Source organism: Plecotus auritus (genome assembly GCF_963455305.1).
Source record: "Plecotus auritus genome assembly, chromosome: 2".
Taxonomy (NCBI): domain Eukaryota; kingdom Metazoa; phylum Chordata; class Mammalia; order Chiroptera; family Vespertilionidae; genus Plecotus; species Plecotus auritus.
The window spans coordinates 147,880,681-148,169,038 of NC_137771.1; the positions used below are offsets into that span (position 1 = coordinate 147,880,681).

The 288,358-nt window shown below is 41.3% G+C and overlaps 2 protein-coding genes and 3 pseudogenes across 10 annotated transcripts; 1 reads left to right on the forward strand and 4 right to left on the reverse strand.

Moving 5' to 3' along the window:
* Positions 1-17,539: 17,539 nt before the first annotated feature.
* DCBLD2 (discoidin, CUB and LCCL domain containing 2) lies at positions 17,540-120,548 on the forward strand. The gene is made up of 16 exons (XM_080654119.1): positions 17,540-18,137; positions 41,366-41,593; positions 73,012-73,149; positions 90,190-90,241; positions 92,982-93,054; positions 93,358-93,491; positions 95,614-95,654; positions 97,175-97,390; positions 98,172-98,296; positions 103,804-103,954; positions 104,743-104,829; positions 104,978-105,103; positions 108,959-109,052; positions 112,118-112,167; positions 115,432-115,569; positions 119,238-120,548. The coding sequence occupies exons 1-16, from the start codon at positions 17,927-17,929 to the stop codon at positions 119,705-119,707; spliced, it is 2,334 nt and encodes a 777-aa protein (XP_080510245.1). The 5' UTR covers positions 17,540-17,926; the 3' UTR covers positions 119,708-120,548.
* On the reverse strand, positions 84,153-85,297 carry LOC308242619 (E3 ubiquitin-protein ligase KCMF1-like; annotated as a pseudogene). The gene has a single exon. The product of its transcript is annotated as an E3 ubiquitin-protein ligase KCMF1-like (transcript).
* ST3GAL6 (ST3 beta-galactoside alpha-2,3-sialyltransferase 6) lies at positions 119,992-210,847 on the reverse strand. Of its 6 annotated transcripts, XR_013959834.1 has the most exons (12): positions 210,299-210,847; positions 189,011-189,166; positions 169,126-169,225; positions 159,822-159,899; positions 147,911-148,014; positions 146,809-146,872; positions 132,931-133,026; positions 129,841-130,027; positions 129,600-129,737; positions 126,445-126,597; positions 124,175-125,226; positions 119,992-120,174 (listed from the first exon to the last, which is right to left on the reverse strand). XR_013959834.1 is itself a non-coding variant. In XM_080654121.1 (11 exons), exons 3-11 carry the CDS (start codon positions 169,212-169,214, stop codon positions 125,140-125,142), a joined length of 996 nt encoding a protein of 331 aa, XP_080510247.1. In that variant the 5' UTR covers positions 169,215-169,225; positions 189,011-189,166; positions 210,299-210,847; the 3' UTR covers positions 123,033-125,139. The 6 variants fall into 6 exon arrangements, 5 of the variants coding, with proteins under 5 accessions (XP_080510247.1, XP_080510248.1, XP_080510249.1 ...); XM_080654121.1 differs by lacking the exon at positions 119,992-120,174 and having other exon boundaries at positions 123,033-125,226; XM_080654122.1 differs by lacking the exon at positions 119,992-120,174 and having other exon boundaries at positions 123,033-125,226; positions 210,322-210,646.
* On the reverse strand, positions 162,860-163,469 carry LOC308242620 (PRELI domain containing protein 3B-like; annotated as a pseudogene). The gene has a single exon. The product of its transcript is annotated as a PRELI domain containing protein 3B-like (transcript).
* A 15,261-nt stretch (positions 210,848-226,108) lies between the features above and the next one.
* LOC308241225 (aspartate aminotransferase, mitochondrial-like) lies at positions 226,109-232,744 on the reverse strand (annotated as a pseudogene). The gene is made up of 2 exons: positions 232,716-232,744; positions 226,109-227,556 (listed from the first exon to the last, which is right to left on the reverse strand). The product of its transcript is annotated as an aspartate aminotransferase, mitochondrial-like (transcript).
* Between the last annotated feature and the right edge of the window lie 55,614 nt (positions 232,745-288,358).

Here is a 288,358-nt window from a genome sequence, read left to right on the forward strand (position 1 = left end):
TTTGCATGACAGCATTGAACACAAATACCACTGATGATGATGAATGGATGCAGGAATGTGGGATGCATTGCACTGAAAGGGTAACACATTATGTCTATGTAATTGCTTCATCTCCCTTAGGACAGACAAAGTTCAAAGAAATGTGAACATAGATGACTCACAGACATGTTCTTTGGAGCTACCCAGAATTCTTTTCTCTAATTACATTGACCTTTTCTCCCTTCCTCACTCATCACATGTGCACTCGCTGTACAGGGCGTCTTGACAGGGTGTTCAGCCACTTAACTTTCACACTTTTACTTAGTGCAGCATCTTCCTGAAGACAGAGCACTTAAAAATACTAAAGTGGATGGAAAACATCTTTAAATTGTGCTTTCACATTTTTGCAAATATATGATAAACAGTTTAGAAGTTTCACGTTAAGCAGTATTCTTTCAAATCTCATGTTAATATTGCCATCAATATGTGCTAATATGAGTTTTGAGAAGGCTGTTCTAATTTAATATTTTCTAGTTAATAATTGTGTGGGAAATTGTGTTTTAGCTTTAAACTACCTTTGAAAAGCCAGGTTCCTAAAACAGCTATCTTGGAATGGTATTTCAATTAATATTATTTCCCCCCAAAATGTGGCATTAAACAAATGGTCATTCAGAAAAGTCCTGACACTTCTATTGCCTGGAGCTCAATGCAGCCCACCAAATAGTGAGGCAGCCCTGACTATTATAGAAGATTTTGAACATTTAGATGGTTCTTCTTGGTCTTGAGCTGAAATATTAACCTGGTAACTTCACAGGCCGTACCTCTTCCTTAGATTATCTGGAAACAGCTACTACATTGCCTTTTTTGACAAGCTCCTGTTCCATTTCATAAGAAGTGATCACTGGACTGAACATCATTTTGGCTAGTATCCCAGACATCTTAGGTCTGATAATGTTGCTCGTGAACTCTGACACCAGACTTAGATTAAATATTCCAGCATAATCTATTGGTCAGAGTAAATAGATTTCAATGGAACATTTACATCCTCTCTGCTGAATGATACTTTTCTTTGTCATAAGTCTAGGGTTTTGTTAACCTTTTTAGAAGCAGCTTCTTCCTGTTCAAATCCAGATTATGACCAACGAAAAACCATTGTCATATAAACTATTGTAAATCCAGTCCTTTCCCTACCTGTTGTTTTCTGTCCCTTGTTTTAGCAAATATAAGGAATCCAATCTATTGGCTTAACTTTTACACCATGCTGAGAGCATCACAACATGTACTTCAGAGTACTTAGGAGCCAGTCTACTTGGGTTCAAACCTTGTTCAACTTGCTGTGTGACTGGGCAAGCGACTTGATATCCCTATGCCTCAAGCTCCACATCTATGAAGTAAGAATTAAGTGAGCTAATATATATATATATATATATATATATATATATATATATATATATATATATTTACATAGAAGAATATATATAGTAAGCACTAGATAAATGTTTTTAGCTATTATATTCAGCTGTTTCTCTCAGCATTGGATCATCTTTGGACTAGAATACCATGATGTCTGTTCATTAACCCAAGTCACTGATAAAATGCAAAAAGGATACTAGCAAGGACAGAATTTCTCTCAGATTTCACTTTAAGTTTCAGTTCCAAGAGTAGAGTGGACATTGCCTAGCTCTCTGTCAGGAATTTTGGAAGAAGTAGCTTCACAAAGAAATGTGGAGGGCTACAGACATAGCACCATAGCAGATGTAGCGAAGAGAGGGCCACAGATTTCCCTCTTCATCCACACAAGTCTCCCATGACTTAAAGTGGTATAGAGCATCTTTGAAAGTTTCCCTGGACTTTGAGCAAAATGTTGGGTTTTGGTGATAGTACTCTAGAGAGAAAGCAAGATGATGTGCCTATCCAGAATTCTGCAGTCTAGATGAAGGGGGTGCATATTGGAAAGATGCAGGCTCTAAAGTTTGGATTAGGACTTAGCTGTGTCTTTGCAGATTGCACAAGCTGGTTTGATGCCTACAGATGATCCAGTTGTCAATGAAGTGAGAGTACTATAGTCACCCATGCCAGGCACTAAACCAGAAGTGTTACCACTGGAGCTAAAGGCTACTAAGGAGGACCGTATCAAAACCTAAAAGCAATTAGCTCTCTCCCAGTGATGTCTCAAGACACTTGCACAATAGACCTTCCCAATCACATTTTTTGTACACCTGAGTTTTTCTGAGCTATTGCAATTCCATAAAATTAATACACTGCATAATTAAAGACCTCACACATACACTCCCTACACATCACATCTTTTTATACGATAGTGCTCTTTTGACCCCTTACCACTATAAAAAGGTTCAAGGACATTCCTACAATTGTATCAGAGTGAAAAACACACATTATTTAACTACTGTCTATAAAATAAGGTATGAAAATACATCATTATTCAGTTATACTGCAAGTGGTTTAAAATATTAAACAACTCATTTAAGTACTGCTTAGAATTCCTCTCCTTTTAACATAGTATAAAGCACTGACTCTCAAACTTTGAGGGTCCTTATATGTGTTCAGATATGATTGGTTAAAAGTAACCACAAAAATATGTTCAAGATCCTTTAAATGAAAACACTTATTAGTTACAGGAGAGGAAGTCCAGATGTAGGCCAGGCTCAGGACATTGGTGAACCAGAGGCTCAACAATGTCATGAGAACTCCAGTTCTTTCCATCTCTCTGCTCTTCCTTTGATTCATCCTCTCATGGCTGTGAAAATTAGTTCCTACACGGCATCAAAATATCCCAGATTCTACAGTACAAATTAGTTGAGTCGGCATTTTTGTATACATTAAAATTTTAAATCTTGACAACTTCAGAGGAAAAGTATTATTGGCCTTGTTCTAAGATCACCAAGTCACTGTACAGAGAGGTTAGTTAGCAAGGGGCAGAGTTGGGATTTGAACCCTGGTTTTCATTTGACTCTAGATCATATATTCTTTACACAGCCCCACCACATCCCTCGACTTGCTGTGCTCCCTTTATGCCTTTCTCAATCTCAGTTCTGGGCATGACAAGAAAATACATAATCTTCCCAAAGAAGTCCCTGTCAAATATCTCTTGGCATTTTAAATATTTCAGATCTCACATTTATATAAAGTCATGAAAATGTCAGCTTTTGATACAGATCTCATCCTTGAATTCATAATTACATAAGGGAGGAAGGAATTTCATCCTAGTTTAGTATTTGATGGTTTCAAAATAGGAAGATTTATTTCCCATCAGTCACAAAATTTAAATTTTGTTCTTTTTCTTTACTGCTTCTGGAAAGGTCTTACTTTGACCCAATAATCTAAAAGATATGGCATGTGACTTTTTAATCCTCACCCAATGATACATTTTTTATTTTAGAGAAAGAGGTAGGAAAGGAGAGAGGGAGAGGGAGAGAGAGAGAGGTGGGGAGAGAGAGAGAGAGAGAGAGAGAGAGAGAGAGAGAGAGAGAGAGAGAGAGAGAGAGAGAGAGAGAAACATCGATGTGAGAGAGAAACATGAATCGGTTGTCTCCTGTGCCTTGACCAATGATCAAACCCACAACCTGGGTATGTGCCCTGTCTGGGAATTGAACCCACAACATTTTGGTGTATGGGACAATGCTCAAACTGACTGAGCCAGTTGGCCAGGGCTGGCATGTGATTTTTAAGCAAAAGATACAATAATTTTCTACTCTCTTTTTAGTCATAACTCTCTTCGAAATTTTCCTTTGGTTTTTCTATTCTTTTTCATGCAGACCAGTCATCCTCTCCACATTCCAATCAGAGGAGTGAATTCACAGAGAGAAATAATCTTTCTACAATGCTGTGATTATGAAGAGAGACAGAGATCTCCTTTCAAAGCTGCTTCATAAAGTAATCATAATCACACTGTAGTTCTGTGATGTTGATAACAAAACCAAATACCTTCTTCTCCTTGGAGCAGAAAAATATCTTGCTATTTATAATGTTTAGAAATAACATCTACAGAATTGAATATGACATACATGTATGTAGGCATGAAATAGAAAACTGAAATGGGTATATCCACAGTCCTGGAACTGGACTCCAATAGAATGACAAAGAAAAATAGGAACTTTGTAAGGAGCAGGAAAAGTATTTAGCAACTGGTATGACAAAGTTCTTATCAGAGCAGAGCCCTAGAGGCCTCCAGGGTTACCAGTTTAGATGCTGGAGAGGAGGGAGGTCTGTAAAGTCCTGGGGCAGTGACAGGATGGTGAGGATACATTCAGGGACATTGGCACAATGGCTACCTACTTGCTAAAGGATATATTTCAAACTATGGCTTCTAACTTTAAAATGTGAACCTGCTTCTGTCTTTAAAAGTATCACTTTGGAGAAAGGGAAGGGTAGGTGATCAGTCATCCCAGGGGGCCCAAAACAGTTCTAGTTTCTACCTGTTATTCTAGGGCCATTATCAATAGCTCCTTTTTAGATAATAATCTTAGGTCATTGTGCCCTTATATTAGGATGACCATACAATACATTTTAAAGTGTCCCTGATTAGACAATATATGATGTAGTCATCCTAATAAAAGGACCCAAAGACAAGATATATTTCTGTTTGAAACAAAAAGACATAGGCAGGGAAAGACCTTGGCATCAGACAGGAGAAAAAAAAATGGTAACACAGAGAAAACTTCCTCATTAATTGCCCAACAAAGACTATGGGTATGTGATTGCCAATTTTCAGGGTAATCTAGGGAGTCAAGAACATAGTCAAAGACAGCTCAGGATAACAAACCTGCCAAGAAGTCCCATTGCCAAGGCTCCAGGAAATGGAGGAAAGGCAGACTACTGGTACATTAGGGAAACTTGACAAGGGAGACCTCTTCAGCAAGAAAAAGCAAAACGAAAGACAATCCAAAGAATGGCCTGGGCTGCCTTGCATGGCCTTGGAGGTTGTGCACCACCCAGCTATCAGAGCGCCATTCCACAGACTAAGAGGTGAATGCCACCCTCTAGGGGGGAACAGAGCACAGTCTACATGTGGATCTCACAAAAGTTCCATTATTCCAGCTTCTCTGTGCCCACACATTGGTCTAACTTTTTATATACACACATTTTATTAAAATTCTTTTCTGAAGCCTATAGAGTCTGCTCAATCATTTGGATATTTTCAGGTTATGTGCACAAAACTCCATGGTATTAAGTACTTGATAACCTTGAAGAAGAGTAATCTCTCCACCCCACCATCAAGGAACAATGTCATAGACTGCATTTGAACAATAGGGAGATGACATGGCAAACAAAGACTCATTAGGGATTCTCCCACACTGTGGAACAATTCACAGAGTGCCACTCTTATCAGTTCACAGGCTCTACCACTTCCTTTTTGTAATATTTTTTTCTTGACAAGGAGTGCAATTCAAGAGCATCACACATTATACAATGGGCAAGGGTAGTCAAGGAGACTGCGTTTATTATAATTCTGATATCATTAAAATAGGCATCTTTCAAATCATCATGGAGAATAAAGATGTATTAATATATTCCAAACTCTTCCACAGACTGTGGGTACAAATAAAGAATTCATTTACATTAATACCTTCAAACTGCAATATCTTCAAGTCCCTAATTTCATTGCTAGAACTAAAAGGAGAAATAAGTTTTTCTTTGACAGAAGGGCCTGAGGTGGTGGAATTAAAATGTAAATGAAAGATCTCAGTGATCTAAACGATATTTTGACAATTGTTGGGAACTGAAAAAAATAGAATAGTTCACATGGTAGGTAGTAACTCTGAAGTTTATACCCTGCATGCTGCCATCTTCATGCCTTAGTGTATACCATTCTCTACTATGATAGTGTCCTTAACTTTCAACCTACTAAAACCCTATCTATTCTTTAAAGCTTTCTCTATGAAGCGTTCCAGATTCCTCCAACAAAATTCAATGTCTCCATTAATTACATCTACACCTGTTTCATAGTATGCACTGGACTCCCCTTTGTATCATATATATTTGTTGCTTATCCAGTCATCATAAAAAGCTTCTTGAACTTATTAGAAAGTCATCCCTAACTCATATTTACATCTATGGTATTGAGGACAATATTTTTGCCATTTTAGAAATTAGTAATTATCTAATTAGATTAGGGAATAAGGAATAGCAGTCTATTGTAACTCTATACTCTGCAATCATGAAAGGGACTGCTATACCAATTTATAACAGACTAGAGGCCTGGTGCACAAAATTCGTGCACTGGGTGTGGGGGGGGGGTCCCTCAGCCTGGCCTGCACCCTCTTTGCAGTCTGGGATCCCTTGGGGGATGTCCGCCTGCTGGCTTAGGCCTGATCCCCTTGGAACTGGATCCCCTTGAGGATCGGGCCTAAGCCGGCACTCCGACATCCCTCTTGCAATCCAGGATCCCTCACTCCTTACCACCCGCCTGCTCGCTCCTTACCACTTGGCTCACTGTTTCTTAGTGCTGCTGTGGAGGCGGGAGAGGCTCACGCCACCGCCACTGCGCTCGCCAGCCATGAGCCCAGCTTCTGGCTGAGCGGCGCTCCCGCTGTGGGAGCACATTGACCACCAGGGGGCAGATCCTGCATTGAGCATCTGCCCCCTGGTGATCAGGGTGCATCATAGCGACTGGATGTTCTGGTCTTCCGCCATAATGGTCACTTAGGCTTTTATTATATAGATATTTTCAATACAAAGTTCTCTTAGAATTTGTTGAATATGAATATGCCTTATATTTTGTTTCAGTGGGATTTTGATACCGCTGTCCTTCATAAATACACATAAGGTCTGCATTTGGCTCTAAATAACGAAACCTAAGCATGTAGAATTAACTAAACAGAGGTTTATTTTTTATTTTTATCCTGTAACCTTGGTCTTATGACATATGCTAGTAGCAAAGACTGGAAATAGAAGGGTGATACCTGGATTCTAAACAATAAGATAATTTTTCTGAGTCCTAAAGACTCACAATTCTTTCATCCATACATTATTCATTCACCAAACCTTTATTGTAAACCTATCATGGTGCTATTTACTGTCAAGAGACACCAAAATTATGTAAAATAGTCCATACTGTCTAACCAGAAAATAATTTGGGAACTTAGGATGTAAGCATGTACATAGGATAACATTCACAGTTAAGTTTGGGTCTTAAGATCCCCATGATCTTAAAGCAATGGTCTGTGAATCACTTCACAAGATTAAAATTCAAGCTCCTGGGAGAGATTCTCTAAAGCCTTACACGTATGCTAAGGCAACCCAATAGTATCACTCTTCATAGGTTATACCATGCTATTCACTCAAGCTGTGGAGAAGTGTGGGCAGACTTAATGAAGTGAGATGTAGCAAACCATGTTGAAAGCATGGAGGAGGAGATGGGACAAAGTAGAGAAACAAATATGATTTTTGACAGAGAAATTGTCCTTTTGGGGGTTATGGTAGTAAAGGGTTATTCTAAGATCCACCAGTGGTTGAGAAAAAATTCCATCAGGGCTCAGTTAATTTTATCACAACAATTCTTGCATGTTTCATTACAAAATTTCACATTTTTTATGTTGCCAAACTGGTTCAGTAGAAATTAGCTTGCTACTTCTTAGATTAGCTTGATACTAAGTCATACATGCTCTTGCCCACTTAGAAAGTACCTGTTAAAATGCAAACAGGGCTTTGTGACCCCAGGGATATGGGATGAAAGTATCCACCGACCAAGCCTGGCACACTGTGACTCAGAGCATGTCCAAGACAAAATTTAAGCAGCATGATAAATAGTGGGTGGCAGAATGTTACAGAATCTCAGTGAAGTTTCAGAACATATCTATTTTTTAGATACCCAATGTGACCTGGTCTTTGGAATTGTGAAAGCTGGATAATAAAAGGGCACTAGAATCTTATAGTTCAATATATAGGTATTCAATTATTTGTATCCTCCAATTCCATTTTCAGTTCTGATTCTTAAATTCCAGCTCTTTTGCTTCAATTTAGAAAACTCTAGTCCTTGTCATTATTGATACATACCTTCTTAATTCTTCTAAATCATTTTAACAACATTTATTCAGGATGGGAGGAGGGAATATATTTTTATTTTATTTATTTTTCCCCTGAAATTTCTTTTATTTATTTGTTTTTATTGTTGAAAGTATTACATTACAGATGTTTCCTTTTTCCCCCATTGATCCCCTCCACCCACCACACACCCTTCCCAGGCCTTCACCACACTGTTGTCTGTGTCCATGGGCTGTGCATATATGCATATAAGTTCCCCAGTTAATTTCTTCCCACCCATTCCCCAACCCCCACCTCCCTCTGAGATTTGCCAGTCTGTTCCATGCTTCTATGTCTCTGGATCTATTTTTTTCATCAGTTTATTTTGTTCACTAGATTCCACATATGAGTGAGATCATGTGATACTTGTCTTCCTCTGACTGGCTTATTTCTCTTAGCCTAATACTCTCCAGGTCCCTCCAGCTATCTCAAAGGGTAAGAGATCCCTCTTTTTTACTGCTGCATAGTATTCCATGGTGCAAATGTACTACAGCTTCTTTATCCACTCATCTACTGATGGGCACTTGGGCTATTTCCAGATCTTAGCTAATCAAAGTCACTAATCATCAGAGAGATGCAAATTAAAATGACAATGAAGTATCACCTCACACCTGTCAGAATGGCTATCATCAAAAAATCAAAAAGTGACAAGTGTTGGCAAGGATTTGTAGAAAAGGGAACACTAGTACACTGCTGGTGGGAATGCAGACTGGTGCAGTGACTACGGAAAACAATTTGGAGTTTGCTCAAACAATGAAAAATTAAGCTGCCATTTGACCCAATGATGCCTAGGATTTCTAGGAATATATCCTAAGAAACCTGAAACACCAATCAAAAAGAATATATGCACTCCTATGTTCATAGCGCTATTTTCAATAGCTAAGATCTGGAATCCACATATTTTTAATTGGAAATTACTCTCTCAGATTCTTTAAGCCTTTGTGAGACTACATTAGGCAAAGATGAGGAATAACAATACATTATCTGAACACTAAATTAGATCCTATACAACTCTAAAACCTGGGCCTGTGCACCTGGGTCTGTGGCTCAATTGGCTGAAACACCTTCTGTGTAATGGAAGGTTGTGCAGGTTCAGTTCCTGGTCGGGGCACATGCCTAGGTTGTGGATTTGATCCCCATCAGGATATGTATTGTAGGCAACCGATGGATGTTTCTCTCTCTCTCTCTTCCTCCCTCTCTAAAAATCATTAAGTTGTAACCTTTAAAAAATATTCAAGGCTTGAATTTTTTGATGAAATTTCAGAAAATGTAAGAAATAAAATGGACATTTGCTAGTATAGTTTTCAAACTAGCCATTTGTAGCAAATAAAAATTTTATGACAATAAAATAATGCACTTTATTAGGTACTTGTTACCTGCTGGTAGCAGACTTTGGAAAGAATCCAGGTCAGTGAGTAATGTAAGCAACATTCCTAGAATAACATTGAGAAGGCAGTGTGGTCAAGTGGAGAAAACACAAGCTCTCCCATTAGACAGGCCTGGGATCTCAACCCAGCTCAGTCCTGGCCGAATCAGTGAACCAGTGTAATTATACTTACCTGACTGAGATGCCCTGAGACATCAATAATTGACATGTGCACAATGCCCAGCAGAGGCAGGTGCTCACTAAACATGAATCCCCTGCCCTTTCTCTTCCGGCCAGGGTCCCTAAGCATGGGAGGTGACCCAGTATTAGAGCCCATGATTCTTCAGCTGTGAGAGAAAAGTACATCATGCCGGTCACAAACAGCCCTCTGAGGAACCTTGGTGACAGGAAATTGTGTGTAACTAATTCCTACAATGAGAAAGCTGTACCCTGGGTGGCAGGTCTGCTTGCTGAAGACAGAGGGGCCCATTAAGCAAGCACCACATTTGACCTGTTCCCAGGGTTTTAGACACTATCTTTAGCCTGGCTTGCTGCCCATTGCTCCTTGTGGCTGTGAATCAACATTGTGACAAAGAGGGCACTGGGTCAACTACATTTCAGTAATAGATCAAAGTGTTTCATTTAGACCAGTGGTCGGCAAACTCATTAGTCAACAGATCCAAATATCAACAGTACAATGATTGAAATTTCTTTTGAGAGCTGAAAACCGATTTCTGCACATGGGCCACGAAGTTTCAATCGCACTGTAGGTGCGCGCCCGCACGTGGTATTTTGTGGAAGAGCCACACTCAAGGGGCCAAAGAGCCGCATGTGGCTCGCGAGCCGCAGTTTGCCGACCACTGATTTAGACTCTTAGAGCAAACGAAAGGGAATATGGAAGATAAACAGCTTAGAATGGGTATAAACTTAGCAGAAACAGATACATAAGGATTTTAAAATATAAATCTGAAAAAGCCAAAGAAACACAGTTTAATCATCAGAATTAAATCTTCTAACTCAATGGTTCTCAACATTTTTCCATTACTGAAAGGTCACAGGTTTCCATAAGGGGCTCTTGGAACTTCCAAAGCCCCATCTGGAGAGTCTGTTGGTACTTACCATCTAAGTAGAGTAGCCCATTTTATTCCCTAGTCCATAACATTATGTGTCACAATTTTTATGCAGCTTGTTTTTAATTCAATTTGAAAACCCAATTGGGGGGAGGAGAGGATAGCATTTTTTGGGTAAGATGTAGATTTCTGAGCTTCTTTGAAATTTTTTCCCCAAGGACATTTTATAGTCTCAAGGTATTTTCAGAAACAATTCATATTGTCTTCTCCTAAATACAGTTTTCTTATCTACATTAAGGCCATGAAGACAATTTTTATCTTTTACAAATGTTAGGTACCTCATGTATCATTTGGGTTGGGAAAATTAAGATGGGGGTTATTTAGCCCTAACCAGTTTGGCTCAGTGGATAGAGTGATGGCCTGCAGACTGAAGGGTCCCAGGTTCGATTCTGGTCAAGGGCATGTACCTTGGTTGCAGGCACATCCCCAGTTGGGGGGGGAGGGGTGCAGGAGGCAGCTGATCGATGTTTCTCTCTCATCAATGTTTCTAAGTCTCTATCCCTCTCCCTTTCTCTCTGTAAAAAACCAATAAAATATATTTTTAAAAAGAAGATGGGGGTTATTTAACATGATAGAATGGAACGAGACCCACAATTATGAAAATGATGCCAGGACCATGAAAAATTATTGGTAGGTAAAGAAGAACTTAAATTATCTACATATAGAATATACAGATATAAAGTTTGGGAAATAACCTTTAGAAGCAAGAATATGATTGCAAATGTGATTTGAGTATAATATTTTAGCATATCTTCAAACATGGCTTGTTTGTTTCATTTTGTTTTCTATTAAGGCACAGATGGTGTTAAAAACTTCATTCTGGCCCATGAATAACTATTCATTCCTTTAAATGGATGGATGCCATAAGCATGCGTGAATGGCTGTATGTTTGTTCACTTGAAGAGAATTTCAATTGTTCTTATACACACTGTTGTAGTTATTATTAAAATAAAATCTAGGGGCTGATTCAGCATGGCTCTTCGGTGGTGTATCATTTTGCAGTTGATTTAATTAATTGCATGCATATGCAACTAACAGTATCTAGAGTCGAGTGGCTATATTTATGTTGTGATAATGAAGTACTGTCTTTGTATTAGTTGTTTGTCAATACAAAAATAATAGCAAATGACAGAAAGACTAAAATGAATCCTGAGTTACCTTATATCTGGTAATTGTTTTTGGAGGAAATAAAACCACTTTTATTCTTTCAAATCAACAAATGATTAAATGTTGTCATTAGATCGGGCTGTTAGCATCTGGGTGTCTTCCAAATGAGTCCCAAATAAATAGGAAATTCATGAATTTTTTGACTCAATAGTTTATATCTTTTATCAAGTTCTGCCCTCACCCTATATTTTAGTCAAGTCAGAAGTATCAAATTAACTGATTATAATCACAAAAAATGAATGGACATATCTTCAGATCTACAGTTGAAAACTAAGCATTGATTTATAGAGATCACCAATAATGTCAGATATGTGATGAGAAAATTGTCCTATTCATTCAAAATTCTAGGAGCATGAGGCATGTCTTTTAAGATTAAAAAAAAAAAGTGGGGTCAGGGAAATTATATTCTCCTTTGTTTTTCTCCTAGGAGTTATCTTGGTCTGCAATAAATCCTTTAAAAAAAACTCTCACATTTTCCCTTTTGTGCAGTATGTTAACTATGAACAAAATGATAGCATACGTCAGTCAAATGTAAAGTATTATTTATATTGACATTAAAACCTGATTATTAATGCAGAATCTCATGGAAAGTCAGATTAATTTGAACGACATATTATTTCCTTTTGGCCCACAATCTGTTGTTTCACAAACCATGGTTAATAGAGTGCCAAAAAATAAAAGGATCTGTTTAACTAAAAGTGTATAATATATCCTGCATCTCATTTACATCTTATTATGTTAAAAGGCAGACTAACATCAGCTAGTCTATGACTGTAATATCAAGGAGATGATATTCTTTGTTTTTTAAAAAAACTTAGGTATTTCTTTAAAATTTCTGAATTTTCAAAGGCTTGCTATTATTTAAAATATTAGTTCCTATTTTATTGACTTACTAAATTTAAAGGCTCTAAATTAACCTTTAATTAAATGATTCAAAAGGAATCACTGAAAGCATATTTTATAAAATCTCACCTTCTATTTCTTTTCTCTTGGTTCTTAGAAAATAAAAAGTTGAACTATTTTTTACTTGTCCTTGCTTAATAGATGGGAGCTGCCTGGATGACTCCAAACCCCGGGATGGAATCCTAGTTCCTTGTCAAGAGGATGGGGAGTTGCCTGGTAGTTTACATGTTTCAAACCTCTGGTTCAGGAGTCTCCTGCTCTCTCTGAGTGTTTGATGTCTGCTTTCATATCCCTTCCTGAGGATGCTGCCCTTTCCATGTAGAATATTGAAACTGGACACTGCCTGGCCCGCGTGGCTCTGCAGTTGAGCGTGGACCTATGAACCAGAAGGTAACAGTTTGATTCCGGTCAGGGTACATGCCTGGGTTGCAGACTCCATCCCCAGTGTGGGGTGTGCAGGAGGCAGCTGATCAATGATTCTTTTTTATCATTTATGTTTCTCTCTCTCTCTCTCTTTCCCTTCCTTTCTGAAATCAATAAAAATATATTTAAAAAAATAAAGCTGGACACCCACCTGATTGTGTCTCCCCACTTGTATATTCCTTCTTCCCCAAAGTTTCACTGGATCAAGCCTGTGACCTGGTAAACTTAATGGAGAGTTTGGAAGGAAGGCAGAGGAAGGTTACAGTATAGCCTATACAGCAAACAGAATTTATTTATTAGCTATCTCTATCTATCCAGCATCTTTGCATTCCAGTCACTGGGGAATTTTCACTCTTCCTCACCTCTCCTCTGTTCCATCTTCTAGCCACTGTGCTGGCCAGCTCATCTCCTCTGACCTCCCCCATCTCCTTCCTCATAATGTTACCCTCCTGCTCCAAGGCCCTGTTTACCTCTTTCACAGAACAGAACTGGGCTCTTCATCTAGCTCCACTTCATAAAGACATTCCTGGGCTGGGGTTATGGGATGTGGAGCACACGCTTTAAGGTGCACTCCTGTCCAGCACAATGTTCTCCCAGAGAGGAAATCTGTAGTCACAGCTTTTTTGTCCCCTCCCTCCATTAGGTAGCAGTTTAGGCATCAAGGACTTATAATTTGACTGTGAGATAAAAGGGAGCAGTGGATAGTGAAAATTTGGAAGAATTGTCAAAACTCAAAATCTATAACAAGATCCAACCATCTTCAGTTGCAGACAAACCGAGGCCTACGAGACTCGCAGTAGGTTATACAGCACTTTCAAGTGGAAGTTGGATACAAGAGTCTGGTCTGGGGCTGTTTCCATGATCTCATGAAACAACAACTGAATTTCTCAGAAGCCAAACAGCATTGCAGCTCTGTGTATTTAATTCTTGATTATGTTGCCAGCATAGGTCCCACAGGAAAGAATAGCAGGAGAGGCACACAGCCACTGCACACCTAAATAACATTATCTCAGATACTCTGGTATGTTTATTATTCATTTTTCAGTTCTCATGTATAATTAATTTTCTAATGTCTTGGCATGATGCTTACGTTATGGAGGGCAGTTTTCAGGCTTTTACTAAAATCTTTTGCAGCCACCTTCAGAGATAAGACACCAAGCTGAAGCCTTCTTGTTCTGACAAGTGAATTAGTTAAATTTATTTTATTATGTTCCTAAAGAAAAACCAGGGGAGGGAGGAGAGGAAGAAAGAGAAAAAGAAAGATGCTGTAGAAGGCAAATGGACAATTATCAATGTCAGTCATGTTGTTGAAATACGCCAAGAAAATGTACGTAATTTTCACTATCCACTAGTACAGTGGTCGGCAAACTCATTAGTCAACAGAGCCAAATACCAACAGTACAACGATTGAAATTTGTTTTGAGAGCCAAATTTTTTAAACTTAAACTTCTTCTAACGCCATTTCTTCAAAATAGACTCGCCCAGGCCGTGGTATTTTGTGGAAGAGCCACACTCAAGGGGCCAAAGAGCCGCATGTGGCTCGCGAGCCGCAGTTTGCCGACCATGGCACTAGTAAAATGAAATACCTTCTAAAATAAATTAGGTTCCTAACACATACGTCTTAAATTTGCTATAACAGAACCTAAAGAAATTGTTTATAAATGTTAAGAAAATATGAGTAATAAACCTGAGAGCTGGATTTGACTGAAATTACTAACTGAAACAAGTTTACAAGATAAACAGCAAATGTATCCAGAAAATGTTCACAGTAAGGAAGAAAGCCTCCCCAGGAGAATTGAGACATTTAGCAACAAACTTGGCTGTAAACATTTGTCCAAACAGTCAACAGGACAGAGAAAATGCTCCTGGGAGAACAAGAACCAGATTTTAGTCCTGGGCTTTGAAGTTGGAAATATTTCCCCAGAAATGCCACATTCTTCTTTCTTTCCCACCCCAGTGGATCACTAAAGTAAATTATCATTTGTTCCCTCGTTTTGTTATCCTGCCAAAATATACACTCACTGATAAAGCCCACCAATGATTCATTATACACCATCGTCCCAAGGTTTCCAGTATAAATTCCATATTAAATGAGCCTCTTCTGTTTTATTAATGCTTAACAGTAACGATAGTGCCAATGAATTTTACCGTATCTTACCATTAAAACCTAGATGTTTCTGTATGAAGCAAAGGCCCCAGGGTCTTCTCCTCTATTCTCATTTTCTTAGCAGTGGCTGAGCTGAGATTCATTTAGAAGCAGAAATAATGGGATGTAAACATTCTTTTCATATTTTTCCTTTTCTCTACAGATCAATTCCAATTTCTCTAACCCTCCACTCTTTATCTATGAAGAAAGAAAATGAGGAAAAAGGAAGACACAGAAAGTGGAAAAAATTCTGGTGAATTGAAATTTAGATTGAGAACCTGTATTTATGTTTAACATGGAGTGAACAAACAAATGCATTAAAGTGATACACAGTTTAATTTCCTGGTATTTTATATATACCAACTCAACGTGTTCCTTTCCTGAAGCTCTACTCTTCCCCAGAGCCTTCATCCAAAGCATTAATTCATTTACCAGTCAAGGAACGGAGCTGACTATGGCTGCTGCAAGTCCTCGCAGATGCAGCTCCAGCAACACCATTCACCTGAAATCCAGCTTCCTTTGCCTCTGGCCTGAGATCACCTTCCTTACTTTGCCGTCTTATTCACTACAGCTGGAATTTTATACTTACCATAATGGGCTTCTTAAAATCCTTCCAATGTGGTTTTGTGGCATCAGTCCTTATCTCCAATATGCAGCTGGTTACAGACAGATTTGTTTACATGGTCGCCTCCCTCTCAGAATGTAGGCTCCTCTGATTGAACTTTGTATGCCCACTACCTACATTAGGCCTAAAGCATAGTAGGGTTTAGTAGGCATCCAATAAATGCTTATATATATATATATATATATATATATATATATATATATATATATTGATTTCAGAGAGGAAGGGAGAGGGAGAGATAGAAACAGCCATGATAAGAGAGAATCATTGATCAATCGGCTGCCTTCTGCACACCCCCCACTGGGGGTTGGGTCCACAACCCTGGCATGTGCCCTGACTGGAATCAAACGGTGACCTCCTGGTTCATAGGTGGACACTCAAGCACTGAGCCACACTGGTGGGGCTCCAATAAATACTTTTTAAATAAATTTGGTAGGAAGGTTTAATGTATGAGGGATTTGCAGCAAGTTGAAAAAGATGGCCTCCAAAGTCCTTTACAATTTTCAGGTTTTGAGGATATCAGTTTCTTCCATGGTTTTGATTATTACATCTATTCATGAGTTTCCCCCATAACTTTAAGGCATTCCTCATCCTAAGCTTTAGACCAACATGTCCACCTGACTGCTACATAGCTTCGCATTAGTGGACAGGACATCTCAAATTCAGTATGTCCAAAATTAACTCATTTTCCCACACAACCAGCTCCACCTTTCCAGTTTTCTGTATTTATTAATGACACCAGACTCCTTAGGAATCCATGTGGAAAACATCCAGAATGGCACTTCTCTCTTCTCTAAAACGAATCACATCCTAGTCAGGCGGATTCAGCTTTCCCCAAACCCAGTTCTTTTTGTGACTCTATCCTGACAGTCTCCATCAAATTGTGTGTGACTCTAATTAGCACTTATTTTATTCTGACTTTCACGATGTATTTCCATCTCTGTCCCAACACTAGATCCTGGAATATGTCTGTGTAATAGGCTGCAACTCCTACAACTCATAACACAGGTTTTGCAGGTGCTCAACTCTAGAAGGGCTGAATGAATGTCGGCATGCTAGGTTTAAATTACTTTGGCGTCATGAATCTTGCTATATCCTTTTTTTGTTTTCCCCATAATATAATATGGTAAAAGGCATTGGAAACAGGGTACATTCATCTGTTATTGTCCCTGGGAGTGGCTGCAACAATTGGCAGTAGCTTTTATTTAAAAAAAAAAAATCGCTCTGTTTTTTGTAAAAGAAAGAAATGAAAGAAAGAAATAAAGAAAGAGAAAGGAAGGAAGGAAGATCCTTTAGATTCAGCTCCCAGCTAAAACCATCCAGAATCCAGGTTTCCCACCCCTTCCAGTGGCCTGATGTGCGGCGAGGGAGGAGCAAAGAGCAGGCACAGCCTGAGGAGCTGGGAGAGCGGGATGGGGGAAGTCCCGGAAGTCATTGACCAGAGCAGACGGCCGCCTCAGCGGGATCTGCTTGGGCTGAGGTCCCAACAATAACAAATCTCAGGGTCTGGCGGGGGCCGCCAGGGGCCGGAGCTTGGGGGCGGAACCCAAATTGGGGGAGGCGGGTGGGACGCTTCCCAAGGCCTCAGGGGATTGGAGGAGAGAGATGCGAGGCGGTGGAGCTCGAGTAGTGGGTAGCGGAGCTAACTGGTCGATTGAGGGGAGAGCGCGTTGATTGGGTGGAGCGGGGGAGACGGACCGGAGCTAACGGCGGATTGGCCGCGGCGACCAAAGAGGCGTGGCCAGAGCGCGCTGGAGGGAGCGCGAGGGATCTGTGGCCGGCCTGCCTGCGAGCTAGCCTGAGCGGCGGGAGAGCGCGGCAAGCGGGGCGTAGGGTTGAGGAACGCGGTGCGGGAGGCTCGCTGCCCAGCTCCGTCGCTGTCGTCCTCCGCGCCTCGAGCACTCGCTTCCTCCCCTCCCCTCCCCAGCATCCCGGCCTGGGGTCTCGGGCGGGGAACGGAGGGAAGGGACCTTAGAGGAAGCGAAAGCGGAGTGAGGGGCGGAGGGGGTCCCGGCGCGGAGCAAGGCGCGCGCTGCTTCTTGTTCTCTCTCCGCAGCCGCCGCCTCCTTGCGGGGTGCCGCGGCCACTGGCGCGCGGGACTCCCGGGGCGCCCGCACTATGCAGGCGGACTGCTGGCCGCCGCGATGGCGAGCCGGACGGTGGTGAGAGCAGGGCGCAGCCCTTACCAACCCCGAGTCCGGGCCGCGGCCGCCGCCCCCGCAGGGGCCGCGCTCCCCCACTCCCATTCCAGCCCGCTCCCTCCCCGCTCCAGCTCCTCCTCCTCCCCTATGCCTCAGTTCCTTCTGCTCTTACTTGTCCTGCTCCTGCTGCTCGAGGACGCTGGAGCCCAGCAAGGTGAGTGGTTCCCAGGGAATGCGTGGTGCGTGGAGCCCCACGGGCGGCGGAGGCGCGGGGAGAGCCTGCGGGGCGCCAGGGCTGCGGGCCTTGAGCCGAGTCTGCCACACGCCGGGAAGGTGCGGGGTGCCTTCCGTGCGTGGGCAGTCCGGGGCCGGCACTCGCCAGGTTGAGTTGCAAAGCTAGGATCAGCCTGTTGTCCCCCAGCTTGGCGCAGCTTTACTTTTTTGGCAAGGCCATTCATTTTCCTGAAAAGAGGGGGGCGAGACCCTGCTATCCAGGCCTCCTTTTTGGTATTGGATTATTTTTCTAGGGAAAATCTTTGGGAGAAAAAAAAAAAGATGTATTGGAGACCTGACGCCTAAAGTTAAGCTAAAGGGATGAGTAGACAGTAGAAAGGCAAGGTAATTAAATAGCACCTTAAACCTATTAAAGGCAAGTGGCGATAACTATTATCTTTTATGGAAGTTCTCAGGTTCACAGCGAATGAAATTGATTCTGGTTATCTTTGAGTCTTGGATTTAGGAAGTGCACTTTACAATCCCTGATGATTAGTCTGGATGGTGGTCTAGGAATAGATTGCCTGGGTCAGACGCTGGCTCTGACCCAAAGCAACCTCCTATGTTACCACGTTAAAAAGGTAAGCTGGTCCAGAAAGGGACAAAACTTTTTTTCTATCTACAATCCTTGGAAAACCTATTGAAGAAGCAAGCAAAATTGTTTATTGAATAATCACTATGATGGAAAGAGAATGCAGAGCTGATTCACCCTCCACCCTTTTTGTACTATTTTCAGGCAGTGAACCGTAATTTTTGAATCAGTTTGGCATCATTATTGAACATATTTTCCATTCCATTTCCCAGTGAGAAGAATTGTTACTTATTTCTGGGAAGGTTATTTTTTAATTGATCTCCACGTTTAAGTCCAGCTTACTGTTGCTCTCATAGGGTTTTCAGTAGAGTATGGAATCTTGGCCATAAGCCTGTCATTATGAGGATGCTGAGACTTTGACAGGCACATGGGAATATAATATCTCTAACTGTAAGGAAAAAAACATATTTGGTAAACTGACCTCTTTTAGATTTAGGCAGTTCTATGCAATGTAGATGCTTAGCATTCAGGTTTTAGATAATCTTCAGGAAATTTTTGAACATTGGCCCTTAATAAGTTAGAGTGTGAAATCCTTCTTTTCATTGAAGTCTTGAGCCTGTGCTTGTAGTTTCCTCCTAGTAGGAAAAAACGCACACAACAAAAAACAGGCTTATATATGGCTAACATTTGTTGGGGCTTACTTTGTCGCAGGCACAGTACCAAGTGGTTTACATGTATTAACTCAATCCTCAGCACAAACGTTTGAGATAGATACTGTTATCCCATTTCAAACATAGGAACCTGAGACCAAAAAAATGTAAGGTACCTTGGGTATAGAAAGGAATATAACTACCTAAGCAGAATGCTCTGTTTTGCTTATTTCCAAATCAAAGTGTTTATAGCATGTTTTTTAAAAAATATTTGAACAATGTAGAATGTTACATGTCTCCCCACATACGAGACAATTGCCTTGGTTTTTAGAATTTCACAAGCCTGATCTAATTAAACATGCAACATTACATTTGAAACAATATTTTATTTCAGTTCTTACCACTATTTTAACAAATATATGTTTGTCTTTCACAGTGTTATCTTTTTTTGAACATTTTTTTTTTTATTTCAGAGAGGGAGAGAGAAATAGAAACATCAATGTTGAGAGTCATTGATTGGCTGCCTCCTGCACGCCCTCCTACTGGGGATTGAGCTTGCAACCCAGGAATGGGCCTGCAACCTGGAATGGAACTGTGATCACCTGGTTCATAGGTCTATGTACAACCACTGAACCACACCGGCTGAGCTTACAGTATTATCCTATATAATAAAAGGCTGATATACAAATTGTCCCCTCAGGAGTTTGACGGAGAGACCGGGAGTTCGATCGCTTGCTATGATGTGCGCTGACCACCAGGGGTTGACGTGGAACATGGCGGGCAATCAGCAGAGGTTGCAGGGTGCTGAGGGAGTGAGGGAAGGAGGAGGCGGGGAACCCGACTGGCCCTGATTGCTGGCCAGGCCTAGGGATCCTACCTGTGCACGAATTTCATGCACTGGGCCTCTAGTCCTATATAATAAACCCTAATATGCAAATTGAACATTGGAACAACTGGTCACTATGATGCACAACGACCACCAGGGTGCAGACGCTCAGCACAGGAGCTGCCCCCTGGTGGTCATTGCTCTCCCAAGGGGAGCACCGCTCAGCCAAAAGCTGGGCTCACAGCTGGCAAGCACAGTGGTGGTGGTGGGAGCCTCTTCTGTCTCTGGTGCAGGCAGGTGGTAAGGAGCAAGGGGTCTCGGACTGCAAGAGATCCAGATTGCAAGAGGGATGTCTGACTGCCAGTTTAGGCCTGGGGATTGGGGCTAAGTGGGCAGGCAGACATTCCCTGATGGGTCCCAGACTGGACTGTGAGAGGGCACAGGCCGGGCTGAGGACCCCACCAGTACACAAATGTGCCCCAGGCCTCTAGTCTTATATAAACACCAATGTAGATTAAACTCAAATAGAAATGCTGTTGATAATTTAAAAGACCTAATTTCTGGTTCTTCAAAATTGATTGGGTAAATATTAAGTCATATCTCATGATTGATAGAATTCATACCTTTTTATCCTTAAAAATTTTATTTTTCAATTACAGTTAACATTCAATATTATTTTGTATTAGCTTCAGGTGTACAGCATAGTGATTAGACACTTTTGTCCTTTACAAAGTGATTTTTCTGCCCTCCCATCCCCCCATATTTCCAGTACCCTACCTGCCACCATATATAGTTATTATAATATTTTTGACTCTGTTCCCTATGCTGTACTTTACATCCCTGTGACTATTTTATAACTACCAATTTGTACTTTGTAATCCCTTCATACCTGTTTCATAATTTAATGAAAATGAAATGATAGTACACAGTTTTGCAAAGGGGAAAGCATAACTTAGCTGTAATGATTATCATTGCTAAATTATCTGATAAAATAAGGACCAGTTAGGTATATATATCACCTGAAGACTCAGGAATTGTGTGGGATTTCAACTCTCTGATTTTTAAAAATTGTGTTTTCTTACCCAAAGTACCCTGATGCAGTCTGTGGTGGAAATGCTTTTAAACCTGTCCGCGTAGTCTAACAGATGTGCTTTTAGGGTTCCACTGGTGTTCCTTGCATAACCTGAAAAGAAGGCAATTTCAGAATGAGAAGCAGTGCTTTAAAATACCTATAGAATCCTATCTAATAAAAGAGTAATATGCACATTAACCATCACTCTGCTACACCCACAAGCCACGACCACCAGCCAATCAGGAGAAAGTAGGCAAATTAACCCAACCAAGATGGCTGTGGCCACTGAGCAAGCAGGAGGCTTGGGTTTCCCCGGCAATGGAGGAAGCCAAGCTTTCTGCACACCCTGGCCAGCCCAGGCCTCCACTCAAGGCTACAAAGTTTCAATTATAGAAGATAAATAAATCCCAACAAAAATGGCTGTGGCCATGGAGCGAGCAGAAGGCTTGGCTCCGCTCAAGGCTATAAAGTTTCAATTATAGAAGATAAATAAATCCCAGATACCAGGGCCTCCGCTTGGGTTGCCGGGGGGTGTGGTCAGCCTGCAAACCACCACAGGCCCCTCGCCCAGGCTGCCCCACGCCCCAAGGGAACCCCCACCCTGATCTGGGACACCCTTCAGGGCAAACCAGCTGGCCCCCACCAGTGCAGCAGGCCTCTATCCTACCTAATAAAAGAGTAATATGCGAATTGACCATCACTTAACACACAAGATGGCTGCCCCCATGTGGACACAAGATGGCTGCCACAAGATGGCCAGCAGGGGAGGGCAGTTGGGGACGATCAGACCAGCAAGGGAGGGCAGTTGGGAGGGACCCAGGCCTGCAGGGGAGAGCAGTTGGGGGGGATCAGGCCTGCAGGGGAGGGCAGTTAAGGGCAAACAGGCTGGCAGGGAGTGGTTAGGGGGTGATCAGGCTGGCAGGCAGAAGCGGTTAGGGGCAATCAGGAAGGCAGGCAGGCAGGCAGGCGAGCAGTTGGAAGCCACCAGTCCTGGATTGTGAGCGGGATGTCCGGGATCGGGCCTAAATGGGCAGCCAGACATCCCTCGAGGGGTCCCAGATTGGAGAGGGTGCAGGCTGGGTTGAGGGACACACACCCCTGTGCATGAATTTCGTGCACTGGGCCTCTAGTTTTTAATAATGGAAGTGTCTACATAGTATTAGGAGAAATACTGGAAGGAAATAAAATGGTAACAGTTGTCTTTTGCTAACACAGTTGTGGGTAATTTCTTCTTTATGATTCTTCAAATTGCCTGCAGTTTGCATATAGTCAGAATTAAAAATATGCTATGGAAAATGTTTTTGTTAGATTTTTTTTCTCAACCAGCCTAAGTAGAATGCATTTTATATGCAGAGTGGGACAAAAGTAGGTTTACAGTTGTTCGTATGGAAAATAATACAATAATTAGTAAATTATAATATAAGAACAAAGTCAGTTTGGCATACTCACAATTGTAAGCCCACTTTTGCCTTAGCCTATAGATGTGGAGGTAGAATGTTGCTTCAGGGTTTTTTTGGTTTGTTTTATCTTTCAGACATCATTTTGAAATAGAGATCACCTTCATTTCAATTAATGCCATACATAGCTATTCCTCAGGTTTTCTGCAGAAAAGAGTGATTTTTCTTTTTATTTGGCTCAGTAAAACTTATCATTGATCTGAAAACTTAACAGCCTTTCAAAACAGGAGAGATGTATTTTGACCAATCTCATGTCATTAACTTATTTATTCACATCTGTTTTACTATCGTGGTGTTTTACTAGTAGATATGGGTTATGGTTTTGTATTTTTTATCTGTAAATTTCATATTACATTCCTCTTCAAACTTTATTTTTATTAAAACCGTTTTTTTCCCTGTAAAATGTACATTTTTTGTAAAACACTTAAATTGGTGAAACTTATGCTGATTGCCTATTGGCTACTGTAATACATTTACTTAATGTTAATAGAAAAGCGAGCGTCTCCTATGAATGATTTATGTCTCTGGTTTACATTATGATTGTAGGAATTTGTGTCATCTCAGGAGCTCAGCTTCCTCATTTGTATCATGGGAAGGCTTGCCTACCTTTGGGGTTAGAATATTATTTGAATGTGAAGTGAATTTTAAAATCCATTAAGAACTGACCTGTTTATTAATATAAATGTGAAATATTTGTGAAGATACAGCTTTTTGCTTGCTAATTTAATAAACCTATAAAACAAATCAGGTTCTTTCATAAAAAGATTTCAGTTCCACAATGGTATTTGGAACTAATGTGTGTGGGGGCATTATGTAGAGTCAAGTAATGCTTTTATTTCGTTATGATGCAGGGAAATATATTTTTTTTAAATATATTTTATTGATTTTTTACAGAGAGGAAGGGAGAGGGAGAGAGAGTTAGAAACATTGATGAGAGAGAAACACCAATCAGCTGCCTCCTGCACATCCCCTACTGGGGATGTGCCCGCAACCAAGGTACATGCCCTTGACCGGAATTGAACCCGGGACCCTTGAGTCCGCAGGCAGACGCTCTGTCCACAGCCAAACCGGCCAGGGCCAGGGAAATATTTTTGAGCAATATTTGTAAATTGTCTAAATTGAAGAGCACATCTCCCTTTGCAAAGAACATTTGTAATTATTTCTGGTATTAACATTTTAAGTTAATTTAGAATTTTCCATGGTCTTTCTTGGTGTGATAAAATATTAAGATTCTTTATGTAGTTTTGTTCAGAGGCAAAAATCAAAGCATCTTTTTTCTGCTATATTTATGATTAATTTTGCACAGTGGATTTTAGAAATATAGCACATATTCCACATATGCTAATGATCAGATTAAAATCATTTTTTAAACTTATAAGTGAAAAATTAATTGTAAAATTGCAGGTTATAGAAGATCAATATAAAAAATCTTAAAATAGTGAAGTTTGTATAAATGAAAGTACCAGTACTAGAATTAAAATGACAAATTAATTTCCAGAAAGAATAATGGTATTTCAGTATGATGAGGAAAAGCTAGATTTACATAGAGGTAGATTTTAAATTTAAGGACTATCCTATCTAATAAAGAGGGAATATGCTAATTGACCATCACTCCATCACAAAGGTGGCTGCACCCACAGCTGAGGCCAGGTTCCCATATGGAGCCTTAAGGAGCGATCAGCAGGGACCTGAGGCTGCACCTTCCCCCGCCCCCGTAGGGCTTGACAGGGGACCTCAGGCTGTGCTTGCCGCCCTGGCGTCAGGCTGGGGGACCTCAGGCTGCACCCCCCGCCCCAGTGCCAGGCCACGGGGCCTAAGGCCACGCCCCCCGCCCTGCAGGGCTTGACGGGGGACCTCAAGGTGTGCTTCCCGTCCTGGTGCTGGGCTAGGGGATCTCAGGCTGCTCCCCCCGCCCCAGCGCCAGACTGGCTGACCTCAGGCCGCGCCCCCCACCCTGGCACCAGGCTGGGGGACCTCAGACTGCACCCCCTGTCCAGCGGGGCTTGACAGGGGACCTCAGGCCGCGCCCTCCCACCCAGCGGGGCTTGATGGGGGACAAGGTGCACCCCCAGTGCTGCGTCGGGGGAACTCAGGCCATGCCCCCCACCCAGCGGGGCTTGACAGGGGATCTCAGGCCATGTCCCCCATCTGGCGGGGCTTGATGGAGGACCTCAAGGCATGCCCCCCGCCCCAGTCTGGGCTGGAGGACCTCAGGCCACGCCCCCTGTCCTGGCACCAGGGGACCTGAGGCTACACCTTCTGCCTGGCAGGGCTTGACAGGGGTGGGACTGGCTGGGTCTGGATCTAGCCCAATGTGGGGGTGGCCGGCCAGGTCTGGGTCTCATGAGATTTTGAGGTGCATGTGGGTGGGCGGGGACTTGACTCTGGGTCCCGTGGTGTGCCCCTGACTCTGACAGGAGGAAGGTTTTCATATACATTTTACTAATTTTCTTTCATCTCTGACACTTCTATTATAAAGGGCAAATAGCAGTATTAAATTATTTCCTCTAATTAATCCCCTTTTAATGTGCACGAATTTTGTGCACCGGGTCACTAGTATTTAATAAAGTGCACCTGGGATATGAAAACTCAGGTGATAATATTGGGCATTAATTGAATACATGCAAATAGGTAGTTTCTATTTCCACTTCTTGATTAGTTAGAAGGGTGTGGAATGATGAAAAATTAGGAGGATTAGGAAGAGCTCTGTAGAGAGAATGATATTTGCTAAATGTGATTGTTGAAGTATGAAGTGGAGTGGACACCTTGGTAGTTTTTCTTGTGTGGTTCTTAAATTCACTTTATTTTAGGACAACATTGTGGCCTTAGTACTTTATTTTTAAAATATTGTGCAGATAACAATGATTATTACTCAAAACCAAAAAAAAAAAAAACTTAAATAATTATTCACAGTTCTACTCCCTAATTTATCGACCTATACTTTTTATGTTCCTTTCTATTCCATATTCACATACCTACATAATCTTACATGGATGTAATTTTAATACCCATGTGTTATGTTCTGTAGACATAGCATGTGAAAGTTAATTTATGCTCAGCTGTTGTGGCTCAGTGTTTGAGCATTGACCCATGAACAAGAGGTCACCCGATAGATTCCTGTCAGGGTTGTTTGGGGGCTTGACCCCCAGTAGGGGGCCTGCAGGAGGCAGCTGATTGATGTTGTCTCCCTCTCATCAATGTTTTCATCTCTCTGTCTCTCTTCCTCTTTAAAATTAATAAAAACAAATAAAATTAATTTATAAGCTAACATGTAAGCGTACTTACAAAATACAAGACGAAACTTCAAAATGTAAAAATTCCTTACAAGATATTTATTATTTATGAAGTAACTAGAGGCCTGGTGCACGAAATTCATGCACGAGTAGGGTCCCTAGGCCTGGCCGGCAATCAGGGCCGATTGGGACCTTCCGGCTACCGGCTGGGGCCTTTCTTTGTTCTGTGCCATCTCTTGGTGGTCAGCGCACATCATAGTGAGCAATCGAACTCCCGGTCTCCCAGTGGAACTCCTGAGGGGACAATATGTATATTAGCCATATATATATATAGATTACTATATTGTTCAGAACAGCTATTACATTATTTTCTTTATTCCACTGGATTAAATTCTTCACTCAGGATAGGATCTTTGAGTAAGTCCTTAATGGTGTTGATAGATTCTGCAAATTTAAGTGAAATGATGTATTAACAAAACCAATTTTACCACAGGCAGGCTAATTCATATAAACAGTGTTAAGTTTTGACATCTCATCAACGTTAAAATGATGTTGAAAGAAAAGATGTTATTTGAGGACCTGCTGTTTGTCAGTTCAAAATATTAGTTTAGAAACATACATCATGCTAATTTCCAGATTATGTAGATTAAAGCAATATAATCCACGAGGACAGAAAATGCTTGTAGTTATTTAAATAAAGTAGTATTTAATTAATGCTGGCGTCTGTGAAGCAGGTGGTATAATGGGTGGTATTAAAAGGCTGCTAAAACATCAGCTAGGTCTGAAGGGTATGTAGTTGGGAGAAAAATTTTAATTATCTACTTGAACTCTGGGGAAGACCCCAAGGTGCAAGCTCCCTCCACTGCTTTCTAAGGGAGTGGGCCCATAGTTTCCTGCATGGCTTTTTCTGAGTAGGGTGCAGGCAAGTTTGCAGTCAAAACTGAATTGCTTAGAATCGAAGAGAAGATGCTGGTGCTCTTTATCATTCTCTCATTAAGAACTGTCAGCATGAAGGAATTTCAATTATGAGCTCCCAGGAGAGTGTTCACATATGCCAGTACAGTCCAGGGACATTCAGAGAAGAGTAGTAAACATTGTCATTGTTTTTAGAGAACCTGTAGTTTAGGAAATAATCTCCAAGTTGGAATCCTATATAATAAAGAGGTAATATACAAATTGACCATCACTCCAACTCACAAGATGGCTGGCAGAGGAGGGCAGTTGTGGGCGATCAGGCCAGCAGGGGAGGGCAATTGGGAGGGACCAGGTTTGCAAGGGAGGGCAGTTGTGGGCAATCAGGCCTGCAGGGGAGGGCAGTTAGGGGTGACCAGGCCTGCAGGGGAGGACACTTGGGGGGACCCAGACTGGCAGGGGAGGGCACTTAGGGGTGACTGGGCCAGAAGGGGAGATCAGTTAGGGGCAACCAGGCTGGCAGGGGAAGGCAGTTACGGGCGACCAGGGTGGCAAGGGAGGGCAGTTGGGGGTGACCGGGCCAGCAGGGAAGGGCAGTTGGGGGCAATCGGTCCGGCAGGGGAGCAGTTAGGTGTTGATCAGGTTGGCAGGCAGAAGCGGTTAGGGGCAATCAGGCAGGCAGGCAGGCAGGCGAGCGGTTGGGAGCCAGCAGTCCTGGATTGTGAAGGGATGTCTGACTGCCTGTCGGAGGCAGTCGGACATCCCTTGAGGGGTCCCAGATTGGAGAGGGTGCAGGCTGGGCTGAGGGACACACACATACCCCTCCTCTCCCCCCTCCTCCCCCCCCCCCCCCCCCCCCCGTGCACGAATTTCATGCACTGGGCCTCTGTTATATATAGAAATGCTGTGGGTTTATGAGGGAAGGAGAGCTCACACCACCTAGGAAAGTAGGAGAAGCTTTGCTGATAAAGTAGTTTTAAGTGGCTGAGGTTTAAAGAATTACTCAATTCCTAGTCCACAGTGATGACAGACATTTAAAGAGTAAAGATCACATCATCAGAACAGCAAGGAGTCTGGAAGCAGGCCTCTGGTCTTGGCCTACTACTTTTTCCTTGAGCCCCATGTCCTGTACCCCTGCCCAATTATTGGGCAAGTGTTTGTGGGCTATGGTTCTATGCACTGTGGTACTGCCTGCCCTCTTGGAACCAAGTAAATATTACCATAGTGTGGCCAGCAGCACTTTTTTCATCTATAAGATAAAAACTAAACCTTTGTATATTACAAATATGGGGTAGGCAAAAGTAGGTTTACAGTTGTTTATATGAAAAATATTAAATAAACTTCCCCATGCTCACAACTGTAAACCTACTTTTGCCTACATCTGTATAAATTTTTCAGTCTGGTCCATCTCTTCCTCTTTGATTTAGTAATCTCCTGCCAGCAACCCTCATGCTTTATAGTTCAGGTGTAAGACTGAACTACTTTTTACTCTCCTTCTATATAATTTTATACTTTTTTTGCTTCCCTCTATTGACCTCTTTATATATGCCATTCTCTCTACTTGGAATGCCTTTACTTTTGGATCTCAGCTGTCAGTAGGACATCTCCTGAGGGCTCCCGGTCTGTGAGACTTTCATGCACCGGGTCACTAGTTTTAAATATTTGTTCCTGGTACAGAGTTTTATTCATTTTCTTATTTTTAATGATTATTATGATGTCTGTCATTCAAGAAATGTATACTAAAGGCCCATTTCTAGAGTGAATCTGCTGCCCTAAGCACATTATTTGGTGTTAGTCCCTGGACACCTGCATGCCCTTCACACCATTGGCCTTTGTCTAATCCCCACAGTTAGTGGGCAGTCCAAGAGACTGGCTTCTCAGACTCAGGGGAATAGTGCCATTTCTTGAGCCTACTTGCTCAGGGTCTAATATTTGCCCAGCATTTCCCAGCCATCCTCTTCCCAGGAGCTAGACCTCTGCTGCACTCCCTTGATGTGAGGGGTCCTACTCTAACTGGAATTCTGAATATATCTATGGCTACTTCTTAGAAAGCACTCTTGTGCCCACCTGTCAGATCATCCTTAAGAACAGCGACAGCCTAAATCAATGTCAGCAAGTTGGGTGCACTCCTTTGTTCTCTTTCAAATTCTCATTTGAAGAGTTACCTCCACAATTATAAGAATTTCCTATTTTTGGTTCTAGTAGTTGCCTGCTTTCTTTTTAGTTACCAGCTAAAATGCCTGGAAAACGCATGGGTAGCTTTAGTAATCTGGTGTCAGGAAAATAATGAGAAACAACGGCTGGAAACATTATGGAGGACTTTCCATTGTGGGGCAGACTGATGAGTTTGTACCTGAGATAATAGGTGTGGCATCAGCCATAGGTTCCTCCATCTTCACCCAGTCCATTTGTGCATCTGTAGGTTAGTTGTCTCTTACCAATCTAGTCTATCATCTCAGTGATACTTTTCCCCTGGTCCTTGACAGTCCCATGAAGGCTCACGTGCCAATCCCCAATGTTTGCTTTCTCAGATCTAGATATCTCAAGATTACTAGAGAAAGCCATTGGTCAGTTGTGATTAGATATGCCACAAATGAGGACTACTAATCAGATCTCAAATGGGAATTACTGCTCAACAGCAGCATATGACTGTCCCACTTTGTAGAGCTAAACTCCTCTTCCCCTTGTCCTCATCCCTGAACAGTGGAGCTTTGCCTCCTGCCTCACCTCTCCTTTTTCCTGAAACTGTCACCACCTTTTCCAGAGCACTGCTTCATCAGGGAATATACGTTGTGTTTTAGTATAATTTAAATTTCTGTGGTGCTGCTTCTTCTATGCCTGGGAACATGCTCAAAACACCACCTGCTTTTGTACATCTTTCTTTTGAGCTCTTTGCTTTTCAGGTATCTTATATCTCAGCTTTTTTTTCAGTGACAAGCTTTCTAAAAAGTAAGCTACACTAGTGCTGTATATTTCTTAGTGTCCGGCACACAGCAGGTATTTCTTAATGACAACTTCCTTTTTAACCCTTGCAGGCTAGCTTTTGCTGTACTGTAACTGTCATTTAAACTGTCAGTTTTGTTTTGTTTTGGCTTGGTTTTTTGTTTTACTCTCCAAAACCTGAGAGCTTTGTCTGTCTTTACTATTTTTTAGCATGGTGGACTTTGAAAGTATGGAGACTTTGGAGTCAGACACACCTGGATTTAAGTACTAGCCATGTCAGCTTTGGGATTTACAGTACTTACCACTCTCAGTGTTATTAAATATGTAATGCGTCTCTAGAATGTCTGAGGGCTGGCATCCAATCTGTTTGGGTAGCTGGTAAATATTTGTTCAATGAGTGAATCGATGTATGAATGAAAATTTTGTTTCTCTTTTTCCTACTGTAGTTAAAATCTCCATCTTCAAATATTTGCTTTCTAATGAGACCCAGATCTATTCCATCTTTCTGTTATCCCCATCCCAGTTATTGTTTAGGGAAGTTCCACTTCTAGTTCAGGGAAAGGGGTCAGATTGTGCAGTAGAGGAATATGACAGCAAGGTGTGATTGTTCTCCTGAAATATATTTTTTTAAATGGCCTCTATAACCCACTCAGACCTTAATGCTGGCTTTGATCTTCCTTTTCACATCTGCTTTCTCTCTCCAACTTCTGTTGATACGTTCTCAGGTTCATGGTTCATGGCTTATCTCTTTCTTTCTGGCATACCCTTGTTTCTAGTTATTCTTTGGATCCTAGAAGCTAACTTTATAGGCCTGAGAGAGACATTCTGTTGCATAGGTGGAAGAAATGTGTTTTAGTTAGGACTCTCGAGGTCGTAGGGAACAGAAGTCTAAATCTGCTTACCATGGAAGGGAAAAGTATTAGGAGGCTTCTAACTTCACATTGTGGAGTCTTGGGAAGAGCTGAACTATGCTAAGCCAAGGGGAAAGCAGGAATGCAGCTGGGCCTCAGGCATCAAGGATTCAGCTTCATTTTTGTCTCTTGGTTCAGTCTGGCTTTCTGTAGATGCACGGAATCATGGCTTTGGCAGTTCTCCAGGCTGATAGCTTCAACACTGGAGAGATTTTGGAATTTCCCCTAATATACAAGGTCCAGAAATCGGAGGGAAGGGTGAGTTGGCCTCACATTGGCCACTATATTTTACAGAAGTTGTTACCAAACCCTCAGCGGTACCTTGGGATATGGGAGGTGGTATCCCCATGTACAGATGAAGATATGGAGGCTTTTAGAGGCTAAGTGCCCAGGATCTCCAAAGTTGGCAAGGCTAGAATTTAAATCCAAGTCTGTCTGATTCCAAAGCCTGTGTACTTTGTACTAAATTACTTGCTATCAAGTGCCTACCACTGGCTTGTTTGGGTTTATTATTTTTCTAAATTCAACAGCATGTGTTAAGAGCCTAGTGTGCCCCATTTCTGTGTGTATGCCTGCCTAACAGAGTTTTACAGGTTGGTATGATAAACTGACATAAAAATGGATTTGTTCCTGGCTGGCATGGCTAAGTGGCTGAACATTGACCTATGAATCAGGAGGTTGGTTTGATTCACACTCGGCACATGTCCAGGTTGCAGACTCGATCTCCAGTGTGTGGCATGCAGGAGGCAGCTGATCAATGGTTCTCTGTCATCATTAATGTTGCTATCTCTTCCTCTCCCTTCCTTTCTGAAATCAATAATAAAATATATTTAAAAATGCATATGTAATTAAGCATATTAAGTACAATAAAGAGATTCTGGTAATAGACATAGAAAGACCAAGACTTTCAGCATGTTTTACAAAAGAGGTAACATTGAATTTGCTAGGTGGGTGTTGTTCTTGGCAGAGTGGAATAGCATGTGCAGTGGCTCAGAGGAGAGAACTTGGAGCATGCAGTCCCCCATAGTTCTGCAGCTGGAGCAAAGAGGTTGTGGGGAAAGTCAGGAAATGAAACTGGAAGGGGAATAGGGGAAAGATTATAACAGACCTTGTATCCTTACTGGAGAATCTGACTTTTATTGTATCCTCGGTGGAAAATAGTGGAAGGATTTTTAAATAAGGGACCTACATGACCCAGTTAGTGTTTCAGAAACACTGGCAGGAGTGTGGACAATGGGTTAGAGGAAGGAAAGATTAGGAAGTGTGGAAACAAGGGTCTACACTTGTTCAGGTGGACTAAATTTAGAGATATTGAGGAGAGAAGGTATAAAACATAATGACCAGTTAAAGTTGAGAGAGCAAAGGTTAAGATGCTTTTTTTTTATTTTTTCATTTCTGCAATTCTCTTCTCCCTGCTTTCCACCTCCTTCACCCACCATGTTTTCTACCTAGTTAACTGCTATTTATCCTGCACAGACACACATGCATAAAGTTCTCATTACTTCCTCGTAGTACTCATTGTCCATGAAAATTACTTGCTATGTCTGTCTTACTGTATTGTAAACTATAAGGACAGAGGCTTTGTCTCTCATTTTTGTTGTTACTCATAGCACCTACTACAGTGCCTGGCATGTGGAAGATGTTCCTTGGATACTTAGGACAGGATGAGTTTGAATGCAATGGAACTTCTTAGCAGAGATACTTAATGTTTAAGTAGGTGACAAGTTTGAGGATTAAGACAACAGTGGTTGGAGGCTTTGGAGCTTCCTCCATTTCAGTGGTAACTGAAATCCTAGGAGTAGGTGAGATTGCTCCAGTAGAATACAAAGAGTGGGGAAAGAGCTCTGAAGAACAGCAGCATCAGCAGTAAGAAGCCAGGTCAGCTAGGATGCCAGAGAAGTTGCAAGGACAGAGTTGGAAGAGCTAAGAGGGAAGGAGAATTGTGTTTGTTCTGTTTTTTTTAAAATATATTTTATTGATTTTTTACAGAGAGAAAGGGAGAGGAATAGAGAGTTAGAAACATCAATGAGAGAGAAACATCGATCAGCTGCCTCCTGCACACCTCCTACTGGGGATGTGCCTGCAACCAGGATATATGCCCTTGACCAGAATCGAACCTGGGACACTTGAGTCTGCAGGCCGACACTCTGTCCACTGAGCCAAACCGGTCAGGGCAGGAAGGAGAGTTTTAAGAAAGAGAGGGTGCCCTAACTGGTTTGGCTCAGTGGATAGTGTCGGCCTGCGGACTGAAGGGTCCCAGGTTCGATTCCAGTCAAGGGCATGTACCTTGGTTGGGGGCACATCCCCAGTAGGGGGTGTGCAAGCGGCAGCTGATGGATGTTTCTCTCTCATTGATGTTTCTAACTCTCTATCCCTCTCCCTTCCTCTCTGTAAAAAAATCAATAAAATATATTTAAAGAAAAAAGAATGAGGGAGTGAAGGCATGAAGGAAGGAAGAAAAATGGGAGGGCAGGAAGGGCCAGCAATGCCAGTTGCTGTAGAAAGATCACAAATGAGATAAGTATAGAAAGGTATTCATTGAGTTTTGACAGCTCGGAAACTGACTGCTTTAATGAATGGTTTCATTAGAGAGGTAGGCCTGCATTTCCTAGGGCTGCCATAACAAATTACCACAAACTTACATGGCTTAAAACAACAGAAATGTATTGTCTCATAATTCTAGAGGCTAGAATTGTAAAAAATTAGGGTATTGACAGGGCCATGCTTGCTCCAAAAACCCTAGGTGAGGATCCCTGACTCTCCCTAGTTTCTGATGGTAGCAGTCTTTGGCGTTCTTTTGCATCACTCCATTCTCTGCCTCTGTAGTTGCATGGTATTCTTGTCTGTATCTGTGTCCAAATTTTCCTCCTCTTAAAAGGACACCAGTCATTGGGTTAGACACAGGGGTGGGAAAACTTTTTGACTCGAGGGCCACAATGGGTTCTTAAACTGGACCAGAGGGCCGGAACAAAAGCATGGATGGAGTGTTTGTGTGAACTAATGTAAATTCAAAGTAAAGGAGAAGAGGGGAGAGCAAGAGAACCGGATAGAACAGCCGGATCTGGCCCGCGGGCCCGTAGTTTGCCCACGGCTGGGTTAGAGTCTACCCTGGTTCAGTATGGCTGTATCTTAACCTGAGTACATTTGCAAAGACCTTATTTCCAAATAAGGTTGCATTCACAGGTGTCAGAAATTAGGACTTGAACATATCATTTTGGGAGGCACAGTCCAACCTACAGCTGGTCTGGAAACTGAATTACAATTCATTAAAGCTAGAGTGGGAGGCAAAGAAGTAAGATATGAAGAATAAAGAACTAAAGAAATCCCTGTAAAAGAAAGGAAAAGTGAAAAAGAAGATGGTAAATGTCAAGGGACACTGGGTGGAAAGGTGTTTTTTTTTTGGTACAGTTTTTGTTGTTATTGCTGTTAGTATTTTAAGATTTGTTAAAGTACAGATCCTAGACCCCACTGGAGAAGTATCTTACAATGTAAAATTCATTAAAAGAAAAAAAGCCAAGCCCTGGCCGGTTTGGCTCAGCGGATAGAACGTCGGCCTGCAGACTGAAGGGTCCCAGGTTCGATTCCGGTCAAGGGCATGTACCTTAGTTGCAGGCACATCCCCTGTAGGGGGTATGCAGGAGGCAGCTGATCGATGTTTCTCTCCCATCGATGTTTCTAACTCTCTATCCCTCTCCCTTCCTCTCTGTAAAAAATCAATAAAATATATTTTTAAAAAAAGAAAAGGAAAAGAGCCAAATCATAACTGTCATACAATAAAATGAACACATATCAAAGATTTTATTTAACTCATTCATTAATGAGGGAACCAGTAAGGTATCATAACCCGTCCAAAGAATATCTGAGAAGTTAGGTGTTTATAGGGAATCTTAGGATATGATTGCTAGGCTAGATGGATAAATTTGGTTAATGGTCACTAGAGCCATAAACTGTCACCTTTGGGATTACCTTTTCACCTGCACAGAAATTAATATGCATCTCTACCAAGCAACAATTTACCAGTTAACATGTAACCAAGACTGGGACCTTTAATCAATGATAAATAGTAAGTCCAACTAAGTATTTTGCCCTATAATTCTTGGGTGGCTTTTGGCCTTTATGACGTTTAAAGGATGTGCTGCTTTCCTTTTTTGTGTGTGTGTTTTTTCCCCTATTTCCAAGTTCCAGGTAATTTTTTAAAAATATATTTTTATTGATTTCAGAGACGAAGGGAGAGGGAGAGAGATGGAAACATCAATAATGAGAGAGAATCATTGATTGGCTGCCTCCTGTACGCCCCCTACTGGGGATCGAGCCAGCAACACAGGCATGTGCCCTTGACTGGAATTGAACCAGGGACCCTTCAATCTGCAGGCCAACGCTCTGTCCACTAAGCCAAATGGGCTAGGGCAAGTTCCAGGTAATTTTTTGACATTTATTAGAATTTATGGGGATGAGGGCCTTAGAACCTTAGGTGTTTCTAATGGAGACTAAATTTTGAGAACCACTGAATAAGAGACTACTGAGTAGTTTTAGGTACCTATCTTAGATTACTCTAATGACACATATCTTTTGGATTTTGTGATTCCTTTTATTCCAGTGGTATTCAGTTCCTTGACAAAGCGAGATCATTTGATTCAGGGTTGGAGGGCGGGGTTGCCAGGATACTCAAGAAGGACATGGTAGCTAGGAAATGAATGTACCAGAAGAGTGTAGTTAAATCCAGTGGACATGAGGTCCAGACTGGCTAGGAAAAGAAATGAGGCCAGGACACAATTATAGATGGGGAGAAAAGAGAGATGCCAAGTTCAGAAAGTATGCAGTCGGTGTAAGAGAGCTGAAAGGTCAGGAGACTGACCAGTAGAGTAGGCCATTAAAGTTTTTGAGATTTCAGAGGTGGAAGCAGACTTTGATAATGGCAAAAGCAAAGTCCAGGTTGCGGTCCTGCAAGTGAGTAACAGAAGTGAAGTAGATGTCATAGGGGAAAGTGTTAATGAGAATTACTTTTTAGTGGATATATACTTTTCACAAGACACACTTGAAGCTTTAAAGCTGCTATAAATTTTCTAAAATTACTAATGGGTCATTTTTCTTTTACTTTAGTTAGATTATGGCCAAGTGTGCTGGCTCTACATATGATGGGCAAAGCCTTTCAGGTCTTTTAGGATAATACTAGTACTCTCAAACATTTATTGAGCACTTATTATGGGTTAGCCTCTCGATACTAGGTCTTTTCATACACTATCTTATGTAAGTCTTACCCTGTGTGGTTTGAGTTGTTAGTATCCCTGTTTTTTAAAACTGAGGTTTAGCAAAAATAAATTACCTTCTTAAGGTCACAGTGAGTGGTAGATAGGGCATGTAAGTTCATTGTATGACACCAGAGACCATTTGCTTCACATTTTGTTCTAAGTAGTTTATGATTTGGAGGTTGAAGAGGATTTATACATCTAACATTCCTTTACGTTACTCACTTTTATAAATTATCTATAATGCAGAGTTGAAGTTGGGCTTAAAAAATAATGAAGCTGGGAGCTGTTTCTTTTTCTACAAATATCCACAGTGACTCTCTTTAGGCTCTCAATGCATATCTAGCCTATGCAATATTAAAAAATATTGAGTAAAATTAAAGTGATACCTTGAATTATCTATATAAGATTTGTAGTCATGCAACTTTAAAAGTCTTACAGTAATAGGACTGATAAAATACTTCTGGCCTAAAATTTCATGGTGCTAAGTAATGCATTAAAAATCTTCACTTTTAGCCAAATAAAATAGGATATATTAGTTAAGACTTGGAAGTTATTCTTTTGAACACCTTTCTACTCTCTAATTGTCTCTTTTTCAATTGATTATAAGATCTCACAGATGTATTATAAGACGTGACAGAAGTGACGCTTACTTAGAGGAAGTGAAATCAGACATACTAGTTCACAGTGGTAAAGAAATTCTTGAACACCCACTGGAAAAGTATAAACCTTTCATAGTTTACAGTGACTCTAATGAAAATTACATTGCTCTACAGTTTTGACATTTGTAAAAGCTTTCTGCATTTGTATTTGCTATTGTTGAAGTATTTTTGGAAGGTACACCATGTTCATATTAACATAATTCAACAAATAAGAATTTATATTATTTATTAGTAGTAATGTGACTAATATATGGGGGTGGTTGGAGGGTCACATGAAATCAGCATCACGAGTACATGTTTATCAAAAAACCCCAGTTGATTCGCAGTTTAAAGCAGCCTAAAATAAGCCATGTGTTCTTTGTTGTATTAATTCATTGTCATTTAAATGTGTTTAATGTTCTTTTTGGTTTCTCTGGGGATAAGAAGCAAAAAAAAAAAAAAAAATCAGTTATTTTTCTGGAACAATATCAAAATTTGTATCTGGCTTAACACATATGACCTTACACTCTTCAGAGTACGTGAACACATGTTCTGTGAGTAATCCCCTGGTTAAATTTGCAGCCAAGCAAAGGAGCAGTAAGATCAAATTCCAATGTTTTTTCTCCACTAAAATAAAATTCAGAAATTACATTATCAGGCTTCTACCTTTATGGTCAGTTATAGTTTTCTAGAGAAGGAGGAGAAGTTGACAGAAGGTGTTGGTGGTGGTAGTGATGGAGTTGGAGAAAGAGTTGGTGATATTGGAATTGTTGATGAGAGTGTATGGATTGCTCCTATGATACCCATTTGGAAAGCTATGCTTCCAGTAGTAGTTATGCTGTTTTTGTTATTTCTGCCTTGTGAAATGACTAAGAGTAGATAATACAGCCTGGCCATAGATCATTATTCTTCTCAGTGTACAAAACTAAGCAGAACATTTAGTGACTATTTATTACTCATGACCTTATTAGCAACAGAAAAAATCATTTGAGGGTTGTAGACTAATAAAAAGGATTTTTTTCTTTAACTTAAAGAAAAACAAAGCATTCCATTTATTTATTTGAAAAATTGGGATGTGGAAACATAAAACTCTTTAGTATAACTGCTGACCTCTGAGGGGAAACTATTTCCTGGGTTGTACCCATAGCAAATAGAACAGAATAACCCTTGGGCCAAATGAAACCCAGCCAAGAACTAACCCAGATCTTCTAATCTTTGCTCTAAGTCACGTTTCTCAACCTAGGCACTGTTGACATTTAGGATGGGCCAGTCTTTATTCTAGGGGGCTGTCCTGTGCATTGTAAGATGTTTTAGCAGCATCCCTGGCCTCTAACCACTAGATGCCAATAGCACCCCACCCTCTGGTTGTGACAACCAAAAATGTCTTCAGACATTGCCAAATGAGAGGTACAATCACTCCTGTGGCAGCCTCTCCCCACTCCAGTTAAGAACCATTGCTCTAAGTATAGGGTGCAGCAAAAATAATAATACAAGAATAAACTGTGTTTCTCTTACAACTGTAAACCTACTTTTGCCCCACCCTGTATATTGGTGATTTGTTGATAAAGATTTTGGTTTTACTTTATAATATTTTGTCACATTTTAAGTATTTTGGTATAGAATAGGCTTTACTTTTAAGAACTGTAAAAATAACCTGGGAGCACATTTTCTAATTTGGGGATAAAGGTGAGGTCAAGATCTTTCTTTGATTGTAGAGTTGAACATTATGACCTTGGGATGCCCCATGCAGTGTTGTTGTTGTTTTTTGTTTGTTTTTCCAGACTGTACTAGGTTGGGACTCTTTAGTGAGTCAAGAATAGAGTCAAGACCCTATACGTGCTAGAATGTTTAGAGTCACAGTCACAATGTAAAATAACAGAGAAAAGCATTTGAAAACTGGCCTAGTGGGTATAAGCCCAGCATTCCCTTTCTAACTAGAATATTCTAAACATATACCTCAGCAGTAGGTGTTTATCCTGGCCAGCTAAGCTACTAGTATTTATCTAGTCAGGTTAAACTTACCAAGTAGTCTTTGAAATATGCAACATTCAAACTTCTTCATTGCAGTAGATTTAAGACTTTTAACTTTGGTTTCTGGTGCATATCATCTTGTTTGCAAAAGGAGGAAGCTCTGAACTCCCATCACATATTTTAAAACATTCTTGCCGCATTATTTGTGGACTGTTGGTGCCCGTCCCCTACATAAGATACTGAAAAAGGACAGCTCCATTTAATTGTTTTCTTCATCAGCATGCACACTAAAGTCCTGTTTTTCATCAAGTTAGTATTCATTGTGTTAACTTGTGTAGAAAGTGTATGCTTTATGGAGGAGAGGACAAGAAATGTTTTGTGTATTATTGAGACTCAAACATAAATATGAACAATAAAGACAAAAATTACTACTAACACACTGCTTATGCTTTCTGTAAAATCCATTTTAAAATCACAACCTTAAGTTAAGTAACAGCCTATGGGGAATACATTAAATGCAGCAACCTGCCATTACTAAGTCAAGAATTCAGCTGTTAATAGGAAATTCTTGGCTTTCTGAAATCCATCAACACTTCCAATCACGGAAAAAGCTGCCTTATTTTCTATTTACTAAAAAAAAAAAAAAAAAAAAAAAAAAATACATTTATATTTTGTGTTACTTCATTTATTCAGTGGCTCCATTTTAAAGATCAAAACACTTCCAGAAAGCATGTATTTATCTTTTCAATGTAAGAGAACATTTCAGACTAGTTTCATGTTAGAAACTGTATCTTAGGGTAGTTGTTTTTTTTCTCTAACGAAAAATGTTAATGATTGTTCAAAAGTTACTTATATTATAATTCATTTATTTTCACAGTGAGGGTTTTATATCCCTATGTTTCCAATTTAGATAATCTCCAACATAGATATTCAAGGTATTTTCATGATAGTTTCAGGAAAAATTTGTGGTTGTTTTTTTTTTCTCTGATTTGTATCACATTCTAAGTTTTATATTTGTAAAATATAAGTGGGTGTATCACATAAAAATTTATATGTTTATTTTATGGTGCCTTTATGCATTATTATATTATTGAGCTGCTATGCATAGTTCTTATGTATAGGATGAAAGGAGGTATAGAAGATAGGTAAAGTTTCACATTGATTAAAAGCTAAGCTTTATAGGAGAGAGATTTATTTAGGAAGCCAGATTACAAATACTGACTAACCTTTAAAAGTAGCTTAAGTAACAGTACTCATATGGATTTGAGAATAAAAATTATTTATCAACAAAGGATTTGAAGCATAGTCATCAGAATCTAGGTCCAGAGCTGTTGGTTCTTCATTAAAGGTAGTTTTGAGACTAGATTGAAATTATTTATTTCATCAATAATAAAAAAAGCGTAATATGCTAATTAGACCGGGCGTCTTTTTGGACGACCTTCTGGACGAAGTCGGGGCTACGAGGGAAGGCTGGGTCCCGGGTGCCAGAGGGAAGCCAGTGCCTGCAGTTTGGGGAAGGAAGGGCTACTCTTGCATGAATTTCGTGCATCGGGCCTCTAGTAGGTTAATAAACATTAATAAAATTTTACTTTGCAACTACTACTTGCTAGATACTATGTTAAGTTCTTATTCATGGGCCTTTAAAGCTTTCATCTGTTCTACTAAATGATACCACTTATACATTGTTCGTAAAAATAATAATTCAAGATAATGGCAAGATAACAGAACATTCTATGACAGCCATCTCTATCCATATTAACATTAAAACCCAGCAGTGTCACTTTCAATATTGTTTTTTTTTGTGCAAGCACCAAACTATTCCAAACAATGTTTATCAATAGCTCTTTTGAAGGGGAAAATACTGTCATTTTAAAAAGATGTATTAATCTTCCTATTAAAAAGAATGTACTTGAATCCTGTCATTAAGGAATGCTAAACTATACAATTGGTGCAGCAGCTGAAACCTTTTCATCAATAGTGCATGTCCCCTCCCCAGTAAAATAACACATTTCATAAGAAAGGGAAGGATGTACATATTTTATTTTTACAAACAATATGTTAAGTTACCTGAGTTTTCATATCCAATTTCTGAAGAAATTTCTAGAACAAATAATGCTACTACCAAGATATTAAGGTCATTTTCCCTAATCTTTAAATAAGCATTTTCTCATCATTTTGTAGGGAAACAATGAGGCTTTTGCAGAGGGATTACTAAAAAGTCAAATTTTAGTAGAATATAAAATTAAACTTCAATAAATAGTGCTTTAATGCCTTCAAGAAGGCGAGCCTTGCAGGGTGTCATATAATCAGTGACTGCATTATCTTTAGTATATGTTAAGTACTTTCAGAAATCATTCACCTCACAGATTTTAGAAGAGGTTTGTGATATTTGTAAATGAATAGATGAAGCTGGTCACATACTTTTATTTTTATAGTTTACATTTAAATAATTATTATGAATTGATATTCTTAAAGTTTGAATTTATGACATGTATATGTATTTTTTGCCGAATTATGTTTACTTCTAATTCAGATTGGAAGGTCCATTGAACTCAAAAATTGTAAAGTTAATTATTGATTATTTTGACCTAACCTGGCTTCTTTTGGCTCCTGTATGTAGATATCCTAAAAACTATGTCATCTTTTTTATCTTGTGTAAAGAAAGTATTGGTGGTATAAAATATATAATAGAATACATTTTTAAAAATCCTATGTATTTATAGTTTAAGTTAAAGATGTAAGAATAATTTATTGTTCTTTTAACTCTTTTTAAAGGTGATGGATGTGGACACACTGTACTAGGCCCTGAAAGTGGAACCCTTATGTCCATAAACTACCCACAGACCTATCCCAACAGCACCGTTTGTGAATGGGAGATTCGTGTAAAGATGGGAGAAAGATTGCGCATCAAATTTGGTGACTTTGACATTGAAGATTCTGATTCTTGTCATTTAAATTACTTGAGAATTTATAATGGAATTGGAGTTAGCAGAACTGAAATAGGTAGGACATTTTCTTATAAATGTATATGTAATACATTATTGCCTGAATTTTACAACTAAAGCAATTTTTGATACTTACGATTGAGTAACTATGCTGTATGGATTATATGTGGGAAATTATTAAAAGCATGTGTGAATCTCAAAAATTTGAATCTTTTGGGAAGAGACAATAATTTATCTGTTTGTTTATTTACTTTTGTAACAAGCCTGTGCTCCTACCCTTGCAACAAAATGCCTCTGTAATATTTCTAAGAAGGAGAAAGTTAATTATCTAATTTTTTTTTGTTTTTCTTCGATCATTTTATTTGCAATTAAAGAATACAAGTATAATTCATGCTTAGGAGGCAGTATATCATGGTCATTAAGAACAAGGGCTTTTGATCCAAACTTCTTGATATTTAATCCTAACTCTGCTGTTAGCTTGCTCTGTGACCGTGGGCAAGTTACCTGACCTCTCTGTTTCCTCACTTGTAAAATAGAAAATGAACTCATACATTTAAAGTACTCAGAACAGTATGTAACATACAACACATGCTTAGTAAATATTGCTGCTATTGTTAACCTTAGCTAAGAGCTGTGGTTCTCAATTACGGCTACATATTAGAGTCACCTGGAAAGACTTTTGAATAATACTGTTTAAATAATACCTGATCCTCACCTTAGACCCATTGAATCAGAATTGATTGGGTGGGAGCCATGCCTTGGTATTTTAAAGTTCTGAGGATAATCTACTTTGTAGTCTAGTTAGGAACCTTTGGCTTAGAGAGCAGCACCTTGCTCTTAAGCAAGAAAGGTAGAAATTTTTATAAGGTTGTTTGGTAAACTAACATCATAAAATAAAGAATTCTTGGGTTTTCTGAATTTACTTGGAAACATTTATTGGTACAAGTGTGTAAAGTATCTTTTAGAACCGTAATTGGAACCCAGTATCTTGTTCTTTGAGCATCTTATTTGTCCTCTGTCTTCCTCTCCATCTATAGCAGGGGTGGGCAAACTTTTTGACTCGAGGGCCACAATGGGTTCTTAAACTGGACCGGAGGGCCGGAACAAAAGCATGGATGGAGTGTTTGTGTGAACTAATATAAATTCAAAGTAAAGGAGCGGTGGGGAGAGCAAGAGAACCGGATAGAACAGCCAGATCCGGCCCGCGGGCCATAGTTTGCCCAAGGCTGATCTATAGTCAAATCCTTCTCTACTTTTTGGCCTCTTATCTACCAAAGGAACTATTCCTTCCCTGCTTCTCTGACCATTAATTGATAACTTCTGTTGCCTCTCAGTTAACTCTGGATTAACCTGGTAGCTTGATCACCACGTGCACATTGCCGTGAATATGTGGTATCCGATAAGCTTTTAGGAACGAAAATACCCAGTGATTTAGAAACACTATTACTGTAACACTAATAGAGGACAAGTGGATATCAAATGCCTCCTGAGGTGATGCAGTACCACTTGAGCAATCTTGCAACAACAATGAAGAAAGGTGAACCACAGTGTAATCAAGCCCACAGCAGTTTAAGGGAATAAAGGAGCTAGAGATACACATGCTATCAACCGTAAAGTCTATGTAGGCATACCTTGTTTTACTGCACTTCACATAGGTTGCATTTTATTACAACTTGAAAGCAAGAACCTCTACTAGCAAAAAGATTGTGACTTACTTTATTGTGATTCCTGCTTTGTTGCAGTGGACTGAAACTAAACCCGCAATATCTTTGAGGTTTGCCTGTATAGAAATGCCATTTATAAAAGGAAAGGGGAGGATGTGGAAGCAACTGTCATATACAGGGTGGGGCAAAAGTAGGTTTATAGTTGTTTGTATGGAAAATAAGGTAATAATGAATAAATAATAATAATACAAGAATAAAATCTTGTACTCACAACTGTAAACCTACTTTTGCCCCACCCTTTATTGAGCTACATCTCTAAAAGTAATATGTATATCTTGTTTGTATCTTGATTTAAGCTAACCAACTTCAAAAAGGTATTTTTAAGGTAATTAGAGATATTTTAAGAGGAATTGGGCATTCAGTAATAGTCAAGAATGATTGTTTTTTGGTGTGATAATATTATTTAAAGATCTAATTTTTTAGAGATATTCTGAAGTCAAATGAAACGTCTTAAATTTGTTTTTAAATATTTCAGGGAGAAAAAAAGGTAGGTGACACAGGAATGACATATAGGTGAAGCTGAGCCATGGGCACACTAGAGTTGTTACACACTCCTCTCTCTACTTTTATATATATGCTAGAGGCCCGGTGCATGAAAATTCATGCATTGGCGGGGGGGGGGGGCGGGTGTCCCTCAGCCCAGCCTGCCCCCTCTCACAGTCCGGGAGCCCTCAGGGGTGGGAGGCAACCCGGCGATCAGGGGAAGGTGACGCCCCATCATACCTCTGCTGCTGCCACTGATGGCAGCACAAGCCTCGGCCAGCCCTGGTTACCTGAGCCGCTGGCGGCCCTGGGTGGCTAGGCAGCTGACATTCGAGGCTTGCCTGCACCTTGGGCATCCGCTGGGCAGCTGCCATCGAGGCTTGCCTGTGCCTCGGGCTGGCCCTGGGGGGCTGGGGGGCTGAGGGTGGGTCCGGCCACACCATGCTCCTGCCGCCCCCCAAGGGGGCTGAAAGGACTGGGGGACTCCGGTGGGGCCACCATCTTTGTGACGGCATGATGGTCATTTTGCATATTCTCACTTTATTAGATAGGGCTAGAGGTAAATTCATGCACTGGGGGGGGGGGGGTCTCTCAGCCCAGCCTGCCCCTTCTCACAGTCCGGTATCCCTCAGGGGATGTCCATGGGGAGGGGGCCTAAGCAGCAGTCTGGTCTCCCTCTGTGGGAAGTGATCTGGCTGATCAGGGGAAGGTGCTGCCCCCATCACCCCGCCACTGCTGCTGCTGCCGCCAACGCCACAGCTGTTGGCCCTTGTAGCTGCTGCGGCTTTGTCTGGAAGGACATTCGGCTGTCCGGTCTAATTAGCATATTATGCTTTTATCATCATCATTATTATTATTATTATTATTATTATTATTATTATTATTATAGACTAGGGGCCCAATGCACAAATGCGTGCACCTTGAAAGGTACTGTGGGCCACGAGGCTGTGGTGGGCATAGGGGCGGGTCTTGGCCCATCCTCCGTGCCCCAACTTGTCCCCTCCTGCTGCAGCCCTTGGTCCCCTGTCTGCTGGCAGCCTCACTCCGACATGCTGATGGCACTGACCCCGTTCGCACCTGCTGATGGTGTGGAGCGATTGGGGCCAGCACCAGCAGCGGGTTAGAGTGGAGCTGGTGCTGTCAGTGGGTGCAAGCAGTGGCTGCTGTCCTGATTGCCCCTCAGGAGCAGGGGGAGGTGGAGAAGCCCTCAAGGGTGATTGGGGCCGGCAGCTGCCACTCGCACCCACTCACAGCGCCGAGTGATCAGGGCCGGCACTGACAGCAGGTGCGACTGCCAGGCGGGACTGTGGCACACGAGAGCAAAGAATTTTCAGTAACCACCAGAGAGGCTCACCTCGATGACAGTGACCAGTGCCCTGCCTTGGTCTGGCACCCCCACTCACCTGCTCTACCATCTCGCCACGGCCAACACCTGCCATGTTCTTCACATGCCCCCAGGTGGTTAGCACATGTCAGAGCGACTGGTTGTTCGGTTGTTACACTGTTTGGTCTGTTTGCATATTAGCCTTTTATTATATAGGGCTAGAGGCCCTGTGCGTGAAATTTGTGCACTCTGCGGGGGGGGGGGAGGGTCCCTCAGCCAAGCCTGCGCCCTCTTGCAGTCTGGCAGCTCTTGGGGGATGTCTGACTGATGGCTTAGGCCCACTCCCTGGCAGTCGGACACCCTTAGCGCTACTGCGGAGATGGGAGAGGCTCCTGCCACCACCGCTGCACTCGCCAGCCGTGAGCCCTGCTTCTGGTTGAGCAGTGCTCCTCCTGTGGGAGTGCACTGACCACTACGGGGCAGCTCCTGCATTGAGCGTCTGCCCCCTGCTGGTCAATGTGCGTCATAGCGACTGGTTGTTCCGCTGGCCAGTTGATTTGCATATTAGCCTTTTATTATATAGGATTTTAAAAGTTTCCATAATGAAAAGGTTTTTCTTTAAATAAAAGGAAATAAAAGGATTGTATGCTGGGACAATAACTGCTATTACTGTTACTAGAGAGGTTGAGTGATGTGAGAAACATTTTGAGCACATGTTTTAAATCGCTTACTGGGTTCTCATCACAGCTCTGGGACTTACTTTCTGAAAGTTGACCCTGCCCAGACTTCAAAATCATCCTCTGTACTGTAGGAAGATTAAATGAAATAATACTTTGCAATGCTTGGGATGTAATAGGTGTTTAATAGCTCTCAGCTTTCCCTTGTTTCCATTGTTTTTGTTTTTCCTTATTCTCTCTTCACCTGGAGGAATAAAAAGCTGCAGAAAGGTAAAAGGGCGGATGTAGTAGGTATACAGTAATTCTCAGCTCTCCCTTATTTCTATTGTTTTTGTTTTTTCTTATTCTCTCTTTAACCGGATGAATAAAAAGCTGCAGAAAGGTGAATGGTACTGAGTGAAGATGGTTCCTGTTGGGTTTTAGTTTGCTCCTTCCCCATAACATCACCTCCTGTCACATACCCCGGTCCTCCATTTGGATAGCACTCTTTGTTTAGTGGGAGAAAGGTAACTACCTTGACAATGCAGAGAAATGACGATCATTTAAGAATAATTGTTTGATGTTTAGATTAATGTAGATATGTAGAGAATTATAGGATAGAAGCAAATACATTGTCAGCGTCAAGATTCCCGTGTTAATGGTAGTGAATCTTCTTTTTCCTGTATCATCTCTTCTCAGTGTCCTTTTCAAAAAGAGGCAGGCCCAAGTATGTTGTATTTCTCTGTAAAAATGGTTCCCATTTTTTGGTGACCTTGACATTGGTATAAAGCTTAAGTTTGTGGGTTTTGTCTATAACTTTTAATTTTAAGAATATTTGCCCGAGAGATGGTATTATGGAATAATAAAGAAAATAAAAAGGAGAATGGTTTCTTAAGGAATTATTTCTTCAATCCTAACTAAATTCATTGGGTTGTGTTTTAACTGATAAGGTACTTTCAGTTATTTGACAGTTGGACAGTTATTTTCTGTTTTCTTAGAAATGTGTAATATTTTTTAAATAAATGAATTTATTTTGATTTTATATAACTATATTCTAAACTGATAAACTTTGCAGAAATCTTTGTGAAATTAACTCTTTGTAGTAGTACTCATTTCACTGACATATAGGATGTGTTTAATGATAGAGTGCAGATTGGCTCTGTAGATCTGAATTCTGTTCCTTTTTTAAGGCAAATTGAATTGAAATGGGAACATTCCATTGTGCTTTGAATATTAAATTTCCTTTTGATTATTCTTTAACTAGAGGCCCGGTACATGAAATTCATGCATGGGCGGGGGGTGTCCCTCAGCCTGGCCTGCACCCTCTCCAATCTGGGATCCCTCTCGCAATCCAGAACCACTGGCTCCTAAGTGCTCATCTGCCTCCCTGCCTGATGCCCCTAACTGCTCTCCCCTCCTGGCCTGATCCCCCGAACTGCCTAACTGCTCTCCCCTGCTGGTCTGATCCCCGTAACTGCTCTCCCCTCCTTGTCTGATCTTCCTAACTGCCTATCTGCTCTCCCCTTCTGGCCTAAATCACCCTAACTGCCTATCTGCTCTCCCTTCCTGGCCTAAATCCCCTAACTGCCCATCTGCTCTCCCTTCCTCTCTGCACCTTCAGACTGCAGCACAGGAGTGCTAAGAGCTCTCCGCCGAGTCCCCATGCCCATCCTGACGCCCCCTTCTGGGCGGGTGGCATGGCAGGCCTACACGCGCCTTCTCCGGGGGGGCCCGCTGTGGCCGGTCCTGACGCCCCGCTCTGGGCCGGGCAACGCAGTGGGCAGCCTCATGTCCCAGTGGCGCACCAGCCCCATCCCTGCCCACCAGCTCCTGTGCACGCGCAGCCTGTTTGAACGGTCGTGACTGGGACACCATTAGGACCAATTAGCATATTACCTCTTTATGTATATAGATCCTTTATGTCTGAAACATAATAGTTGCTCTATAAAGATGGAATGTAAAAAGTCCAGTTGCTATTAATATTAACCTTTTCTATACATATACAAATATCTTCTCCAAACTATTTTATAACATGTTTCTTTTCTTTCAATATTTAGACATTTTCTCATGTTGATCCATAGACATCTGCTATTATCATTTCCCCATGGAAATTAATTATTGCCAATTAATCCAAAAATGAAATTTAGAAACAAATATTATTAAAAAGAAAAGCCTTTTTTGTAATCTTTTCCTATTATGTATATTTTCTTCCTGTATTTTGCTTAAAGTTTTCGTTTTAAATGGAGAGAGGAGGGCAATTGTAGGTGGATTTCTAAAAGAGAAGCTAAATATTTTATTTTATTTTTTAATTTTAATAAATCTTTATTCAGATTATTACAATTGTTTCTCCTTTTCCCCCCATAGCTCCCCTCCACCCAGTTCCCACCCCACCTTCTGCCCTTACCTCCCCCCACTGTCCTCATCCATAGGTGTATGATTTTTGTCCAGTCTCTTCATGAACCCCCCATACCCCTTTCCCCCTGAGAATTATCAGTCCACTCCTTTCTATGCCCCTGATTCTATTATATTCACCAGATTATTCTGTTCCTCAGGTTTTTAATTCACTTGATTTTTAGGTTCACTTGTTGAGAGATATGTATTTGTTGTTCATAATTTTTATCTTTACTTTTTTCTTCTTCCTCTTCTTTAAGAATACCTTTCAGCATTTCATATAATACTGGTTTGGTGGTGATGAACTCCTTCAGCTTTTTCTTATCTGTGAAGCTCTTTATCTGCCCTTCAATTCTGAATGATAGCTTTGCTGGGTAGAGTAATCTTGGTTGTAGGTTCTTGCTATTCATCACATTGAAAATTTCTTGCCACTCCCGTCTGGCCTGCATAGTTTCTGTTGAGAAATCAGCTGACAGTCGTATGGGTGCTCCCTTGTAGGTAACTAACTGTTTTTCTCTTGCTGCTTTTAAGATTCTCTCTTTGTCTTTTGCTCTTGGCATTTTAATTATGACGTGTCTTGGTGTGGTCCTCTTTGGATTCCTTTTGTTTGGGGTTCTGTGGGCTTCCTGGACTTGTAAGTCTATTTCTTTCACCAGGTGGGGGAAGTTTTCGGTCATTATTTCTTCAAATAGGTTTTCAGTATCTTGCTCTCTCTCTTCTTCTGGCACCCCCATAATTCTGATGTTGGTACGCTTGAAGTTGTCCCAGAGTCTTCTTACACTATCTTCAACTTTTTGGATTTTTTTTTTTGCTTTTTGCTTTTTTGGTTGAGTGTTTTTTGCTTCTTTGTATTTCAATTCTTTGACTTGATTTTTGTTTTCCTCTTGTCTGTTTTTGGGTCTCTGTATAATATTTTTTATTTCAGTCAGTGTATGTTTAATTTCTAGTTGGTCCTTTTTCATATCTTCGAGGGTCTCGTTATATTTATCGGCCTTTTCTAGGATATTCTTAAAAAGCCTTATAACCGTGGTTTTGAATTCTATATCCAGTCATTTGTTTTCCTCCATTTCTTTCGTTTGTGATCTGATTCTTTGACGCCGCATTTTCACTGCTTCCCTGAGTTGGTAGGGTAGATTTGTGTGCTAGGTTTCCAATATGGCCCAGTGGGTCTGCCTCCCCAGTTAACCTGAGGTGGACACTCTTGGTGCACCCCTTTGTGGACTGTGTGTACAGCCTTGTTGTAATTAAGTCTTTATTGTTGTTGGTATCACTGGGAAGAATTGACCTCCAGGCCAGTTGGCTGTAAGGATCAGCTGTGTCTATGCTGGGAGAAGTTCGGTGCAGGAGACAGCCTTATAGGATTAGACTTGCCAAATTGCAATAGCCTCTGTGCTCAGCTTGGATGGGGTAGAGTCTCAGTCTTGGCTTCCCGTCAGCCTTGCCCTTGTGCGCACGTGCGCGCCTTTAGACCTCTGCCTTCCCAGCTCCCGAGTCTCCGCCTGAGAGTCCAGACTCCCCCCACAAGAGCGTGGGTCCCCAGGGGCTCGCCTGGAACCGGGGTTCAGTGCAGTCAGAACTGGGGCCCAGTGCAGTCAGGAGCCTCCGACTCCCTTCCACTAGGAAAAGCCTGTGGCAACCTCCGCAGCCTTTGTGCGCACTGGCACGCGCGCTTTCAGTCCTCCGCCTTCCCCAGCTCCCGAGTCTCCGCCCGAGAGTCCAGACTCCCCCTGTAAGAGCATGGGTCCCCAGGGGCTCGCCCGGAACTGGGGTTCAGTGCAGTCAGAACTGGGGTTCAGTGCGGTCGGGGGCTTCCTTCCCCCTTCCGCCAGAGAAAGTCAGCCAGGCTCTCAGCTGCCCTTCCTCTCTGCACGCACAAAGACCCTTTGCCGTACCTCCAATTCTCTATGAGCGTTTCTCTTTCCTTCTAGTTGTAGAATTTTCACTCAGCCAGCTTCCCTGTGGTTCTGGATGGTGTCCGTTCTGTCTTTTAGTTGTAGTTTTGAAATTGTTGAGCGAGGCAGCAGTTTAGGTGCTTACCTATGCCGCCATCTTGGTTTCTCCGAGAAGCTAAATATTTTAAAGCCTCATAGGTATTAAAGGGAAATGCATTCTGTAGAAGAAGAAATGTAAAAGTGTGTGTGTATATGTATTCAAAGTTATGTTTAAAGATATACATTCTATCTTTTACCTTTAGCCAAAGTGCCCTTTCAAATTATGTCTCTTAAATCCTCATGATATTTATAAAGAGAAAGACTGAGGTCCTTTGTAAATAACTCCTTGGCTCTAACATTTTCAGTTTTTCTTTCTGGATCGTTTGTCTCCTGTCTCTATAATGTGCTTAGGTCTTCCTATTTTAAGAGGAAAAAGGTAAATTTTCTTTCTCTTTACCACCAAACCTCTTGAAAAAGCTGTATTGAAGATAATATTACATGGTTAACAATGATGATAGCTAACATTTTTCTGAATTCTTATTCTGTAGAAAGCCTTAGCTGGTAATGCAAATAACTGCCATGTATGCAATGCTTGCTATGTCAGGTGCTATTCAAATCACTTTTATCAATGAACTTACTTAGTCTTCACAAGAACCCTTGAGATAGATACTATTATCACCTCCTTCCCCCCATTTATTGATAGGAAAATTGAGGCAGAGAGGTTAAATAACTTGTTCAAGGTCACACAGCTAGTAAATTGCTAAGCAGGATTCAAACCTTCACAGTCAGGCTCCAAAATTGGTGTCTCTTTAGGGCAGGTTGTTGACATGCTTGATTTTATGGAATCCTATAAGAATTCTATACATTATCCCCATAAAACAGAAGATCAGAGAAGATAAGTAACTTGTCCAAAGTTATATAGCCGAGTTCGGACTTGAACTGAAGTCTGGCTAATAGCAAAGTCCATAATCTCAACCACTAGGCCTTTTAGAGTAATAAATGCCAGCTATTATTTCTTAATGTTTTACTGTATGACTATTGAAACTAGCAACTTTTAAATTTAAGTTGAGTTTTACTTGATCTTTAGAAAGAGATGAAAGGGCCGAGAGAGAAACAAACATCAATGTGAGTGGGAAACATTAATCGGCTGCCTACCACAGGCTCCTACCAGGATGGAGCCCAGGCATATGCCCTGACCAGGTATTAAATCCATAGCCTTTTGTTACATAGGAGTTTGCCCAACCAAGTGCGCCATACCAGCCAGGGTGCAGCTTTTTTCTTTTACTTGTTTATTTTGACATAATTTCAGAGCTATTAGAAGAGTTGCAAGAATTGGGTAATTTACATATCCTTTCACCCATAGTTTCCAAGTATGAACAATTTTACCATATTTTTGCACCCCCCAATTTTTATTACCCCAATTTTTTTCTAAACTGTTTGAGAATAAGTTTCAAACATAATGTCCCTGACACCACCTCCCCCATATACTAGTTTTTATTCCCTAGAAATTTACGACATTCTTTTTTATCTTTATTGTTGAGAGAATTACAGATGTCCCTCAGAGCAGTTATCAAAATAGTTTAACTGATGTTATACTACCCTACAGCCTTATTCAAATTTCTCCAATTGAATAATGCCCTTTATAGCAAAATTAATTCTAAGGTTGTGTATACATTCAGTTGTCACATCTTCTTAGTCTCCATTATTTTAGAGGTTGAAGGTGAGGGCAGTTTCTGTTTCTCCTTCTATTTCATGATGTTGACATTTTTAAAGTTTATGGTTAATTTGTAAATTCCCAACTTGGTTTGTCGGATGTTTCCTCATGATTTGATTCAGACTTTCGGCAGGAAAACCCCAGAAGTGATGTTCTCAGTGCATTGTATCAGGAGGCACTTTGTCCCATTTACTGGTGACATTAACTTCGATCTTTTGGCTACGTTGGTATCCCCCAGATTTCTGCACTGTAGCTATGTTATTGTTCATCAGTTCTCATCTTGTGGGAAGATTCTTTGAAATGATGTAAATACCCTATTTACTCATCAACCTTGTATCCATTAGTTTTGGCATCCACTAATAATTCTTGTCTGAATCAGCTGTTGTTATGACAGTTGTCGTCAAGTGGTGATTTTCTGATTTCATCATTCCCTCTATGTTTGTGGGGTTTTGTTGTTGTGTTTTTTTACTGAAAGGGTGAGCTTTTCCTTCCTTTGTGTCAGTGTGGACTCATGGGTTCTCATGTTAGTCCACGGTTTATGATCCTTTACTTATTATTTATTTTGATGCTCAGATTGTTCCAAATTTCCAGTGGGAGCCTCTTCAAGCTAGCGCCTGTGTTCTTTTGTGATATCCTCATCATTCTTTGAGTACTTTCTTCTGGTCTGTCATAGGATATTCTAGAGTTATCTTGTACTGGCCCTGCCTCAGCCCTGAAAACAGCCAGTGCACAAATTCATGCACCAGTGCGGTCCCTTGGCCTGGCCTGTGGGATCTGGCCGAAACTGGCTCTCCCACATCCCCTGAGGGGTCCGGATTTTGAGAGGGCACAGGCCAGGCTGAGGGACCCCACCGGTGCACCATCGGGGCTGGAGGAGGGACACGGGAGGGCTCCAGCATGTGTCAGGCCCATCTCGCTCAGTCCTGATTGGCAAGCTAATCTGCGTCTGCCCCCTGGTGGTCAGTGCACATCATAGTGACTGGTCGACTGATCGACTGTCTACCCCAGGGTGGGCAAACTTTTTGACTCAAGGGCCACAATGGGTTCTTAAACTGGACCGGAGGGCCGGAACAAAAGCATGGATGGAGTGTTTGTATGAACTAATATAAATTCAAAGTAAAGGAGCGGAGGGGAGAGCAAGAGAACCGGATAGAACAGCCGGATCCGGCCCGGGTGCCATAGTTTGCCCATGGCTGGTCTACCCCCTTGTGGTCAGTGCACATCATAGCAAGCGGTTGAGTGGTCTTAGCATATCATTAGCATATTACGCTTTGATTGGTTGAATGGACGACCAGACACTTAGCATATTAGGCTTTTATTATATAAGATAGGTGCTTATTTTACTTGTTTGGTGCTCTAATACACAGGAAGTAGTTTCAGGATTGCTAACCCATGCCTCTAAATCAGGCGTCCTCAAACTATGGCCTGCGGGCCACATGCGGCCCGCCGAGGACATTTATCTGGCCCGCTGGGTGCCGCTGCCTGTCCTGCTTAGCAGCCGACTCGTCCTGGGCCCGCAGTGCGCATAGGAATTTGTTCATAGTTTTTTTTAAAACTATAGTCTGGCCTTCCAACGGTCTGAGGGACAGTGAACTGGCCCCCTGTTTAAAAAGTTTGAGGACCGCTGCTCTAAATCAAAGAAGCCTGCTACCTAGAATTCATATTTGTTTAGTCTTAACCTGAGGACATGTATTCTAAATACTACGTTCAGATTGCCAGGGCTGGTTTTTCCCCACCACCTCCTACCCTCCAATGTGTTTATGTTATCCATTTCTAATGAGGTTTGGTTCATTTACTTCTGTTCATATTCCATTTTAGGTTTTTTCTCTGTTCTTTGTTTTCTTTTTCCTTTGTTGAGTTTCATATTAACATGGTTCTCAAAGTTAAAACTATACAAAAAGATAGTGACTTCACTACACTACATTTCTATCCTTCTTTCCTACATCCATCCAACTCTTGTAGCTAACCAGTTGCATTAATTTTATTCTACATTTCTTTTTTGTATAAATTATACATTTGTATTTTATTTTCCCTTCTTATACAAAATCTAACATACTATTGATATTCTTTGCTACTTCCTTTCCCCCACCCTTCAACAGTGTATCTACTAGAAATCAATACACATCAATTCATAGAGATAATGATCATTCATTTCACAGCTACATAGAATTCATAACCTGGATGTACTACAGTTTGTTTAACAACTCTTTTATGTATGGCTATATATAGGTTGCTTCCAGTATTTTACAGTTACAAGCAATTCTGCAGTAAATAACTTTATACATAAGTGTTTTTGTGTTCTTGTAGGTGTATCTTCAAGTCAATTCCTAAAGTACAATTACTGATTCAAAGGTAAATATATATAGCTTTATTAGACATTGCCAAATTCCCCTATACAAGGTTTGTGCCAATTTGCATTTCCACCATAATGCATTAAAATGCCTGTTTCCCACAGCCTTGCCAACAGAATATTATGTTTTGTCAATTGATATGTAAGGAATGGTATCCCAGTATAGTTGTATTCTCTTTCTATGAGTCAGGTTGAACTTCTAAAAAATATGTTAAAATTTCATTTCTTACTCATCTTTTTATCTGTTCATATCATTTCCCATTTTTCTGTCAAGTTTCTTTGGTCTTTGTTTCTCTCAGGTATTTGGAACTTTCTTATTGTCTTCTAGTGATATTAGCCTGTATGTGATATGTGTCGCAATTTCTCTTAGTTTGCCTCCTAATGTTTTAACTTTGATTATGGAGCTTGTTTATAGTGGATTTTTGTGTGTGTGTGGGGGGGGGGGTGGGGGGGAGGTGCCATGCAAACTTTAAAAAATGTATTAAATTATTGCATCTGGATTTGAGTTGTAATTAGAAGTTGGAAAGCCTTTTTTTACATCCTAATTAAAAAATAAACTTATCCATGTTTTCCTTTGGTATTTATGTGGTATATTTAGATCCCAGGTTCATTTGGAGATATGCTTTTGTACCATATGAAGTATAGATCTATTAGTATCTTTTCTAGATGACTAATCTCTTGTCCCAGTAGCATGTATTTAACAGTCTATTTTTACCAGAAGGTTTGAAAGACTATCTTTATCATATACTTAAGTTTTGTATGTACTTGATTCTATTTCTGGACTTTTTATTGTATTCCACTGTCCTATTTGTGTGTCAGAATTTCAGTTTTAATTATAGAGACTTTTTACTGTTTTAATATCTGATTGAACTACTCTCTATAGATGTTCGTTTCATATGTATATTTATCCATATGAAATTTGGATACCTGTCCAACTTCATAAAAAAGTTTGTTGGCATTTTTTATTGGGATTGTGCTGTTTATAAATTATTTTTATGATGTTAAGTCATCCTGTTCAAGAACAAGAGCTGCTTTCCATTTGTTCAAATCTAATTTTGTTGTCTTTTAGGAGTGCTTTAATCTTTTTCTCATGTACGTTTTACACATTTTTTGTTAAAATTATTTCAAAACTAGAGGCCCAATGCATGAAATTAGTGGAAGAGAAGGCCTTTGTAGCCACAGCAGCTTCCTCAATGCCTCCCTCGCAGTTGCAGCACTGCCTTGATCCCGTGGCTGCAGCCCTGGCTTGGTCCAGAAGATTGTCTGGAAGGTCATCCGGAAGGATGTCTGGATGGCTGTTCGGTCAATTTGCATATTATGCTTTTATTATTATAGATATCTTCTTTATTTCTGTGGTAAGTGGTGGTGCTTTTGTTTTGCCATTTATCCTTTAACTGGTGTCAACCAGTGGTCATTGGTACAAGTTCAATGCCAGCAGGAATCCCCAATTTGTAGCACTAATTTATAATCCTACCAACAGAATACGAGGGTCCTTTCTTCTCCATATCCTCACCAGTACTTGTTGACTTGTTTTTTTTTAATATATTTTATTGATTTCTTTTACAGAGAGGAAGGGAGAGGGATAGAGAGTTAGAAACATCGATGAGAGAGAAACATTGATCAGCTGCCTCCTGCACACTCCCTACTGGGTATGTGCCTGCAACCAAGGTACATGCCCTTGACTGGAATTGAACCTGGGGCCCTTGAGTCCGCAGTCTGATGCTCTATCCATTGAGCCAAACCAGTTAGGGCTATTTGTTGACTTATTGATGATAGTCATTCTGACAGGGATGAAGTAATACCTTATTTTAGTTTTAATTTGTATTTCGCTGATGATTATTAATGTTGAACATTTTTTCATGTATCTGTTGGCCATCTGTATGTCTGTTCTCTTTGGAGAAATGTCAATTCAGGTCCTCTGCTCATTATTAAATCAGACAGTTGTGGGGTTTTTTTGATGTTAAGTTGTGTGAGTTAATTATATAGTTTGAATATTAACTCCTTATCGTATGTATCATTTGCAGATACCTTATTCCATTCAGTGGATTGTCTTTTTCATTTTGTTGATTGTTTCCTTCACTTTGCAAAAACGTTTTAGTTTGATGTACTGATACACCCATTGTTTATTTTTTCTTTTGTTTCCCTTGCCCTAGGAGTTAGATACAAAAAGATATGGCTAAGAGTAATGTCAGATATTTTATTGCCTATATTTTCTTCGAGATGTTTTATGGTTTCAGGTCTTAACATTTAAGTCTTTAATCCATTTTGAGTTTATTTATATGGTATAAGAAAATGGTCCGATTACATTTTTTGCATGTATCCAGTTTTTCCAACACCATTTGTTGATGAGACTCTTTACCCCATTACATCTCCTTGCCTTCTTTGTTATAGATCCATTGACCATGTAAGCAAGGATTTATTTCTGGGCTGTATTCCATTTATCTGTACATCTGTATCCTACAACTTTACTGAAACTTTTTTATTCTTAATAGTTTTTTGGTGGAGTCTTTAGAATTTTTTATATATGGTATCATGTCATTTGCAAATAATGTTACACTTTTTTCTGATTCGGATCCCTTTTATTTCTTTCTCTTGTCTGATTGCTATGACTAGGACTGCCAATACTTGATGAATGGAAATGGTGATAGTGGGAATCCTTATCTTCTTTCTGATCAAAAACAAAAGCTTCCAGGTTTTCACCATTGACTATGTTATTTAGCTGTAGGTTTGTCATATATAATCTTTATTATGTTGAGATATGTTCCTTCTGTACTCACTTTATAGAGAATTTTTTTATCATAAAAGGATGTTGGATTTTGTCAGATGTTTTTTCTGCATCTTATTGTGATGTCATGTGCTTTTTATCCTTTATTTTTGTTAATGTGACATGACATTGATGATTTATAGATTTTGAGCCATCCTTGTATCTCTGGGATGATTTCCATTTGTATAATCCTTTTAATGTATTGTTGAATCCGATTTGCTAATATTTTGTTGAGAATTTATTCATCTATGTTCATCAAGGATATTGGCCTATAACCCTAGATAATAAAAGGGTAATATGCAAATCAACCGAACAGTGGAACAACTGATAGCTATGATGCGCACTGACCACCAGGGGGCAGACACTCAACACAGGAGCTGCCCCCAGCCTGCAGGATTTGATTGCCAGATCAGAGCCTGCTGACCAACCTCTCGGTCCCTTCCTCCAGCCAGCAGGCTCTGATCGCCCAATGGTGAACGGGGAACTGGGGGTGGGTGGGGGAGGGGGGCAGGGGCGGGGACAGCTGCTGGCAGCCAGGGAAGATGGCCCTAATTACAGGTCAGGACAAGGGACCATACCCATGCACGAATTTCGTGTGCTGGGCCTCTAGTTTTATATTTATATATATATGTAATTCATTTTTCTGGTTTTGGTATCTGGGTAATGCTGGCTTCATAGAATGAGTTTGAAAATGTTCCTATCTTTTTAATTTTTTAAACAATTTGAGAAGAATAGGTATTAATTCTTTTTTGAATGTTTGGTAGAATTCACCTTTGAAGCCATCTGGTCCTAGGCTTTTATTTCTTGGGGAAAATTTCAATTTTCTGAATTTGCTGATATTCTCTTTTTAACCTAATATATAATTACTGGTAGCCCTGTGCACGAATCCATGCGCCAGTAGCTCTCTGCAGGGCCTGGCCGCTTCGCCCGCGCCCGCGGTCCAGAGGCCCATCCGCAGCAACGAAGCAAGCATTCCTCCAGGCCGCTCACGCTTCCTGCTCTCAGTGGCCGCCCCCCTGGGACTGGGGGACTCCAGCGGGGCTGAGAGGACTGGGCGCCGCCATCTTGTGGCTGTGGGCACCGCCATCTTTGTGAAGGAGTGATGGTTAATTTGCATATTACCCTTTTATTAGTTAGGATTTTTGTGAATGTCCCATATGTGCTTGAGGTTTATTCATTCAAATTAAGATGTAAAGTTTCATATGCATTCAAAAGATTTAATTTATTATTCTGTTTAGGTTTTCTGTATCCTTATTTTTATCTACTTGATCTCTTGTTAGTGTGTTTCTCTTTTTGTGTTACTTCATCTCTTTGGGTTTTTCTTTTGTAAAGAGGACTGTTGTGCTATTGCATGGATATTGATATTTTAATGTATTCAATTCAAATGGTGATTTCTAGCTTTAGAAAGTCCCTCCTTTGTGAAATGTGTTGCCTTGAAGTTTGAATTCTCCTTTGGCATCAAGATCACACACACACACACACACACACACACACACACACACACATTTACACACATTCACGCGCACACACATGCACAAGTGCACACACCATCTCTCCACACCCCTCCCGTCTTATTTTGCCTTGTATACCTGTTTTTGCTCATCCCTTTATTTTTAGCTTTTTTGAGTCATTTTGTTTTGGGTGTATTTCTTGTATTTAGCATATTATTGGGTCGTGTTTTATGAACCAAATGGAAAATCTTTCTTATTAAATACCTAAGTTAATCTCATTTGCACTTATTTATAAAATTGAAAGGTTTGGTCTCAAGTCTTTCATTTTATATTAAATTACTAGAGGCCCGATGCATAAAATTAGTTGTTCCAGAAGGTTGTTCTGCCATCTGGTCTAATTAGCATATTAGCTCTTTATTATATAGGATAATCATGGGTATAATATTTGCTCTTTTTATATCTTTACATTATTCTATCTACTTTTAAATTTTCTTTTAGGTTTTAGTAAATTTTAATAGCTTTGTTCTAAATGTTATCTTTCAATTTATACTTTTTAAATGCCTCTTTTCCCTATTGTCTCAATTTTTTACGATCTGATTTGTTTATTTTTAATGGTGTCTTTCAAACTCTACCAATTACCTGTAATCCTATTGTTCACATAACATTCAGTAAATTATACTAATTTTTTCTCCCTTTTCCCCCATTTTATTTGTCAGAATATAAGTTAACTAGAGGCCCAATGCACGAAATTAGTGCAAGAGTAGGCCTTCCTTACCACGTTGATTGTATCACAAATGTTGAACTACTCTTGAATCTTATTCTTCAGCCCATGTCTAACTTTTCTAAATCTACAAGGAAACATTAAATGCTCACTGTCAGTCTTTCTGCTTAAGTTCTCCCGGTCATACCCTGACTAGATAAAGTTCATCTTTGAATAGATTGATTCTTTAGGAAGGTCTTATGAGTGCAAAATCTCTTGCATGTTTAAAATGGCTTACTTTTAAATCTTTTATAACCTTGAGAGACATCTTGATGAAAGTCCTTGATTCACATGTTCTTTCTTTATTGAGTTTTAAAAAATACTCTTCCATCATTGTCTTGCTTTTTATTTTATTTTTTTTGAGAAGTCTGATAACAGTTAAATTCACTTGCCTTTAAAGGTGTTTGATCTTTATATAGAGGCTGTGAGAATTCTTAATTTACCTTTAAAGTCTAATAGTTTTACAATGATATGTGTTGAACTTGATTATTGTGGGCTAGTTTTAATTGGTATCCAATGTGCTCTTTCAATATGCAGATTCAGATCTTTTATTGTAGAACATTTTCTTGGGTAATAGTTTTTATATTATTTCTGTTTCATTATCCTGTGTATCTTTTTTAGACACCTTAATTATTAGAAAATTGGACCTTCTTTGCCATTTCAACCATGTTTATTTCAACCATTCTCATTGATCTTTGTTATGTTTTTATATTCTACTAGAGGCCCGGTGCACAAAATTCGTGCACGGGGGGGGGGTTGTCCCTCAGCCCAGCCTGCACCCTCTCCAATCTGGGACATCCCTCTCACAATCCAGGACTGCTGGCTCCCAACTGCTCACCTGCCTGCCTTCCTGATTGCCCCTAACTGCTTCTGCCTGCCAGCCTTATCAGCCCCTAACCACTCCCCTGCCAGCCTGATTGATGCCTAACTGCTCCCCTGCCAGCCTGTTTGCCCCTAACTGCCCTCCCCTGCAAGCCTGGTTTCCCCCAACTGCTCTCCCCTGCAGGCCTGGGTCCCTCCCAACTGTCTTTCCCTGCAGGCCTGGTCGCCCCCAACTTCCCTCCTCTGCCGACTTGGTCACCCCTAACTGCCCTCCCCTGCTGGCTTGATCGCCCCCAAATGCCCTCCCTTGCAGGCCTGGTCCCTCCCAACTGCCCTCCCCTGCTGGCCATCTTGTGGTGGTCATCTTGTGTCCACATGGGGGCAGGATCTTTGACCACATGGGTGCAGCCATCTTGTGTGTTGGAGTGATGGTCAATCTGCATATTACTCTTTTATTAGATAGGATAGAGGCCTGGTGCATAGGTGGGGGCCAGCTGGTTTGCCCTGAAGGGTGTCCCGGATCAGGGTGGGGCTTCCCTTGGGGCGTGGGGCAGCCCCCTGGCGACCCAAATGGAGGCCCTGGTATCTGGGGTTTATTTATCTTCTACAATTGAAACTTGGTAGCCTGGAGCGGAGCCAAGCTTTCTGCTTGCTCTGTGGTGGCAGCCTTTTCTGTTGGGATTTATGTATCTTCTATAATTGAAACTTTTTGCCTTGAGTGGAGGCCTAGGCTGGCAAGGGCAGGTGGAAAGCTTGGCTTCCTCCATTGCCAGGGAAACCCAGGCCTCCCTCCTGGTCTCTGTGGCCGCAGCCATCTTGGTTGGGTTTATTTGCATATTTGCTCCTGATTGGCTGGTGGGCATGGCTTGTGGGTATAGCGGAGGTATGGTCAATTTGCATATTACTCTTTTATTAGATAGTATTTTTCTTCTTTTCTCCAACATCCATTACCATGTTTTCATTGAAATCTGTTATACCTTGTGCACCTTGTAATATGGTCTTTATTTCTGATATAATTTTGTTACTATTTTGTATTGTCTCAGATCAGCTAATTTCTTTATGTTTTTCTTTGTCCATATCTGTTCTTAGTTTTTGAGTTTCTCTTTTCAAGGTATTTTATCATACTCCCAATTGCTTGTTTGAGGGCATTTAATGAAGTTTGGCGTCTTGTGTTCCAAATTCCTTCCACTTTACTCTTGGATTATTTGGGGGGAGATGTTCATAAACTGAATTGTTGGGATTCTTATTTTTGCTTTATTTTTATATCATATATTTTTAAGTGACAAAGATTGTGCCTCTATTTCTGTGAAAAGGGCTGGTGTTTTACCATGTTTTACAAGCTGTCTAGTTTGTGGTAGGTTTCCTCTTATCTATATGTTCTTTTTCATTGAATTTATTGGGGTGACATTGGTTAATGTGATAGCCCTCTTCTGTCAGTGTTATAATTTTTTTAATTTTTAAATAAGTTTTGGAAAACAGGTTATAGTGGAGAAGAAATTCTGTGTCCTGTGTGTGTGTTTGTGTGTGTGTGTGTGTGTGTGTGTATCCTGTCTCTCCTTCTTGCTTTGTTTTTAACCCCTTTTTCATACAGTTTCCAAAGTATGTATGTAAGAAGTATTTTTAACCTACTTCTTCCACCAAAGTGTTTACTTTAAAAAATTTGCTTGGTCAGGATTTCTGCATTCTTACATTTCTTCCCTAAAGTCAGTATTCTCATCTACTGGTGGATTTAAGAAAAACCAAAACTTTCTTATGGTACATGGGATAGCTTGATCATCTTTTCCTAACCCTAGTGGGTCTTTCATTAACTGTGCCACGTAACTTAGACTCCACACATGTGTTGATATATTTCAGGGATCTATAAACCTAATAAAAACAAAATGATTTCTATTCTTTAGTTTCTTTGTGTTTTTTTAAATACTTTGTTTATAAAAATAATTATTGTATGTCAAATTAAAGTGATCAGTATTGTTTCATTTGAAAGAAGTGAGGGGTTTCCCAATATGATCATCATTGTTGTTTTTTTCTTTATTGACTAAGGTATTACATATGTGTCCTTATCCACCCATTGCCTCCACCCCAACCCCCACTCATGCCCTCACCCCCCTGGTGTCTGTGTCTATTGGTTAGGCTTATATGCATGCATACAAGTCCTTTGGTTGATCTCTCCCCCTTATCCCCACCCTCCCCTACCACCCCTCTGAGGTTTGACGATCTGATTGATGCTTCTCTGTCTCTGGATCTGTTTTTGTTCATCAGTTTATGTCATTCATTATATGGCACAAATGAGTGAGGTCATGTGATATTTATCTTTTTCTGACTGGCTTATTTTGCTTAGCATAATGTTCTCCATTTCCATCCATGTTGTTGCAAATGGTTAAGAATTACTTCTTTTTTACAGCAGCGTAGTATTCCATTGTGTGTATGTACCACAGTTTTTAATCCACTCATCTGCTGATGGGCACTAAGACTGTTTCCAAATCTTAGCTATGGTGAATTGTGCTGCTATGAACATAGGGGTGCATATATCCTTTTTGTGTGGTGTTCTAGTTTCTTGGGATATATTCCTAGAAGTGGGATCACTGCGTCAAATGGGAGTTCCATTTTTAGTTTTTTGAGGAAACTCCATACTGTTCTCCACAGTGGCTGTACCAGTCTGCATTCCCACCAGCAGTGCACGAGGATTCCTTTTTCTCCGCATCCTGGCCAGCACTTGTCATTTCTTTATTCATTAATGATAGCCATTCTGACAGGTGTGAGATGGTACCGCATTGTCGTTTTGATTTGCATCTCTCGGATGATTAGTGACTTTGAGCATGTTTTCATGTCTTTTGGCCTTCCTTATGTCCTCTTTTGAAAAGTATCTATTTAGGCCCGTTGCCCATTTTTTGATGGGATTGTTTATCTTCCTTTCGTTAAGTTGTATGAGTTCCCTGTAAATGTTGGAGATTAAACCATTATCGGTGATAACATTGGCAAATATGTTCTCCCATGCAGTGGGCTTTCTTGTTTTGTTAATGGTTTCTTTTGCTGTGCAGAAGCTTTTTATTTTGATGTAGTCCCATTTGTTTATTTTCTCTTTAGATTCCATTGCCCTAGGAATTGTATCGGTGAAGATATTGCTATGACATATGTCTGAGGTTTTGCTGCGTGTCGATTCCTCTAATATTTTTATGGTTTCCCGACTTATATTTAAGTCCTTTATCCATGTTGAGTTTATTTTTGTCTATGGTGTAAGTTGGTGGTCTATTTTTATTTTTTGCATGTGTCTGTCCAATTTTCCCAACACCATTTATTGAAGAGACTGTCTTGACTCCATTGTATGCTCTTGCCTCCTTTGTCGAATATTAATTGGGTGTAGTGGTTTGGGTTGATTTCTGGGCTCTCTGTTCTATTCCATTGGTTTATATGTCTGTTCTTTGCCAGTACCAGATAGTTTTGACAACAGTGGCTTTATAATACAGCTTGAAATCTGGTATTGAGATCCCTGCTACTGTGTTCTTTTTTCTCAGGATTGCTGTGGCTATTCGGGGTCTTTTTTTTTTTATTCCAGATGAATTTTTGGATAGTTCATTCTAGGTCTGTGAAATATGTCGTTGGTATTTTAATGGGAATTGCATTGAATCTATAGATTGCTTTGGGTAGTATGGACATTTTAATGATGTTGATTCTACCAATCCGTGAACACGGTTTGTTCTTCCATCTGTTTATGTCTTCTTCTATCTCTTTTTTTCAGTGTCCTGTAGTTTTCCCAATAAAAGGTCTTTTACCTCCTTAGTTAAGTTTATTTCTAGGTATCTTAATTTTTTTTGGTGCAACGAAACCAGATAAAGACAACACAATGAAAGAGAATTATAGGCCAATATCCCTCATGAACATAGATGCCAAAATCCTCACCAAAATTCTAGCAAATCAGATCCAGCATTACATTAAAAAGATCATATACCATGACCAAGTAGGATTTATCCCGGGGATGCAAGGATGGTACAATATCTGCAAATCAGTAAATGTGATACATCACATAAACAAATCGAGAGATAATCACATAATCATATCAATTGATGCAGGAAAAGCATTTGACAAAAACTTTCTTGATAAAAACCCTCAGTAAAATGGGAATAGAGGGATCATACCTCAACATAATAAAAGCCTTATATGACAAACCTACAGCCAACATCATACTCAATGGGCAAAAACTAAAACCATTTCACTTAAGAACAGGAACGAGATAGGAATGCCCACTTTCACCACTCCTGTTCGACATAGTTCTGGAAGTGCTAGCCACAGCAATTAGACAAGAAGAAATAAAAGGTATCCAAACTGGAAAGAAGACGTAAAACTGTCATTATTCACAGATGACATGATACTGTACATAGATAACCCTAAAGACTCCATCAAAAAATTGAGAGACTTGATGGGAACTTACGCTTAAGCATCATGTGAGGTTGTTTGTTGCATTGTCATATACAGGAGCCATATGCAATTCTAAAGACTTTGGTGGATCTTTTTGTTTTGGAATAGTCAGACTGGTTTGTGGACTGGAACAGAGAAGAAATATTGAAGCTTTGTCTCTGTAAATGATGTCATCACTTCTAAATGTTTCCTCCAATATTATGAGGCAGGTCAGTGAGGTATTGATACCTATCCCATTTCTTGTCAGTATTCAAAAGGGTGAAACTTAATCCACTGTGTGATGCTGATGTAAGCTCTTCTAGCAAATATGAAAAGCCTTTGACATCTCCTAAGTGGTGAAAAATTTATTTTTCCAGAAAAGCTTTGAAAAAAATTTCTTGGTATGAGGTGTATGTCTCACCTGTGATGCGTGGCAACACCTGATTTTGCTGAAGTGTACACATTATTATGACTCATTGTTTTTACGTTACTGTACTTGGCATGAGAAACTCTGCCAGCTATCTTGAAAAAAGTTGTCAATTTAATAACAGCGAGGGCCTTGAGTCACCATCTTTTTAAGAGTTTTTATTAAGAAATAGAAACAAAATGAAGCTCTCTTCTATCCCGAAGTTTGCTGGCTTTTTAGAAGCTAAGTCTAAAAGCTCTTAAAGTAGAATTTCACAAGAAAACCCACTCAGAAGTAACTAATGGGGATGAATGGTATTACCTCATGGATATTTTGGTTTCTTGAATGCTGTAAAGTTTTGTATGGAGACCCTTTGTTCATCATGGATAGCAATAAAAATCTGCTCTTTTGTCCGCGCTGCTATTTTGAAAGAGGAACTGGAGGCAATTGCTTATAATCAAAAAATGCAATTTTTCTAAACTAAATATGCCCCCTTCCCTGTCTTTTGGATTAGTGAAAAATATAAAATGTTAATATGTTTGGCATGGTTGTGGTGAAATTGGTACCTTTTTTTTATATATATTGATGATGTATTAAACGGTATAGCTCACTTGGATAGCAGTCTGGAAGTATATATTAAGAATCACTAAGGAAATGCTTCAGATAGACAGAAGAGGTTGTGCTAGGAAGATGTTTATTGTAATATTCACTATACAAAAAAACTGGAAGCCAATCTAAATTTCTAATAGTGATAAATTTAATAAGAAAATTAAGATCTATCTACCATATAACCAGTTTTTGGCTCTCACTAATTGTCTGCTATGAACATTCTACTACCTACATCAGAGGCCTAAATTTTACAACCCAACTCACTCTGGCCCACCAAGCACAAGGCAGTGTGATCCTTGAAGCCGGACTGTACAAAAAAAGTACTGATGGACATCATTTAATGACAGCATCTACTCTAAACATTTTATTGGTATTGTAATGTCCTCTTCAGTCTTATAGGGGCTTCAGCTGTGTGTTTGCCCTGTCGCACCACACTGAGCTCTCTGAGGGCAGCGCTGTGAACCCCCGGCACATAGCTTAGTGACCGGCTATTCAGGGGCTTATTAGTATATATTCAATAAATAAATTTTTTTGAGAATTGCACACTTTGTTTTTTAGATTAAAGGTGTTTCTGTACATAGGCAGTAGAATAACTGTCCCTAAATATGTGTAAATTAATTAAGTAATGCTCTCTAAGCAAGCTACATTTCCATCTGTTGGAGGTAGACAGGGTTGACGTTGCTCTAGCAACCTAGTCTTTCTAACTTGCCACACCTGCCAATAGGTTAAGTAGGATCTTCCAGTTACTTGAGAACATAAACCACGTTTCGTGTTTCATGACAGTATTAACTCCACATCGTAGTCTATCCGAAATCAGGTACATGTACTCTATATTTTTGAATATAGAATATTTTCGCTTGACATCTTCCAGAATTTAATGTGTTATTTTTCATAATCTACCTAAAGGGTCTTTGATATGGACACAGGAAAGAGGCATGAGAACCTGAAGATCTCTAAGCTCTATATAAGTGGATACAAATTCACTACCAACCAGAGTGTGACTTTTTCAAAGAAGACAATCATTACTGACCCAGGTTTCCTTTTTTTTTTTTCTTGTGATTTTTCTAAAAGAAGTTAGAAATTCATACTTAATATGAAGTTTCCAGATTTTTAAAATTTTGGCAACTAATTCAAATAGTTTTGAAATAGTGCATGGCCCCAAACTGCTGGCCAAGAGGCCAAGTAAAATGCATCTGTCTGCTGATTCAGACCCTGAGCCATATATTCCAGCTTGTGCACTATAGTTCTTTTAGATTTGATGATTCAAAATCAGTGTATTCTCACTATACAACCAAAGTAAATTTCTGGTTGTATTAGTTTTCTGTTGTTTCATAACATTACCACAGACTTAAAACAACACAGTTTATTATTTCAGTGTCTGTAGCTCAGAAGTCTGAGCATGGCATGACTGGATTCTCTACTTAGGGTCTTGCCTGGCTGAAATCAAGATACCAGCTGGGGATGAGAATTCTCTTCCAAACTCACTGGTGGTTGGCAGATTTCACTTCCTCGCAGTTGTAAAACTGGAGTTCCCATTTTCCTGCTACTTGTTGGCCAGGGACTGCTTTCCGTTCCTAGAGTCCTCCTGGAGTGATAGTTCATGGCTCCTCCTGTTTGTAAAAGATCGCATCATTCTTTGAGATTTATCACCGCTCTTCCATGCCAGTTTATCCTAGGAACTGCTGGATGCTGGTTAGGTTGTTTGTACATTTCAGCTATTATCAGTAATCTGCTGTGAGATATTAGGTCCAAATCTGTGTGGACATATGTTTACATTTCTCTTGGATATATGCCTAGGAGTAGAATTACTGGGTCATATGGTAACTCTAACTGTATATTTAACCTTTTGAAGAACTGCCAGGCTGTTCTCAAAAGCAACTGCACCATTTTACAATCCCACAAGCATTGTATGAGGGTTCCAGTTTTTCAAGATCCTTGCTGTCTTTTTTATTCTAGCCATCCTAGTGGCTGTAAAGTAGAATCTCATTATGAATTTGATTTGTATTTCCTAATGGCTAATTTTGTTGTTGTTGCACATTCCATGAATTTGAACAAATGTATAATGAAATCATTGTGGAATCATACAGAGTATTTTCACTGCCCTCAAAGTCCTCTGCTCCATCTATTCTTCCTATCTTCATAGTTTTGCCTTTCCAGGAATCCAGCAATCTGTAGCCTTCAGATTGCATTCCGTCACTTAGTAAAATCATTTTTAAGTTCCTTCTTGTCTTTTCATGGCTTGATAGCTCATTTCTTTTTAGTGCTGAATAATATTTCATTGTCTGGATGCACCACAGTTTGTCCATTCACCTAATAAAGGACATCTTGGTTGCTTCCAAGTTTTGGTAATTGGGTATAAAGCTGCTATAAACACCTGCATACAGGTTTTTGTTGGACACAAGTTTCAGCTCCTTTGGATAAATACCTGGAAGTCTAATTGTTGTGTTTTACAGTAAGACTACTGAGTTTTCAACGAAATCCCCAAACTGTCTTCCAAAGTGGTGTACCATTTTGTTGTCTTCCAAAGTGGCTATACATTTTGCTTTCCCACCAGCAATGGATGAGGGTTCTTGTTAATCCACATTTTTGCCAGCATTTGGTGGTGTGAGTGTTCTGGATTTTGGCCATTCTAATAGGTATATAGTGCTATATCATTGTTTTAATTTGCATTTACATGGTGACATATGGTGTAGAGGATCCATTCATATGCTTATTTGCCATCTGTATATTTTCTTTGCTGAAGTCTCTGTTAAGATATTTAGTCTATTTTTAAACTGGGTTGTTTTGTTGTTGTTGTTTGTTTGTTTGTTTGTTTTTGTGTGTGTTTTTTTAAAAAATATATTTTTAACGCCCTCTACTGGGGATCTATCCTGCAACCCAGGCATGTGCCCTTGACTGGAATCGAACCTGGGACCTTTCAGTCCGCAGGCCAACACTCTATCCGTTGAGCCAAACCTGCTAGGGCAGGTTGTTTTTTTATTGTTGAGCTTTAAGAGTTCTTTGTATAGTTTCGATAAGAGTCCTTTATCAGATGTGTCTTTTGCAAATACTTTTCCCCCCAGTCTGTGGCTTTTCTTCTCATTCTCTTGACATTGTCTTTTGCAGAGCAGAAATTTTTAATTTAATTAAGTCCATCTTATCAATTCTTCTTTCATGGATCTGCTTTTGGTGTTGTATCTAAAAAGTCTAAATCATACCCAAGGTCATCCATATTTTCTCCTATGTTATCTTTTAGAAGTTTTATAGTTGTGCATTTTTACCTTTAAGTCTAGAGCTCCATTGTATTACCTTTGCTTCCTTGTGAAAGATCAGTTAACTATATTTATGTGGCTCTATTTCCAGGCTCTTAATTCTTTTCCATTGATCTATTTGTCAATTCTTTCACCAATACCACAGTGTATTGATTACTATAGCTTTATATAGAAACTCTAGAACATAGTTTTAGTGCTCCAACTTTGTTCTTCAATATTGTGTTGACTATTCTGGGTCTTTTGTCTCTCCACATAAATTTCTAAATTTGTCAATATCCACAAAATATCTTGCTGAGATTTTTTTTCTTTAATTCTCACCTGAGGATATGTTAATTGATTTTTTTGGAGAGAGGAAGGGAAGGAGTGGAAGGAGGGAGGGAGGGAAGGATGGGAGAGAGGGAGAAAGAAGGGAGGGAGATCAATTGCCTGTTGTACCTCCACCTTTTGGTGTATGGTATGACACTATCAACAGCTGAGCCACATTGGCCAGGGCTTGCTGGGATTTTGATTTTGATTTCATTAATCTATACATCAAGTTGGGAAGAACTGACATCTTGATAATACTTAGTTTTCCTATCCATGAACATGGAATATCCCTCCCATTTACTTAGTCCTTTGATTTTGTTCTTCAGTGTTTTGTCGTTCTCATATAGATCTTATGAATATTTTGTTAGATTTATACGTAAAGTATTTCATTTTGGGGGATGCTAATATAAATAGTATTGAGTTTTAAATTTTAAATTCCACTTGTTAATTGTTTATATATAGAAAAGCAGTTGACTTTTGCATACTAACCTTGTGTTCTTCAACCTTGCTATAATCACTTATTAGTTACAGGAGCTTTTTTTGTCAGTTCTTTTGTATTTTCTACATGAACAGTCACGTCATTTGTGAACAAAGACAGTTTTATTTCTTCCTTCCCAATCTGTGTACGTTTCCCCCCCCCCTTTGTCTTATTGTGTTAGCTAATACTTACAGTATGATGTTAAAGCAATGGTGAGAGCAGACCTTCTTGCTTTGAAATTTAAAGTTTTAAATTTCTCACTATGAAGTGTGATGTTAACTGTTGTTTCTTAAATAAATATTCTTTATCAAGTTGAGGAAGTTCCCCTTTATTACTAGTTCACTGAGAGTTTTTATCATGAATGGGTGTTGGTTTTGTCATATGCCTTTTCTGCATCTGTTGATTTGATCATATGATTTTTTTTTACCCTGTTAATATGATAGATTACATGTATTGATTTTCAAATATTGAACCAACCTGCATACTTGGGATGAATCACACCTGATCGTGGTGTATAATTCTTTTTATACACTGTTGGACTTGATTTGCTAATACTTCATTATGGATTTTTGCATCTGTTTTTATGAGCAACACTAGAGGCCCAGTGCACAAAATTCATGCATGGGGGTTGTCCCTCAGCCCGGCCTGCACCCTCTCCGATATGGGACATCCCTCTCACAATCCGGGACTGCTGGCTCCTAACAGCTCATCTGCCTGCCTGCCTGATTGCCCCTAACCGCTTCTGCCTGCGAGCCTGATCACCCCCTAACTGATCCCCTGCCCGCCTGATTGATGCCTAACTACTCCCCTGCTGGCCCGATCACCCCCAACTGCCTTCCCCTGTCCAGGTTGCCCCCAACTGCCCTCCCCTGCCAGTCTGATCTCACCCCCAATTGCCCTCCCCTGCCAACCTGATGGCCCCCCAACTGACCTCCCCTGCAGGCCTGGTTGCCCCCAACTGCCCTCCCCTGCTGGCCTGGTCACTCCCAACTGCCCTTCCCTGCTGGCCATCTTGTGGCGGCCATCTTGTGGCGGCCATCTTGTGACAACGTCGTGTGAGGGCATGATGCCACCTAGAGTTTTATTATGTAGGATTGGTCTGTAGTTTTCTTGTAATGTCTTTGATTTTGGTTTTAGGGTGATGCTGGTCTCATAAGATAAGTTAGGAAATATTCCCTCTGCTTCTATCCTCTGAAAGAGATGGTAGAGAATTAGTGTAATTTTATCCTTAAATGTTTGGTGAAATTTGCCAGTGAACTCATTTATGCCAGGTGCTTTTTCTTTTGAAGTATTATTAGTTATTAATTTAATTTCCTAGATATAAGCCTATTCAGATTGTTTGTTTCTTTTTGTTTGAGTTTTGGCAAATTGTGTCTTTCAAGGAACCTGTCCATTTCATCTAGGTTATACAATTTTTGGTGTAGAGTTGTTCATAGTATTTCTTTATTATTCTTTTGATGTCCATGGGATCTGTAAGGATGTGTCCCCACCTTCATTTCTGATATTAGTGATTTGTGTCTTCTCTTTTTCTTATTTAGACTTACTAGAGTCTTATTAGGTTGTTTTCTTTTCTTTCTTTCTTTATTTTTTTTCAAATGACCTGCTTTTGGTTTCTTTTCCTAGTTTCCTAAAGGCTAATAGCTTTTAAGCATTTTTATTTTCCTGGAAAATGGGTTCTTTTATATTAAAAACCAGTATTTCATGGGTGTTATAGTGATTAGTAATTTTAACTTTTATATTTTAATGTTCTATATATATTCACAAAATATTTTTTTCAAATACCTTTCTTATTTAATCATGAGAAACTATAGCGATTTCTGCTGACTTAAGAACCATCAGCAGAACTTATCATTGTTGGCAATTAAGTGCTTTATTTTGATTTAGGAGTACCTTTGAATGGCCAAACTGGGGCAATGGCATTAAAGAATTAGCACCTATGTTGCCCAGATTAGGTATGGTTTTTCTTCTTCCTTTCCCAGAGTGTTTTGCCAAGTGCTTTGCATTATTTGTATAGCGGGTAAAGCCTGTGGTCACAGGAGAGCCCACTGAGGAGAAGGAGGGTCATCTTGGCTAGGAATAGCAGGTGAAGGCAGGTGTTTATCTTGTATATTTGAACTCATTTAAGCACTTATAGGGTCAGTTATTGTACTTTTCTTTTTTATTTCTTCTGTTTTTTAAATTGTGGTTATCCATTCTTCAGCATTGCCTTTTGAGTTTCACAGACATAAGTGATTTAAAAAAAAATGTTTTGTTCCTACCACAGATTGAATTTACTCATATTTTAGAAGGTAAGTCCAGATAAACAAACAAATAAACAAAAGATGAAACTGCCATGCTAATAAAAAATATTTTGTGGTTCTGTCCATATAAAAAGGGTTAAAACTATTTTTTGCACATTGTTTCACTTTAATAATATATTTTTTATGAAGACATCTTTGTATGGCATGATAGTATTCTTTAAATAGGATCTTTTTCCTTTGTACCTAAAAGGATTTGAAAAGTCAGTATTTGTACCGAGCATCTTAATCAGACATGCAATAAAATCACACCTGCATATATCCTTACATGGCAAAGAACACCTAGTACTGATGGGCCCAGATCAAACTGTTGTTCACTTTTACAAAAGTTAATCTTGTGTAAAGATACTAGTGACCATAATTTCTCTTGCCTTTACCTATTCCCTTTGGGCTTTAAGATTTAATGTGATGGGCATTGGTTCTGCACATAGTTGGGTTTGCTAACAAATTATATAGCTTTGAGATAATTAGAATAATGTGAAATATATATTACTCTATTTTTAAATATTTTATGTTCAAAAGCAACACAATATTTAATATTTATCCTCTTTACTAGACTATTTCTGAGTTACTTGGTATTAAAAAACAAGTCTGAAGATTTTATCACCTTCTTATATATTCATATAACGTGTAGTGTTATTCGATAATGTGTTATTTTGCTTAAATGTTAAAAATACGGATAGCTAAAATTACATTCCATATTTAGAAATAGAAGGTGGTGTATGTGTGGGGTTTTTTTGTACAAATGAACAAGACATATATTTTATATTGAAACCCATAGCATCTAAGAAAAATGCATGTTTACCTTGATGTTTGATATTAACTTATTAAATGCTAAATAAATTGAAAAGTTATAGACTGAATTGAGTTTTTAAATTTTAATATAAATGATCACCTAAAGGGGTTGACCAGAAGTTCAACAGGCCTTGACAGAAAAATTGAGAAGGTTCATAAAAGGTTTGAGAGGTATCCTGAGGCCAGGAATCTAGGGGCATCCTGTGGGGTTACTGATTGACTGCCAATTTATTTGTGGGCCACCTGCCTGCCTGCAATGCTTTCATTTTTTAAAAATTCCTGGTTATTCTTTTAGAGAGTATACACATGTATTTCACAGGAAATTGACTCTTCTAAAGGTCAGTGATGCTTGTACTGTTTTTTTTCTTTTGAATCATTTGAACAGTTATTACTTGACTTTTTTCTTTTTCCCTCCAGAGTAATGGGATTTTTAATCACTAAACATCCTACTTATCATTTTCCACTATTTAACATACAGAGTTTGGTATATTATTCTGATTCTATTATCTACTTGGTAAATATTATTGACTTCATAAGAGTCACAACAAAGATCTGCTTTTCTTCATTCCTAGGCAAATACTGTGGTCTGGGATTGCAGATGAACCATTCAATTGAATCAAAAAGCAATGAAATTACAGTGCTGTTCATGAGTGGAATCCATGTTTCTGGACGAGGATTTTTGGCTTCATACTCAGTTATAGATAAACAAGGTAATTTTCACTTTATACCATGACTCCTACATTTTATATTTCCTAAAAGCAAAAATGAAATTTTTCTTTAAATACCTGTTCCATAAGCTTGGGATAGGATAGAAGGACTGAACCGTTAAGAACACTTACATAAATTTGACAAGTAAAATTAGATCAGTATTAGATTCCAATAATTTAAAATGTATTAACTTTTCTATAAAGCCCATATACTTCCCTTTCCTTAGTAGAGCAAAAACTGATTTTTCACTTTTATAATATTGGAACACAATAATTACTTAAAAAATCTGTCTATTATTGAAATGTAGTATATCTACTTAAAGCTTTATTATCCACATTTTACCATTTCATAGTACTGTGCTAAAGACCATATTACCATTTTTTTTCTCAGAGAATAGAATCTCATACCACCAGGAGTACCACGAGTGCTATCTGAGACACTGTAAAATAAACATGCGATATTTTCCAGATTGTTAATGTTTAGAATCTAAAGGGGGGAAGGCGACTAAAATCAAGGCTGTTAAGTGGAATAAAATGTACAGTTTATCTGAATCACTAAGATAAAATGCAAGACTTGAATGAAATCTCTCATGTTTTTGACTGCTTGGCATGTATTTATTCCCCTGTGCTATTAGGAGTACTGTGGTGAGAAAAATTAAGGTATGTTGCTAGTACAAGGATATATCAAAATAATCATTTAAATTATTTCATTATTCAACAATTTACCTAAGTTCACCATTAAAAATTAAAAATAGGGTTTTTAAATTGTATAAATAAGAAAATTGTCAAAAACCTCCCAGGTGTGAGAATGTTAGGCACTGAGAGGAGCCTGCTTCCCTTAGTTTCCAAGCGATGGATGCGATGGATCAGGGAGTGAAGGCTAATCTCAGAGAGAATAAGAAAGAACAATCATTGGATGGAATAATGGAGAGAAGAAAACTGGAAAATTATGCTAATGAGCAATTAAAAATTTTTACACAACCAGGAAAACTAAGGCAATGTAGTGTTTCGAAGGGGGACTTAGGTAGCCCTGGAATGGAAACAAGGTGACCCCTAGCCAGTCAGTTGAACTTAATCTGCAAGTAGATTAGTTGTGAGGAATCCTATATAATAAAAGCCTAATGTGCTAAGTGTCCGGTTGTCCGGTTGTCCGTTCAACCAATCAAAACATAATATGCTAATGATATGCTAAGGCCACTCAACTGCTCACTATGATGTGCATGGATCACCAGGGGCAGACAGTCGACTAGTTGATCAGATGCTATGACATGCACTGACCACCAGGGGGAAGACGCTCCAACAAGTAGGTTAGCTTGCTGCTGGGGTCCGGCTGATTGGGACTGAGCAAGATGGGCCAGACAAGCTCTGGAGCCCTCCTGTGGTCCCTCCCCGGCTGGCCAACCTCCCGCGTTTCTCCCCAATCCTGATCATGCACTGGTGGGGTCCTCGGCCTGGCCTGCGCCCTCTCGCAATCCGGGACCCCTCGGGGGATGTCGGAGAGCCGATTTTGGCCCAATCCCACAGGCCAGGCCGAGAGACCCCACTGGTGCACGAATTTGTGCACTAGGCCTCTAGTAAGTCTAATAATACATGTGTACTGTCTGTAGGCACACAACATAGTAGGCACAAACAAATGTTAGTTTTGCCCCTTTCACCGCTGTACACACATACTCATGTTCCCCCACCTCCTACCATTAAAGCAGTAAGGTAAAAGAGAAAGAGATGATGATAGATTTCCATCTTTTCAACTTTATTTCCTAGGAACCATGGGCTGATAGGTGAGAGGATAGAAAGTAAGCAGTTTGCTTCGTATTCTTAAGTTCCTTGGTCTTAATATCAGGTTTAATCATTTATTTTGCTTCATATGTTACCCTTCTCTCTTTGTTATCTATTGAATTGAAGGTTTTTGGAAAACAAGTATTCTCTCTTAAAAAAAAATGTTCTTACATCATGATGATATTTAAATTATAGAGCTTCTTGATCCATAGGCATCCTGCATTAAAGTTTCTTGAGAATTGACAAATTCCAAATAGCTATGACTTTATTTTACAACTTTCAAAGTTTTTTAAAAATTGGTCCTCAAAATCTTGAAGTTTTTATAATAATACTTTCAAAATTCATAATCATCTTGGGAAATCCTCATTTCAGAGATTTCTCCTGAGTTTTTACCTTTAAAAAAAAACACCACACATCTTTGTCCCATTCATCAAGTATTTGTTTTATTTGAAGTTGAGAGAATTGTCAAAATTCAAATGAACATAGGTTGAATTTCTTATTACATACTCTTCTTGGGTGGCCTTTTAGTAATAATTTCTTATGACTCGTTCATTTGAAGGCTGGTTGGCTTTAGTTAAGAACCTCATTTTATTTCCATCCTGGAAACTTAGCTGCCACACTGAATTCCATGAATATTTTCAAGGAACATCACTCCATGTCCCCCGCTTAGCAACCGAGTTGAAGGTTTAGAGCATTTGGAAATGAAGATTGTGAAAAATCTTGCTTCAATAGCTTCTTTAATTGTTAAACTCTCACAAATGTGTGATAGAATCCTGATTTTGTGTGAGATAGGTTAATTTTCATTACTTTGTGCAAGAGCACATTGCAAAATTATACTTCTTTTAATGTCTTGTTTCCTGCTATATGCTTGACATTTAGGAAATAGCAAATAATACAGACACAATCATACCTTCATAGGGTTTTCTGTACAGAGTTGGAAAAAAGATATTAAACACATGGTTACTTAATTGTAGTGATGAAACAATGTACAATTAAGTCCAATAAGTATAATGCAGGATACATTCAACAGATAAGAGGCCAGAGGAGAGTGGGGAGTGGAAAACTGATAAAGAGCAAAGCTCTCCTGAGGAAGTCACCTTTAAGCTGAGAACTGAAGGATTAATTGAAAGTTCCAGACAGACAAGGAATGAAGAACATTCTAGGGGAGAGAACAGCAGGGATAAAGGCCTCGTAGTAGGAAGGAGTTCTGGAGGAAGCAGAAAAGAAGCCAGCACATCTGGGGTGAAATGAGTGCATGGTGAGTAGGTCATATTATTCAGGACTTTGTAGAAAATGTAGGGGTTGAAGCTTGACTGGATTTATGATTTTTATAACTTTTATGGTTTTATTCTCTTATTTTTAATTACCTTTGAGCAGTAGTTTCCAGTATTTTATATTAACTGCTATTTTTAAAATTTTCACCTGTGAACCTCATTTTGAAAGATTGTATCTACCATTGAAAGGATAAGTTTTCCCATTGCCCCATTAAGTATCAGGCAGATTCATATAAGTATGAATCAGCACTTCTAGTAATTATGAGAAAACTGGGATTTCTACTTGGAATTGGTATAATAACATCAAATTCCAACTAGACTCTCTGAAATTGAAATTTTCACCTGAAAATTAAAAATGTATGTGGACCTTAGAAATAGTCTGGACATCATATTAACAACCATTATTTAGAAGTTCTGTAGAGAGACACTTCTAAGTTACTGCCAATCTTACTGAGAGAGGCAGTTACTCAGAGGTCTAGACCTAGTAACTCAGATCATTTAATCTAGTACTAGAGGCCCATTGCATGAAATTTGTGCACTTGAAGGGGGGGTCCCTCAGCCCGGCCTGTGCCCTCTCGCAGTCCAGGAGCCCTCGGGGGATGTCCGACTGCCGCGGAGGCGGGAGAGGCTCCTGCCACCGCTGCTGCGCTCGCTAGCCGTGATCCCGGCTTCTGGCTGAGTGGCACTCCCACTGTGGGAATGCACTGACCACCAGGGGCCAGCTCCTGCGTTGAGCGTTTGCCCTGGTGGTCAGTGTACATCATAGTAACCGGTCGTTCCACCGTTTGGTCAATTTGCATATTAGCCTTTTATTATATAGGATGCTATTAAATGCTACTGACATTTCCATTCTAAAACATAAACTTAAAAACATAGCACTTAACCCTGGACTTGAAAACTAAAATAATTTTTATAGGTGAGTGATCTCAGTTTCTAGTTTTGAATCTGTTCAACATTGGTCAGTTCCTAGGAAAAGCTCAGCATTTCTAGAATGATTCTGGGCAATGATTTTTTGCAAGTTATTTTAGTTTTAGGACAGGGGGCTTAGCTGACATATCTGCATTTTCATTGAAAGCTTCAAGTCCTTCAAGGCAGTTTCTGTTTGCCATAAATTGGGTGGTGTATGTGTGCACAGTTGAAAAGTAGTAGTCTGATGTTTCTTTTGTGGAACATGAAATCATAACTTTAAAGGTAATTTTAAACCTCATCACTTTAGATTTCATTAACCCAGAATTTTGTAGTGGTCAGTCTAAAGGTTGCCTTTATTTTTGTGAGGATAAATCATAAATGGTTTAAAATTTCAGTTGAAATAAAATGACCAGTGTAGATATTACTGTACTTCCTAATTGGAACTCATAAACACTTGTTCACTCACTCCCCTCTGACCCCTGAAGACAATATGCTTAAGACTTGTGAACAGCTGAGCCTGGGAAATGTTTCCATTTGACAGTTATTGTTGCTATATGTTAGATTATTTTTAGAGTTAACACCAATAGTGTTAACAATTTTCTGATTGCCATATTCTTTAACCACATTTTTTGCAAATATTTTCCATTTCTTCCATCTTATATCAGATTTTATCAACTTATAAATGAAACATAGGGCGAAATAGAGAATTTCTTTGTAATAGAGTCCAGATTTCTGTAATTATCTTTTCTTCATGGAATGTTTTTGGTTTTGAAAATAGAGCGTGAATTCCTTAGATTTTTTACTACCTTAATCATACAGTAATTTTATAGAATCCTTTCTGTTTTGAGTACTATACTTAGCTAGGTTTCTATATTTAGTTTTTCTATTGTGTTCCTAATTTTTGTTACATTATTTGAGGCAAACATTTTAAAACTTTTAAGCTGTCTAGTAAGATTTTATTAATGCATCAGTTTACATGCATATCTTTATATTTATCCTTGTTTACACAAAAATGAATATGTATCATGTTTGTAAACATAATACAGTACACATGTAGAAAAATATCTGTATTTTGGTGTCAATTTGTACAATAAGGGTGCTAATGAGCAAATTGTTACCAGTTTTGCAGAGAAAACATTTATAAACAAAATCTGTTAAGACAGTGTTAACTCAAAGAGGCAGTTCAACCTACAGGATAGAGTTTATTTCACACTGACAGATAACCTGAGAGCACCTTAATGATTTTAGTGTTTTCTATGTTTCATTTTTTTTTTACTATATTAGGAATGCTGTGATGGGACTGGGTGTGTGTATGTGCTATCCAGTAGATATATTAGTGGCCAAGTTGCTGTGTAGGTCACAAAAGAATTGTGTCATCTTTTACTGTCTTTAATTCACTTTTTAGTATATAGCATTTAGGTGTTGAAGGGGTTTGATTTCTCCATCTATACTAATAAAAAAGTAATATGCTAATTACCTGGACAAAGCCACAGCTGCTACGAGGGCTGAGGGGCATGGGAGAGGCGGGGTGAGGCGGCACAGGAGCGGGGGGCAGTGCGGGAGAGGCAGGGCAGCGCGGGAGAGAAGGCACCACTGCCACCGCCACCCCTTTCACAGAGGTGGCTTGGGAGAGGCCTTGGTGCTGGCCGGTCCAGCACCGCGGCCCCTTTCGCAGAGGCAGTGGTAGAGAGGGCTGTGTGGTCCCGGTCCCAGTGCTGGTCCTTCCGCAGAGGCAGCCACAGAGGCAGTGGCGCGGGCCCGGTCCCAGCACCACACCTCCACAGAGGCTGGACGGGGTGTGACCTGCTGTGCCTCAACCTCTCACAGCACCTCCCCCAGCTGGCCTGGCCCCAGATTGCCCCCCGCCAAGAAGCGAGGGCCAAGGACTGGCAGCCGCGGCAGCTGGCAGTGGCAGCAGCAGCGGGGTGATGGGTGTGGTGCCTTCCCATGATCAGCCTGGTCGCCTCCTGCAGAGGGAGGCCAGACAGGGGGGCGGGGCGGGAGCGGGCCTAAGGCGTCAGTAGGACATCCCCTGAGGACTCCTGGATTGTAAGAAGGGGCAGTCTGGGTTGAGGGATGCCCCACCAAGTGCATGAATTTTCGTGCACCGGGCCTCTTGTCCTATATAATAAAGGGGTAATATGCAAATTGACCCTAACAACTGAACTACCAGAATGACCACTTGACCAGTTACTTTGAGGCGCACTGACCTTCTCTAGGTCTCTTTCCCTGGCCGGCAGGCTCCCATCACCCAGTGGCAAATGGGGAACCAGGGGTGGGTGGTGGGGGACGTGGGCGGCGCCAGGCCAAGGCCCCCGCCCCGCTGGTCACCCCACACACAGAGTGCGACCTGCGGTGGGGGTGGGGCTGGCGAGCAGATGGGAATGGCTGACCGCTGGTCCCTCCCCAATGGTGAACGGGGAACCAGGGGTGGGTGGCGGTTGGGGAGCGGCAGGGCCAGCTGTGGGCAGCCAGGGAAGATGGCTCTGATCGCAGGCCAGGCCTAGGGACTGTACCCACACACACATTTTGTGCGCTGGGCCTCTAGTAATAAAGATAATGATAACTGGCATTTATTGAGCCATTACTATATGATTGCATGTATTATGTGCTCTAAGGGCATTTTGTCATCTATTCCTTAAAAAAAACCCAGGAGGTTGGCACTATTACCATCTCTACAATAAAAATAGGAAACGTATTTCCAGAGGTTAAGTAACTTATCCAAGAGTCATATAGCTATTTACTGCTCAAATTAGAAAAAAACAAACAGGCAAATACCAAACTTCAACAAAAATTGAAAGAAAAAGACAAAGAAAACCATATTTACGTAACTTGAAAAAAGATGTAACCTACTGTTAAATTTAACAATGCATTCAATTCGCTGATTAGACATTTAGTAAATATTTATTGAACATATAAATGAATAATTGAATGAATAAATCATTCCAACAAACCTGCATTGAGTTCCTACCGGGCAGAGATTTTACATCAATTTAATTGAAAGTTTGCCATAAAACCACAATCTTCAAACTGCAGATAAATTGCCGACATAATGACCCATAGTCCATAAAGGAAGATACTGACCGGCTGGTGTGGCTCAGTGGTTGAGCATTGACCTGTGAACCAGGAGGTCATGATTTATTCCAGGTCAGAGCAAATGCCTGGGTTGCGGGCTCAATCCCCAGTGGGGTGCATGCAGGAGCAGCAGATCAATGATTCTCTCTCATCATTGATGTTTCTTTCTCTCTCTCTCTCCCTTCCTCTCTGAAATCAATAAAAATACATTTTTTTTTTTTAAAAGAAGGACCTAAGAAATGTCATTCTCATACAGACCAAAAGAAGCAGGAATAACTTGTTCTTTCTTTGGGAAGTCAGACTATTAGAGGAGTAGTGAGAGCCATTGGCAGAAGACAGAGCACACAATAAATGGAAGCCTGGAATAAGTGGTCTCAAAGAAAAGATGAGAAGACGTCCAAAGGAGGCAAAATCTAAGAGAACAAAGCCTGACTTAATAACCAGGAGTTTGCTGATGGACTTAGTTAGAATTGTGGGAAGGACACCAAGTTTCAAGGGCATTTGGATGAATGGGCTAAACAGGAAGGGAACGTGGTCTTTTTAAAAGTTTTGTGATAAAAAGGAGAGGGAAGTCCTAACCAGTTTGGCTCAGTGGATAGAGCATTGTCCTGTGGACTGAAGGGTTCCAGGTTTGATTCTGGTCAAGGGCACATGCCCGGGTTGAAGGCTCAATCCCCAGTAGGGGGCATTGTGCAGGAGGCAGCCAATCAATGATTTTCTCTCATCATTGATGTTTCTATCTCCCTCTCCCTTCCTCTCTGAAATCAATATATATATATATATATATATATATATATATATATATATATGTATATATATATATATATATATTGATTTATATATATATATAAATATATATGTGTATATATATATATATATATATATTGATTTATATATATATATATAAATCTAATATGCAAATAGACCAAATGGTGGAACAACCGGTTGCTCTGATGTGCGCTGACCACCAGGGGGACATGCGGAACATGGGGGTGTCGGCTGCGGTGCGATAGTGGAGCAGGTGAGCGGGGGCGCCAGACCAAGGCAGGGCACTGGTCGCTGTCATCAGGGCGAGCCTGTGGTGGTTCTTTGCTCCCACACGCCACGGTCCCGCCAGGCACTTGCACCTGCTGCCGGTGCCGGCCTCACTCGCACCCACTGCTGGCGCCAGGTGCCATCACCTCCCCCTGCACCTGAGGGGTGATCGGGGCCGGCAGCTGCCTTTCGCACTCACTGCCAGCAACGGCCCTATTTGCACCCGCTGCTGGTGCCAGCCCCAATCACTCCACGCCATCAGCAAGTGCGAGCAGGGCCGGCACCGTCAGCGCATGGGAAATCAGGTGGTGGGAGCAGGGCTGCCGGCAGATGGAACCAGGGCCCATGGTGGGAGGAGCCAGGAGGGGTGTGGAGGATGGGCCAAGACCCTCCCCTGTGCCCATCGCAGCCTCGCAGCCCACAGTTCCTTTCAAGGTGCACGAATTCTTGCACTGGGCCCCTAGTCCTATATAATAATAGCCTAATATGTTAAGTGTCTGGTGGCCATCCAACCAATCAAAGCGTAATATGCTAATGATATGCTAAGGCCGCTCAACCACTCGCTATGATGTGCACTGACCACCAGGGAGCAGACGCTCCGACCAGTAGGTGAGCTTGCTGCTGGGGCCCGGCCAATTGGGACTGAGTGAGATGGGCCGGACACACCCTGGAGCCCTCCCATGGTCCTTCCCCTGCTTGCCAACTTCCTGCTCCGATCATGACAGTGGATTCCCTTGGCCTGGCCTGTGCCCTCTTGCAATCCGAGACCCCTTGGATAATGTCAGAGAGCCGGTTTCGGCCCGACGGCAGAATGACCAGTTGCTATGACGTGCACTGACTACCAGGGGCAGATGCTCAATGCAGGAGCTACCCCCTTGTGGTCAGTGTACTCTCACAGGGGGATCGCCGCTCAGCCAGAAGCCGGGCACAAGGCTGGTGACCACAGCAGCAGTGGTGGGAGCCTCTCCCAACTCCGCGGCAGTGCTAAGGATGTCTGACTGACAGGGAGCGGGCCTAAGCTGTCAGTCAGACATCCCCCGAGGGCTCCCGGACTGCAAGAGGGCACAGGCTGGGCTGAGGGGACCCCTCCCCTGCCCCGAGTGTATGAATTTCATGCACTGGGCCTCTAGTATCTCGATAATATCCTATCTGACTACCATGTTTATTGCTTAGCCATGCCTACGTCATCCATAAGAAAGCATTGAGTATTTTCATTTGAGAAAAATTTTCCTGAGCTCCTACTGTGGTCTTAGCTCTCAAGGATGGCATTGTAATGTTTCTACGAGAAACATAAGATTTAGTCCTATGCTCAGTATGTAAAAGGGGATAAGATGGAACATATCTCATATGGTATCTGGGACATAGTAAATATTAGTTGACTGAATCACAATAATAATTTATATGTGTAAATTTATCTTCACAAAAGTTCATGTACATGCCAGGTTCCTATTATGAAAACAAAGAATTACACACAAGATCACACAGTTATATCGGTAGGAGAACTTAGCAGCAAGATGAGCTTTATCCAGCATCCTCTAACACTTACAGGGTCACGTAACAGGTGAGCTGTCTATACACTACAGTGCAAGGTTCCTGACAAGGTTTGAATTTGGCAAGCAAGACTTCGTATTCCTTCAGGCTCTGGGAAAATGGTTATTTAAAAAATTTTAGAGCAAATAAAGGAGAAGAATTTGTAAGAAACATTATCTTGCTTCTGCCTGGTTTCTCCTTTCTGGTAAATGAATAGAGTAGCTTAGTTGTAGTACTTTATATGCTTCCTTAATTTAGAATAAATACAGGCACTCAGGAATCCTTATCTGTGTTTTTTGTTCTTGCCATCCTAGTGGGTATAAAGTGGTATCTCATTGTGGTTTTAATGATCTTGAGCATCTTTTTATGTGCTTATTGGCCATTTGTATATCTTTTCTGGAGGAATGTCTATTCAGATGCTTTGCTCATTTTTAGTTGGGTTATTTATCTTTTTCATGTCAAGATAAAGATAAATTATTGCTTCGAGAATATGAACTCTGAGAAGAAAAAGTCCACACTAATAACTTTTTCATGTTATCTTTATGTATTCTGGATACTAGATCCTTATCAGACAAATAATTTACAAATACTTTCTTCCATTTTGTGGGTTATCTTTTCATAATAGAACATTTGAAGCATATAATTTTTTTTTAATTTTAATGAAATGTAAATATTTTTGTGTGATTGCTCAAACACCATTTGTTAACAAGGCTATTCTCTCCCCCCAGACACACCCCATTGTATTGTGTTGAGACCCTTATTAAAATCAATTCACTGCAAATTGAGGATTTATCTCTGGGCTCTCAGTTCTGTTCCATTCATTATATATATGTTGCCATCAGAAGTCTCTGAGCAGATGGTTTGCTTTGAGCTGTATTTATCTCCCGTAGAATGTTTCATGTTAGCTGAGAGCCTTGTAGTAACAGTGCTCCTCAGGAAGGCTGTTTACTTGGGAAAAGATTTCAAGAAAGACATATTTTAAGGCTTCTATAATTCCCAGCTTAACCTATGTTATTTTGCCTTTAAGGAGTTATAAAGGTCAAAGTCTATAATTATGACTTACTTTTTCAGTCTTGAGTCATCTTGACTCTCCTTATAGCTATCAATTTTGAATTCCTATTTTCCTCCTAGGGAGCTCTTTTGAGTCACATGGAATTTTTTTTAAGGTAAACCATAAAAGTAGTTTTTATTCATTAATATTCATTAGAGATTTCCGTTTTCCTCTTCAGTTTGCATGTGGAGTACTAGGAGAGCCTTTTTCGTATCTGGGTATTAGAAGCCGAGACCACCCCGGCACTGCTACCTGCTAGAAGTAAACATTTGTTAAGTGGATGTGATTATTGTATATATTTTCTCTCTTCCTTTTGACTACACTATGTAACAAGAGTGACAGACCTGAAATTGCAATCACCAAACAAACCCAAGATAGTTGTTGTCCACTTTCCTTGGCAAATACAGCACAGAGGGCATTGTCTGCAAATTGAGACATCCAAGAGGAGGTGGTGGAGGTTTCCTTTATCACTGTCTTTTAAATTTAGGTTTTCTGAAGCAACATCTAAAGGCATAACATCTCACAGCCCATAGCACCAAAATCTGCCACCCCTCCTCCCCATTCGTCCTCGTCTAAGGGGATCTCTCTCCGCACTGAGTGGACAGCAGGAGCTCCTGAACACACAGGCTGTGGTCTGCACGCTCACTTTGCGTGGTCTGGTGCTCTGTGTCAGACATTGTAGGATCCTGCAACCTTGTTAAAAGAAATTGGGAATTCTGGAGAGTTTGCTGACTGCTTTCCACGTTTGCCATGTTGGTTGGTGCAGTGGATAATGTGATTGTAGTGGTGACACTCCTTGTGTCCGTGCACCGGCTTGCCATGTGCGGGCTGCCGTCGCGCTGCCTGGGCATGCTGCCCCTCTAGCTGCAGCTGCAGCTGCATTTGTTCTGAGCAGCAGAAGGGCTGGAAGAATTAAACTGTCCCTCTTGCAGAATGTCTCACTCCTGATAACAGGTAAAAGCTCAGCTACAGGACCCATGGCTTCCCTATTGCTTGGAGAATATGAACTCTGAGAAGAAAAAGTCCACACTAATAAAGTGCATGTTTGATCTACGAGCATAAGGACTTCCTAATCCTCAGCCAGGGTGAAACATTTGCATGCATGTGGAACACTGCTCGACTCATCTAAATCTCTAGGGGCTCTGTGCTCAAGTGTAAGATGAGCTGCAGAGTCATCTGTGACATGAGTAGGACTGCCTCCAGGTAATGCTGCACATACAGGACAAATCACTTTTGCATGTTCCATATAGCCCATTTTCCCACAATAGGGACAGGTAAGGCTGTGGCTGCTCTATAGAGAAAGCTTCCCCACCATAGTACAAATCAAAACCTACCTTTGTTAGTGTGGATTGCATTGGGTGGTCTGTTGTATTCATTGTTGTTACACCACTTTCATAACAAAACAGAAAGATTGTAATAGTAGCAAATTAAACACATATTTGCAGCCTTGAACATTTCCTTTTAAACATGTGCCACAGCTGACACCTTCATGTCGGGACATGCTAGTTCAGACGGTGGCAGCACGGCCTCTCCCAGTTGAGCTCCCAAAGAATTTGAGAGCAAGGTCAAGTGAGTTGCATACATTTGCCTGGCATGACCTGGAGTTTCAGCCCTGCATGGACTTGTAATAAAGCCCTGTTCTGATCAAGTATATCCGTAGTCGAGCAGCATTCTGGCACGTGGCCTGAAGGTAATGGGGCCAGCTGGCACTCTTCTTGTGGCTTAAATACCATGTTGGACCACACAGGTACCTTTTTATCTCAGGCTATTAATCTTGGAAGTTCAGTTTTTAATCTTAGAAACTGGAAACTCTTTTGGTAGAGCAGGAAAGCGGAAAATTAATTCTTACTAATTCAATGAAAAGATTGCCAGGGATAACTAGAGTATAGGTAATTCCGTTTGCTTTTCCCAGTCAGTAAACCTGGTAGTAGTGAACCCCTCTCTGGGCATGCATCCTCTTCAACTCCTAAAACACAGATTTAACCTAATCATCATTCATATGCCTGTGGTATATAGATAATAAACCATATAATTGCTCTTAGAATACCACTTTTCTGTTGGTATAACAATTGTTAGCTCTAGTTCTTTCAAGACACTTTTCATTTGGCTAACATGGTTTCTTCAGAATTGTGGAATAGCATCATCAGCTATCCTATCATTGCTGTGGTGGCCATTAATTTAATGAATATTTGAGTACCACAGTACTCTGGGACGCACGCGAGGTACTGTCTCCCTTAGCAAAGTTATTTTGCCAAGAGTTTCTATGTGAAGTCACTTCCCTTCGTGGTTGCCTTAGGGCTTTCTTCCAGGCTTTTCTCCCTACCCGTTAGCACATGCTTGGACTTGGCCAAACATGCTAACAACCACATACTCATCCATGTATTTAATAAATGGTAATTAAAAGCTTCCTGTTGTGCCACGTGCCTCAATCTCTGAGTGTAGACCTGGCATTATCTAATGACTAGAGGTCCGCACACATATGGTCCCTAGGCCTAGCCTGCTATCAGGGCCATCTTCCCCAGCTGCCCACAGCCGACCCTGCCCCCACCACTTCTGGTTTCCCGTTCGCCATCAGGTGATCAGTGCCTGACAGCCGAGGGAAGGGACTGAGGTTGGCTGCTCCCACCTGCTCGCTGGCCCCGCCCCTGCCGTGGGTCGCTGTCTGTGTGTGAGGTGACTGGTGGGGTATGGGCCTTGGCCTGGCACCACCTGCAACGCCCACCATCCAACCCCAGTTCCTGTTCACCTGGATGGGAGCCTGCTGGCCGGGGAAAGGGACCGAGAGGTGGTCAGTGCGCCTCATAGTGACTGCTCCAGCGGTCGTTCTGGTCGTTTTGCCATTAGAGTCAATTTGCATATTACCCTTTTATTATATAAGATAGAGGCCTGGTGCATGGGTGGGGGCTGGCTGGCCTACCCTGATGGGGGCCCCAGATTGGGGTGGGGGGTCCCGCTGGGGGGTGGGGCCGGCCAGGACAAGGGGCCGCGGGGCAGTTTGCAGGCTGGCCACACCCCCAAATAGGGTGGGGGTCCTTGCTGGGGGAGCGGGGAGGGCCTGGGTGAGGGGCCGTGCCCCCGATTGGGGTGGGGGTCCCCGCTGGGGGGTGGGGCCGGCCTGGGCGAGGGGCCACTGGGGGTTTGCAGGCTGGCCACACCCCCGATCGAGGTGGTGTCTCCACGGGGTTGCGGGGCTGGCCTGGGCTAGGGGCCGGTAGTTCTGGTCTCTGGTCATTCTGGTCATTCTGCCATTTCTGTTGCAGGGCTTTTATTATATAGGATGCTGCTTGTAACTCTGTAATGCATCAACAAATCGTTCATATATAACACACGCTACTACGAAAGCATGTGATAGTCATCAATTCATTAAAACAGACAAAACAAGCCTAGGTGCCTACTATGTACTAAAGGTGTTTAACTTGCCAAGGTCAAGGGGAGCTCCTTTAGGAAGTGGCAGTTAAGCTGAGACCTTAGACGGGAGTCAGCTTACCTAAGGGTACTTGAAAAGACTCCCAGACCAAGAGAACGGCATGGTCCAGAGAAGACTAGTGTGGCCAGAAGCCATGGGGGATACAAGATGAGACTGAAACAGGACCAGGCACTTCCAGACCTTGTGGGTCATGTTGAAGATTTGTCCTATGTCCTCAGAGTAGAAAGAAGCCATTGAAATGCTCCAGCCAAAAGCCACCTTTACATAGCCTGTGAGCTCGGTCTCAATTAGGCAGCTTAGCTCTTACTCAGACATGTTGATTTCTAAATAGAAATTGTTAAGCTTTTAAAGTTTTGTTGTATTTAGAGAGGTGCTTTTCTGTAGTGTGTTTAAAAATTACCTATCACATGACTATCACAGCAATATCAGCAAAGAAACAGCAATCCTAAACAGATTTTTGGGTCCCATTCCCAGAAATTCTCTTAAGTCTGGATGGTGTTCAGGAATTTGAATTTCCTTTTTTAAAAAAAAAATTTAAATTATTTATTCTTTAAAGTATTATATATGTCTCTCTTTCCCCCCATTGACCTGTCCCTGGCCATTCCCACCCCCTCAGCACATGCCCTCACCCCCCTACTGTCTGTGTCTATGGGTTATGCTTATATGCATGCATACAAGTCTTTTGGTTGATCTCTTACTACCCCCACTCCCCTGCCTACCCTCTGCGGTTGGATGGTCTGTTTGATGCTTCCTATGTCTCTGGATCTGTTTTTGTTCATCAGTTCATGTTGTTCATTATATTCCACAAATGAGTGAGATCATGTGATATATATCTTTCTCTGACTGGCTTATTTCACTTAGCATAATACTCTCCAGTTCCATCCATGCTGTTATAAATGGTAAGAGTTCCTTCTTTTTTACCGCAGCATAGTATTCCATTGTATAGATGTACCACAGTTTTTCATTCCACTCATCTGCTGATGGGCACTTAGGCTGTTTCCAAATCTTAGCTATGGTGAATTGTGCAGCTATGAACATAGGGGTGCATATATCCTTCCTGATTGGTGTTTCTGATTTCTTGGGATATATTCCTAGAAGTGGGATTACTGGATCAAATGGAGGTTCCATTTTTACTTTTTTTTATGAAACCCCATACTTTTTTCCATAGTGGCTGCACCAGTCTGCATTCCCAACAGCAGTGCACGAGGGTCCATACAATCTTAGTAGGGGTCTTTAATACTTCATTGACACCACTGTATAAATCCTCCAAACAAAAAATCAGCAATATCAGCAAAGAAACAGCAATCCTAAATGACTTACTAGATCAGATGAAATGATTTGACATCTTCAGAACATTTCACCCCAAAGCTACAGAATATACATTATTCTCAAGTGCACATGGGACATTTTCAAAGATAGAACACATATTGGGACACGGGCAAAGTCTCTTCAAATTCAAGAAGATGGAAATCATATCAAGCATCTTCTCAGATCACAATGGCATAAAATTAGAAATCAACTACAATTAAAACAGTGAAAAAAATCAAACACTTGGAGGCTAAATAGCATGCTATTAAACAATGATCGGGTTACGAAAGAGATCAAAGAAGAAAGAAAAAGCATACTGGAAACAAATCACAATGAAAACACAACAATCCAAAATCTATGGGACACAGTGAAAGCAGTCTTGAGAGGGAAATTCATAGCTCTGCAGGCCTACCTCAAAAAAAAAAAACAAGAAAAACTTGTAATTACCTAACCCTGCAACTCAAAGAATTAGAGAGCAACAAGAAAAACCCAGAGTAAGCAGAAGGAAGGAAATAATATCAGAGCGCAAATAAATGACATAGAGACAAAAAAATACAAAAGATCAATAAAATCAAGAGCTAGTTCTTTGAAAGGATAAATAAGATTGATGTACCTCAAGCCAGGCTTACCAAGAAACAAAGAGGGAGAACCCAAATAAACAAAATCAGAAATGAAAGAGAAATAACAACAGACCACACAGAAATACAAAGGATTGTTAAAAAATACTATGAACAACTCTACTCCAACAAACTGGACAACCTAGACCAGTGGTCGGCAAACCGCGGCTCGCGAGCCCTGGTTTGCTGCTCTGTTGACTAATGAGTTTGCCGACCACTGACCTAGACGAAATAGACATATTCCTAGAAAAATGCAATCTTCCAGAACTCAATCAGGAAAAAAAAACAAAACTTGAATAGGCCGATAACTACCTATGAAATTGAAGCAGTAATCAAAAAACTTTCAGCAAATAAAAGCCCTGGTCCGGATGGCTTCACAGTGGAGTTTTACTAAATGTTCAAAGAAGAACTAAAACCTATCCTCCTCAGGCTATTCCAAAAAATTCAAGAGGAAGGCACACTTCTATGCTCTTTGTATGAATTTCTAATAAGTTCCCAGAAAATGCTGATGCTGCTGGTCCGTCCATGGACCAGATTTGAGTTGCAGTTATTCAGAATTAACTCACCTCTCTTTTGTCATCATCCAGCAAAGGATCATGTTTAGTCATACAATAACTAAAATATTTTTTGGGGGGGAACTACATTTTATAGAAGCCGTTTAAAGGCTATAAATTATACTTATCTGTGTACCTTTCATATACAGGGTGGGGTAAAAGTGGCCTTACAGTTGTTTGTATGGAAAATAATACAAGAATAAACCCTGTTTCACCTACTTGCAATTAGAATCCTACTTTTGCCCCACTCTGTATATACGTGATTGAGGTGATGTAGTAAACAGCATTGGGGATGCATAGCCCAGAAAACAAGATCTTAAAACAGAAAGAAATCTTGATTAACAAAAATTTGTAAACCGTTATTAGTGCTACTTTGACAGCTGTTGAGAATTTTGAAATTTAGAACAATATGATTTGGGATTTGGAAACAGTGTTTCAGCAAGAGTAAATCTATTACTAAACCCTTTTTTTATTTTTGTTTTTCTAGATCTAATTACTTGTTTAGACACTGCATCCAACTTTTTGGAGCCTGAGTTCAGGTATGATCATATTTGTGCCTTTCCCCCCACCCCCCTTAAATTTACCTTTATCTACTTCATCCTCATTCTTTATACACTTAAGTTTAATGTACATAGTGACATAGACATTGTTCTAAGACCTCACTCAATAAACCAGAGTTTATTTAAAGCCATTGAGTTACCATGTTTAAATTTTTCATTAATTGTAGCATTTGGATCCTCTCCACAATGAAAATGTAATTGTAATGTACTTTCAAAGTAAAACTAGTTGCTCTTCCAAATCTGGCAAAACTGCTAATAAAAGTAAAAGCGTTATCTATATATATATGAAAGCCTAAGTGACCATTATGTCTGAATGACCGGTCGACCAGTCACTATGGCACGCACTGACCACCAGGGGGCAGAGGCTCAACCCAGGAGCTGCCCTCTGGTGGTCAGTGTGCTCCCACAGCCAACCTTTCATAGCCAGCCAACTTCCCCCATTTTCTCCCCCGACTGGCAAATCTCCCCCAGTCCCCTCCCCCTGTCCCTCTGGCCTCGTCTGGCAGCCAGCAGGCCCTGGCCAGCAGCCGGCAGGCCCTGGCCTGCCCAACCCCAATTGGGACTGGGTGAGACGGCCCCAATAGGCCCTGATCTCCAGCCAGGCCTAGGGACCCCACCCATGCATGAATTTTATGCACCGGGCCTTTAGTTTATCTATATATATTAAACCCTAAGCAATAGGTCGCTATGATGTGCACTGCGGGGGGCGGGCCAGCCGGCCAACCTCCCATGGCCCCTCTTTCCCCCCCGGCCCCCATTGGCCCCCTGCACCCTAATCGGGGCAGGGCCAGCCGGACCCCACCCATGCACCAGGCCTCTAGTCTTTTCTATAAAAGAACAAGAGAATGGTTTTTAGGCTATTGTGGAATTTCAGTGTTTTTACCCAAGTAGCATTTCTACTACGATTTCCGTGCTTTATGCCCTCTAGTCTCATGCTTAGACTAGAATGAACCTCTAATTGATTTTTCCTTCCATTTTTAACCTTTGCTGGCCTTATGCTGCTATTGAGGTTGCTGCCAAGTTATTTTCTAAAGTACATATCTCATCATTCCCCAGCTTACAAATCTTCAGGTGCTCCTAATTAAGACAAAAGTCATCCAGATTCCTTAGCTTGGTGTTCAGGGTCCTGTCCCAGGGTCTTGGGCCATTTTTCTAATCTTGTCTCATGCATTCATGTTGAAATGGCTGTGGATTGCTTTCACTGCTCTGAGCTCTCAGAACTTTCGCCTGGGATCACTTTACACCTCTCTGCTTGGCAAAGTCATTCTCATCTTCTGAGACCATCTCACTAACCTCCCTGCAACTCGCTACCTCTTCACAAAGAACCTTCGCTTTGTCTTCAGAAATGGTTCTGTCTCCATGGGATGGGTCGCTCTTCAGCACTTGTGGGGGATCCTGGTCTGCAGAGGTAGCTCTGGCATCAGTGTATGGCACACAGCCCTGCAGAGGGTGCGCTATCTTGTGCCCTCCACTCTCTAGCTTCGTTGTCACTGCCCACATGCGAGCTGCCATCCTCTCTCGCCTGGACTACTGCACTGTCTGCCTAACTGTCCCAGCGTCCACTCATGGTTCCTTCCCAGTGGCCACAGTACTCTCTTAAAAATATGAACCAGATTACATACAGATACTGTCAAAAGCCTTTATTGACGTTCTATTTTTACTTAGAATTGTATTCCAGACTCCTCACCATAGCCCACAAGGCCTTTGCATGATGTGGCCCCTGCCCCCACTTTAGCCTCCTCTCACACTAACCCCCTTGCTGACTGGTCATCCTCAGTTCCCCGCACACAGCCATCCTGCCTCAAGGACATGCAGTGCCTTTCGATGGGGGTGCATTGCACTTCTTCACAGCCCTTTCCCTGACGCCCTGACCCAGGCAGTGCAGAGCCTGTTGTGAGCAGACCCTGGAGGCATCTGCCACCTACCAGCCACGTGACCCAGCAGTTCCTCAGTGTCCTCATCTGTAAAATGAGGATAATAATAGAACCTACCACGTAGGGTTCTTATGTGGATTACCAGAAGCACTTAGAATGCTGCCTAGCACATAGTAAGTCTATTCAAAATGTGTATTACTTTTATTAAGTTAGATTCCTCCCAATTACTTCATAGAGTTCCTTTTCTTCATAGCGGAATCATAATCTAATTAACTATCTGTGTGTCACTTTAATGTCTTCCCCACCACTGGAAGGTAAACGCAGTGAGGACAGGAGCCATGTTTGTTTGGCTGACATTTGTAAACCCTGTGCCAGCACAGCCCAGCACTTAGACCAAAACACACATTCAAGTAAATGTGTTGAGTGTGTAGGTGGGTGAGTGAGTGAGTGAGTGAATGATGAATGAAAGAATACAAAACATTTTTTTAGATCAACATAAATTTGATCAATAGGGGATGGGTAAAATATATATGTTTTATCCACAGAATAGAATATCATGTAGCTATTAAATATGGTGAATAGGCTTTACAGTAGAAATATGTATTCATTATGAAATGAAATAATCAAAGCTGTATGTAAATAAGAGACAATTGTTGGAAATTTGTGGGTAAAGATGTGTGTGGTTAGATCGGAGAAAGTCTGAAAGGGCTTTTTGGGAGTGCTGGTTCTCAGAGTGGTGAGATGGTGATATTCACATTGAACTGAAAATGGGTATGTGATGCTTTTGTTTTTCCCCAAAAAAAAGCACCGTGGTATGTGCCCTTTAACTTGTTTTTATTTCACAGTAAGTACTGCCCAGCTGGTTGTCTGCTTCCTTTTGCCGAGATATCTGGCACAGTCCCTCATGGATATAGAGATGTAAGTTACCTATAGACTATGTTAAAGTTGTAATAGGACTTTATGTTTTTAAATTTCAGAATAGGCAAATGTGTACCTATTGTATATTTTTGTTTTGATATTTTTCTAGGAATTATTTGTTTTGGGTAATATGTAATGTCTTACTAGTTTTCTTCTAAAAATCTATGTTATGGCATCAATAATCTGTCCCATGTTTATTGAGAAAACTGCCCAGATAAACTAATTTCTTGAGGAAGTGTAAGTCTTATTTATGAATTATCAAAAGAAAAGAACAAAACTGACTTTTTTTTCCCCTTCCTCAAGTCCTCGCCATTGTGCATGGCTGGCGTGCATGCAGGAGTGGTGTCAAACACCTTGGGTGGCCAGATCAGTGTTGTAATTAGTAAAGGTATCCCGTACTATGAAAGTTCTTTGGCTAACAACGTCACATCTGTGGTGTAAGTATATATGCTGTTTATAATAAGCATGCTGGGCAGGGGTGGGAAGGGACTGGTAAGGCCTCATCAATGTAACAGTTAGTGGTGTTCAGGAAATACCATTTGTGCACTTAGCTCTTATATTTTTGTGTGCTCAGTGTCTGAATGCACTGGGGAGGACAGGCAAGGTCATACTACTTGGCTTGTTCTCTGTCCAAAGGTAGTCATTTGCAGCCTTGATTGGTTTGTTTCTTCTTTCTAAGTGTTGAAAAAACATAGAATAAGAGTCTAGAAGTATTTTGTCAGATCCATACTTCATTTTAAAGACCAGAACGCTAACTACTGTGTTCCTTATAGCCTGTGTGACCCAGGATGAATTGAGAATAATTGAAACACTTGAATGCGAATTAAATTTTGATGTTAATAAGAATTGGTAATATTATGAATCTCCCTCTCATCCTCAGAGAATATTTTCAGAATGTATTTCCATGGTTCCCATGACATTCCACTATTTTACAAATCTTAGACGAGGCATAAATAAGCAGAAGTTCAGACATTAGATAGAAATGCAGTACTCCTCATCTGTGTCTGTGAATCCTAACTCTTGGGTATGCTCAGTCCTACACACAGTACTAAGTCTGTCTGAAACCAGCTTCTCTTCAGAGGCCCTGGGCCAGTTTCCACGCAGAAGACAGGAGTGGACCACACCCTCAGCAGTAGAAAGCAGGAGTCAGCAGAGTTTTACTGTAAAGGGCCAGCTAGCAAATATTTTAGGCCTTTCTGGGCCACATGGCTCTGTCACTTATCCCTTTTTTGTTTCATTTACAACCCTCTAACCATGTAAAAACCATGCTTTGCTCACGGGCCACACAGAACAAGCCATGCCTGGGCTATCGGCCCATCACTAGTATGCAGTCAGCTCCCTTTCCTACTTTTGATTTCTTCTAGATGTTTTTATGCAGATCCTTTCATTCTTTCTCATGTTCTACCTTTAGACAGAGTTTTTTATGAACTCTTTCTCCTCTATACTAATAAAAGGGTAATGTGATAATTAGACCGGGTCAACTGGGCATCTTCTGGATGTCCAACTTCCTTCCGAACAATTAGGGGGCAACCAGGCCAGCAGGGAGGCAGTTAGGGTGCGACCAGGCTGGCAGGGACCAGTTAGGGGGCAATCAGGCTGGCAACAGAGGCAGTTAGGGGCAATCAGGCAGGCAGGCAGGCAGGTGAGCAGTTAGAAGCCAGCGGTCCTGGACATTCCCCTGAGCGGTCCTGGATTGGAGTGGGTGCAGGCCAGGCTGAAGGACTGCCCCCCTCACCCCGCGTGAATTTTGTGCACCGTGCCTCTGGTACAGCCGTGGGCAAACTACGGCCCGCAGGCCGTATCCGGCCCGTTCGGCTGTTCTATCCGGCCCGCGGAGCCGAAAGAGCGGAGGGTTCTCTTGCTCTCCCCTCTGCTCCTTTACTTTGAATTTATATTAGTTCACACAAACACTTCATCCATGCTTTTGTTCCGGCCCTCCGGTCCAGTTTAAGAACCCATTGTGGCCCTCGAGTCAAAAAGTTTGCCCACCCCTGCTCTAGTACTTAAATAAGGACAAGTTGCATCCACTTGTAATGACCTGGATGTTATGCTTAAGGCAGGAGCCACATACTTTGAAATCAAAGTGCAATGCTGCCCTGCAGCACCGTAACTTGTTCTAGAATAATTCCTGTAACAAATGCAGTCTCTCAGCAGTAGCCTGTTTACTCCAGGAAATTGGAACCTCCTGTCTGAGACTAACCCCTTTCAGTGCACCTTCACCAGAAGCAGTTGCCACAGGAAAGGCTTAGGAGTCTATTTCATGAAAAAGAGATAAAATAGAAATATATACTCAAGGTTACGAGGACACATTTGCACAATCATATATGAAACTAGGAACTAGATACTTGTAGAGAAAGTTATTTATGCTGATGTCAGAAGTTCTGCTTAGAAATGAGACTTTTTATTTTAACTAGGAGTGTATCCGTTGTCTAATATGTAGCCAGAGAATACTCAGTTCTTTATACAGTAAAATAAAAACACAAAAAGGTTTACTAAGACAAATATGGGGAAGTCATGTGTTCTGTAATATGTCACCAAAAAAAAAATTCTCTCTTTCAGGGGACACTTATCTACAAGTCTTTTCACATTTAAGACGAGTGGTAAGCCTTTCATGGACTTTATAACTTACTATCCTTTCTAATAAAAGAGTAATATGCAAATTGACCATCACTCCAAACACACAAGATGGCTGCCCCCATGTGGACACAAGATGGCCACCACAAGATGGCCAGCAGGGGAGGGCAGTTGGGAGGGAACAGGCCTGCAAGGATGGGCAGTTGTGGGCGATCAGGCCAGCAGGGGAGGGCAGTTGGGAGGGACCAGGTCTGCAAGGGAGGGCATTTGGGGGCGATCAAGCCTGCAGGGGAGGGCAGTTATGGGTGACCAGACTGGCAGAGGAGGAAAGTTGGGGGCAACCGGGCCTGCAGGGAAGGGCAGTTGTGGGGACCCAGGCCTGCAGGGGAGAGCTGTTGGGGGGGACCAGGCCTACAGGGGAGGGCAGTTGAGGGGTACCAGGCCTGCAGGGGAGGGCAGTTGGGGGCAAACGGGCTGGCAGGGGAGCAGTTAGGCATCAATCAGGCTGGCAGGGGAGTGGTTAGGGGATGATCAGGCTGGCAGGCAGAAGCGGTTAGAGGCAGGCAGGTGAGAAGTTGGGAGCCAGCAGTCCTGGATTGTGAGAGGGATGTCCGACTGCCCGTTTAAGCCTGATCCTACCGGCAGTTGGACATCCCTCAAGGGGTCCCAGATTGGAGCGGGTGCAGGTTGGGCTGAGGGACACACACCCCCTTCTCCCATGCATGAATTTCGTGTACTGAGCCTCTAGTAATTTGTATAATAGCTAATTTTTTTGAACACTGGATGCCAGGCATTGTGCTAGTTGCTGTTTGTTGTACTTTCTTATTTAGTTGCCACAATAGCGCCTATGAGGTTAGAAGGGCATTTAATAACATAATGAATGAAGTAAATGAAGTTCTATGTTAATAGGAAAATGATCATGGAAGCAAGGAAAATTTCTAGGAAAGGTGATTTTTGAACTTGTTTGAAGAAGTAATTCCTTCATTTGACTGAAAATATTTGAGTGCCTTCCTTTATTTGTCAGGTACTGTTCTGGTCTAGGAAGAAAACAGTGAGCAGAATCAACAAAATTTGCTTTCCTGGAGCTTACATTCTGGTAGTGAGAGATTGACAATAAACGGTGAATAAGTCAGTTATTACTAGTATTTATGTATTGTTTATAATAATATAAAATATGTAGGAAATGAAGGAGAAAGGATAGGCAATGATGGAGGGATTGATGGGGTCAGGGCAAGCCTCAGGGAGAATGGAACATTTGAGCAAACACCCGAAGGAGTGTGAGTCACCCATTGACCTGGGAGCTTCTTCTGGGGAGAAGGTAATATATCACCTTTAAACGAATGATTGCTCATGAATAAATATACACAGTTCCTGACAAGACACAAAACACAGACCCAAAAAACATGTGCCTAGTTTTGAAATTTCTCTATTACAGTGTAGTATTTGCTTTAGTGTGTAAAGATAAAATAGAAAGTTTGCAGTGAGCAAGTTTGTGTAGATTTTAAGTTTATAGCTGGAAAAGCAGTGACTTTATTTTTTGTTTCAGGTTGTTATGGAACTCTGGGCATGGAATCTGGTGTGATTGCCGATCCTCAGATTACAGCTTCGTCTGTGCTGGAGTGGACGGACCACACAGGGCAGGAGAACAGCTGGAAACCCGAAAAGGCCAGGCTGAAGAAACCGGGGCCTCCCTGGGCTGCTTTTGCCACTGATGAGTATCAGTGGTTACAAATAGATCTCAACAAGGAGAAGAAGATAACAGGTTAAGAGATGTAATTTTTTAGAACAATTTATGTTTTTTTAGAACAACTTCTGATTTTATTTTAAAATCTGCTGACATCTAAGATTTTTATAGAAACTTAAGTCACTGCAAATTTAATTATGTGGTTTTAAGTTTTTTTTTACTGGTGTTAATGTTACTAAAGATGGTTTTATAAAAAGCATGACAAAAAGAGGAGTTGGTATTTGAGTCTTATTAGCTTTTCTTATTGTAATAAGATTCTTTTAAGGTAGTGTTTCAGTAAAGGGATCTGGAGACATATGAAATAACCATCTATTATAGTCATTAAAAGAAATTTATGTTCAAGGAGTGTACTCTTAAGTGCTATAAATAATATTCCACATGTGCTGAGTATGAATTTACTTATTTAGAGCAATCTAGAATAATTGGTTGGGGTAGGTTTTGTTAAAGATTTATTTTGCTTTGGTACCGAAAATAATACTAGTAATCATCTTTAATCTGTTCATTCCTAGGAAGTCATTTTTACTCCGTAGGTGCAATATATTTTACAATGATATGAACACAGGCTATGAACACGGGCTGCTAAAATAGAATGGTTCTTTCCTTACGTGTGCTCATAATTCTCCCAGTCTCTACCAGGGAACAAAGCCAAGGATTTCGGTACTATTATAATGAAACCTTGCACTTAGATGTGGGAATGTGTCATGGGCAAAAATGTTTGAATAGTGTTTATGTTTCAATGGTGAATAAACTTCAAAGACCAGACCATGTGCATTAATGAAAGCAACTCTCCATTCCGCAGGCATTGTGACCACTGGCTCCACCATGGTGGAGCATAACTACTATGTGTCAGCCTACAGAATTCTATACAGTGATGATGGGCAGAGGTGGACTGTGTACAGAGAGCCTGGTGTGGAGCAGGATAAGGTAAAATGATGAACAAGGTATTTTTAAAAACGTTTTTTTAAATGAGCCTTTGCCAAAAGTCACAGGAGCTCCTGTGTGATCTAAAAGTTAAATATCGTTTGGTCTTACTCTGCCCTCTTCTGGTCATTTTAGCATGGTTAGGAAATTCTCAGTGGTTCTAGGTCACTTTTGATGATTGTGAGGGTTAAATACTTTACTGATTCTTTTTTCACATTTTAATTCAATTTTTAGATACTTTATTAAGAAATTCTAAAAGGGAACTTATAATTTCTTGTCTTTAAAAAGCTTTTCATTTCTTTTTTTTTTTTATATTTTATTGATTTTTTTACAGAGAGGAAGGGAGAGGGATAGAGAGTTAGAAACATCAATGAGAGAGAAACATCGATCAGCTGCCTCCTGCACACCTCCTACTGGGGATGTGCCCACAACCAAGGTACATGCCCTTGACCAGAATCGAACCTGGGACCTTTCAGTCCGCAGGCCAATGCTCTATCCACTGAGCCAAACTGGTTAGGGCAAAGCTTTTCATTTCAATACACAGGATGATGGAAAAGCCTAATTTGTTTCCAGATTTTTACTCTGGTACATAAATTAACAAACATGACAGTGCTGAAACATGCTAGACCAGCTGAAGGGGTTGAGAAGGGTTGAGAGTAGGCACAGGTGGCTCCCATCTAGATGTTTATCACATTCACCTGGCTCCTGGCCCTTGATCTACCACAAGGATCTTCTAATTGCAAGAGTCCGTGTCCCGAGGAAGGAAGAGTCCTCTTATCTAGAATTGATATATGAGCACATGTTTTTAATGAGTTTTGATAGTTACATGATACTGTCAGTTCTCTGTGAGTTTTGTTTTAGTTACATGATACTATCAGTTCTCTATCAGATATATGATACTAAAGGCACAGTGCACGAAATTCATGCATGGGTGGGGTCCCTAGGCCTGGCCAGCGATCAGGGCCTATCGGGGCTGTCTCTCCCAGTCCCAGTTGGGACCAGGCTGGCCAGGGCCACCTGCCGGCTGCCGGCCAGGGCCACCTGCTGGCTGGGGCCTCCTGCCACCTGCCAGACGGGGCCTGGTGGACGGGGGGAGGGTACCATGGGAGGTTTGCCAGCCAGGGGGAGGGACCAGGGGAGGTTGGCTGGCCGTAGGAGGTTGGCTGTGGGAGTGCGCTGACCACCAGGAGGCAGCTCCTGTGTTGAGCGTCTGCCCCCTGGTGGTCAGTGCGAGTCATAGCTACTAGTCGTTTTGGTCTTAACAGTCGTTTAGGCTTTTAAATATATAGATATTAATATATCTTCATTTACCACTTTTCTCATCTGTTCAGAAACTGCAGGGGCTTCCTATAGTCTTTCATATGGATCTAAACTCTTCTGCTGTTATTCAAGGCCTTCTTTCCTCTCTCCTACTTGGTATCACATGAACTTCATATTTGGTGAGCCTCAGCCCATTGAAGCAAATAACAATATTGTCTCCATTTCTATCTTCTAATGCCCCCAAACTTGACTACCTTTTATTCTTAGCACATCCACATTTATTTGTATAATATATATTTACGAGGTATAGTGAATTTTTTGAAATTGTAAAAATTGTCCATATTCATATTATAAAAACATTTAAGAACATTGAATTATATTTCTAAAAAAGATTTTTTTTTGTGTTTCATTTTGAAAGATAATTTCACTGAGTTGAGAATTCTAGGTTGACAGTTTTTGGTTTCAATACTTTAATTATGCTTACATTGTTTTCTGGTTTGCATTGTTTTCAGCGAGAATTCTGCTACATTCTTAATCATTGTTGCTCAATATGTAATGTGTCTTTTTTTTCTTGGCTACTTTTAAGGTTTTCTTTTTATCATTTGTTTCAAGTAATTTGATTATGATGTGCTTTGTGTAGTTGTCTTATTATTTATTCTTGGGCTTTGAGCTTCTTGGATCTGTGGGTTATAATTTGCATCAAATTTGGAAAATTGTAGGCCTTTTTTTCCCCAAATATGTCTCCTCTTCAGTTCTAATTACATGAATATTATGACTTCTGAATATGTCCTACAGTTCACTGATGCTATTCATTGTTTTCATCTTTCTCTATGTTCTAGCTTCAAAAACTTCTATTGTTTTTGTCTTCAAATTCAGTAATCTAGTCTGGAATGTCTGATCTGCTATTAATCCTATCCTGTGTATTTATCTTCAATATTGTATTTTCACCTCTAGATTTTCAGGTTGGGGCTTTAAATTTTCTCCCATGTCTCTCATTAACATGCTCATGCTTTATACATTACCTCTGAAACCTGTGGAATATATAATAACTCAATGCCCTTGCCTACTAATTCTATCTACTAATATGTCCCAGATCTTTTTATGTTGATTGATAGTACTGGTCATATTTTACATGTCTGATAATTTTTGACTGGTAAACTATACTTACATTGTAGAAATTGTATACTACATTGTTTGGTGCTAGATTTCATTTTGTATTATTCCTTTAATTTTGTTTGAACTTCACTCTGGGACACAGATTACTTGAAAATCTTAATTTTTTCAAGGCTTGCATTTTTGCTTTATTAGGCAGGACTTGAGCAGCCTTTTCTAATTTTTCCCTACTACTGAGGAAAATAGTGTTCTAAATATTCAATCCAACATCCCATCTGTTTCTTCACTCTGGCTGTTGGCAGTGTGAGCTGTTCCCAGCTCTCCGTGGCTCTCAGAATTGTTCTACTGGCTCCTTTCTGGTGGATTTCCACAGGTCCTCAGACAGTTTCTTCACACACAGCTGAAGATTTAAGGGGAATCTTCCTACAGATCTTAGAAGTCTTTCTGCATCTTCTTCCTCCTATACTATACCCTGCAAATTCTAGCTGCCTTGGCCTCTCATCTCTGAGCTCTGTCTCCTTGATTCAGTGAAACACTAGGCTCTCTCTAAACAACATCGGGACAGGAGAAGGGCTCACCTCACTTGTTTCCCTTTTCTCAGGGATTATCGCCCTATGCTGCCTGTTGTCCAGTGTCTGAAAACCATTTTTATTTGATTTCATATATTTTACTTGATTTTTCAGAAATTTAAAGAAAAAGGTTAAATCCAATCATGGATATAAATGGAAGTCCTGGCATGAAACTATACGAAATAACAGTCTTTTTACCTCACTTATGTTAGCCCATCAGCTCCCTCACCTGCCCCCAACTCAAGGGTAATTGGTGTATTCATTTTCACACAAAGCATGCAGATGTGCATGAGCACATACATGCAGATTGAGTTTTTTGTTTTGAAGTGGGAATGTGTGTACAACTTGTTTTATAATATGTTGCTTTTAATAGTAGGCCATGTTTGTGTGTGCTAACAATCAATAAATTTAAGTTCCCTGAGAATGGGAACTTTGACTTCCATTTTCATTTTTCCCTCATGACACCTTGAAAACCTCCCTCTACATAGGAATATATAATAGATGTTCATAGGTTAACGATAGTAAATCTCTTTTTTAAAAAATTGATTTCAGAGAGGAAGAGAGATAGAAATATCAATGATGAGAGAGTCATTGAACAGCTGCCTCCTGCATGCCCCCCACCTGGAACCAAGCCCCCAACCCAGGCATGTGCCCTGACCAGGAATTGAGCCATGACCTTCTGGTTCATAGGTCAATGCTCAACCACTGAGCCATGCTGACCAGGCTATAGAAAATCTATTTTACTTCGTTTTTTAGGGAGAGTGGAGAGTGGAAGAGAAAGGGAAAGACAGAGAGAAACATCGATGTGAGGGAAACACATCAATTGGTTGCCTCCTGCACAAGCCCTGACCAGGGCCTGGGCCAGGGAGGAGCCTGCAACTGAGGTATGTGCCCTTGACCAGAATTGAACCCGGGATCCTTTGGTCCGCTGGCCAACACTCTATCCACTGTTATCCACTGTGCTAAACCAGCTAGGGCTTACTTAGTTTTTATAAAATCTGTCTCCTTTAAATTTTTTGTAAAAATGAGACTGCAGTCTGGAGTAAAATCTCAGGGATATAGTTTTTATGTTCACTTATTATTCCACTAATTCAATAAACTGTATATAATATTGTCTTTATTTTATTTCAAAGTAATATTTGAGGAAATAATGGAAGCTTACTAGGGTGGAGATATTGTAATTTCAAAATAAACCTCTTAGAAAATGAAGGCTATTAATACATCCTAGAAATTTGCATTCTAATGTCATGTGAATCAGCCAGGAAAAAAAATAGCTATAATACTTGGAAATGGCTTGATTGAGTAAGTAAACATTTACTTGCTCTTACCTTAACTAGTAAAAACAAACCACTCTCATTTTAGGCAGGTGCTCACTTATTGATGGTCTTTAGAAACTAACTATAGATGATTTGGCCTGAAGGAACAGGAGGGCTCTTTTTTGCTTAGTAGAGCCTTGAGCATAAATCAGAAGACCCAGATTCAAGTCACTGCTCTGTCACTGACTGGCCGTGGGATCCCATTCTGAGCTTCAGTTTCCTGCGTTCTGCCTGATCATAGGGTTGTCATGAAGAGCAACTGAGTTAATCCTATGAAATGCTTTATAATTAAGAGCTTTTCCAGTGTAAGGTACTGTCATTTGCTTGAATAGTTGAGGGAATGAGATGTTACTTGAAATCATATTTTTATTTAAGGGTTATATAATGCATTTGTTGCTGTTTAGTGATGATCATTAAATTAGGCAAGTAACTGTCACTTTCCTGGCTCAAAGAGCAACAAGAAAACAGAATATGGGAACTGTGTTTATATAGTTTATCCACTAGGTGGAGGTATATATCTGTTGTGTTAGTGTAGGCTCACTTTCAGTCTATTTATTGGGAGAAAAATTATGAAAAGTTCACAGTAAAGCATTTTCTCTAAGATCTCATATGTTCAGTTAGGCTTTATTTTGAAAATAAAGTCAACATATTTAAACAAATATGGAATAGTTGGTAATTCCATAGGACTGGAGTTACTAATTTATTAATAACACTATACCATATTATTGCAGTTGAAGCTCTCTTCTCAGATTGCCAAGTTATCATTCTTGGTATGTTTGCATCATCCTAAAAATCATTTTTATATTTCATATTTTTCTTTTATAAATTTTTGAAGAAAAATGTGCAGCTTCTTAAAATAGAGACAGACTCTATTAGATAGAGAGCAGGCAGACAGTTCCAAGGAATGTGGAGGGGTGTGGAGGGGAATCGAGCGAAAAGGAGAGAGCTCATGGACATGAACAACAGTGTGGTGATTGCAGGGGGGAGAGGGGAATAGGAATAGGTGGAAGTGGAAGAGGGCACAGGGGGTAAATGGTGATGGGAAAATTAAATTCTTTTTTAAAAAAAGAAAGAATGTGCAACATCTTAATAGTTTTCAAAATTGTGATTCATTTATTTTCTTAAAAATTAATTCTTATTGTCATACTTTGCAGATCTCATTTAAGGCCCAAAACAAAAACATGTTTCAGTGGAGCAATTTAGCCCTGGCCTCTGTTGATGTAAAGTACCAATTTTTTGTTGTTTTTTAAAGATATTTCAAGGAAACAAAGATTATCACCAGGATGTGCGTAATAACTTTTTGCCACCAATTATTGCACGTTTTATTAGAGTGAATCCTACCCAATGGCAGCAGAAAATTGCCATGAAAGTGGAGCTGCTGGGATGCCAGTTTATTCTTAAAGGTAAAGCAACAATATGTTTCAGACATGTTATTTTCACTGGATTAATTGAAAACGCTAATTAAGTGCTGTTCTCAGAGAAGGTAGTTAATAACAATGTGTTTAACCTCTAAATTATATTATCTTCTTAAAGGAATTTTTAAAAAGAAAATTATCCTCTTAAAAAGTTAGACATCAAAATTATTTTCATATTACAAGTTGGATAGAGGGCATCATTCATGAGATGATGTAATGAGATTGCTTTCCAAATCTATTCTCAATCTTAAATTTTAGTCAGGTCTCATGTAATATAATATTTATATCACATAAACACTAATGATTAATTATAATAGTAACCTCAGTCTAAGTGACTTTTACTTTGAATAAATTAAAAGTGGGAGTAAATTCCTTCAATATTATATAATGTCTTCATACTTTGTTTACTGTTGTATCTCTAAAGAACTACCGCAGTGCCTAACATATAGGGGGCCCTCCATAAATATTTCTCAAATGAATTGATGGGTAGTCTATCAAAATGCAATGAAATTTTTATAGCTTTAGAGTTCAACATCATTTGCCTTCCCATTATTTTCCTTCTTAAGAAGATTACTCTCAATTTGTTTAAAAACTGAGAAATCTCAGTATATATGTGCTTTTAATACAGAGTATATCCTTCTGACATATTTCTCTAAGATTTAAAATTACTGTGCAGTATTAAGTATTCTAGGAAATGGTAAAGACATTTAAATTAATACTTTTAACTATGGTTTTTATAAGCAAAGCGTGTAAACTTTTCTAAACCATTTTTCAAGGTCGTCCTCCAAAACTTACTCAACCTCCACCTCCTCGGAACAGCAATGACCTCAAAAACACTACAGCCCCTCCAAAAATAGCCAAAGGTAGGCCTCCTTTGAATGTGAAATGTTCATATTCCCTCGGTTTATGATATAATTTTCCATAAATATGTTAAAAAGCATTTTAAAATAACTTAATTTTAATCAAGTTTATGTAGATAAAAGAATAAAGTTTTAAAATCTTTTTTTAAAGGTCGTGGCCCCAAATTTACTCAACCACTACAACCTCGCAGTCGCAATGAATTTCCTGCACAGACAGAACAAACAACTGCCACTCCTGATATCAAAAACACTACCGTAACTCCAGATGTCACCAAAGGTGGGCGAACCCAACGTTCACACCTGTTATGTAGTCCTGTTTTACTATTTGCAACTTAAGTTTTCAAGAACAATTCTAGCTTTTAAACCTTTTCCTCAGACTTGTGTATTTTAAGTGTAGCAAAAAAATTGATTCCCTTCCTTGGGAAGAAACTGACTGCTTTGCTCAAAGTTCTGTTCTCTCGAGCCATGTAGAATTGCTCTTTAAATATTTACAGATGGCCTCCTCTTGCAATTTTTGTCCCTATACAGCAAAACACATGGAGTCTCATGCCTAGTAATATTTCTAGAAATAACTAAAAGCATAGCAGAAAACCTTTTTTTTTTCTTTATTATATATTAATTTGCTGTATAGGGAACTTGGTGGCAAAAAAAAAGGGAAGATTAAAAAACAAGTTTTGTTGAAATTTTCGGTTAGGGTTAGGGTAATAACTTTTTAAAAATATTCAGATTCAACATTCATAAAAAAGTGGTCTCTGTTCTTAAAATGTTTACTATTATAATTTTTTAGATTATCAGTATAAATGTATTAGTAGAATTTACTTTCAAATTTTATTAATGATAAGTAAGGTATTAACATATACAAAGCATAGTAGCTCTTTGATTTTATAGCTTGTCAAGAAACAAAATTTCAGTTGAATACAGAAAACAAAGCCTCGGTGTTCTGGAGGAATTAGTTTCAGTGTTGGCAGACAAATAAAGCACACTTATTTTCAAGACAGTGCAGAGAAGAGAAAGCAATTCATCCGTAGTAACTTGTGCCATATAGAACTTGAATCATTCTCATTTTCTGAAAATTTGTCTGGATTCATATAACTTTCTCCAACTTTCCAAGTGTCAGTTTCTTTCCTATCTTCCAAACAGACTGATTTATTTCTCATGCCACAGGAAAATCTAGAGGGAAGCGAGAATTCTCAGAGCCAAGAGATCTTAGCATCCATAGAGTGCTTCTTACAGCTTGCAGAAGGCATGCAAGAATCTCAGGCCACCCGCCTGGAGGGAGGAACAGTCATTTTATTGTTCAAAATCTGATTATAGAACCTTAAAATCTCAAACTAAAAGTGTCCTTAAAGCATTATCTTCCAGAACTAGGATCCCTGTGAGATTAAAAAGAATAACAAAGAATGTGCAGTCTTTTTAATTGAAGAGCTCTTGTCTCCTTTTCTCTGGAAAAGTGATGTATAGACCCAAATCTAAGCAGGTGGTTTAGAGCCTCTGACTAAATCAAACTGTATCCATACCTCATTCTTCTCTCTCCAATTTCACAAATTTTAGAAATAAAGCATATTTACTTTCTGAAGGTTTAATGCTGTCTAACCTGACAGGATTTGTTTTATGCACGCCTTCTCCATTTTCACATTCAGAATGCAAGTGATGACGGAGGAAAGCAGCTCATAGTCAGGTTTGTGCCACGATAGCTTCCCGCTCCTCCTCCATAGGGCCTCAGTGCCAACCGGTAGCCTTTCTGTTTTCCATGTTACCTCTTCTGACTGTTCTCAACAGTTGCCTCCATATTTTTTAAACCTGTGACCCAAAGATATTCACTCACTCCTAGTAACCTCTTCAACTTCACAAAGAAAGTAGAAGCCATTAGAAGGAAACTCCCTTTTTGTGGAACCTACAAACTCACCTGTACCTCTGTCCACTTCAGTAAAAAAGAGGGGATTCCTCATACTACCCAAGACTGGTTACTTCACCTGTGCCCTGGCCCCATTCATCCAGCTTCTCAGAAGACCCTGTTACTGATCATCCTCTCCCTGTGCTGTTATCGTCAGCCTCTTTCTGTCTTGGATTCAATTATAAATGCATAAGGCATGGTACAGCGTCTGGCACTCAGCCCCCAGTGGACATCAGCAGCTGTGCCATCCTCATGCCAGGAGGGGTTGACAGATGAAGGAAGAAACTAATGTTGCAAATGACTTTAGGCAGCCCATTTTCTGGATCTGGGCCCAGGATTCTTTATCTGTGGAGTGAGATAAGGGGATTAAATGAGCTCCTCCTCCCTGTAGGGTCCAGCACTGTGTCAGTTCCTGCCCTGTTGATACACACATTGGGTTTCTAAATTTAACTCGACATTGTCACCTTTCTATATCTATAAACATTGTGCCCTTGTGCTGCAACATCATTTCCATTTGCTGGGAATATTTTCCTGTAAGGATGTCCTTACTCCTTTTCATTGTTGGGTATTTGGATTATTTCCAGAAGCAAACCTCTTTAAAGACACATCCTTGAATGTCATCTTTATTTTTTCCTAAGAATAAATTCTAGATGTGAAATTGCTAAGTAATTGTTGTTTATACATATTGCCCCAAAATGATACAGAAAGTATTATTTTATATTCCTATAAAAATTTTTTTCCTAATATCCTCTTCAACAATTAGTTATCTATCTATCTATATATATATATATATATAAAAGCCAGCAACCGTAATGCTGTAATGACCAGATGCCCACTGCGGCCAGTGAACCAGCCAAATCTGCAGGTGGGGCCGGCCAGCCAAACTCCCACAGCCCCTCCCCTCAGCTGCCCCATCCCTGACTGGCCTCTCCCACTCCAGTCAGCCCGCAGCCCCTCCCCCTGACTGGCCTGCCCCTGATCCCCCCCCCCATGGTAATAGGGGGTGGGGCCAGCCAGTGAACCTCCTGCAGCCCCTCCCCCCACCCAGCTCCACCCCATATCGGTCCCCCCACCTCGATCAGGGGCAGAGCCGCATGGCCAACTGCCTGTGCACCCCCCCCTGGCCGGCCCCACCCCTGATTGCCCCCTACCCCAATATGGGGCAGGGTGGGCCAGCCAACCTCCTGCAGCCCCTTCTCCCACCCAGCCCCACCCCAGATCAGCCCCCACCACCCTGATTGGCCCGAGGCCCCTTCCCCCAGCCAGTTCTGCCCCCGATCACCCCCACACAAACACCAATTGGGAGTGGGGCTGACCAGCCAACCTCCCACAGCTCCTCCCCAGCCACTGACTCCTGATCGGCACCCCCATCCCAATCAGAGGTAGGGCCCACTGGCCAATCTCATGCGTTCCCTCCCCCCAGCCTTGATCAGGGTGCCAACCTCCCACTATCTCCTCCACTTGACAGGCCCAGCCCCAATCCACCCCGATTGGGGCCGGGCCGATTGGACCCCACCCGTGCACAAATTCGTGCACTGGGCCTCTAGTTTTAAATAATTGCCAATTTGATAAGCAGAAATATGATCTTATTCTTGTTTTAACTTCAATTTCTCTGATTACTAGTGAGGCTAACATGTTGAATGGTCACTTGTTCTTTTAAATGTATTGTTCATTCATCCCCGCCAACTTTTCTATTCTTTGTTTTTGACTTGTATATCCTGTCACATCTTAATTATAGTAACCCTTTATCAATATGCAGAACATATTGTCTTAATTTATCATTTGTCTTTCAGTCATTGTCTTGGTGATTTAAGAAGTTACCATGTCCTGGCCAGTGTGGCTAGGTGGTTGAGCATTGACCCATTAACCAAGAGGTCAAAGGTTCGATTCCCTGTCAGGGCACATGCCCAGATTGCAGCCTCAGTTCCCAGTAGGGGCATGCAGCAGGCAGCTGATCAATGTTCTCCCCTCAGATCCATGTTTTTCTTTCTCCCTCTCCCTTCCTATCCCTATAAAAATCAAAAGTTACTATGAAATTTTTAAAACATACTATAAAGGTGGATCAAGTAATGTGATAAACTTTCACGCATCCATGAAAGCTCCTGAGGTTACCAACTCCTGCCTAGTCTCATTTCATAAAAAATGTTTATAGTATTTCTTGAGATAGAAACCTTTGAATGCTAATATGGCTCATTCTCACTGTTTCCAGTCATCATTTCTGCCTTTGGCCTGTTTCAGATGTAGCCTTGGCCGCAGTGCTTGTCCCTGTGCTGGTCATGGTCCTCACCACTCTCATTCTCATATTAGTGTGTGCTTGGCATTGGAGAAACAGGTGAGTATATAAGCAATTCACCTAATTGGTCCTAGAAGGGGGTGTTTTCAAATGTGAAATAGAAACTAAATACAGATGAACTGTAATTTGTCTTTTAGAGAAGGAAGAGTTAAGACAGTCATTAAAATAAAAATACATGTTTCTTCCATATTCCCATGAAAAATGAGTATGTTCAGTTACAGTCAGTTGCTGAGTACCTTTATCAAATTTTGCAATGCACACTGGAATATACAGATTAATAAGAAAAATGTCTAACATATAGGTGTTTAGTAATATTTACTGAAAGAATGAAACATAATTACTATCTTCAAGGTGTTAGGAAGGATTGACTGGCACAAAATGAGGAACTATAATGCAGTTTGATGAGTTACGTAGGAAGTGCCAGAAGACACAAATGCAAGGATCATGAGAGTTTCTGAAATCCTTAAGATTAGCATGTTTTAGTAAAAAGAAAGACTTGGATTTGGCTAGATTGTGGAAGGTAGAGACCGCCCAGACTGAGAGAACTGCTTGAGCAAGGGCCCGGAGATGTGGGATGTGGGCGGCATAGTGAGTCATCGCACGTGGGTTGGCCTGGGAGAGCACTGAGGAAGAACCTAGAAGTGCAGCCTGGACCAGGATCAGGGAGAGAGAAATCTAGATTGCATTCTCTAGATGGGGAAGTCATTTGAGTGTATTAAGCAGATGATTAGACAAAGATAGTGGCAGTTGTTTTGCAGAGTGGATTGAAGGGGAGAGACTAGAAGAGGCAGAAAGATGAAGTAGGAAACTGCTGAGGCCTGGCAGGAACGTAGCAATTCTAGAAAAAAGAGACATGAGAGGGAGAGATGTCCCAGTGGCATTGAGGGGATGCATGACTGGCTGTCATGGTGAGGAAGTAGGAGGGATCTAGGATGATCTGAAGTTTCTGGCTCGTGTAGTTAGATCAGTAGGGATTCCATGACATGAGGTAATAGCGGGAGAGACAGGTTTGGTGGAGCAAGGGCATGACTTCTTTTGTTCCGTCAGTCAATATTTGAGTTTCTACCCCATGCCAAGTATTGAGCCTTGTGGTAGGAGGTCGGTGAGGAACCCCAATGTTTACAGAATGGGAGAGGATACAGTGCAGAAAACTTGCGGCCAAGGTACCAGCATGGATCCCAGTGGATCCCAGATTCATGGTGTTGGAGAGGTTGTCTGAGCAGAGACCCACTAAGTTAGTATGAGGGCAGAGGGGAAAGGACTTTAGGGACACCTAGGAAAGGAAATTCATGTTGTTTTCAGGGAACTGGACAGCAACAGTAGTATTGATGAGAATAACAGCAACAGCTAATTTTATGGAAAATTAAACTATTTTAAGCATTACTCTAAATGCTTTACATGTTTTAACCAAGCCTCAAAACATCCTATGAAAAGGGCACTGTTATAAACCCCATTTTACAGAAGAAGAAAGTGAGAAGGGAGCATAAATAACTTGCCCAGGTTCACCTGGCCAGCACATGGCAGAGGACAGTTTTGGACCTGGTTGCAGAGTCCACGCTCCTAACCACTGCTGCCTCTGAACGTACCATCATTGAAGTCTAATCCTCTGTGGTCAGAGCACAGCTATGTGGGAGTGAGGATGGAAGAGTAGAATCGTTGAGAGGGAGGCAGGAAGCAAGTCTAGAATCAGTTCAGGATGGTGTTTATAGAACCCTGTAGACATTCAGACTCCCAAGAGGCAGATGGAATACACATCTGTTCAGGACCAAAGGTCTGAGCTGTAGAACTGAAGTCACTTCTAAGCATGGTCATTGAAATTGCTGACGACCAGCTTCACGACAAGGAGTAAAGGCGGAGATGCCATTTACGGGATGTGAAAAATAGTGAGGAGGAGAATAATAAAAACAGCTGCAATTTATTGAAACCTTAACCAGTGCCAAGCACTGTTCTAAGCACCTTATATGTAATGAGTAAATAACCTGAAGCTTTGTCACTTGAGACTCTACAAAGTCTTATAGTATAGCCCTGGGTAATAATTATAACATTCAATTAATTGTCCTAGCTGTATAGGGCATCTAACTTCCATTTAGGAAAGGTTATTGATTTCCTTTTATTTAGAAGTCTATGGGAGAGGATTTTCAAGGATAAATAACTAATTATAGAGTTTTTAATATCAATGATAAAAATATAATCTAATACTGGAGAAGAATGTTTCCAAGTAGGAAATGCATGTAGATGTAGCTTGGGCTCTTTGATAAAGCACCATTTGTGATCTTGAGCAATCACATAACCACCTTGTCCTCTTTTATGCACTAGAACATGTCTACTTTCTCTCTAGCTTGCAAAGCATAATATTAGATTTACATGCTTGAGTCAGAAACTGTCCTTTGTAAAAGTTTCTTGGTAGATAGTAATTCTTAGCCGAGAGATGAGAGACTTCTCCTGGGGAGGATATGTCAGAGTTCTGAGGGTGGACTGGGCAGAATCTTCTCTGTTTGTGCCCGTGGCTCTCACCTCCCAGGCCTGGAGAAGCCTTTTCTTCCCTCGGACATTTGTCACTTTGTGACAGATTGACTTACCCTGGGGCAGTTGGGGGAATTCAGTCTATATAATGAAGGGTATATGACTCTTGGAGCTTCTCTGGGACAAAGGACCATAGAAAAACAGAGAAAATTGGAAATATAACAATGCAGGAGAAAACGTTGGATTTTTTTTTTATTATTATTGTTTTTCTGTGAATTTTGTATTTAAAACCAAATCAAACCTGACATGATTTCCCATAAAAACCCACACGTCATGTCTGGGTCTTTGATTTAATTTAGTCTTTTTATCTACAGACTAAGCCTTTTTTGTTTCTTTATTCATTTTGAAATATTTGGGTAGCCAGATAACTGTCCCAGGAGGCAGTTAATGTTTATTGAGAATCCAGAATTTATGAGCCTCGACAAAGTCAAATGAAATAGAGGCCTCCCTTGGGTAGATCAGCAAGTGGAAATGTGTACTCTTGACTAATTATTAACTTTGGTGTTTATCCTGCAGTTTCAGAGCTGTCTTACTAGTGAATTCATTCTATTTGCTAACTTTCTTTTCCTGTATTTTTCCAGAAAGAAAAAAACTGAAGGCACCTATGATTTACCTTACTGGGACCGGGCAGGTAACTAACTCATGACTTTGCATCTATTTCCACCAGTGGGAAGCCCCTCCCCTCCAGATGGCAGCAGGGGAATAAGTGTTTTCAGGCCCACTGAAATTTCCCAGCACTGTTAGGAAGGTGGCATTCCTTCTCTCTTCTGACCATTTTTACTCTTCTGTCAAATCTCTTCTAGTCAATAAGTAGTGAAATGGAAAGGAATTATTTTTCTTCTGGAAAACTTGTCTGGTTTTTACCATTATCTGTTCATCTTGAGAACAGCTCTCTTGGAGGCATGTATGAACACTGTAAGAGGCAGAGGGTTTTGGTTCTAGTAAAAGTATGTGTTTGTCTCTCTGCTCTGGGTATTTAAGTGGAGTCCATCAGTTTTAGAATGCTGAAGTCTGCCATGTATGCTGTGATAAGTTGTCATCTTCTGAATTCCAACTCTGTGGTAGGTGGCAGATTGCTGCAAGTTACACCAGGGACCCCCTGTGGGTCCCCCACTTCCCTGTCTCACTACCAGAACAGCTGTTAGGAGCCAAAAGGGTTCACCACTGTGACCAGGGTAGACAAGAGCAGTAGTGGGAGCTAATCAGGTGCTGCTAGGATAGATCTTGGAAAGTATTTAAAAAACAATCACAACATTTTAAACCACCCCTACCACAGACACACTATATCTGACTAGTGATATGCTTCTGTATATGCTTTTGATAGAGATTCCTACCATATTCTGCTTTATACTGTATATCCTATCAAAGCAAAAAATAATCTTGAAAAACTTAAGGAACTAGAAAAAGAAGAATAAACTAAACCCAAAGCTACCATAAGAAAGGAGATATAAAGATTAGAGCAGAGATAAACAAAATAGAGAATAGAAAGACAATAGAGAAAAATCAATGAAATCAAAAGTTGGTTCTTCAAGAATATCGACAAAAGTGACAAACCTTTAGATAGATGGACTTAGAAAAAAGGAGAGAAAATTGAAATTACTAAAATCAGAAATGAAAGTGGGGACATTATCAATTCTATGAAAATGCAAAGGATTATAAATCAATACTATGAACAATTGTTCACCAAAAAATTGAATAACCTAGATGAAATGGATAAATTCTTAGAGACACAAAACTTACTAAGACTAAATCATGAAGAAATAGAAAATCTGAATAGACCTATAACTAGTAAAGGGATTGAGTTAGTAATAAAAAAATTTCCCAACAGACAGAAGTCCTGGACCTGATGGCTTCATTGGTAAATTCTACCAAACATTTGAAGAAGAGCTAAACCTTAAAGATTCCACACACAGAAATAGCTGTTACAACTAATAAATACATTCAGCAAAGTGGTAGGATACAAAGTCAACATAAAAATCATTTGCATTTCTATACACGAATAATCAATAATCTGAAAAGGAAATTATAAAAACAATTCCATTTATAATAGCTTCAAAAAGAGTAAAATACTTAGGAATTAACTTAACCAAGGAAGTAAAAGACTTATACAATGAAAACATTGCTAAAAGAAATTTTAAAAGACAGAAAAGGAAACACCCTATGTTCAGGGGTTGGAAGACTTAATATTGTTAGTATGTAGGAGTACCCAAAGCAATTTACAGATTCATTAGGAATCTCCATCAAAATCTCTGATATTTTTTGCAGAAATAGAAAAATCCATCCTAAAATTCAGGGACACCTAATAGACAAAATAGTCTTGGAAAAGAACAAAACTGGAAGGCTCACACTTTCTGATTCCAAAACTTAATTACAAGGCAATCAAAATAGTGTGGTATAGGCAGAAAGAGAGACTTTTAGACCAATGGAATATAATAGAAAACCCAGAAATAAGGCCTTACAAATATGGACAAATGATTTTGACAAGGGTGTACAAACTATTCATCGGAGAAAGGAGACAGTCTTTTCAACAAATGGTGCCGGGAAAACTGGATATCCACATGTAAGAATGAAGTTGCACCCTAACCTAACACCATTTACTAAAATCAACTCAAAATGATCAAGGACTAAAATATAAGACCTAAAAACAATAAAATTCTTATTAGAAGAAAACCTAAGACAAAAGCTTCATGACATTGGATTTGGCATTGATTTCTTTGATATGACACAAAATGCCCAGATAAAAGAAAAACTAGACAAATTGAACTTCATGAAAAATTTAAAATTTTGTGTATCAAAAGACACTATCCACAGAGTAAAAAGGCAACCCATGGTATGGGAGAAAATATTTGCAAATCATATATCTGATGAGGAATTAATAGTTAGAATATGTAGGATATTTCTAAAATTCGACAACATATAAACAGCTCAATTAAAAAATGGGCGAAGGACTTGAATGTGCATTTTTCCAAAGAATATCTACAATTGGCCAATAAGCATGTGAACAGATGCTCATCACTAATCTTTAGGGAAATGAAAATCGAAACTATGGTGAGATACCACCTCACATCCATTAAGAAGGTGCCTATCAAAGAAAACAAGTGTTGGTGAAGATGTGGAAAGATTGGAAACCTTGTGCACTGTTGGTGGGAACGTAAAATGTTACAGCTGCTGTGGAAAACAATATGGTAGTTCCTCAAAATATTAACAATAGAATTACCATATGACTCAGCGATTCTACTTCTGGGTATACAACCAAAATAATTAAAAGCAGGGTCTTGAAGAAATATTTTCTACACCCATATTCATTAGCAGTGTTATTCTCAACAATTAAAATGTAAAAACATCGACTGATGAATGGATCTGTAACGTATGTATGTGCAGTGGAATATTATTCATCCTTAAAAAGGAAATTCTGTATTATGCTACAACATGGATGAACCTTAAAGACCTTATACTAAGAGAAATAAGGCAGTCACACACAAAAAAACAAATACTGTATGATTCCATTCGTATGAGGTACTTAGAATAGTTAAAATCATCAACACAGGAAATAAAATGGTGGTTGCCAGTATCCAAGGGTGGGGAGACTTAGGGAGTTACTGTTGAATAGGTATGGAGTTCCAGTTGTACAAGATACAGAAATGGATGGTGGTAATGGTTGCACAACAGTGTGACTGTATTTAATACCACTGAGCTGTATACTTAAAAGTGGTGAAGATAACAAATTTTGTATTTTACCACAATAAAAAAAAAGGACACTTGAACATAAAGGCTAGTTTGTATAGATATTTGTTATAGACATGTTAAATACAACAGGATTTCTGTTAATTCACTGTTACGATTCCAGACACAGGTTTTTCTTTAACGGTCTCTTTTGCTTACTGCCACAATGAAGGTTGGTGGAAAGGAATGAAGCAGTTTCTCCCGGCCAAATCTGTGGAGCATGAGGAAACCCCCGTTCGCTACAGCAGCAGTGAAGTCAATCACCTGAGTGCGAGAGAGGTCACCACAATGCTGCAAACGGACTCTGCAGGTAACTCGTGGAGCCTTCAGCCCCAGGTAGAGGGAGGAGCTGCTCTGCTTGCTGTGAGGCGCTTTGGGATTTACAGTATCTTTTATCTTTTTCATGTGTGAGAGATGAGCTATTTTCCAAAGTAGACCACTTCTTTAAAAGATTACCTTGAGAGAGTAATTTCTGTGCCTCAGAAGTCCATTTGTAAAACTGAGCCATTCATTTCTAAAAACTATGGGCATTTTTTATCTCTTTAACTGGAAATCTATTTGGTTTTATTGAGGATATAAGAGTATTAAAAGAAGGGCAGGAGGGAATCAAACGTGTAATGTTTTGGTGTACGGGGTGGTGCGCCAACAAACTGAGCCCCCGGCCAGGGCCCAAATATTATTCTTGACAAGCAAAAATTATGGTTAAAGGTAAACTGCATGGGTTATATTCAGAGTCAGAAGGCCTACATTTTTAGAGAGAGAAAGAGAGAGACGATCGGCTGCCTTTCTCACACACCCCCTCTCAGGATCGAACCCACAACTGGGGCATGCGCTCTGACCGGGAATCAAACCAGCAACCTTTTGGTCTATGGGACAACACTCAACCAACTGAGCCACACTGGCCAGGGCAGGCGGCCTAAATTTTTTAAAGGAGAGCTACATTCTGCCCTTTTTTCTTGTTAGAGATTTGGTAGCACAAATAGTAACACAAATAAGTGAATCTCTTTATAGTGAGCCCAGCATGAGCAGCTTCGAGCCTCTGCTTAGCTTGGTCGTTCGTTGTTGAATGTATCTTTAAGCGCTTAAGCTGCCCTTCTGTGTATTGGTGGATTAGCAATGCAGTATGTCCACTCACTTTCCACTAAAAGGTCTAACCCACTCAAGTGGTTTTAGTTTTTAGGAGAAGTATCCCATTGGTAGCTTTAACCACGGTTTTAGACTATGTTTCAAGTCTCAGAGTTTTAGACTTTATTTGTTCTTTCTTGAAGCTAAAAAGGGCTTTTGGAGTTAAGATCTTCACATCTGCTAACATGATCTCTGCTATTCAAACTGATTCTAAAGCACGTGAAGTTTGACTGTTCTTTAATGAAGTCAGATTTACAGATGTAGAGTTGCTTCCAGTGATCTCAAGTACTATAGCCTCAGCACCCAATGAAACAGCCGAGGGTTCGGGAGATTGTGAGCTTGTTCCCAGGGCACTGCGGTCCATCAGTGTGAGGACTGTTAGCTGGTCGATGGGCTGCGGCCTCCCACGTGCAGATATGGTTTGTTTTAAGACAGGGCTGTTTCTGAAAACTTGGTGTGAAATTAACAGATTTAACAGGGAAATGGCTTAAAGGTGTCCTGTGAAGAAGTTAGTCCTTTTGGTGTGAATATTTCTCCCCCAATCTTTATCCAGTTGGGTGGCTCAGCTTTTCGTAGCTTGCCTTTTCTTTGAGTTATAACTGTACTCTGGTGGGGAGACTTAGCACACCATCTGAGGTCCTAGGGAGTGAGCTTAGAGCAGTACTATGGGGATGCCAACACGGTGTCTGTCTGTTCATTCCAGGCTTGGGAGGAGTTGAAAAGGGACAAGTGGAACTCGCGTGCCGACAAAGCAGAATTGTAGGCCGTCTGGTTGAAATACTGTAAATGGGTTGGGAGAGTTAAATTTCAGAACTCTGAATAGTATGTGTATTTATAAGGTAAAAAATTGCTTACTTCGCCATCATGAAATCCTGTTATTTTCACAGGAAGATCCTGCAAAGTGGTGGCATTAGAGGATGTAAGAGGCTGTGGTGGCCTTAAGGCATTTCAGACTTCATCAGCTTGTCACTTGGCTAACAGACGGGGAGGGTTTAGGATATTTGGTTTTGGTTTTGGTATTAGATAGAAATGCAAAAATCAGTTAAGTCTTTTCAAGACTAACTTAGATTTGTACTTTAGTGTATGAAAGGGAATATCAAACTTGTTTATACAAAAATAACACTGTATAGAAAAATAAGTCTGTGTTGTGTGTACTGATATGTACTTTATGTTTACCCAATGCCTGTGCATCTTTGTGTTCCACTTTGAATTTTTGTATGTTTTCATATGACAGTTTTTGAAATAAAAAGAACAGACATCTAAAAACTTAAGGTTGTAAAAAAAAAAGATTTTTAAAAAATTTTTGCCATTTGATTAGGTGGTGTGTTAAGGCTTCGTGTTTAAACGATAACTTTAAGAATAACACAGCACCAGCTGGTTTGGCTTAGTGGATAGATCATTGGCCTTAGTGGAAGGATCCCGGGTTCGATTCCGGTCAGGGCACGTGCCCAGGTTGCAGGCTCGATTCCCAGTAGGGGGTGTGCAGTAGGCAACCAATCAATGATTCTCTCTCACCCTTGATATTTATATCTCTCTCTCCCTTTCCCTTCTTCTCTGAAATTAATAAAAATATATTTTAAAAAAAGAATAACAACACATTTTGCTTGGAATATCCCGCCATCCAGAAAAATGGCTGCTTTTCTCAATTGCATGTATGTACATAGTGTTCATTATTAGATGGTAAGCTCCTCAAGGGCAGGAACTGTCTGTGTCGTCTTGGTACTTCCAGCACACCGAAGGGCAAGTGTCTTGCACAGGAAGGTGCTCGTGATATGTAGAGTGAGTGAAGAACTTCCTGCCACCTTTAAGATGGAGCATGGTTCACTTTTCCCAGAGTGTTCAAAGCTGCAAGGAACCTCATGACCAGAAGAGGGTCAGCTTCTTTCTTGGGTTTGAACTGAGCTCTTGGGTTGAACCGCACTGTGCCATATCCTCAGCACCATTCAGCCTTCCTTTCCTGAACATAATGCACCAGCGAACTGAGCTTTTATCTCATATTAGGGCAGAGATTTCTGGGAAAGTTTGAAGTGGGGCAGATTACAGAGAAAATGTAATAGAAATTTCGGAGGGTGTTTGTCAATGTGTTGCCCTGTTATTACTAAGAAGGTGTAACAGACCCTCTGTCTTTACCAGTCAGCTGCCAGCCAACTCTCTAGCTAAGGAAACACCACTGGTTTTTAGCTTTTCTCCATTTTGGATTCTCCTGTTGCTCATCTGATTCTGGTTCTTAGAGTCTAATAAAGTTGCTGTGAATATCAAGTGCAGTACGTAACAGCAGTTTTATAAAAATGTGATGAAATAACCTCAAATATGTTGTGTTTTGTATGCAGCGCCACTAGTATTGTTATCCCGGCCAACTTTTTATTCAAAATAAATAAATAATAGAATTATTTGTAAAAAAAAAAAAAAAAAAAAAAAAGAAAGAAAAGAAAAAGAAAAGAGCAGAAAAAACATAATGAGACTTACAGTATTTATCACATTAACCTGGCCTGTATTTATTGTAAACATTTCCTCATATTTGGAGGAAAAAAACAACTCAAATTATATTCTAATACTATTCTGACAATGGAAAATTTCTTTTCTATTGAAAGACTGTATGTATCTGAAGAACATATACAAACACTCTTTATGCAAAATTACATGAACAATGAAGTTTTCTGGCATATTATTACCATGATACACAAGATAACATCTTTAATTTTTGAAGTTGGTCCTTACAGGGTCTGTGTTGATAGCAACAAAAGTTCCATGGAGAAGTTTTTGCTTTGGTGTAAGTCTGTAACTTGCACCCTAAATTATATGAGGCCTGTATCAAAGAGGTAACATTTCTTTTGTCCTTTGTGATACCCGCAGAGTATGCCCAGCCGCTTGTGGGAGGAATTGTTGGCACACTTCATCAGAGGTCTACCTTCAAACCAGAAGAAGGAAAAGAAACAGGCTATGCTGACCTAGATCCTTACAACTCCCCAATGCAAGAAGTGTATCACGCCTACGCTGAACCACTCCCAATTACGGGGCCCGAGTATGCAACCCCCATTGTCATGGATATATCGGGGCACACCCCAGCTTCAGTTGGTCTACCCTCAACGTCTACTTTCAAAGCTACCGGGAACCAGCCTCCTCCTCTAGTGGGAACATACAACACTCTTCTTGCTAGGACTGACAGCTGCTCTTCAGCCCGGGCCCAGTATGATACCCCAAAAGGTGGGAAGCCAGGTCCAAATGCGCCAGAGGAATTGGTGTACCAGGTGCCACAGAGCACACAGGAGGTATCAGGAACAGGGAGGGATGGTGACAGTGATATTTTTAAAGAAATCCTTTGAAGGTGATGCTGCTTTTTACAAAGCATCGTTTTAAAGCACATGGCCTTTTTTTTTTTTTTTTTTCTATTAGTGGTAGTAATATATAGAATGTATTACATATCTGTCACGGATGTAGTGGGGGAGTGTGATGACCGAGGTACAGGAAACTACTAACCTTGCCATCTTGCTTTAGAAGTGTTGTAGCTTGCCTATTAAATTTCGAACATCCTGTTTGTTACTACTGTAAAACACTATTTTTAATACAGAAAAAGCTCCCTACTATGCACTTCAAAGAAATTAAAAATCACTGAGAGTAAGTATTTATTACCAATGCTGCAGGTACATTTGATGAACTCGATAAGGCTTTGTAAGCCTGACTGGCAATAATGCATGGTACTGTTCTTGAAATGTCTAATGGCTTGAAATTCTGCTTTGTGTAAAGGTGGGTACTATCATGATTTCCTCCTCTTCTATTCCTGTATTCCTTTCTGGATTTAAAAAAAATAATAATTAGTGATACATAGTCATTGTTTTGATTGTAGTCATACACACTTTTATCCATTTTTCCTTAGGAAGAGTACAGGTGAGAAACGCTGATTTAATGAACAGGGTGATTGTCACTTTTTGACACTCAGGTGCTTTGACACCCGCGGTACATGACTTGGCCTGGTCTCTGCTTATTTCGCCTGGGGCCTTGATGGCCAGCCCTGTTCTTGTGTTTGTAAAACGTTTTGAGTTTTTTCAGTGGGTTATACTTGCTCTATCAAACTTTATGAATTCAGATCCTCTTAATATGTTTAAGTTTACTTCTCACTGTGGAAATAGGAACTTTGCAATTTAAAAAAACTATAAAAGACATCCTCTCTAAAAAAAAAAAAAAAAAAAAAAAAAGCTATGAAAGAGATACTCCTTCCCTCCAACTTTATTTGCAATGGGATTTTTCCTAGGAGGGTTGTGAAAAGTTGAGGGCTTCCAAGTAGATGCTGTAAACATGCCCCACTTACATTTATTACAGCGAAGGCAAAATCATTCTTCAGAAGTCCTGTAAATTACCTTTAAAAAAGGAATTTGCCCCCCTTTTAAATAGGTATAGATTTTTTTTCTTTTAATCTCAAGGTATGTTTTTTTTAGTGTTTTAGTTTTCCAAAGCAAACTGTAAACTCAATGTGCATTCTTCAGCTCTGCATGTTTGTGCCTCATCCGTGTGTGAGAGGGTGAGTAGTTCTTTATCTCATACATAGGGAAGCGATATTACAGCATCCTCACATGTGACTATTCATGTGTCTTTTTTTATTCCCCTGGGCACCTTGTTACCATTTACCCAGAACAGAGCTAAAGTTTAGATGGGTGAAATAAAAATCATCTGTAGTTTATCAGCCTAGAACAGTGGTCAGCAAACTCATTAGTCAACAGAGCGGCAAACTGCGGCTCGCAAGCCGCATGCGGCTCGTGAGCCACAGTTTGCCGACCACTGGCCTAGAATGTAAAAACCATGGTTAAAAGTCTTCAGGCTGGCAACACGACGTAAGCTGCCCATGTGATTAAAAATTGAAATCCCTTCTGTATACTTTAATTTGTAGTCTTAATAGAAATGTACTTTTCCATCAGGTCCTACTCATTTCTGTTGGCCTGGACCACCAGATTATGATGTTGCCAGAACTTGCTAAATTTGAAGGTGAACAGTCTTCATTTTGTTGCTTCCACAAGTATATCAGTAATCTAAAACGTTGCTTCCAAATAGAACTATTTATTTCTATAGCCTCCTGCCCTCTACTTGTATGATTTTGTTGGTTTTCTTTTCATTTGCTTTTCCTTTTCCTCATACATACTATGAGGCATAATTTTATTCATTGAAAACCCAATACATACTTTGTTTCAAAATATTTGAAACAAAAAGCACAGGTGTTGAACTTTTATTAGAACATATGAATGTGTAAAGCACATGTATTAATGCAGCCATCCCCTTTCAGGTGGGAAGAGAGTAAACCAATCGCTTTATTTTTTTATTCATCCTTAGTGTAGAGAGAATATACCTTTCCTAAAATCATATACCTGTTTGAAGCTTTAAGAGAAATGTTTTCAATAACTATTTTGTTTTCCCAAAGATGCTTGCTATTTTTGTGTAACTGTGTGCACCTCCTTTTCCCATGGAACCTTTTTTCTTTTTTCTTTTTTTGAGAAGCAAATGTTTTCTTAAATGATGCATGTTTTAAGACTTGATTCAAAATGCCACTGTGCTGTCCTTGAATTGCCAATGATTTTTACAAATATCTAGTTTTTACTACTTTTATATATTTTACTTTCAAAATGAAGAGCTGAGCCTGATACAAAGGGTTGTTCTGGTTTTGTACTTTTTCTTTTAGTTTGTTTTCATAGTAGTTTTTTAGTTTGGGTTTTGTTTTTTTGTGTTTTTTTTTTTACTACATTTATATGTGTGATATATATATATACACACACACAGCTTTGGAGACAATCAAGTAACAACTGAAAATGTGAAAGTAACCATTTTTTATAAAATGTCCTTGAATTTTTATTCTTTGCTTGAAATATGTAAAAGACTTAAGTCACTGTGGTTTTTTGGTTTAAATTTTTTTCCTATCAATACAAGTATAAAAATAGAGTCAGACAGTGGTGCAGCCAGTGTAGCCATTACATGTTTTGTAAAATTACACTGACTTCGCTGTTACTTGATCTTAGGAACCAGCACAGTTAGAGGTAAGACATTGTGAATGCTGACTTATATTTTATTAAAAGCTGTAAATCTAAGTAGATCCTATTGTATGCAGGGTCTAGTCCAGTTATTTAAGTTCATGTTTCACTATTTGCACTTTGCATTGAACAATGGGTTTAGTTTGCTGATGAAATGGTTCGAGTAGAGAATTTATACAGTAATTGAAATTATGACCTTGTGTATGTACTTGCCCTTCCTCCCAAAGCAGGGAGCAGAAAATGAGCTCATCTAAATATGAATGCAGCTCTAATTGTATGGAAAGTGATAAAGCTTTAAGGTACTGGCCTTGGCTCCTCATTGTCACCTGGAGAGCAGGACGGCTATAAAAGCACCATGCCAGGTGATACGATTAAAAAGAACTGACAGATTGTGCTTTCCAGACCTTTTTAAGATAAATTAATGAAGAACAAATTACCTATTAGCTTTGCCTTTCAGGTCTGAACTTGAAGTCCCTAAACTGCAAAATCTAAAGAGTTGGATGGTTATTAAAGTACTTTTTAGGTCAAGTGTGGCACCAGTTCTCATTTAGTCACACCAACTCGTGACTAGTTTCTTCATCTCTCTCTCTCTCCCTCTCTCTCCCTTTTTTTTTTTTTTTTTTTTTTTTTTTTTTTTGGCACTGGGAAGGGTGGAAACAAAACACGAATTGAAATACATAGTGGAAACAAAAATGGCTTAAGTGTCAGTGAAATTCTCCCAGTATGTACTTTTCTTACCTCGGCATGTACTGTAGTCACTCAGTATTTGTATATGTTGCTAGAATTTAGATTGTATAAACAGTGAGATTTTGATGTGTTCATGTGTTTTTAATAAATTGTATATATGTGTCTTGCTCAGATTTTTTTTTTTTTTTTGGCTTAACTATAACCACCTTGAGGTTTATAGCCTTTTCTTCTACTACACAAACTGCCAGATTCCTGAATTTGAACATCAGTCAGAATATTTAATGGCCACTGTTATACTATTCACAGTAACATTAGGAATGCCACCTTTGGTTTTGACTTTGATCTTTTCTGTAGCCACAGTATCCTTTTTGAAACCGGAGTTACTTTCCATCAAACTGAACTTCAGCAGCCCCACTGCAGTCTCTGGCTGTGCAGTGGGAGGGAAAGGTCACTGAGCAGGTAGAGACTTCAGCCTGGCTCCTGCCTTTTCCACTTCAGCGTTATTAGAAAAATCAGATGAAATTGGCCCTGCGCAACCTGTGCTATTAGGAGGACATCATCCATATTTAATATCTAGATCTGGATTAAATCAACTACTAGTTTTCTCCCCCTAGCCTGCTTTCCAAGTACCTTGTTTATTCCTGTTTCTGGTCTACTATTCCACCCTTTCTACACTTTCTTTAGAGAGGCAGGTTGGTTGTCAGTGACATCCATGTCTCCCAATGATAATTATTCAAAAGATAGTAATTCTTGCCCAGCCACCGTAGCTCAGTAGTTGAGCATCAACCTATGAACCAGGAGGTCAAAGGTTTGATTCCCTGTCAGGACACATGCCTAGGTTGCAGGCTGAGGTCCCAATAGGAGGCCACCAATCAATGATTCTCTCTCGTTATTGATGTTTCTATCTCCCTTTCCCTTCTTCTCTGAAATCAATAAAAATATATTTTTTAGAAAGGTACTAATTCTTCAACTCATACCTCTTCTGATACTTTTTATTCCATCATTCTTATACCTTCTGTTCCTTCACCACTTACTCTACTCCACCATAGCCGTTAGTTATATTCATTAAACTGGAAAGGGAGACCAGCTCACCACAGTTGTAGGGACGGGCTTGTTTGCATCCGTAGGATTCTTCACTGGAGTACCCTAGATTGTCAGGTGAACTTTCCATGTGAAGATGAGAGATGAAAATACCATCTAAATCCAAGAACACCTTGACACTCCTAAGGATTTACTTACTTGTGTCTTTTTCATCTTTACTAATTTACTTCAAATAGTAAAGTTTTAAAAGTTAATGAATTAAACCAAGCAAAACATAAACTTTAAGAATTTTCTCCTTGAGCATGTCTTACTCAGCTTTCTTTGTATAAACTTTTAAAAAAATTTCTTCAACATAATACAGTTATCAGACTTTGGTAATTACACTCTTTGGTTATTTACTCATCTAGATAAACTTAAAAACAAAAATACCATCTTCATTCTACCTAATTACTCATCATAATCGTGGTTTAGTTAATTGCAAGGGGGGAGCCTAATTATACCAGTATGACTTTAGATTTCTATAACCATCCACGCTGTATTCAGAGCTGGTTTAAACTTCAAATCAGGTTCCTTAATTAGAACAAAAAGACACTAAAGTCAGCCGGATATAGACCTGACGTGCTTCCAGTTTGCCAAATCAAGGCACAACCACATGCCAATTCCCCACCGTTTTATAGTAGCCAGATATGTCATCTTACATTCAAATTTGTTGCAGTCAACTTAAATCCCCTTATTAGGAAGTCACATACTTTCAAAAGTCTAAAATGAAAAAACTAAAAATATTTTAAGAAACACAATGCAATTACAACTTTACCCTGACATGGTAACTTAGTATATCTTGGTTTTCATAAATATATTTACAGAAATTAAGCTGGTGGTTATGAAATCACCAGGTAGCGACAGGCTTAATATACATAATTTCTTGACAAGTACATCCAAAGTTTTTTAAAATAAACTATAAATTGCCAGTATAAAAATAAAACTAATACTGTTGTAACATTATCTTCTCTGTAGGGTCAATCTTGAGTCAAATTGATTACAAAGTTCTTTTCTATAATGTCCTTCAAAAAGAGCTGCTCTGCAGTCACGTTGTGATATGCATTCTAAAAGATAAAAATAAACTAAAATCACCATTTATCCCAATCGCAACAACAGCAATAGAATGTGCTGTATCTAGAAAACTTCAAGTATAACAAGTGTCATGAACTTGCGTTCACCTTTCTAATTTATTTGTCTTTGCTCATTTTTGTGCCAGAGCTTTCTCTAAAACCCACTCTTTCCACTCAACCCAGCACGTAGGTAAGAGGCTCCGTCACATCATCTCCTGGTCTGCTGAATCGTGGTGGAAGTCTAGAAACCAAAATTGTAAATCCAAACGGGTTGATCATTGTTATAAATGCATCACCTGGAACTCAGGTTTTAAAAAATTGTTCTATTCTGTTGATGGGCATCCTAATTTTAGGAAGGTGTTTTAGTGTGTTGTTCTTTAGATTACTAGAAATACTAAATGCGCTGCAGGAGAGATTAGGGCTGAGGGGAAGAGAGCCTGAAGTCTGTCCCCAGCAACTAACTTTGCAACTACTCAAGTCTCTGTCGCATGTTGTGGGGAAGACACAAGTCAGTATCATGATCTACCCTGACAAAGCATTGGGAGATGATGATTTCAGGAGACGGGATTTCATGGAATACAGCCATATACATTATAGCAAATCATATTTCAATATTAAAAATGTACAGATAATGTTTTAATCCTATCACCTGTGCTGTGCCACTAATCTAAGATAGAATTTGGAAAATAGAAAACTCCTTCCCAGTCAATTAAAATAAAAATCTGAAGGATCCAATCTACTGCCACTGATCCCTAATTCAAGAGAAGCATGAGCTAGTGTCAAAGATGACAGCCTTTCTGACCATAAAGATTATTTCATGGGGTTAAAATGTTATAGATCTTGTCTACTTAACTGAAAAAAAAAAATACATGATAATTATTACTATGACATGGCAATGCTTTTAGGTGAATATGTAATGTCTCCAACAATAGGCTATGTGTATATTTAAATTGTGCAAATAGGATACAGTATCTAAGATAAGGCTTGATCCCTGTATGGGTTGTCAGTACTTGACAATAACTGAGATTCTCCCAAGGGTCTGAGGCCTACAAATTGGGAATTGCTGTAGTAGAGAACGCTGGACTTGATTTTGGCATTTGGTGGCTCTGTAACCCCTATCAAGCCCCTCATTCTCTCAAAAGTTCTTCGCCAGGTAAAATGATAGGGTGAGAAGAGAGAAAATCAATGATTGTAACAAAGTATCTGTATTACCTTGTTCATCAAGGACATGGTGGCGTTCCCATAATAGTGCAAAGGACTCTTGAGGTCAGAAAAGTTGTATCTAAAGCCAGCAAGGTGGACTTCGTGACATATGTGAAAGGCCAAGGTGATGGCAATAATTCCTGTCGTCGGGTGTTTGGGTTTCTGGGGAAAGAAGGAAAATTTTTCTTTAAAAATCCAAAGGAGATACTTGTTCCCAAGGCATATATGGGAGGCCTAATCTTATGAATCTCATCATTCAACTAGTTCTAGGAAAAGGCTAACTTTAACCAATAACTGCAGTAATAAACTATACTAGCAAGTACCTGACTAGAAAACAAGGATTCCTGATATACACAGAGTGTCATCACAGTCTCAACTGGATCCTTATTCATTTACAGACAGAAATTCTACATCCCCTTCACATGTGCAACTACTAAGAGAAGTGCTGTCACAGCTGTTTGACAGGAGGATCTTGGCATTCAAAGTTGTTATGCTCAGTAGGATGGCCTTCAAAGGAATAAACAAAATACATCAACGTTTTATCAACAATTCAAGATTTCCTTTTAGTTAAATATTTTTCACAGATCCCACGAACATTATATGTGATTAATTATGATTCTGAGGAAAAGAAAACAAAGAAACAGTAAAATCAAGTAAACAGCAGAAGGCAAAGAAAGCCTGACAAACTTTTGTATAAGTTTTTCTTTGCCCCGGGCATTATTGTGAACATCAGATGCTTGAAAAGGAAGTTAATGGTTGGGTTAAAACCTAGGAGTCACCCAACTCACTGATCCATCACTGTTTCCGGCTCTTGTACCTCTTAATGCCATGTACTCCCTTTCACCACTCCTTAGAGTACTTCATGGTTATAATCATTTCGTTATGGGGACAGACAATTCTCCTGCACCTAACACCCACAGAACCTATATTATCTCCTGACAATCGTAATCCTGGATAAAGCCACACCCAAACAGCAGAAAGGGCAAGAGAAAACATCCTACTTGCCTGGTTGCAAAACATACTTGCCTGGTTGCATGTTACATTTATGACCAGTTTCCCCGAGTAAATTTCCATTCCTACTCTCCAAGATGACAATTTTATACCTCTCTATGCTCCAACAGCCCTAGCCTCCTTCCTACTTCAACAATCGAATCCTCATTTTTCTAAGAAAACGAGCAATTGCACAAAAACTACATCATCTTCCCAACTCCAAATCTACCTTCATCTTTACCCAGATTTTCAGGATTCACTTCTCTTACAGGGATCAGATGTCCTGTTTCTACCTACAGCCAACTTCTCTATGAGGGCACCATACCACATGTCACAACTAGTTTGCTTCTACAGTTACCCATTTTCTGCCCTCATCATCAGTATTTTCTTTTACTGAACCATTTCCTTCATAAAAACATCTTAAAAAACAAACAACAAAAATTATCCTTGATCTTATGTTCCAATCATTTTTCTGCTTCCTTTTCTAGCAAAACCCTATCACAGATTTGCCTCTGTTGTTGTGTCCCATGTTTTCTTTAATCCATTTCAAACAGGTTTTCTTCCTTTCTTATTCTTCACTCATATGACCTCCATGTTTCCAGAACCAGGGTTTATTGTTTGTGCTCAACCTCTGAACGGCATCTGACATGGGTGACCTTTAAAATGCAGCCATGTCCTCATTTGGCTTCTGGGACGCCATGTCCTACCAGAACTTTAATGTAGTTACAACTAGTTCCAGTACCATCTCTAAGTAAAACCAAGGTCTTCCTCTGCTTTTGGAGTTAGGAGGCCACCTAAAATAAAAGAGGTAATGCCCTGGCCCGTGTGGCTCCGTGGTGTCCTGTGCATCAAAAGGTTGCTGGTTCGAGTTCCAGTCAGGGCACATACGTGGGTTATGGGTTTGACCCCCAGTAGGGGGCGTGCAGGAGGCATCCAATCAAAGTTTTGCTCTCACATCAATGTTTCTCTCCCTTTCTCTCTAAAAATCAATAATTTTAAAAAGATCTTTTTTTAAAAGGTTAAACCTGATCGTACCTATCTTAGGAAAATTATCTCTTTTCACCTCAGAATTACTAAGAATCTGTGCTTTTCTCTCAATACCAAGAAGTAGGGTTTAAACATAAGACATTTATGTTTTTTGACTTGGAAATTTCACTTTCAGGCATCTATCCTACAGAAATCATACAAGTGTGCAGAAAAATCCCTAAAACACATTTTTATGTTACTTATGGAAGAAAAAGCTGGATACAAACCTAAATGTCTCTAAACAGGAGAATTATTAATTAGGTGGAGGGGGAAATAGCAGAACATTATCTATTGAACAGACAAAATGTTATGTGTTTTTAAATGCATAGGAAAGTCTAAGGATATGAAGCAAAAATTCTTGGGAGATAATGTGAGTTATTGAGGAAGGAGAAGTATGTCCTTTTAAAAATATTTCTTTGTAAGTTATTTCATTTTTAGCCTGTAATAATTTAGAATTGTTTTTATCGTGCTTAAAGAAAAGGTACATGAGGTGTGTTTCTTGGGCCTTTCCCTGATTACAAAAAGCATGTACACAAGTTACTCAAGCTTCAAATGGAAAACATCTCTGCCACTGGACGGATCTAGTCATTATTGTTTTCTAGGTGTTATAGACAAACAGGCGTGCAAAAGTCACAGTCAGTGAGATTTATCTTAACTAAAGAATTGGGAGTTTTAAGAACTGTCAATATTGCTGTAACTACCATTTGCTGAGAATTCAGTGCCCGTGTCTCCTCTGTGACTGCAGAAATATTTCTGGGCTGCCTTACTGTCCTTCTCGCCTTTCCTCTGGTTTCCCTGTGGGATTTCTATGGCAGATTGCTTGACACCACTCCTTTTAGCTGAAAACCATGCATTGTCCTGAAACTAGTACTGCTGCTCAGAACACAGCCTGCCCCTCAGCGCCCCCGCTGCAGAACACAGGAGAGTTGCAAGAGATGAGCCACCTGGGCATGCAGATGGAGACCCCAGAAAGGCCCCTGCAAGGGCAGAAAGAAACCTTCACTAAAGATTCTTGTTCTTGCAAACTGAAAAACATGAAGATAATATCCACAGGTACCTAATTTCACTAACTCAGACGAGACCCCGAAGGTCCCCCTATTCAAATCCAGCCAGATCCTTAGTTTGAAAGTACCAAGAAAAATACATACCTGATTTTTGGGAAACACTTTTGGGAAATTAAGCAGTTCATAAGCTGCTGTTCTGATAATGAAAGGATCTAAGATTCTGATTTGATATGGTTTGTAGATCAGGTTTAAGGCTGGTTTTTTCCAAAAACCATTAGTGTTCTGAAATAAAGCAAGAATACAGAAAATAAAACATTGTGGTTGTCTTTTGTTACAGAAAAAAATATTAAGGTAATCAGAAGGGATATCAGTTTTGCCAACTTACTATTTTGCCACCCGTCAACAATTCCCACAGCCACTTTAAATCATGCGGCTTAAAAGCAGTGAGAATCGCTGTGGTGTTAGGATCATTGTGTTTGGGATCTGAAAAAACAGATTCTGGATAAAAAAGTCGGAAGGTTGTCCTTCTCCCAACTTCCTCTTCATGTCCTAAAACAGGACCATTATTCATCCTGTGGACAGAAAAACACAAGATATGTAGATCAAGTGCAGTATGAGCCGTTTCCACCAGTTCCCAGAGATGTGGCCAGTGCTCTTATGGCACAAGGCAATCAATCAGTCTTTCACACATAAGGGCCAAGGAAATAATTCCCTTTCATGAAACAGCTGCTTGATCAAAGCAGAAACTTGCATTTGTCTTTGAAAATTTGTTGTGGCGTTACTGGTAATTCAGTCTTATCTCCAGGGAAACGAAAGGCAAATAAAACATGGGAACATAAGAACCACAATAGTAGGGTTAAAAGAGAACGTGAAAGACATCCCAACAAAACATCTTGGATATCCAGATAAGAGACGTGAGGTGCAGAGAAAGTTACTTGCCCGAGGTGACAGTCATGTAGCATGTGGCGCATGTGTCTAAATGAATGACAGTCAACAAGAATCACATTTAAGGTGAAGACCCATCAAAACTGTTATGCTCTGAAATAAAGTAACAATATAAAATTGCTGTATTATACCCAACCACAACCAAATGAATGTCTATTGCTAGAATGAAATAAAGAACCACAAAGAATCGGTTGGGTTTGTGTGTGCTCAAAGCAAAGGTTAGACATGCACTATTTATGCAGACACTATGAAGGCATGCTATTAAGAGGAATGCTTTGTTTCCTAAACAGTGTGCCCTAGGAGAATTAATACTATTTTACCCTTTGCTACTGTCTGTGTAATAAGAAGACAGTCTTCACACCTGAAATGACTTCAGAATGTTGTGCCCGTGGCATTTTCCCACAAGGGCTTGCTGTAGTTCTAGGTGATCAAGTTTTAGACACTTATAGGTAAAGAAATTGTGTTTCAAAATTGTTTTGTGGGTAACTTTTCACAGCTTCCTCAAAATGGAAAAGAAACAGAAAATAAGGTGACATCACTTGCAAAAGCCTTCGGCAGCTTGTGACCCAGCAAAACCCCCAGGCACTGCCAGGCCATCCCAATGCACTGCCCATGAGAAGCATTCCACTCTTCAAAAGACTATTCACAGCCATCCCAGCACACCCAAACTTACTCCAGGGTGATGACCTTTCATTGACCTTTCCAGGAGGGAAACAAAAATGTCCTGCTTTTCCCACCACTCCCTCTATGGGACTCTGGGTAGCTGTAAACCACAATCCCAATCGTCCTTTCCATTATGAATGACTACCACCACCTGTGCTTTGGACCCCATTCCCCTCTTTCTTTCCCACGCCAACCTCTTCATTTCCATCAGCATACCAGTATGCTGTAGAATCTCCTATCTTTATAAAAGAAAACCACACAGGAAATCCTCCTTTGATTCCATAACAATCTCTGGCTACTTCATTTTTCAACTTCAGAGCAGAAGTCCTCAAGCGTTGCCTATAGTCGTTTCTCTACTTTCCCACTGCCATTGTCTCCTCAACCCATTCCCATTGGGCTTCTCCCCACTTCAATCTGCTTTGTCAAGAATGTCAGTGAGCTCGAGGCCGCCTGTCCGGGATGAACTGTTATTTTGCTTGGCCTCTCACCAGCTTTGGACATGGTGGGCCCTCCCTCTGCCTTAAAACACTGTGCTCTCTCGGCTTCTGTGATCTCCTGACTCTTCCTACCTCACTGGTGGGTCTTCTCCATCCCTTCTACTCACTCTTTTTCCTTGTACAACCTCTTAACTGTTGTGTACTGTAAGGCTCAGTGCTGGGCCCTCTTTTCTCTCAGTCTGTCCCTGGGAAATCGCACCGACTCATGGTTTCAGTACAGCTTATCAGCTCATCAAGACTTAAACTGTTTAGCCAACTGCCTACTGGACTTACCTGCTGCAAATCTAATAAGCACCTCAAACCTAACATGTTCATACAGAAATCTTGCCTCTCCTCTAAGCCTGTTCCTACCCTAGTCTTCCCCAACTCAATAAATGGTACCACTATCCAGCCAGTCTCTTAAGGTGAAAACCTAGAAGGAGGTATCCCTGGTTCCTTTATTCCCATCTCTGCTCATATCTAATACATTAACAAATCCTGATAACACTACCTCTAAAACATATTTCAATGTATCCAACTTATTACCTCCTCTGCCAAGACCACCCTGATCCAAGTCCCCATCGTCTACCTGAATACAGCAACCTACCTGGCCTCTTCATTTCCACCCTTGTCCGTGCTCACATTCCATTGTTCAGGCCTTTGCCAGACTCTTAAAGATAACCAAGTCAAATTGCTTTCTTGCTTAAAAATCTTCAAATGTTTCCTGTCGTACTTAAAGTAAAATCTAAGCTCTCATCCTAGTTTACAAAATCTAATCCCAGCTTACGTAGCCTGCTCCTTGCCTACCTCTTGAGCTTCCGATTGCACCCCTCTTTCCCAGCCCGCTGCCCTTCCACCTCACTGGTTTTCTTGCTACTTCTCTCAAACCCAGGATCATATCCTCCCGAAGGCCTGCAGTAAACATTCTCTGTGCCTGCATTGCCTTTCCCTGAGCTTCATGTGGCTGGCGTTGACTGTTCACTCAGTCCAGCTTAGATGTCTCCTCCTCAAGGTGCTCATCCATCTTAAAGTAGCCACTCAATCATTCTCTAACATCTATTTTTTAATTGTATGTATGGCATTTATTATTATATTTCCTTATTCAATTACTTTTTTCTTCCCCTCATTAGAATGTACGCTCCACAGAAGAAGGAGAGCCTTGTTTATTTACTGCTGTATCCCCTGGGGCCAGGACTGGCATATGAAGGGGACTTAATAAGCATGTGCTAAGTGAATGACCTGAAGTCTTGAGCCAACAACTGAGAGACAAGGTTGTGTAATGAACTTAAAAATATCAAAGCAGCTCCTCCGCCTTTTAAAACACAGCTGTTCTAAAGTAGGAAGCCACGTTTTGAAACAATTCCAGTTTAGCAAATGAGAAATATATTTACCTTATTATTACATCATAGGTGTCAATTCTTTCTCCTAATGTCTTGTTCTTCAAAACTCCTCCATTACCAACCACCACGCACCTTTTACATGGCACACTGTTGGGCAAACAGACAAGTGAGAGATGGAGCCATCTATGACAGAATGAGTGATTCCCACACCCATTCATACTTTCAGAAACCCAAAGCCACATTTTACTTGTTGCACAAGTAGAAAAAGAGCCGATTGTGACACATATAGGTCTAAGGATGTAACAGAAAGATACAAGACTCAAGAAGAACATTGCCTAGGAATTGTATCGTCATTAGCAGCTATTAACCCTTATCAGCCCATACACGTTCCCTCATTTGAATCTCATAACCACCCACAGAGATAAGTAAGCCTGACAGTTCCATTTAACAAGTAAAGAAAGAGGTTCAGAAAAGTAACATTTCAAAGTCATACTCCATAGAGAACTTTGGATGGAATTTGGATACAGATCTTTGAACTACAAAAACCCCCTTTGACACAGGATTTTGCATGTTAATACTGATGCAAGTGTATTTGTGTTACCGATATATACGTTTTATGTCCTTTATTTTTTAATTTTTTTCTGTGTCCTTGGGTTTTTTTTCTTTATTGATTAAGGTATTACATATGTGTCCTTATCCCTCCCATTGCCCCCCATCTCCCCACTCATGTCCTCACCCCCCTAGTGTCTGTGTCCATTGGTTATGCTTATATGCATGCATACAAGTCCTTTGGTTGATCTCTCCCTCTTCCCCACATCCTCTCCTACCTTCCCTGTGAGGTTTGACAGTCTGATTGATGCTTCTCTGTCTCTGGATCTGTTTTTGTTCATCAGTTTATGTTATTCATTATATTCCATGTGTGAGATCATGTAATATTGATCTTTATCCAACTGACTTATTTCACTTAGCATAATGCTCTTCAGGTCCATCCATGCTGTTGCAAATGGTAGGAGTCCCTTCCTTTTTACAGCAGCGTAGTATTCCATTGTATAGATGTACCACAGTTTTGTTGTTTTTTTTGTTTTGTTTTGTTTTTAATTTTTTTTTAAATATATATTTTATTGACTTTTTACAGAGAGGAAGGAAGAGGGATAGAGAGTTAGAAACATCGATGAGAGAGAAACATCGATCAGCTGCCTCCTGCACACCCCCCACTGGGGATGTGCCCGCAACCAAGGTACATGCCCTTGACCGGAATCGAACCTGGGACCCTTCAGTCCGCAGGCCAACGCTCTATCCACGGAGCCAAACCGGTTTTGGCGATGTACCACAGTTTTTTAATCCACTCATCTGCTGATGGGCACTATTTTTTTTTTACCAGCATTACCCATTCCGCTGAGATTCTAGCTCTAATTACTGCTATATCTTGTAAATGTGGAGACAGATGGAATCAGATGAGGACAGTGCAGCTTCCTTGTACCTGCCCATGCTCACTTAAATTCCAAACATGTACTGGTCCTTGGAGCTTAAACAATACAAACTAAAAATTCACTCTCTGTTCCTGGTGAAGGGCTGTAGAGCAGGACATGAAGTGGGACTTCTGTTGCTGGCTGGGATCAGCCGAGGACCACGTATTGTGTACCGTCAGCTTTCAGCAAACAGTCTGGCCCCTCTTTCTCCTGGCTCCCACCCCCACCCAGACAGACCTGGAGAAATGACAGAACAGATCAAGTCCTTCTCCTCTAGGGGACAAAACTACGGAGGGGAAGACTGGGGAGACTGCCCTCATGACATGGAAGTATAAGGAAAAAATTTCCTCTAAGAACTAGGAAATCAGCAGACCAGATGAACTGGGATCTGCCAGGCCCTTAGGAAATTCATGAGTTGCAAAACTGCACAAATGCTTAGAGTAGTTAAGCGCAGAGAATGCAGAAGTACAGGAACCACGGCCAAGAGCCAAGCGTTGGCCCTGTCAGGTTAAGAAGAAACAAGGTACACATTCCTATATGCATGAGATGACCTTTTTGACTGAGAATTTATTTAGCTCATCTAGTTTATGTTTTTAACACTCCATATTTTAAGACTATTTTTACATGTTTTCATTTGAAACTCTTAGCTCCCAAAGTTAGAGAGTCATGTCCAAATCAGTGTCTACTTTGTCACAAAAACAAGTATTGCAGAGTTTCACAGGTGGGTGGGTCTGGTGGGCGTGTCCAACAGGCTTGAGGACCTGCCCCAAACCTCCACCATGGGCATGTCACAATGCGTTCTAGAGATATTTCTGCTAAAAATGTCTGTCTTTAACTGTGAAAGTAACATCTCCAGGTGCTTTTCTATGCACGCTTGACATTCATCCTAATTCTAGGAAGGCAACCTCATGTGCAGCAGGTGGAGGAGCTGGGAGCCCCGGTAAACCGAGCGCTTCCCTCTCCAGGCATATGGCCGCCGTCCTCCCCAGGTCCACCCCATGAATGCTCTGTAGCAGAGGCAGTTCCCATACACTTATCTGGCCTTTCCTTCCATAACTCCCAGGTCAGCTTAATGCAAATTAGAGGCTGAAGTTTAAAGCTGGCTCCACCACCCCAGTGGAATGCTGAGCAGAAGTGGCTAGGAATGGACAGGATGGAAATAACAGCTCTGTTCCTGACAGATAACGTCCAGTGGGGTGGAGGAGGCTTCTCTACAATTATGGTAGCTAGATTAGTTCTGACCTTTGAATGAAGGCTGGAGGCCACTTCCTTATCAAAGGCCACCTAAGGCCAGGTGGCCCCGGGGCTCAGCTTCCATCCTGGCATGGGGACCCCAGCCTGACCCCAGGCTGCCCGACTCCATACCAAACATGCCAGGACAAGCACTCCAGGCCTCAGAGTTCTTATCCTGGAGTCTCAACAAAGGTCTCCGACCACAAACCTAGTTAGTCTCTGAAGCTGACACCAGTAGCAGGGTAACTCAGCTCAGTCCTAGACACAGCCAGTCACATAATCACTGCTCAGCAGTGAACAGGCCAGCTGAGCCTCCGTGTTCACTGGAGTCCCTTCCGTGTTACCTGTCGTCTCAGACTGGGTTACAGCTGGTCAGGGAGCCCGGGAGCATGTGCGGCCAAGAGAGCCCCATGTAATGAATACTACTACCTGTCATACTAATACATCCCAACCCTGGTCCCCACTCAAGGCCCTGCCCCTCCTCCCACACCATGCCTTCCAGCCAAGACAAAATGGGGGAGTGGAGGGCTGCAGGCAAATCTCTTTCACTTTTCCTCCAGGTAAGGGATATTGCAAAGACCCACACATGTTCCTGGGGATCATATATAACACTAGGAATGGTTTGGGGTACCCTTAGGACTACCCTTTGGCAATATCTTTTAAAAATTGATTTTAGAGAGAGAGGAAGGGAAAGGGTGGGAGAGAGAAACATTGATCAGTTGCCTCCTGTATGTGCCTGACCAGGGATCGAACCCCCAATGTAGGTATGTGCCCTGACCTGGAAACAAACCCGAGGACCTTTTGTGATACAGGATGGTGCTCCAGCCAACTGAGCCACCAACCAGGGCTGGTATTAATGGCTTATCTACCGCTGGTGTTCACAGTGCCACCAAGACTCGGAAATATGCGATATACCCATGCATGGTCTGAACCACCCACCTTGCAGCTCACTGCTTCCCTCTCCCCAGCAGATACCCATATACGACTAAAGGAGTGATCCGTCCTCTCCTTGGTTTCACCCAGTTGGTCCAGGCTCCCGTTCTTCCTAGTTCCTGAGGTGTGAAGCCATAGCTTGCAGTGCCCTGGGGAGACTGTGTAACTTCACCATATTTAATTAGCACAGCCTTCATGCACAAATAGCTGCAGTGAACATGAGTCTCTAGGGGCCAGAATGGTGTCACTTCTGTTTCTGTATTCTCCATCCGACTCACAGGCTGTGCGTTTAGAAATCGGTTTGGTTGTTACATTAAGTGTGGTGGTCACTGTCCGACTTTTGAGTCTGGAGAAGCAGAAAGCGAAGGTTCCTCCTTTCCCCATCCTGGAAGCAGGGAGGGAAAAGCACAGGCCCCAAACTGCTCATCTGGAAAACAAACTCATTCCAGGGGGCCTGGCCCTGCTAATGGAAAATCCGGAAAGCTACTGAAAGTGCAATGGTCAGAGGTTACACTCCCCCAGGTGAAAGGCATGTTCCTCATCAGGTCAGGCCGATCCAGGAGAGGCACTACCTCATGCAGAGGGAAACAGCAACGCCATCATGTAGAGAAAGCAAACTTGAATTGCCCATTTCACATGATCTGTGGCCTTTTTTTTTTTCTGACTGCTTCCTGGTATTCATTTTCCCCTTCAGCAGCATCATATGCATTCACATACATCACTCTGTCTTCAACAACCTATGGCAGTTCCCACTGGTCCTATTCCCTCGTGCCTTGCTACCGAGCCCTGCTTTCATGAGCCTGCCAATGGTTGGTCTCAAGGTGGCCCTGTGACCCATCCCTGGGCAGTAAGATATAAGGAAGTCTATTGGATGCTCTGGAAAAGATTTTACTCCCAGAAAGAGAATGACTGAGCAGAACCCTTTCCTTTTATCCACCCCTTCCTTTCTGCTCAGATAACGCTGTGTAATGACATCAAGTTAGAGCAGCTGCTGTTTCTTGCAATGAACAGGGAAAGGCAGAGAGCGCCAGAGACGCTGCCACTTCCCAACAGATACCCATATATGACTAATGGAGTGCCCACACCCACAGCTGCTCCATAGAGGTACAGGCTGTCCACAGTCCAGCTGTACAACACACCATTCAGGCACTGCATGTGTGAACTGGTACTCCCAGGAGACTGCAACCCAGTATGTGCAGCCAAAAGCAGGGCACACGCCCTCCGCCCCGGCCCGCCCCGGCCAGAGGAACCACAGGCCTGCAGATCCAGGAACCACATACCGATGCGACGTGGGAGTTAAAGGTCTGCTTCATTTACCTCACGTTTACTCAGGAAGATAGTCACTTGCAGCCCAAAGATCCAGAACACTGTGCAATGTACTGCGGGTGGAGCCCTGACTGCTGGTTGTGCCACCCCTTACAGCATCTCTGGGCCCGTGGCCTTGTGACCACACCTTTCACCTCCGTCTGCCCTTTTGTGAGTCACTGACGTCTTTAATGTTGTTATTCTGTTGCACGGGACCATTTTTTCCAGCATGTGTGCGGGGTGTCTATAGTTCGACAACAGCTGACTGCGTCATTGCTGCACCCTTCAGCACACACGACTCACTCTGTTGCTAGAGAATCACAGCCTTCCTTCCTCTCGCACTCCTCTCCGGGCTGAAAGTGCTGCCATGAAAAGAAACCCTGCAAACCAGCAGGTTGTCCAGAGTTTGATGCAGGTGTGGATACCTCTAACAGAGCCTGGCTCTTTTTAATCAATACCCAATAAACGTTTCTTCTTTTTAAGTTGTCCGCAAGGCCATGTGCTCGCCCTGGCTGGTTACCAATCTAACCAGTCTCTGCTGACACTGACATCATGGATTCTGCCTGGTGAGCAACCTCAAGTGTTCACGAAACCCTGCTCATTTAGCACAGGTGCTTCCGTTAGGTAAGATGTTTGTGTCTAGTTGCTCTGTAACCACCTAGGCGGGACTCAAGCAGTCTTCCGGGACCTGGCATGCTTCCAGAATGGGATGCTGGCGGCTGGGGGTGGGGATTGAGTTCCTGCCTTTTAAGTGGGAGCTGAGATTTTGTGATATGGGGTTGCTGCTGCTCTGGTTGTGGGAGAATGTACTCCCACCGAGGAGAAAGCAGCAGTCCTGGAGACCAGGGTGCCAGCTGGTGCTTAGAAGCTACCTAGACAGCCGGGAAGTGTCAGGACCTTGCAACATGGGCACATTTTTTTAAAAATATATTTTATTGATTTTCACAGAGAGGAAGGGAGAGGGATAGAGAGTTAGAAACATCGATGAGAGAGAAACATCGATCGGCTGCCTCCTGCACACCCCCTACTGGGGATGTGCCCGCAACCAAGGTACATGCCCTTGACTGGAATCGAACCTGGGACCTTTCAGTCCGCAGGCCGACGCTCTATCCACTGAGCCAAACCGGTTTCGGCAGCATGGGCACATTTTAAGAATTGCTTTTCTGTGATGCGGTTCCCTTAAAGTATTCCCAATCTTTAGTTAAGTTTTTTAAAACAATATTTTTATTGATTTTTAGAGAGAGAGAGGAAGAGGAAAGGAGAGAGAGAAACATGAATGGGAGAGTGAAACATTGACTGGCTGCCTTCCGCATGCCCCCTACTAGGGATGGAGCCCACAACCCAGGCATGTGCCCTGACTGGGAATCAAACTGGCACTGATGATGCCCAACCAACTGAGCCACACCGGCAGAGCTTTTGTGTGAAGTGTGTAAAACGTGGCCACCTTGTGTGAGCTTTAGAGAATAAAGAAAGGAACCCAAGGCCTGAGAAATGATCTGCAGCAGCAGGATACAGATAAAATGTCAAGAGAACTAGAGTTGTGTCACTCCAAATGGTTTGTCCTAGGCATGGCCTCACGGTGCCCGCTGAACAAGGCACTGTAGAGGCTAGAAAGGAAACTAGGTCACCTCAACCACCACCCTCGTTTTTGAAAGCTTTTTATCATTGAAATATAATTCACATGGCATAAAATTCACCATTAGAAATAATTCAGTGGGTTTTGGCATATTCACAAGGTTGTGTAACAATCACCACTGTCAAACACAGAACATTCATCGCCCTGCAGAGAAACCCCGAGCCCGTAGCAGGTGCGCATCTCTGTCAACCACTAATCTACTTTTTGTCTCAATAGCTGTGTCTATTCTGGCTATTTTGCATAAAGGGAATTGTATAACATGTGGTATTTTGTGACTGGCTTCTTTCATTGTTCATAATGTTTTCCAGGTTTATCCAGGTCACAGCATGAGTCAGTACCTCATTCCTTTCCACGACTGAACAATAGCCGTTACATGGGCATACATTTATTTACCTGCTCTGCAGCTGTTGGGCATTTGGGGCTATTTGAATGCTGCTGCTTTGAACATTGATGTGTAAGTCTTATGTTTTCATATGTCTTCAATTTAAGCTTTCTACTTTGAAATTATTCTAGACTCACAGAAAGTTGCAAAATAGTACTGAGAAGTCCTGCACACCCTTCACCCACTTTCCCTGGTTACACTGACTATTTCCTATTGAAATTGGCATTGGTATAATGCACCTATATAGTTCTGCCCTCCCCCTTTTACATGAAACCGAGATTCAGAAACTCAAAAACTTGCCCAGGTCACAGAGCAGCGAGTGCTCCCCCAACCCCTCACAAGTACCAACTCCTTCTACTTAGATGGCCCCATGCCCCCCACCTCTTCACCCTCACCCCCTACCATAAAAACAACAGCCTGTTTTTCAAGCTATCCTTTTCTAGCAGGTTATCAGTCCCCTGCTGCCAAAGTTTTGGTCTGACAGCTAATCTATAATAATAAAAACGTAATATGCTAATTAGACCAGACAGCTGGAAGACCTTCCGGAAGTACTTCTGGATGATCTTCTGGACGAAGCCAGGGCTGTGAGGGCCAAGGCAGCCTTCGCGGCTGCGAGGGCCGAGCCCTTTGCATGAATTTTGTGCATCGGGCCTCTAGTATATCCATAAAAGAAGGAACATGAAAAAAAACACTAATAATTGTTTTTAAATAATTTAGGTGGTGGTAGCACAACATTGTGAATATACTAAATGCCACTGAATTGTTCACTTTAAACGGTTCATTTTATATTATGTGAATTATACCTCAATTAAAAATACGGTTTGTCAACGTTTCTGGGAGACTTGTTTTCTCTCCCAAACTCGGTAGGATCAGCTGGCACGGAGGCAGCACTGGGGAGAAGGCCAGTTCGCTCACTGACTCTGCCCGTGTGATCTTATCTTCAGGGTGAGAGCTGAGGGGGAAAAAAACAGGTTCTGTGGTATCTGTTCAGAGAAGAGTTTATCAAGATCAGGCATCTTCAAGGGGATAAAGAGAACCTATTTAACATATTTGTGTTTTCAATGAACTGACAGGGGTACTCTGGGGATGTTTTAGTTTAACCCTGTAGAAGCGCTAACCCATCTGGGTAAACATGGTTTGAGGCTAAGGATGAAAGCATAAGCTACATTAAGTAATGAATGGGGTAATGGATAGCCCTGGAACTCATAAAGAATAGGACCAAAAGAATGAACAATTCCAGAATTCTCTTCCCCTTCCCTCTCAGGATGGTGCTCAGGTTAAGACAGTCAATCGTGGAGCCTTTTCTCTGTTTATTAGAAGGTGAAGGGGGCACTGGAGCTCCGTGGGAGGCTGGAGGCCTCTCGCCTCAGACTTCCATCTCACCTTTCTGGACCTCAGTTCTCATCTTTAACATGCGGGGGTTGAACTAGATGATCCCCATCCGTCCTGCCTCGGACCATCTCTATGAGTTCACCACTTTGCTTTTGGGTCTGGCTCGTTCACACAACACATCAAGGGCAGGTCAGCTTAGGTAACTGTGATTCGTTAGGAAACAAGTCAGCAGCCTTAATATTGACCTTACCCCAACCTGCTGGGCTATTGCTTGAGAGAGAAACTCAGAAAGAATATAAAGGAAAAGGCCTAAGATTGCATCCTCCTATCATGCAATAGGACATGTGCATTACCCATATTATTTTATTTTGGTACAAAGACATACCAAAAAAAGTTCATTAAATAAAAAAATACAATGGGTAATGCACATGTCCTATTGTATATCTTTTCACATAGAACAGAGAGAACTCCAGTCAAAAATTAGGGGGAAAGGCGATTTTCTAAAATGTGAATGTTTTTCTAACAGAGGTGATTATTAAAAGGAGGCAAATTATTATAATTATTACTAGGTGACAAAAAGCTTTGAAAAAAAAACACACATGCAGTTTTTGTTGAGGTTATTTTGGAGAAAAGTGGGGAGTGGTTATGGAAGGGAGGAGGTGAGAGCAAAGAACAAGCATGGAATTGTTACAGCTCCAAGGCTCTTTCACACAGTTTTTTGGCCAAACACACACACTCCTGTTCCCTTCGCTCTTTATTTCTGGCCCAAAGTTCTTCATGGTCTTAACTTTAGAAAAAGGCTCTCTCTGCCTCAGGGTTACTTTACTAACATTACCTTACAAAGATGGCATAAGTAAGACCTTCATAAGAGATGCCACCTCAAAATGGTTTACAACCCCAGTATGTTTCCACGGTTTGCACAGTGTATCAATTCTCCAAGAGAGAAACCACAGTCGGCTGCTTCCAGCACTAGGCTAGGCTGCTCTCCAGTTACCAGGTAACTGATTCAGAATCCTGACGGTTCCCAGGCACAAACAGGTGGGGACGAGGACAATGGTGGAGAATGCTGATGAAGGCTGCTAGTTGCCCTTCAATAATCATGTTTCCTTTGTTCAGTAAAATAGGACTCTGGTTTTCTTTGTGTTTTTTTTTTTTTTTTTTTTTTTTTTTAAGGTGGGCACATAGCCAGGTGGAATAAAGGCTACAATTCCCAGTCATATTTACAGCTAGGTATGGCTTTGTCGTTATATTCCTAGCCAACCGGACATAATCAGCAGTTGCTACTAAATGTTTAACAACCAGTTCTCTTTGGGAGGGAGAAGGGTGATGAGAGAGGCCAGGGTTTGGGGTGGTTGTGTTTGTAGTGTTTGTAAATCACCATGGCATAAATCGTCCCACCATGGGTCATTTCAAGCTTCCACCCTGATGGCACAGAATGCGGCATTGGGAAGACCTGCAGCTCTCACAGGAATGCAATGAAGTAGTATATGTGATTTCTGGAAAAAAGCCTGAAGGATGGAGGCCAGCCTTACTGGGTGGGGCATGCCCTTCCCCCTCCCTCCTCCCTGCTGGCCAGAATGCAGACCCTAAGGAGGAAACCCTAAGGAGGAAACTGTGTGTAGAGAAATGCAGAGTCACAATGGAGAAGCCTCGGACCCTGATGCTCAGCTGCTGAGCTGGCCCTGGAATGCTCTTCTGCCAACTTCATTTACGCAACAACTCTGAGAAAGAACAAAACTCCTATCATGTAAATCAACTGGTATTTGGAGTATTCTCATTCCCAGTGGAACCTACCACAACTGAGGGCATCATGTGTGTTAAATAAGATAACTAAACAAAGCTAGGGTCATCTCTGCTGGGATCACAAAGGATCCAGATTTGAAACAACAAAAAAGAAATGTCTGAACTTTCTGGAAGGGACTAAGAGGATGGAGGGAGAATCACATATGGGTGAAGAGAGCAGCCAAAGGAAAAGGGACGAGAAAAGATGGCTCTCACCTCTCCACACCGGTCCCTCCTCCCCAGCCTGCAGACCCAGCACTAAGAGTGAGCGATCCCAGGCCAACAAGGCTGCCTCCTCACACCCCAGGGGCTAGCCTCCGCATACAGTTGGCCATAGGGACCATCTCTCCCACCAGGGGCAGTCCAAATCCTCTGCCTGAGAAAGAGAGACTGCTCTCAGACCTCCTTCTTCCAGAGCAGTTTTTCAAGGTCTAGAGGAGAAATGGCACATGCAGGTCGCTCAGGGGACAGTCTGAATGGACTTGGGCAGCAGTAGGCAGGGTAGCACACCTGCCTTTCTGGAATATATTTGAAACGTACTGCTCAGGCCCAGGCTGGCCTGTTACTGTCTTTGTATTGTACAGTGGGATCCAGACAAACATTGAATGACTTACTTAAAATATAGGTAACATTTATTTTTTTAAATATATATTTTATTACTTTTTTACAGAGAGGAAGGGAGAGGGATAGAGAGTTAGAAACACCAGTGAGAGAGAAACATCGATCAGCTGCCTCCTGCACACCCCGGGGATGTGCCTGCAACCAAGGTACATGCCCTTGACCGAAATCGAACCTGGGACCCTTGAGTCCGCAGGCCGACGCTCTATCCACCAAGCCAAACCAGTCAGGCTAGGTAAAATTTATTACTTGTGAACCCTTCTCAAAAGTTAATATGCAAAGAGAAGATAATGTCACAGGTATATTCTTATTGTGGTCAAAAAGGAGACTCTGCAATAAACCTGACAGGCTCAGGGGGCCACATGGCGGGCCTGACAATCAGCCCAGTGACCAAAAGTAACTGCACAGGCTGGTCCGATCCCAAATCCCTAACTGGGTAGGTCACAGCAGGTAGTCCCGTCCCAGGCCTACAGCTTCCTTAGCAAAGGTCAATCCTCACAAGTGAGCTCTGTCCACTGTTCTTATGCATCTGGGATAACATTCCTTTGAAATGTCAGAGTAATTTTCTTTTCTTACCCTTCAAAAACACAACCACCGGCACCAGAGCACCAGACCACAGAACCCTCATTGTTATCTTATTCCCTGCATACCATCTGTATGTGCCTTAAATGTTCATTATTAACTATCCTGCACCCACCAATGCAAAAGTATGTGTTTCTCTTGTCCCCTTAATCTACTACTAATGGATTTCATGCACCTTCCTTAGATCTCCTTTGATTCTTTTTTTAATTAATTTTTTTTAGAGACAGAGAGAGAGGAAGGGAGGGACTGAGTGAGGAAAAGGAGGAGGAAGAGGAGGAGGAGAGAGAGAAAGAGAAAAAGAGAGGGAGAGAGAGAGAAACATCAACCCATTGTTCCGATCATCTATGCATTCATTGGTTGATCCTTATATGTGTCCTGACCAGGGATCGAACCTGCAACCTTGGTATATTGGGACAACACTCTAACTCAGTGGTCAGCAAACTGCGGCTTGTGAGCCACATGCGGCTCTTTGGCCCCTTGAGTGTGGCTCTTCCACAAAATACCATGGCCTGGGCGAGTCTATTTTGAAGAAGTGGCGTTAGAAGAAGTTTAAGTTTAAAAAATTTGGCTCTCAAAAGAAATTTCGTTGTACTGTTGATATTTGGCTCTGTGGACTAATGAGTTTGCCCACCACTGCTCTAACTGAACTACCCAGCCAGGACAAATCTCCTTTGATTGTAATGTATAAAATAAACTGCAAGAGTGCCGTTCTCCAGACCAGCTGAGATCTTGCTCTCCAGCATCTGTTGTCAGCTTGGCAAAAATAAACTCATAAAAATTCTCTACAGGTTTGGGCATTCCCTGACTCAGCCAACATTATCAAATTTCCAAACATTGTCTCTAGGGACAGGTGTGCACATGTCAAGCAAGCAGCTCAGCAATGCTGAGTATCTGAGTGCATGGCTATGCCACTCTGCGGGGATCCAAAATGGAGTTTTCCATTCGCTCTCCACCTGACAAGTCTCTGACTGCATTTATTCGACTTCAGACTGAAGGACTCTTGTGCAATCTGCATGACTTCCAATCTCTCCTTAACAACCATACCCACCTCCCTCCCAGCACTGGAGATGCTATGAACCTGACGTGAGTTGGAGGTGCAAGGGGGGGGTGGGCACTCTCAGTGACAAAGGGGGGGAGGGAGGCGGGGCAGAGTGACAAGCACAAGTCAGCAGAGAGGAAGCAGCCTGCCAGTGCATACATGATAAACACCTGTGCCTGAGAGGTTCTAAACGCAACTCAATAAAGCACAGTCTAGTTCTAAGATAAAAACAAAGCAGAAAGGAAACTTTCATTCACATACCCTCAAGTCTCCTGTCAGTAATTCACATTTACAGGGCCAAGAATCTTTTCAAATATCCGCAGATACTTGCTGCAAATATCTGAGGAATGATCTTCATCACTTGTAAATCAGAACTCTAGGCACTGGATAAATCAATCTAGGTCACATCCTGGCTTGGGCATTTAGCAGGTATAACAAACACCTATGATTGTCTGCCTAGCCTCAGTTTCTCCAGTTAAAATGGAGATCATCAAGGATACTTTTCAGGGTAATGGTAAAAATTATAGAGAATTGACATAAAGCACAGACGGATGCCCAAGGTCTGCACAAAAAAAAAAAATTCTACAAATGAGAGCTATCTAAACTTTAGGTGAGAGGAGAATATATGTGGTTGTTGTTGACTGACAATCAAAAACTGAAATTGAGATAGTTTGATGGCAACATTTTAAATGATAATTAGTACAAACTGAAATGAACCAGCATATAGAACATAATCCACACATCAATAATCTGGGCCCCCAACAGAGGCAGGTGAAATGAACTCAGTCAAAATCTAGCATTGTTCCTCCCTCTCTATTATGTAAACTCTATTTTCATTTTCACACCTCTGTCCACTAACCCATTTCTGCACCGCCCCCTCCCCCCCCCCCGCCCCCGCTCCCAATAGCACCTCTATTCTCTTGTGCAAGAAGGGAAATTCTGCATTCTACTTTTTAATGGAGATCAGACCATTATAGACTATCCATATCATCCCTCTGTAGCTTAAAACTTTGTGAAATAAGTCTACTTCTATAAATTCAACTGACAATTCAATTTCTAGGGGGTGAACTTGACATAAAAATTTTCTAAAAGCTAAATTACCATGTGTAGTCAGAAAGTGTGTATCAAGGCAAGCTGTTTGCTTCGCTCAAATATAATTCTGAATAAAAGGAAGAGAGCTGCTTCTGAAATCCAATATTCAAATGAAACAGAAAGGATCCTTAGGAACAGTTCAGAAAATGTACAGGAAGGTGTGGGAAACAGCCCCCGGAGGGAGGCTGTGAGCTGATTAACAGGGAGGTGAGAATTAATTCTTCAGTAACAAGTTAGAAAAGATGAATGTGGCTTAAAAACACCCTGACTTTGCACTGGTATCACCCATCGTATGCCTTCTGCAAAGGTTTGAGCCAGCCAATTACATTACAAAGCTTCTAAATTATTTTTGTAGTTTGTTTATTTCAAGTGTTGTTTGTTTATTCAAGAAATAACTTCTAGATGTTTTAGTTATGTACCAATGCTGTGGAATTTTCCCAAGTGATGACATTTTACATCGGGGTGCATGCTTTGAACCACTTCAGCTAAAACTAAAAGTCAAACAGAGGCAAGGAAATGAACTCACTTGTCAAACTCATCAAAGAGGTCACAGCTCTGTAGTTTTGAAAGAGCAAGTCGAAAATATTCCGCTAGAAAACAAATGGAGTACTGTGAGTGAAAGGAATTGTGGCTTCTTGGGTACATAGGAAGCCACCTTTATCCCCTCTCATCCCCAAAGCCATTACAACTGGTGTGGCTACATTTGATTTCTCCTGGGATGAAGATTCATGATACAACTGCATTTAGCCAGCACTACTTAATAGGCACATCACAATGGTCAATGCTCTAAGGACATGTTCCAAAAACCCCAGAAAAATAAGGGGCTTAAAGGGAAAACAATCATAAAAAGTAATCCCCAAATTAGCAGAATCAGATAATTCTGAAACTAAAATCAGTATAGAAATCAATATGCAGCAAGTTTAACCTTATTGAATTACCAAATTCTCTGCAATACCCTTTTAAAACACACACACACACACACACACACACACACACACACACACACACACACACAAAATCAATAAGCAAAATCTAAGTCAGAAAACTGTAGGCTTGTCACCTTCTGGGCTTTTAGAGTCTCCCCAAAATGGAGAATATAAAGTTGTGTAAGCCAATCAGGTGTCAGGCAGAGGGGAAAGTGTCTCATTATTAGTGGATGGAATATTTCTCTCTAAATTTAGCAAAAATAAAACATCCACTGATTAAATTATAAATTTTTAATCTAGCTCCTCGGTCAAGGAGCTAGAACTTGCTGATGAAATATAAGAAAACTCACAAGTAAAGAGGTAAAATGGGAGATGGGGAAGAAGTTAACACACAGAGTTATCCTGCTAATTCTAATTGGAATAAGGTAAGGTATCAGGACTCATAATACAGTGGCAGAACAAAAGTATAAAGCAGTGTCTTAACAACAACAATAAAAATCTACCTTTTTAATTCTTTTATTCCATCCTGCCTCCAAAGGAGTTATATACTAAAATGGATTCCCTCTTCCCATCCCAAAATTATATTCTTTAGAAATCATTATGAAGCAGAAAGATGAAATGGCCTTATTTTTATATAAACATGCAGTTCACATCAAACACCACTCATTTTCAATAGGGCAAGGTAAGAATAACATTACTTACCTGATGTCCTTATCCCATAGGGCAAATCAAACTTATCGCTACCATACAAGGAAGCAAGCTTTTTAAAATCAGCTGCACAAAGAAAAGGGTGAAACTGTTGAAACCTGGAAGATAAGGATAAGAAATGATTTTCCCAAATGCACATGACACTTGTAGGCTTTTGAAGTCACAACTGAAAATAACTGTAGCATATTACTTATATTGTTATATTGACTAAAAGAATGTATAATTATTTTTTAAATTATCTAAAATCACCTTAAATAGTATTTAAATATTACATAGAACAGGATATGCAATGGAACTACATGATCAGCATAGAAACACTTTCTAGGTAGTGGAACCAAATCTATGTAACAGCTAAGGGGGCGGGGCTTGGGGGAACAAAATTTTAAAACAAACCAACACCAAGTGATAAAATGTTGGCTGCCATATACAGAAAGAAACAAAGGAACTAATAAGGGAAAATAAAAATATTGATGCCAACCTATTCCCAAATGTAAAGGCACTGTATGTATGAATGTGTCAACCATGAAAATAAAGTATACATTAAAATTAGATATAGCTAGAAGTAAATTCCTGATGTCATTAAGATTTACTCAAGAACAAGAACCATGGGCATTTTTCTTCTTATTGCCTGTCTGTCCAGGTGCTCTCTCAAACAAAAGAATGTTTGATGAGGGTAGGGGGTGATTCTGCTTTTTCTCACTTTTAGTGGCTGGCACAGAGTAGGCAGACAACATGCATTTAATAAATGACTGAATGAATTCAAACTCCAAACTAATTCTTTATACAACCATTATCTAATAGAAAAATAAAAAAATTTTAATTAAAGAAAAGTAGGTAACACTCATATTAAAATGCTATTTTTATCTACCAGAAGGACTGAATGTTACAGAGCAAATCAAGCTAATCCTCCCCCCAACCCCCACACAGAGCCCCCTCTTTCCAGACTCATCACCTTTGCTTTCTCTTAGTCTAAAAACTACAGGTGGAGATCAGAGTGACCCTTACAGTATATTTCAGAGGCTACATGACAGAATGGAGTAGGGGTGAACCGGCTTCAGTTTATCCTGACTTTGCCACTCATGAGCCACTACCACTTTTCAGAGCTGAGCTAAAACCTCACATGTACTCAGCCTAAGGAAACAGGTGGGAGACCAGCCCTTCCTGCTTTACACATGATGTGTTTCCCAGATTTAGTTGTCATAGTGATAGCAGCCTTGCAGGTCCAGCCAATCTTGAAAGGTCCTATGTATACCAGGATGGATGCCCAAGTTCAGGATCTGCTCTGAGAAGATGAAGTGTCAGGTCACCTGACTTAATATTGAGAGGAGACACAAGATCTTCCCAACTTGGGAAAGTGAACCACAGATGACTTTGCATCCAGAGAGCAAGGCAATAAAGGACTCTGTTCTTTGGAGTCAGTAGGGGTGATGATATGATGACCAATGACTAATGTCTAATGCCAGTCAAACTTTGTGCTAGATGGTTTTATTTCTAAATGAAATAATAGTTTGGCACTATGTCACAAGCACTGTACGTGCTCATTATCAGCCTTGTCTGTAATAATTATACGATATATTATATAGTAAATTAAGCATGTCAAACTCGAGGCCCACAACACATTTTTGCAGCCCCACGAATATAACGGTATGTAAGAAATGTTTTAATAAGAGATTAAAAATGGGGGCAAAGTAAGTGGATGCTGCATAGACAAGCTCCCAGGAACAAACTGGTATTACAACTAAAATACAGAAAAAAAAATGCTGAATAATCAACAGAAAACTCGCAGGAGAGAACCCTGATACCCAAGGACCAAAAGTGGAGACCACATAGAGACTGGTAGGAGGAGCTGAAGTGTGACATGGCTGGCCAGGTGCCCATAGACAGCAACTGAAATCCCGGAGAGATATCTCAGCTGTGGGGGGTTGCCACTGAGAACTCTGGGATCTAATCCCCAAGCTGGGCCCCCCCAGCAGAGCACCAAAACTGAGGAGGGTACCCACATAACATCTGGCTATGAAAAGCAGCGGGGCGCTGTCTGCCAGAGAGGAACAGCTGAAATTCAGACACCCTCTTAAAGGGCCAACACACAAAATTCCTCGTGGAGCCACCCACCTTGTGCTCTGGCAGAGGAAGGGTGAAGTGGACTGGAGCTGTGAGGGCAGAAGCCATGACTAGGGACTTGGGGGCTAGAGCTCAGAAGGCAGACACCTCAAGTTTCCTGGGCTCAGTCATTTCCTCATGCAGCAGAGGACATCTTTTCCACATGGACATTTGCCTTTCCTGGGGAGAAGACAGTTAACACACCCTACTGGAAAACATCTTGCCCTGAGGCCACCTAAGAGATTAAAATTAACAATTAGCCTCCAAGCAAGCAACTATCCCACCCTGTTGAAAACAACTCTCGCCACACCTGAGGATGATTGCCTGGGGGGCAATTGAAGTCAGAATCCTATCAGTCTGTAGGCAAAGGAAGTCTCTAGAGCAGGTGTCCTCAAACTACGGCCCGCGGGCCACATGCAGCCCGCCAAGGACATTTATCTGGCCTGCCAGGTGCCAATGCCTGTCCTGCTTAGCAGCCAACTCGTCCTGGGCCCGCAGTGCGCATAGGAATTTGTTCATAGTTTTTTTTTTAAACTATAGTCCAGCCCTCCAACGGTCTGAGGGACAGTGAACTGGCCCCCTGTTTAAAAAGTTTGAGGACCCCTGCTCTAGAGGCTTTGAGTCTTTGCCTGATCTAATTAGTCAGAAATAGCCTTTAACACTGTCCTGCACTAGAGATTGAGAGGTGTAGAGGATCTAGCTAATACATAGTCACAAACCCAAACAGAAAGGCAAAATGAGGAGACAAAAAAACAACCCCCAAGTGAAAGAACTAGAGAATTCTCCAGAAGAATAAATGAAGCAGAGATAAGAAATTTAAATGAATCAGAGTTCACAGTACTGATGGTAAAGATGCTCAACAGCATGAAAAAAATATAGTAACTATGAAAAAAGAACAGTCTGAGATAAAGAATGACATAACACAAATGAAGAACACATTGGGAGGAATACACAGCAGATTAGGGGAAGGTGAGGATCAAATCAGTGAATTAGAAGACAGCGTTGAAAATATCACTCAATCAGACAACAAAAAAAAAACAAAAACAAAAAAAAACAACACAGGAGGACAGCTTAAAGGAGCTGTGTATTAATATTATTAAATGTAACAATATTAGAATAGCAGGTGTACCAGAAGAGGCAGAAAGGTAAAAAGGCAGAAAGAAGGTGTTTGAAGAAATTATGGCAGAAAACTTCCCTAACCTGGTAAAGGAAAAAGTCACACAAGTCTAGGAGGCACATAGAACCCCAAACAAGAAGAACCCAAACAGGCCCACGCCCAGATAAATCCTAATTAAAATGCCAAAAGTTAAAGAAAAAGAGAGCATCTTAAAGGCAGCAAGAGAAGAAAAAGCTGTTACTTACAAAGGAGTTCCCATAAGGCTGACACCTGATTTCTTATCACAAACCCTACAGGCCAGAAGGGAATGGTATGAAGTACCCAAGGTAATGGAAAGCCAGGATCTGAGACCAAGATTACTATATCCATTAAGGATATCATTTAAAATAGATGTTCAAACAAAGAGCTTCTCAGAAAAAAAAAAAAAAAAAAAAAAAGGCTAAAGGAGTACATCACCACCAAGCCAGCATTACAAGAAATGCTAAAGAAATTGCTATAATGAGAAGAAGAAACAGAGAGAGAAACCTAGCTACACAGAAGTACAATGGCAATAAATGAGTACCTATTAATAATAACCCTAAATATAAATGGACTAAATGCTCCAATCAAAAGGCATAGGGTAGCTGAATGGATACAAAAACATGACCCAACTATATGCTGTCTACAAGAGATCCACTGAAAAATGACACACACAGAATGAGAGTGAAGGGATGGAAAAAAAAAGTTTCCATGCAAATGGAAAAGAAAAAAAAGTTGGAGTAGCAATACTCATATGCGACAAAATAGACTTAAAATGAAGGCCATCACAAGAGACAACAAAGGTCACTACATAAATCTAAAGGGATCGATACAACAAGAGGATATAACCCTGGTAAACATATATGCACCCAAATAGGAGCACCTAAATATATAAAAAACCTTCTAGAGGACTTTAACAGAGAGATCAACAACAATACGGTCATAGTAGGGGACTTTAACACACTTCTGACTTCACTGGATAGATCTTCCAGACAAAAACTTAACAGGAAACAGAGACTCTAAAGGACACACTGGATCAGATGACTTAATTGACATTTTTAGAACATTTCACTCCAACGCAACAGAATATACATTCTTTTTAAGTGCACATGGATCAGTCACAAAGATAGACCACATGTTAGGACATAAAACAAGTCTCCATAAGTTCAAGAAGATTGAAATCATATCAAGCATCTTCTCAGATTACAGTGGAATGAAATTAGAAATCAACTACAGTAAAAATACCCCAAAACATTCAAACACATGGAGGCTAAATAGCATGCTATTAAACAATGAACGGGTTACCAATAAGATCAAGAAAGAAATCATAAACTTCATGAAAACAAATGAAAATGAACACACAACAACCAAAAATCTCTGGGATCCAGTAAAAGCAGTCCTGAGAGGGAAGTTCATAGTACTACAGGCATACCTCAAAAATCAAGAAAAATCAGCAATAAACTATTTAATCCTACAACTTAAAGAACTAGAAAGAAAACACTAAGAAAAGCCCAGAGTAAGTAGAAGGAAGGAAATAATAAAGATTAGGACAGAAATAAGTAACATAGAGACTTAAAAAAAATACAAAAAAATCAATGAAACCCAAAACTGGTTCTTTGAAAGGATAAACAAAATTGATAAATCATTAGCCAGACTTATCAGGAAACAAAGAGAGAGCGGACCCAAATAAATAAAATCAGAAACGCAAGTGGAGGAGTAACATCTGACACCACAGAAATACAAATGATTGTAAGAAAATGCTATGAACAACTATATGCCAACAAGCTGAACAAGGTAGATGAAATAGATATATTCCTAGAAAAATACAATCTCCCAAAACTGAATCAGAAATAATCAAAAAACCTGAATAGGCCAATAACAACTGATGAAATAGAAGCAATAATAAAAAAAAAACTCTCACCAAGCAAAAGCCCAGGTCTTGAAAGATTTACAGGGGAGTTTTACCAAACATTCAAAGAACTAATAGCTATACTCCTCAAACTATTTCAGAAAATCCAAGAGGAAGGAACACTTTCAAACTCTTTTTAATGAGGCCAGTATTATCCTAATTCCAAAACCAGATAAAGATACTACAAAGAAAGAGAATTACAGGACAATATCCCTGATGAACATAGATGTTAAAATCCTCAACAAAATATTAGCAAGTTGGATCCAGCAATATATTATAAAGATCCTGCATCATGATCAAGTGTGATTTATTCCAGGAATGCAAGGCTGGTACAATATTCACAAATCAATAAATGTGATACATCACATAAACACATTGAAAGACAAAAATCACATGATCATATCAAAAGACGCAGAAAAAGCATTTGACAAAATCCAACACCCATTTTTGATAAAAACTCTCAGCAAAGTGGGAATAGAGGGAGCATATCTCAACATTATAAAGGCCATATATGACAAACCTACAGCCAACATCATACTCAAAGGGCAAAAACTAAAACCATTTCCCCTAAGAACAGGAAAGAGACAGGGATGCCCACTTTCACCACTCCTGTTCCACATAGTACTGGAAGTATTAGCCATAGTGATCAGACAAGGAAAAGAAATAAAAGGCATCCAAATTGGAAAACAAGAAGTAAAATTCATTATTCGCTGATGACATGATATTGTAAATAGAAAACCCCAAAGATTCCATTAAAAAACTATTAGACAATAAATGAATTTGGCAATAATAATAGCAGGATACAAAATTAACACACAGAAATCTATGGTTTTTTTATACATCAATAATGAACTCAAAGAAAGAGAAACTGAAAAAACAATCCCATTTACCATTGCAATAAAAAAATTAAGATACCTAGGAATAAACTTAACTAAGGAAGTAAAAGACCAGTACTCGGAAAACTACAGGACATTGAAAAAAAAGATAGAAGAAGACATAAACAGTTGGAAGAACATACCATGTTCATGGATTGGTAGAATCAACATAATTAAAAGGTCCTTACTACCCAAAGCAATCTACAGATTCAATGAAATCCCCTTTAAAATACCAACGGAATATTTCACAGACCTAGAACAAACTCTCCAAAAATTCATATGAAATAAAAAAAGACCCTGAATAACCGCAGCAATCCTGAGAAAGAACAAAGTTGGAGGAATCACAATACCAGCTATCAAGCTATATTACAAAGCCACTGTTCTCAAAACTGCCTGATACTAGCACAAGAACAGACATATAGACCAATGGAACAGAACAGAAAACCCAGAAGTTGACCCAAGCCATTATGCTCAATTAATATTTGACAAAGGAGGCAAGAGCATACAATGGAGTCAAGATAATCTCTTCAATAAATGGTGTTGGGAAAATTGGACAGATACATGCAAAAAATTGAAACTTGACCACCAATTTACACCATACACAAAAATAAACTAAAAATGGATAAAGGACTTAAACATAAGACAGAAAATCATAAAAATCTTAGAAGAATCCATAAGCAGCAAAATATCAACATATGTCAAGCAATATCTTTACTGATATAGATACTAAGGAAATGGAAACCAAGGAGAAAATAAACAAATGGGACTACATCAAAATAAAACACTTCTGCACAGCAAAAGAAACCATCAACAAAACAACAAGAAAGCCCACTACATGGGAGAACATATTTTCCAATGTTATCTCTGATAAGAGTTTAATCTCCAACATTTACAGGGAACTCATACAACTTAACAAAAGGAAGATAAATAATCCAATCAAAAAATGGGCAAAGGACCTAAATAGACACTTTTCAAAAGAGGACCTACAGAAGGCCAAGAGACATATGAAAACAAGCTCAAAGTCACTAATCATCTGAGAGATGCAAATCAAAACGACAATGAGGTACCATCTCACAACTGTCAGAACGACAAGTGCTTGAGAGGATGTGGAGAAAAAGGAACCTTCATGCACAGCTGGTGGGAATGCAGACTGGTGCAGCCACTGTGGAAAACAGTATGGAGTTTCCTCAAAAAATTAAAAATGGAACTCCCATTTGACCCAGTAAGCCCACTTCTAGGAATATATCCTAAGAAATCAGAAACACCAATCAGAAAGGGTATATGCACCCTCCTATGTTCATAGCAGCACAATTTACAATAGCTAAGATTTGGAAACAGCCTAAGTGCCCATCAGCAGATGAGTGGATTAGAAAACTGTGGTACATCTATAGAATGGAATATTATGCTGCTATAAAAAAGAAAGAACTCTTACCATTTGCAACAGCATGGATGGGTCTTGAGAGCATTATGCTAAGTGAAATAAGCCAGTTGGAGAAAGATAAATATCACATAATCTCACTCATATGTGGCATATAATGAACAACATAAACTGATGAACCAAAATAGAGCCAGAGGAAAAAAAAAGAAAAAGAAAAAAATATTTTAGAATAGAAGTAATCCTGTTATTTGCAGATTTTCAATATTTCCTACAACTTTTTTGATATTATACTATGTTAGTACAGTTTTGGTAATATTATTATATTTGAAATCTTTTTTCTTGAAATATTTTTATTGCATATATTTTAAATCATTTTTCTTGAAATATTAATGTTTATTGCATGTAACTTTATTATATTTAAAATCATTTTTCTTGAAGAAAATTCTCAGTTAAAAAAAGAAATCTTTTAATAAAAATTTTGTAACTTAATTTTTACAATATCCTGTTATTCATAATTATTAATAACAAACTACAACTTTTGCTAATGACTGATTACTATAATTGCAGGCACATCATTTCTCTCTACTAATACTAGCAGCGAAGATTTTAGCAGCCAATTGCCCCGTCATTAGTCTTGAACTGACTTGTTGGCATGTGCAACATGAAATATTTCGCTTTCAGAGATCAAGAAAAATAGGTTTATTTGCGTTACACTTATTAATTTGTGCAGTTATCCGGTGTCTGATAATTTAATGTTCAAGAAACAATATTAATTTTTATTAAAATGTTCTATTATTTTATGTTAACGATTACTCATTTATTTCAGCCCTTTGTATTCTGCATGTCTCTATCACAATAAACCTACGTTTCTATGAAAATTGAAGCTTTTGTTTTTTTGCAGCCCACATCAACTTAAACCTTGCTTATTTGGTCTGTGTTAGTCTTTGAGTTTGACATGCTTGTAGCACATTGTATTATATTACTGTGTATCCTATATAATAAAGAGGTAATATGCAAATTAACCCTCATGTCCTCACAAGATGGCTGCCTACGACCAGGCCGGCAGGGGGGTTAGTGAGGGACGACCAAACGATTGAACAAACAGGCTGCGTGTGGTGACTATGCCGGCAGGGGGGTTAGCGAGGAACGACCAAACGACTGAGCAGCAGGCTGTGTGGGGCAACCAGGCCCATGGGGGGGGAGCAGTTAGGGGCAACCAGGCTGGTGGGGGAGGTGCAGTTGGGGGTGATTAGGCTGCCAGGGGGGGCAGTGAGGAGCGACTAGGCCAGCAGGGAGGGCAGTTTGGGATGACCAGGCTGGCAGGGGGAGCAGTAAGGGGTGACCAGGCTGGTGGGGGGGCAGTTAGGAGCAACAAGGCTGACAGGGAGGGGGCAGTTGGGGGCAACCTGGCCTGCAGCGGGGGCAGTTAGAGGAGACCAGGCCAGCACGGGGGGCAGTTAGGGGTGATCAGGCCAGCACGCAGAGGTAGTGAGAGGTGATCAGGCTGGCGGGGGGGGGGGGGGCAGTTAGGGACAACCAGGCAGGAAGGCAGGTGAGCGATTAGGAGTCAGTGGTCCAGGATTGTGAGAGGGATGTCCAACTGCTGGTTTAGGCCCAATCGCTGTATTGGGCCTAAACCGGCAGTTGGACATCCCCCGAAGGGTCCCGGATTGGAGAGGGTGCAGGCTGGGCTGAGGGGACGCCCCCCGCACCCTATGCATGAATTTTATGCACCAGGCTTCTAGTTATATTCTAATGTATCGTTATTACATTACATTTCTGCTATTGTTACACCTACAAACACTTGGAATGGCAGGTAAAGTCTATGAATCAATTTAGAGAAACTGAAGCTATGAGAAGTGAAGTAACTAGACAGTTTTACGGGGGTCACTGACCCATATCTGACAAAGCTGAAATCCACATTAACTGCTTACAGCACTGCAGGCAACACCTCCAGGTTTCTCAGCAGAGCTGCTTTTGATTCCTCCTTGCAGAGGAGATCACACTGCCCCCAGCGAGTACAACTCACAGGACAAATGCCAAGTCTACTTGTCCATTAAACTGCAGACTTCTGCACCTGCTGAGCAAAGCTACATAAATACTTTAACCCTTTAGGGTTTTCTCAGGAAGGATATAAAGTTGAAGAATACCTTGATTCTAGAGTAGCATTTTAAAGCTTCAGTCTGCAACCCACAGGTGGTTCATGAAATCAATTTTGTGACTCATGATCAACTTTTTTTTTTTACTGATTTCTCAGAGGAAGGAGGGGAGAGAGAGAGAAAGAGATAGAAACATCAGTGATGAGAGAGAATCATTGATTGGCTGCCTCCTCCACGTCCCCTTCTGGGAATGGAGCCCGCAACCCCGGCATTTGCCCTAAATTTAACCATGACCTCCTGGTTCATAGGTCAAACACTTAAATATTAAATAGTCTCTTGACTATTTTTTTAAGTAAATAGAACAGAATATAGGGCATCTTGAGTAAGAAAGGTAAAAATTCTTTCTTCTCATTGTAAATGTGCATGCATACCAAATTATAAAAGTAAAATGTACTTCTTCCTATGGGTCATGGTCAAAAAAGTATAAGATCTTCTTCAAGTCTTTCAGTGGCCCTAAACAGACATCTCCCATGGACAGACTACAAGCAGTGCTGGCTCATCTATAACCGTATGCAGAAACAGTTGATTTATCTGCAGGTTTCCAGAGAGTTGGTTGATTTTAACGAGATCTGCAGCTTCCAAAAGGTCAAGAACTAGTATCGGAAAGGTGCAATAATATAATAAAACAAAATAAAAACGAAAATGTGATTTTTATCCTTAATAGATAAGATGTTAAAAAAAAAACAACCTCATGCCTGTTTTATACAATTAATCATGCCCAAACTAGATAATTATTTATTGCTCTTTATATAGAATCATCTTGACTAGCTTGTTAAAACTGAGGTGACAGAGGCAAAAAATTATTTGTGGATGGAAGAGTAAATTCCCTACGAGTCCTGACAACCATAATGAACAATCATTATTTATATCCTATATAGATGAATGTGTAGTTCATTAATAGTCAGTGCAAGTTTTAACTGAAAAACTTAACCTACAGGTGAGGGGGGAAGAAACCACAAATAAGGATCCTATCTAATAAAGAGGGAATATGCTAATTAACCATCACTCTGTCACAAAGATGGCTGCACCCACAGCTGAGGCCAAGTTTCCATAAGGAGCCTTAACAAGCAATCAGCAGGAACCTGAGGCTACACCCTCCCCCGCCCCCATGGGGCTTGACAGGGGACCTCAGGCAGGCAGGGCTTGACAGGGGATCTCAGGCCACCTTCCACACCTGGCAGGGCTTGACAGGGGACCTCAAGGTGCGCTTCCCGTCCAGGTGCTGGGCTAGGGGACCTCAGGCTGCTCCCCTGGCCCCAGCTCCAGGCCAGGGGACCTCAGGCCACGGCCCCCACCAGGTGGGGCTTGACAGGGGACTTAAGGCCGTGTCCCCCACCCCAGCACCAGGCCGGGGGACCTCAGGCCACATCCCCCATCCCAGCACCGAGCCAGGGGACCTGAGGCTGTTTCCCCCTGCCTGGCGGGGCTTGACAGGGGACCTCAAGGTGCACCCCCAGTGCTGGCTTGGGAGAACTCAGGCTGCGCCCCTCGCCCAGCGGGGACCTGAGGCTGCACCCCCCTGCTGATGTGGCTTGATAGGGGACCTGAGGCTATTCCCCCCTCCCAGTGCCGGGCTGGGGGACCTGAGGCTGCACCCCCCCCACCTGGCGGGGCTTGATGGGGGACCTCAAGGCACGCCCCACCACCCCGGTCTGGGCTGGGGGATCTCAGGCCATGCCCCCCGTCCTAGTGCTGGGCCAGGGGACCTGAGGCTACGTTCCCTGCCCAGTGGGGCTTGACAAGGGTGGGACTAGCCAGGTCTGGGTCTATCCCAATGGTGGGGGGGGGCGGCCGGGTCTGGGTCTCACGCGACTTTGAAGCACATGTGGGTGGGCGGGGACTTGACTCTGGGTCCCGTGGTGTGCTCCAGACTCTGACAGGAGGAAGGTTTTCATATACATTTTACTAATTTTCTTTCATCTCTGACACTTCTATTATAGAGAAAGGGCAAATAGCAATATTAAATTATTTCCTCTAATTAATCCCATTTTAATGTGCACGAATTTCGTGCACCGGGTCACTAGTGGAAAATAAAATGGGGACACAAGGTGGGGGGATAAAACCCTAAAACACAGTTCACTTTTCTATGATCAAACCAAATAGACCTCTCTAATCTCACCTGTGTGAAAGCAACACTGGTCTGTTTGTGTCCTTCAGTGACTTCTCTTAAAATGTATGCAGGGCTCTGACTAAAGCACAAAAGGAGACAGGAGATCCAAGCTCTTCCTTAAATGTAGGGTGTCCACATTACATCGCTAAGCTTTGTGTGGGAAGGAAGTAAGCCAGTGTAACTGGAAATGATTGCAAGCGCATGCCAAACACTTTGCATGCCACTTTGCATGGATTTACCTCAGGAGAGAGGCAAATGCTGGCTTTGATGAACACAGCTGGATCTTATTTCTTCGTTTCATTTCCACAGGTGGCACCCTACAAGACAGAAAGCATTGGTCAGAAAGCAGAGCCAGACAGCAGGCCTAGAGGGAAGCAAACGCCCTGGGAGTTCAGTGCCACGACTGAGCCGCCTCTCAGGCAGGAAATAAATGTCCACACAGCAGCCCCGAGCTGTGACAGCACCTCCTCCAAGTCCTGCGCAGATGTGAGGATTTCTGGATGCATAGCAAGGGAGATGGGAAAGGCGAGGTTCTGAGTGGCCCACGGTGACTGGAAGGGTACTCTAGAAGGGCTTGGATTACTGTGCTGTGGAAGCCACAACCGGCTGTTTTCAGACATCCCCCAATGCCTGAGAAACCTAGTTGACCCTCAGCGCACACGGCTATCTGGGTCCTCCCTACCACACCTGGGGACGCTGGCCAGCAGCGACCAGCCGCTGCCACAGAAACACTGACCTGAGCAGGTGGCACTCACCCTGCCTCGTGATCTGGTGAGTCCACCCGTCACACTGCTTAGAGTCATGTCTAACGCTCCTCCGTGCTTGGCACAGGTGAGGCCTGTGCGTCTCCTGAATGGAGCACTTGTGTCCACACTTTGAAAGGGTATTGTGAAAGGCAGAGAAAACAAAAATAAACGAAGGAGATAGGGTGGCAGGTGCCAGGCTTTGTCAGGAAAGCAGAAAACAGCTTAATATAAACACATTCATGGCCCTCCATTATGTGATGGATTAATCTAACAAGAAAACTAATCCATTTTCTTCTATAATTCATAGGATTGAGACTAAAATAATAGCCTACACTCCTCATGGATAGACTCAATTTTCAATTTTGAGGCAATACCAAATCCTCCTAGCTAGCACTGCGAGGTTCCTGAACTGTGAGGCCCGTAACATCCTTATGCAGAGGGGCGCTTTTGTGAATACCATAAGTGGCAGGGATTCCTTGGTTTATATGTAAGGGAGACACATAAATATGGTAGACTAGCACATCAGGTCATAAAAACTTTATTCGGAGGACAAAATGAAGTATACTGCTTTATTTCTAAGGTTACCAAGAGATACAGACAGACCAAACTGTTTTAGGTCATGAAGAAAAACTTTGGATGACTTTTTTAAAAAGACAATAATCTGTCTTAATAGTTGTGTGTGTGTGTGTGAAATCTTTTTATCATCAGGGCATTCGTTACACCTTTTTCAGAACAAGTATAATTTTCAGAAATTATACGAGGCAATGTCTTATTAAATATCAGCATTTAGCAATATTTTGTTTAGCTGAAATGTTATTTCAATTGTAAAAACCATCTCTGGTTACAAAAAAATAATCAAAAATCTTATTGAATTTCATTTGCATTTACAAATGCCCTAAGAAGTCTTAAGCTAAACAAATTTTAGGTAGAAAAACACTTAATTTTTAAATAGTTTTGTATACTATTTCTGTGGTTTATGTACATTTTTACCTGGCTTCTTTTATAGGAAACCTGATTAAAAGTTAATCACATTAATCATTGTAAAATAAAGGCAAGAGCTAATCAACTTAGAACAAAAATACTCTATAAGCAACAACTGCAAGTATCAAAGATATTTTTTTAACTGGTTGATAATTAACTGCTACAAAATATGAAACAAAATACATTTACTGGATTGCTTTTCCGAATGCAGCTGCCCTTTGCCTCCCAAAATGAGGATTCCCCATAAATAAAAGCCGAAAAGTAATTCATGTGGTGGTTAGCTTAGATCAATGTTTTTTTTCCCCTTGTTGTTCTTTTCTTCTTCCTTACTGTCCCAATAGCACAGTGCATCCTATTATTAAAAAACCTGGGATTTGTAACTCAGATCAAGACATTATTTGAATAGTTTCAAATGATGTACTGCTCCTCATGTAAAAACAATGTTTTGTGGTCACAATTACTTCAAAAGTAATTCTATTCAAATAACCTGGCATATCTTGCATTAGCAATAACAGAACCATGATTTTGATACATGGCCATTTATAGGTTAGGTGAATGTGAAATGCTAAAATATGTGAAAAGCTGCTCTTCTGTTTAAGTTTACAGTGCTGCAAACTTCTGGTAATGACTTATTTTCTTTCAGTTAACACAACCAGCCCACAATATAGCATGGTAAGTTAGAAAGTACAAATCCATGGAAGATAATACCTTCACTAAGTTATAAAACTTTGGCAAATCAATACAGTACTCGATTATTTAAAAAAACAACACATTTTTGTTGGAATAATATATTACTTGAGTGATGATTTTTCACTCCAAAAATGTCATTTAAGTGCCAAATTAAAACACTATGGATTTTCATGATGGTTTATACCAGAGCAAGTTATTTTATACAAATTAATGTAGCTTTTAAAATTATATAATTTCTTCTGTTGAAGTGAGTTCCCTCTTGAAGTTTTCCTCAGCAGGGCAATTGTGTCTATTTCCAGGGGCCCTGCTTTGCCCTGGGGTTGGTCCACAGCCAGGTAGAGTTCCAATGATGAAAAGCTTTAAAATTCCACCTTACGGAGATTTAATATGCTAACACCAATTTCCAAGTACTTTTCAAAGTGTTAAATCTTCATATAAATACTGGAATCCTCAAAACCAGGCAGTCATTTCCAACACTATCAGTTTCAGATGTTCCCTTTTATTTAGAGACCCTGTACCTCTTTGTTTTGATCATATCACATAGCCTTTCTTCAGCTTATTAAAAAAATTTTTGACCTTGCTGGTGTGGCTCTGGTGGTTGAGCATCGTCCCATAAACCAAGAGATCACCGGTTCAATTCCTGGCTGTAGGTTTGATCCCAGTAGAGAGCATGCAGGAGGCAGCCAATCGATGTTTCTCTCTCTCTCTCTCTCTCTCTCTCTCTCTCTCTCTCTCTCTCTCTCTCTCTCCCCCTTCCTCTCTGTCTAAAGTTAATAAAAACATTTAAAAAGCACACAACCTACTTTTAAGAAACTCTAACTAAGATAGAGTTATATTTTTTAAAATAACAAGTATAATGTCTAGAGATCCGGGGACTGGGTATTGTATACCAACTTCCATAATTTCTCTACAAATGTGTGCTGCCATCAGTAGTCTTATGCTCCCTCTTGCTGAAGCCATCAATTCCTCAGTCTCAGCATTTAATTTATGTATTACCCATTCCATTGTTTCTTGGCCTTTATTAGCATTTGAAGATACCATACTTGCCAACTTGAAATAACTACTGACTCCTTTCATAGTAATTATGGTCTCTTGAATCAAAACAGCTTTTTTAGGTCCTGAGAATCTGGTTTCAATACCAGTCTCTCATCTAAGGAAACCATTTTTGCAAATAAAATATTAGTGGATTTAAGTTCCATTGTTGTTTTCTGGACAGGATAAACTCCAGAATGTTCTTGCACACATGGACTGGCTCTTGCTGCACCGGTAAGATTTCACAATGGAAAGCAGTCCCCACTCTGTGCTGAGAAGTCTATGACTGTGAAACTTTCCAGAAGGATCTGCATGTCTGTCCAATACATCAACTGCAGCCACACTTGGGTTCATAGGGTTTACATATTTCTGCATTGCAGCTGTTGTAACAGTTTCCCAGGGATGTTCAAAGACATGCTTCAAAGCCAAGATCTTCATGGTGTCAGCTTCCTCCACGGTATGGAGCAGTGCAAAGAGGCCACACCAGCCCCTGCCCCGCCCCCTAGTAGCCTCTGTCTTCATATAGTCAAACCTGTTCTCAAATGTCTCCCATCGCAAACAATTTGGTTCTTGCCCACATTGTTCACAGAAAAAAAATGTATCCATTGTTGAACAAACTTCACTTCTCAAACTGACAACATCAGCATGACAAAACACATCTCTCAGGCCACAAACAAAGGAGAGAATGCACCAGTATGCATCAGTTTACCACTACACCTCATGCTGTTAACATCTCAGGAACTCATGCTATGAATATTTTTGTGTTTTGTTGTTGGTAGTTTTTTTTTGCTTTTGTTGCTGGAAAAATGGACAATTAGCACGATTTTAAGACATAAAGAGGCCATCAAGGGTGTTAATGTTGCTAATGGTGTGAAAGAAACAATGATCACAGGTAATTGACAAGGTAGAAAAACTGCTGTTGATTTGGATAAGTGAAAAGCATTTAGCTGGTGACAGCATTTAGGAGGCAATGTGAAAAAGTGAAGATGCCCTATACTGACCTCCTGAAAGACACCCTGGGAAGGAGGGCTGGAAGTGACTCATTTAAGGCTACTAGGGGGTGGTTTGATAAATTTAAGAAAAGAAGTGTTTGTATATAAGGAAGGTTAAAACAGGGAATCATTTGGGGGTCTACACCAAATTAATTCAATTTACATTTTTTCTACTGAGAAAAAATGACTCAGTTTCAAACAAATAGCTTCTTGAACAGATTTCCAGAATGAATTAAGTTCGAGAACCAAGGTTGCACTGTAGTTTTTAAGGAATCAAGTTCACAGCAACATCTATTTGAGGTACTTTCCTACTGTGCTTTCTGTGACTGGAGTAAAGCATTAACTCAGGAGTGACATGAACATTCCTCAAGTCCTGATGACAAGACTGTGCTGGGCTTAGCTGGGTAGCTCAGTTGGTTAGAGCCTCATCCAGATATGCCAAGGTTACAGGTTTGATCACCAGTCAGGGCACATACAAAAATCAACCAATGGACCCTGTAGAATTATGCCACACAATTCTGTTCTCTGACATCTTCTGAGGAAGTGATATTTAAGGAAATCTTACTGAGAATCACTGAAGAGGACTCTAGAAGCTGAAAAAGTTGATATTCACAGAAGGTTTTGTAAAAGCAATACAACAGCTGGTGACAATTCATAGCTGGGAAGGGCAGAGGATGCCTGGAGAATGGTAGGATCAGGATCTGGGCTGGAGAGAGTCTCGTGAGCACCAGGACGAGAGGGTTAGAAGGAACCTGCGCTGCACCAAGTCCGCGTCCCTTGAGGACAGGCATAAAACCTGACTGTGGAAAGAAGTCCACAGGGCTGATGGCAGCAGGGGATTCTAGATCTAAGTCCATAGCTGCAAGAGGCTGAGCCCAGAGGGGTGGCCTGAAGAACTGCCAGAGCCATGCAGTGCCAGGGAGAGAAACTAGCAGTCATGCAGTTGTTTTGCCTGTTTGGTCTTTGCTTTTATTCACTAAACCCAGTTCATAGGACCTTTCAAATACAAACACTCACCCATGCCTATGGTTCAGGTGGAGATGTGGACTTGTGGAATCTGGGGAGAGGCTGAGGAGGAGAGCGGGTCAGGGAGAGGTAACCAGGAGTTTGGCACTGGGACATTCCTGAGCCTCTGGACCTCAGCAGCCATTTTTCTCCTGAAAAGCCAGCCCCTCCCAGCAGCCTCAAGGAAGATAATACAGCCACACCGAGACTAAACCCTGAGTGGAAAAAAGGACACAAAAAATCTGAGTAGCCCTGAAGAGCCCTCAGGGACTGGGTTGAAGAGAGGTCTTTCAGTCCCAGAAAGTGATACAACAGCCTCCCTACCTATAGCCCTGTCAGAAACAGTCACTTGAGAGATTAAGATTGACAGCAGGGAGACAGGCTAAGTGGGCAGATTGGTCCCACCAGGTTGCAGTCAAGGCTGTGGAGATAGACACAAACAGAGGAGCAGTGTGGATCACTTGGAACTTCAACACAGTGGTGACTACCTAACAGGAAACTGGTAAGTGACAGAAGAGTGGGATCTTAAACCAGCCCCCATGGGGCATTAAAACTTAGCTGAAACAAATGACACTTCACTTTTTCATTTTATTTTTTCTTTATCTTTTATTAAATTTTTTTCCTTCTTTATTTTATTGTTTATTCTTTTTTACTTTTTTCACATTTTTTCTTCATTCTATTTTTATTGTTATTTTATCTTAATTTTTCTTACTTATTTTATTTATCTTTAATTTTCCCCCTTTCTTTTTTTCTTATCCACTCATTCTCTTTCTAACGCCTCTATACTGAACTGAGGTCTTCCATCTATTCAATTCCTTAACCTTACTTTCTGTATATAAGTTCTGCCTCTACAGATTCTGCACCGCCCTCCCCTTTTTTCTGGGTATTTGTTGTTTGCATTTTTTGGTTTATCTGTTTGCTCTGTGTTTTTTTCTCACTATATATTTTTTCTTCCTTTTTCTTCTTTCTCTTTGCTCTCTTACCTTTTTTTCTTTTTTCTATATCATTTTTGCTTTCTTTTCACTCCCTTAATTTTCTTTTCTCTGGTGGTCACTTATATTGAGGTTATTGGTTGTGAGTACATTTTTGTTTTGTTCCCTTTGTGTCATTTCTTATCAAGTTGTATTTTGTGTTGTTTGGTCAATGTGGTAGAGAGTGAGCCACATAACCAGACACCCTGAGAGGAGACTCCATCCACAACAGTACAATAACAATCAAGACCCAACTACACAAAGAGAACTCAAATATCCCAAGAAGGGGGCATCCCTAGATTACCCAGCCCAAAATACCGAAAAGATTGCACCACTGGGTCCCACAAAACATCTACTATATAAGACAAACTCAAAAAATCTGGGTGGCATAGCAGTTTGATCTAATACATAGTAACAATTACAAAGGAACAGCAAAAATGGGGAGACAAAGAAAAACCCCCATATGAAAGCAAAGGAGTAATCACAGGAAAGGAAATAAACAAAATGGAGGCAAGCAATTTGTCAGAGAAAGAATTCAGAGCAATGGTTATAAGGACACTAAAAAGGATGGAAGACAAATTCAACAGCATGTATAAGAATCAAGAGGAAATGAAGAATAATCAAGAGGAAATGAAGAATGACATAGCTGCAATGAGGAACACAATGGAAAGTTTCAACAGTAGACTAGAAGAAGCTGAGAATTGCATCAGCGAGTTAGAAGACAAGGTACAAAACACCACCCAAGCACAGGAGGAACTGGAAAGAAAACTTAAAAAGCAGGAGGAGGGCCTAAGGAAGTTTTGGGACAATACAAAACAAAACAACATCCACATAATAGGGGTTCCAAAAGGAGAGGAAGCAGAGCAAAGAACAGAAAACCTGTTTGAAGAAATAATGACAGAAAACTTCCCTAATATTGAAAAGAAGAAAGCCACACAAGTCCAAGAAGCACACAGGGCACCAAACAAGATGAACCCCAAAAGACCAATACCAAGACAGACCATAATTAAACTGACAAACATCAACGACAAAGTGAGAATCTTAAAGGCTGCCAGATAGAGACAGAAAGTTACCTACAAGGCATCTCCCATTAGAATTATCAACTGATTTCTCAACAGAAACACATCAAGCCAAAAGGGAATGGGATGAAATATACAAAGTGATGCAAGGCAAGGGACTGAATCCAAGAATCAGTGTCCAAAAAAGGGCTAAGGGAGTTTATTACCACCAAGGAAGCAAAGCAAGAAATGCTAAAGGGACTGCTGTAAAAAGAAGAAATTTAGGGAAGGAACACAGGCATAAAGAATGAAAATGGTGACAAACAAGTACCTGTCAATAATAACCTTAAACATAAATGGATTAAATGCTCCAATCCAAAGACATAGGGTAGCTGAATGCATAAGACAACATGACCCATATATTTGCTGTCTACAAGAGACCCACCTCAGAACAAAGGACTCACACATACTGATAGTGAAGAGATGGGAAAAAAAATTTTCAGGCAAATGGAAATTAAAAAAAAAAGCAGGGGTAGCAATACTTATATCTGACAAAATAGACCTCAAAGTGAAGGCCATACCAAGAGATAAGGAGGGCCACTTCATAATACCAAAGGGATCGATACAATAAGAGGATATAACTCTGGTAAATATATATGCACCCAATACAGGAGCACCCAAATATATAAAAAAACTTCTGGAATATATCAAGGGTTAGATCTTCAGCAATACAATCATAGTAGGGGACTTTAATACCCCACTGACACCACTGGATAAATCCTCTAAACAAAAAAAATAAAGAAACAGTAATCCTAAATGCCTCACTAGATCAGATGAAATTAATTGACATCATCAGAACACTTCACACCAAAGCTACAGAATGTACATTTTTCTCAAGTGTACATGGGACATTTTCAAGATAGACCACATATTAGGACACAGGCAAAGTCTCTTCAAATTCAAGAAGGTAGAAATCATATCAAGCATCTTCTCTGATCACAATGGCATAAAATCAGAAATCAACTACAATTAAAACAATGACAGATGAATTCAGACAGTTTATTGTCCTCACCATTTCTCCTAGGACAACAATGTATTTGTAAGAAAATATCGATCTAGTAAGCTTCCTTTTCTTTTATTTTTGTCTTTCATTACTAAGTGTGGGACAGAGACAGGATGTGGTGGAGATGGAAGGAGATTCCTGTGGCATAATTTTCATGTAGTATAAAATCAGACTAAGTTCTCTAGCTAAATATTTAAGTCCAAAGCCTAAAACGTATGGCTAAAGCCACCCACCTAGCATTGGGTCTTTTCTGGTGACCATTTATTTGTTTAACGTCCTTTCATGAAGAGTATTACAATTATTTTTCAATCAACCAGGGATGATTAAATCCAGAGGTATCAGTTTATATTTGTATGTAGTCAACACAGGCTAGAAACATGATCTAGGATCTACTATAGAAATGCTAGCAAAAAGAGCTAAACTTTGTCTAAGCCAGGAAGTTGTTGTGTGGTTTATTTTGATAAAATCATATACTGCTACCCATTCTGGATTTAAAGGTCATCAATACTTTTTTCTCAGATAAAGGACTGAGAATGGGGAAAAGAGTAAAAATCCTATCAGAGGAGTTTTCTCTGTAATAAAACTACCTTTACCTCTTCAAAGTTTTATATGTGACATTTTAACTCAAAGTTGTTAAAAAATATACAGATATCATCATTCATCAAATATTTTTAAACAAAGGAAAATATATGTACTATCTACATTTTATCAAACAATCTCTTATACAAGCATTTTAGGCGGAAAGGTTGAGTATCTCTGAGTCCAAGAATCACTCCATCAATTCAAGAAGATGAAATATTAGATGAAGACAGTTATATCCCAAAGATGGTCAACACCATGGCTTCACTAGAAAGTCAATAAAAAGGTGTTTGCTTATCATTTTTTAAAACTGTTAGAGATAAAACATATAGGGTACTAGAATGATAAAACCCTGGTTTATAATGGAAAGCTAGAAAAGTTTCAAAATGTTACAGGCGATTTTAATAGGTCCCTCTAATATCATCTGTGTGTCTGTGTGAAAGACCAGTTTGGAAATTATTTTTAAATAGCAAAAATTAAACTTACCAATAGACATTAGTTCCCCATAATATACAATGCAGCACATAATAGAGGAAGACAGCACTCAGGAATATAGCCACGAGGTAGCCTCTCATGGCTGGCTCTCCTGAAACACAAGTCCAAAGGTAAGACTGTTACCCAGATGTGTTTATCCAATGGCTCAAATATAAATACTTGTGAGTAAACATATAAAAAGGGAAAATTAGAAGAAAATGGTGTAGGCCGATTATTTTCAAAATGCCCACTAAATGTGCAGAAAGAGAATTTTTCTCTGTCCCTCCTCAGTCCCTTTTATCAACACAGCATAGTGTATGTGTAACCCAATAAACAGCTCCATTGTTTCAAAGCTAGTAGCTCCTTACTACTTTCTCATGTTGGATAAAAAAAGAAAAACATTCACTCAGAACAAAATTTTATACTGAAATTTGAAAGCTTTTTTCAGAAGCATTAATGAATATCTATTTTTCTCTCAATAGAAAGTGAATATATGCCTTAAGATGTAAATAAACATTTCATTTTTTTAGTCCTTGAAATGACTTTTAAGTGTTATGCATTACAACTTTTACAAGTCCTTTTTCTAATTTTATAAAAAATGGATAAAAGTGCTATTAAAAATCTTTCCCATATCCTCAATTTTGATACACCTTTAGATGCACCTATGTGATTTTTCAATATCATAGCACAGGTAAATTCAGCTAATTACATGCTTTGTATTAAATGACGGTATAATAGTTCATTACACATTTGTAGACAGAAAAACCTTGATACAATCCTTAAATTAAAAAAAAGTCTTTAGAGAATATACATATTTTTAAAACCCAAAACATGTTTATGTAGTTTCCACTTTTACTTCAAAGACAGAAATAAATAAGTCCTCATTTCCACATGCAAATAAATGCAAAAGACAAACTTGTATACTAGAGTCCCGGTGCACAAATTCATGCATGGGTGGGGTTGGGCCGGCCCACCCCAAACTGAGCCAATTGGGCCAGGCCAACCAGGGGAAGGGGCCACGGGTGGTTGGCCAGCTGGACCTGCCCCCTGGTCGAGCTCCCGGTTGAGGGGACAATTTGGATATTAGCCTTTTATTATATAGGATGGTTCCACAATAGATCTTCTATTTCAATGCCTGTGACTTTAAACAGGCATACTATTTCCCTTGCATCTCTTAATACATTTCTTGTTCATCTGGACAATTGCATGTACTACTCCTCTCACTCCTACCCTCAATCAGGGTAATGCAGTGTAGAATGTGCAAATGTGGTTGCATTAATTTCCAAATAATGTAATGTTGCCTCCCTTTTCATGGTAAAATAAGTGTAAATGGAACTCTTACAATAAATCATCCCTTTGTCTTCCTAAGTAGAATACACTGAACATAATTTAAACTTTCCTTGATAATTTATTTTTCTTAATTTGTTATTTCTATTTGTTATTATTCTTAACAAATGTCATAATTGTGCTGTACTCTATTCGAGTCAAAACCTCTGGAATTACTGAGCACGTGGGCTGTGTGCTAACCTGTAGTGACTATCCAGTCAAGGCTGACAATCTTGCCTCCCAGGTGGCAGCTGGTGCTTCCCACTGCTATTAAGACAGCCACCACCCCACATTCCACTGTGATAAATTAATTAGTTAAAAATGAATGCTATGTCAGGGGGAAGCAAATAAACTAAACGAGCAAACGTTAGTTTACACATACTTCTAATTTAGTATACATAACCCCTCTGAAGCATCAACACCGGTTGGAAATCAGAAGACAGGGTTCTCCCAACTCCACATAATTCCCAGCTTTGGGGACCTTAGGTAAGTCTGTTGACCTCTTCCAACCTGAGGACCAAAATATGCATTTATCATCATTCCCCAAATATTTTTAAACAGAGGAAACCACATGTAGTATCTACATTTTATCAAACAATCCCCTTAACGCGTGTGTTTACGCTTGAGAGCAAACCACCGAAATGACAGGCATCTGGCACCACACATGACACAAAAGCACGTGCTGAGTATGTTTGTGTGTTTTACTGTTGTTTGTTTTCCAACCCTAAAGTGTGGCGGAGAGACCGTCCCACAATGAGACTGCTGCCGGACGCACAAGCTGGACCCGGGACAGAAGAGGGAGGTTGCTTACCGCAACCACTTAGAGACTGATGGGAACTGATGTTTATTCTGACATAAATCAGCACCCCTTCCCCTGCCTCCACTTCATGCTGGTTCCTGGAACAGGCTGCTGTCCTGACATGGACAAGCACGTGATTTCCCATACCTGCTGGCATCCGCATACTAGTACTGTGACTACCCTCACCCCACCCCTTTTTGCTCTATATAATCCTTTGGCACCTGCCAAGTGGGTGCAGGAATCTATTTTGCCTTGCCCCCACCCTGGTCATGTCTCCTAGGTTAAATTTCCCTTAATAAACTCTATTAATTGCCCAACTGGAGTGGCCAGCCTATTTCTTTGCCTTTTTTTCTGTCCTCCACTTTAGAGGTAGATTTTCTTTCTCTGGGCTTTTCCAGGGTTTGAGTATAACTAACAATTGGCAAGCCAGGCAGGAGACAAAAAAAAAAAAAACGGGCTTTGGGAAAAGGGCATCTGTAGGGGAAATCCCAGGTTGTACATATACTAGTACAGTGGTTGGCAAACTCATCAGTCAACAGAGCCAAATATCAACAGTACAACGATTGAAATTTCTTTTGAGAGACAAATTTTTTAAACTTAAACTTCTTCTAACGCCACTTCTTCAAAATAGACTGGCCCAGGCCGTGGTATTTTGTGGAAGAGCCACACTCAAGGGGCTAAAGAGCCGCATGTGGCTCGTGAGCCGCAGTTTGCCAACCACGGTACTAGTACATTCATGTGGGGTGGCCCCTATACTTGATATATGTGTGAGTACAGGGATGCCCCCAAAATGCCAGATGATCTCAAACATCTGTGTCAAGGCAGGAAAAGTTATGGCCATAGGCTGGTCCCTATTATGGGTGGTTTGACTGGCCACTGTCACCCAGCGAGAAGCCAGGGTTAGCAAAGTAGAAGGAGAACTGAAACTAGAAAAAGCACTGGAATGTCTACACTCTGTTAGCTCAGGACGGCTGATAGAGGTGAGGGAGGAAAGACCCTTTGAGCAGAGCACACTCTTCTATGGAAGCCATGAGGTCTCTGTGTGCATCTGTTTGTATGTTCATGTATGTCTTTATACATGTTGTATTTGTGTGGTATTTTCTACCTTCAAGTGGTATTGCTGACTGGTAAAAGAACTATGTATTGGCTTAAAGGATTTAAGCACTAAATTAAGGACTAAGTATTCTAAAATTGTCAGAAATATAGAAACCAACCTAAATGCTTTTCAGAATCAAGAGATTTGGGAAAATATCTGATATTAAAACTATCATAAGTTTGTTAGTTTAATTAAAACAAATACATCTTTACCTTTTGTTTTACCTGGGCTTATAAATTTATCAGCAAAAAATAACTTAGAATGAAGGCTGATTTTATCTAAAGTCTCATCAAGTTTTGTGGATAATCTAAACATAATTGTTAAGAACTAATAAAATAAATAGATTTAAGTAGAATAAAAGGCCTTTAAGTGATGGCTTTAGCAATAACTGTAGAAGGTTTATGAAAAGAAGCCTTTGAAGAAAATTATTTTTAATGTGTGGTCAAGCTTGCCAAGATTAAAATGGATTTAATTAAGTAACAGAGTTTGGTTCTCTTTCTCTCAGTTAAAAAGACAAAGGTTTTTTTGGATTTTGCTCCTGATAAGATATTATAACAAGTTTTCTGCTTAGAAAACAAAGATTCTATATTTTCGCAAAGTAATTTTCTGGCCCAGCATGCTAAGTGGTTGAGCATCAACCTATGAACCAAGAGGTCATGGTTCAATTCCCAGTTCCGGGCTTGATTCCCAATGTGGGGAATGCAGGAGGCAGCCAATCAATGATTCTCTCTCATCATTGATGTTTCTGTCTCTCTCTCTCCCTCTCCCTTCCTCTCTGAAATCAATACCAACATTTTAAAAATAATTTAAAAAGTAATTTTCTTTGTTTACGTTGTTTTAATCAGGTCTTTGATTACTAAAGGAAGTGGAATCTTCTCAATAGTAAAAGCTAACCTTTTGCATTTGAAATGCCCTGGACGACTTTCAGCAAAAGGCAGCAGCAGCAAAATCTATAAAGATTATGGCACATATGGATGAAGTCCACCCTGCTTCTACAAAGATGACCCCTCATTGCCAGACTTTTGCTGTCCCGATGTCCTTGTAATATGGCAACAATCTGCTCCCGAGTCAGGGAAATTAAGATGGGCAAACAAGGGTTGTCCATCAAATGAGCAGTTAGGGCTATGGAAAACCCGATGGCCGCTTGGTTCTTCCAGGTTCCCTGGAAAACCCCATGTCTCAGTATTTGCATTCCTTCGTTCACCCTAGTGCCTTTAAGCAGGACTTAATTCACCTGCAACTCCATCTACTTTGATGGCAATTACCATCCAACCATCCACCAGATGCAGTTGGTGCTGTTATCCATTACATCCTTGTTGTGTGTATATCTTCTGGATGGGTTGTAGCCTTTCCTTGCTGCAAGGCTGATGCCCTCACAGTGACAAAGAACTGTGAGAAAATGTGTTCCCACTTAGGTTTGCCTTCCAGCTGCTCCCTCAAGGCTACTTGCCTCGCCCCACCATGTGCCCTGGGATGGTGGCTCTGGACCTGCACCATCTTCCTTCCCGACCTCTGTGAAATGGGCTCATATTGATGACCTAATGCTAACCTGTGAAGATTTGCTTTGTGCAGAAAACTTTGCAGGCTTTCCTGAACCACCTACAGCAAGGAGGATGGGCAGGGAATATGCAGAAAATTCCAGGCCCGGGCACTGCAGTAAAGTCCTCTAGTGTCGTATGAGACCTGCATTGTCACAAAGTACTAGCCTAATCTATCCGCCAAAAAATGTGAAAGAGAATGTTGTGGAATTCTGGGGGACTGGTAAACATTTATGCCCCACATAGCACAATGCCTTCAACCATTATATTGTCCAGTTAAGTAGGGACATATGTGGGAATAGGGAGCTGAACAACAGGCTGCCTTTGAGAAGATAAAAGTATTGGTCAAATTAAAGTCCTTGGAATGTCCCAGGCAAGGTTGCCAACTGTGTTAGATGTTTCAGTAACCCTGGAGGCATGGGCTGGGCATTCTGGCAAAAACAGCAAAAGGAAAGAGTGCCCCTTGGACTTGGGTCCCAATTATAGAAGGAAGCAGATATCAGATGTACCCCAATAGAATAGCAACTATTGACAATGAATACAGTGCTCTTACCAAAGAGCAGCCAGTCACAATAAGAACTTCCCTTGCCATTAAGGGTGGGTGGACAGACAACATGGTCCACGGAACTGGCTCTTCCACGGCTCAGACTCCTACACCCACTGAATGGCATGTTTACTGACAAGAGAGTAGCACTGTCAAATAGTCCTCTGCCTTCAGAGATGCAGCAATTATTAGGCCCTATTGAATATACAGACCCTCCAAATGCTCCCATTTCTATTCCTGAGTCAGCCCCGGCAACACGCAAAGAAGGAATATGGGAAGTTCCAGCTGGAGCTTGGTAGGGCTCTAGGCAGGATAATCCATCTACCTGGATGGCAGTTACCATCCAACCATCCCCCAGCACTACCTGGGTGGAAACAGGAACAATGGCTGAATTAGGCGCTGTCTGGTTGGTAATCATGCATGAAACTTGACCGCTGATCCTGTTTACTGACATGTGGGCCATTTAAAGGGAGTGCCTTTAAGGCTTAGACAATGACAATAAAGAAAAAGGTGGATAATTATGAACAAACCTTTATGGGGACAAGAGATTTGGACTCACAAGAACATGAGGCAGACCTTGTCTTCCATGTCCCTGCCTATAAGGCATCCACACCTTGGTAACCAGGAATCAGATGCCTTGACACACTTTAGCAAGTGAGCCATCAGTTGGCACTACAGTTGGGTATACCGGAAGAGTGGGTATAGCAAAGGAGCAGGGCTGCCTTTAAAAATACAGTAACCTGGTCAATACAGTTATTGAATGGAGGTTCCATCTCCTATATCAGTGATATTCAACCTTTTTCATCTCATGGCACACATAAACTAATTACTACAATTCTGTGGCACACCATATATATATATATATATATGTATATATATATATATATATATGGCCAATCTGACCAAAAAAAATAGGTATAATTTTGATTCATTCACACCGGATGGTCCAACAAACTATGAAACAGAGTACCAGGCCCTATGGTGCCTGGACCTGGGGCAGTGTCTGCAATGGGATGTTCCTGTTATTTCCCAGGGTGAGTCAGATACTCCCCAGCCCTGTGTGGGGAGGAACTGCTCAGTCTCTGGTGGGATCCTGTTATCCTAATGCAGTGGTCGGCAAACTGCGGTTCGCGAGCCACATGCGGCTGTTTGGACCCTTGAGTTTTTAGCAAAGGCCAGCTTAGAAGTACCCTAATTAAGTTAATAACAATGTACCTACCTATATAGTTTAAGTTTAAAAAATTGGGCTCTCAAAAGAAATTTCAATCATTGTACTGTTGATATTTGGTTCTGTTGACTAATGAGTTTGCCGACCACTGTCGTAACGCAATGAGGATCCATGGAAGCGCTATTGAAAGAGGGGAGAAGGTAGGAGTCCTGGTATTCACCTCTTCACCCCAGGAAGCACCACCTCCCCTCACCCACATGTATGGTTTACATAGCCTGGTCAGCTTCCAAAGACTGCGGCCACATTAACATCTAAAAATCGGGCCACATTGTAATTCTCATAGAGGGAGAAGATCTCCCAATTCAAGTCCCTACTAAATATTTTTCTTTCTGATCTTAGACTTTTGCTGTTCCGGTGGCATCCAGTTTGTCTTCCAACAGCCTAAAACATGCGTCATATGTATGTTTCCCTTAATAAACTCTATTAATTACCAGCCTAGAGTGGCCAATCTGTATCTTTGGTCTTTCCCTGCCCTCTACTTAAGCGGGAAGTTTTCATTCTCAGGATTTTTCCCTGGGTCTGTGTGCACTAACATAAAGTCAGCTGTTCTCTTGCTACACAGTTAAATGCATGGGTCTTGAGAAAGCCAAACTGAGACTTGGCTTATGCTTAATGCGGCCTGTGCGGTATTCTTATTGGCCTGACAGGAAGACGCAGTTGGGTGTTGCTTTGGCAGAAAGCCCAGCATCTGCTGATGGCAAAGGGAACAAAGCAGGTGCCTCCCTTTGCACTGTGTTCTGTCTTCCTCACCCACTGTAATGCGTGCTATCTTGATGTAATATAGGATATTTTTTAAATGACCTTAAATTTATTTTAGTATTAAGCAAAAAATAAATTGCATAATATTGACTGGAGGGGGAAAAAACGTGGTTCTGTTTATTGAGAAATCATTAGTAAAATCTAAGTGATGGAGAGAATTAAGGTTTGGGATTATCCGAGTCAAAGTTCAAGCCAGTGAGGTGCTTGGGATATTAGACACATCACTGAAGTGGCTAACTGATGGCTCAGACAGACAAGATAGCCAGCCCAGAGACTGGCCCTTCTAATATGTGCAACAAATGTTAGCTTTCCTTCCTCCTCTTGTGCTGGATGAGCAGAGAATTGTCAAGGAACTGACCTCTAGCCTGATTCGAAAAGGCAACTCACTGTATACGTGAGAGAGGTAAAACTAGTAAACACTTTGGCCAGAGGCCATGAGCCACGCTTCATGATGATAAGATAGGACTGTCAGTGCAGACAGGGAGCCGATGTGGACTTGGCTTATCTCATCCCAAAGACTGAATGCAAATTTTTTCCCCACCCGTGGAGGTATCACCCAAATATGAATATAGGATATGTTTAAGACTGTCTTGGAAGGCATTTTACCATGGGCCAAAACAGTCACCAAACAACTACTTAAATACTCAAATTAAATATTTAAGGCTCCACCCCGAATAACATCATTTATGCAAACATCCAAAAAGGATGACACCAGTATCAGCAATTTTTTAAAGACATATTTACATCTAAATAAGATAGCATATGACATAGAGAAAAAGTTCAGTATTTACATTTCAATTTGCTTCTCTGTCCCCCAAAACACAGTTTTGGGACATTTATGTATTATTTCACAGAGCACAGAAGTATGCTCTGTGAAATAACCAACATTTTCATTCACAAATGTGGTTTAGTTATAAACAAAGAAGTATGAGAGAACGTTCTTTTTTTCTTCAGAAAATAAAATGAGCCTGCTCTTTGAGGAGCTGCTGCGTACACCACCTGAGAAAATTTAGGAAGCTTAGCCACTCTCTTGTATGTTACAGACAACTCAAAGCATCCAGATTCAAGTTGCAAAACAGACTTGGACCAGCCAGGATTTCCCTGTGATAAACTATAGTTCCTGTTTGCTCACAGGAAAAATCTTCCAGAAATAAACTAATTATATTTTATAAATGGAAGGGCGATTTTGCTTTGAGCAAAAGTATTCAAAGGAAAACTAGTTAGAATGCCTGTTTTGTTTCTTTTTTGTTTTTGTTTTTTTAATTATAGCCCTGGTCAGTGTTGCTCAGTTGGTTGGGCATCATCCTGTGCACTTGAAAGGTTGCCGGTTTGATTCCCAGTGAGGGCCAGGAGTCAGCAGGGCAAATGCGGGGTTTCAGGTTCGATCCCCAGTAGGGGGCATGAAGGAGGCAGCTGATCAATGTTTTGCTCTCACATCAATGTTTCTCTCTCTCTTCCTCTCCCATCCTCTCTTCCTTAAAATCAATTAAAAATTTTTTTAAAATTATAAGGTCCTTCAATATAGCTTCATTTACCAAAACAAACAAGTTTTCCAGTTCTTGACACTAAACATGACAGATGCCAGCTTCTTGGCTGCAGCTGCTCCTAAGACCAGGTTCTCTAAGACACCCTTTACAGTTTATATCATAGAAGCAATTGTTCATCTAAAGTGTGACTAGAGGGTCTCAAGGGAGAGTAGGACTTATTGGCAGAAATCAAACGTTTATTTCTTAAATTATATTTAATCCAATATATATGAATAACCTACATCTGCAAAAGTGAGCTCAAGCCTGGCAACAGTTTTTCCTTCTCTTTAAAAATAAAAGTATATTTTATTTTGTGCAGAGCTTTAAAACACTTGTGTGTCCACTTCACTTGAGGATCAAAACAAGCTTGATAAGTGGGTGTGACTTTAATGCATGAGGGAACTGAAAGTTTCTGAAGTGAGCTGACCCAGGTCACACAGTCTGGGAGACAGAAATAGACTGACAGTCTGACCACTTGTGCTCAGGGTTCTATTCCTGGTGCCATCCTGTCTCTCAAAATAAAAGGCAGGAGGGGAACTCAAAAGAGAATTCTAATCTATAACTTCCTAACAGTGCTCCGCTGGCAGCTAGGGTTCTGAAAGGGTAAATTCAGATATTGGCGGAAGGGAAGTGGCCCAGGGCAGCGTTCTCCAAACTGACATGGCAGGTGCCTGGGTCAGTACCAGCTGGGCTAGTCAACATTCCCTCCTTGATCTGAATCCCTTCAGGTAAGTGCTTTGAAACAAGCACCTTCCAATCTGGTTCTTACGCCTGCTAAAGTGTGAGAAACACTGCTCTGGGACACCAGAGCCTGGAGGAAAAGAACCAGGGAGGGGAAAAGGATTTACTCAAATACAGAGACCACAGCAGATATTAGAGTGGTTATCCCACTGGACTGAAAGCTCTGAGAGCAGAACTATCTGTCTTGTCTACCTTTTTTCCAGCACTTCTAACAATGCCTGCCACATAGAAGAGAAGTAGACAGTTGTTGAAGATAGTTGCAGATACTATAACTAGATGCTTTGTATTAATTTTTTACCCAAAATGCTTCACATTTGGAAAATGCCCCGTGAATAATGGCTGATGAGAATCTTAAGATATATGAGTGCTTAGCATGTGCCAAGGCCTGTGATAAGTGTGTGAAGGGAGTGGTCAACTTACAGCTCTCATTTACGGATGAGGAAACTGAAGCTCTGAGAGCAGCAGTCACTTTCCTGAGCTGATAAGCAGCAGAACCAGGATCAAACCCTTATTTCCCAGACCAGAGCCAGGCCTCTCTCCCGATGTGAGTTTTTTTTTACAAATGCACATCCTTCTGATACCAGACTAACATCACAGAACGTTTCTCTAATTCATCCATCCACCAGCTCCCTGAGCAGTATCAATTCTCGGGGTTGGTGAAATGGAAAGCTGATAGTCATAAACTGTGCTAAAATAAAACTCGATTACTCCCCACCTTGTTTTTCCCAATCCCATTCCTCTGGATTTTAGTAAATCCATCAATTATTTTTCTCCATGGTTCTGTTGAATGTCCTAGACCAGTGGTCCTCAAACTATAGTATGCATAAGAATCAAATTAGAGGGTGCTTGGTTCATTCCATAACTACTCCCGAGTCCCAGAGCAACCATGAGAGCATTACTTATAAAAACAAACAAACAAACAAAAATAACCTATAAAATGTCACTTGAAAATGGCCTTATTTTTAGGCCCTCCTAATGCTTCTTTCAACAACCTACTAGGAAAAAAGGTATATTCCGCAATAATTCTGGAAGCATTGTTCTATTCACCAAGTATAGAAACCCTGTGGGCATCTCAATATCATGCAACACCAAGGAATAAAAGCCCCTCAATTTCACGCTTCACGAAGCTGAGCATGTACACACAGACCCAGCCCGCCTGGCCTCTCTGTGCCAGTTTCCTCTAGACCTGGCTACAGGCGCTTCCTGATGCCCACACGTAGTCTCAGGCCCTCTTCCAGCTCTGGGACTGATCCTGGCCCAAGGAAAGGGAGCCTGAGGAGCCCTCAAGTAGCTACTCAACAGGTAGGTCAGGTTCCTGCTGACTCCACACTGACTTTGGACATATCTCCTGGACCTGGGTAGTCCAGGTCCCTGACCTAGAGCCTCGTTCTTCAATGTCTGCATTCTTCTCCTTCAGCCACCCATCAGCTCTGCAGCTGAACTTCAAATCTGTTAGTAAGTAGGATCCCAAACCATGTCCTCATCCATTCTGTCCCCATATGCTCTCTGCTTCCTCGGTGACAGACGTCCTGCTCTCCTGATGCTGTCTCCTCTCACACCCAAATGCACTGCTGTTCAACAGCAATACCCAATAACTTGCAAAGTTGTGCACATTAGAAAAGGACATGCCCTCTGTTTTCACATAGCCCCATGGCTACATTATGTTGGCATGGGCAGGATTTCAGCCACAACTTTTCCCTTAGCCAGGTGCCCCTGTTCACAGCTCATCTCCACAACCTTACCAGGTGGCCCTGCTGACAGCCTGTGTCCATCCAGACCTGGGAGAGGCCCTTCTCTATTCAGGTCTCCACCATCCTCAGCTCACAATGACCTCTCCTTAAGACTGTCAGAATTTGGCCAACAGATCTTACATCCTGCCCTCCTTCCTCTTTGTATTTATGACTTGGTTTATGACTAGTCTCTGCAATCACATGCCCATGGGAGCATTCGCTCCAGCTCTAACTGTGCATTAATGTCTAGATTCCAGTCCAGCCCTATGGGTGCCCTAAGCTGCCCCAGACCTAGCCATCTTCATACAGACAAGCCTTAACGGAAACACAAAGGGCCCCCATGACAGATGTAAAGGCCTCACTCAGTCTTCCTTAACTCATTTACCACCCCTCTTCTAAGTGTAGGCCTTATTACTAATTGGATGATCCAAATGTATCCATGACTTCATTTCCATACCAAGGACCTCCACCCTCTGGTGTTGATGATCCTGTGAATGTGGCACAGGTCATTAAGTGCTTCCTAAATGCCTAGCACCACAATAAGCCCTTTGCACACACAATGATGGCAGCAGGGATACTACCCACCCCAGGCTGAAGATGCTCAATTCCCAGAGCAGTGACCAGAATTCAAGCTCAGACCTGTCTGGGTTTTTTTTGTTTTTTTAATTGTACACTGTAGGAAACGATAATTACTGTATTTGTAAACTATGACATCATGAATTGAATATATTCACTTAATAACTTTTTTAAGTAAAGCAAGAGGATATGCATTAAATGGATGCATTTATTAAAATACACTTACTTAGACACATTATAATATGAAAAACTGTTCATTTCACAATTAAAGAGAAATCTTAGTGAATCGGTAGTCTAGTTGAAGGGATTTTGCTAGAAGAACCTGAAAATGCTCAATAGGGCATATATAAAGAATAAAATAGCACATAAAATTAGGGCATATATAAAGAATAAAATAGCACATAAAATTAAGTAATATGCGATATTACTGGAAAAGCTAAATTTAAACATGAGGTGTTGAGCTACTGCTATTTGATAAAAATTAAGGGGGAGAAATTCTGACATTGCTGAGTAAATTAACAGAAAATTACAAGTTGATTTATGTGCCCCTCCCCCACCAAAAAAAACCTATTTGTATAATATCAACAAATTGGACCAACTGTACACATTCTGACTGGTTTCTAAATACATTATTATTTTTCTTTCTGCAAGGCAGAAAAACATATATAATTAACTTATTTTCTCTCCTCTTCCCCCAGTTCTGCTAATACAATGATAGGCAGCTAGTGTCTATACACATATACATACACCTTCTCTTTCAGTGTTTGAAGAAAGCCAGTGCTTCTACTAAACTTTCATAGACAGATATGTCCATCTGATTAAAGGTAAGCTGTCACTGTCAAAGCAGATGACTGAATCTTCCCCTGAAAACTGGATGTGCTCACAGCAAAGAATACAAAAAAAAAAAAAAAAAAAAAGAAAAATGATGTTTCATCAGAATTTTTTTTTAGTATCACAGTGGAACACACTCAAATCATTCAACTAATAGCATACTATTCTGGATGCTAAAAATAAAGTGAAGTTCCTGTTTTTGAGATTTCTCCCTTTAGATTCAGCTACACTGAAAATACACAAAGTTTTTAAGGTAACTTCTTATGTTCCTACTGTTTCTTCATATTTTCTCCCAGAGGCGATATTTTCTCTATTTCCTTATATTATTATCCCACTAATAAGATAGCCTCCAAGGAGTATTAGATATTCTTAACAGGTTAATGATTATGGCCAATTTTTTCAATTAACTTTACTGAGATAAAAATTTTCTATAATAAAATTAGCCACTTTTAAGTGTACAATCTTATGATTTTTGACAAATGCATGTGATCATGTAACAATGACAAAAATCATACTAAACATTTCCATCACCCCAAAAGTTCCTCTTTGTAGTCAGCTCCCTTCCCCCAGTTCCTGTCTCTTGATCTGTTTATCACTGTGGTGTTTGCTTTTTCTAAAAGTTCATATAAATGTTATTTTGGGCTTATTTCAATTAGTATAATTGAAAAAAATGTCCACGTTGTTGCTTCTACCAGGAATTCATTCCTTTTTATTGCTAAGTAATAGTCCATTGTGTGGCTATACCATAACTTATCAATTCACCAGCTAATAGACATTTGTTTGTTTGTTTGTTTTCAGTTTTTGGTTACTGTAAATAAAGCTACATTGACCATTTAAGCACCAGTCTTTGGGTGGGCATATGTCTTCATGGGTCATTTGGTAAATGTATGTTTAAGTTTATATGAAAATTTTATATTGCATTCTGGTGCCTATTTCTAAACAACAGATTTGCTTCAATCTCTCAGTTAAAAGGAAAAAGCCCCTACCTATAACAATTCAAATTACTGACATAATTGAAAACCACAAACCCCTGACAGAGGTAAGAAATTATCCATCTGTTAAAATCTATTGATATCTAGCCCTCATTATGCACGTGTACTTATCTACTTCAGGATATGGGGAACAGAGTCCAGTCTGGCGAGGGAGCCAAGTTACACTGTTTCAGACCGAGTATAATTATGTTGTGAGAAGAAAAGCTAAATATTGCAGACCCTGCTACTCCAAGTGTGGTCCATTGACCAGCAACATTGGCATCACCTGGGAGCTTGACAGACATGCGAATCTCCACTCCACCCCTTCATCTGCTGAGTCAAACCTGCATTTTAAGGAGATCCCCAGGTGATGGGGGTCCCAGGGGAAAAGAATGATGTGCCACTGAGAGGATCAGGGCTTCACCAGAAATAGTTTTTTAGAACTGGAAGATTGTTCTAAATTCCATGCTATCTTTTTTAAAAGTCCTTTGGGCTTGACCTTTTAAAATTTCCAATCAATAGAATTTTCTTGGAAGACACTAGTGACACTCTCAGAAAAGTCACTTTCACCATCTAGGGGCTGTTTGAGTTTTCTTTGTAAACTCCCTAGTCATTTTCATTTCTGTGTTGTTTTCAGTTTTATCCTCCCATTTATGACCAGTATTGCTGTGACACTACTGGTATTTTTGAGAGGAAACACAGAGGTGGGCAACATTAGGCTTATAGTTGCTCATATGGAAACAATACTAATTAATAAGAATACAAGAGCCCTAACCGGTTTGGCTCAGTGGATAGAGTGTCGGCCTGTGGACTCAAGGGTCCCAGGTTCGATTCCAGCTGAGGGCATGTACCTTGGTTGCGGGCACATCCCCAGTAGGGAGTGTGCAGGAGGCAGCTGATCAATGTTTCTCATCGATGTTTCTAACTCTCTATCCCTCTCCCTTCCTCTCTGTAAAAAAATCAATAAAATATATTTAAAAAAAATAAGAATACAAGAATAAACTCTGTGTTTCAACTGTAGGCCTGTTTTTGCCCACCCCTGTACAGAACTCCTCTCAGATTATGTCTGCAGGACACGCTTCACTCTCTGCATCGCCTTCTGACTTGCCTAGAAATGCCAGCCAAATCACCAGCCACACCTTGATACCAACATTTCCAACGACTGCTGTTCACAGTGTGGACCCCAGAATTACAGATCCCAGAGCTGGAAAGACTGCAAGGGCTCAGGCCATTTAAACCGAGTAAGGTCTTTCTTAAGTCACCATAGTCCAGAACAGGCAGCCAAGCTTTAGAAGAATTTAAACTTGCCAAAGGTTACCTCACTTAGAAGCAGCGGTGTCAGCAGCACAGGAGAACATTTTTCCGTGGATCCTCCTCCAGGGCAATGCCTGCCTCATCATGGCTGCGCAGTAACAACCTGCTAATTTGTGTTTCATTCCAGGCCTCTCTGAGCTCTGTGGTTTTCCATTCCTGAAGCACCTCCCTTGCGCGGCACTGCACGGCCTGGGTCCCACCCCTCCAGCTTCTCTGCCTGTGCTTCTAGGTCTCCTCTTCCCCCTCAGCACAACCTAAATACAGGTGTCCTCAAACTCTTATCTTAACCCTGTTTCCCAAACCCACGTTCTCATTGCTTCTCAGCTACTAGCAATCATCTCTAATGTCTCTTCCCTTTAAGCCAGTGGTCGGCAAACTCATTAGTCAACAGAGCCAAATATCAACAGTACAACGATTGAAATTTCTTTTGAGAGCCACATTTTTTAAACTTAAACTTCTTCTAACGCCACTTCTTCAAAATAGACTCGCCCAGGCCGTAGTATTTTGTGGAAGAGCCACACAAGGGGCCAAAGAGCAGCATGTGGCTCGCGAGCCGCGGTTTGCCGACCACGGCTTTAAGCCAGCCCCCACGCTGCACCTGGCAGAAGATCCGAAAAGTCCAGCTCTCGCTGTGTCACCCTCCCCACTGGAAAACCTTCCGTGGCTTTCACTGTCTGCCAAATCAACTAAAATCCCTTAGCCTGGCACTGAAGAATTCTGTAAGTTAGTACTTTCATCTTCTCATCTTCTTCTCCGTTCAATTTCTCCTTTGTAGGCAGTCGCATAATTAGATGTTAAGGTTGCCCACCGGGCTATCAGCCCTCCTAGGTTTGAGTCTCAGCTCTACCTCTGTACAACCCTGGGAGGTTGCTTAACCTCTTTATGCCTCAGTTTCCTCTCCTGTGAAATGGGAATAATGGTGCTACCTAATAGGGCTATTGTAAGTAGTAAATGTTTGGTACATGGTAAGGACTCCCATAATCTTGTTTTAATTCTTCTATTAAAACTAAGGAAGTATTAGCTGCCCATACACCAAGCCTCGCTAAAAAGCTTCCTTCATAACATCTGGGAAAGATCCTACAGAATGCATGGCATCATGTGAATAATAGCTTCCAAAAACTAAGCTTCCATTACAGTGCTTGCTTTCATTCTGCACATACATTTCAACATTTCAAAGTATCTGTGGTAGGATACTTTGAAATGTTACTCATCTTCTTCTGAATATAATATGAAAGGCACTCAAGTTAGTAATAATTCACTCGCAAAACTCATCTTAGAATTAAATAATTTCTGGCTCTATAAGCCACACCCTTTTATGCTTTTTATAATAAAACTGCTCTTGCCCTGACTGGTTTGGCTCAGTGGATAGAGCGTCGGCCTGTGGACTGGGGGGTCCCGGGTGGTCCCGGGTTCGATTCCAGTCAAGGGCATGTACCTTGGTTCCGGGCACATCCCCAGTAGGGGGTGTGCAGGAGGCAGCTGATCGATGTCTCTCTCTCATCGATGTTTCTAACTCTCTATCCCTCTCCCTTCCTCTCTGTAAAAAATCAATAAAATATATTTAAAAAAAAAAAACTGCTCTGAATCTTCATACAAACAAACAAATAACCCAGGTTTGTAATCAGCATATCAAATTGAAGCAAAAAATAAAATTCAGAATTCTGAAAATAATCTGACTTGGAGAATAGGTTTTATCTTTTGCTCTGATTTGGATCCATTATAATGTTGAGAAGGATTCAAATACTGTGTTCTAGGCTCAGAAGCAAATCCCAGGGTGAGTGAGCAATGTTTAACGAGGTAAGGAGAGCTGAGTGTTCACTGTCCCTGGACTACAGAATGGGGGCAGAAGAATAACTACTGCCATGCATGGCAAGGAAAAGAGTGTAAATTTTCTGAACACCATGTGACAGAACTATTTGAGATGCTTTAGATGTATAATTCTGTTAATCCTCAAAACCACCCTTTAAGAAAGGCACTAGTTGTCATTCCTACCATACAAATGAAGACACTAAAGCAGAGAAGTTATAACGAACCTAAGAACACCCAAGAAGTAAGTGGCTTGGATTTGACCCGGCACACACCAGAACCCATGCTCTTCACCATCCTATATAATAAAAGGCTAATATGCAAATAGACGGAATGGTGGAATGACCAGTTGCTATGGTGTGTGCTGGCCACCAGGGTGCAGACGCTCAATGCAGGAGCTGCCTCCCGGTGGTCAGTTCGCTCCCACAAGGGGAGCTCAGCTCAGCCAGAAGCACTGAGCCAGGCTCACGACTAACAAGTGCAGTGGCGGTGGTGGGAGCCTCTCCCACCTCCATGGAAGTGCTAAGGATGTCCGACTGATGGCTTAGGCCCGCTCCCCGGAGCAGGCCTAAGCCATCAGTCGGACATCCCTTGAGGGCTCCTGGACTGCAAGAGGGCACAGGTGGGTGCAGACCGGGGTGAGGGACCAAGTGAACAATTTTTGTGCACTGGGCCCCTAGTCTTATCTAATAAAGAGGGAATATGCAAATTGACCATCACACTGTAACAGTCAAGATGGCTGCATCCACAGCGGAGGCCGAGTTCTGGTAATGAGCCTTTATGAGCAATCAGCAGGGACCTGAGGCTGTGCCCCCTGCCCGGTGGGGCTTTATGGGGGACCTCAGGCCACGCCCCCCTGCTCGGCAGGGCTTGACGGGCACCTCAAGGTGTGCCCCCTGCTCCAGTCTGGGCCAGGGACCTCAGGCCATACCCCCTGCCCAGCAGGGCTTGTCGGGCACCTCAAGGTCTGCCCCCTGCCCCGGCCCGGGCCAAGGGACCTCAGGCCGTGCACCCCGCCCTGGCGCTGGGCTGGGGGACCTGAGGCTGTGCCCCCTGCCATACAGGACTTGACGAGGGACCTCAGGCCACGCCCCCTGCCCACAGGGCTTGATGGAGGACCTCAAGGTGCACCCCCTGCCTAGTGGGGCTTGACAGGCACCTCAAGGTGTGCCCCCTGCCCCGGCCCAGGCCAGGGGACCTCAGGCCACACACCCCACCCCAGCACCAGGCCAGGGAACTGAGGCTGCGCCCCCCCCCTCCTGGCAGGGCTTGACGGGGGACCTCAGACCATGCTCCCTGGCCTGGGCCGGGGGACTTCAGGCTGCACCCCCCCACCCCGGCACTGGGCTGGGGGACCTGAGGGTGTGCTGGGGGACCTGATGCTGTGCTCCCCACCCTGTGGGGCTTGACAGGGGCCCTGAGGCTATGCCCCCCACCCAGTGGGGCTTGACGAGGGACCTGAGGCTGTGCCCCCTGCCCAGTGCCAGGCCAGGTGACCTGAGGCTGTGCCCCCCGCCCAGCGGGGCTTGACAAGGGTGGGGCAGGCTGGGTCTTGATCTCGCTCAATGGGGGTAGGGCCAGCTGGGTCTGGGTCTCACGCGATTTTGAGGTGTCTCGGGTGGGTGGGAACTTGACTCTGGGTTCCGCAGTGCACCCCAGACTCTGAAAGGAGGAAGATTTTCATATACATTTTTACTAATTTCCTTTCATCTCTGACACTTCTATTATAGAGAAAGGGCAAATAGCAATATTAAAATATTTCCTCTAATTAATCCCCTTTTAACGTGCACAAAGTATGTGCACCGGGCCACTAGTTATGTTATAAAGATTAAAAATATTTCCAGCCGAAACCGGTTTGGCTCAGTGGATAGAGCATCAGCCTGCGGACTGAAAGGTCCCAGGTTCGATTCCGGTCAGGGGCACGTATCTTGGTTGCGGGCACATCCCCGGTGGGAGGTGTGCAGGAGGCAGCTGATCGATGTCTCTCTCATCGATGTTTCTAACTCTCTATCCCTCTCCCTTCCTCTCTGTAAAAAATCAATAAAATATATTAAAAATATATATATATTTCCATGTTCTTTATGCCAGGAGATGGAAAGGTTAACAGGAAAGGCAGTTTCACAAATCACCAAGATGATTTCAGCCCCACTTCCACTAAAGTAAGATGCTTCTGGCAGTGAGAAACCTGAAGACCCAGCCCTACCTCCATCCCGTTCAGTCTTAGGAGTTCTGAAAGCCCAGTGGCTCAGGACACTGGGGAAGGGCTTTGAAACCACTCGTGAATAATTTCTGTTTGAATAACAAAGAGATCAAGAGAATCTCCAGAAAAAAATCCCGAAATCATTATAAATGTCCATATTCGCCAGTACCACTAAAGGATCAAGTTCTCAGTCAGTAAGTACCCTTCCTAAAAGGATTTCCAAATGAAACAAATCTGCCAGTAGATTAACTGTTCTCTGATGAATCTTAACAAACCGGAAAGACTGTATGGATTCATGGATAAAACATCGTGCTAATTCCTGGTCGACATTTGAGCTCCAGAGCTTTCTCAGAATGTTTGTAAGTTGAGGTTCCAGGAATACTAAGGAAAATATGCCTAAAAATCACATTAAGGTGCTTTAATTAACTTATTATTAATTGTAGTATTTAAAGATGGAGAATTCAAGGTCATCCTATTGAGAAAATAAGGCACAGAGAGGGCAAGCATCTTGCCCAAAGTCACACAGCTTGTTAACAGCAGTTTCTACAATAGTTGTGATTCATGTAATGTTATAGTTTCAACTTCAGAGTTTTCTTACTTTTTTACTTCCAAGTTGGTTTAAAACATTCCCAAGGAAGACCCCTCCATATTGAGAATATAAGTAATATTTAAAACTTCCCTAGCTCAACTTTGGGGTATGCTGAAGAGACACTGGTTATATTAACATGAGACACTGGCCTCATGTTAGACTCATAAGAGGTAAGTTAACAGGCAGGCCTACCTATACAAAGCAGGGGGTATTTTAAAGTTACCTGCTAGAGATGGAAACATTGACTCACTGTATAAGAACATTGCCAGTGTTCAAACTTCCATCGGAAAAGTCTGAGCAAACACAGTGTTGCCTTTGCTTACCTGCACTTTTGAGGAATCCGTTTCCCAAAGGCCCTCTGTTCCTTAAGGTGAAGAATGTGGTAAGGGTGCTGGAGCTTCAGGAGGCTGTCTGCCCAATCGTTGTACCACTAGAAATTATCCAAGACAAAGGTTGTGCTGCTCCTTCACTTGTAAGTACTGAAATGAAACACAAAGACGGCATGCTTATAAGAATGGCTCGTTACCCGAGAACATCTTTAATCCATTAAAAACATTTTAATGAAGATTATTTTAGCAAGCTCACTCCTGACCTGTCCCCAAAATACTTGACAGGATGATAAAGCTGCCAAAAACAAACAAAACAAAAAAAATCCAACAGCACACCAGGCAGCACCTACTGCATTACTGTAGTTCATAGCTGGTTATCCACAGGATCCAGCTCCGTCTCCTTGAAAAAAATAACATGTCCAGCTCAATTAACCCAAAGCAACCTGGTAATGAAAGAACCATCTGTCTTATTTTTCAGCTTCTCTCCACACATACACACAGCTTTATTGTTACATGCGAAGGTGAGAGAAGGAGCTGTTGCTCTGAAAAGCCTCTGAAGCGGGGGCGGGGAGGAGAGCGGGGAATGAGGAGGAGGTCAAGAAGAGTAAAAACAGCAAGAAGAAATTAGGGGAAAGAAAGCGAGAGGAAATTAGTAAAAACAGCAACTAGTTTAAGAATGTGCTGTGGCCACTTTCTCAAAAAAGTATTTTAAAAAGAATCTTAAAATACTCCTGTTACAGCTTTTCTTACATTGTTTCAGCTTTTCTTACATAAGACTAACCCCGATACAAAAACCAACAGCAACGAAAAAGCTGCAGCCCTGTACTTCCTGTTTAGTAGAAAATGTTATTTTTTAAAAAAAGATATATTGATAAACAAATATGAAAACCTACAAAAATACGCCAAATACTTTATTTCAGAAGCCACTCATGAACTCTATTATCCTACATACAGAAATAGGAATGCTTTATTATGAAATTCATATAGTAATATGAAAAAATGTTTAGATTCTACCAAGCAAGGAAAGAAACATTTTAAAAGCCGAGTACTCTAAGGTTATTTCTGCGTGTGTGATGTGTGTGCAAACACATTGCTGAAAGCCGTTAGAGAACAATGAAATCAGGTGATGTGCTGAGTTGTGGGTTAAAGATAATTTTTTCTTAAAAGTTTTTTATTAAAATCTTTTTCTTAAAAAATCTTAATCTAAAATGTAATTCTTAAGACTAAAATCTTAAATCTTAAAATGTATAGAGAGACAGAAAATGCTTATTTTTATATGTTCCTGCATGACTTTCACTTCTGAAGTGCTAATTGGCACATTTACAAATTAGAAGGTAGGCGTGGTGCTCTTTAGTGGCTATTATTATAATAGAAGTCTCCTCCATGAGACAGAATTGTGAACTTAAGGAAATTATGGATAATGATAAGTTTGTGCCTTGGCAGCATTCTCCCTAAATGTATAGACATACAACTCCAGAGTTTCTATCATCTCTTATCCACTACTACTTATTACCAGCTGATGTAAATGTGCAATCACAATATTGAAGTTGGAAGGGCCCTTTAAGATTTTCTAGTCTATATAAGTGAGTTAAAGAAACCTTGATGTTATACCAGGAACAACTGGGGGAATGGGAATTTAGTTCTACCTGGAAAAGCTTAAGTCAAGGGAAGAAATAAGATACCCCATTCTCGTGTTGAGATGGCCTTCCTCAAGAAGAGGCACTAGCCAGGCTCTGAGGTCAGCAGTGGTTAAGCCATGGCCGATGAATGTGACATTCAAGGAGTTAGGTTTGAGTTTGGTAAGGAAGAATCTGCTAATGAGAAGGCTAACCTCTATTTTGTAAAACTACTGTTTGAAATTCTCTGCTATTTAGATATCCCTTATTCTGTAAAGTCAACTCTGCTATTTTTAAATAGCCCTCTATTCTGGAAAAATAACTTTGCTTTCTAGCCTGCTTGAATAATAAGGAAGATAAATTTACCTGCCTGACCTTGCAGGCCAGAGACTAGATGCGCCCACACTCTCATGCCATGCCAGGTGTATTTTTATTTGGATAGAACTGTGTTGTTTTTGAGGCCACCAGCGAGATAACCACTAAGCACACATAGGGCTGGCTCTTCAATAAAAAGAAAAATTCTGCTTGTTGCTCTGCTTAGAATTTGAATTCATTTTTCTCTAAGCCCACCGGTGTATATTACAGTGTAACTCCAAACTCTAAATATTGCTTGTTGCTTGTTTTTTCCCCCGGTCTTCTGCAACACTAATATTTAGGTTGCCTAAAGATACTACATGCTGCATTGCTGGATAATGAGTCACTTGTTACTAAAGATATTCTGTTCTAAAAACCACTGGGGCTCTGGCTAGTGTGGCTCAGGTGGTTGGAGCATCATCCTGTGCGCTGGAAGGTTGCTGGTTCGATTCCCTGTCAGGGCACATACCTAGGTTGCGGATTCAATCCCAAGTTGGGGTGTGTACAGGAGGGAACCAATCAATGTTTCTCTCAAACATCAATGTTTCTCTTTCTCCCTTCCCCCTCTCTAAAATCAGTAAAACATATCCTCAAGTAAGAATTAAAAACCCAATACTTGGGGATTTACCAGTGCTTACTAAACTTTAATGTTCATTGGCATCACTTGAGCATCTTGTTAAACTTCTGATTCTGGCCCTAGCTGGTGGTTCAGTGTTAGAGCATTGATTCCAGTGGAGAGCTCTACCTCAGTTACAGGCTTGATCCCCAGCCCGGTCTGGGCACATGCAGGAGGCAACCAATGGATATGTCTCTCTCACATCAATGTTTCTCTCTGTGTGTCTGTCTCTTCCCCTCTCTTCCACTCTCTAAAAATCAATGGGGAAAAAAATAACCTTGGGTGAAGATTAACTAACTAACTAAATAAATAAATAAATTTTGATTCTGATTCAGTAGGCCTGGGAAGGGCCTGGGAACCTACATTTCTAGCAAGCTCCCAGGTGATGCCAATGCTGTGGGTCAAGACTGTGGATCAGTCAAGGATGCAGCTTAATTACAAGCATTAGAATGTTACTAAAACCAGTGTTTCCCAAAGCGTACGAAGTCTTCTGACCATATGACTTCAAAAGTCCTCCTGATTATCCCTGATTTCTGGGCAGGTGTTTAATAAATAAGTGGTTATAAGCAGGGTTTTATGAGTCCACACATCAAATCTCCAAAAAAGAGTTGGTATCTTGGTATCTTGCAGTACCCAGTACGTCATACTTCTGAGCAATAACTAATTTTGCACAATTCTAAGGAAGAGATGTTTTACCTCCTTTTAAAAAAATGATGCTTTTACTCCAAGCTTGGCATATAAATAAGCATGTTCTGATGAATAAATGAATGAATGAATATATGCATTCAAAATGCAATTATTTATGATGTCAGTATACCACAGTTAACAGAGAAGTAGGATGAGAGAAAATGAGGCTACGAAGTAATTTTTCCCAGTGATCTGTGTTGTATAATCTCCAAAGGTGGGGAGGGGAAAGTCTCCCAAAGCTATAATTTATAGAGTTACTTATCAATGTAGAGCCTTGCATTATTTTCCTAACCCTGGAATTTCACCTCCCTAACACCCTTCTGAGTCATAAAAATTCCTTTAATGTGTAGAAAGCCCCCATTTCTTGCTTGCTCATGTTTTTGCTCTGCTCTCCCACTTAGTTAATAAATTTGGGCTTGCAATCAGTTCAAAATCCCATGTAATATCTTTCCTGGATCAATATGCTAATATCTGAACACAAAGACCTTCCTCAGATTTTAAAGCATTCTTAGGTTTCTGTCCCAGAGAAAATAAACCCACAACTAAAGGGAACTAGTTTCCTGCCTTTGCTCCAACTCTGAAGGCCCCCCTTTCCACTGGGTTTACTGTTTTAGTTTGCTTAAAAGTTAGAGCGTTGTCGATACGTCAAAGTTGTGGGGTCGATCCCAGTCAGGGCACATACAAGAATCAACCAAAGAATGCATGGATCGGTGGAGCGACAAATTGTTTCTCTTCCTCTCCCTCTCTAAAGTTAAAAATTAATAAAATATGTATTTTTAAAGTTGTAACATTCTAGCTGACTTACAAAAGCCCCTTTTCAAAGTACTGATTACATCAGTTTATCTGATTGAGCCTAGCTTATTCTGCTTCCTGGGAAGTATAATATTCTGTTAGTTAGTTCCTCTCTTGCTATTTTTAAAAGAAAAAAGCGTGAGTTAAGTGGAGGGCAAAAAAATCAGATAAATGAATCAAACCTTAAGATTAAAGTGCTGGACATTTTCCTGCTTTCCACAGCAAATGCAAATATGTGATTAACTTATACTGCTATCCATCACTAGATGAGCCTCTAAACCTCTCACATTACACAGATGATGTAATTCTTCATTTGGGGTACCTTATAATTTATTGCGAATAAACCAATACATGCGATATATATTTTTTATGAAATTATATAATCCTAGATTTTATTTCCTAACTCACTAGTAGGTTAATGCTGTAGTCAAAGCACATTAAGTCAAATTCAGTTCCTGAAAATATTAATTCTGAAAGTTTTCACCTTCTGCAGTAATTTTGTTCATTTAGTCAAAAAATAATTTCCCAATGCCTACTCTAAGCCAAAGGGTGTTCTAGATACTGAAGATACAGTAGTGAAGAAGAAAAATAGTTTACAAACCAGGAGAGAGGCAGAAATGAGCTGGTAGTTCACAAGTAACTTTTACAGGACAATTATGGTTTGAGTAGGAACTGACCTAGGTGGGGAAGACCAGGGAGCTTCTCTGAAGAATTTGAGAGAATTCTCAGGAAACTCCTCCAAGAAAGATTTAGCCAGATGAAACTAGGGTGGAAATAAAACATAATCCAGGCAGAAGGAACAGCATTAGCAAAGACTCGGACGTGAAAATGAAAATAGTACACTAAAAGATTTGAGGCTGCCCACAGAAAATAACTAAAAACCATAGCTAATTTTTGTTGCATAGCTACTGCATGCACAGACTCATCTAATCCTCACAACAGCACTGAGACAGGTACTGTTATTCTCATTCTTTGGATAAGGAAGCTGAGGCTTAGATATGTTGACTTGTCCAAGATCTCAGAGCTAGAATATGTCAAGCCAGGCTCTGCGGCTGGGGTCTCTATTCTTCACCTATAAGCTATTATAGCTTTCCAAGAGCCAAGTCAGCTGGGAGGTTTCCTTGTGTTCACATTCATTGTATCAACTTTCATTTTTCACAGAATAACATCATTTACTATAGATGCATTAGAATAGTTTCAGTCTCATTCCCAGCCTTGATAAATGTATGGATCCTAGTTGGAACTTACTTCCTGAGGAAATATTACATGAAAATTTTTATTATGAAAATGTTAATAGAAGTCCAAATGTCAATATAACAAATGTCCATGAACCCCCAAACCAAAATAAATGTATCTTTTCAGGGATTTTTTTTCAAATGTACATTTTAAGTTCCCCTCCCTATTCCTGATACTCTTCTCCCAGAGGCAGCCACTATCATGAATTCAGTAGTCAGTCCACTTTTTATTCACACACAGGTACAAACACACATTCATAAGCATTATATTGCATACAACATTGTCTTCTGTGATGTTTAACATTTACATAACAAATATGTAATATTCTGAAGTTTGTGTTTTCTGCTCTACACTTTTGGTGTTCAGGTCCATCCATACTGATGAATAAAGGTCTAGTTCATATTTTTTGAGTTCTGCATTCTATTAACCAAGTATATATCAAAGCTAACCATTCCCTACTGGTAGACATTTAGCTTGTTTTCAGAGAACTGCTTATCTGAATGTCATTTTGGAGCCAAATTACTTTTTTTCTAATCTACAAAAGCCAGTTTATAAATTGCTAGAAATAGTTTCAAAGAGAAATTTCATTTTAAATAGAGAGGATTTTTCCTAAAATAAACACCTTTAATAATGGAAGTCATATAAAAATACCTAGATATTTGAAATAAATCTCTGAAAAGGGAAAATAAATAGTTTTTTAAATGGGAAAAGAAATTTCTAGTTAAGGTAAACCTATAATAATCATTTTGAAACAAAATATACTGAAGAGAAAGTAGATGCAGAAAATAGTCTTCTTACAACTGCTTTCTCTTCCTGATAACCATATTGACTGGGCAAAAAACTCAGTGTTTGAGCAAGTAGATGATAAACCAAAGGCTCCTCTGGAATGCTTTGTTTTGTGTTCCAGCCAGAAAATAACCCAGGCCACAACCCCACAGGAAGATCACCAATTTCTTTTTTTAAAATCAAGTGGTTGGGAGGTGCCTACTATAGTATATGCCAGAGTCAATATTTGCTAAGGCAGACAATTAACCAAAGCAATATAATGTTAGTCTTTGATCTTGAAATGGTCACACCTTTAAACCATTTGACTATATACAATGTTCTTTTTCATTATTGAAAGTTTTTAACTCAAGGAAATCATAACAAGGTTTATTATCTAGTGTAAACTAGTCAAGTCTACAAATATGTGAAGACCCATATGGGATTCCTATACTTCTTTAACATTATTTCCTATAAAATAAAATAAAAAAGAAACTGAGGAAACTTCAAAAGGCAGATGTTTTAAAATATGGATAACTGTACTAACAGCTGCATTCTTCACACTCTAAAATAACCTACTCTAGAAAACACCAAAGGAAATTTAAATAGGGCCATTTCTCTTTGGAGGGAGAGAGAAGTTTCTTCTCCTGGTAGATTTCCAAAGAAGGGTACAGCATCCCCAAGAAGGTAATTTTTTTTTTTTTTAATCTGGGTTTCCAATGAAAGCAGTAATTCCAGCATACTGGGACTCACAATGAAAGCATATTATTTGGCCCATTTTAAAAACCGCTAGCCAAATGTTTTAGCACATTGCATAGGCAAGCCAAAGAGATATCACTGCTTCTAGATTCCTGGCCTCCAGCCCACAAAATCCTCCTGGTCTTAGGAAACACCGCCCCCCCCATCCCACTCTCCCCCCACCCCACACCTTGCTTCAAGAGGCAGTCGTGAACTCAACTGAAATTTATCCTACCAATAATTCAGTGAAATTGCTGGCCAAGAAGGTGTAACCACATTATCATCCATTTATCCATCTGTCCATCCATCCATCTATTCAATACAGATATTTATTACTCATTCTTCCGATGGCACAAGATCTTAGGGTGCAAGGACTGTCTGAGCTGAGAGCAAGGTGTACAAAGGCAAACCTATATAGCCACATATTTAAACACAGACAGTTAAGTGGGGTAAAGGCCTGGGAGGAAATGGAGTGGGGAGGAGAGGGATCATCTGTAATACTTTAAACAATAAAGGTTAAAAAAAATAAACAGACAAAAACCACCTTTTGCCTCAATCTAACCTCTAAACTGCAGCTTCAAGGTGCACTGTTTTATTATTTTTCAATTACATAATAAGTCTATTTTACAGAATACATAATTAACAGAAAACATTTTTTTTGTATTTCTCCCTCAAAGGGCAAAATATAAATATTAATATATTGCATAAACCACAGAAACTAGAAGTTGAAAAAGGGTTAGCAAGAAAATAAACTACAAATAGACCCACAACAAAAACTAGGATTATTTAAAACTTTGAAATGTCCCACGTTTGTGATTTTTTTTTTTTTTTTAATGTCCTGAAGACTTCCCCCTAGTTACTAGCATTGAGCAAAGGCTTCTGAAGTGAAAGGAAGGGGTGACTTAGGAGTGCACGTCCATTCACTCTGCAATTGAGCCCGGCTGTGGACATGTGAGGCGAAGGGGAAGAAACTGTGCCAAGAGCATTTTAGGACAAAAGCCACCAGCGAGTCCCTAGGTCCCGAAGGAAGGACACAAAAGAAGAGCATAGGAAGTGGCCTGGGTCAATGAAGTAACCATGGGGACATCACAACAGTCTGGTCCTTGTGGTTCCCCTAACACCAGCAACTCAGCCCGGGGGTGGGGGGGTGGGGGGGTGGGGGGTGGAAATAGATATGTTGTAAGGCAGTCTAAAGCCAGTCCTTTGCGGAGAGGGGGGCCAGGGGGACGGGGGAGGAAGGACTCAGCCATCTACCACGCTCCACAGAGCTCCTTACTAAGGCCTAATTGTGCTGCATTTTGATCGGGCTTTCTTATTATCTCAGTTGAGAACTGGCCTTCGCGATGCCTAAGTACAGCAGAATGAAACCTTTATTTACAACACGCCAAACTATTTGAAAGCAGGTATTTCATTTAAAAAATAAAGTTGGATTGGTTTTCCTATTAAAGATGATTCTGATCCAGAGGAACTGGGGAAAACTACACGGAGGAGTGGCCCCCGTCTGGGTCTGGGAGGATGGGCAAGGACGATGCAGCAGACACCCAAACAGGCAATAATGGGAACCCACAGAAAGCAGATTTTCAAGGTCTACTCTGGGGCCATCAAGAAACAAAACTGGCTGCATCTGAAAATGCTAATGAAGGGCAGAGTAAAGAAATAAAGAAGAAGCTGCAGAATGGCAATGATGCCTCTGTCTTCCTATAGGGCACATCACAGACATGGAGCGACCAGGGGCAGAAGAGGCACTCTGTGAGCCAGTCCAGACAGGAACAGCTTGGACAGGGACAGCCAGGGCAACGCCAGGAGCAAGGGACAGGCATGCTCTGGGGGAAGCAAAGCTGAGGGATCAGGGCACCAGGCCCACGGCAGACCCTCTGTGTCCATCTCCTCGGGCTACCAGAACCAAGTGCCACAAATGGGGTGGCTTACAACAAAAGTCGTCTCACAATACACTTGTCAAGCAATACACTGTCTTTGGAGTTTAAAGCTCCCAAGGCATTGGCAGGGCCATGCTCCCTCTGAAACCTGGGGGAGAACCCTTCTTTGGCTCTTTCAAGCTTCTCGTGATTCGCTGACACTCCCTGGTGTTCTTGGCTTGTGGATGCATCACTCACTCCAGTCCTCCATCTTCACATAGTGTTCTTCCTGTGTCTGTCTTCACATGGACGCTTCTTATATGGGCACTAGTTACATCGGACTAGGGGCCCACCCTACTCCAGCAGGACCTCATCTTAACTAATTCCATATGCAGTGACCCTCTTTCCAAATGAGGTCACATTCTGAAGTTCTGGCTTCTATGCCATCCTAAGGCTTCTTCTTTATTTCTTTACTCTGCCCTTCATTAGCATTTTCAGATGCAACCAGTTTTGTTTCTTGATGGCCCCAGAGTAGACCTTGAAAATCTGCTTTCTGTGGGTTCCCATTATTGCCTGTTTGGATGTCTGCTGCATCGTCCTTGCCCATCCTCCCAGACCCAGACGGGGGCCACTCCTCCGTGTAGTTTTCCCCAGTTCCTCTGGATCAGAATCATCTTTAATAGGAAAACCAATCCAATTTCCTTTTAAAAAATGAAATACCTGCTTTCAAATGGTTTGGCGTGTTGTAAATAACACCTGTGACACCCTCCCTGGGCTGCCCAGTCCTCGCCCTCAGCCAGAAGGCCTCTGATGCTCTGGAGACACTCAGAATACCTGGCTGCTGATTCAAGTTAAAGAGACACAGAGAAAAGTGACCCTATGGTGGAAGTCTGAATAGTGGCTACCTCTGAGGAGGGACGCTGTGACTGGGTGGACTCCCAAGGGGCAGATAATGTTCTAATTACTCATCTGGAGGCAGCTTATGTGGGTATGTTCACTTGGAGGAAATGTATGAATTACACATATGGTTTGTGGACTCCTCTGTATGTCTGATACTCCTATAAAAACTGTACTTTTTTAAAAAAAAAAACACAACACTAGAGACTATGAGCTGCCTCAGAAATAGGGGTCTTGGCAGCCTAGGTAGACTCTCAGAGAGGGCATGACCTGGGAGGGGCCACCACAAAAGAGTTAGCTGCTCAGCCCTGCTGGTTCACGAAATGCCAGAATGGTTCATTTCTAATGAGAAAACTGCAAGTGCCAAGGAGTCTATACCTTTGAACTGGTAGATTGGCAACTTCTATTCAAATTCATGGGTGATCACTAAAAAGTCGTTTGATAATTGCAGACCCATATTAAGGGCACTTCCTACCCTCAGCAGTGCTGAAAACATGCTAAGACACTTCTTGCTCTGCCCTCTGTCCCTGGCCTCCTTGCAGACCTCTCCCACACATTCCACTTTCAGGCTAATTACAGTTCAAGTAAGTTTCAGTATTTTGTTTTTTTCTTTCATATCTAATTCTTCTTTGGAAATTTTAAGCTCTGGTGGTTAGCATGTTTTGGATACTACTGCTTAATATCTTAGCACGAGAAATCAACTCAAAAAACGGAGTTAAAATATACCGGACACCACTCAGACATAGTAGAAAACATATTTTGAAGTTGAAACACATAATATTTTCTAGAATTAAATGTAATTCAGATATTTAACATCAGCTGTTGCATAAACTCTATTGATATGATATATTAAAAACTGAGTGATGCCTTAAAAATGAGAGAGGAGAGGGGAAGGAAGTCAGAACTTCATATCAGAGCAAACAAAGAAAAATATTGATAAAAAGTTGGTATATAAATTGTCAAGCACAAATTATAGAAAATGAAGCACTTGGCTTTCTGTTCTGTAAAATGTGTTAGGGAGACACTTGAGAAGGCTAGGAATTCACAGTGGTCCCCTTGCCTGTTTGCCTTGGGTGTCGCTGTCCTGCTGACGCCCATCTCTACTCTCAAATCTCATAGAGATGCCCAGACTTCAGAGTCTCAAACAATATTTAGTATTTCTATGGTTTAGACACTTGGGTTATTAAAAATGAGAGCTCTAACATCAATTATGCATTACCATAACTAATGTTTTCATCATTTTCTTAGGCAAACAGCAAATGGAAGAGATATAGTCCATGCCACATGTAAATCCAAGTCCAGCTTCAGAAGCAATTTCCAGAATTTGCTTGTTATAAATTGTCTATATAGACCTACATCCTACAAGGCACACATTTGGCCTCAGGGAGACGTAAACACAGATGTCTAAGTCTGACCGAGCAGACTCCTACGTTCTCTCCTGCATCACCTCCTAAAAGGCTTGACTTAGAATGTTATGCTCTACGAGCACCAAACTTCAAGGAGTTCTCAATCACACCCTTATGCCTCAGTGCCTTTGATCATGCTACCTGAAATGGTCCCTTCCCCTGCTCGCCTCCCAGCCTACCCACTCCCTGCCATAAGTTAGAATCATCTGTTGGGATTTAGCTCTTCAAGGAGGACTACTCTTTCTATCTCCACTTTACATTTGGATAAGGATAGAGTGTTTAAGGAAAAAGCACACATAAAGCTGTTTCAAGAATAGGGATAACCCTAAATTATAATTTTTAAACTATTGAAAAAACATAAACTAAAATAAATCAAGTTTTTTAATGGATATCTGAGTAGAATAGTTTTTGCTTCTTCACTGCATCCCTCCACTGTGTGCCCACGGATCCCTATATTATAAACGTAGGGATCTATACTTATAGATCCTTGTGCCTGGCACAAGATAGGTGCTCACATATTTGTTGCTGTTCACTGAAGAATAATTTTTAAAAATACAGCAACATTAACAAATTAATAGAGTCCAAAATGAAGTTAGGTGCTAAAGGGAAAAAAAATTAGAGCTAGATAAGGTCAAACAGAAAGCCATTCTGGAGAAAGTTAACTTTTAATATTTGAGGAAGAATATGGTTATAATAATAGAGTTATAATAATAGTAATGGCAAGTAACATTGATTAAATGTTTGATATTTGGCAAAGCCTATGTTGAACTATTTATATGTGTTTACTATTTTTATTTTTTTATTGACTTCAGAGATAGGAAGGGAGAGGGAGAAGGAGAGAGAGAGAGAGAGAAACATCAATGATGAGGGAGTGTCATCCACAGGCTGACTCCTGCACATCCACCACTGGGGATCGAGCCCAAAACCCAGGCATGTTCCTGGTTCATGAGTCAATGCTCAACCACTGAGCCATACCGGCCGGGCTCTATTTTTGTTTTTTTAAGAGAGCAGTTTGGTCTCTTGAATTCCCCTGAGAGGGAAACCGTATTTTTTAAATATTTTATTGCTTTTAGAGAAAGAGGAAGGGAGAGGAAGAGAGAGAAAAAATAAAAAAATCAATGTGAAAGGGAAACATCAATTGGTGGCCTCCTACACAGCCCCTACGGGGGATCAGGCCCGAAACCTGGGCATGAGCCCTGACCAGGAATCACACTGGCAACCTTTCAGTGCACGGGAGATACCCAACCAACTGAACCACACCAGCCAGGGAAATATGTGTTTACTTTTTAATTATTGTAATAACTAATGAGGACACTATCTCAAATTTATAGATAAGGTAAGTAATGCTCAGAAGTTAGGCAACTTGTTCAGAGTCAGGCCATTTTAAGCCATAAAACTAGAAAATAAATAGCAGTTATAATCTGTCTTGGATGCGGGAGTGTGGAATGGAAGGAAGAGGTACTAAGTGTCAAAAGAACATCCCAAGCTGCCCTGGGTGGGTAGCTCAGTTGGTTAGAGTGCCATCCCAATACCCCAAGGTTGTGGCCCTAGTCAGGAAACATACAAGAATCAATAAATGCAAAAATAAGTGGAACAAAAAATCAATGTCTCTCTCTCTCTCTCTCTCTCATCAAGTGATGATCAATAAATAAATTAATTAATTAAAAACAAACAAACACCCACAGCTAAAACATTGAAAGGCTTGCAGTGACTATAAGCTCAAGTGGGAGAGTAAAAAGAAAGTCAGCAACATGAAACGGCAGAAAAAAAAACATCAAAACCGGGTGGGGAGGGAAGTGGGGAGAAATTCTCTGGATTTTTGAGCAGAAAAAACATTTCCCTAATTAAAACCGCACTTGAAAGATGTTATTATAAAAGGTGCATGGGCAGGAATATTGAGCTTAGGTAGAACATTTTTATAAGAACACAGTGACATTATTTTATGATTAAAGCAGAAGCCAAATCTGTAAAAACAGGTGTGTGTGTTTTTTGCTATAGATGGGCCAGATTTGTCCTCCAAGAAACTCAGTGCCTGGAAAACATTTTTAGGTACTTCATGGTCAGAAAGTACACAGAGCTCCAACAATCTGCTTAAGAAAAACCCGATTATTTCTAACTTATTTGTAGCATAGCTGGGATCTAACAGGAGTGATTAGCTAACTTGTTTTGACATTTCCCTAAAATATTCTATTGGAAATATTTAGGCCAGCACCATAGAAGGTGCTTTTTTTTTTTTTTTAATGTATTTTATTGATTTTTTACAGAGAGGAAGGGAGAGGGATAGAGAGTTAGAAACATCGATGAGAGAGAAACACCGATCAGCTGCCTCCTGCACACCTCCCACTGGGGATGTGCCCGCAACCAAGGTACGTGCCCTGGACCGGAATCGAACCTGTGACCCTTCAGTCCGCAGGCCGACGCTCTATCCACTGAGCCAAACTGGTTAGGGCTTTTTTTTTTTTTTTTTTAAGAAGAGTTTATTTGAGTCAGACTGACAAGATATGCCAGGGAACAAGATCTTGAATGCTCCAGAACATGCTGCTTATATTAAAATAATAAAATAACACAAATAAAGTAAAAATAATATAACATAAAAATATAATACATGAGCCCTTATGCACTGCTGGTGGGAATGCAGACTGGTGCAGCCACTGTGGAAAACAGTATGGAGTTTCCTCAAAAATTTAAAAATGGAACTGGCCTTTGACCCAGTAATCCCACCTCTAGGAATGCATCTAAGAAAACAGAAACATCAATCAGAAAGAATATATGCACCCCTATGTTCATAGCAGCACAATTTACAATAGCTAAGATTTGGAAACAGCCTAAGTGCCCATCAACAGATGAGTAGATTAGAAAACTGTGGTACATCTACACAATGGAATACTATGGTGCTGTAAAAAGGAAGGAACTCCTACCATTTGCAACAGCATGGATGACCTGGAGAGCATTATGCTAAGTGAAATGAGCCAGTCAGAGAAAGATAAATATCACATGATCTCACTCATTGGTGGAATATAATGAACAACATAAATTGATGAACTAAAATAAATCCAGAGACAGAGAAGCATCAAACCGTCAAACATCGGAGGGAAAGCAGGAGAGGGTGGGAAGTGGGGGAGGGAGGGAGATCAACCAAAGGACTTGTATGTATGCATATACTAGTAAGCATAACCAAAGGACACAGACAATAGGGGGATGGGGACATGTGCTAGGGGTGGAGGGGGGAGGGAAAGCCACTGGGAAGAGGTCAATGGGGGAAAAAGGAGACATATGTAATACTTTCAACAATAAAGAATTTAAATTAACTACTTTTGTTCAAACCTGTGTACCCCTTTAGCAAGAGTCCTTCGTGCATTAAATGGTGGAGGAGGCAGAGATAAGGGAATATGCACATTTTCTATGCTCAGTAGAGCCAAAGAATAAAAAGAGATTAGAGATTTCTTTTCAAATTCCTTGACTCCTTTTTATGGTTAATATAAAGTTCATACAAATATAGATAATATAATATAATATGTAATAATGATCCTATATAAGAAAAGGCTAACATGCAAATCAACCAAACAGCAGAATGACCGGTCACTATGACGCGCACTGACCACCAGGGGACAGACGCTCAACGCTACTCAGCCAGAAGCCAGCTCATGGCTGGTGAGTACAGCGGCAGTGGCGGGAACCTCTCCTGCTTCTGTGGCAGCACTAAGGATGTCAGTTGGACATCCCCCAAGGGATCCTGGACTACGAGAGGGCACAGGCTGGGCGGAGGGAGCCCCCCCTCGAGTGCATGCATTTCATGCACGGGGCCTCTAGTAATATAATAATTTCCAAATATCCACCATATTTTGAGAGCAGTGTCCTTTATCTCACAAAGATAATTTACAAGAGCATTCCTTTAACTTTTAGAATCTATCAAAATAAAAGTAAATTAGCCCTAGCTGGTTTGGCTCAGTGGATAGAGCATCGGCCTTCATACCAAAAGGTCCTGGGTTCGGTTCCTTGGTTGCCGTCAAGGGCACATACCTTGGTTGCAGGCTCCTCCCCAGTTGGGACCCTACTCTGGGCTCATGCAGAAGGCAACAAATCTTTCTCTCTCTCTTCCACTCTCCCTAAAAATCAATAGAAAAATATCCACGGGTGAGGATTAACCAAAAAATTTTAAATTAATTGCTGTGACTGAAAAGCAGTTAAAAATCCACTCAAACTCTAGTTGAATCCCTGGGTTATTGCCTCATTGCTCTTGTCTCACTGCAACTGAATAATCCATTCTCTAACTTTTAAATGCAGTTTTATGACATTATATTGCTTCTATTATATTATAATTATTATACATTACATTATCTAAATTTTATATGAGTTTTATATTAAACATAAAAAGGAGTCACAAATTTAAAAAGAAATCTCCAATCTCTTTTTATTATTTGTTTCTGAGCACAGAAAATGTACATATTCCCTTATCTCTGCTGCCCCTACCCCTTAATGCACCAAGGACTCTTGCTAAGGGATGGACAGATTTGAATAAACACATTTAATTTAATATTATTTCATTTATTACATTTTATATTATATGATTTTATTTTATATTTTATTTGATTATGTTATTTTATTATTTTAATAAAAGCAGCACCTTCTATGGTGCTGGCCTAAATATTTCCAAAAGAATGCTTCCTAAGAAGAAAAGTCCACCAACCTGCCAGAAACAGTGTGCTGATAACCTCTCTGAGGACTAAAATCAGATAAGGTTGGGGGAGAGGAGATGGGCAAGAAAAAACAAATCTAAGAGGCAGAACCTTTAAAAATTTAGGATTTTAAAAATATGAATACAGAATATCTCTAATAACCAAGAGGACGCCTCCTGGAGACATTGTTCTTCCTCAGAAACATTGTCACCAGGAGTCTCACCAAGAGCCTGCCACGGGCCCCTCTCTTGTGCCACCACCTCTCTCAGTTCCCTCAGCAGGCCAGGGCTTCTCCCCACTCCTCCCAGCTCTCATAATCTTGCTGAGGAGAGCTTTGTATCCCAGGGCATGTTTGTGTCTCCAACTAGGTTAAATGATACCCATTAGAACCAAAAATATTAAGTGTTGGAACTGGAGCAAAGCAAATATCTGCCTACTCAAGGGCATGAAATTGTGTGTGTAAAGATGGTTGGGTGCTATTAAAGAGGGGATGATTTTGTTATTCACATTCTTGGCACACTTATTTCCTTAGTAATGTAACCACAAACCTGACTAACCCAACTCAAATTATCATAAATTACAAATTATGAAAATGAATTGAAAGTTTACTGTATATGAAAACAAATTTGAGTATCCATCTGATGACATTTTCATACCAGTTTCTTACTTGTCAGCATTAATACACTATAATATTTTCAAAAAGAAAAAAAACTTTTCAAAAGCAGAAACATTTTAATTAATATATACAAATCCACAGGGATGAATTGACCTTTCACCTGTTTTCTCCAGTGGGTAAAGCTTTTGAGATGAAAACCTGATCATCTTAACAGTTATAAAGATAATCATAGTATTTATAAAGATGTTATAACTGAGCTAATATATTAAGATTGTGAGTTAATCCATGGACATTGAATGAGTCATTTGGCAAATGTCTGCTCAATCTATAATGTTCTGGACAATGCACCAGATACAGGGGGCACATGGGTGATAAGAAGAGACAGAATCACTGCCCTCTCAAATAGAAATGTATTCCAGAGTTTATGCCACTACATCAATCACTAAGAAACAGATACAAAAGCTGAAGGTGAGTTATTGTTATATACAGGGTGGGGCAAAATAGGTTGGCAGTTGTGAGTTCCCAAAATATAGAGTTTATTCTTGTATTATTATTGATTAAGTATTGTGTTATGTTCCATATGAACAACTGTAAACCTACTTTTGCTCCACCCTGTATAGTAGTGATGGTAAGTATGTAAGTTAATAAAGGAACAGAGCATCTGGCTAAAGAATCTCAAAAACAATTTTCTCTCTAAAGAGTGTACCAAGCTTCCCAGAAATTAATATACTAGTGATGATGAACTATCCTAGAATCAAAGGCTAACTGATAAAATGCTGGGGCCTGCTCTTCATTTCTGACAAACCAGCACTATTAGGATTTATTGACCTGGACATAAACTTTCATGGTTTAAGAGCTACTATAAGACTGCCAAGATCCTCTACAAAGACCAATGGAAATGAAATTTCACAGGCATAGCACGTTCCCATTTGAAATATTATGAATCCTGCACATGACCACTGAAACTGTACTCTAAAAAGGCCATGAACCTCCCATAACCGACTGCACAGAGGGCAGCCTGGGAGAGGCAGTGGGAGTTCAGGAAAAGGCAAGACTTTTGGAATTTTTAGATTATTGCCTCTTGCAACAATCATTGTCTTGCGAAATATATCAACTATAATATATTTCACTAAATAATTAATTTTAAATACCTAGCTTCAGATGTCACCAACCAACCCAGAGACTTCTTAGAGACAACTAGATAATCAGTCTGGAGAGCGGTTGAGATACCAAAGCTAGTGATAGAGGGTTTTGTGCATGAAGATGACACTGAATATAAGGATTTATTTCAGAGGACAAGAGGAACACTGTGGAGGGTCCTCTGAGCCCTGCCTGCTTCTCTCTGTGGCTATGCCAGTGCCCAAGGAAGGAGGGAGAAAGAAAGAGAAACAGGAAAGCACATTGCCCACAAGGTAAAGACTGAGTTAGTCTCTAATTAAAAATCCCCAGTGTCATCCCCTTCTAATTAAAGCACAATTCAAACTCCTTTCTAAGACCTGAAGGCTTCACATAAGCTGTCTCCTATCTACCTCACTGACTGCATCTCCGCCTCCCTCCTACTTTTGCACTCTTCTTCATCTAGTTCTTCAAACACTCCGAATTCATTCATGCCTCTGGCACTTTGCAGTTGCTGGTCCCTCTGCTAGAATGCTCTTCCTTCTGCTCTTCACTGGACTGGCTCCTTCTCACCATTCACATCTCAACAAATATCACCTCCTCAGAAAAGCTTTCTGATTACCCTAAAGTAGATACCCCAACCCCTTTCTAGTACACCCTGTGCTGTATTGTCTTCATAACACTCATTCTCTCTGAAAGGTGGTTTTTCATTTATTTGCATCTTGTTTAATGACTCTGTTTACCACATAAGCATAAGCTCTATAAGATCAGGGGCTTTAAAACAAAAACAAAAAACAGGGGCTTTGTTTTGTTCAACACTGCACAGCCTAACCCCACCACCAGCACCTAGAACATCTGTTACATGGTGGATACTCAGTAAACTGGTTGAATCTCAAGTGCCACCTTATGGGTGACCATACAGAAAGTCACCCAGGATCCACTGGAAAACCACTTTCTGCTCCTTTGGCAGGCCCACCTCCCAGCACAGTGACTGTGACCCACAGCCATACCAGCTCCGCACCTGCTTCTGCAACCCATGGAAGGTGAGAGTGACCCTGTTTCCCTTGGGAGATTCTCCAGCTTCCTTGTCATCTCCTTATCTGGAGGCCTTATTCTCCTCATCTCCTACAGATCTTTCCATTGTGGGAAAGCATTGCTTAAAGAACCCTTCAAAGACCACCATTACATGCTACTGAATAAAATTATGCCATTTGCACACTGAGCCTGAGGTATAAGGGGGAAAAAGAGAGACTAGGTAAGGAGAGAACCTTTCACTCAGTTTTCCAGTGTTTATGACAAGAAGATCGCCTAAAGGTTGGCTGCTCTCCTTCCCTTCTTTCCCAGTGGTCCAGGAAGAGGAAAAGCCCCTGGCCAGGTCCAGGAGGTTGCGGCAGTGAACAGTAGGCTGGCGATCCCCCCTGGATAACCAAAAGCTCTCCAAGAAAAAGATACACGAACAAGGGAAAGAGACTCAGATCCTACTTCTCCTTACTCCTTTTATCCTCATCCCCTCACTCCAGAATCTCATCCCTTCTTATCCCAGTAGCATGGCAGCCAAGCTCCTGACCAAGGCCAGGACACTACTGATTGCCATTATGAGGAACTGTGCTTCTGACACCCTGATAGGAAACCAAAAAGACAGTTCCTATCGAAACCCCGTAAGGTCTAATGCACACATTCTATTCCATACATCAAGCTTGATCCAAATCAAATACATTTTTATTTTTAATCCATAAGGGTTTACTTGGAAATTGTGGCGTGTGCTGTTATCCATTGTAGTTGGGGATAAACAGGAGATGTTCATGTTATCTGTGAGGGTGAGGATGTAGCCCTAGGAAGACTTCTTCTAGGCAAGAAGAATATAATAGGCACTTCAGTGAAACTATATTCAGAATGAAAAGAATTTTTGGAACACAACCCATTGGAGATGACATATACTCCTGAATTTGTCCTGACAAAGCACACATAAGTGACATGTCAAAACCGTGGAGAAGACAGAAGACACCTAATTGATGAAAGTCCGAAGCTGTCAGAAGGAAAGGCAAAGTATGCAGACCACCAATTGAAGAAGCCCTGCCTAAGGTGTAATGAAGACGTATATGCTGATCGGGGGTAGAGAAGTTGAACGTGTAAGGCAAAGGAGAAAGATATGCACACAGAACGAAAGAACTTGTGAGCAACGTAGCCCATGGAGGCTCCTGGAGTGGTACAGGGCACAGGTGAAGCAGACCTTCATGGAATCCATTCTAGGTCACTTAACCTGGAGCAGTCTTGGGTTTTAACTATAAAATGGGACTAAACATTCCTGTCTTACAGTATCGTTGGGAAGATTTAATAAAATAGCTTATGTGAACACACCGGGGATCACAGTGGGGGCCAGGGGAGTTTGGTGCTTTCTTCACCTCCTTGATAATTATAGCCTAGAATGTGTGTTAAACAGATCTCTGATCCCAGCCTTGGGTGGAATCCATTTCTGTGTAAGTCAAGTGGTAATCTGTATGGTTAGCAAGTGATGCTTATCAGAGAGATAGGGGAAAGAGCATTATTTCGTTTCTCTCCCACAATGTTCCACCTGCTGTGGAATACATATCTCCAACAGAAGAAAACGGCTGCCATTAAGTGCTGGAATGAGAAACCTTGAGAATTACAATTTTCACAAAAGACAGACTGATGTCTTTTAATGGTATGTCTCATAATTATTCTGCCAATACTGTCCCTTTCTGAGCCTCAAAGGTTGTTTCTTGTTTGTTTGTTTGTTTTTATTGATTTGGGGTATAAGAACAAATTGAATCTGAAACAGTCAAGATAGCAGTTTCCCTTTATTGAACCATTATAAGGCAACGGTGCAATCTGGGGCTGTGACCAGAAGGTCACATATCAGGCCTGCGTCCATCAGAGACCTGGAGGTCAGTGTGGACCTGAGGCCTTAGGGCCCCAGAGCGCGCCGAGCTTCTGGCAGGCCTGCAGCTTCCTCACCGGGCTGCCAATTCACAGCGCAGGGACCTTCCTCTCACAGCACGGGCGACTTTTTTAGGAGCAGCAGCGTGCGTGGTTGCTGACACCCGGCATTCACGATAGTATTCCCATGTCCACTCCCACACCGTTTTTAAATATTGCCTTTGAACAGCAAACACCAACCTCCCGCTCCCAACCACTCTCTCTGCCCTTTCTACTGAAGATCATAAAAGAAGGAACATTGGGTGGCTTGGATTTTAGTTTCTGGAAATCAGTTTATATAATGTATCGTTAAAGGCAAAATAACAGCACACAAGGAAGGGGGATGAGATCTCTGCCTCAAAAAGGCAAGTTACTGCTCCCTTATCTTGAAAACTAACGGCTGCCTGCCTGAACACTGCATTTTTCTTACCGCCACCCTCTCCCCAAAACTGCCTCGGAGCTCGCTTTGTTAGGTCTAGTTCTACTGTGGCGGGAAGAAGGGTTTTTTGGATTTTTTTTTTTAAGGTCAAAGACCAGAACCTTGCACTCTCCCCTGCTCCTATACAGACTTTATACAAAAGAACAATAGTGAGCGAGGAACCCGTCACCTCTCGAGTGCCCAAGCTCCCCTGAAATTAGAAATTGGGTCCCAAGCAGGGTCCTCTCTACTCTCGGCGCACCTCCGCTTGCCGGCAGGCTCCTCACCTCTCCCGCCTTCCCGGGCTGGCACGGGGTTCCGAGTGCCCCGCCGGTGCCCCGCCTCTCCGCCCCCTAAACCCAGAAATGGGGGCCGGGAGGAGAGAACGCTGGCCACTCTCCATGGGCTTGGAGGGAGCGCAGAGGAGCAGTCGGCTCAGCGTGCCCCCACCCCCGACCCTCCGCTTCAGAGGCTGTAAAACCTGGGGATCTGGGCAGCACAGACCCAGGCCACCCCGACCAGCACCCCTAACCTCCCTCACCCCGCAATGCAAACTCACCGCGAGCAGCCCGGGATAATTACCCGCCGAGTCCCAGGCGCGAAGACCGCAAAACCGTGCGGGATCCCAAGGCCCGGGTCCCGCGGCCCGGGTGCCGCTGCGCTCACTCCGCCGCCACCACTGGCTCCAAGCCGGCTGCTGCTTCTCCCGCGGCGCCTGCAGCATCGGGCCGCCGAAGCGCGGCCGGCGGAAACCGGAGGAAGGTGGCGTGGGTTAGGGGCGGCGTGGGCACGACTCGACCCCCGGGACCTGGCCAGGGAGTAGGGAAGGGCGCAGTGCCGCCCGCAGGCCGGGCGCCCCAGCCGGTGCGCTGCCCTCCGCGCCCGGGTCCAGATGCCCGGCGACTGCGCCGAGCGCCTCGGAGCCGCGGGGAAGCTCCTCCTGCTCCGCGGCTGGCGCCAGATGGGCGGTGGCCTCGGCCGCCCCCAAGTTCGCAGAGGAAGGTGCAATGCGGTGAGAGAGGCTGTGGGGCTCCGGGTCCACGCGGCGGCGAGGCAGGCGCGTAGCCGAGCCCTACCTTTTGGGCTGGGCGACACCAGCCGCGCCCCCTCGCAGGGCGTTCCGCGCAGGAAAATCACCGCGGAGAGAAGGCCGGGGGAAAGCGGTGGGTGGCTTCAGGACAGGGTAAGAGGATCAAGTTCCACAGCCAAGAAGACACGCCCATACCACCCCGGTTTGTTTGGAAAACTGCCCAGGAGAACAAGAGGGGCAGCCCGGGTCCCCCCCCCCCCCCTCTCCAGCCCCCCCCCCCCCCCACCTTCCCCGCGGCTGGCAGGCGGCAGAGTAAACACATTTGCTGGGCGCTAGCGGAGACTTCTGTGACACTGGGCGGAGCGGGCGGCCCGGTCCCTAGCCGACTGGGACGGGTGTTCGGGGAGCTCTAGAATTCATGGACTCCACTCTTCAAGGGCAAATCTGTTAGTGCTTTTTATCTTTCGGAGATGTTATTTTAGGGAGAAGAACGAAGGTGGGACGTGCATTTTAACAAGTAGCTCTCCCTTGAGAAAAACATATAATGTCCTCATCCTTGGATTGCTCTGAATACTTTTTTTTAAATTTCAGTGTGTGAGATAATTCATTGTCTAACATCATTCAATTAATAACTCCAGCCTTTGGACACTGAGCATCATAATCACATGCTATCAAATGACAACAGAGAGAAGAGGCGCGGGCTTGGGTGTGATTCAAAGCGGGCACTGTGTCATGCGCTGAAACCAAGTCCTTCTGTATTTTCACAACAGTCCTAGGAGGCAGCACTTGTTATTGTCTTAGTTTTAGTTAAAAACAAAACAAACAACACCCCCCCCCCAAAAAAAAAAAAACAAAACCTGAGAGCGTTCAGAAAATCCCTCCTAGACCTTTTCCTTTCTTGAAGTTGCCTTTGAAGTAACACACACAGATATTGTCATCTTAAAGGTGGCTCCGGAGACATCAAAGTAGTGAAAAACATTTAGGAGATTTGTCCTTCTGGGCCAGTTTTTCTTGAGACTACTTTGCTCTTTTAGCTTCTCCTGAATTCCTTAGTATCCTTCCCTCATCGGTGATCTTCAGAGTCAATACCTCGGAGCAGGAGGAACTTGCCCGCAGCTCCGAGGGGCTCCGCCAGGTCGCTTGGTCTCTAGGCCCCTGCGCGGAGGGCAGCGCACTGGCTGGCGGGCGCTGGGCCTTTGGGCGGCACTGCGCCCTTCCCTGCTCCCAGGCCTGGGACTCAGCTATATATTTGCATATGTAAATAACCATCCTGTTGATTTCCCCAGTACGGAATTATGAGTGCGTGAAAAAGGAATTCAGGTTTCCCAAGAAGCTTACTTGAAACTTTGTAAATGATAGTATCTCCGTATTCTATTCGTCCTGTCCTGGCTTCACAGGTGTTAGTAGCCTAGTCTCAGGAGCTACATTTACTCTCCTTCTAGGGGCTGGAAGGGTGGTGGGAGGGTGGGACTAGGGATCAGTAAGTCCTCAGCACATGAATGTGTAAAATATCTCTTTGGTGGAAGCCATAATTAAGACAAATGAAAGAAAATAATTGCAGCATATTATTTAAGAGGGTTAATATCCAGAATATATAAAGGATTCCTATAGACCAGTTTTTAAAAAAATGACCATCTATTTCAAAATAAGACCCTAGACTATAAAGCAAGCAATTCACAAAAGAAATACAAATAGTCCACAAACATGCACAAAGATTTTAGTGTCTTTTTATAACACTATTTAGGAAAATGGAAATAATGATGAGAAATCAGATTGACAAAACGTAAAAGATTAACGAGATTAATGAATCTTGTCGAAGGTGTCAAGGGAACTATTCAAGGAAGTGTAAAGTGGTACTTCCTTTTTAGAGAACAATTTGGTGATTGCTATCAAATTTACAAGGTACTTTTGGGTTTGAATTTCAGAACCCTAATTAAGTTTCCTTAACTTGCTTCCTTTGAAGACAGTTTGACCTCATGCCGACAAGGAAGGTAGGAAAGAGGACAAGGAAGGAAAAAAACAGGAAATCTCTTAGCAACTCCCTGCACAGAACACACACACACACACACACACACACACACACACACACACACACAATGATAAGGCTTCCTCAGGAGTTGGGGGGGGGGGGGCAGTCTATAAAGCTGCCCTGTCTTGGAGCAGCTTGCTCATTCTCTCATTCAGTCATGAGAGGTGTTAGAAGCCTGGACCCCTGTCCCAGCTGATGGGTCCAGGAGAGAAGGAAGGGAGAAGTCCCACTCTCCCCTTCTGTCTGTGGAGATGCTCTCCTAATTTCTACTCCAGGACTGTGACGGACAATTCCATCAAACCATTACATATAACTTTATTCAGCCCATTTCTGTAAGTACCACATTAGCTAACATATTTGTCTCCTTAGGTGGTTTGCAGAGAGAGCTATACTATTGGGAGTATACTTCATGGAAGTTTTTTTAGAGGTAAAGCGTATGTGAACCTACACTCCAATAATTTCCTAATTTATTTTTCATGTTCATAAATTCAGACTTTTAAAGAAAACTCTTTCCACTGAACTCCTGAAGCAGAGTGCAAGGCGGAGTCACCATGGTGAGCTGTGAGTGGTACAAAAGCTTCTCTACATCTTCCAAACTCCAGTCTGCTACCAATGCATGTATCCTTCAAACCAGCAGTTTGCTTTTCTAGGACTCCATCCTGTAGAAATAATTACATATAAACACAAAGATAGATATAGGATGGCCACAGCAGCATTGCTTATGTGGGGAGGAACAAACTGACCTCTACCCTCAAGGTTCTTCTGGCTGCTCTAATAACCAAATAGACATGAGACAGACTAGCAAGAGAAAATAAACGAATTTAACACATACATCTGTATGGGAACCCCACGTACATGAAAGAGTCAAAGACCCCACATGCAGGAAAGGTTCAGAGATACAAAGGGAACATCAGTATATAAGACATCCTGAGCGAGGGATGGGGTAAGGTGCCTCGGGAGTTTGGAAAGCAGGCATTGTCCTGGCCGCTGTGTCTCAGTTGGTTGGGCGTTGTCCCATGCACCAAAAGGTCTCTGGTTTGATTCCTGGTCAGGGCACATGCCTGGGTTTCGGAGATCCCCAGTGAAGGAGGCAGCTGATTGATATTTCTCTCCTTCTCCTTTCCTCTCTTTCTAAAATCAGTAAAAACATTTAAAAAAGAAGAAGAGCAGAACTTTAGTAAACAGAAGTTTGCCCTGCCCTATAGCTAGGTTAAAAAAAGTTATATCTGATAATCTCAGATGGTCTCTGGTTCAAATTCTTCCAGGGCGTAGGGGGTAGGTGGGCTGAATTCTCTCTTGAGCCTTCTGCTAAAAGTTGCCCTTAGCTCAATACATTCTGCATACCACAAAGGCACATCTTGGGGTGACTCATTCTAGACCTCCACACTTGTAATTCTAAAAAACAGAAAAATAGTGCACAGGAATACAGTGACTGATAAGATTATGGTATATCCTACTATTGAATGCAGCTATTAAAAAGCTATTATAAATGTACATATACATATATTGGGATGATAGCTACTGTATATTGGTTTTAGAAGTTCTACATTTAGGAAATATTTACTGTGTGATTCATTTAGATCAAGCAGAAAAATAAAGAACCAGTCATATGTGTGGATATATTTGTGAAAACATAGGAAAAGGTTCTGAAGGCTACACAACAAAATGTTGACAGATATTTCTTCTAGAGAGTGGAATTATAGGGGCAGAGAGGGAGTGAGGGAGGATGTTTGCTGTTTACTCTAAGTATTTCCAATAACTTGAGCTTTTTATAGTGTACATGAATAACTTTTGTAAGTTTTTTTTTTAAGTGTTTGGGAAAAGAAAATAAAAAAACAAAAAACAAAATGAAAACGCACTGGTGTTTTGGTAAAATTTTGAACTCTAACTTGGTGATTCTCTATCTGCATGCTCATCATCCTATGTAATGCATTTTTTTCCAGTCAAGAAAGATCAAGATAGAAATACCAGGTGAAGACAAAACAAACTAAAACGCTTACAGCAACTCTGAGAGAATAACAAGAAAATCTACATGAATCTTGTTTTTATTTTGCAATGGGAAAAAAAACTAGGTGTGAAAGAAGCTTGAAAAAAAAAAAGGTAAAACATTTTACTTCATAAAAATTTGGAGTTTCTAAATGACAAAACACACTAAGAAATAAAAAGACAAGCTGGAAAAAAATATTTGCAACACATGGCTAATGTTTAATTTTCATATTTTACCAAAAGCTCTTTGGGGGAAGTAATATAGAATGTAATAGAAAAATAGGCCAACTACATGGACAAGCACTCTCTAAAGAGAAAAATAATATAAATATTATTTAATTAAACATATATGTATGCCTATTCTGTTTTAGGCACTGTTCTAAGTACGTATGCAGCAGTAAAAGAAGAAAACAGATAATAATTCTTGCCCCCATGGAATTTTCACTCTAGTGGATTTGAAGAGTCTTCACTTCACTAATCAAATTTAAAGTTATGTATAACTTGCACTTATTGGTAAAAATTATGATTATTAAAACGAATTGTGGCCCTGGCTGGGTAGCTCAGTTGGTTAGAGCATCATCCCCACATGTCAAGGTCATGGGTTCGATCCCCAGTCAGGCAACATACAAGTATCCATAAAAGTGGAACAACATATCAAAGTTTCTCTCTTCCTATCTCTCTAAAAATAAAAACTAAAACTTTAAAACACATTGTAGAGATACAGGTACTTCCCTGTGCTGTTGATGTGAGTACAGATTGATGCAGCATTTTTGGAGGATATTTTAGCAATTACGACTTTAAACATTTATATACTTTGATGCAGAAATGCCTCCAAAAGAAACTTCTGTAACAATTTCCTTGCACAATTATACCAAATTGTATATAAGAACTACCATTTAGATATTGCTTATAATCTAAAGGTAAACTAAATCTAAATGTAATCCAGTAAGGGGTTGGAATTACAGAGTACATGTATATCATAGAATTCTTTTTAGTTCTATACCTAATGACTTGGAATAATGTCCAACATACTACTAAGTTAAGCAGAATGCTGCAAAACAGGTTGGCTAGTAATCCTGTTACTGTTACATGTAAAAAATAATAGAAACAATAATGATAGTTATAATGAAGCTGACGTTAGCACACAAACAGACCATATCTGAAGGAACACACACAGCTGTGAACATTAGCCACCTCTAGAGGATGCACTCAGGGGAGACTGAAAATTATACATTTCTGAATGTTTTATTTCCACAAAAAGCACCTACTTATTTGTAACTGTAAAAAAAGATAGAATTTTCAAAACATTTTAGATTTTAGGAATTTTCACATGGATTGCTCAGAGATATACCAAATTGAGCCTGTTGGGGAGTGGGAGGTCAATGGGTTTCCTGAGAAGGCGTGACAAAAGCTATGTTGTAAAGGGCTGGTTGTGCACCATTTTCATCAGAACCTTGATACAGTGACAGTGGTTTTGGTTTCTACTGTTCTCAATTCAGAATTAAAGGAAATCCCCCACTGCCAAGCTTCACATCACCAATAGGTATTTGTGAGAGAGTGACTTGTTGAGCCAAGAGACATAGGGATACAAACTTGGTTCTGGAGAGTCCACCAGGATCCACTGCTGGTGCATACCAAGAACCTCTCCCTTCCTTTTTCCATTATACCTGAAGATAAACAGAGGGGCACCAAGAGAATAGGGGAAAAGAAAGGCAATGTGGAAGCCACTGGATACACTTAAATTGAGCTCATATTTATTATAGAGGCCTGATGCACGAAATTCATGCAAAGGTAGACCTCCTTCCACCGGCTGCCAGCACCGGCTTCCCTCCAGCTACTGGGACCCGGTGGCCTGGCCTAGCGCTGCCTGAGTCCGCCACCATCCCTCCTCCTTCCCCCTCAATTGATTGCCCTGCCAGTTGGTGTCCTGGGACTCTCTCTTTGGGGTGATTGTGGGGGTGATGCCGGGGCCCCCAGACCAATCGCATCATACCCGCCTTGGTCATAGTGTGCGTCATATAGTGTGGTGTACCGGAAGGTCATCAGGACGGTTGTTCTGTTGTTCGGTCAATTTGCATATTATGCTTTTATTATTATACCAGAGGCTCATTGCATGAAGATTCGTGCAATAGGCCTTCCTTACCCTGGCTGCCGGCAACGGATGGCACCCGGGACCCAGGCCACAGTGGAGTCAAGCCTTCAGCCTTCAGCAAAGCCAAGCCTTCAGCCTTCAGGCTTGGCTCTGGCCGCAGCGAAGCCTTCAGTCTTCAGTCTTCAGTCTTCGCTCGGGCGGAGCCTTCAGTCTTTGCTCCATGCCAGCGTATGCAAATTAACCCGCCATCTTTGTTGGGTTAATTTGCATACTTACTCCTGATTGGCTTGTGGGCATCACAGAGGTATGGTCAATTTGCATCTTTCTCTCTTATTAGTGTAGAAGAATAGAGGCTCAGTGCACAAAATTCATGACTGGGGGGGCAGGGGGTTCCTCAGCCCAGCCTGCACTCTGCGGGATCCCTGCAGGATTGGGCCTAAACCAGGAGTCAGAGATCCCTCTCACAATCCAGGACAGCTGGCTCCTAACGGCTTGCCTGCCTGCCTGCCTGATTGCCCCTAACCCAGGGGTGGGCAAACTTTTTGACTCAAGGGCCACAATGGGTTCTTAAACTGGACCGGAGGGCCGGAACAAAAGCATGGATGGAGTGTTTGTGTGAACTAATATAAATTCAAAGTAAAGGAGCGGAGGGGAGAGCAAGAGAACCCTCCGCTCTTTCAGCTCCGCGGGCCGGATAGAACAGCTGAACGGGCCGGATCCGGCCCGCAGGCCGTAGTTTGCCCACGGCTGCCCTAACCCCTCTGCCTGCCTGCCTGATCACCCCTAACTACTCTGCCTGCCTGCCTGATCACCCCTAACCACCCCTGCCTGCCTGCCTGATCACCTCTAACCACTCTACCTGATGCCCCTAACTGCTCACCTGCCTGCCTGATTGCCCCTAACCACCTCTGCCTGACTGATTGCCCATAACAACTCACCTGCCTGCCTGATCACCCCTAACTACTCTGCCTGCCTTCCTGATCGCCCCTAACCCCTCTGCCTGCCTGCCTGATCACCCCTAACCACCCCTGCCTGCCTGCCTAGTCACCCCTAACCACTTGCCTGCCTGCCTGATAGCCCCTAACCACTCTGCCTGCCTGCCTGATTGCCCCTAACCACTCTGCCTGCCTGCCTGATCGCCCCTAACTGCCTCTGCCTTGGCCCCCTCCACAGCAGCTTCATCCAGAAGGACATCCAGAATGATGCCGGAAGGTCGTTTGGCTGTCTGGTCTAATTAGCATATTATGCTTTTATTATTATAGACTAGAGGCCCAGTGCACAAATTTGTGCATGGGTGGGGTCCCTCGGGGTGGTATGTGAAGATCGGGTCCCAGCTCACACCCCCAACCTTGCAGCCCCAGCTGGCGCCACCAGCCTCACAGCCCCACATCCCCACCTGGCATCCCGCCTTGGCCTGGTGCCGTCCCTTCACCTGCTCCACCATCCCTCCTGTCATAGCAAGTGGTCGAACTCCCAGTCTCCTGGTTGAAGGACCGCCTGAGGGGACAATTTGCATATTAAGCTTTTATTACATAGGATACTCCTGCCAGATGCTAATTGATTTTATATAGATTATATTTATTACACACAGCACCTCTATGAGCTAAATATCATTATCCCCATTTTCCAGATGAGGAATTAAAGACTCAGGGAAGTTGCATAATTTGTCCAAGGGCTTAGAACTATTATATGTCAACGCTGGGATTAGAACCCAGATTACACTCCAAAGCCCTGTTTTCACACCATGCCATGATGCCTTCATCTCATTCAAGAGATGAAGGATGTGAGAAAATCAATGAGTATTATTGCTAGGGTGTGACTTTTTGGGAAAACACAACCATGATAAATCAAATGGGAATTCTTTGAAAGATTAATTTTGCCTTTTGTGCATGGGTATCAAGCTAGTGACTGGGATGGAATTGCAGTCAATTCCAGCCCCCTTTGTTCCCATTCTGGTTCCCCAAAAGCAGGATGTTTTCTCCAGGGATATGTAGAATGTGGATTCCTGAAATATTTCTTCAGGACCCCAGTCATCACTTCTCCTCCCTGGCTCAGCTCTCTCTTTTACACCTGGACTCTCTTTGGGGGATAGATGCCGTTTTTAGGGAAATGATAGCCTCAGAAGCAGTGAAATGGCATCAGGGTCATCACAGAGAAGACATCTTCAGCAGCCTTCCAAGAGCATGCAAACTCAGTACTTCAAGTCTTCATTTATCTTCCTTGTCAGGAAGAGCTTATTATACCATGGGACACCGTGAGTGCAAGAGAGCCAGTGAAGAGCTGTAGATACAGGAAGCACTTACGAATAGCTGAAGTAGAAATAAAATGAAGAGTTAAAGCTGACGAATGTTTCCCAGTGGTTTAAACTAGTAATCTGTTTTACTACAATTTTTGTTTTTACAGTATCCTTTTGTAACCTTTTAATGAATTAATTTATATTCTGTGGTCGGAATGCCATATTGGCAGCAGATTTTCCAAATCTTGCACATACATGACAATATACTAACCATCCACGCAGCTATCTTCAGTGCTTCAAAGGTGGTAAAGTAAATACCGATAACCTTTGTCTTCATCATCAGTTTAGTATTATTTCATAAAATTGAGGTCCTTCTGAATCCCTGCCTACGGGACTAAAAAGAAGCAAGTGTAATTTTGTTTTTGCTTGGAGAGCGGGAGGGGAGTAGGCAGGATTTAACTGTATGCCTCTGTGGCTATCACATGACTAATTTAACCAAGACTTGGGATTCACAAAATTTTGTGTAACTTTTAAGAGTTTTATTGGATATAGATTAAAAAGCTTAATACCATTGACTTTCCTGGGCCCTGAGAACTGAGTTCTGCCACGGAGAATCTAATTTCTCATACAATATTCTAATCCACAGGCTGGAAAACAATAAAACTCCAATACCAAATATTTTGAAGTTGTCCCTAAAGTTTACTTAATTCCAAGATGATCCACAAATTCATTTGTACATTGCTTCAAAAAATGTGCAAACCCCTTACAGTTCAGCTCCCTCCCCTCACCCCCCTCCGCCCCAACACACACTGTATCTGAGATCTCTCCACCCACCACTTACATAGAGGGACTTGGGAGCCTTCTATTTCTAGCTCTGACTACTTTTTGAAATCTCAGTCTTTTTTTTCAATAGCAATATGTTTACTTTTCACACAAGGTGCCATTGCAGGTAACCATCAGAGAACAGTTTTTCAGACACACAGAATTGAACAAAGGCTTTTTAGCATGCTGCCTCATGGTACATGGAAAGCTGGGGGACATCTCCACATGCAATGTCTAGGAAATAAAATGGGCTAATGCCATTTGTTGGTATGTTTATGAATCACTCAAGAGTGTTGTTATAGGCTATCTTTACCTGAAAGCAGAATTACAACCACTCTGACTACTCCTAAATTCAGGTCTCGTGAAGGGTACAACAGGCAAGCAAGAGACAGATACCATGTCCCATTCTGAAGAGAGACTGAATTGCCACCTGGCTTGGCACATTTCAAGAGTTGAGAAAGCCATCTTAATAGCTTCAGGTTGAGTTTCACTTGCCCCATAGGTTGGCAATCAGCCTAACTTGGAATTCCTGAAACAGTAGAAGAATAAGCCTAGGGTTTAAAAAAACAGTGTCCATGTGACAGAATTGCTACTTCACAACTTAGCCCAGTTTCTACCTATTGTCCTGCAAAAATCTCTCATCTAGTGAATTTTAGTGAAAGCCTCTAGCAACTGTAACAAATGTTTCCTAACCCAGTTCTAGATCCTAAGTATCAGAAACATTTCTGGTTTGCTGTTCAGAGATCATAATAATCTGGCCACTCAGTGTATGTATTAAGTACTTGCTATATGCCAGGCACTATTGTAGGTGCTAGGAAAAGTGTAACAGAGAGAAAACAGACAAAAATTATTGCTCTCCTGGAGCTTATCTTCTAATAACGAACAGTGTCCCGTAAGAGTCCTCAAACTTCAACTGTTGAGCCTTTCATCTCCATTTCACCTGTGCTTCCCTCTCACATAGCATTCATTCAGCCCATCCCAGGCCTAGGTTCTCTGAGCCACCGCATCAGACGTCCCAGACCTAGAACTGCTCTCTGTGATAGTAGCTGAGGACCCATGACTCACTCTTCCACTTCACATTCTTAGGCGAATCTCCCAAACCCCACTCAGGCTTCTTCCCTTTCTCCCTAGAACACCCTGCTTCCCTGCACCCTACCCTCCAACACAAAGACAGTAGTGGACTCCACCTTCCCTGCCTTCATCAGTCTAGGCTTGGAAAACAAAAGTGACATAGGTTAAGTTCCGTCTAAGGATCTGGTCTATGTGTGCTTTCCCCTGTGAGGAAAACGGCATGAGCCAACAGAACACCAAAGCTTGGGTTCCTTCTTTTTTTAAAAATTAATTAATTTATTTTTAAAATTTGTTTATTGTCTAAAGTTTTACATATGTCTCCCTTTCCCCCACTTGACTCTCCCCCCACCCCCCAGCCATTCCCACCCTGGGCAAGCCCCCTTGGGTTCCTTCTTGAGATGAAGGAGGGATCAATATTTACACCAGGGGGGGAAGAAACCAAGATGGAGGCATAGGTAAGCACCTAAACTGCTGCCTCGCACAACAATTTCAAAACTACAACTAAAAGACAGAACGGACACCATCCAGAACCACAGGAAAGCTGGCTGAGTGGAAATTCTACAACTAGAAGGAAAGAGAAAAGCTCACAGAGAATTGGAGGTACAGCAAAGGGTCTTTGTGCACGCAGAGAGGAAGGGCGGCTGAAAGCCTGGCTGACTTTCTCTGGTGGAAGGGGGAAGGAAGCCCCCGACCGCACTGAACCCCAGTTCTGGGCGAAACCTCATGGACCCAGGCTCATACAGGGGGAGTCTGGACTGTCAGGTAGAGAGAAAGGCACCTGGAGACTCGGAGACCCAGGGGAGCCCCGGCGGACAGGGGTCTGGAGGCGTGTGTGCCAGTGTGTACAAAGACTGCAGAGGTTGCCACAGGCTTTCCCTAGCAGAAGGGAGTCGGAAGCTCCTGACTGCACTGAACCCCAGTTCTGACTGCACTGAACCCCAGTTCCAGGCGAGCCCCTGGGGACCCACGCTCTTGTGGGGGGAATCTGGACTCTCGGGTGGAGACTTGGGAGCCGGGGAAGGCAGAGGTCTGGAGGCGCGCGGCTGACGGGAAGCCAAGACTGTCTGCTCCGCCCTGAGACTTCACCCCATCCGAGCTGAGCACAGAGGCTTTTGCAATTTGGCAAGTCTAATTCTATAAGGCTGTCTCCAGCATCGAACTTCTCCCAGCATAGACACAGCTGATCCTTACAGCCAACTGGCCTGGAGGTCAATTCCTCCCAGTGATACCAACAACAATCAAGACTTAACTACAACAAGGCTGTATACACAGTCCACAAAGGGGTGCACCAAGAGTATCCACCTCAGGTTAACTGGGGAGGCCGACCCACTGGGCCATATAAGAAACCTAGCACACAAAGCCACCCTTTCAGGGAAGCAGTGAAAATGCGGCAACAAAGAAACAGATCACAAATGAAAGAAATGCAGGAAAACAAACGCCTGGATATAGAATTCAAAACCACGGTTTTAAGGCTTTTCAAGAATATCCTAGAAAAGGCCGATAAATATAACGAGACCCTCGAAGATATGAAAAAGGACCAACTAGAAATTAAACATACACTGACTGAAATAAAAAATATTATACAGAGACCCAACAACAGACTAGAGGAACACAAGAATCAATTCAAAGAATTGAAATACAAAGAAGCAAAAAACACTCAACTAAAAAAGCAAAAAGAAAAAAAAATCCAAAAAGTTGAAGATAGTGTAAGAAGCCTCTGGGACAACTTCAAGCATACCAACATCAGAATTATGGGGGTGCCAGAAGAAGAGAGAGAGCAAGATACTGAAAACCTATTTGAAGAAATGATGACCGAAAACTTCCCCCACCTGGTGAAAGAAATAGACTTACAAGTCCAGGAAGCCCACAGAACCCCAAACAAAAGGAATCCAAAGAGGACCACACCAAGACACATCATAATTAAAATGCCAAGAGCAAAAGACAAAGAGAGAATATTAAAAGCAGCAAGAGAAAAACAGCTAACTACCTACAAGGGAGCACCCATACGATTGTCAGCTGATTTCTCAACAGAAACTATGCAGGCCAGATGGGAGTGGCAAGAAATTTTCAAAGTGATGAATAGCAAGAACCTACAACCAAGATTACTCTACCCAGCAAAGCTATCATTCAGAATTGAAGGGCAGATAAAGAGCTTCACAGATAAGAAAAAGCTAAAGGAGTTCATCACCACGAAACCAGTATTATATGAAATGCTGAAAGGTATTCTTAAAGAAGACGAAGAAGAAAAAAGTAAAGATAAAAATTATGAACAACAAATACATATCTATCAACAAGCGAACCTAAAAATCAAGTGAATTAAAAACCTGAGGAACAGAATAATCTGGTGAATATAATAGAATCAGGGGCATAGAAAGGAGTGGACTGATAATTCTCAGGGGGAAAGGGGTATGCAGGGGTTCAGGAAGAGACTGGACAAAAATCATACACCTATGGATGAGGACAGTGGGGGGGAGGTAAGGGCAGAAGGTGGGGTGGGAACCGGGTGGAGGGGAGCTATGGGGGGAAAAAGGAGAAACAATTGTAATAATCTGAATAAAGATTTATTAAATAAATAAATAAATAAATAAATATCAGTACAAAGTTCAAAAAAAAAATATTTACAGCAGGGGTACAATGGGGCAACATAAAGAGGTTTAGGACAAATTCTTACTAAGAGGGATCTAACAACACAAAGCAGAGTGTGGCAGCCCCAAATGAATAAAAGCCCTGGACAGATGTGGGAGGTCAGGTGTAGCAGAAAGAAAATAAAGTTTGCTGAGCATTGAGGAAGGGATTTGTAACTATTCTCACATTTAATAGTAACAAACCTGAGAATTAAATATTATTAAGATAATATGGAGATTTAAAGAGATAACAAAATCACATTCAAACTTGGGTCTGGGTAGGTCCAAAGCCCTTAACCATACATTCATTTGACAGAGGGAGAGGGATCTAATGCTTTTGATAGAAAATCTCTCAATTGACTCTGACATACACAGGAAAAAGTTTAACTGAACAGAACAGATAACAATTCAAAATTTTATGAATTTTGATAAAATAATGATTCATTTATGTCTTTAATTCTTTTTAAAAGTTTTTAAACTAAATTTCAAATTTTCTATTATATTGGCATTTTTATTTTTTTTCTAGTACAAATTATGCTCTTCTTACTGTCTTTAAAAATTCATTTAGGCTCTGCTTTTATGACTCAGTTGGTTGGAGTGTTGTCCCATATACCAAAAGGTTGCAGGTTTGATTCCCAGTCAGGACACATGCCGGGGTTGTGGGCTGGATCCCCAATAGGGGGCATACAGGAGGCAGCCAATCAATGTTCTGCTCTCACATCAATGTTTCTCTTTCCCTCTCCCTTCCTCTCCTCTAGAAATCAATAAAGTGTTCTTAAAAAAAGAAGAAGAAGAAGAAAAGAAGATAATGAGCATCAATTATTCATTCACTTAAACATTTGTGAAGCATTCACTATGCGCCAGGCATGTGCCAGGCACTAGGCAAGGAGAACTCCAAGTGGGGGGCAGACAAGAACTCTATAGAGTGTTGTGCTTATGAGCCAATACTCTGTAGTCTAATCATCTGGTTTTGAATCCTGGCCTCATCATTTATTCCCTGTGTGACCTTACCAAATTGCCTAATCCAGTGGTTCTCAACCTTTCTAATGCCGCGACCCTTTTAATACAGTTCCTCATGTTGTGGTGACCCCCAACCGTAAAATTATTTTCGTTGCTACTTCATAACTGTAATTTTGCTACTGTCAATGAATCGGAAAACACAGATATTTACATTACGATTCATAACAGTAGCAAAATTACAGTTATGAAGTAGCAACGAAAATAATTTTACGGTTGGGGGTCACCACAACATGAGGAACTGTATTAAAAGGGTCGCAGCATTAGAAAGGTTGAGAACCACTGGCCTAATCTCTCTGTGCTTCAATTTTGTCACTTATGAAATTGAGATAAAATTATAACTGGTTCATAGGGTTCCTTTTTTTGGGGGGGGGGAGGGTCGCAGTAAATTTATTGTAACAGGAAACTGGGCTACACTACACGATTAGAGTAGATGGTGGTTATCTTTCCAAAGGGTGAATGAAGCCCGAGCTCAGCTGGAAGCGCACTGAGGTTAAAACCCAAACCTGAATATCCTCTTGCCTGGTTCAACCCGGCATCATCGACTTGGGACAGGAGAGGAGTGGCTACACAACAACACTGCCCTAAGGTACAAGGTCCAACTGGGCAGAGGCAACATCCTGGTGGGAGACAAGCAATCACGGAAGAAGATGTTGCAATAATCTGTTAGCCATTCTCTGCCATTCTTTGTTGATAAAGGTGAGGGTGTGGGGTGAGCAGTAAATTACGCTCTTTGTTCTTCAGTTGAGTAAATGCTACAGGGTGGGGCTGACGGTCATTCAAGCAGTAGAAGAGGGTGAAAATCCAGGCTGGTATAGACCTTTGTATCTATGGAAAAGCACAGCGCTGATAGAAGAAAAGGGAACATTAACACGCCCACAAGTAAATACAAGAAGGACAGCCTTCTTTCTTTTTTTCTTACTAGTAAGTAAGACCGGAAACAGCATCTTGGTGTGTTCCTTGTTGCAGGGGCAGCCGATGCGCTGGCTTTCACGAAGCACGATTTCTGTAATGTGGTCTGTTGGTTAGGCTGCTCAGTCCGGGAGCACAAATGTGAGGCTGACCATTACTGCTGGAACCAGGTCTCTCACAGAGGCTCGAATACGTGGCATCGACACCATCAGGTGCTTCGGTTAAAGCTTCTGGAATATTGCAATGGTGTGATTGACAGGTTTTTGGCTATGACGTTCTTGTACTTGTAAACTCTTTCGGAAAAGCTGGAGACACACAGATGAGGGAGATTTTGGTTTAGAGCCACAAAGTTCCACGTACCAGCCACAGATGTCCTGCCTAGTTCCCTACACGTCCTTTTGCTGAGAAACCATTCCAACGCTGAGTTGAGGTACTGTGGTTGAGGGAAATGATCCGCCCACCACCATCCACCCTCCCTCTTCCTCCGTGTGCATCTCACAGCAGCAGAGGTCGGCAGGGAGGTTGTCTCTGCTTCCTCTCATCAAGGAAATCACTTGGTGACCTGGTGAATGGCATGGGCAAGGTAGCCCACGTTGCCGGAGGTGACCACCCCCGCCACGGCGATGCGGCCATCCTTTGTCCTGTGGATGGAGAACTCCTTGGCCAGCCGCTCGCTCCACCTGCTCGGGCTTCAGTCCTGTGAAACAAAGCATGCCAATCTGGTCGGTGATGTGGGAGGAGCCCTCCTTCTTGAGGTTAGAGACCAGCTGGGTCCACATGCTAATGATGCGGTCGGCCGTGCCTTTCACTTCCCGCCACCATTGCTTTCGCAGATTGGGGCTTTTTCAGAAGGTGGAGGCGATCCGGCCCGTTGACAGGAGGGTTGGAACACATGGGGCGAATCAAGATCTTCAACTGTGACTCCACCTTTCTGGCCTCATCGGCATCTTTGCAGCCCACAGTGAAGGCTCCCACACGCTCACCGTATAAGCCCCTGTTCTTGGCATAGGACCGGCAGAGGCAAACATTAATGCCCTGTTCGATGAAGTGGCGCACAGCCCAGCCATCCGTGTTTCTATCGCCGCCGGCAAAGCCTTGGTAGGCCATGTCGAAGAACGCAAAGAGATTGTTTTTCTTCACCACGGAGGCTATCTCCTTCCACTGCTCGGGGCGAGGGTCCACTCCCGTGGGGGTGTGGGCACAGGCATGCAGGAGGAGAACACTTTGCTGTGGCATTTTGGAAATGTCCTCCATGGCGCCCATGAAGTCAAAGCCGCACGTCTTGGGGTTCTAGTAGCGACAGCCTGCAGGCCAGCATCCCTGAAGATGGGCGTGAGATTCCCCCAGATCGGTTTGAGCAGAAAGACATCTCTGCTGAACTTGAAAAATCTTTGCAGGAAACTGGCTCCGATCCTTCAGGCCCCGGTTCCAGAAATGGTCTGCAGGGTGACGTACCGGCCGCTTTTCAGCACTTCGCTGTTCTCGCCCAGGGCCAGCTCTGCAGACGCCTTGCAAAACTCCGATGGGCAGGTATTCCAGGATTTTTGCAGCAATCTGGGCCTCTGCCTTCCGGATACTAGGGAGCACGTAAGGCTTTCCATTATCGTCCCCGAAGGCGCCAACTCCCAGATTCATCTTTTTGCTGTTGGTGTCTCTTTTAAAGGCTTCGGTGACTCCCAGGATGGGATCTGGGGGACCCATCTCCACATGGGCCCACCAGGAGCTGGCTCGGGCAGAAGCCACGCCAGCGAGGCCTGGGTGGAAGGCTGCCGGGGGGGCCCCCCGGTCAGGACGCGGCTGGAGTGCAGCCGGGCCGTGGTGGGCACGTGGGCAGTGGCAGCTGCAGGTGGGAGCGAGGGCGGCCTCTTTTTATTTTTTTTAAAGGCAGAATCTATTAGGTTCTTGTGAAGATTAAATGAGCCTCTTGGTAAAGCCTTTGGCACACTGACTGGCACGTAGAGTTCCGTAGCTGTTGAGCTGAAGAGGACAGTGAGAGGCCTGCGCACAGAGCATGCAGGACATCATGGTCCACGGGAAGATGGAAGGGCTTTCCAGAGCGAGGTCTTGAAAACTGAGTTTCTTGTAGTTGGTTGAGGAAAGAGGAGGGATGCGAAGGAGAAGGCCTGGTGAAGGTGGCTGAGGAGGCTGGGGGAATTCAGCTGGGGGTGAAAAGGCTTAGGAGCTACACAAGAGCTGTGTGTAAATACTGTGCTTGGGCATTTGACAACAAAAGAAAGTAGACTTACTTTACCGCTGCCTGGAAAATATCCAAGCCCAAGTGGAAATGACAAAATGACATTCCTCTCAATATTTGAATGAACTTGTGAGTAATAAGGATTTCCTTAATTTTTTTTCGAGGATGATATGGCTCATCTCTGTGCACCACTGCCTGTCAAAACACACCGCTTTCTTTATGGGTGGTCTGTCTCACATCCATGTTCCCCTTTACCTTTGTCAAGAGAAACCTGAGTATTTTCAGAAATCAGTGGGCGTAAACTTTAAGGAAGGCTGCGCTTTCCCCTAGCCCCAGGGTTATAACTCAGGATTGCTTTGTGCCATCATGGTAAGCACTGCCTTTGTCACTGATTAGGTTAGGGGTGGACAGCCACACAGTTCTTGCCAATGAGATGAGAGAGCAAGGCCTTAGGAAATGTTTTTCTGATCTTTTCAAGAGATAACTGAGGAAAGTGAGGGCTCTCCCTTTCCCTCTTCCAGCTGGGAAACACCTCTGTATGAAGATGGGATGCCTGGAGATGTGGCTTCATCCTTAAAATAGTCTGGTACGAACAAAGGAATGTGAGTGACAAAGGGGCAAATGAAGAGGCCAGTTAGGTTGCTGTATTCCGGTGGATGATGGGGACTTGGAACAGCCAAACCCAAGGATGGATGAATTAAGGGAACAAATAACAAAAACCAATTAGAGTGAGACAGACCCAAGATAAAAGTAAGTTAAAAGCAAGATAGAAGTAAAGCAGTAATGCTGACCAAAGAATAATCGCAAACTCGCCTATATGCTCATTTTGATGCATCCAGATATTAAAAACCCACCTGGAAAGCTGATGAATGTTCTACTGAAACCCTCCCCCAAGTTTCTCCCTGAAGAAGAGAGATAAACACCCTCAAGGCAAAGGATACCAGCGCTGGCTTGTCCTGGAGCATGCCCATGCCTGTTCTCGTGCATGAACATTTTACTTCCTCCTAAACTCTAAGGGTCCCCGTGAGGCTTGCAACCACAGGAACAACTGGCAGTGGCAGCTCCTCCGGGGCTAACCCCCTGAAGCCGTCTCCAAGGCCCCTTTTCTCAGACTTCCCAGTGAGGTAACAGCAGCCCTGCCCTGGCTCACTTCTCTCCTATAACGTTTCCAGGGAGCCAAAGCGGGGCACCACCTCAGCTCTCTGCTGTTGCATCTCCTACCCTAAGTCCTTCCTTTGTCTCACTGTCCCCAGCTTTAATAAGCATTCTCTCAAAATCACCTGGACTCTTGGTATGAAGTCTTCCCTGCATGAAGTCAAGAACCCATACACTACCGGCCGGCCCGAGGCAGACCTACAACGGTCAGTCCCTGACCAGTGATGCTTCTGTAGTTTGAAATGTTTGTTGCCTCTGTTTTTCTGGTGCCCTAAGGATGTATTTGATCTGCCTTTGGATAATTCAGTTTTAACTGAGCACCTACTATGCAAAGCTCTGTGCTTCATGCTGGATGATGCAATAGGGTGACATGGCAATGAATGAGTGGGGAGCTTCTTAGTTAGGTCACCAGAAAAGGATTTTCTGAGGAGGGACCTTTTAAATTAAGGCCCAAATAATAAGGAGAAGCAAGCTATGCAAAGATGAGTGAAAGGAGCAATCCTATGTAACTGCAGAACCAGCTCAAAATGGCTCTATCCTGCTTCTAACAAGATACTGAGTTACTTCTCTGATAAATCAGACCACAGGTGCAAGACATGCAGCTGAAACATGAGCAGGGGAGAGAACTTGACCTCTGGCTGCACCTGGAACCAAAGTCTTGCCACCCGCCACCCCCCACCCCCGTCCCCCATAGAACCAAAGGACCAGAACATGAACTCTGGAACCCTTTCGAAGAGAACGGTCCATTGTCCAAGAAGACGGTGCTGAAGCACCTTACAGTATCTTATAAATGTCCAAATTCCAAAGCTTCCAATCAAAACCTGCCTGGCCAGCACTTTCACATACCAGCCTGTTCCCCCTAACCCCTTAAATTCATCCCAAACTTTGGGTGGGGGAGACAGATTTTAGCAGGATCTCCTGTCTCCTCACTGGCGACCCACAAATATAATAAAGGCTCTTTCTTTATCTTGAAAGCCAGTGTCATAGTTTCAGCTTCTGTGAGTACTAGGCAGCAGGCCCTTGCTCAGCAACACCAGGAAGAGGAAGTCAAAAAGAAACAGGATCCTGGACATCAAGTAGTTCCCCAGCTAGTCAGGGAGACTGATAAAAACCAGCTAATTGTAACACAATGGGTTCCTGCTGTACCAGCCTGAGAGCAGTGTCCTGAGAACCCAGAGGAAGGGGTAATCAATCAGAACGAAGAATTGTGCAAGGGCTGTGTCAAGCACGGTCTATAAAAATGTAGAGTAGCACTGTGAATATTTTAGTCCTGCCTTCAGATTGCTGGGCTCCACTCCACACTCATCAGGATTTCTGAGTGGGCTGCCTGGAAATCTATGCGTTTAACAAGCACTCTACTGATGGGAAGAAATTTTGGAATCCTCCGGTTTAGAGAAGAGGCCTTGGAATTGGAAAGATGCCTCAGACACATGGCTTAAGTCTCACTTTTCTCCTCTGTCAAATGAGATTAATAGTACAGACATTCTCAGTGAGTAACTCTGAGGATTGAATGAGATAGTATTTGTAAAGTCTCATCTATTATGGCTATTGTAAGAAGAGTACAACTTTGATCATAACTGAGTAAAGAACTGACCGTGTGTCCCAGAGCTCACTTAACATATCTCAGGGGAAATGACAGTGGCAAGGTCACAGCTGTCAGGCTGGGCAGAGGCCAGTTTCCACTGGGGAGAAAGAACGGTGAACAGCTGCGAAGTTGTCAAAAGTTTGTAGGAAACAGCTGGCTTTGCTTCTTCATTGTTTTTTTTTTTTTTTTCTGTTTTTGCATTTCCTTCTTTCACACGGGAATTGTTTAATTGTCATTCCCTCCCTGAGACCTAAGGCTAATCCTTGGCTAAATAGAAAGTCATCTTGTTTAAAGAAGAAAACCCCATATAATATTGAATGTCAAGTGTAATTTAAAAATACAAATTTTTTTAAATAACTAAAAAAAAAGAGAATCCAGGTAGAAACAGTGATATAACAAAGCCACTTTATAATGGAGCTGGAGCTGCCATGCCAGAGAAACTGGAATGTTTAAAACAAAGTAAAATAACCTGTGGACTAGGCCTAAGCAACCTTATTTCTCAAGAACTGCTGGCAAAGCCAGCAGAAAAACAGTTACTGTCACTACTAGACTGATGGCCACTGGACTGAAAATTTAAAACATTGTTTAGAACTAACATCACTATGTTATGTTACCTGTAGTAGTAGTAACGCCTTCCTTCTCATGATGTAACTGTTCCCATTCCCATAAATACCCACTGCCTTTGCCTCCTAATTGGAACATTATTTGGGTTTCTGCCTAAATTACTGATTTCTGAATAGTTTTTCTTTGATCTCAAATAAATGCTTGTTTGCCTGTCACTTTGAAAGGCCCTTTTATTTTTAGGTTAGCACAGACAGAGAAGTTAGTTTGGCAGAGGGAGGTCAGAGCTGGGAAATAATGAGTTGACTAAACCATTTCAACAGCACATGCAGCCTGAAAATTGCTGCCAGCAATTGGCAAGCTCACCCCCTCCAACTGATTTAACAAACCTTGAGAAGCTAGGGACACAGTGGTATCAACACCCCCACCTCTCCCTGCCCTTAACTGCAGTGATGTATCTCATAATGTCAAGCATGGATGGTCCCATAAGATTATACTGAAGCTTAAAAATTCCAATCACCGAGTGACATGGTAGCCACTTTCATAAAGTCACAGGACAACACACTTGTGCGGATGTTGGTATCATCAAATCTACTGTGTTGCCAGTCTTATTAAAAAATGTATAAAACATAATATTTGATAATGATAATAAATGACTATGTTATTGTTTTATGTATTTACTATACTTTACATTTTATTATTATTTTAGAGTGTATTCTTCCTACTTATGAAAAAAAGGTTTGCTGTGAAACTGTATTCTGTTACACAGCAAGCAGCCTCAGACATCTGGTGCTCCCCATGTCTCCATCCTGCATCATTTTCCCTTATGCTTGACTTAATCTTATGTTATTTTGTATAGTAATATGCTGTACAGGTTTGTAGTCTAGGAGCAATAGGCCATACCATACAGCCAATGTGTGTAATAGGCTACTCCTTTTGGGAGGTGATTTATATTAAGCTCTACCTTCCTTCTATAGTTCTGGTAGTAACAGATTAGTTTCTCAATATTGACGTGAAAAGGGGAATGGGTTCCTGGGGTCATGGCCCAATAAGATGAGCATCATTCAACAGGTAGACAAGACTGGCTGGGAGTGGAGTGAGAGAAGAGAGGACAAGAACAACAAGGTGTATCATTAAAGAAAATGGTGAGCCAACTGGTGTGTCCCATGAGAATGGAGGAAGACTCAGTGAAGGGAGATGCAAGCGGACTATTGATTTCCCAGAATATTTCAGACCATGAATAGCAAGTAGAGAATTTGGAGGTTCTTGACAATGTAGTACCTTTAAAGGGTTTGAGTAAATAAAATGGCTCACTCTGATCTATATTTTTAAATAACTTCATGAATCAGCTTCTACCCTTGCTCACCAGGGGACAGTTACAGACAGCCCTCAGGTTATGTCAGATTCAATGCATGTCGTTTTGTGGTTACATCACCATCTCCCATTTATTTATATATAAAAAAAGTTCCGTCATTTCGACATATATACATATGTGCTTTATGTTTTTTATTATTTATTTACCACAAGTAAAGGTCAGGAATTGTTATCTTTCTTTTAAATTTTTTTTACTGTTTCACTTTATTACTGCTGTGTATGTGCTCCATGTGAGTGACGTAGGTGCTTATGTAGGTGGGTTCCGACTTGCGGCGATAATCGCATTACGTCGCGCTGTAGGAACGGATCTCCGACATAACCCGAGGACCATGGTTTGAAGACATAAAATAGTCTCAGTGAAGACTTCAGAAACCCAATATAAGGCTCTTCCCAGGGAGGCACATGTGTTTAAGCATACATAGTCATATAAGCATAACCAATGGATACAAGACTCTGGGGGGGGGGGCAGGTAAAAGCTTGTACTGGGGGGTAGGGGAGGCCGGGGGGGAGGTCAATGGGGAAAAAAAAGGAGACATATGAACTACAATTTGTAATACTTCAAACAATAAAAAAATAAATAAATAAATTGAAGATTAAGGTATCACTTTCTACAGTTATGTGTGCAAGTGTATGCTTATTAAAAGATGAATTTTTGTCCAATGATTTTGGATCAAGACAGTGAACAAAATATGCAATTTGTCTATATATTTGTCTGAAGAAATGAAAACCCTATTTATACTAACCACTTTATACCTAACACAGATGAACAATAAAATTGTGTTCTCCTTTTTATGTGGCTATTATGTTGTAGATTTCTTGAATTGTAGAATATTAAAATCAAAAGGTTTGAGCCCCTAACAACCTATATGATCTTAGATAACTCAAAGTCTAAATCTCAGTTTCCTTATATGCAAAATGGAGCTTATGACATGTGCTTGATAGAACTACTCTTTTTCTAATACTGTGTTCATAGTAAGCAAGTAGTATTAGTGGGGGTCCAGAGCACACCTGCATGTCATGTGACCTTGGAAAACTCTGAGGAGACACTTTACTTTTTGAACGTCAGTTTCTCCACTTACAAAATGGAGATATGAAAGCCTGCCTTTATAAAGCTGTTGAGAGAAGTAAATCAGATGATACCTAGAAAGAGTACCTACTATATATGTGTATGTGTATTTATGAGTGTATGACAGTGTATGACATTATATATATATATATTAGAGGCCGGGTGCATGAAATTCGTGCATGGGAGGACGGTCCCCAAAGCCCAGCCTGCACCCTCTCCAATCCAGGCCTAAACCAGCAGTCGGACATCCCTCTCACAATCCTAGACCACTGGCTCCTAATCGCTTGCCTGCCTGCCTGCCTGGTCACCCCTAACTGCCCCCACCTGCTAGCCTGATCGCCCCTCACTGCCTCTGCATGCCGGCCTGATTGCCCTAACTGCCCCCTCTGCAGGCCTTGTCGCCCCTAACTGCCCCTCCCCCGCCAGCCTGGTTGCCCCCAACTGCCCCATGTGCCAGCCTGGTCACCCCTCACGGCCTCCCTGCCAGCCTGGTTGCCCCATGCAGCCTGCTGTTCAGTCATTTGGTCATCCCTCACTAACCCCCTGCCAACCTGGTCGTAGGCAGCCATCTTGTGAGGGCATGAGGGTTAATTTGCATATTACATCTAATCCTATACAATAAAGAGGTAATATGCAAATTGTCCCCTCAGGGAGGGGAGTTCGACCAGGGGGCAGGGGCAGCTGGCCAACTGCCTGCAGCTCCTCCCCCTGGCCAGCCCTGCCTCTGATCGGCCCTGATCGGGGTGGGCTGGCTGGACCCCACCCGTGCACGAATTCATGCACTGGACCTCTCGTATATAATATACATGATATATAACACACAAACATGATATATTTATAACATACATATAGTATACATAACATACATATATATCATGGAGTATATATCACATACATTATATATTTCAACATAATAAAGGTTATATATGACAAACCTACAGTGAACATCATACTCAATGGGCAAAAACTAAAACCATTTCCTCTAAGAACAGGAACAAGACAGCTTTCACCACTCTTACTCAACCTAGTACTGGAAGTCCTAATCATAGCAGTCAGACAAGAAGAAGAAATAAAAGGCATCCAAATTGGAAAGGAGGAAGTAAAACTCTCATTATTTGCAAATGACATGATATTGTACATAGAAAACCCTAAAGACTCCATCAAAAAACTACTAGATTTAATAAAGAAATTAGGCAATGTAGCAGGATACAAAATTAACCCCTAGAAATTAATGGCATTTTCATACACCAATAATGAATTCTCAGAAAGAGAAACTAAACAAATAATCCCATTTACCATTGCAACAAAAGATTTAAGATACTTAGGAATAAACTTAACCAAGGAGGTAAAATACATGTACTTGGAAAACTATAGAATATTGAAAAAAGAGGTAGAGGAAGATATAAACAAGTGGAAGTAAATACTGTGTTTGTGGATTGGTAGAATTAACATAATTAAAATGTCCATATTATCTAAAGCAATTTACAGTTTCAGTGCAATCCTATTAAAATACCAATGGCATATTTCATAGACTTAGAACAAATACTTCAAAAATTTATATGGAACCAAAAAAGACCCCAAATAGCTTCACTAATATTGAGAAAGAAGACAAAGCTTGAGGGATCACAATAGCAGATATCAAGTTATAGTACAAAGACACTGTAATCAAAACAGCCTGGTACTGGCACAGGGATAGGTATATAGATCAATGAAACAGAACAGAGAACCGAGAAATTGACCCAAGGCATTACACTCAATTAATATTTGACAAGGGAGGCAAGAACATACAGTGGAGTCAAGATAGTCTCTTCAATAAGTGGTGCTGGGAAAATTGGACAGATACATGTAAAAAAAACTAACTATACCACAAACTTACACCATACACAAGAATTAACTCAAATTGGATAAAAGCCTTAAATGTAAGATGTGAAACTATAAAAATTTTAGAAGAAAACCATAGGCAGCAAAATCTCAAACATCTCTTGTAGCAATATGTTTACAGATACATCTCCTAGGGCAAAGGAAACTAAGGAGAAAATGAAAAAATAAGACTACATAAAAATAAAAGGCTTCTGCATAGCAAAAGAAACCATCAGCAAAATGAAAAGGGAGCTACTGTATGGGAGAACACATGTGGTAATGATACATCAGATAAAAAGTTAATATTCAAAATTTATCAGGAACTCATACAACTTTACAAAAGGAAGACAAACAATCCAATTGAAAAATGGGCAAAGGACCTAAACAGACACTTCTCCACAGGGGACATACAGATGGCCAAGAGACATATAAAAAAGTGCTCAAAGTCACTGATCATCAGAGAGATGCAAATTAAAACAATGAGGTATCACCTCACTCCTGTCAGAATGGCTACCATCATCAAATCAACAAATGACAAGTGCTGGCTAGGATGTGGAGAAAAGGGAACCCCAGTGCACTGCTGGTGGGAATGCAGACTGGTGCAGCCACTGTGGAGAACAGTATGGAGTTTCCTTAAAAAATTAAAAATGGAACTACCATTTGACCCAGTGATCCCATTTCTAGGAATATATCCTAAAAAAACAAAAATACCAATCAGAAAGAATGTATGCACCCCTATGTTCATAGCAGCACAATTTACAATTGCTAGGATCTGGAAACAGCCCAAGTGCCCATCAGTAGTTGAGTGGACAAAAAAGTTGTGGTACATTTATACTGTGGAATATTATGCGGCAGTAAAAATGAAGGATCTCTTACCCTTTGAGACAGCATGGAGGGACCTGGAGAGAATAAGCTAAACGAAATAAGCCAGTCAGAGAAATACAAGTATTACTCATATGTGGAATCTAATGAACAAAATAAACTGATGAACAAAATAGATCCAGAGACATAGAAGCATGGAGCACACTGGAATCTCAGAGGGAAATTGGGGTAAGATGGGCAGGTGGGAAGAGATCAACAAAAGAACTTGTATTCATATATGCATAACCCATGGACAAAGACAATATGGTGGTAAATGCTTGGGGTGGAGGTGGTGGGGGCAGGCCAGAAGAGGTCAATGGGGAGAAAAGGTGGACATATGTAATACTTTCAACAACAAAGATTTTTTAAAAAATCATTGCTAATTTGTATGTCAGGTAGTTTGCCACCTTTATTTCTTCTAGGAGTTTCTGGTTCAGGTCATACATTAAAGTCTTTAATCCACTTTGAGTTAATTTTTCTGTATGGTGTTATATAGTGGTCCAGTTTCATTATTTTGCATTTTACTGTCCAATTTTTCCAACACAGGGAAAAATTAGTTTTCCAGTGTCACTCTATATATGATGTGATTTAAGATCAATTGGGAAGGCTGCATCCCACTCGCCTTCTGTTCATGTCAGTCCATTATTAACAATGCATTCCTTCAGGTCAGGTCTTCTCAATCTCATCCCTATTGACATTTTGGGCTGGATAATTCTTAGTTGTGGATGACTGTCAACATTGTAGGATGTTTAACGACATATTGCCCTCTACTCACTAGATGCCAGTAGATGTCAATTGTAACAAACAAAACTATCTGTTGTCTGTGATAAATAGAATCATACCTGCTTGAGAATTACTGCTTTAAGTCCAAGACCTTCTCCCTTACACACACATAAACACACACACTTCACTTCATTTTATTCTTTTTTCTCATCCTCTTTCTCTTCTCCCTTCTCCTTTCCTCAGTAAATGCCATCATGTTTTCCTCTTTATACTCAGGAACCATTCTCAGGAAAAACAAGAATACTATTCTCTCAGAAAATGTAACACATGAAACCATTATTAGTCACTAGTGAGTAAGAGTAACCAACTGCCTCATTTTGAAAAAGAGTGAAGAAGTTCCCAGGATGTGAAAATTTCAGTGTTAAAACTGGGGAAACCCTGGTCAAACCAGGGTGAGTTGGTCACCTCAACTTAGTGGGTAACCCTTTTAACCTCTGACCCTTATGGTCCAGTCTGTGGATAAAGTCTTATACATAGAAGCACAGATCAAATATCTATTAGTAATAAAAATAGAATTACATTCTAATTTTTGTGCTTTAAAAATGTGTTAAAGTTGATTCTTTAACCACACTAACAACTTTTTTATGTTTTTTTCCATTTTCCCCAATTATCTTATACCCACACTACTTCAGCTCCTTATTTCCCTAATTTTACAAAATTCTCCTTTCTCTTTATTTTGAAAATAACCTCTTTTCTTTCTCCTCCCACCTCTCAGATTCTATCTTTATTTCCACCTTTCAACATAAATTCAAAGAACTGACTTGGCAGTAACAGAAAGGACACTTTCTGGGTGGGTGGACATGTATTACAGAAGAGAAACTAAGCTGTCTGGGTCACCATTCACTTCAGTGCGGGAAGAAAAATCCCAGACTATTTGCATGTAATATCAACTTATTTGCATAAGCTCCTTCCTAATAAGAATAATTAAAAATGGAAGCAGGGGAACAAGAAAATTGTAGCAGTTGAGTTTTGATGGTATGTAAAGATAGAGAAGAGAAGATTTATCCACATAGGGTTCTGCTCAGAGCAGCTGTGGGGAGGACATGAGGCTGCCAGTGCTCAGTATTAGTTCTTGAGTATTTCTTAGCAAAGGGCAGAAGTCAAGGGTAAGGTCATCAAAGGGGAATACATTTGATATTTCATAGCACTGGATAAAGCCAATGTTACCTTCTCTTGGTTACACCCTTATCTTTAGTTACTTTCTCCCATCATTGAGTCCCTTAAAGCTTAGTTACCATTTGGCCAACTCTTGCTTTTCCTTCAAATGTTTTGAAGTCACTACACTACCCACCACAAAATCTTTTCTTTAGCAAAAGTGTCCTAAAAAGTAAGGTATAAATTCTGAAAGGAAAATATTAAACTATGAGGTCCTTGATGTAATAATAAATGCCCATGAAATGAAAAGAAGATGAAAACACTTCTCATGTATGCACTTTAGAAAAAGAGACAGAAGGAGTTCTAGACTCTTACTCTGTGAACTTAAGTGGTTTGTTGCATTTCCTACACATAAAATGTTCCCTCGTGATTCATATTTTGAATGCATAAATTCAGAATCATTAAAATCACTTCTTTCACTTGAGGCAAAGGATCAAAGCATCTGAAAGACAAGGAAGGAACTGATTACAAACAAGGGCATCTATATCTACTTATGGGATTCTGAATACTGCAGAATGCCTGAAGTCATTTTCATGTTTCAGGTTCATAGTGACTCAGCTCTTCCTTTTTCATAAATATCATTGTTAAGGAAACTTGCCCTGCCTTTCCCAGAGGCAGATGATGCTTCTCATTTGATTAAATCCAATTCAATAAGTAAGAATGTATTTGTTGATGAACTCCTGAGTAGATTGAGTGCTAGTATGTGTTTTATCATAATATTTATTATAAAAATTATTCTATCAACTCCTTAGCCATAATTTTCCTCTACAATCCTATATTGAAATGTTCTAGAAATACCCTTTTGGTAAGGACTGCCTAATTTTGGTGACAGAGATAAAGTTTGGGGTCTGGTAGGTTGGGAGTCTAGTAGCATCACTCCCTGCATAGTCAGAAAAACAGAAACTCAAAGTGTAACCCTGGGAAATTGTAACCCACTTCACCATTCTGACATTGTTGCTGTAAATGCTGACTCTGGCTAGTCTGCGGCTTATAGATAAACAGTATGTTTGTATAAGAATCCTAGGAACTAGCTTCAGAAGATACAGACTCTGACTGTTAGTCATCCCAGTTCCAGTTCCTGGAGATTTGCTAACCTTCAACCTAGAATCAAGATGACAAAGAACCAGGATGTCAAAGACCAGGATGTCACACACTAGACCAGTGGTCAGCAAACTCATTAGTCAACAGAGCCAAATATCAACGGTACAACGATTGAAATTTCCTTTGAGAGCCAAATTTTTTAAACTTAATCTTCTTCTAAAGCCACTTCTTCAAAATAGACTCGCCCAGGCCGTGGTATTTTGTGGAAGAGCCACACTCAAGGGGCCAAAGAGCCATATGAGCCGCGGTTTGCTCACCATTGCACTAGACCAGTGGTTGTCAAACGGCGGCTCGCGAGCCAGTCGCGGTTTGCTGCTCTGTTGACTAATGAGTTTGCTGACCACTGGACTAGACTAAATGTTACCGTGTAGTTGTGAGGGTTAGGCAATTGTGGCATATTGTGTGCAAAGAGGTAAAGGGTAGTATATGACAGTGGTCAGCAAACTCATTAGTCAACAGAGCGGCAAACCGCGGCTCACGAGCCGCAGCTCACGAGCCGCAGTTTGCCAACCACTGCACTAGACCATCACTTGGCTAGATTCAAGGTCCTTATGGGAATGGACTGTGCTGGCCTGCATGTAGAGAACTTTTTAATCCCTCCCCTTGACTTCTTTGTTCTGCTTTGCTTCTCCCTCCTTATAAAATCCTCTGCCTGCACTGAGATGTTGAGATGGGCTCTGTGACAAGAGTCCCCATCTCCTTATGTAACCAGCACTTGAATAAAATCTCTTGCCTTTTTCACATACATCTGTCTCACGAGTTTGGTTTTTGTGGCAGCAGATGGCAGAACTTGGGTGCCGGTTACAAAAGCCACTGTGGGTCTGGAGACACACTCAGACAAATGTTGGCTTTGGCTCTTGGTTACCTCTTGGGTTTCCACTTTGCCTGATGTTGACTTTTATTAATAGCTTAGTTTCCTTGCCATCTCAAAGAAACATTAAATTATATCTTATCTTTTTTTAAATAAAGCTTAAATTGTTTTTATTGATTGGGACATTTAAGAAAACAAGTGTTCTGTTATGCCAGAGGCCCTACAGTTGCTCTTAGAAAATGAAAGTTTGGTTTGTTCTAATAATAATTTACCTCCATTTCCTGCAAGTGTGATATAGAAACTACAAACTCTTACCCAAGTAGCTACTCCTTTCCTCATTCCCTCAGTCTGCTTCCAACTTGTAAACTTATAATAGCTTTTTTCTCTTTATTTTCTTTATTTCTTCTTGTATTTGCAGCAGTTGCTTTGAAATCATCCATTGTCAAGCATAAGGGGGAGAGAGGGAACTATTTTCTCTAGATTATTGTCAAGTAGAAAAATTCAAAATGAACAGACTTTTTTTTTGCCATTTGTACTTTCATACAGCCACTTGTACTTTCATATAGTTGGTTGTCAGGAAAACTAAAATTTTTAAATTATATTAATAAAAATATAAAATACTTAAGAGTCAGCTATACTTTGATACAGTCAGTTGAGAAAATTAAAAATTTTAATTTATATTAACAATAAAAACAAAGTACTTATGAATAAATCTAAAAAGATATACAAGGTATTTGTATAGAAATTATAAATAGTTATTAGAAAAGAACAAAGAACACTTAAATAATGGAAAAATGTTTATGGATAGGAAGAGTCAATATAAAAATATGTCAATTCTTCCAAATATATCTATAGATTTAATAAAAATTCAATAAAAAATGCCAACAGAGGGTTTTTTTCCCTAGTGTACTTGGTAAACTCATCAAAATGTACAGAGTTGAACAAAAGGTCAAGAATAGCCAAGACTCTCCTGAAGAAGAAAAAGTTGTGTCTGGGGATGCTTATCCCATCAGTTACCAAGCTACATTGAATACCATAGTATTGAACTGGTGCAAACAGACAAATGTCTACTGGAACAGGCTACTGTGCTCCAAACAGACCCACCAGTTTATGGATTTATGGCAGAGGAGAAAGAATGAAATATCAATAAATTGTTCTGTGACATTTGGGTGTCTGTATAACTTATCTACTGCTAGGTGACAACCTTTTCTTGCTCCAATTTTGTGCTTAAAATAACAAATATTTGTTGATTTTAAAATTTTTAGGTCAATAATTTGGGCTGGGATCAATTGGGTGCTTTTCTTAAGTGGCTTATTTAGCTCGTTCACGTGTCTTTGAGCAGCTAAAAAATCAGTTAGGCTGATCTGCTTCTGTGTTGGCCGGCTGTTGGTTGGAGTGACAATTCTGACTGGGCCACAAACCTCTCATCATGTAGCAGTTAGCCCATGTATGTTCACATGATGATGATTGACATGCTCATAGAAAGCAAAAGTGGTCTAGGCCTGGAATCGGTACATCACTTCTGCTGCATACTAATGGTGAAATAAGTCCCAAGACCAGTCTAAATTCAGGGGTGGAGAAAAAGAGATCTCTTTATGGAAGAAGCTATAAAGCATTATAGCCATTTTTGCAATCTACTACAGCCTATCCTTTGGACAAAATAATTACCATTTCTTCCACATGTATGACACCCAAAAATCTCATCTAATTATAATATTAGACTAGTGAGGGATCTTGTGATCTAAATCAGACCAGTTGAGTCTCCTTAAATGGGCTCTTCTTGTTCTAGAGACCTCTGAACTAAAAAACACTAATTATCTTCCCTCAACATACCCATAATATACAATGATGAGGCAGAGTCAGGATCAGTACAGTGGACACTGCCATGAGAAAGTGGAAGAATGTGAGACACAGCAGACACCCACCTATAACAATTCTGACATCATTTGGCTAATTATTGCCATGTCTCCCCATCTGGGGGCAGGAACTGTTTCTTGATTAGGTCCAGTCTAATCTCCCTGTTCCAAGGCTCTTAGTTCCAAGGATCTACCTTCTGAGCTCTTAGCTCTATCTTCTGAAGTTGTTCTTTTTCCATAAGGGAAGACCTATATTTAGAGCTAACGAGCTTTCTCTGATTTCTTCCTACCAGTAAAAAGGGAGGGTTCCAGAGGCTATTTTGTAATTTGAGCAATCTCAGTTTCTTCAATCCAAGTGAGTGGTGATTTCAGAACTCTCTTAAAACTTTGTGGTTTTCTTATGAGTCTGACTTGAGTCTATTTGGTTTAAGAAAAGCCAGAAGAAAGAAAAAGAAAAGGAAGAAAAAAAAAAAAAAAGAAAAGACAAGACAAGACAAGCTACACCCACAATTATTTTAAGAGAGAATCTTGTGGGCCTGTCAGACTGGTGTGGAATAGCACCCTTAAAATTCTTAGTACTCTCCTTTTTTTAGATGAGAGAGTCTACTAGATATCATCTCAATTCTTTCAAATGCCTTAATAAAATTTTAATAGCTACACCTTGATTTTGGCCTCTTTCACTTGGAGGATTTTTACCAGCTACAGGATTAGGGATGCAAATCAGTTTTACTGTCTGTATATTCCCTCTAAATTTTTTCTTTGGCTCTTTTTTTTTTTCTTCTTCTTCGGCAGTAAAACACTTCCAACATTTTGTGAGGAAATGACCTTGTAAGGTCCATAAATTAATTAGAAGTATATATATATATATATATATATATATATATATATATACACACACTAGAGGCCTGGTGCATGAAAATTCATGCACTGGAACGGGGGGCCCTCAGCCCAGCCTGCCCCCTCTCACAGTCCGGGAGCCCTCAGGGCCAGGAGGCGACCCAGCGATCAGGGGAAGGTGACGCCCCCATCACACCTCTGCTGCTGCCACTACCAGCAACGCAAGCCTTGGGCAGCCCTGGTTACCTGAGCCTCGGGCAGCCCTGGGCGGCTGGGCAGCCACCATCCAAGGCTTGCCTGCACCTTGGGCTGGTCCTGTGCAGCTGGGCAGCTGCCATCCGAGGCCTGCCTGAGCCTTGGGCCAGCCCTGGGTGGCTGGGCAGCTGACATCTGAGGCTTGCCTGTGCCTCGGGCTGGCCCTGGGCGGCTGGGGCCTGAGGGAACTGGGGGACTCTGGGGGCATGCCTGGCCATGCCACGCATCTGCCATCTTGGTGGGACTGAGGGGACTGGGCACTGCCATCTTGTGGCTGTGGGTGCCGCCATCTTTGAGGGCGTGTCAGCTAATTAGCATATTCCCTCCTTATTGGCTGTGGATGCTGCCATCTTTGTGAGGGTGTGATGGTCAATTAGCATATTCCCTCTTTATTAGATAGGAGATATATATATATATATATATATATATATATATATATATATATATATATAGTTCAAGTTACTTCAGGCAACCATTTTGCCAAATGTTTTTACTACATCATACATGTTTCCACTTTCCTGGCCTGCTTTAGAAATTTTCTCACCTTTTTTCCAGCTACCACTAATAGTTTGCTCACCATTTTTCTGTTTTTTGTTTGTTTGTTTTTTGCTACTGGGTTCTTAATGCTTTCTCAGTCCCTGCCCCACTCAGAGACCCAAGAGCACATGTTTTAGGGTTTTGTTACTATAGCACTGCACTTCTAGGTACTAATTTCTACATCAGTTAGTTTTTGCCATGTAACCAAGCACTCCAAAACTTAGTTGCTTAAAACAAAAATCATTTATTGAACAGCTCTTGAAGCTGAAGGCTGGCGTTCTGACTGAACTCAACTGCAAAGTTCTTCTGCTGGTCTCAGGTGGTCTTACATATGCTTCCCTGGCCAGCTGGCAGCCAGTGGCCTTGCGCACGTATCGGGCAGTTATTTGGCTTTTGCGTGAGTTCTGGTCACATAGCACCATCGGCAGGCTAACTCAGGCTCATTTACAGGGCAGTGCTGCCAAGTTCTGAAGAGCAGCAAGGGGGCAAGTCCCAATGGACAAGCACTTTTCAAGTCTCTGTTTACGCAATCATTTCTACTATCCTTTTTCCATATGGTCAAGTCCAGATTCAAGGAATAGAATAGACTTTACTTCTCTCTGATAGTAACTGCAAAGTCTAATTGTAAAGGACATGCCTAAGGCACAATACAACTTGTAGACACTTTTGCAATCTATCAGTAAAATAAAAATAATATACGTAAAATAGTAGTCTTTATTTTATTTTGGATTTAACCATACATGATAATGCACATAAATTGATAATTCAATAATATTCTTTTTTTAATCCTTACTCGAGGATATGTTTTTATTGATTTTTGGAGAGCGGGTAGGGAGAGAGAGAGAGAAACATTGATGTGAGAGAAACATCAATCGGTTGCCTTCTTCCTGAACCCCGACCAGGAATCAAACCTGCAACCTAGGGTTGTGCCCTGATGTGCCCTGATCTAGGTATGTGCCCAGGGATTGAAACCAATACCTTTTAGTGTACAGGCTGATGCTCCAAACAACTGAGCCACCCAGCCAGGCCTCAATAATATCCTTGATAATTTATAGCGTGTCTGACAAGAGCTTGTACTAGGAATAGCAAGGTCAACTGCAGTTTACTTACTGTTTTTTGTTGTTGTTTTTTTGTACATGCATGATTAGCATTTTCAACTAGTTGCCAAAATATGTGTTTTACTCATTAAAACTTCCATCTTGGTTAGTCACAAGAGGGAATTTATGAATTCCCTTCTCCCTCCCAAAGACCTTTATCAGGATGGGCCACAAAGCCAAATCTGTCAAATTACCTTAGCCTGGCCCAACAGACTGAGGCGGACTTCCTGGTTCACTGACCTTAGAGCCGCCCTGGTAACTAGGCCAGAGGGCAAAGCAGCATGACTGGGAGGCGGTGTGGGTATCCCCTTGCTCTCCAAGGGACTCGTTTCAATTCTGCCAGATTGTCAGCACTTTTTTTTTTTTTAATGTATTTTATTGATTTTTTTTACAGAGAGGAAGGGAGAGGGATAGAGAATTAGAAACATTGATGAGAGAGAAGCATCGATCAGCTGCCTCCTGCACACTCACTACTGGGGATGTGCCTGCAACCAAGGTACATGCCCTTGACTGGAATCGAACCTGGGACCCTTCAGTCCGCAGGCCGACGCTCTATCCACTGAGCCAAACCGGTTAGGGCAATTGTCAGCACTTTTCAATGAGTGTCTAGCCTCACAAGGAAAGCTGCCAGCATCATTTCCTCTTTGGCTTTGCCGTATGAGTCCAGAGGAAACCTGATTATGTCACCTTTCTCTGGAACCACCCAAAGCACAGGCAAGAATAGCATGGGCGGAGGGGAAGCGAGAGCTGAGGACTAGACATGGAAAGAAGGTGGTATTTGGGAAAGCTCTTGAAGGGGGGGTAGGAAAATAAGATAGACTAGGTCAAAGTGCCTGATGCTGGAAAGACAGTTTGTTGTAATCAAGAGCCCAAGTCCCCTGGAGGAGAGAAGAAGGAGGGTGTGTCCTCAGAGAAGGTAAACTATGGTGATACAATCAGCTACAGCACTTGGCTTTGGCAGTCTCTGCTAGTCCTATTGGCTGGCCAGAAACATTTGCCCTGCGCTGCTTTCCTGTTTGCTCTAGAACTTATTCTTCACAGCAGAATTGACAATTACAGCTCAGTCCATGTTTCTCTTTCCTTGCCATATATATCTCTTCCTTCCTTCCTTCCTTCCTTCCTTCCTTCCTTCCTTCCTTCCTTCCTTCCTTCCTCCCTCCCTCCCTCCCTCCCTCCCTCCCTCCCTTCCTTCCTTCCTTCCTCCCTCCCTCCTTTCCTTCCTTCCTTCCTTCCTTCCTTCCTTCCTTCCTTCCTTCCTTCCTTCCTTCCTTCCTTCCTTCCTTCCTTTTTTTATTTCCCTGATTTCCTCCTGTTACAGAAAAGAAAGAGCCAGACACTGGACATTGAGAATTGCCGTGGAGAAAGATTGGGTGTTTTATTATGAATGACACCATCCAGGAGAATGAGAAGCTAATGCCCACAAGCCCAAACTCCCTGATCCAGGGTTTGAGGCAGGTTTTTAAGGTGAATGGGGAACAGGTATGCAGAAGTGCTGGTGGGGTAATTTTTAATTGGAGGACCTTGGAGCTTGATCATTTATGGTCAGGGGTGTCAGCGCAGGATCTTTCTGGACAGTGGATTCTTTGCTTCTGAGAGGGTTCCAGTATTTTAGTTCTGGTTATGGCCCTGTCCTTTGATTCTGATCTGTGGGAGCTTGAAACTTTGGTTCCAGTTGCAGTTGGAGATCAAAGTTCTCTGCTCTGAGCACGCTTCAGCTGCATGACTTGCGGTTTTGGTCTGAGTCTCCAACTCAGTATCCTGTTAAATAGAATAAGACTATTTTGAGCTGGTTCTGTGGTTACACTTCTCCCTCTTATTTTTCCTCTTTTATTTGTGTATTACATTTAACTGCTGGTACCTATAACTAGCATATGACCTTCCTAATATCTTCAGAGCAAAAAGACTGATTGTCATTTGTTTGAGGATATAAAACAGCCTATTGTAGCAAATTATATATACATAAATATAATCCCAGAAGTTTCTATTGGCTATGGAATTTATCTTGCTATATAAATCAGGAGCTTTTAATTATTGGGGCTATGAGAAACTGAAGTTATTCTAATCTTACTGAGGAATGTTGAAGACTGTGACTCATTGTATGTGCTAGATACACGGTCAAGGGCAACTGTAGGAAGTACTGATAAAGAATTATGAAGAACAAAGTGTCAGATTAATGGAACCACCCACACCAAGAATTATCATCAAGAATGAAGAAAAATAGGATGTCAGAGTAAGCTTAGTGTCACTACTGATGCAAATTGAGTAACTGCTGAAGGTTTAGTAAAAAGAAAGATGATGAATTGTGGCTTCAATTCCATATAAATAGAGCTGAATGTCCATTTTAGCTTTGCAGTCATTTGCTGGCTATCTGCATGAATTCGAGGTTTTGCAGTGTTTTGGTTGGTTGATTTTGCTCAATGAAAAACTTGGCTCATTTACATTTATAAATGGGCTCATTCATTTGTGTTTAAATACCCCCCCCCCAACAATGTTGAGTAAATATCATTATGTTTGTTGGTTTGGGAATCAGGTGGGCCTGGGCTAAAATATCCTGCTCTGCAATTTACCAGCAGGAATATTGGGTAAGCTTTAATCTCTCTGAGTTTTAGTTTCCTCATTTGTAAAATCAGAATGACAATAGCTACCCTGCAGCATTGTTTTAAGGTTTACAGACACCTGTGCAAAGCTTCTGGTTATAGTGCAATTCTCAGCAGGTAGTCCACAAATGAAAGGAATGCTGCTTTTTACAAGTTAAGTAAATTATGATGTGTTTTGGGGTATTTTTTTTGCATGGAATACTGTCACCATTTAAAATAAAATTTCCAAAATCTATTACTGTGAAACAAATGCTCATGGCAAAATATCCTACCTAATAAAAGAGTAATATGCAAATTAACCATCACTCCGCTACACCCACAAGTCACACCCACCAGCCAATCAGGAGAGAGTATGCAAATTAACCCAACGAAGATGGCTGCGGGCATGGAGCGAGCAGGAGGCTTGGGTTTCCCTGGTAATGGAGGAAGCCAAGCTTTCTGCACACCCTGGCAGGCCCAGGCCTCCATTCAAGGCTACAAAGTTTCAATTATAGAAGATAAATAAATCCCAGATCCCAGGGCCTCCGCTTGGGTCACCAGGGGGCGTGGCCGGCCTGCAAACCACCACAGGCCCCTCGCCCAGGCTGCCCCATGCCCCAAGGGAACCCCCACCCTGATCCAGGACACCCTTCAGGGCAAATCAGCCGGCCTCCACCCATGCACCATGCCTCTATCCTATCTAATAAAAGAGTAATATGCAAACTGACCATCACTCCAACACACAAGATGGCTGCCCCCATGTGGACACAAGATGGCTGCCACAAGATGGCCAGCAGGGGAGGGCAGTTGGGAGGGACCAGGCCTGCAAGGGAGGGCAGTTGGGGGCGATCAAGAATGCAGGGGAGAGCAGTTAGGGGTGACCAGGCCAGCAAAGAAGGGAAGTTGGGGACGACCGGGCCTGCAGGGAAGGGCAGTTGGGGGCAAACAGGCCAGCAGGGGAGCAATTAGGCATCAATCAGGCTGGCAGGGGAGTGGTTAGGGGGTGATCAGGCTGGCAGGCAGAAGTGGTTAGGGGCAGTCAGAAAGGGAGGCAGGCGAGCAGTTGGGAGCCAGTAGTCCTGGCCTAAACGAGCAGTCAGACATCCCTTGAGGGGTCCCAGATTGGAGAGGGTGCAGGCTGGGCTGAGGGACACATACCCCCCCACCCCGCCCGTGCACCAGGCCTCTAGTTAAGTATAAAGGCAGGTTACAGAAGTGGCTATGCTGCATGATTTAAACAATGCAGACAAAACCTTTGTGAGAAAGAAATGTTCGGAAGGGCATAGACCAACATGTAGAAGGGTGTGTGTCGGCTACACACCCTGTACCGCCTCTTCTTTGTTGGCAGGGCTTGGCTCCTATGACACAGGCTAGACGTGACAGGTGCTGCTTTGGAAAGCACCTGGCAGCTGGGGCACTGATGGGTTAATTTTGGCCAGTGGAAAATAAGTCTGGGGCAGGATTTTCTCTCTAACTAAAGTGACGCATGGCAGAAACATCCATTTGGGGGTTCAAATATTGTCATATTTGTATGTAGTACCTGAACAGGAGGTATCATCTGCAAGTGTGAAGATATGGAGCCAAAGGCCTGGCCAGTGTGGCTCAGTTGGTTGAGCACTGATCCATGCACCAAGAGGTCACTGGTTTGATTCCAGGTCAGAGCACATGCTCAGGTTGTGGATTCATTCCATAATAGGGGGCATGCAGGAGGCAGCCAATGGATGAGATTTCTCTCTCATAGATGTTTCTACCTCCCTATCCCTCTCCCTTCCTCTCTCTCTAAAAATCAATAAAAAACATTAAAAAAAGATATAGAGCCAATGAACTCCTGGCACCTGATGAAATTGTTGAACTGCTTTAACAGCATTTCCTCCAAACTTCTTATATGTAAAGTAATAAACCCCTATTTTTAAAGCCACTTTTATTAGTGTGATAGAGGCCCGGTGCACGAAATTTGTGCATGGGGGGTGTGTCCCTCAGCCCAGCCTGCACCCTCTCCAATCTGGGACCCCTCGAGGGATGTCCAACTGCTCGTTTAAGCCCAATCCAGGTAGGATCAGGCCTAAACGGGCAGTCAGACTTCCCGCTCACAATCCAGGACTGCTGGCTCCCAACTGCTCGCCTGCCTGCCTTCCTGATTGCCCCTAACCGCTTCTGCCTGCCAGCCTGATCACCCCCTAACCACTCCCCTGCCAGCCTGATTGATGCCTAACTGCTCCCCTGCCAGCCTTGTCACCCCTATCTGCCCTCCCCTGCAGGCCTGGTACCCTCCAACTGCTCTCCCCTGCAGGCCTGGGTCCCCCCAACAGCCCTTCCCTGCAGGCCCGGTCACCCCCAACTCCTTCCTCTGCTGGCCTGGTCACCCATAACTGCCCTCCCCTGCAGGCTTGATTGCCTCCAACTGCCCTCCCTTGCAGGCCTAGTTTCTCCCAACTGCTCTCCCCTGCCTGCCTGATTGCCTACAACTGCCCTCCCTTGCAGACCTGGTCCCTCCCAACACCCCTCCCCTGCTGGCCATTTTGTGGTGGCCATCTTATGTCCACATGGGGGCACTCATCTTTGACTACATGGGGGCAACCATCTTGTGTGTTGGAGTGACGGTCAATTTGCATATTATTCTTTTATTAGATAGGATAGAGGCCTGGTGCACGGGTGGGGGCCAGCTGGTTTGCCCTGAAGGGTGCCCTGGATCAGGGTGGGGGTCCCTTTGGGGCATGGGGCGGCCTGGGCGAGGGGCCTGTGGTGGTTTGCAGGCCAGCCACGCCCCCCGGCGACCCAAGCGGAGGCCCTGGGATCTAGGATTTATTTATCTTCTATAATTAAAACTTTGTAGCCTTAAGCGGAGGCCAAGGCTGGCCAAGGCAGGCGGAAAGCTTGGCTTCCTCCATTGCTGGGGAAACCCAAGCCTCCTGCTCACTCTGTGGCCGCAGCCATCTTGGTTGGGTTAATTTGCATGCTTGTTCCTGATTGGCTGGTGGGCGTGGCTTGTGGGTGTGGCAGAGGTATGGTCAATTTGCATATTACTCTTTTATTAGATAGGAGGATTCTGTTCCTTGAAGCTGAATGCACACTGATTTGAAAAATAAGCTATTTTAAAAGTTAATTACATTTTTCTAAAGTTTTCTACTTTTGAAGATTTTCATATCTTTAAATTGGGAAAAAAGTATCTTAAGTAGTAAGTGGTTGAATCTTTTGTTTTTAAATCCACACCAGAGGAAATTTTTTTTATTTATTCTTCTTTTTAGAGAGGAATAGAGGGAGGGAAGAGAGAAATGAGAGAGTCATTGGTCAGTTGTCTCCCATTAGGGGCCACAACCAGGGGATCAAACTCACAACCCAGGCATGTGCCCTGATTTGAAATTGAACCTGAAACCCTTCAGTGTATCTGATGACACTCCAACTGAGCCACACCAGTCAGGGCACCTACCTCCTTTTTTCAAATTAAGTATAATAGAAACAGGAATAAAAATCCATGCTAATTATTTGGCAAAGGAATATGAGGGATCTGAAATGTGTCTTCAGTTGTGACTGCTGCTCCTGGATGGCTAAGCTTATAATCTGGGCAGAAGAGAATGAAAAAATATCTGGGGAGGCAAAGGAAAAGTAGAAAAGGCGAAAGAAGGCCAAAAAGAAAAAGGGGAGAAAAAGTCGGGATATAAAGATCAATTGGAGGAAAGAGAAAGGGGGAAGATAAAATGAAAGTGGCAATTGGAAGAGTGGCATCTACAGGGCTAAGCAATGTTACTTACATGTGCCAAGCACTCTTTGAAGTCTTGTACAACATCGGTCTCTTCTGCAATTGGTATTTTATTGTCCCCCTTTAACAAGTGAGAAAACGAAGGTTCTCAGGGATTAAGTGATGCTCCCCAGGTCACGTGTTGCTTCTCCTTAATGAGATATGTCCTGGAAAGCCTTATTCTCCTTGAACTTTACTTTGGCCTGATTTGTCTTCTTGGGAGTGTAATGTCAGATCTTCCCAGATTATAAAACAAATGAACAGAATATCTGCCCCCGGTATGATGTCCTCTATTGTACTCATTGTTTTCTATCATCCTGTAAAGCAAGCAGGTTTAATAAGGCTCAGAATAACAATATGAAGAGAAATGCAGGGGTCCAACATAAATACTATATCCATATTTTCCAAACTAAAAAATTAAATTATTAATTTCAAGGTATTATATTGAAAATTTATTTCAAATAAAAATTTACTAAAGTATAAAAGTAAAATCACAAAATACTTTTTTAAAGTATAAAATTAAATAAAATCTGTTTGACCTCAGGATCTTAACATTGTCACCATAAATAACTGATATCTGTGTGACCCCTCATTTAATAAGAAATTTCCCCCAAAAAAAAGCTCAGCAGGAAAGTGGCTGCTGTGAAGTTTTATTCTTTCCTCAGTATTTGGATAAAACATTCCTGGGTTGACAGAGGGTCTGGGTTACAGCCCCTGCTCTGTCAGCTATACAATCTGAGCCCCAGTACCTAACTTCTCTGGGCCTTAGTTTTCAGATCCATAAAATGAGGGTTTGGGCAATATGTATAGCCTATGAAAAACAAGACAGGGAGCTCTTGTGATAAGAATTAGATAATAAGGAACTTTAAAAATTAGATATCTTAAAGTTTCTAATACTCTGCTCGAAAAGAAATTTTACATGTTAATAAGATTATTGAGTTTTACTTGGTGCCATAAATGATAGGTGATTACACGGAGCAAAAGAAAACAAAACAGCCATCCATAAATGCCAAGTTAGTGAATGCTATTCGTCTTTGTTATGCTGTAACATTTTTGGGTAAGATATACCACAGCCAACAATTTGGTCAAAATTGAAATAATAAAAAGATGCATTTTACTGATTCCCATGGTAGCACTCACTGTTGTGACACAAAGTTAAAGTATTTTCGGGGATAGAACCAAGATTGCAACATAGGTAAACCCCTGTATTTGCTACCTCCACAGCACATCAAAATTACAACTAAAATACAGAACAACCATCATTCAGTACTGCCTGAACTCTGGCTGAATGGAAGTCCTACAACTAGAGAAGTAAAGAAGAAAGCACATGGAGACTGGTAGGAGGGGAGGAAGTGCGGAATGGGCTGGTCCAACACCCAAGTGCAGCATTTTTTAATTGGGAAGGATATCTCCAAGAACTTCCATGAGAATCAGGGGCTCCCAGCTGCACACCAGCCCACCCCCCCGCCCGCCCCAGCCCAGCCCAGCGTTCCAGAGCCTGGAAGGAAAGTCCCATAACTTTGGGCTAAAAAACCAGGGGGGATTGTGGCTGAGTGACATGGAGGCTGCTGGAGTCCCAGGAGTTCCTCTTAAAGCTTCCACACATGAACTTATACAATCTTGCTTCCTCTGAGCTCCAGCTCCAGGTGGTGGCTCCGGGGAAATCCAGAAACATATGAGGAGGAACTGCACTGTCTGGCATTGGAGCAGGAATTCAGGGGCAGTCCCCTGTCTGCCAGCAGCCCCACTCCCGCCGCCACCACTCGCACACGCTGATGGCGCAGAGGGATTGGGGCCGGTGCTGGCAGCAGGTGCGAGTGCTGGGCAGGACGGTGGCATGCAGGAGCAAAGAATTTTCAGTAACCACCAGAGGCTTTCCCCAATGACAGCGACTGGTGCCCCGCCTTGGTCTGGCGCCCCCGCTCATCTACTCCACCATCCCGCCACAGTCGATGCCTGCCATGTTCTGCACACACCCCCTGGTGGTCAGCACATGCCACAGCGACCAGTTTTTCGGTTGTTCTGCCATTTGGTCTATTTGCATATTAGCCTTTTATTATACTAGAGGCCCGGTACACAAAATTCGTGCATGGGGGTGGGGTTCCCTCAGCCCAGCCTGCACCCTCTCCAATATGGGACCCCTTAAGGGATGTCCAACCACCCGTTTAGGCCGATCCCATAGGGATCAGGCCTAAACGGGCGGTCGGACATTCCTCTAACAATCCAGGACTGCTGGCTCCCAACTGCTCGCCTGGCTCTGCCTGATTGCCCCTAACCGCTTCTGCCTGCCAGCCTAATCACCCCCTAACCACTCCCCTGCCAGCCTGATTGACACCTAACTGCTCCCTGGCCGGCCCGATTGCCCCCAACTGCCCTCCTCTGCAGGCCTGGTGGCCCCCAACTGCCCTCCTCTGCAGGCCTGCCCCCCCAACTGCCCTCCCCTGCAGGCCTGGTCCCCCCAACTGCCCTCCCCTGCAGGCCTGGGTCCCCCCCAACTGCCCTCCCTTGCTGGCCTGGTCTCCCCCAACTGCCCTCCCCTGCAGGCCTGGGTCCCCCCCAACTGCCCTCCCTTGCTGGCCTGGTCTCTTCCAACTGCCCTCCTCTGCTGGCCTGGTCACCCCCAACTGGCCACAACTGCCCTCCCCTGCCAGCCATCTTGTGTCTACATGGGGGCAGCCATCTTTGACCATGTGGGGGTGGCCATCTTGTGTCTTGGAGTGACGGTCAATTTGCATATTACTCTTTTATTAGATAGGATAGGATATGCATTACCTATGAACACACACACACACACACAATAGGGTGGTAAAGCTTGGGGCAGGGCAGGAACTGGGTGGATAGGTGCAAAGAGGGGAAAAAAGGGGTACATCTATAATACTCTCAACAATAAAGATTTTTTTTTAAGTAGTTCCAGGAGAGTCAGGGAGAGGGTGTGGAGGAAAGACAGGAAAATAATTACTCAGTAGCTCCTGAAATCCTTCAGTTAAAGTCAAATCACACCAATAATTTATTATGTTAAGATTCAACAGCTTCCCCTGGCTGGTGTGGTTCAGTTAGTTGAAGCATCACCCCATACACTGAAAGGTTTAGGGTTCCATTCCTGGTCAGAGTGGGTACAGGAGACAACTGGTCAATGTTTCTCTCTCATCTCTCTCTCTCTCCTTCCCCATCTTTCTAAAAAAATCAATAAAAAACATATCCTCATATGAGGATAAAGAAATTTACTTTAAAAAGGAGGCAGGCCCTTACTGGTTTGGCTCAGTGGATAGAGCATTGGCCTGCGGACTCAAGGGTCCCAGGTTTGATTCTGGTCAAGGGCATATACCTTGGTTGTGGGCCCATCCCCGGTGGGGCGTGTGCAGGAGGCTGCTGATTGATGTTTCTCTCTCATTGATGTTTCTAAATCCCTCTCCCTTCCTCTCTGTAAAAAAATCAATAAAATATATTTTTTAAAAAAGGAGGTAGGTATTCTTAGTAAATCATTTGGTGCCTTTGAAGAGCCATATATTCTTTAAGACTCATGCCTTTAAATATAGATATTTTAAATTTGTAATTTATGAAAAACATGAACTACATTTTCTATTCAGTAAATGTAATAGCTAATATTTTTTTGAAAACAGACTATGTGCCAGATTTTGTTATATACTTTTCATGCTTATTAACTTACTTCGAACCTAGAAGAACACAACATCTGACAAAATAGCTTTTAAAAACGTATTGTTTAGGTTTTTTTGTGGAAAAAATTACATGCCCATTAAATAAAATTATGAAAATGCAAATAAGTATATAGAAATTAGCATGCACTCGCAATTCCATGATTCTGATATAATCAGGTAACATTTTAGTATAGCTCCTCAAACATGCATATATACATATATAAATATCATATAATTTAAATCATACTGTACATATCTTTTTTTTACTCCATACACAATTTTGTGCTAAAACAGTATTTTTTGATATTGAGATGGGGCTGTAGGTTAGTTTCTAGCAGGGAACCAGAGCCATACGTATTCCTTTACTATAGAAAGGTTATTTCCTACCGTTTTCTTTTTAAATGACAGTGATAATTATCAGAATGACATGTGATGATTACTCACAGAAGTTTGGCAGAAGGTAGTCAAAAGTCACTATCATAAAATATTTGTGGTGAACTTCCTATTATTTTGGAAGAAGCTAATGAAACACCATAAACTATATCATTTAGCACTCATCTATTAACATTCTCCAAAGGGTGATCTTTCTATCGAGAGAGGCATATCAGGTGCTCTGAGAGGTAGCCAGTGGAAGAGAAGACCCAACTTAAAGCTCCTCATGCTTCCTTTTTCATGTTACATAAAGATATACAGCAGATACAAAGGCAAACTTGGATGAGACTAAAAACCTCAGGGTTCACATATAGCTAAGTCATGTTTTGAAACCACAGTTGGAAGATTCTGAATTTTTGGAGTATGTTACAGAGTTGAATCACAGACTGTGGGCTAAAGCAGAGGTAGATTTGTAGCTGGGAAAAGGAAGGTGGGATAATGATCAGTGTGAGTTGAGTTTTCATAGCATTAAATTACATAGTAAACATGTAACAAATCTTCTGTCTTGGGAATGATGTAATTGGTAAATTTTGTGCCTTTCTTATATGGTCCCACCCAGGATTAGTGAATTAGTGCTTTAATCTGGATGGGAATTTTCAGTAGGTGAGTAATATAGGTAGTGACTAATCTGAGGAAATCAAGGGCAACTCAACATTGAAAATATTGACTGAACTCATTTGAAGAATCAATCTAAGGGGTGATTTATACCTATTGGTAAGAGCCCAACACTTGGTGTCCCACCAATGTTACTATAAAGCTAAAGTCAACTAGTTTTTAGCTATGTTTGGGTGTCAGTGGTACATGGGATTAACTTTTTATATTACTGTAATACAATGTTTTACAGATAACAGTGGCTTTTCTTTCTTTTCCAGTAATATAGAGTACTTTGTTGTAGATCAAACCCTCCCTTGAGAATTAGAAATGCTGGACAATACATAAAACCATCGGTTTGACAAAGTTAGGGAACTATAAAGGGCTTTGAAGGGTCAAGATTCCTGGGAGAAGGTGCAATGAATAAATTTAGGAACCTCCTAAAATCTTCTGGGTCTCCCAGATCTTCACACGTATCATGGACATGAGCTCACCACCATTTCATCAAAAAACTTAGTCCGCTGAGCCTCCCCCGAGGTAAGTGCTAGTCTCCAGCAGGGACTCAAATGTGCCTGATGTAGTATGAGCCAATGCAGCTATGGCATCGGGCCCTACCATAACCATCAAGGATCTGATTTCTGTCAGTTCTGGAGTTGGATAAAGCAATATGCTGCAGGGTGAGGGATATTAACTTAGTGGGTCTAAAGAGGTCAGTTGAAAAATCTGTGATTGCATGTCTTGTACATTTTGACCAATAAAATTTAAGTCAGGAGGGAGCCATTGCATATACTCTTCTTCCTTTCTCTTTCCAATAGACTGTTTCAAGACAGGGTGTTTCTATACAGTGAACAGTGTCTCTTCATGAAGCTGTAGTCATTTGCTGTAACACACTAGCAAATACTAGCTTGTATTTGCTTCTCCTTTTATGCCCCCTTTCTTTTTTCTTGTCTTTTATGATCTCAGGTTATACCTCCAGTAAATAATTAGTATTTCACTTTTACCTTTAGATTTCTTTTCTGAGAAACATAGGTGAAGATAGAATGAAAGTCTAGAGAAGTAAGCCCAATTTGGCTCTATTTTCTCCCTTTGGGCATTTGTCTATTGGTAAGTAGATGCCAAAAGTCTGAGAAGCTAAGCAGAGTTTCTAGCAATCTTAAAGTGTTGGTGGGCAAACATTGAATTTTAGGTCTACCAAGAAGGAGAGGTTCAGACAAACACTCCAGTTTTAACTTGTAACTGACATCAAATCAACTGAACCTTTGATTGGATTAAAATAATGTTCTAATTATCAAACAAAAATGAATTCTCTCTGGAAGATAACATTGTCTAGAGTCTTAAAATATTTCTACAATTTGTCATATATATTGTGTAGCTACCAATCAAAAATTACTAGGCATACCAATAGATGAGACCACTTCTCATGATACCGCAGATGAGACTGAAAAACAATAATAAAAACAAATTATAGAAATACCCTCAATGGAGATTCAAATATTGAAATTATTATACACAGATTTTAACATATTCATATGCCCCAGGAATCAGATAGAAAATAGTATAAAATTAGAAAATTCTCCAAATGAAAATTTTAGAACTGAAAAATATAATAATCAAAATTAAAAAGTTAATAGAAGCAGATTAAAAAAGAGGAAGCATAAGAGATATATGGGAAATGGTAAAAATATTTAATGTATATGTAACTTAAATCCTACCAAAAAAAAGAGAGAAAGATGAAGCAGAGAAAAAATTTGAAGATCAAAATGATCAAATTTTACAAAATATTAAGCCACAAATTCAGAAAGCCATAAACTCCATGCAAATTAAATATAAAGAACACAACATACAGGTGTCTTATAGTAAAATTGTTTAAAAAATAGACAAAGACAAAGAGAAATATTAATACAAGCTAGAGGGAAAAGATGTATGATTGTTTTGGGCCTGTCTCAACCTATCAATAGTGATGCTGTTGCTAGGATTGCCTGGAATACTCCCCTTTTGGAGCCGATGTTGTGGCCGAACCAAACCTTATGGTTCTTATGATTGTAAGACACACATTAGCAGCAACCATCAAGGACCTTGGAAAAGACAAGGTTTATTCCTCACAGGGCATGTCCATGGCCACACAGCAAAGTCACCAGAAGAGAGTGAGAGCATGGACCTTTTTTAGGGTTGAAGGTGGGGTGCCTAGGATTTTCTGGGTTCACTTTATATTGGTGAATTTAAACATAAGAGCTGAAATTAAAGTGTGGGAAAGGAAAAGCAGCATCACTCAAAAGGTCAGTGATGGAGGTCAACCAGGGCTTCCTAAAAAGGGAACTTTATGGGTGGGGTGTCCCGGCTCTCTCACGAGTTGTGTAGCTGGCAATGTGTTTATTCCAAATGGAAGTCTTTGCAGTGGACGCTTAAGCAATCAAAACCTTAATGTCAGGCTATCACTTTACAATAAAAAAAAGCTAATTGTTTTTTTAAATTACGATGCTCTTCAAAATAGACACAATAAGACCAATGCTCAATTTCTCAACAAAAGCAAGTAGCCACAAACACCAAAATGGCATCTAATATCAAAGCTAGGAAGAAAAACTGCAATAAAATTCTGTACCTACTGAAAATATCTTTCCAAAGTGAAAGTGAAACAAAGGAAATTAAAAGAAGCAAACTGTGGTTATGATAGAGGCTGAAACCAGCATGTATTGAAGACCTTGCACCTGTAAGTATGTATTCACATTTTACTTCACCTAATGGAAAATATACTCAATATCTCTATTTTAAAAAAGAAAATACCAAACCTGAGAGAGAGTAAGCAACTTGCCCAAGGTCTCACAGCTTGTTTTTCTGTCTCCAGCGCTTTTGTTTTCCGCACTATATTTTGTTGATGTAAGAAACATCCAAACCTGTAGAGAATTTTTATGAGTTTATTTGAGCCAAACTGACAACATATGCTGGGGACCAAGATCTCAGCTGGTCTAAGAGCATAGCACTTTTGCAGCTTGTCTTATACACTAGAGGCCCGTTGCAGGAAGATTCCTGCAAGAACAGGGCTTCCGGTGGGCTTCCCTCCCGCCCGCCCCCCCCCCGCCCCCCGTGCTTTCCCTCCCACCATCGCCTGGTGCTTTCCCTTACCCTCCCGCCGCCTCTGCCCCCCACTCCATGGTTTCCCTCCCACCGCCGCCCTGCACTTTTCCTCCCGCCGCCACCACAGCCTCACTTTCCACTTTCCCTCCCTCTTTCTTCTATGCTGTCTTCAGTCTTCACTCCATCTGTGTATGCAAATTAACCACCATCTTTGTTGGGTTACTTGGCATACTTGCTCTGATTGGCTGGTGGGTGTAGCGGAGTGATGGTTAATTTGCATGTTTCTCTTTTATTAGTGTAGATTAGAATCAAAGGGGATTACTTGGAATCCATTTGTGGTAGCTAGGGAGGAGGTAGAAAGCAAAGCAGGGAAATCTCTGGGATTGGATAAAAAGTAAAACAGACAGACAAATGCTTCTTTTACTTAGGTGGGTATAGGATAGATAACAATAAACAAAGAGGGGTTCTGTGGTCTCTGCTCTGGTGAAGTGATTGTGCCTTAAGGGGTCTGGAAAAAGAAAATTACCTTGACATTCCGAAGGCATGTTATTATTGGTGCAAAAAGACAGTAGACAGGCTGAGTTAAGGTAAAGGTTGACTTTTGTCAAGGAAGATACCAGCCTAGGATATGACTGCCTGCCATAAACTGCTTTCAGTTAGGAAGTTTTTATTTCAGACCATCCTGTGTGGTTACTTCAGGTTTGTAAAGCCACCAGGGAGACCTCCCTGAGCTTGTCAGGCTTAGTATGTGGCCCTTTTTGCATTCACAATTTATATCATCTATACTAACAAAAGGGTAATATGCTAATTAGGGCGGACGTCTTCCGGACATCCATCCGGACAAAGCCACAGTGGCTGTGAGGTCCGAGGCTCAGGCCTCACAGCCGCAGCAACGGGCAGTGGCAGCTGCAGTGGGGTAATGGGGGCGGTGCCTTCCCCTGATCAGCCTGGTCGCCTCCCACAGAGGGAAGCCAGACTGTGGCTTAGGCCCACTCCCTGTGGATCTCTGAGCTTAACTTTCATTGTCACTGTCAAAATACTCATTGTCCTGTGGGGAGCAGGCCTAAGCCATCATTAGGACTTCCCCTGAGGGCTCCCGGTCTGTGAGAGGGGGCAGGCCAGGCTGAGGGACCCCCACCAGTGGACAAATTTTCGTGCACCAGGCCTCTAGTCTCTTATAATTTGCTTCAGAATTCACAAATTTCCTTGTCAGACAATATCTCAATTTGAATAATGTAGATGTTGAATCTAATCATGTAAATACAAAAAAAGATAATTCATTTTATATAAATCTGTCTTTGATTTTCAGATAATCCCTTGAGAATGCAACTTTTCACGGTAACAGAGAAGTTAATCAAACTTCTCAATAATGAGCCTGGGAATAGTGCTGGAGCCCAACAAGTTGAATGTAGCTAAAATAGGAAAGTAACCAACTGGATTGACTCAAAATAAAATGTAGCTTTTTTCATTTTTATTTTTCTACATCAACTCAATCTCCCCACACACATCTATCAAAGTTGGAAGAATATCCAATTTTTATCTGGCAGAAAATTTAACTGTATTCATGGAGTGGGTGGGTGGGACCCCTTTTTAGATAACATAATTCTGTAAGAAATCCTGGGGATTATTGGAAATTTGAAATGGATCTCTGAGCTTAACTTTCATTGTCACTGTCAAAATACTCATTATCCAACCTGAGCAGTATATTCCACACCAAACTTCACAGTCAGGAATCTCAATGTCCAAACAACCAGTCACCAGGAGGTCCAGAGACCAGAACACCGTGGCCCCAGCAGGGACATGCACCCTGATCAGGGGCATGGCCGGCCTGCAAACTGCCAGCACCCCAAGCCCAGGCCAGCCTCACCCCTCAGCGGAATCGGTCCTCATGGAATTGGCCGTTGGTCAGCTTGCTGTCAGCGGCCTGACAGCCAGGAATCCCATTCACTCACACCCAGGACCCAGACAGCATGTTATTATATCATGTTTTTGTTGTTTTTATATCATGTGTTTGTTGTTATATTATGTTGTTATTGTTTACTTCTTAATAAATTTATATATTACTTTCATATACATTTTTCTATTTCTTTTTAATCTCTGACACTTCTATTATAGAGAAAGGGCAAATAGTGATATTAAAATATTTCTTCTAATTAATTCCCTTTCAATGTGCACGAATTCATGCACTGGACCACTAGTTATATATATAGGTACCACAGCTTTTTTTTTTAATCCTCACCCGTGGATATTTTTGGATTGATTTGCAGGGAGAGTGGATGAGAGAGAAACATCTGTGTAAGAGAAACACATTGATTGATTGCCTCTTGCATGAGCCCCAATTAGGAAGGAGCCTACAGCCAATCATGTACCCTTGACCAGAATCTAACCCAGGATCCTTTGGTTCACAGGCCAGTGCTGTAGCCACTGACACAAGCTGGCTAGGGCTGTACCACAGCTTTTTTAATTCACTTGTCTGTTGATGGGAACTTGGTTGCTTCCATGTCATGGCTATCCTATCTAATAAAAGACTAATATGCAAATTAATCATCACTCCATCACAAAGATGGCGATGCCCATAGCCACAAGATGGCAGCAGCCAGTCCTCTCAGCCCTGCTGGAGTCCCCCAGTCCTGGGGGGGGGCGGGGGGTGGCTGCTGAGAGCGGGCAGCGTGAGCGGCCTGGCAGAATGCTTGCTTCGTCACCACGGATGGGCCTCTGGGCTGCAGAGAGCCTCTGGGCAGTGGGTATGGAGCAGCCAGGCCCTGCAGAGAGCTACTGGCTCATAGATTCGTGCACAGGGCTATACTTGTAAATAATGCTGCAATGAATATATGGGTGCATATATTCTTTCAAATTAGTGTTTTGGGTTTCTTCATATATAACCTCAGGAATGGAATCACTGGGTCAAATGGGAGTTCTATTCTTAATTTTTTTAGGTAACTCCATACTGCTTTCCACAGTGGCTGCACCAGTCTACATTCCCACCAACAATGCACTAGGGTTCCCCTTTCCCCACATCCTTGCCAGCACTTGTTCTTTGTTGATTTATTGATGATAACCTGTCTGGAAATAAAAAGCCTTTAACTTTTTTCCTGGAAACAAATGAAGCTGTGGTTCTCAATATGCCAATCCTCTGAGCCCACACTCATGTTTCTGAGCCCACATCTAGGACACACACACACACACACACACACACACACACACACACACAGGAATGCTGTCAGTAGAACCTAAGGGATATATAACCAAAATACCTTGGGCAGCACCTTGGAAATATCTCACAATTGTTTGAGACACAGTTTAAACAGGTACGTATGGGTATTGTCAAGGAAATTTCCAGCAAATGAGTTGGTGGCACTCTTGCTAAGGCAGAAGTTTAACTTTATCCTATAGTCACAGGCTACAAGGAACAAGATCATCTTTCCAAAAGCTATGGTTGGGGCAAATTAGCGTTATGTGCTTGGGATGGGAATGATAGTTTGATGGGACAGCTCATCAGCACTAGAGGAAGATGAATGGTGGAGGTGCTGTAGATGCAGAATAGCTCCATGGATGTGCATGCACGCACACGAAGAAGGAGGATACGGGATTCCCCTCTGTTCTGGAATGGGACATGGCCTGAGAGATAGTGCAAGAATGGTCCCAGAAAATGGGGGCAAGGGTGGACTGAAATAATTCCTTCCTTAGTTGATTTTCTCAGGGTTGGTGTAGTCTAAGAAATAAGGCTAGTGTATATTTGGGTGGATGCTAATATAATAGGATCAATAATTACAATACCACCAGGTGGTGAACCTCACCAACATTTCAGCTACTCTGCTAAGTGCCTTATATTCACCACTGGGGGCCCAGTGCATGAATTCATGCACCTCAAAAGCAACAGTGGGCTGCGGAGGATGGGTCTCAGCCCATCCTCTGTGCCCCTGCCCGGCCCCTGCCATCACGGCCCCAGGCCCCTGTCTGTTGGCAGCCCCGCTCCCATTGTCACCACTCCCACACACTGCACAGAACGATTGGAGCTGGCACCAGCAGCAGATCTGAGCAGGGCCAGCTCCATCAGCAGGTGCAAGTGGTGGCTGCTGTCCCAATTGCCCCTCAGAAGTAAGGGGAGGTGGAGAAGCCATGAGGGGCGATCGGGGCAGGCAGCCACTGATCGCACCTGCTGACGGCACCGGGCACCAGCAGTGGGTACAAGCGGGGCCGGCACCGGCAGCAGGTGTGAGTGCTGGGCGGGACTGTGGCATGTGGGAGCAAAGAATTTTCAGTAACCCCCAGATGCTAGGCCCCATGACAGCAACTGGTGCTCCGCCTTGGCCTGGTGCCTCCGCTCACCTGATCCACCATCCTGCTGTGGCCGATGCCTGCCATGTGCCATGCTCTGCTGCCTGCTGCCGACACCGCCATGTTCTGCGCATGACCCCTGGTGGTCAGCACACGTCATAGCAACCAGTTGTTTGGTTGTTCTGCCATTCAGTCTATTTGCATATTAGCCTTTTATTATATAGGACTAGAGGCCCAATGCATGAAATTTGTGCATGGGTAGGGTCCCTAGGCCTGGCCGGCAATCAGGGCTGATCTGTGGGGTGACTGGCGGGGTGATCGGGGCCCCCACTCGCACCCGCCTTGGCTGGTGGCCTGGTCTCGCCTGCTCACCGGCCCCACCCCCCACCACCACAGGTTGGGACCTGCAGGCTGGGGGCAGCTCCTGCATTGAGCGTTTGCCCCCTGGTGGTCAGTGTGCATCATAGAAACTACCTGTTGTTCCACTGTCCAGTCAATTTACATATTAGGGTTTTATTATATAGGATGTCAGTTACCACCCTGAAAGTAAGTGCCCTTAGCCTCACTTTACAGGTGAGATACCTGGGGCAGGTAAGCCTCAGAGTAGTTAATAGCAGAGCTGGGATTCAAACCCAAGTCTAAACCCAAAGGGTTTGTGTTTACCATTATTTCTCATTTATTCATAAGAACAAAGTCAATGCTATTCCCTCTTCTCTTTTTTTTTTAATTTCTTTATTGATTAAGGTGTTACATGTGTCCTTATTCCCCCATTAGCTATTTCCTCTTCTTACCAAAGCATAATGCACTGGAAACTGTGGCCCTGGAATTGACATTAGAAATAGTAGATTCAAACTTTCTAGAACCAGTTGATAGAGAATGCAAACCTTATATGGGCTGGGGAATAAGGAGGTAATTTACTGCCAACAATAGATTTGGATTTTTAAAAAATCTTGTTAGAATGCCTGGATACCTATTTATATATTAGGCAGAAATTATGCTCATTACTTGGGTGTAGTAGCAACAATTTTCAATAGTTCTTAAATAAATTAAAATGTGACTCCTCTTTCTTTGTTTTAGACAATTAGATCTACTGATATCTTGCCTCATCTTTTTTAAAAAATGTAACATTTTAGTAAGTATAAAAAAACTGGAGGCCCGGTGCATGAAATTCATGCACAAGTGGGGTCCTTAGGCCTGGTTGGTGATCTGGGCCAATCAGGGCCTTCCTGCTGGTTGCCGGCTGCCGGCCAGGGCCTGCCAGAAGGGGGAGGGACCGCAGGAGGTTGGATGGCCACAGGAGGTTGGCTGTGGGAATGCACTGACCACCAGGGGGCAACTTCTGCATTGAGCGTCTGCCCCGTGGCAGTCAGTATGCATCATAGTGACCAGTTGTTCTGGTCCTCCTAGCATTCCGGTCACTTAGGCTTTTATATATACAGATAAGCATTCTATAAATGTACTTAAAACCATTAAAGTGTACACTTTAAACAAATACCTTATGTAAATTATAGTTCACTAAACTATTAAAAAGAAAAGTATGCTTTCTTATTAAAGTTATTTATATCTCTACATAGCTTCTTCAGTTACATAGTATATGCATACATTGACTTTATGTAGTTATAGTTACTTTATGTTTGTTTGTATTAAGATGATTTGGAATATACTGTTCTCCTGTCCCATATTTGTGTTGTTAATAGTTGCACAGACTCTTTCATATCACTTATCAGTGCTCAGTCAGCCACTGTGTAGCTATTGCACAATTGCTTCCAGGATTCTGCTCTTACAAATGCCACTGTTTCACAAACATATGCACATACAGCTTGTATTCATTACGATAAATTCCCAATAGTGGGATTACTAAATCAAAACCTATAACTCTTTTTGTGTTCTTGTCACAGGTTTCTTGAAATAGTGGATCAATTTTAATGGCACTGACAACTTGGAGGTCACACATATCCTGCTGGTTTTCCCCCTGTGTAGTACATGCAGTTTCCTCTTTCTTTGTTGTTATAAAGACATTTGTAGCATCTCCAAGCAACTAAGACAATAATGAGGCTTTAAAAATATAATATAAGCATCCCTTTCCATAAACCGTATTGAAGTTTGGTACAAATGCTCATCAATGTTTATTTGGCTATTACCTTTATGCTATATATTTAAATAAGAATTGGTTTGTTTTAGAAGAAGGAGGAGGAGGAGGAAGAGAAGGAGGAGGAGGAGCAAAAGAGGAAAAAAGGAAGAAGGGAGGGAGGAAGGAAGGGAAGAAGAAAAAAAGAAAAAGAAAGAAAGAAAGAAAGAAAGAAAGAAAGAAAGAAAGAGAAAGGAGGAAGGAAGAAGGAAGGAAGGAAGGAAGAAAAAGAAAGAAAGAAAGAAAGAAAGAAAGAAAGAAAGAAAGAAAGAAAGAAAGAAAGAAAGAAAAGAAAGGAAGAAAGGGAGAGGGAAATTAATGTGACTTTTGCATTGAGCACTGAGGAGTTTAAATTAAGAGAGCAGAGTAAATTGTGGCAGTGAAGGCTAAACAATGTCTTATACTTATCTTGAAAATTTCAAAGTACACAGTAGGTGCTTAATAGGCTCTCCACAAATGGAATTAAAATTCCAGTTCTGAGCAAATTCCCATGGTTCCGGTAAGTAGGAAAAAGTTTAGCCGTGGCATGAAAGTGGTTCTGTACAGAGTAAGAATAAGCATCTGCCCTCCAGGTGTACACTAATAGGAAAACGCCCTAATGGCATGTATCAACCAACCACAATTTATGTATAATTAAGAAGTTATTAGATTCTTTTGTATTCACTATATTTCTTAGGGGTATGTAGGGAGCGGCGATAGGGTTAAGCTTGGACTGACCTGTTGGCAAAGCCACAAACAAGTCCTAGCTTGGAGGGCACAGCCCTCTTAGCATAATTAAGCTTGACCGTAGGACCTCCCTGGATCTTATCTGGGTAACTAATGGGCTGTGGGAGGTGCAGCAAGTTCTGCCAAAATAAGTGAAACTCACAAGAATATTGTAACTATGGTGACCACTACCTTGTTTATCTCTGGCTATAAAATAAAGGCTCAGCTTGCTGTATGGATCTCTCTCTGTGGCCTTAGCCAGGCACAGGAAGATCCACCTAGCTTATTCTCATTGTCTGTCTTTTCTACATCCTTCACTGTGTGCCCCGCCCCCACCCGCCTCAGGCTCGCCTAACCCTAGGCTGTGCTGACGCGGCACAGGGGTACAGCTAATTATGAGGGATTACATAGACTGAGCTGAAACTTCAAAAGCCCTGCAATTCTCCTAATGTCACACAGTGAGTAGCAGAATTGGGATCAAACCCCAGGTTTCCAGCAGCAAATATCAGATTCCATCACCACACAAGCTCTTTCCTTACCATTGCCCCAGGAAACACTGCTTCAGGGAGTGTGTGCTATTTGCTCTATTACCCTTTATGAAAGTCACATTGGAGGATTAAATATGTCAAGCCATAAGGAAATCTGTGCAGTTCAGTTCACCTTGTAGTAGAGGACTTAAAAATATCAAAATTCATTTATAAATAACTTAAGGATTTTTGTCACCTTGTGAAATAAATGGTGATTTTCTTTACTCACAAGCTTGTAACACTTTTTAGAAATGCCATGTCAAAAACAAACAGGCCTGCATAAACCATTATATTAGTTATTCTACCAAAGGGAAATGAAATTCATATGCTGACGTCTTTTCTGGCTCTCAGTGGACTCTAGTGTAATCCCTCGTATTATGTTAAAACAGGTTAAAAAATAAATGTACTTGCTCTTTGCTATGTATCTCCAAAAATGAGGATATGTTTATTGATTATTTAGAGAAAGAAAGAAAAATCAATATGAGAGGGAAACAATGATTGGTTGACTTGTGTTTGCACAGACTGGGATCGAATCCAAACCCTTCGGTATATGAGATGACACTCTAACCAACTGAGCCAACAGGCCAGGGCCTCCATGAGTGCTTTTGTTCATGAGATGTTGTGTACCCTGTGTGTCACAGCAGAAAAGGGGCTCAGAACTGCTAAGCCAGGTCTCCTCACTTCATAGGTAAGAACTCTGGTCCTCGGGAGGTAACAGGACTGGCTAAGATCACTGACTGGGCTGGGCTTCTCAGTAGGACTTTTTGCTCCATGTGGTCTTTTTTCCTGTTATGGAATCTTTCAGCCAACCCAGATTCTAGGATAACATTAATAACAAGTTCAAGTTCTTGGGGAAAGCAAGTATATAAAACATGCTGCTGAGAGGCAAAGAGAGACAAATTTAGAAGGGCTAGCCCTGAACTACAAATTTCTGCTGCTTCATTTTCCCCTCTCCATCTAGAAGTGGAGATGCTGACAAGGGCCTGAATCCAGTCAGGATTAGGCAGACAGGGCAGCTAATGGCAAAATGTGAAGGAAAATTATTTCCTTTTGCTCCAGGACTAATTTGAAACAACAACAAAAATAAACATATTATATTATGAAATCTTGTTGTACTTTATTTCTGCTGGGTTTTAGTTCAGTTAAGTACTGCATTTTTTGGAAATTTAAAATAAGTTAAAGAATTAGAAGTTGAAAAATTCCTAAGTAAAATTTACTAAAAATCCATCAGGCTTAGATCTCCTGATAGTTTTCAAAACTAAACTGCTCTATTTATATAAAATGGTGAGACAAATTATCTACCAATTAACCAATGATATCTTAGAACAGCCGTGGGCAAACTACAGCCCGCGGGCCAGGCTGTTCTATCCGGCCCGCGGAGCCGAAAGAGTGGAGGGTTCTCTTGCTCTCCCCTCAGCTCCTTCACCAGCAGCAGTGTTAACATGGCAACGTTGGGAAACACGGCCGCAGCTCCTTCTTCTGAGTGGGCGGATTTATATCCGCCCATTCAGTAGAAGGAACAACCTCTCAGTCTTCCAGAGGCTCCTTGTAATGCCCGCGGACACGTCCCCCGACATCACCCTGGGAATGCGTAGACACGTTATCGTGGTGATGTAGGGAGACACGCCCCTGGAGAGCACAGTATCAGAGCATTAGCTAAAAAGGAGACCAACAACACTGTTCCCACTGAAGTTGATGTTTTAAAGACCAAAAACCTTTCAACCCAGTCTACATTGCCATCTACATCTACGTCCCGGGCATAATTTGGAAGTTGCACTAAAGAAAATGTTTAATTTACTGTTTACACATTTTGTTCTTTTCTATTTGTTTTAGTTTTAAATTATTTTATTATATTTAAGTTTAATTTGAAAGGCTTTTGTACCTTTCCTTTGTTAGGCAATTTTATTTTGCCTTTGCCATCTTCAATATAAGGTATGTTATTGTGCTATGATTTCTCCATTTTTTGAAGTTTCAGATTATAATAATTAGTGTTTACATTCTTCTTGTTAAAATGTTTGAAATGAATAAAACTATTGAAATAAAAAAAAAGACCATACCCTTTTATGTAATGATGTTTACTTTGAATTTATATTAGTTCACACAAACATTCCATCCATGCTTTTGTTCCGGCCCTCTGGTCCAGTTTAAGAACCCATTGTGGCCCTCGAGTCAAAAAGTTTGCCCACCCCTGTCTTAGAATCTTGGAACAAAAACCATGCTTCACTAGTAAATGTCTGATTAATTCCAACAAAATGTGGCTTCTAAAGCCAAGTAAAATAATGAAAAATACTACATAAATATATGATACCAAGGTTATTTCCAAATAAGATAAAATCGGTTTAAAATGCTTCCAGGGTGATATACATGTGTCCGTTTCGATGTAATGTCCCTTGCTTGTTGTATTTGAAAAAGTTAGCCATTGTTTTTCTGTTGTTCCAATTCAAAAGCTAAATAAAATTTTAGATATGAACTAATTTTATTTCAATCTGAAATTGATGGAGTATGCCAATCTGTGTGACCAGGTATTATGTGAAGTATCTATATGAAATATTAAGTAAGAGAAGGGAAGAAAGGAATAATTTGTATTAGGGTACTCCAGGGAAACTACATATATAAACTTTTGTGTTATTCAGGCCTTCGATGGATTGGGTGATGCTCAACCTCACTGGAAGTGCAATTTGCTTTACTGAGTCCACCAGATTTAATGCTAATCTAACACAGAAACACCTTCACAGACATACCCAGGAAAAAAAAATGCTAGCCAAGTATCTGGCTATCACATAACCCAGTCAAGTTGATACATAAAGTTAACCATCATAAATCCACCCCTTATCAACTTGGCATGCGTACCCATCTCCTTAAACCATACTTAACCTCAAAATAGAGACAATATAATAATCACAGTTCCACTTAACATGATACAATTATCCTGCATACAACCCAAAGTGCACTAACCCCTCCTTCAGAAGAGGAGGTATTTGATGTTTATTCTTTTCCCAGATATCCTGTAACTAAGATACTATTATGTAATATTACTATTTGTGTATATCAATACAATTGACTATGATATAAAGTCAGCACATCTTATGTTGCATATGGGAATAAGAGAAAAAATAAAACAAAGGTATTTGTGCAATGTGTATATATACACACATATATGTACACAAATGTATTCGTAATAAAACAAAAAGGAGGAACTACTCTGTATTTATACTGCTTAATAATAAGGAGGAATACTCATGGCCATTATAGTCTTTATTTCTGATGGGTTATGTGGTTGCAGCTGGTATTTATAGCTACCTTTTCCCACTACCCATTCTGTATCCCTGTGCCTTCAGCAAGCACCGCAGCTGGTCCTGCCTGGTTCTTTACCTGGTGGGGTGACCCAAACGTTCATTCCTCAAGGGCACAGGTCATGAGCAGTCTTGCCTGGGCTGGGCTGTTGTAGTTTTCTATTTCCTCACTTTGGAACAGAAGGAATCATCATTTATTTCAGCTTTTCAGTTCTTCCCTTTATGGCCAATATCCTTCCCATGTGTAAGCACTTTGATTCTATCATATGTACCATTTTTATCCTTTTACACTTCTGTGAAATGTACCTTTGTCATCTGTTGTCAATTGAATTTTTCTGACAGACCAAAAGCACCATAAAATTTTATGGAGTGCAGACAGAATAGAGACTTCAGTTCAGCTACACTTTGTGAAGAAATAAATTTACTGAAGAAATAGCACTGATTCCCGGAGACTGATAAGTATAAATTCTAAGTAAATGGTAGCTCCAAATCTTACACAAGCACTTACACTGGTTACTCCACTGAAAGGAAATAATAGTCATTTGCTGATTCTTATTTGGCTCCTGCTTACTATGTCATAGATCCTCATGGTGTCTTAAAACAAAACAAAAGTCAAATATTAAAAAATATGCAGTCCACCCTATCACTTCAATTAGGAGTTGTCTGTCTCTCTGTGTCTGAGTAGAGAAGAGAAAAAGATGGCAATCAAGAAAAACGAAATGGAGCACCTGGCTCGGATACCTGCTCCCTGTCACTGAAGCACGGGGGACATTCCCGACCTGGCCCAGTCAGTTCTGCTTTCTGCTGTGGCTACTTGTCTGTTTTTATTAGTGTCCCTTCCTTTCTTTCCTTGGGGAGCTTTCCTGCTGCTTATTTACCAAGACACTCGTACAAGAAATCTTAAATCTTATCTGTCAATTTCATGAATCTCTTACTTAGCTCTCTCCAGGAGGTGACAGCTTACTTTTAAGTGAGAGACCACATGGCCTGTTAGTGTCAGTCAACTGGAGCTGGGTCTCAGGTAGTTCTGTACCAAGGTCAACATGCACAGAGCACTGTGGACTGAAAAGGGGGCTCTGTAATAAATCTGACTAGAAGTAACCTCAAGGGGTATCTACACGAATAAAGGAGAAACATGCAAATTGACCATATCTCTGCTATGCCCACAAGCCACACCTACCAGCCAATCAGGAGCGAGTATGCAAATTAACCCAACCAAGATGGCTGTGGCCACGGAGAGAGCAGGAGGCTTGGGTTTCCCCGGCAATGGAGGAAGCCAAGCTTCCACAGTCCTCGCCTGCCCTGGCCTCTGCTCAAGGCTACAAAGTTTCAATTATAGAAGATAAATAAATCCCAGATACCAGGGCCTTCTCTTGGGTCGCCAGGGGGCGTGGCCAGCCTGCAAACCACCACAGGCCCCTCGCCCAGGCCGCCCCACGCCCCAAGGGAACCCTCACCCTGATCCAGGACACTCTTCAGGGCAAACAAGCCGGCCCCCACCCGTGCACCAGGCCTCTATCCTATCTAATAAAAGAGTAATATGCAAATTGACTATCACTCCAACGTACAAGATGGCTTCCCTCATGTGGTCAAAGATGGCTACTGCCATGTGGACACAAGATGGCCACCACAAGATGGCCAGCAGGGGAGGGCAGTTGGGAGGGACCAGGCCAGCAGGGGAGGGCAGTTGGGAGGGACCAGGCCTGCAAGGGAGGGCAGTTGGGGGTGATCAAGCCTGCAGGGGAGGGCAGTTGGGGGGACCAGGCCTGCAGGGGAGGGCAGTTAGGGGCAATCAGGCTGGCAGGGGAGCAGTTCAGCATCAATCAGGTTGGCAGGGGAGTGGTTAGGGGGTGATCAGGCTGGCAGGCAGAAGCAGTTAGGGGCAATAAGGAAGGCAGGCAGGCGAGCAGTTGGGAACCAGCAGTCCTGGATTGTAAGAAGGTTGTCCGACTGCCCGTTTAGGTCCTATCGGGATCGGGCCTAAACAGGCAATCGGACATCCCTCAAGGGGTCCCAGATTGGAGAGGGTGCAGGCTGGGCTGAGGGACACCCCCCCCCCCCTTGCACAAATTTTGTGCACCTGGCTTCTAGTCTGATCATAAATTCCTACTGGGCAGGTAAAGGTGGTAGTCATGCCCCAGGCCTATCACAAGGTTTACTTTTGCATTAAGCAAGCATCGTCCTTTTTTTTTTTTTTTCCTAAGTTAACACAACTTTAAAATGCTGGAGTAGACATCCTTTTTTGGACCCTACATATGTATAACCACCCTCAAGGGAGCACTTAATCTTGTGAACTATCCTGTAATCTCCCACCTTCATGTAATCTTCCTTACATTCCCTCCTTAATTCCAAATGTATAAAAGAAACTGCAAAACTGTCCTTCTCTGGAGCATTTGAGATCTGCTTCTCAGCATGCCATCAGTTTGGTTCAGATAAACTCTTAAGAATCTCTACAGAGCCGTGAACTAGCTACTGAGTCAGAAAATGTAGAGTGAGGCCCTGTCAATTCCTGGTCAGGATACATGCTGGGGTTGTTGGCTGGGCTTGATCTCTGGTCAGAGCAAGTGAGTGCGGGAGACAATCAATCCATTGATGTCTCTCTCTCTCTCTCTCCCTCTCTCTCTCTCTCATCAATCCTCTCAGAAAAAAAAAAAATGTAGAGTGACAATATCAGCATCTAGAGGTAAGAGTAAATTGGTCTTCCCCTATCCTGATCCAGATGTTAGGGAAACAAAATTGCTCTGTAAAAGCAATTGTTTTCTTAAAGTTATTGTTAAAAAGTATACAGAATAGTGTCATAAACTCTCAAGGATCCCATCACCATTTTCAACAAGAACCAATTTTGTTTTATTTTTACCCAACTCTTTTCCTCTTCTTTTTAATTTTATCATTCCATTTATAAATGTTTTAGTCTGTATCTCTAAGAGATAACAATTCTTATTTTATACATAACCATAATATAATGATCACACCTAAAAACTGATAATAATTCTTTAATATTATCAAATAAAATATCTGTGTTCAAATTTCACTTGTTATCTCATAACATTTATTCTTTTAAAAATTTTAAATTTGTTTTAATTGGGGTCAAATAAAGGATACAGTGCTATTTCCTCCCTCACCCTTTTTTCTTTCATGTAATTTATTTGCTGAAGAACCTGTAGTTTCTCACACTCTGGATTTTGTTGATTGCATTCCTGTTGTGTTGTTTAATATACTCCTCTCCTATGTTTCCTACAGGTGGCAGTTTAATCTTGAGGCTTTATATGATGTAGTTGTACCTTTTTCCTTTTCCTTTTCAAAACTAATTCATTAAATAGTAGTGTGTAATTTCATCAGGAGGCACAAAATGCCTGATTTGTGTGTGTGTTTTTTTTTTCTGTTAATAGTAGCCACTGATGACCATTGCCTATTTTTTTTTTAAGATTGGCAAAATGGTAAGTCTCACACTATTATTTTGTAGAAATTAAGTTATTAACTATTTGATTAGTCTAAAATAGTTCATATAGAAAAACAGGTTAAATCCTCAATTCCTTTCTTCATCAGTTTTCAGAGTTATGAGTTAGCTGCTAGTACTGGTCACCTTCCAAAGGTGACCACTATTTTATAAAGTATTATTCTATCTAATAAAAGAGTAATATGCAAATTAACCATCACTCCGCTACACCCACAAGCCATGCCCACAAGCCACACCCACAAGCCATGACCACAAGCCAATCAGGAGCGAATATGCAAATAAACCCAACCAAGATGGCTACAGCCAAGAGAGCAGGAGGGAGGCTTGGGTTTCCCCGGCAATGGAGGAAGCCAGGCTTTCCGCCTGCTCTTGCTAGCCTAGGCCTCCACTCAAGGCTACAAAGTTTCAGTGATAGAAGATACATAAACCCAAACAGAAATGGCGGCAGCCACGGAGCTGGAAAGAGCAGGAGGCTAGGGTTGTCCCCGGTGATGGAGGAAGCCAAGCTTTCTGCACACCCTGGCCGGCCCAGGCCTCTGCCTAAGGCTACAAAGTTTCAATTATAGAAGATACATGAATCCCAACAGAAATGACTGCCGCCACGGAGCGAGCAGAAGGCTTGGCTCTGCTCCAGGCTACAAAGTTTCAATTGTAGAAGATAAATAAACCCCAGATACCAGGGCCTCCGCTTGGGTCTCCAGGGGGCGTGGCTGGCCTGCAAACCACCACAGGCCCCTCGCCCAGGCTGCCCCACACCCCAAGGGAACCCCCACCCTGATCTAGGACACCCTTCAGGGCAAACCAGCTGGCCCCCACCCGTGCACCAGGCCTCTATCCTATCTAATAAAAGAGTAATATGCAGATTGACCATCACTCTAACACACAAGATGGCTGCCCCATGTGGTCAAAGATCCTGCCCCCATGTGGACACAAGATGGCCACCACAAGATGGCCAGCAAGGAAGGGCAGTTAGGGGTGACAAGGCCTGCAGGGGAGGGCAGTTGGGGGGGACCCAGGCCTGCAGGGGAGAGCAGTTGGGGGGAACCAGGCCTGCAGGGGAGGGCAGTTAGGGGCAAACAGGCTGGCAGGGGAGCAGTTAGGCATCAATCAGGCTGGCAGGGGAGTGGTTAGGGGTGATCAGGCTGGCAGGCAGAAGTGGTTAGAGGCAATCAGGAAGGCAGGCAGGTGAGCAGTTGGGAGCCAGCAGTCCTGGATTGTGAGAGGGATGTCCGACTGCCCACTGGGATCGGGCTTAAACAGGCAGTTGGACATCCCTCGAGGGGTCCCAGATTGGAGAGGGTGCAGGCTGGGCTGAGGGACACCCCCCTTTCCCATGCACGAATTTCGTGCACCAGGCCTCTAGTTTATTATAATTATATATACTAATAAAAGGGTAATATGCTAATTAGACCATGTTGACTGGACATCTTCTGGATGTCCGACTTCCTTCTGGACAAAGCCACAGTGGCGGGGGCCAAGGCAGAGGCTGTTAGGGGTGATCAGGCCGGCAGGGGAGCAGTTAGGGCAGCCTTGGGCAAACTACGGCCCGCGGGCCGGATCCAGCTGTTCTATCCGGTTCTCTTGCTCTCCCTTCCGCTCCTTTACTTTGAATTTATATTAGTTTACACAAACACTCCATCCATGCTTTTGTTCCAGCCCTCCAGTCCAGTTTAAGAACCCATTGTGGCCCTCGAGTCAAAAAGTTTGCCCACCCCTGAGTTAGGGGATGGGAAGTTAGGGGGTGACCAGGCTGGCATGGGGGCAGTTAAGGGGCAACTGGGCTGGCAGGGGACCAGTTAGGGGGCTACCAGGTTGGCAGGGTGCAGTTAGGGGTTGGCCAGGCCAGCAGGGAGCAGTTAGGGGGGATCAGGCTGGCAGGTAGAGTGATTGGGGTGATTAGGCAGGCCAGCAGGGGAACTGTTAGGGGGCGACCAGGCCAGCAGGGGACCAGTTAGGGGGTAATCAGGCCTGTAAGCAGAGGCAGTCAGGGGCGACCAGGCAGGCAGGCAGGTGAATGGTTAAGAACCAGTGTTCCCGGATTGTGAGAGGAATGTCCCAGATTGGAGAGGGTGAAGGCCAGGCTGAGGGACAACCCCACACCCATGCACAAATTTTGTGCACTGGGCTTCTAGTTATATTATCAATATTTCATAATTGTTTATTTTTAATATGTGCTTATTGCTATTATTTAATATTTTACTCATAAATTCAAGCCTATTTGGTATGTTTCAATCCATTGCAATTATATTTCTCACTAAGGTGGCTATCTTTACCCAAAAGAAACTTCTTCAAGTTGGTTCTACGTTATTTTTGATAGCCTTGCTTTCTAATATGATGACATATTTCAGGATTATTTAATATATTTCCTGACTCAGAACTACAAGCAGCCATCTCTCAAAGGAGCCCTTGTTTTATTTAGTGACAAATGGTAATTAGAGACCAAAATGAGGGTATGGGGTGCTAATGACTTCTTGTCTCAAGGTCTTTTCAATGAACATCTAGGGCTTTTTTATAAATATAAATATAAATATAAATATAAATATAAATATAAATATAAATATAAATATAAATATAAATATAAATATAAATATAAATATAAATATAAATATAAATATAAATATAAATATAAATATATCATGAGCTTATTCTGGTATTCACAATTAAATATCTATAGTTTTACTTAATCTCTTTGATCCTACATTTATATTTCCTTTATTCCACACAGGAAATCCCAGTTCTTAAAAACATTAACATAATTACTTATTAGTTTAATCACATGATATATACAAATAACAATGTCATTTTTTTAATGTGCAAATATGGTCAAGCCATATCTATGTCTAAACTCTGTGTTGATTTCCCATCCCCTGAAAAACAAAACCCAAGCACATTAACTTGCCATAAAAGGCACTTCATGATCTGACCCTATACCATGCTCTATTCCTCCTACCCATTTTTTTTTTGAGTCACCAAGGCAAGTCCAGATCAGAAGTTTTCCTATGCCTCCTACACTGGCACAAAAGGTTATTCTTTTTCTATGTTGTTTTCTGTCTCATACATGCTCTTATTGGTGCATTGACCAAACTGAATTCTAATTATTTACATATATGTGTGTTTTCTACTGGATTGTACACATCTTGATAGCAAGACCCATTCAATTTTGTATTCCTAGCCTTCTATTCCATGACAAATAGAAGGTACTTCATGAATACTTGTTTAATGGGGATGATTGATTTAATATGACTGAAGAGGTGCAAAATCTATTTATTTTCTGATATTTCAGAAGCTATTTCTCCTTAGTGTTTTTAAGAAATTTATTTTCTGCTGCTAATACCTCATTGCTATGAATTAAACAGAGACAGAAATTATTTGCAAAGGCATAAATGCTCTTGTATCTTTCATGATTAAGGTAAATACAGTGATAATGGTGCAATAATATCTGTGAGCCCCAGAAAACCTCAATGCAGTGACTCATATCTCTAATGCTAATAGGCAGGATCCTGAAGGGTCTTCAGTGTCTGTGTGTTGTCATTCTAATAGAGTGCATTTGTGATATTCCTCTTAATCAGGCTTAGTTCTGCCGCCAAACTCCATTTAGGAAGTAAACATTTTACTGTGTGTGCTTTATAATATCTATTAATACCGGGTTATCTTTCCTTCATGCTCTTTCTGTGTGTGCCCTGGATGATAAGTGTTTTTGACGTCTGAAGTCAGCAGTTTTAGCTCAGGAAGCCCTGGAAGTGCTGCAGGTGGCTCTGAGAAGAACAGGATGTGCAGAAGAGGCCTAGAAGTACTGGATATCAGACATCAACAGGTAAAATGATGTGGCCCTTATCAGTAAGAACTGCTGTGATCAAAGAGGACAGGGACAAATGGAAAGTTGGGTAATAGGTTTAAAATGTGTTTGGTGAGAAGTCACACAGCAGTGGTAGATTCAAGAAAAAAGCACATTTAAAAGAGAGAGGAGTTGCAAAGTGAAAATTAGGAGTGGATCCCTTGGTGAAGGTAGTTTCCTCAGAAGAGGTGGTGAAGATACCATAGAAGGTTGATATTGATAATAGAAGCCTTTGAGAACCAAGTTAAGATCTATAATTTAGGTAAGGTTTGGTACCAGAAGTGGCATTTCTTCTAGAAATACAAGAGGGAGTTCTGGAGATGAGAAACTGGTAAACCTGCCCCTTCCTTCCCTTTGAAAAGATCCTCCTTCTGGAGCAATTGAGATCTTGATCCCTGGTATATGTGGTCAGTTTGCCTCATAAAAAATAAAATAAAAATTCCCCTACTTGAGAAAAATCCAACTCATTCAAATATGATTTGCAGAGTAATGGTACAACTACAACAGCCAAAAAATGCTACTCTAGGAAAACAAAAGAAAAAAGGAACTAAAAATAGATACAAAACTTCCCTGTAAACTAAGAACCAGCTAGAAATATATTGCTCCAAAGCAGAGGAAATCTGCAACACAACATTCCAACAATAATAAAAGGGTGTAAAATGATGATATAATTGTAGCCAGGAAGAAAGACAATAAGAAAATAAATACAAGAACTCAGGGAGACATGGCCAGCAAAGGGAAGTTGATGGTAAGTCAATAGGAAGATGTGAAATATTGAATGGTAAAATTCAGAAAAGAAATAGAAGGAACCGACAATTATTTTGTAATAAAATTAAATTGTAGATAAATTCATTTTATAAATAAAGACTAAAGTTACAAGGAGCAAAAAGGGAAATAGATGCTAGACAAGGCAGAACAGGATATATTGCATATACACAGACAAAGTGTAGCAAGTGAAAGAGGAATATCAAAAATATTTTTAAAAAGAGAGAGACCATGAAAGATAAAAGAGATAGGCAAATATGATCCAAAATATGAATAATTGGAGTTCTTCCAATTGAAGGAAAGCTAGAAGAATGGAGTAAAGCAAACATTTAAAAAAATGGCTTGGCTCAGTGGTTGAGCATCAACCTATGAACCAGGAGGTCACAGTTCAATTCCCAGTTAGGAAATATGCCTGGGTTGAGTGCTCAACCCCTAGTGTGGGGCATGCAGGAGTCAGCAATCAGTCATTCTCTCTCATCACAGATGTTTTATCTCCCTCTCCCTTCCTTTCTGAAATCAATAAAAATATATATTTTAAAAATGTTGGGAAACAATACTCTAATGTTATATTACAAGGCATTCAAGATATGAGAAAATTGCCCCAGAATGATAAATACCAAGATATATCCCACTAATACATATCCTATAAATGCCAGAGATGTTCTATTTACATTAAGAGCAAACTTGGGACATCTGGACAAAGACATTGTATTATTCTTAAGAAAGAGAAAGTTAAGATGGCACAGCTACAGTCAATGCAAACAGAAATGGAACAATAACTGTCAGATACATCAGTTTGAGCCAGATAGTTTAACTTTATATAAGCTGTCCTTCAAGTGTCAAAGCCACAAGTAAAATTTCTGCAAATTCAAGGACTCAGAATACTATCCATGTCAGGCCTTATTGAAGCATCCCCCAGAGAACAAAATTCACTAAACCAAAAGATAAGGGAAACTTTAAAACGTCTGGGGTGAACACAATCTTTAACAGCAGAACTAGGACTAAATCAAAGCCTAACATAAGGGTTAGAAAATAAAATGTAAATATGAGCATTATACAGTAGGTCCTCGGGTTATGTCGGAGATCTGTTCCTCTGGCGTGACATAACGCTATTTTTGCCGTAAGTCGGAACCCACCTACACAAGCACCTACCTCACTCACATGGAGCACATACACAGCAGTATTGAAGTGGAACAGTAAAAAAAAATTAAAAGAAAGATAATGCCTGACCTTTACTTGTGGTAAATAAATAATAAAAAACATAAAACACATATGTACATATGTCGAAATGACGGAACTTTTTTTTTTTTTTATGAATAAATGGGAGATGGCGACGTAACCACGAAACAACGTACATTGAGTCCGACATAACCCGAGGACTGCCTGTATTATATGTACTTTCACTTTGGGGTTATTTTAAAAATCATAGATATAATTTTACTCTAATGACTGCCTTTATAATTAAACTTTTATGTAACACTTAGAACTCTCTTTCTCAGACAGTATCTATTGGTTCCTACTGAATTAGCTTGAAACTTCTTCCTCCTCTTTTCTTCCCCCAATTTTAGTCAACAATAACATCATTTCTTGTGGGCTGAACTGGGTCCTCCAAAAATTCATGAGCTAGGTATTTGCCTAGTGTTATGAAAAAAATGCCATACCTTTTTCTGAAGTGGTTGTACCCTTCACATATTTTAATTTCAGTCATTCTCCTGAATGTGTAGTGGGTGGTATTTTATGTGGTTTGGGATTGTGTTTCCCAGTGACTAATGATGTTAAGTTCGTTTTATGTATGTTCCCACGTTTACCCCATGACTGGAGCTATTCTCTACTAGCAAGTTGTCCATGCCTTCAAAATCCTGTTGGGATTATAACCAAATTACTTTAGTCCTACACATGTATTTGAGAGGTGTCACCATTTTCATATTTAGTCTTACTTTCCATTATTCATTATTCAAAGATTTGTCTCTTTCAGGAGGCACTTCCATTTTATTTCATATTGATTCCAAGGTAGTTTTTTTTTAGAATTCTTCCTAGATATTATATGTATTTGTGAATATTATAAACAAGTTACATTTTTTAAAATGTTTTTGTTAATGGGAAATGTTCATTGTTATACATTTATCCTGTATCCAGCAATAGAATTGAACTTTCTTATAAAATACATAGCTTTTCAGTTTTAGTTATAATCATATCACATTAATAAACCTTTTTCAAATAGATATACCTTCTTTAACTTTTCTATTGCATTATCTAGAATAGTTGTTCTGAAGCATGGTGATTTTGCCTCTCAAGAGACATTTGGCAAGTCTGGAAACAGTTTTGATTGTTGCAGCCGGAGGAAGTACTATCTAGTAGGTAGACACCAGGCATGCTGCTAGACATCTTACAATGCATGGACAACTTCCCACGACAGAGTCATCTGGCACAAAATGTCAATTGTGCTGAGTCTCAGATACTTTGCTTAACAACTGTCAGAAAAACACGAAGTAGTGCTGAAGATAAAGCAATCTTGTCTTATTCCTGATTTTAATGATGGCCAGTGATATGTATAAAATTAAATATAAACTAGTAATAATAATAAAAGGGAATTTATTCAACAATGCATGGTGAACTAGTAATTTTCCAGTGGTAACAAGCTCACAATGGCAGTGATTTTCAAGAAGGTTGAGTTGTGGTAAAGGCCTGGAGGTAAAGAAGTTCACTGTGTTGTAACTATAGCCTGGGGCATGCCCTTCCCCACTGGAGTGGCTGTACTAGACAAGGCTTGTTCATCTCAGATAGGCTACTTTGGATCTGCATGAAGAAGCCCAGGCCTTTGTATTTTACAATTAAAACAATAATAGTTCAAAGTGAAGGTCTTCTTGGGTTAAAGCTTGTGTGAGCTTAATATTTACATGTTCAAATAGGTCTTATTCTGCCCTAACTCTTAATTTCCTCCCTCAGCACTTTGAAGATGATTTTCCAATTTTGTCTTTGCATCTAATATTAATGAGAAAGATGTTAGTAATTTGGCATTTTTTCTTGCTTTGTGAGTGATGTCTTTTACTGCGAACTTTTTCATTCGTGATACTTCAAAATTTCCCTACAATGGATCTTTTTCTCAATTTCTCTTTTCTCCTAGACCTATAAATTAGATCTTTCATTGGAACTCCATATCTTAAAATTTAAAATACCACTTGCTATTCCTTTGGTTGAGAATTTCTTAGCTTACTTAAATATCACTTGTTTGATCAGCTGTGTCTATTTCAATATTCAACCCATTTGTTAACTGGAATTTTTCCTAAGGTATATCTAATTGGATATCATTTCAAAAGGGATACTTTTAGATTAAATGTTTTAAGATTCTGTCTCAACTTTAGTTATCTGCTATCTTTTCAAATTGAATTTATTGGAGTGACATTGATTAATAAAACCATAAAGTTTCAAGTATACAACACAACAAAACATCTGCATACTGCATCAGGCGCTCACCACCCAAAGTCAAGTCTCCTTTAGTCCCCATTTGTCCCTTTTTTTGCCCACTTCCACCCCATCCACCCACCCCCTTTTCCTCTGATTATCACCATACTGGAGTCTGCCTATGTGTCTTATTTCTTTTGCTTATTCCTTTCACCTTTTTTCATCCAACCCCCTCCCCTCTGACAGCTATCAGTATGTTCTGTGTATACTTCCATTTCTATTTTGTTTCTTAAATCATTTTTTGTTGATAAGATTCCACATGTAAGTGAAATTATATAGTATTGTCTTTCTCTGGCTGGCTTATTTCACTTAGCATAACAATTCCATTATATATTGGCTTTCCTCAAGTTTAGGAGGTGGCACTATCACTATTATCTAAACCAGTGGTCGGCAAACTGCGGCTCACGAGCCACATGCGGCTCTTTGGCCCCTTGAGTGTGGCTCTTCCACAAAATACCACGTGCGAGTGAGCACGTGCAGTGTGATTGAAACTTCATGGCCCATGTGCAGAAGTCGGTTTTCGGCTCTCAAAGAAATTTCAATCATCGTACTGTTGATATTTGGCTCTGTTGACTAATGAGTTTGCCGACCACTGGCCTAGCATCTTAAATCCTGATGTCTGGATTTCAGCTGCAGACATTGTGACATAATTGGTATGGAGTGCAACCTGGGCATCAGGATTTTAAAAGCTCCCCAGGTAATTTTAATGTGCTTACAAAGCATGGATGCCACTAGCACAACTACATGCACGATTCCCTTAGCTTTGGAATTCCATGATGGTGGTTTAATTCTGTAGCTACCACACATTTGTTAGTTCTCTTTATAAAGCTGGAGTTTAATAGAACTCCTCAGATAAGCAGGCATGTTTTTAAATGTTTAGATTACTTCTTTTAAGTGTCCAGCCAGGTGAAAAAAAGTTTGCTTCCTTATACTGAAGAGGTAGCCATTTTAAATACATGGGTGTGCATCTGAATTAGATTAAATATCTGATAGAGGATGCTAACTGTTCTAGAAGAGGCCATTAGAGTTGTGCTTCTCAATCTGCCCAGAGCGTTACAGTCACCTGGAGAGCTTGTTAAAATACAGCTCCTTGGAGCCCACCCCTAGAGAATCTGATTCAGTTTGTCCATTAATTTGCATTTCTGATGATTTACCAGGTGATGCTGATGCTGCTGGTCCAGAGACCACAGTAGGTGTGGCTCCTTGAGAAAAGCTAAACTACCATTTAGTGGCTGCAATTTACTCAAAATGATATAAAGAGGCTACAAAGATAGTGGCTGCAATTTACTCAAAATGATATAAAGAGGCTACAAAGAAGACAGATGTTTTCCCTCAAAGTCAGTTACTATAATACTGTGTGTAATATGGGTAACCCAAGAAGTTAGGTGGCAACTAATAATTTAGTTCTCTAGACCCAGCAGAGGCCCCATTAAAATCATCATGACAAATTACATAGTCACCTTAATCACAGGAAGGCAGATTTTCCTCTCTTGTTTATTTAGATATCTTAGGATTTCCTTTCCATGTTCCCTCTTCACCTCAGCTTGGTCCTCAAAGTATGAGGCAAAAAGAGGTTCTATTTTGCGTTTAATGTAATAACAGGCCTGGAATGGGGGTGAGAATGGGGAGAAAATGGAGGTGAGACAAGCTGATTTTTAAGGCTGGAAATCTGACACAAACTCACTTTGTTGTCTCTGTGGTAGTCTCAAAGAGGCCTTCTTCATTCAGGCTGGGGTCCTCGGTTTGTCCTTTGACTTCCAAAAGGCCCCAGCTACTAGTATCTTTCAAACCCAGGCTACCTCAAAGAAAAACCACCCAGATTTTAACATGCTGGGCCTAATCTTTGGCTATTATGGCCTCTGTAATGATCATATCTGTGAAACCCACATGCTAGCACTTATATCCAATAATGCTGTAAACACAGGAAAACTCCAGTATAAATCAAATGACATTTTAAAGTAAATCTATTTCACCAATCATAACATATCTACATTACCTCTAAAAGAGAATATGGGTAAAAAATATTTATTAAGTTTATCACCAATTTCTGATGCCCATATAGTTTTGGAAATCCACTGGAAAGAACCGTGATTCTCCTCATCATAGCCCATAGCTTGCAATAATGGCTCTAAATCATTAGCCACAAATCAGCAAAATCCTAGCCACTAAATTGCTGTTTCATCTAATATTACACCACATGCATGGCCATAACCACCATTAACAAGGAGACACAGAATATATCAGAGCTGAAACCTCCCTCCCACTGACTCAAGAACCCATACTAACCATAGATAAATAAGCATCACTGACATGCAGCTCATAAGATGCCACGTGATTAATGGCAACACTACACTCTTCAGAGAGTGGGTGCTTGACTGCCATCTCAGCTTTAGGAAAAAAAAACACAGACATAAACAGTGTAATACAACAACCTAATGGACTTCTTAAATATTAGTAGGCATATAGCCATTTTCATACAGCTGAAAACTAGATAAAATTGAACCCAGCTGACATTAACAGCTACTCATCTGCTAATAAGAACATTGTTTCTGCATTAAAGAACCAATCTCAAGAGAGAAAAAGGTGTGTGTGGGGGGGATTGGGAGGTTAATTCTCCTAAATATCCCAGCTTGTTTAGAGTTGGCCTCTTTAATGGTATTTTCTCTATGATTTGAGAAGGCTGATCTACTTCATGAATAGAGAAGTGGTAACATAGAAGATTCATTAGCTTTAATATATTCCTGTTTTAAAAAAATAGTTTATGGCACATCATGCTAGGTCCTATGGAGAATCTAAGAAGATTGACTAAAATGCATTCTTTGCCTATAAGGGACATAAACCCCACCCCATAATGCTGGGACCTACACAATTGATCTTAAGACAGGATATCATGGAGGTTCTGCAGTGTGAAAGTATTAGGATAAACTACCCCTAATCTCTCCTGCTTGGACATATTTTCTGAAATATATAATGTTATAAGCCTTTTCCCATAGCTTGGGGCAGAAGTCCAGCACCTGCAGAAGCAAGATAAGAAGAAATCTTCTCCACCTGATTACCTGTGCACTCCCCTCCACTTGACTGACTCATGCACCCACATACTGACCCTGTATTGCATAGTTCTACCTTATATGAGAGGACCCAACCATCCCCTTAGGGCTGACACTGACACTCTGGTCTCAGCCTGCTGTGAGAGAATGTAATAAAATTTCTTAAACACTCACAATGTCCCTTGGCCTGGCTTCTTTCAGCACCAACCTAACACAAAGCATAGTTAGCTGAGGGGATTACGGCAGATTTCATGGATAAATTGGCATTTGAAACTGGTCTTGGAAGGTGAGTAAGAATGTAGGAAACAGAAATGGAAGAAGGGCGTTCCACCTGGAAAACAAGCACACACAGGCTGTAGGGATCAGACATAATAATGGCTTCTACACACTGCAGTAAGACTGCAGTGATCCAGCCTCAAATGGTCTCCCAGAAGTTCTGACCTGCCTCAACATGTATCTTTTTCATTAGCTTCCTTTGAGAGTAGAGATTATTTTACTTATCTTGGTAGCCCCACAGCTTTTAAGGAAGAATTTTGTAAACAATAGGTGTGGAATCAAAATTATTACATAAAAGTATAGTTTACATGGGCAGCAGTGTGATTTCCCATGGTCTGGTGGGTTCTTAGATCTAGTCTAAGCCCTGTCTGGAGGAACTGACATAGAAGTGGCAGGTCACCAAGTCTATCTCTAGGCAGTGGTTCTCAACCTTTCTAATGTCGCGACCCTTTAATACAGTTCCTCATGTTGTGGTGACCCCTAACCATAAAGTTATTTTCGTTGCTACTTCATAACTGTAATTTTGCTACTGTTAATGAATCGTAATGTAAATATCAGTGTTTCTCGATGGTCTTAGGCTCTACAGCAGCGGTTCTCAACCTGTGGGTCGCAACCCACAGGTTGAGAACCGCTAGCAGGGTCGCCTAAGGTCATCAGAAAACACAGATATTTACATTACAATTCATAACAGTAGCAAAATTACAGTTATGAAGTAGCAATGAAAATAATTTTATGGTTAGCGGTCACCACAACATGAAGAACTGTATTAAAGGGTTGTGGCATTAGAAAGGTTGAGAACCACTGCTCTAGAGGGTGGTGAGGAGCCTGAGAATTTCCTGATGGACAGCTATCCTGAGAGGAGCTAAGCATTCTAACCTTGGCTCAGCCACAAGGACAAATAACATCATCAAAGGGAAGTGATCATTACAAAAAGTCCTACTAGACCTCCTGATACAGGAAGATGGTGACCGGCAGGAAGGTAGGGAGGGAGAGAGTGTGAGAGAGTGAGGAACCCATAGAAAAGAGTGTAGACATGTGTGGTGTGTGTGTGTATGAGCCAAGGGGCTGCCAAACTGGGCAGTCTTAGACAGCGGAGCCCCGCGCACAAAGCAGACACTTCTGGGCAGCCAGTGCGGGCACGGAGACCATGTCATCTTGAGAAACAGAGCTGCTTGAGACTAGGATCCTGGTCTCAGACAGAAACCAGGACACTGCAGCCACTGGGGACAGAGAATTGCGACCACAGCTTCAGACCAACAGACAACAAGAATCCAGACTCCCCGGCAGCAGATTTTTGTGAGTCAAAGAGCCTATCCCCTTCCCCGCAGGCTTGCAGATAGCGCCATAGTAACTGATAGACCTGCCCCTCGCTTGAGCCCCAGCGCCCCTATGGGAAACTAAGCTTAAGAGTACGCGCAGGATGCCGCTCCCCTACGGGGAATTTGAGTTTTGTGGGACACAGCTCCCCTGTGGGGAATTTGAGCTTGAGAGTGCGCAAAGGGACGCAGTGCTGCTATTGGAATTTGAGAGACTGGAATCTGCTCCCCGTAACACAATTGGGCGAACAAACCCGAAGCCCACGCAGGGCGGCAGTGCCACCTGACTTTGATTCTAGGCAAGCGCACATGGAAGTCAGTTTTCCGCAGCGCAGGCACGTCACAGAGCTATTGTGCAACCCAGTCCCCCATAGTGACCTGGACCCAAATTCTCCTGGCAAGAGGCAGCACTGAGCACCACTGACTTGACTCTGTTTCTTACCGTGTGCGCCTGGGATCCCTGACTCACAGCGCATTCACACTAAGAGCCAATGACTCCAATTCCTGGTGCATGCGCACACAGGGACCCCAATTCTCAGCTAGAAGCTGCATGAGGCAACAAAGACTCTGATACTCGATTCTTGGTGCAGACACAGGGAAACTCTGACTCCTGGAACGTGCTAGGGGACTCATTTTCGGCACACACCAACAACACAGTGCAGGCGGGGTCCCTGACTCTAGGTGCACACATGAGACCACACTGAACGCTGGGAACACTGACCCTGGGCAAGCCTGGTTCCCACCAACCCACGGCAGCCACACGTCCTAGTGTCAGAGCACTTCAGTGAAACTCGGGTGGTGCGAAGTTCCCTTGGCACATGGCCCAGGTCCACGCAACTTGAAGTTTGAACCTTCTGGTGATAGTCAGAATGGGAAGATGACACAATCCCCAGAGGAAATAAAATGAGGAGTAGCCAAGAAAGGAAATTAGTGAAACTGAAGCATGCACCATGACCGAAAAAGAGTTCAGAGTAATGGTCGTGGAATTTATACATCAGATGGATGAGAAAATCAACAACCTATGCAAGAATCAGGAAGAAATGAAAAGTGATATAGCTACAATAAAAACACCATGGAAAGTTTCAACAGTAGACTAGAAGAAGCAGAGGACCAAGTTAGTGAGTTAGAAGATCAAGTACAGAAACAAGCTCAATCTGAACAGCAATTGGAGAAAAAAATTAAAAAGCAGGAGGAAAGCCTAAGGGAGCTTTGGGACAACATGAAACGAAGTAACATATGTATAATAGGGCTGCCAGAAGGACAAGAAGAGCAGCAAGGATTAGAAAATCTATTTGAAGAAATAATGACAGAAAACTTCCTGGATATGGGGAAGAAAAAAGTTACACAAATACAGGGAGTCCCAAGCAGGATCAACCCCAAAAGACCCACACCAAGACACGTCATAATTTCAATGGCAAATATCATCGACAAAGAGAGAATCTTAAAGGCAGCAAGAGAGAGACAGAGGAACCCCCATCAGATTATCAAATGATTTCTCAACAGAAACACATAAAGCTAGAAGGGAATGGAAAGAGGTATACAAAGTGTTGCAAAGCAAAGGACTGAATCCAAGAATACTCTATCCAGCAAGACTATCAATCAAAATTGAAGGGGAAATCAGGAGCTTCGCAAACAAAAAAAGGCTAAGGGAGTTTATCACCACCAAACCAGCAATGCAAGAAATGCTAAAGGGAATACTGTAAAAAGAAGAAATAAACAGGTAAGAAGGAACACAGACACAAAAATAGATACGACTACAAATACCTTTCAGTAATAACTTTAAACATAAATGGACTAAATGCTCCAATCAAAAGACATCGAGTGGCTGAGTGGATAAAGAAACACAACCCATATATATGCTCTACAAGAGACCTACCTCAGAACAAGGGACTCACACTGACTGAACGTGAAGGGATGGAAAAATATCTTTCAGGCAAATGGAAATGAAAAAAAAGCTGGGGTAGCAATACTTATATCTGACAACATAGACCTCAAAGTGAATGCCATAACAAAATATAAAAAAGGACACTTTATAATACTAAAGGGATCGATACAACAAGAGGATATAACCTGGATAAACATATATGCACCCAACGCAGGAGCACCCAAATACATAACAAAACTCCTGGAAGATATCAAGGGAGAGATCGACAACAATACAATCATAGTAGGGGACTTTAATACACCACTGACATCACTGGATAAATCCTCTAGACAAAAAATCAGCAAAGACACAGAAATCCTAAATGACTCACTAGATCAGATGGACTTAACTGACATCTTCAGAACATTTCACCCCAAAGGCACGGAATATACATTCTTCTCAAGTGCACATGGTCAAAAATAGACCACATATTGGGTCACAAGCAAAGTCTCCCCAAATTCAAGAAGATTGAAATCATACCAAGCATCTTCTCAGACCACAATGCCATAAAATTAGAAATAAACTACAATAAAAAACAATCCCAAAATCTCAAACACTTGGAAGCTGAATAGCATGCTATTAAATAATGACTGGGTTACCACATAGATCAAAGAAAAAATTAAAAGCATCCTGGAA

Excerpts from the sequence above, each read along its gene's own strand:
- ST3GAL6 (XM_080654121.1), bottom strand. The coding sequence starts at position 169,214 with ATGAGAGGCTACCTCGTGGCTATATTCCTGAGTGCTGTCTTCCTCTAT. Across the intron at positions 159,900-169,125 it reads TGGGGAACTAATGTCTATTG|GGTGCCACCTGTGGAAATGA; the intron begins GTAAGTTTAATT and ends TCTGTCTTGTAG. Across the intron at positions 133,027-146,808 it reads CTCTTTGATGAGTTTGACAA|TGTGCCATGTAAAAGGTGCG; the intron begins GTGAGTTCATTT and ends TTTGCCCAACAG.
- DCBLD2 (XM_080654119.1), top strand. The coding sequence starts at position 17,927 with ATGGCGAGCCGGACGGTGGTGAGAGCAGGGCGCAGCCCTTACCAACCC. Across the intron at positions 73,150-90,189 it reads CTCAGTTATAGATAAACAAG|ATCTAATTACTTGTTTAGAC; the intron begins GTAATTTTCACT and ends TTGTTTTTCTAG. Across the intron at positions 95,655-97,174 it reads TTTCACATTTAAGACGAGTG|GTTGTTATGGAACTCTGGGC; the intron begins GTAAGCCTTTCA and ends TTTTTGTTTCAG.